The sequence below is a fragment of the Pteropus medius genome, unplaced genomic scaffold (genome assembly GCF_902729225.1).
Source record: "Pteropus medius unplaced genomic scaffold, Ma_sr-lr_union100, whole genome shotgun sequence".
In the NCBI taxonomy this organism is placed as follows: domain Eukaryota; kingdom Metazoa; phylum Chordata; class Mammalia; order Chiroptera; family Pteropodidae; genus Pteropus; species Pteropus medius.
Window position 1 is genome coordinate 26899782 of NW_024344378.1, and position 260532 is coordinate 27160313.

The 260532-nt window shown below is 38.6% G+C and overlaps 2 protein-coding genes, 1 long non-coding RNA gene and 1 pseudogene across 9 annotated transcripts; 2 read left to right on the forward strand and 2 right to left on the reverse strand.

Moving 5' to 3' along the window:
• Positions 1 to 10555: 10555 nt before the first annotated feature.
• PCGF5 (polycomb group ring finger 5) lies at positions 10556 to 116181 on the reverse strand. Of its 3 annotated transcripts, none has more exons than XM_039871747.1 (10): positions 116054 to 116181; positions 70691 to 70985; positions 53072 to 53168; positions 46777 to 46832; positions 46601 to 46660; positions 44052 to 44200; positions 31668 to 31766; positions 28945 to 29034; positions 22182 to 22241; positions 10556 to 16199 (listed from the first exon to the last, which is right to left on the reverse strand). In XM_039871747.1, exons 2-10 carry the CDS (start codon positions 70800 to 70802, stop codon positions 16152 to 16154), a joined length of 771 nt encoding a protein of 256 aa, XP_039727681.1. In that variant the 5' UTR covers positions 70803 to 70985; positions 116054 to 116181; the 3' UTR covers positions 10556 to 16151. The 3 variants fall into 3 exon arrangements, with proteins under 3 accessions (XP_039727681.1, XP_039727680.1, XP_039727682.1); XM_039871746.1 differs by lacking the exon at positions 116054 to 116181 and adding an exon at positions 73028 to 73213; XM_039871748.1 differs by lacking the exons at positions 22182 to 22241; positions 116054 to 116181 and adding an exon at positions 73028 to 73214.
• A 90-nt stretch (positions 116182 to 116271) lies between these two features.
• Positions 116272 to 126775, forward strand: LOC120609322 (ADP-ribose pyrophosphatase, mitochondrial-like). Its single transcript, XM_039871750.1, has 4 exons — positions 116272 to 117810; positions 121624 to 121771; positions 123763 to 123895; positions 124839 to 126775. Exon 4 carries the CDS (start codon positions 124900 to 124902, stop codon positions 126034 to 126036), a length of 1137 nt encoding a protein of 378 aa, XP_039727684.1. The 5' UTR covers positions 116272 to 117810; positions 121624 to 121771; positions 123763 to 123895; positions 124839 to 124899; the 3' UTR covers positions 126037 to 126775.
• Positions 126776 to 192928: 66153 nt separating this feature from the next.
• LOC120610165 (uncharacterized) lies at positions 192929 to 193045 on the forward strand (annotated as a pseudogene).
• Positions 193046 to 237445: 44400 nt separating this feature from the next.
• LOC120609323 (uncharacterized) lies at positions 237446 to 245372 on the reverse strand. Of its 5 annotated transcripts, XR_005654737.1 has the most exons (6): positions 245065 to 245372; positions 244512 to 244751; positions 241394 to 241479; positions 240487 to 240653; positions 237972 to 238122; positions 237446 to 237804 (listed from the first exon to the last, which is right to left on the reverse strand). It is a non-coding gene; the product is annotated as an uncharacterized LOC120609323 (long non-coding RNA). The 5 variants fall into 5 exon arrangements; XR_005654740.1 differs by having other exon boundaries at positions 237446 to 238122; positions 245265 to 245372; XR_005654736.1 differs by having other exon boundaries at positions 237446 to 238122.
• Positions 245373 to 260532: the final 15160 nt, after the last annotated feature.

Consider the following 260532-nt stretch of genomic DNA (forward strand, 5'->3'; position numbering starts at 1 on the left):
ACTTAAACTGCGGTCACACCTTGAGTTGATCCTTATGGGGGACCAATGTAGAGAAGCCACAAATGCTGGCCAGCCCTGATGGGGCAGGCATATGACTTCCTGAGAAAGACTCCAAGTACCATATAGGGCCATGTTAGCTACAGCATTTAGAGAAAACTACAGATTTTATCCTTTCTGAGTTCAGTTTTTATCCCTTCGTGTATGTTATGTACTTCCTGATTCTCGACATAAATTCAAACAATACAGAACAGAATGAAGCTGAAAGTGAAAGTTTCTCGCTTCCTCCACACCTCAAATCATATGCCTCATTTAATTTTTCTGTAAATATTCTTAAAATAAAATTCAATCACATCCTTTTCTATTTCTTAGACTTAAGAATTTATTTTTAAAAGAACATTTTTCATCCACATTGGATGAGATCCCATTAAGCTGTCATCCAAGAAAATACAAGAGAAGACAACAGATTTCTCTTTTATAAATAAAGATGACAGGTATAAAATAATCAGATTGCATGGGAAATTGTTTAGGCTATTAGCATTTTATTTCTATTAGCTTCTGGGAGTTAAATTAGCAGATTGCATTTTTCGTAGCTCTGAATTAGGATCAAGTACACCTACAATCCTCCATTAAGAAGTCATTGGGTATCTTTCTAGTTGCCTATTGCCAGACTATGCACTGACCTCTCCAGGAGCCTGTTGACGCAGGAAGGAAAAAAGCAAAGACACAGAAGTCATAGATTACGTAACTTGACTTGCAAGAATTGAGGATCCCCAAATCCAGAACCGTGAGGTCCGGGTGATATGAACAAACATGCTCCTTCCTTCCCTTCTGGCCCAAGAGGTGGAAACCCCTAAATTTTAAGGTCTTTTGACCTGACTGATTTCTCTCTATACCATGGGCCTCAAGTTTCAGGAATACATCCATGAAGAAAGGGGGAGTCAGCCCATGTGTCCTTGGGTCATGTGTTCCTTTTGCATTGCTGTGCATTGATTCTGCAGTAAATCAAAAGGAAAGTTAAAAAGAAATAGTAACCACAGAATACAGTAGAGTACATATTTTTGCAGTGCTATTCCTAAGCTGTGATCTATTATTATACTTTTGTAGTTTTGTTCAATTTTTCTAACTAGTTTAAGCTATTTAGTGGTTAAACAGTTGTGACCTTTCAATTGCTAAACATACAATGTGACAGCGCATTTTTCCTTGTTTGTTACTGTGTTCTTTTTTAGCTCCTATTTTTGAATGGATGAACTTTATTCCAGTATCAAGGTTTCTCTTAAAACTCCCCATTTTTTTTGTTACTTGAAGCTTTATCAGTTGAGAACTTGGAGCTTATCGGGCTTTTCTACACTCATGTGGGAGAACTTGTGAGTTTGCAACTCATTTGCCATGAGAACCAATGATGTGGAAGGGGCCAACCTTGATTCAGGGCCTACCACATGGATACAGGGAATTTCAGATTTCTTGGCACCCAGTTAGTTTCATGTAAGGACACACAGTGGAAGGAGATGTGGAAGACAGATTTTATTAAAACGACATTTTCTTTTTGAAAAATAGATTTCACATTCATAAAAAAATATGCATTGAGCACTCGCTGTGTATCAGGCACTGTTCTAAGCACAAGAGACACATCAGTGAGAAAAGACAAAGTTCCTGACCATGTGAAGTTTACTTCCTGGTGGGGAGAAATGGGTAATAAAAAAGTGAATATATTACCTATACTGTTGGAGTTTTAAAGTTAGGAACAATGCGCTTTTGCCACAAGTTCAGAAAATGCAGAAGAGTAGAAAGCAAGAAATGAGGCTACCTTTCCAAGCTTCCTCTACCACCTTTCTCACAGGTAACCACTATTACAATTTACTGTGTATTCTTCCAGATTTTTACTGGGCTTATACAAATATATACTCATTTATTGTGTGTGTGGAGGAGGATTATAAAATAGATATTGTGCGTCAAATTCCTTTTTTCTTCTTTATCAAGATATTATATGCAACCCTCCTCATCAGAACATACAGACTGACTGCCTTTTTTACAATGCTATAGTAGAATTTATTAATCTTTTCCTCTGTTGTTGGACATTTATAATGTTTCTATTTTCTTGCATTACAAAAAATGCTACACTGAATATTCTTTTGTATTATATCATTTGCAATGATAATAGTATTTCTATGAGATTCAGCCTGGATGTCTGGATTAAAAGGCATGCATATTAGATTGATATTCTGATGATGAAGTTTGTGAAAATTACATAGGGGAGAAAAAGGGAAGGGTTAGGGAAGAGTTCTAAAAACAAAATGTCAAGAAAAGCAGCTCTTAGTGAAGAGTGCAAACAGAACAAGATAGGAGAATAACTGACTGCAGAATGGGATTGTCCAACCTCTTTGTCAGCCTTTCATGAATCTCCGTCCCATAAATCCCACAGTTGGACCAAATTATCTGATCTGAGCACCATGAAATTAATATTAGATGGTTCTTATTTGTTACTATTTGCTATCGCTCAGACTATATGTTTCGTGGAAGCCCAATGAGCATTGTCAAATTCAAACTGTCAGACTTATATCAAATTATTTTGTACATTACACTGAATTTATTTCATTCAGTCATTCAGTAAGTATTCTTATAGTGCCTGCTTTGACATACGCACGTGCTGGGCCCTGGAGATTCAGCAGTGAATTCAGCAGACGTCATCAAACTCAACAGGCTAGTAGGGAGCTATTAATCCAATCCCACAAGCATAAAGTTGCCACTGTGACATGATGATATCTACCAGAACCTCTAACCCCATCATGGAGGTCTGAAAAGATTTCCATGAAGAAGGATCTCCTGAGTTGAGTTGGGAAGGGTTAATTCATTAGGTAATGATGCCTAAGCTGAAGAAAGAGTTGTTTGGAGTTACTTAGGTAAAGCAGAGAGAGAGTATGAACAAAGCCTCAATAATGAGGAGAAACTAGCAAAGATAAGGGGCACAAAAAAGCCAGGTGGGTCTGGATGGAACTTGTAAATCATGTCTGTGATATTGTGACTTACAATAAGAAATATATATTTGGTCTTGGTCCCTATTTCTGACAAGAGCTCCTAAAATCCTTGGAATTTCCTAAGTGATTAGAGTGATGAAGGCGTCTTGATATTCATAATAAACCCTTTCAACCACCCTGCTGAATTTTTTTTAATGAGGTGACTTTTGGAAAGCACCTAAGGGTGGGGGCTGGTTGCCAGGGAAATCAACCATGTGATTAAGGGGATGGAACTTTCAGTCTCACCCCCTGACCTCCTGGGAAGGGAAAGGGGCTGGAGGTTAAATTGGTCCCCAATGGCCAAAGAGTTAATCAATCGTGCCTATGTGATGAAGTGTCCATAAAAACCCAAAAGGACAGGGTTTGGAGAGCTTCTGGATTGGTGAATGCATGAAGATGAGGGGGCGGTGGCATATGCTTGAAGAGGACATGGAAACTCTGCAGTCCTTTCTCCATTCCTTGCCCTGTACATCTCTTCTATCTGTCTGTTCCTGAGTTTTATCCTTTCATAAACTGGTAATTTAGTAAGTAAAATGTTTCTCTAAGTTCTCTGAGTTTCACTAGTAAATTAATCAACCCCAGGAGGGAGTCATGGAACCTTCAGTCTATAGCGAGTCAGAAGCACAGGTGACAATCTGGTCTTTCGATTGACATCTGAAGGGATGGGGCAGTCTTGTAGGACTGAGCCCTCAACCTATGGGATCTGAGCCCTCAACTTATGGGTTCTCCAGGTAGATAGTGTCACAGTTGAATTCAATTGTGGGACGCCGAGCTGGTATTACAGAGAATTTGTTGATGTGGGGATCCCCCACCCCCATACACACTTTTGAATTGGGTACGGAATTGTTAAGATGAAGCTGGAGAGGTGGGCAGAGCACAGAACATGAAGGTCCTCATAGGCCATGTTAAGGATTTTGATTTATCCTAAGACCAAATGGGAAGCCTTTAAAAGGCTCTGAGTAAAGGGTGGAGGGAGGTGGATAGGGTGCTATAAGTAGATTTGCAATTTGAAAACATTGTTCTGGAAATAGAGAATGGGTATAAGGGGTAGTGGAGAAGTGGTGAGAGCCCATATGGGACCAGATAAAAAGCTTTTGCAGGCACCCAACTAAGAAACATGGTAGATTAGATTGGGGAGGTGGTAGACTATATGTAGGCCGTATACAAAGATACTGAGGTAAAGACAGTACTCAGTGGGTTGGATGGAGGGTTAGGAAGAGGACTGTGTCCCAGGTTTCGGGTATGGGAATTGCGTAGATGATGGAACCATTCACTGAAGCTGGGAGTACTGGGAAAAGACTGTCTTGGGAGAGAGGATCTTAATTTCTGTTTTGAGAATGTTTAGTTTAAGATGTCTTTGAAAGAGCTAAGAGGGGCTTCCAAGTGGGCTGTTAGATGTTTGGCTCAGGGGCTCAGAGGAGTGATGGGGTCTGAGAAATCAATGTGCAGGTCCTCTGACAGGTGTGGTCATTGAAGCTGAGGGCTTAGGTGAGATCACACAGGGAAGAGTACAAGGTGAGAAGAGAACCCAGGACTGAGTCGGGAAGACTGTCCACAGTTAAAGACCCAGCGGAAGAAGGAGGCATTTGCGTGACCCTGAGAGTAAATGCCTCCTTATATTTTGTGGTCTAGACATTTCCCTCGCTTCCACCTAATTCTTTCCCTGGTGGCCAGAGAGCAAGAATGAGAATCAGGAGAGAGTCGATCATGAAAGGCAAGAGAAGAGAACTTCTTCAACAAGGAAGCAACAGTCATCATTGTCGAAGTCTGCTAAGAGAACAAATAAATTGGGCGCTGAGGAAAGGTTTGGGTGTATCTGTGTGTCTAGGCACTGTGTCCTGTGGGAGATGGACAGGTGGATGTGTCGGCCTTATGCTGTTTTATAGACGCCCCTGTGCCCTTCTCTTTCTTCGCTATTCCAGACTGAGCAGCCTTGAGTGCCTACATCTCTCCTCCTGGAGCCTCACACGTTGGTCGTTTTATCTTTTCTGAGAGGTGCTCTTCGTTTAATGTGTCACAAACCCCAACCGCTGTTGAATATGCTCGATAGAGCTTAGTAGCTGAGAAGTCTGTGGAATGCGCAGGCCCCTGCTTTTTTGGAATAATGAGTGCCAGGAAGATCCCTTTGTATGCATGACACAGAACAGTGCCTGGCACATAAAAGGTACACAACTGTTGCTTAATAGAAACCATGGTTAAAAGATAAGCTCTGGAATCTGACAGACCTGGTTCAAATCCCAGCTCTGAAAGTCACTACCTATGTGACTTTAGACAAATCACCTAACCTGTCTGAGCCAGTTTCCTCATCTGCAAAATGAGGACCATAATGAAACCTCATAAGGTTATTTATAAGGGTTAAATGAGATAATACATGTAAGGGGTTCAGCACAGTGCCTATCAAATATTAAACATTTAATCATAGCACTTTCTTCAGCTGTTGTAATTATTTTTATTCGATTTTTTTTTTTTTTTTTTTTGTCGGATTCTTCTAGTTTTCCCATAAAGCACTTGGATTCCAGATTGGCAGTCAAATTTGTCCTCAGTCTGGGTGAGGCAGGCACTTAAATCTAACCTGACATCTTCCTTCTTTAGACACTTTTCTCTGTGCTCCTTAATAGCCTGTACACATTTCTATCACTACTCTGAGCATACAGCATTATAATTTACTTGTCCATGTGTCAGCTTCACTGGACAATGAAATCCTTGAAGGACCTGGTACCAACACAATATTTAGCACATAGTAGGAGCTAAAAAGGGGGGGGGGTGGGAATTAAAGGCATAAAGGAATTATAGCTCATGACTAATTCAGCTTGAACATTGAGTAACCATGCAGACACACCCCTAAATTTATAGGGCTTGAAGCAAGAATACAAATGGAGGCCACATACCATGTACCTAAATATTTTAGAGTTATGTATAAAGTCACACCCACAGCCATCCTCTGTTCTTACCCAGCGCCCTTGAGCCTGATCTTGGAGGACAGAGGAGTGGCATTCTTCCCCTGGGCAGCCCTGCTCCCTTTGACCTTGAGTGGTTTCATGGACCTGCTGGGGTGAGGTGGGGGAAGAGCGGGGGCGGGGGGAAGCTGGGCCTTGGCGCCGACACCCAGGTTATTTGGATCCACTGAAACCCATGTGAACCCAGAATGGAGACTGACTTGTTAAGATATTCAGGGAGCCAAGGCCTCCCAAAACTATCCCACCTGAGCAGAGGTGAGGGGACGCACAGCTATCTTTCTGCCCAGACACCAACTTGAGGTGATCTGGGGTATGTGACTTTAACTGAGGAGCACCCCCTTCTGTTGTTTCCCAGGGCAGAGACCACGAACCTCCACTTTTCCTCCTTCTAACATCCTGTATTCTGAGCACCCCAGTCAGAGGACATGTTCCTCCCTCCAAATCCTCAGTTGGTTATCGAGCTTTCGAAAGTTTCTTAAAAGACCAAAAAGAAAACGAATGTGTCATGGAGCTTGTGGTCTGCAGACCCTTCTAAGAGGCTGACCACCGCCCCTCCCTCCCCGAGCCCCCCTTCCCGGTGCAAGGACAGTGGTAGTCGTGCAGCCGTTTCTCCATTGAGAACAGTATCTGTGAGTTCACAGTATAGAAAAGTCATTGCTCATACTATTCAGTCAGGCTTTTATTTTTCTCGAGCGCTACCAAGGGCCAGGCCCTGTGCAAAAGTCCTGGACATAGGGCTAAATGACACAGACCGGTGGGTGTTCAGGGAGCTTCCAGCCTGGCTGCGAAGACAGATGCTATGCAAGTCACTGCAATCCAGACCAGTGTTAAAAGAAGGGAGGTCCAGGGTGTAGTAGCCAAAGCAGGGGCCAGAGAGGGGAAGTGCTTTGCCCAAGGTCAGACAGCTGGTGAGTGCTGAACTAGGAGTGACGTTGGACCTCCTTGGTCTGACTCCTGGATCCCTGCTCGTTTCCCCCATCACCACCACCTTCAACCCAAAGCTCTGGGGCTGCCTCAGATGGAAGCCCCCAGGGGCAGCTTCCAGACATTTTTCAGTGAACACATTTTTAAGAACCAGAAAGGGACAGTGTCCTTGGGCCATTTATATCTCACTTCAACAGCACCTCAGGTGGGCTTGAGATGTATTACTGACAGCGAGAGCAAGATAAAAGCCAGAGGCTGGGCCTCTCAGCCCCAGGCGCAGGGCCTGCAGAGGGAGAGGGTGTTGCTACGGGGCTGATGAGAAACAGACTCATCTTTGACAGTAGGTCGGTGTGCCTGACACTTGGTGGCCCTATGAGGGACCTGCAGTAGGAATATCAGCTAGGAACCACTTAGAAAGAATTCTGTGTGAGATGGCAGCATGTGGGAAGAGAAAAACCCCAGAGTAAGAGGCTGTGGGCTGTACACCTGGAACAGAAGGTGAGGGTCACCAGGAACAGCCCGCTGACATAGAGGAACATCCCTGCAAGATGAGTGACGGTTGAAGAATCCGAGAGAGGAGCCACCAAAGAATCCAGAGGGACTGCAGAGAGAAGGACCTGCGAGTATTGGTCAGGTCCAGATTGCCTAGAGCTGCTTACACCTGCTCAAACCAGGGACAAGAGAGGGAGGGAAACTGCCCCCCTCTATTTTTAGAAGAAGGTGACCCTTTACCAGCTCCTAATGAGGAGCAGGAAAGAAGTATAATCTTGCAGTGAATATGGAAACATTGATTAATACCCTGAGCTGGACATTCTAATTTCTGAATTGAGACTGTGTTTTGTGCTGAGAAAGTTCCAGCGTTGCTGACATTTTTATCCAGTGGAAGGGGACTGTGAGAAACACAAGTTAAATAGGCAGGTATTTTACTTACATCTCGTGGGTTCTGCTAGTTTAGTGTCCCATTTACATTGGGGTCTCATTTTCCATTTAGGAGAGACTGTAATTCACCCATCTTTCAGGTAATCAGGGGTGGAACCCAAACTGGAATTGGAGCTGCATCCCTCCAGCGCCTGTGACAGGACAGGGCTGTGGGGAAAGGGCAGCCAGGACCTCCGTGGAGACAGGAGAGCAGGCAGCTCCTGAAGGCCACGCGCTCCCCCGCTGGAGCTGGAGGCTGGGCCTCCAGGAAGGGCAGGGCTGCAGCTTCTGCGGGGGCCCTGGTTACGGGGCCCTGGGTGGGGCTGCTGGAGAAGGCTTTTCAGGATCCTTTCTCCCACCTGCTGCTCCTGCTCCAGGTTTCCTAAGGAAGGGGTGGGGGGTTGGACGAGGCCGCTTCTCTCCAGCTCCACGGCTCCTTCCCACTCTGTTGAGCTGAATTCCCCACCTCCACCTCGAGCTTCACCCATGACCTAAAAACTTAAGTTACACTTAAGTTTTTAGTTACACTTAAGAATTTAGGCACAGTGCGGCTGGGGTAAGGGAGGGTTTGTGCAAAGGAACCCACTTTTCTCCACGGTCACTTATGTTCATCTTGAGTACCAGCGACAGTGGTCTGGGACCTTCCGTTTTTCCTTAGCTGGACCACTGCTCTGGGCTTTTAACCTGTTCCCATTTTTATGATAGACCCCTACCCACCCCACCCGCCTTTATAATCTATTCTTCACAAAGCTCCCAGAGTGAAAAGTTAAAAATATAAACAAGATTATGCTACTATCTCGGTTAAAATTCTCCAGTCGTACTCAGAATACAAGCTTGTAAAGAGGGCCTAAAAGTGTCTTCGTGACCCCGCCCCTGCCTTCTCTCCTGTCACTCTGTCATTTGCCCTGGCCACCCTGGCTCTCTGCATGTGGCTGGGCTACAGGGAGCTCTAATTACTTTTTCTCAGGAATACTCTTGCCACTGCTCTTTGCCTGGCTAGCTCCAGCTTCTCTTTCATGCATCCGTTTAAATGTCATTTTCTCAGAAAAGTCTGTACCTCCCATTCTCTTACAATTTTCTTCAGAACACTTACCATTCTTTCGTTACTTATTTGTGTTTAGTGTCGAGTCTGTCCCCATTCTGAAAGCTCCATTAGAGTAAGGGTAGAATCTGGTCGGTTCACCACCACCTGTATCCCCAGAGCCTAGCACAGCGCCTGGTATACAGTGGTGCTCAAAACAATGTGTCGACCACAGGAATGACATACATGCTGTGTCATCTTAGGTGCACACAGGCTTCCAAGTGTTCATCCTCTATGCTGGAGGGGCCAGGAGGTCTGAGCACAACCTTCTAGATCTCTCAGACCTGGAGAGCCAGTGGCCCTGAGCACAGAATCACCCTTGTTAAGAGAAAGACCTGTGTTAAAGACCCAAATGCATCTCTGGTGATTCCAAGTTGTTTACATTCACTTTCACATCATTAAAACTGGACTAAGAATGCCTCTCTCAGAGTTCTGATTATTAAATGGGTGTGAGAGAGGGAAGACACTTGTAAAATGCTTGCTTTGTGCTAAACCCTATGCTGGATCCTTTCTGTATTAGCACATTCAGTGGGAATGAGTTTTATGAGCTCCCGTGTGATTAGCATAGCTCTAGGTAAGCAAGATTTAAATTATTTGACAGTATTTCAGCTCACAGCAAATCGGAGTACATTGATTGTCCATTTGGTTATGGTGGCAATTGTGGCACCACAAATCCCATGCAAGAGATATGGGTGTCATGCAGGATTCTATGTGGCTTCTAGCACGATACTGTCTGCAAATTCCCCAGCCATTTAAAAAGCAGAGGCTGGCTTCCCAGCTTCTCTAGCCTAGCCGGAGTACAAGACCTTTGTAAACTAGTGGAAAGACCAGAACTGAGCCTGTGTTGACAAAACACTCTTAAGGACTGGGTGAAATGGACCCCGCTTTCCTCAAGTGCAAGTGTGGCAGATTGATAAGCAGGTCACAGAGCTTGTCCCTTTCCTTGGGGCTTGACTATGTCCTCCATTCCCTGAGGCCTTACCCTCAGGTAGGTAAGGCTAGTGAGTTCTGGCCAGTGATGTGAAAAAATGTGTTACATTTTTGTGTTACATTTTTGAGCAGTTTTCATGCATAATCTTCCGTGCTCTTTCCCATTTTGCAACATGTTGAGGAGGCTGAAGCTAAAAGATGGAAGGAATGAAACATTACTAAGATGGTACTTTCCATCCCTGGGGCTTCTACCCACCTCCATGGCATCACTAAGACAAGACAAAGCTTCAGGCATCAAAGTAACAGTAAGGCAGAGATATGAATCACTGCAACTTTGCTGACTTGAAAGTCTTACTTTCGCCTAACTAGAATTCCTGAGGCAAGTATACACAAAGGTATTAAAACAAAGCTGTTATCTAATTGGATGAAGGAAGCAGCCTTTCAATTCACTTGGGCCTTTCTTTGATACTCAACTACATTCAAAAGATTCTTTGGTTTTGATTAACAATTGTTAAACAATTTAGAAATTGTTCTAAAGTATACATATGTACACTTCAAGTATTATTTGAGGAGTAGTCTGCCATCTTAAAGCTAAGCAGCTCAGGAAACTTTAGGAAATGTTTATGATTTCCAATATTCAACAAATTTCAATAAAATTTACTAGGGTAGTACTTAATGGATACTTTTAAACAGGTTGAAATCTATTACTACTATTAAGGATGACAGACAATAAATTATGCAATCAAATTTTTTAATAACAAAGATACTAATTTTAACATGGTCAAATATACTTGGCTAAGTCCAGATTTTAAAAAAACAAAAGTATCTAGCCCAACAGTACGACCATACAGCTTTGTACAGAACATTCCATAGATCAACAGAAAATACATTTGAGCACAAAAATAAAAAATATTTAAAGAGAATCTCTAAGCAGCATTTTATTTCTGCAAAACAGACATATATCTTGTACTGATTAAATATCTACAAGTGCTTTTCCTTTACAAAAATACATATATTCTTAATAGACTAAGTCATTAACAATGACCTGGTAATCTTTCACTTCAATTTGAATGATTTATAAGCTAAATCTTACAACCACAAAAAGGTTTTTATTTGTATTAAGATGTTACCACTTTTGACAAAAAAAAAAAAAAGCTTATATCTTATATTTTAAAGGAAAATTAGCAACATAACTGTACAATATATTCTATGACACTTGTATTTAACGTGAGGGCTACTCTATTAAAAACTGGTGCTTGCTGTTGTGTTGCCAGATGCAGGAACGCAGCGGAACACTGGTGCTCCCCTCACAGGCTCTTGTCGTGGACCACAGCTTCATAAGGACACTTAGGCCCCATCCCCATTCTAAAAAATACAGCAGAAGAAAACTGACCCCAAACAATATTAGGCTGATCCCATTACATTTCTAATGTGTACAACTCCTGCTCCAGTGGACTGATGTGAAGTCTATGGATAAATAATCTATTTAGTATATGTTGCCCAGAAATATTTAATCTTCATTTGTACTAGATTAGTTTCCCATTCCACGAAACTCTGAAAGACGAAAGAAAACTAGACCCAGTATTTAACATATCAGCTTCGATTGACTCTAGATTTAAGGATGATGAAAATTAAAAAGCATTTCTGAACAATGTCTCAGTATGGAATATTAGAAAAGGGGGTATAACAGGTATACAGACACATTGTAATAAGCATTTAAAAGAATTAAATTATCTAATTTCATCTGAAAAGGAAGTGCTCAAGCATTTTAACTGTTTGAAAATATAGTAAGAACAGCAAGTAAACACACTATTTGTGGAAATTACACTAGGAATAGAACCACTTTTAAGTTATTGGGAAAATGCCATTGTAGGGAAAATTATGAAAACTATATTTAAGTACATTTTAATGAACTTTCAAGCTGATGTTTTTCTACCAAAATACTTACTGGAATATATATGTCAAGTGGTTATTTTGTGCTTTCAAAGGGTTTTGGAGTCTCTAGTATATTTAACATTTTTCATTCTTCATAAGCCAGACCTGGCAGACGTGTTTTGTTCCTTACTGTAGGGATATATATACACACACATATATATACACACATATATATATCTTGATAATAGCATTTCATGTTTTTGTTTCTAATCCAGAAAATTAAAGTTATGGCAAAGTCATTTGTTTTTGCAATTCCCCCACAACCAACATCTTAATGTGTAATGCTTAGCTTGCTGGAAAATTCAGATATACCAGATAAACCAGAGTATGTACTGGAATGGATCCATTTTAGGCCTGTCCAAGGAGGTTTACTGAGCGGCGTGTCAGAAAGACTTCATAACGTGAGCTTTACCTCTGAGGTGGCACACAGTGTGAACTCCCAAAGAGAACGGTGTAAGGAGAGTGCTTAACTTGATGGATATGCTCTTGATCTGAGACGTTTGCCAAAGGTGGCTGTATGGTTAAATTCTAATAACAATAAAGCAATCACTGAGAAACAAGACAAGGAGCTATTACTTCAAAAAAAAAAAAATAGGCCTTTATGAAAATTTTACTTTTGAATACAGAAAAAGCATTTACATATGTGAGTCTAACAGAATGTACTATTTGCTTTACAAGCATGTCAGAACTTTTTACCAAAGTTTGTCTTTGAGATAATTTCTCATGTTACTAAGGACCCGGGAACCAAATAAGTATAATTTTTGTCTATATTGCCTCCATGGAATAAAAAGCTTCTCAAATTACAATTTAAAATCTCAATTTCAACCTTCTTTTCAAAGTATGGATTTCTTCCACTTTTTATCCAGAGGGAGGCTATTTGTTATATTTATATCTTTCTCACCTTTGAGGATTTCCTAAGATCTGTCAAATGGTGCTGGAAAAACAAGGGACATATTTGAAAGAAAGTGTGCTCTGATTATTGCAAGAAATAGCTGTACTTGATAGATCTCACCATGAAAATTCAGTTTAAAACCTTTCTTTGGTGACATTTTAGCAATTACTTAAGGTTATTGCCTAACATAAAATTAAACTGCAGTCTAAAAATTGCCAACCTCCGAACTGTTAAAACTGTCTCTCCAACATGGTTATTAATTAGCAGTAAAATCTTTGGTGATATGTATTTTCTTAGGAAAATCTTTTAAAAAGAGATTACTCTAACTTATGAGCGCCTATTTAGATATGAAATCATAAGAGACAGGTACAGATAACTCAAAATTTATGCAGCAAATCTAAAACAGAAATGCACATTGCAATGAGGCACTTTCTCTTAAATATTTCAATAAAGCTAAACAGTTTATAATATTATATAACATATCTTTTTTCTCTTAAAGAATCATTTAAATTTAGATTACATTAGAGTATATAATATAGTTGAGCAAACTCATTACATTTATAAAATGTGGCATTAGTAGTATGGGACATTTTTTCAATGAATAAAGAAATAATATACTTAAAGTTGGTAAAGGACATTATCCAAGGTGCCTTGCACCCCAGATTGAATGCACTATTACCTCATCAATGAGCCTTTTTTGTACTTCTTAAAAGTATTTTGTTAATCTAAAGAAAAGGCCATATTTTGAATTTAACTGATGTGACTACAGTTAAAGTGTCTATAAACCACAGGCCTTTATACCCAAGGTTCCTTGACCCTTTTACAAATATGTCTAAGGTTGAGAAAACATTACAAAATCTTTTGTGGAAGTAAAGTTGTTTCAGTTTGTTACTTAAGGAACAACCGATTAAAGAAAAAACTTAGTTTTATTCTCCAATTTTGCAAATTCAGGTGATTATTCCTAAAAGTCATTTATATAAAGAGTTTATTTTACTAGCACCCTAAGTTTATAAAACTAGCCATAAAAGTTGTCTGTAAATTTTTTCTATACCTGGTTTCTTGCAAATTCCACAACCTGACTTAGGGAATAATTGGGGATTTAGTGTATTTCTAGATATGAAAGTAGTCCCATACTTAGAAAATCATAGTTGAAGATATCAAAAGAGGTCAGTTGAAGAAGTCTGTGGTTCCAATAGTAATACCGTATTACTCAGGACCATCATAAAATGTGTACCTTCCCCCAAATGACAACTGATGTTCTTCTTTATGTAAGGTTTTCACATATTTTGGCACATATTCCGTTACATTTCAGTAAAAATGATAATATACTAAAACTATTCTAAATTCTAATTGCTTCCTATATATTTCCTTGGAAAATAGTGAAATTACATACGATGAAGCAACAGGCCAAATTTAAAGAGATCACGTACATACAACTCATTTAAGGTTGTTAATTTTGGCTGGAAAATCAAAAACATCCAGGTCTCATTTGTGGTTTTTAAAATGCACTCTCAATGCGCTTTGCATTAAGTCTATTAAAATTAACTTCCATATGTAAAACACTAATCACTGACCTAGATGTAAACAATTTATAATAAATTTTAAAATTTCTTAGGGATTTCATAGCATAACAAAATAATTTCTGTAACTAAAGAGCAAATTCAGTTTTCGGTTGAATGTAATGGTCTGTTCCAAAAATTTTTAGAGTTAACAAAAATCTGTCTTTTAAATTCTGCTTGTGAGCCCTTCCTGGCACAAACACAATCTAACCATGAAATTAAAGTATTGTCATAACCTTTTTCACAAAAGTCAAAACAAATACAGCAAAAAATTTTAATATAAACTTTTTGATTTGAAACAAAGATATGTAAAAGAATTATATTTCAGCCTTTTATATTGTGAAATGCATCAAGATTCAGCTGTATTTTGTATATGTTTCTTAGAGTTGTACAATGTTTTATTTGTAAGAAGCATTTTGAGATTCAGAAGGCATTAATTTGTGATACATTTTACTGGAAAATGTAGCACATCTACCATGTATTCAGTATAAAAACTATGTGTAACACACAGATTGTGCTCGTCAGATTTCTAAAACAAATATTTTTACTAACTTTCAAGACTTTTTCTTAAGTTTCAGAGGTTAACTTGTTTCAAAGCAATTAGTAAAACAATTTCCAAAATTTTTTGAAAACTATAAACTTTAAAATGTTTAAAATGAAGTTCTTCATATAATTTAACAAGACTTTCTCTGACTTATAAACTAATCTCAAAATGAACGGAAGACTTAACAAAACTGCAAAATCAAGGACATTATCATAGCTCTGACCTTAATGAACTTATGTACGGAACAGTAATCCTATTTCCCTTGATTGCTACGGGATCTAAAATGAAATGTCCTCAATCCACTAATTTTGGTTAGCATATTTATCTACTACATTTATTCTATTTTATGCAAATGGTTTGGAAATGTGATAGGTAACTAACAGTTTTAATCTACAGTTGCTTTGAGACTTTTGAAATCCATAAAACAGTTAATGTTATCTGCTCTAAAGATTCTAATATTTAAAATCATCATAACCTTCTGCATGCCATAATGTCACACACCTAAGGCCAACTTAAAAAGAGAAACAAAAGTACTCATTAAACGTGAGCAACAATGATGCATCCATAAAATGGGTTACACAATGACGTTTCATGAAGCAGCACCCGCTTGTCATAAGGCATTATGAAAGATTAACCTTACTTACACATTAACTTTGTTAGAAGTAAATGTGATCAGCTGCCAACATTTCGAATGGCTGTGACTCTAACTTCAGTTCTCTAGCAGAAGTCACATACATTTTTTCAATCTGGAGGGCTAACGTGTCCTCCTTGTGCAATTGGTAGACTACACTGAAAGATGACTTAAAATGCCTACAATGTGCTCTAAATGTTGAGTAATTGGAATTCTTCCCCTAAAGGACTTGAACTATTTTTTTGCACACGAAAAGCTTACTGAGAACAGGACAGTGGCTCAAAAACCACTTTTCTAAATATATTTCTCATACAAAATAATTTTGAGATATAATAATTATTAGTTTCTTGTGCAATACTCTACTTAAACAAGAATTAATAAAACAGTATGTGAAAACTGTAACACCACAAAGATTGAGCCATATTACTAGTGTAATCAAACATTAGAACAATCTTGGAACAGGCAAGCAAAATATGCAGAAGGCTGAATCATGGCTGCACACCTAACTGATTTCAACCAGCACTTATATTGTACACTGTGAGACAGCACAAATAACTTATGCAGATGGTTCAGTAGCAGAATGGCACTTGGTTTGCTCTTAATAGAAACAACATAAATGCAACTGACAATTTAGAGACAGACAATGGCCTTATTTGCATGCTGAAAATCTGGTTGTGTCCCTCTAGTCCACACACTGTTCGCTGTGCAATCTGTTGATGAGTAAACAAATAGTGCAGGATTCATCTCAGTGGGATCTAGGCCCCTTGGTCTAACCGAAATCAATTCTTGGTCGATACTGCAATACCATGGGATATGACTATAAAATAAAAACAGATGATGAATAAGACTGTGTTTATATAAAAACAATATAGATTATATACAAAAGATTTTAGGAATGCAGGATTATAATTTCCAATATCTGCTGATACTAGTGATTATAACAGTAAGATGACATTAAAACTTGCTATATATTTTAATGAATTTAGTGAGGTAACATATAAATTTCAGTTGTACAACATTATAATTCAATATCGTACACTCTCCTGTGTGCTTACTACTCAAAGTCTAATTTCCCCTTTACTCAATTCACCTTCCTCCAAATCCCCTTTCCCCTTTGGTAACCACTATTCCGTTGACTGTATGATGATAGAGCTGCTGTCTATGAGAGCCCACTGAGTCACAAATGAACAAAGACACCTCCTGCTATGAATCTATGAAATTGGGGTATTTCTCATAAATTGTATTTTTTTAAGTCAATTTAATACTTGCTTTTTAGCATTTAAAAAAAATGTTGAAAAACAAGTAGCTAAATTGTTACACAAAACATTTTGGTTTACTCCCTCCTTTCAATAGTCAGTTGATACTACTATGTATTTGGATTTGATTTTGACATAACTGAATAGTTCAGACTGTCCTTCATGTTGCTCTCTGCAGAAAAGGCACCAAAGGTCAACATGCGGTACTAGAGAGGAAAAAGTTTTTCACCATGTCAAATAGAACCCAAAGTCAAGATGTCGAGAGCCAATGGTTTTCCTTTTCTTAAACCTGCAGATTCCCCCTTTTAAAATGAATTTTTGAGGAGCTACTTTCATGAAACCAAGAAAGGCTGAAATAACCACCATTTCCGCTTCATCTCAGTGTGAGTGAATGCAAATATCCAGTACAGAAAACTGTTTTTCTTTCATATATGTGAAGGGGATAGATTGAGATTCCATAACCCTGAGAATGACTGTTTCCGTACTGATCGTAGCTGCTACATACTGAGAAAAGCCAGTGTTGGAGACTCTTACCATTCAGCTCAGGATGAGAGTGGAGGGTGGGAAGGAGTATTCCTACCTCTCATTCTTCCTGGCTGAAGAAGTTAGGTGATGCTACCTCCCAGTTTTCTAAGGGTTGGAGGAAAAGTCGCAGTCTTTCAGGGTTTCTTTGTTTGAAATTGATTTTGGTCTAAATTTTGTTTGCTTGTTTTTATTTTAAGCTTTATTCTGTTCCCTCTGAATCAGAGTATCTGGGAGTGGGGCACAGAAATCTGCATTTTATAATACTCCCACCCAGATTTGGAGACTGCTTCTTAGACATCCAACCCTCACCTTACTGCTTCCCATTCTACCCAACCCACATCTTGCCCATCATCATAATCCTCCTAGCTTTGCTTTCCATTCTCGAGTCTGTTGAATCTGCACACTTTCTGCAAATATTTGTCACTTGTTCTAGAATCCATTCATATAGAGGAAAATCCATCAATTTTACTAGGATGATGGTAGAGAGGGAAAAAAATGACTTGGTTGAAAGTGGTCTGGATTTTCTCAATTTTTGGCTAAAATGGTTTTGTTTTCCCCTCCAAGTAACTGTGTTCTATGACAACATATAAAGTTTAATAATTTAGTTAATGTGTTATAATAACAGAAATTAAGATAAAATTTAAGTTCTATTCATGTTTCAGTTTGTTTTCTATAAGGAAATATGGCATATCACTCCTCTTAGTGTTAAGTGACTGAATGAATGAAACTACGTTTCACAGAGTTGTTAGTCCTAAGCCTCATCATGTACTAAAATAAAGAATATTTTCAAAGTGTATATTTCAAATTTGATGTTAGAAAGTGATAAAATTAACTTTGATGTACTATTTTTCTTAAAATGTATTCTTTATCATAGAAGTAACTTGGCTTTACTGTAGATGTGGAACATACAGAAAAGCATCAAGAAAAAAAAGAATGTCATTTAAATGCCACCATCCTAAGATGTTCACCATAATCATTTTATTGTATATCCTTCTAGGTTTTTGTCCAGGTACTTAATTTTTTTAAAAACTGGAATCATGCACATATTGTTTGATGAATAATTTTGCTCATTTAAAAATTCTATAAATTTATTTCTATACTACTTAATATGGTCCTATGTAATCATTATTAAAGGCTGTGTATAATGCCTTTATAGAAATGAACCATAAGTTATCAATAAATCTTTTTGCTATTGTTTTATTCCTTTTTTTTTTTTTGCTATTATAAATTAATTTTGACCCAATGATTTACTGTCTAGTCCCTGCTCCCCACTTTACCCTCCACCCCCTGGTTGGTTCCTAGAAGTAGAACTAACTGCTGACTCAAACAGCATACAAATTTTAAAAGGCTTTCTGATAAATACTTTCAGGCAAGAAAGTGGACTTAAAGTTGTTCTAGTTTTACACTTTCGAAAGAAATATGAGTGTTCATTATTCAACAGCCTCATCAGTAATGAGTGCTATCCTTTCCTCCCTCTTAATTTGGCAATTTAATAAGCATAAAATAGTATTTTATTTTTTTCATATCTTCTAAACTATTTTTGTATGTTTATTAGCCAGTTTTGTTTCCTTCTTTTGTGACTTGCCTAATCATGTCTTTTGTTCATTTTTCTATAGAAAGTCAAACTTTGTCTTATAGATTTGTATGAATTCTATATGTATTAAGGACATCAAACCTTTCTGTCATATATTGCTATTATTTCTTTAGTTACAGTATATTTGCCACGTACTTTTCAGTATTAATAGTAAACTGTCTTTTTTTTCCTTTTACATGTACAATGAGAAAGGCCATCCCCACTCAGATTTGTTATTTAACTATATTTTCTTCTTTGTCTTTGATGGTATAATTTTTAATATTTATTAATTTAAGCCATGAGAAATTCACATGATGTGAGATATGGACTGAATCCTGCCGCCCCACCAATAGTTCCAGTACAATTTATTGAAAACACACCCCACTAGATCACACTCCACCCCCAATATCTGAGTTCACCGATTTCCCCTGACAACTGCCAGTGACTAGCTTTGCTCCAGCCCCACTAGCCTCCCTGCAACCTTCAACCAACCAGACAGGACCACTCCTCCGGATCTCTGCACTGTGTTCCCTCAGCTGGAGTGCCTTACCCCAGATATACACGTGGCTATTTCTCTTCTTTTTGATCAAAAGTCACCACCTCAAAGAGGTCTTCCCTTGGCATTCTTATCTAAAATATTATTTTTTACTTCTAATGCTGTAGTTTATTTACTTTTTTTGTCTGCTACCATCATTAGAGTGTAGCACTGTAAGAGAAAAGGTTTTTCGTTTTCACTTCTGTGTCCTCAGGGCCTAAGAAAGTGCCCAGTTAAGTACTTGATAGATATTTGTTAAATGAATCTTTTTTCCTCCACTAATTTGAAATATTCTCTTTATAGATTCATACATACTACAGTCTGTTCCTGAGATGTTCCTTTTATTCATATGTCTAAGTTAGTATTCTATTTTAATTAAGTTTTAAAACACATTTTAGTATGAGGCAGCACACATGCCCTCTCATTACCCATTTCAAAAATGTGGCTGACCAGGAGTGCCAGGTTCTATTTGGTGATAAACTTTAGAATAACTTTGTCAAGTTAAACAAGGAACTGATAAACGTGTGTTTAGAATCTCATTAAATTTTATAAATTCATTATGGGGAAAATTGACATCTCTAATATTTCATATACTTAAATTTCCTGTGCATGAAGTGATATTTTGGCTATATATGAGAACGTCTTTGATCTTAGGAAATACATGCCGAAGTATTTAGTGGCTTACTGTCATGATACTTGCAATTTATTTCCAAACGGTTCCACAAAGAAACGATAGATATATTTTTAAAGAGAATAAGATTAGGAGAGAGGAAAAAGAGAGGGAGAGAACATGGGGGCAGAAATGTAGCAAAATATTAATTGGTAAATCTACATAAAAGTATAGGATATTCCTTTGTACTTCAACTTTTTGTATTGAAAATTTTCAAAATGAGAAGATGATAGGAAAAAGTGTTACTTAACATTAAGTTTTATCAAATACCTTTTCAGCATCTATGATTTCTATTTGACTTTGTATGTGTTTTTATATATAATATGTCTCCAATATATAATTTCTCTCTCCAATATAAAGCCATTCTTGCATTTCTGATAGAAGCACTATTTTGTCTAGCTTTATTCTTTTAGTATATTTAGTATATTACTTATCATCTTTATATATTAAAAATGAAATTTGATACGTTTTCTAATTGGGGGTTTTCTGTCAGTTCTTGCTACCATGATTAGTTACTTTTATAAAATGAATTTGAAAGAATTCATTTTTCTTTTCAATGATTTAAAACAATTTAGAATGGGAAGGATCTATTCCTTGAAAATTTGAGAGACTGTGACCATAAAACTATTTAGGTATCCTTTGGGGAAATAATTCTTGAATAATTTTTTTTATGTCTTTCATTACTCAGTGATTTAAGTTTCTTTCTTTTGGGGTAAATTTTGGTCCACTGGTATTTTCCTAGAAAACTGCCCATGTTAGGGAATTTTCACAAAATTTAAAAATTTAGTAGTATAACAATTTAATAGTATAAAGCTATACACATAATAAAAAAATGATAATTTTCCTTGAAATTTTCTAGCTGAATTTTGGCTAACAGTGCAACCTATTAATTACAACTCTGACAGGAGTATAATCCATAATGAAGTGTTTAAGAAAAAAAGGGAAATTTGTGTGGATTATTGAAAATTTGGTTTTACTCCAGTTGTTCTCCAATATTTTACATCAGTGTTAAGAACATCTTTATTTCTAAGGAAATAAATAGGCATCAATGCCAAGAGTGAAAGCAAAAAGCATATAGGTCTGAGTTATAGCTAAAGGCAGGGGCATCACTACAATTCATCATCCCCAAATCATCTGTGAAGCTAAAATATCTGTATACTTAAGATATATACAGATCTCATCAGCTCAGTTACATTATTTACTCAACCCTCATCTTAACTGCATAATGTTAGGAGAAGGATAATTTTTTCCCCCTGAATGACTTTCTCTTGGCCTTTATAGAAGTTAAATTGCCTACCCTATTGCTAAAAAACCAGTACTTAATCAGTGTATATTAAAAAGCATGCATTTTAATGATAGTGTGTGGATTTCAATATCATAGCACTGACAATAAAAATTGAGAAAAATTCTATATGAACTGCTAATTTAATGTTTTTGATTAGTGATTTGAAGTGGTTCTTTTAATAATGAACATATATTCATCTCAACTCCAAAACATCAGAAGATTACTAGTTAAGTTCATTAAATGATAATTACAACTCTCCTTTCTTAGCAAATAAGACTAATTTCTAGAATAAAAGAACAATGAGGATTTTTAAGAAATGCTATGATTAATCCTTAGATTAAGGTTGATCATAAGTCATCTCTGTACTCAACTGTAATTCCTATAAACTACCCATAGTCTCTTCTAGTTTCCCCAATTTTTAAATCGTATGACTATTAAACTTTCCTCAGATTCACACTGAAGTTTTCTCAATGAATTATCAAATTAGTTCATTATTATTTCTGTATTAAAAGAGATAACCGAAGTACTTAGGGCAGGGCCTAGGAAGCAAGCTCACAATTACATGTAGCTATTGCTGTTGGTTTCACCTCATCTGGTGTTTTATCTTTCACTTGTGGATGAATGATTGAGTTTAAAAAAAATAACACTTGCACAAAGAAGTGTTAAGTAAGGAGCAGAGATTTTTCAAGGGTTGAAAAACTGGTAATTATTAAAAATTTCTGACTCAAAAATAATGACTTTAACATAATTTCATTTTTAGTAAAGTTAGATATTTTAAGAAAACTAAAATAATGGAAAACTTTGGGGACATAATTTGAAAAGATGAAGTTCTATAGTTTAACAAAATATTAGTTTTGCAAAGTTACATGTCTTAGGAAATTGACTTTGGGATGAAAGCAATCCCCACCGTGGCAGCATCGGGAAGGTCATATGTACAGTCGTGAGTGCCTCTTACCTGATACAAAGGGCCATCCTGAGAGCAGACTTGCGAAGCTGAGCAGTTCAGACACCGAAACTGCGGAGGAGATGAACTCATCAGATAAGAGGCATCCACAACTGGATACATATTTCAAACTGATTATTTAAAATATTTTAACGTCAAACATGAGTCAACATGATTAATTTTAAGTAAACACTTTCTAAAATATGGTAGTTGTTTTTTAAAAAAATTAACAACTTAGTGACTGGTAAAATTTAGCTTGAAATAATTTTAGTATCTAAATAGGGGTTTTGTTTATCTGCAAATATTTTACCACAGTGGTGGCCTATTCTTTCCATCTTCTCATCAAATACTAATAATTCCTGGGAAAACCCTCGCCTCTTCAATCTAAGAGGGGCAGCCTCTTTTTCCATCACTTCCTGTGATGAATCTCTTCTACATCTCTTCTTTAGCTACCTCCTGAAAGTAACACTGTTTAAGGATCTCAGGGCTCTGAGAGGGGCATGAAACTTGCTTCAACCTAAAGGAATCCGTTAGCTGTTTTAGATTATATTCTTTCAATTGCTCAAGTTAGATTCTTAGTCTCCCTGTCTATTTTAATACCATCAGTGTGAGCAACTTGAGTCTACATCTTATTCATATTTTCAGTCTTAATAGCAGAACTGGCACACAGCAGCCACTCAAAAAATGTTTATGAGTATATCAATGAATGAACATATTTCAAAACTGAGTAGTTTCGTTTGCAAACTCACTTTTAACAGTTTAACCATTCATATTAAAAAATCATTCCTAAACTCTTGATTTCTCAATATATGCTAAACATAATTATGCATATGTGAATTCAACACTGCATGCCTCTGCAAAATGGAAAAAAAATACAGGAAAATATGTGATGTATAAATTAACTAAAATAAATCTAATATCCAGAACAGTTTTTTAAAAGATATGCTTTGAAAGAATACTTAAGTAAGCAACGATTAAAACAAATATGTTGGCAACTTTTAAAATAAAAGTTTAGAAATTTCCCATTTCCTCAAAGACTTTAGCAAGTCTTTTTCTAGAAGTTAGTACTTGAATTTCTGCACAGGGCTCATCAAACACTGTTAAGACATGCTCAGCACTGCCATCCTTGGCAACCTTCCCTTTCTCTCTGAAGAGTCCCCAAACTCTGCCTTTCAGACTTTGCCTAACTATTCAAGTCCCAAATAGCATTTAATAAGAGTAAAGAGTTAAGGTGGAAGGAGGCAATTTCATAAAGTAATTTTTCCCCTCATTCATCTCTTTGGTATCAGTCAAGATAGATATTTGCTTTTCCTAAAACTGCTTGATAATTAAAGCAAAGCAAGACAAACATGGTGACGCAACTTTAGATATGGGCTGGTAGGGGTTGCTGGAAGATAAAACCAACCAGGTTCATCTGGGAAAGAGGCTGTACTGAGAGTGGGTACTCAACATATCCAAAGAAAGATGAGCAGATGAGCTCATGATGAAAGCTGAAGGTGAACAGTAAGCTCTCGGATGAGAATAAGTGTAGGAGAGAATTATAATAATAAAAGCTAACATACATAAGCTATTAATAAAATAACTGTGTCAGGCACTCTGCTAAGTATTTTAATATTTAAAAAAAAAATCTTACTAAAAATTTTCAAGGTAAGTTTAGGTATCCAAATTTTAATGATCAAAAACCTGAGGCAAAATTAGGAAACAGGACACAATTGGGAGGAAATAGCTGCAATATATATAACAAAAGATTAGTATCCAGAATACATAAAGAGCAGCTAGGAGTCAGTAAGAAAGACAAACATCACATGGGAAAAAAGGCAAGCAATGGATATGAAAAGAAACTTCACAGAAGAAATACAAAACTGATAATATGCAGTGTTGGTTGAGGACGTCAGAAAATGTACATTCATACCTTACTGGCATGATTATAAATAAAATGCTAAAACCTTTTTATTAGAGGACAATTTGTTAGTACCTATCAAAATTTAAAACATGCATACTGTTATAAATACACATTTGGAACCTAGCCAATGAATATGCTTGCACATGTGCAAAAAATTACATGTACTGGAATTGTATTGCACTGCTTAATGTCAAAAAACTTGAAAAAAATCTAAATGCCCGCCAAAGGGGACATATTAATCAAATTATGGTACAGCCACACAAACTTTACTGATTCCCCATAAGACATATTAGCAAATGAGAAAAAATGTTGCAGAACAATACATGATTCCATTTGTTTCAAAAAATGTGATGAACACTGCATGGATAATATAAACAGAGTTCATGTATTAGATTGCTGGTTAGTCTAGACAACTAAGTTCCTTCCACACTGAGATCTAATTCTGTAATTCTGTACCCCAAATTTAGGGATGTGGAAGCCACGGGGCAAGCCAGTGGTCGTGGATCACATCTTCTAAAATCCTATTACTCAAAGTGTGGTCCAAAGGTCAGATGCACTGGCATCCCCTGGGAGCATGTTAAAAATGCAGAGCCAGAGGAGAAAAAGAACAATCAGGGGGATCGTTTCATAAACTATATAAATGTCTAACCAATGTACTGTATACTCGAAACTAATAATAAAATTTTTTTTAAAATGCAGGGAATCTTGGCCCCACCCCAGACTTACTGAGTTGGGATCTTTATTTTACCAAGATCCCCAGGTGATTTATTCATATTAAAGTTTGAGATGCATCGGTTTAAATAAAAAGTCCATTTTCTCCTACTAATAAGCAAAAGATGAACCAACATTAATAAGCCAATCTTGAGGATGACAGTCTTGAGTTTAACAATCTGGAGGCAGCAATACCATTATGAACTGAAACATTTCTGAGAGTCAGCTAAGTCTGACCACATATTTGATTCCTAAAGATAAAAATCTTTCAAAAATGTGTCACAATGAAGATAAGGATCCAGAAAGAGCAGAGACCATAGCAAATAAGCTGAGCCTGAAGTGGAATTGCCTCAGGCTAAAGGAAATGAGTGGTACAGATGCTGTTTGGTACAGGGAGCCCTATCCCTGCTCTTAAGAAATGGAGGCAAAATCGATTTCCCAGAGATTATTCCTAAGAGTCTACAAACAGAAGGTGAAGAGGTGGCTGATACAGTGGCTTTGCATGAGGCAAAAGACCCAGAGGGGCAGAGGCGGTATCCAACATGTGGAGGGAAGAAAAAACACAGACTTTACTCAGAGACCCAGAAGAACACAGAACATGAGGAGATGGCTCACAGCACTGAACAGAATAAAAAACTGCAAAGGTGCCAAAGCAACCTAGAAATTTAATACAATGCCAATCAGTCCTAGTCTCAAACTCACTTGAAAAAACAAATGGGTAAAACCAACCAACACAATTTTGGAAAGAATAAGAAACAGCTTTTCCCTAACAGATGTTAATACACATCATAGAAGGCCCAACTATTTGTCTTATAAGTTAGTTTGGACTTCATTCGAATTTATCCCAAAGAAAATGGACAATTGAGGGGTTTTAGATAGTGGTGATATGTTTTCAAATTTTTATAAAAGCTATATAATGTGTAGTGCTGGAGTAGGGAAAAAACTCGCTCAGAAGAACAAAATACAATGTCCATGAACGTGTGTGTGTGTGTGTGTATACATAGAGATACATATGCATAGCTAATGGTGACATCTCAAAACAATGAAGTAAAGTATAGATTATTCAGTAAATTGTATTTCTGGCAAAAAAAAAAAAGATTTAGAGTCTTAGCCTTGTTGTAGGTGTGTGTACGTAAATAAACAAATCCTAGGTGTATTAAAATGTTTAATATAAAAATGTACTAGAAGCAAGCAAAAGAATCGCAAGGTAGATATTAGTTTAGGAAATAAGCTGATCCCAGCCCTAAGTACAACCAGTTAGCAATGCCAGGAGGTGATGTGAGCTTTTCAGACATCCTGGCATCTTGCTGGCAATGGAAGGAAGAGATGGGAAGGTATGTGACTGCAACAAATGCTAGTACGGGCCTAATCAAGAAATGATTGTTTTATTGCTAATTTGTCCATTCACTCCAATTGTCAAAATTCATTAATTACTATTTTAACTCATAATTGGAACAAGTGCAGAAATTTAAAATTTGCTTAAAACAATTGGGAAATTGAGGTTCAAATAAAATGATCTTTAGGATATATTTTGCATAACTATTACCTTATAAAAGACAAGAGTTTTCATTCAATTTAGTCTTCAAATATTTATTATCTGCACTAGGCACTGATCTTGGTGCTGAAACTCAGCAGAGAACAGATATAATCCCTGCCCTCAGATTACATTTCAATTGGGGTACAAACAATAAACAAAAGGCACAGTATGTCAGATAGCAGTATGAAATGCTATGGAAAACAGTTGGAGTGGGAGAGGGTGATATAGAAGCAAAACTGTTTGAGCAATGGGGGTAAAGGGAGCAAGTCAGGTGGATATTTGGGGAGGCCAGAGTAAGCCTGCTGTGTTAGAGAAAACACAGCCAGTGAGGCCAGAGTGGAGTGGGCCAGAGGGAGAGGAAGGGGTAAGGTCAGAGAAGTGTCTGGGGAAAATCGTGTGGGGTCTGTATCTATAGGTCCCTGGAAGGACTTTAACTTTTATCTAAATGATATTAGGTGTTACTAGAGAGCTTAAAGTGGAGAAGTGACATGTTCTAACTTGTTTTAAGATCACTCTGGATGCTGTGCTGGGCAAAGATGGGGACAGGCAGGAGCAGAAGCATCAAGCGCAGGTAGGAGACTCTGAGACATTCTGGAGAACAGTGACAGTGGCCTGGATCAGAGCGGTAGAAGTAGAGGTGGTAAGACATAACAGGATTCTAATTATGGTATTTTGTGTGGTATATAGTGTATGTATAGTATAGATGTCACAGAATGCTCAGGACAGATAAAAGAAAAACATATCAGGACTGACTTCATAGATTTTGTTCTGAGGAATCAGAAAAATGGAACTACTAATCTTGGAACTATTGAGATTGTGAAGACTGGGTGAGAAACAGGTTGGAGGAGGGGAACAAACAAAACCCATGTTTGTTATGCTGAAAAAATGAAATAGGCTAATAGATTACTGTTGCACTAACTATAAAATGTGGTAATTTTTCTATTGTTTAGTTTTTACCTGAATGAAAAATCATATGACACAACCAATTTTCGAACCGACTTTTATGCCTCAAACTAAGGAATTTAAACTATTAAGGAACGTATAATCAGAAACATAATTGTAGTAAAGACTGACCTAACTGAAGGTCAATTAATAACAATGTCTATGAATTCACTCTTAATGTTTTGACATTAAAATAACTGGCCATGTGGGTAACCTTTGGGGAGGAAACTGATCTTGTGAAGGACAAGTGAGAGCTAGCAGAGGTCTTGCAGATGACTACATCTCTTCAACCTTCAGGCAAACCTATTCATAATGATTTCAAGTACATACTAAAATGCCCAAAGAACTATCAAGGAACACAAATTATATCAATACGATGTTAATATTATGTGTAATATCACAATACTAGACCCCAACAGTGCTGGGTAACAGAGAATTGACAATCTCTGTACCTGGTATCTGAAACATTTTGGTTGGAGGGATTAAATGAGGGTGATATATGCACAACCATTTAAAAAAATAGAAAATGTCACAAAAAGGTAAGTAGTAGTAATTTACCAAATACAAAGACAATTACGTTATTTTTTAAAAGCCCTAGGGAGGTTTAATGAGTTCTTCAAGGGAACGTAACTAGTTAGTGACTGGTACTAGAACATAATTTTTTCTTCCTGTTCACAAGAGTTCAGATTCATGAGTAAGGCTTTATCCAAGTGGAATTCAAGTAGAAAAAAACGAAGAAACTAGGTGCTTTGTTTATTGTTATATCAAGATACTTCCTCTGAAAAATAGCCAATATCCTACCCACTGAATGGCACACCCAAAAAAAGATTTTGAGATTTCATCCATAGATGTTTACATGCAATATAAGTCCCCTAATACCACAAAATCTTAATGTTTAAAATGACCCTGGAGGCCACTTAGTCCAACCTTCCAGTCAATCTTAATATAATTCATGTAATCAGATTATGAAGAGAATTTCTGATAGTGTTACTACTATATTCCTTACTGCTATATATCAGCCTTATAATCCTTAGCCTCTGAAATTTCCTTGATATCAATGTTACATATAACTCATATAAGATATATTTGAACCTTCTAATTAAGTCTAATCGAAGATACAGTTCGAAATATAAAATTCTCCTTTTAATCATTTTTTCTATATTGCCTAGGGCCTAAGGCAAAAATAATTTGGCATCAGAAACCACAGTAAACTCATTCAACCCTTCAGTCCAGTTTTATTTTAAAGTAAAATAGGTACCTGAAAAAAAAATTATTTAAATTCTACTCTATCTGTCCCTTCTACTGTAACCAAAAAATGTCTTAACCATTAAATGTACTAGTCAGGACAGAACTTAGTCTCCCCACCCCCATTTCATATAATTAAAAAGTTCTTTTATTGGCATTTAAAAAAACTGTGAGTGCCATCTTCTCTGTCTTGAGGTTAGTAGAGCTCTGAACATATTTAGATGGAGTTTTAACTCACCTTAAATATAACAAAACCACATTTAACACAGACCTTGGTCTTGCACTTGTGATCAATTATCATGGAGTAGCTGGGAGAAACAATAAGAAGACCAGTTTCTTCTCTTTCCCAAGCTAGTTCTTTTAGTTCTAAGTAATACTGTTAAATTTGAATAACATATAACTAAATATACACATAGGTAAATATAAAAGCAATTTACGTTTTCGCCTCTTAGTCGCCATCTTGTCATGTAGATGAATTCCATAGTATGATCCTTCCCCATAATTTCACCATTGCACAGCACATCCAACTTTAAAAAGAATAGTTACAGACCTATTAATGTAAGTAATTTTGAATTCATAAGTGTTTTGCATGTTTTTTTAAATTTCAAGAAAGATTCAAATAGTTATAACAAAATAGAATTGTTCATTAAAAACAGTATTTTTATTAAAATCACTGGTCTATCTTATGTTTAGTAATTCAGATATAAGTACCATGAAGCACTGTTTATCTTGTCCCACATACCTTTATCTAAAGTTCATACACATGATTTTGAAATGCAATGTATATCTTCTTAGTCCATATCTCTGTGCAACCTTTGAGATTTTAGACACTCTTATCGAATGAGAAGAAACTGGAAACTTCACAGTGCCTCATAGCACTTTTTGCCTTATGGATTCGTCTCTCAGAATCCTTTCACCTTTCCAAGATTTGAAGGAGTTATTTTTCTCTCATTAACTTGTATTTGAAGAGGGTAAATGAATGAATGTGAATATGTGATTTATGGAGCCTTAGAGGCATATGAGAATATCTGTTAATTGCCTATAGCTAAGGTGACAGCACAATTAGGACCATGCCACCAGCCTATGTCTCCCAGGGCTCTCTGGCCTCTCTGCTTGGTTGGTAACTTGCATTATTATAGGACCATCTTGTTACCTTGCACGGAACTTCAAAAAAGGGTTGTACTTATCAATGCTCACTTTTGCTCTAGTGTTGCAGGAACCAAACCACCCCCAAATCCTTAAGAAGGCCACAGGAACTGTGGCTATGATTTACTAATTCAACAAAGCATAATTAAATGTTTATCACGTATCCCTATGAATATTTTGGTTCTCTAGCCATTAAAAGCAAATTGATAGGATTTAATTTAAAGGGTGGAAAGAGGGAAGAACAGGTTTTAAAGAATTCTGTGTTTGGCTAGACAGAGACTGGAGTTTTGAACTTTAAGTCTAAAATGAGTATAATTCTAATTGTATTAGACAAATTATTAGCTAAATTATATTGATTTTTCTGATGATTTATGGTGACGTATATGGATCTCAAAATGTTTTTCAGACACTTTATTTTTAAAGGAACAAACTAGATAATTTCATTTTCTTCATCCTGCCCCAAAAATATAAGCAAAGATAAAGGGACTTACTCAGGATGCAATTCCTAATCAAGCACACTGCTTCTATTACTGTTATTTAAAAACTAAACTATCCTGACACAATTAGCGATACTGTTAACAGACTCTTTGGCTGTCAGGCATTTCATTAAATCATCCCTCTACTTGTTGGGGATGAGTAAATATACTAAAAATTATAGAAAAAGTTCTTTGCATTGGAACAGATGAGGAGCTGTCAGTGGATTGAATCTCTTCCCCTTCTATCTTTTCCTATAGAGAAATATAACATATGCCAACATTAACACTATATGAGAGTAAAAGTTCTCTAAACTCTAGCAACTTCGTGAAAACCAGAAAATAATGAGTCACGCTTAAAAGTAAGGAAATAAAATTGCATGTGGTATCCTGTAAGGGAATAAAGCACAAAATCAAATCTTAAAAACAATTTTATTTTCTATTTTCACTGTTGTATCTATAAATTCTTACTACCCTTTACTTTTACCAAGTACCTAGGGCTTTAACTTGCACAATTTTTTTCCTAATATAAAAGCTGATATTTAGGAAGTTTATATTTGTAATACCAAACCATAATAAGAATTTTTAATCCATAATTAGTCATTTGAGAGAATTTTTTAAAGTAAGTTCAGGATCAAAGGCTTCCTCAAAATACAGACTTAATACCTATCAATGTCTATGTTCAAATCCTATTTCATTTCTGCTATGATGACTGTTCATATTGGCATTACTGTACATAGCCTGAAAAATTAATGGTGCCATTTTTTTAGGAAACTAGTCTTGGTTTTTAGTTTTCTTTTTTTAGGTTTTTTTTTTTTTTTGAACGCTATTATCAGAACCCAAAGGCGAGGAAGAGTTACTTAATACAAGCTGTAATAGTGCTATTTGGGCAGGTGAGAAATAGCCATGTTTTCTCATCATGTCATAGTCATACTCCTAGGATCATAAATGTTCTCTAAACACTGAACACATTATAAGCTGTGCTGTGATGAACATCAGGGTAAGTTATCTCTCCTGTAAAGAAATTGGTAAATGCAATACTAAAACAAAAATTAGGTTTTACCTAGTGCTAAAAAATATCACTTTTGCATATCATGGACTTAAAGGAACATTACTTGTAAAAATCCCTTTTGAAAAAAAAAATGTTTTACATTCTAAAAAAGTCTTTAAAGAATTAGCAAAAATGAACTGCGAAGGTCTCAAAAACACACAAAAAGATATACCCTAAAGCGTGTTGGCATAAAAAAGAATCCATTTAACTGAAATATTTATTTTGAAGATACTTAATGTTATTTAAATATATCCTCTAATTATAAAACACTAATTGCATTAATAGCATGTTTTAGTCATGATACTGAATTCAAAATACAGATTACATAAATAGAATATTTCATTCTAAAAATTAAATTGTTAACATGAAAATAACCTAAGTTCCACAAATTTTAATTCAAATGTGTTCTCAGTTAATTTTTACTTATTTTGTTAGAATTTTACTTCAGATCAGAATTATCAAAATGATCAAGGTTAGTTTATTAACTTACCTCATAAGAACTTGGAAGTTTTAATTTTAAACTTAGAAATTTTTTAATAGTTCCCACAGTTACACGTGTAGAACATCGAATGAATTTCTTCATTAAACCCTAAAGGAAATAAAGATTCCTAATTAAAATGTTCTAATTTGTTTTTAAACCATAGGTATCACTTCCACAGTCATTTTCAGTATTTCCAAAATGTATTCTGAAAATCTTTCAATTTACAGCTCTTTAGTACTTGTGAGTAAAAATGTTCTTAATTCTTAAATACATGATATTCTTCAAGAATTTACTATCATGTGTACTAGGGAACTCCTGGCAAATAGACAATCTGCATACTTCTAGACATTTTGGTAAAGAACATACCATGAGTAAAGGTCACAAAAAGCATATAAAATATCTTATTATATAGTGTTACTTCTGAAAGCATTTAGGGACATTTTTAAAAAGTCTCAGAACTTACAAATATTTTAAAAAGGAGCAATGATTTCAAATGGGGGTCTAAGGAGACCTAGTCCAGTTAGGCCAAAAGAGACCCAGCAACTAACTCATGTAGAATGGACCCTTGGTTGGGGAGAAACATGCCCCATGTCTGATGGGGGTGTGGCAGTACTTTACCAGAAAAACAATGTTCTATGTGTCTAGATTTTTCTCATTTCATCAGCAGTACTAATTCACTCTTTAAGTCTGAACACCACTAACTTTATAAGAACCAATCCAGAATGGATACCCAAACTGAAAATGAGTCAAAATGAGTTTGTAGACATGATAAACATGAACCAATTTGTGAGACAAACTTACATCCCCCAACTTAAAAGTATTGATCTTTAGTAGTTATCAATACTAAAAACCAAAAAAAGCAGCAATTAGATCTTTTAAAGATATAAAGTATTACCTCTACTTATATGTATAGGAAATTAGGTTAACAATCTGGAAATGTTCTTTAATTAGGTCAAAAGTAGAATTATCTAATCAGTATGCATTTCTTACCAAATATACTTCCAGCAAAATATATTTCCTAACAAAGGGCAATAGAAATGGATCTACATATGATACTTGGTCACAATTAGGATGGTAAAGCATCTATTAAAAGAAAAAGGAAGTTAAAAGTTACCTCTAAAGCAAAACATACTCTACCCATTTCAAACTGGAAGACTGAATTCTAAACAGCGTGAAAACAAAGGGATAAATATACACGTAGATCTTCTCTCTGTTATTTGTTCACATCTTAACCACACAAAGGTTTCCTGTCTATTTTCTTGCTCCAACAGCTAGCACATTTGATAGGTCCCAGTTAAGTTAGAGAATAATGTGAGGGTACTGGAAGACCCTCTAAATGTATTCTCATCTGCAGAGAAATCTCAGGTTGTTGAAAGAACCTGCAGAAATGACCATGAAAACAATCTTTCAGAAATTAGTAATTATAGAGATGTCAGAAGATTTAAGAGAAGATGTTAGAAGCTAGGCAAAAGCTTGTTTCTTGAATTTATAATTCAATAAAGTTTGACATCAATCTCTAACAAAATTCCAGCCTGGAATTTAATATTTAATTTGTTAAGTACTTAGAAAATAAAAATATAACATTTATGCATTCTCTCTCTATAGAAACATTTTATAATTATACCAAATTATCCTTGTTGTTTCCTAGCTAGGTACACCTGGGAGGTGCTCTACAGATCTCTGAAAAGTAACTGACACATTTTAAGAGAGGCAACGACAATTAGGAGTGTTCAGTAGAGGATGGTGGGGAGAGCCTAAAAGAAATGACCCTAAGAGCTGTGCTTCTTCCCTACCATTTCATTTCATAGCACATGGAAAAAGGGAAATGTGTACTACACACAGCGGGTTAATGAGACACTGCTGCCTGGGGTGGTGGATCTGTGGCCCAGGCCCTGCCGAGCTGCCAGGGGGATCAACATTTCAGGAACATCTGTGTATCTGAAAAAATATTATATGGAAAAAGATTTGTGTGTCAAGAATGTTATCTTTCCCTTTCATGACACAACTCCTTTGCCTTCTAAGCTGTTCCTTCCAACTCAGGCCAGAAGAGGCACAGTTCGAATAAGTCTCTTTTCTGCTTTAATTTGATTATCCTAGATTACTCTTCATCTCTTTGTTCTGGAAGAGTTAAAATACTAGATCTGAAATTAGATAGTGGTCCATATGGCAAGTTAGATGGAGTTCCAGTTCTAGGATACAATTCAACAAATTCTAGTTCTTATGATCATGAATATTTGTTTTGTTTATTTTTTAAGCCCAACACCCCTACAATGTCTTTTTCTCTCATCTTCAGAATGGTATGGTTAGTATCTCCAGTTAAAGCAACTGTCAAGCTTGACTATGACTTTTTAAAAACAAATATAATTCAGTTATAGAAGTCACTATTTTAGGTGTACAATTCAGTAGCTTTTTAGTAGCTTCATGAGGTTGTGAAACCACTTTCTAATTCCAGGACAGCTTCATCTCCCCACATAGACACTCCATACCCAACAGTAGTCACTACTCATTCTTCTCTCTCCCCACCCCCTGACAACCATTGATCTACTTTCTCTTTGGATTTGCCTGTTCTGGGCATTTCATATAAATGGAATCATAATATGTGGCTTCTTTCACCAAGCACATTTTCAAGGTTCTATCATGCTGTACATGTAGTGTGTATCAGTATTTCATTCTAGTTTATAGCTGAATAATAATCTAATGGGTAGATGTATTATAGTTTGTTTATGCACTCATCAGTTGATGGACATTTAAGTTGTTTTCACTTTTTGGCTATTATGGACAATGCTGTCACATTCATATACATGATTTTATGTGAATATATGTTTTCAATTCTCTTGGGTATATATTTAGGAGTGGAATTGCTGGGTCATGTGGTAACTAACTTCTTCAGAAACTGCCAAACTGTTTTTCACACTGACTGCGCCACCTTACCTTTTCACCAGTAATGTATGAGGGTTTGTTTCTCCACATTCTACCCAACATTTACTATTTTCCTTAAAAAAAAAAAAATTATAGCAATCCTAGTGGTATGAAGTGTTATTACGATTTTGATTTGCATAGCACTAATGACTAATGAGGTTTAGCATCTTCTCATGTGCTTACTGGCCATGTGTACATCTCCTTTGGAGAAATGCCTATTCAAATCCTTTGCCCCTTCAAAACATGGGTTATCTTTTTGTTGTTGATTTTATATTCTGCATACTAAAGTCTTATCAGCTGTGTGATTTGCAAATATTTTCTCCCATTCTGTAGGTTGTTTTTTCACTTTGATAATGTTCTTTGATGTAAAAAAGCTTTTAATTTTGATGAAGTCTAATTTATATATATTTTAATGCTTGTGCTAATGGTGTCATTTCTAAGAATCTACTTGCCAAATCCAAGACAATGAAAATTTATTCCTATGTTTTCTTCTAAGAGTTTTATAGTTTTAGCTGTTACATTTGATCCATTTTGAGTTAATTTTATACAGCATGAGGTAGGAATCCAACTTCATTTTTTACACGTGTTCCAGCATCATTTATTGAATGGTGCTATGCTTTCTCCTTGGATTATCTTGGCTCCCATGTTGAAAATAAATTCACAGATGTATGGGTTTCTTTCTGACTCAATTCTATTTCACTGATCTATATGTCTACCTTTATGCCAGTATCACAGTGCCTTGATTACTATAGCTTTGAAACAAGTTTTAAACGGGGACTTTGAGCCCTCCGACTTCATTGTTCTTTCTCAAGATTGTTTTGACTATTTTAAGGTCCCCTGGATTTCTATAAGACTTTAGAGATCAGCCTGTCAATTTCTGCAAATAAAAAAAAATGTGTGTGTGTGTGTGTGTGTGTATATCAGGGTTAGGGTTTTCATTGAATCTGAAGAACAATTTAGACAGGATTGCCATCTAAATATTAACTTTTCCAATCCACGACATTGGATATCTCATGTATTTGGGCCTTCTTAATTTCTTTCAATATTTTGTAGTTTTCAGTGTATAAATATTATACTTTTTTTGTTTAAATATATTCTTAAGTATTTTATTATTTTTTGGTGCTATTATAAATGAAATTACTTTATTTCATTTTTAGGTGGTCATTCCAAGTTTATTCCTAATTCTCGTATCCTGCAACCTTGCTAAGTTTATTAGCTAAAATAGTTCTTCTGTGGATTCCTAAGGATTTTCTGTATACAAAATCGTGTCATCTGCAAATAAAGGTAATTTTACTTTTTTCCCAGTCTGGATGCTTTTAATTTCTTTTTCTTGTCTAACTGCTCCAGCTAGTACTTCCAGTACAATGTTGAATAGAAGTGGTGAGAGCAGACATCCTTTTCTTGTTCCTGATCTTAGAAAAGCTTTGTCTTTTACTGTTATGACAGCTGTGGGTTTTTTTGTAGCTGCCTTTATCAGGTTGAGGAAGTTCTATTCCTTATTTTTTAACAACAACAACAAAAAAAGTTGGATTTGTCAAATGCTTTCTATTTATCTACTGAGATGACCATATGGTCTTTCACCTCCCTCCTCCTTTTTTTTATTAATATGGTCTATCACCATTGACTAATTTTTATATGTTGGTTATGGTATATAATCCTTTGCTGCTGAATTCAGCTTGTTGGTAATTTTTAAGGATTTTTGCATCTATAGTTTTCCTGTTATAAAAAACACTATTGCAATTTTTATTGCAGTAAAAAAACATAAAATTTGCCACCTTTACCATTTTTGAGTGTACAGTTCATTAGTGTCATGTCCATTCACATGTTGTGAAACAGATATTCAGAATATTTTCATCATGACAAACTGAAACTCTATGTTGATTAAATAACAACTTTTTTCCCCTTCCTCCAGTTCCTGGTAACCACCATTCAACTTTCTGTTTCTATGAATTTGACTATATACCTCAAGTGGAATCACACAGTAATTGTCTTTTTTGTGACTGGCTTATTTCAATAAGCATAATGTCCAAGTTCATCCACATTGTAGGACATGACAAGATTTCCTTCCTTTTTAAGGCTGAGTAATAATAATACATTAGATATACCACATTTTGTTTATCCGTTTATCTGTTGATGGACATTTGGACTGCTTCCACTTCTTGGCTATTGTACATAGTGCAGCTATGAACATGAGTGTCCAAATACTCTTCAAGACTCTGCTTTCAATTCTTTTGGATATATAACCAGAAATGAGATTGCGGGGTCATAAAGTAGTTCTGTTTTTAACTTTTCAAGGAATCTCCATACCGTTTTCCATACAGGTTGCACTTTTTACAATTTTACCAATAGTGCACAGGGTTTCAATGTCTCTACATTCTCATCAATACTTGCTATTTTCTGTTTTGTTTTTGATAGCAGCCATCCTAATGAATGTGAAGTCATATGTTATTGTGGTTTTAATTTGCATTTCTCTGATTAGTGATGTTGAGCATCTTTCATGTTTGTTGGCCATTTGTATATTATCTTTGGAGAAACACCTATTTAACTCCTTTGTTCCGTTTTTAATTGGATTATTTGATTTGTTTTTGTTGTTGAATTACATATATTAATCCCTCATCAGATAAAATTTGCAAATATTTTCTCCCGTTCTCTAGGATGCCTTTTCATTCTGTTGATTGTGTCCTTCGATTCATGAAAGTTCTTTTATTGTGATGTCTTTGGTATCAGGGTAATATTGGCATCACAGAATGAACTGGGAAGTGTTCCCTCTTAACATTTGTGAGAGTTTAAAAAAAGATTGGTGTTCTTCTTTAAACAGTTGGGCTTTCCTTTGTGGGAACTTTTTAAATTATTAATTTTATTTCTTTGCTTGTAAGAGGTCTATTCAGATTTTCTATTCTAGTCAGTTTTGGTAGTTTGTCTTTCTAGGAATTTGCCATTTTATCTAGGTTATCTACTTCTTCGGCATACAATTGTTTATGGCATTCCCTTATAGTCTTTTCTATTTTTGTAAGGTTACTAGAAATAGCTCCTCTTTCATTTCTGGTTTTAGTAAGTTGAGTCTTCCTTTTTTTTTGTCTAGCTTGCTAGCAAAAGAATTGCCAATTTTGTTGATTTTCACAAAGAACAGGTTTTTGGTTTCATTAACTTTCTTGCTTTTCTATTCTCTATTTCATTTTCTCCAATCTAATCTTAAATTCCTTTCTTCTACTTGCTTTTAGTACTTTTTCTACTTTAAGGTAGATTAGGTTATTAATTTGAGATTTTTTATTTTAAGGTAGGTGTTTATAAATTTCTCTCTCAACACTGCTTTCACTGCATCCCATAATTTTGGTACTATGTGCTTTCATTTTCATTCATCTCAAAGTATTTTCTAATTTCCCTTGTGATTTTTTCTTTGACATACTGCTTATTAAGAAGTATGTTGCTTAATTTCCAGGTTTGTAAATTTCACTAAGTTTCCTACTATTACTGATTTCTAACTTTATTCCATTGTGGTTGGAGAATATACTTTGTATGATTTCAATCCCTTTAAATGTATTGAAACTTGTTCTGTGGCCTAAGATATGGTCTATCTTGGAAAATGCTCCATATGCACTTGAGAGAGATGTGTATTCTGTTGTTGGGTAGAACATTCTATAGATTTCTGGTAGGTCTAGTTAGTTTTAGTGCTGTTCAAATTTTCTATTTCCTTAGAGACCTTTTTGTGTAGTTTTTTTTTTGAAAGGTAGTATATTGTTGAATTGTCTATTTCTTCCTTCAAGTCTGTCAGATTTTGCTTCCATATTTTGGGGCTCTGTTAGGTGCATTTATGTTTATAACATATTTTCTTGATGGATTAACACTTTTGTCATTTAAAGAATTTCCTTTGTTTCTGCTAATTTTTGTCTGAAAGTTTCTTTGTCTGATATTACTATAGCTACTCCTGCTCTTTTGATTACTGTGTGCATGGTATTTCTTTTTTCAATCTCCTACTTTTAATCTATGTGTATCTTTAAATCCAAGGTATGTCTCTTGTTGGATTATTTATTTTTATCCATTCTGACAATCTCCACCTCAAACTGGAGAGTTTAATCCATTTCCATTTAATGTAATTACTAATAGGGTAAGATCTATATCTACCCTTTTGCTATTTGTATTCTACATGTCTTAGATCTTGTTCCTCTATTTCTTGATTACTGCTTTATTTTGTCAGAGATATTTTCTAAAATATCATTATATTGCCCTATTTTTAAAAATTTTGCTATAGTTTCAAGTATATAGTACATTGGTTAGACATTTATATAGTTTATGAAGCAATCCTCCTGACTGCTCATTCTCTCCTCTGGCTCTCCACCTAGCCACTACATTACTTCTGACTGCATTCCCTATGACGTGCTCCTCATCCCCATGACCATCTATCAACTATTAATTTGTACTTCTAACCTTTCACCCCTTTCTCCCAGTCCCCCAAACCCCCTTCTTTCTGGCCATCGCTAGATTGTCCTCTATATTTGTGAGTCTACTTTTAATTAGTTTGTTCTTTTCCTTAGATTCTGCTATATAGCCCTATTATTTCTTTTCCTATATATTTTCAAGTTACTCTTTTGTGATTTCCCTGAGGAATGCAATTAACATCTAAATTTATAAAAATGTAGTTCAGATTAACACTATCTTAATTTTAACAGTATACAAAAACTTGCTCCTATATAGCTCTGTTCTGCCACCTACCTCCCTCCTCAGAAAAAAGTTACAAATACATTTATTTTTGTCTTTTATATTTACCGTTACCAGTGCATTTTACTTGTTAATGTGGATTTGAGTTACAGCCTACTGTCCTTTCATTTAGGCCTGAAGAATGCCCTTCATTATTTTTTGCAGAGAAGGTCTCGTAGTGATAGTTTTTGTTTATCTGGCATTATATTTTCTTTTCCCCTTTTAAATATATAGATTTTTGATGGACATAGAATACTTGGTTGACAGTTTTTTTTTCTTTCAGTACTCTGTGTAAGTCATCCTACTCCCATCTGGCTTCTAACTTCTGATGAGAAATCAGCTGCTAATATTGGTGATCCCTTGTAAGTGATGAGTCATATCTTTTTTGTTTTCAAGATTTTGTCTTTCAATAGTTTGGTTTGATGTTTTGCTATGAATTTGATTTTATCATATCTGGTTTGTTAAGCTTTTAGATGGTTAATGTTTTTGTCGAATTTGGGGAGTTTTAGCCCATTCTTCAATTATATTTTCTGCCCCTTTCTCCTCCTTTTGAGATTTCCATTATGTGTAGGTTGGTAAGCCTGATGATGTTCTATAGGTCTCTGAAGATCTGTCTGTTTTTCATTCCTTTTCTGTTACTCAAACTGAATAATCTCAGTAAGTTTTGGGTTCTTTTTCTATGACTCAAATCTGCTGCTGAGCCTCTCTAGTGCATTTTTTATTTCAGTTCTTATATTTTTCAACTCCAGAATATTTAAAAAATAATTTGTCTCTTTATTAATATGTTCTATTTGGTGAGATTGTTCTTGTACTTTCATTTAGATGTTCAGACATGATTTTAGTTCTTTGCATATATTTAAAATGCATGATTTAAAATCTATATCTAGTAAGTCCAACGTCTGGATTTCTTCAGAGACAGTCCTACTGACTACTTCTTGTATATGGGCTATACTTTCTTGTTTCTATTTGTATCACATTTTTTTTGTTGTTGAAAACTGAACATTTAAAATAATGTGATAACTTTTGAAAATCAGATTCCCGCTGGCCTTTCATGGTCTATTGTGGTAGCTATTTCTTGTTTCTCTTTGTTTAACGACTTACCTAAACTAATTGTGTCAACTCTGTATTCTTTATAGTATGTGGCCACTGAAGTTTTTACCTACTGACTGGCTAATGACTGAACAGAGATTTCCTCATACACTTAGAACCAATAAGTCTCCCATTCTTTGCTGAGAGACTCAGTATGTGTTTTGGGGAACACCTCTAACATTAAATCAGGTTGTTGACAACTCTTAGTTTTCATGTCCTGCTTGTGCAAAGCCTCAAGGTCAGTCAGAGGTGAGAGCTTATTCATGTCTTTCCTGAGCATATACACAGCCCTGTGTATGAGCATGCCCTCTACATTCCCAGAAATATATCAGAGCTTTTCAAAGCCTCTATAGGCTTTGATATCTATAGACATCTCATTCTGCAGCTTTTCCATTTAAGCTCTTTAGTTGTGTCTATTGTTTGCCCCAAATGTTATTACCTCAGGCAGTCATGAAGTTAAAAACACTTGTCTGTAATTGGTTTTGACAAATGCTCCTCCCCACACTCCCCACCTGCCTAAAGAGAAAGTTTTTCACTAGGACAGTTCCAAGTCGGGTCTAATATAAACTGCCTTGTAAATTGGGTATTTCAGTTACTACCACAGGTCAAATAATGAAAATTTGGCAATTAGGCTTTGAAAGAACTCCACCTCTGTTCTGTCCTTTTGGTACAGAGAGGATACACCGGGAATGTGGGCTGTTTTTCAAGGTTACTGCAGAGTGGGGAATGGGACTAAGGCAAGTTAAAATGCGAAAAAGTCAGGGTTTTTTGTTGTTGTTGTTGTTTTTGGATAAATGCTCCATAGGTTTCTGTAAGCCGTTGGTTAATTATTAGAATTCAAAAAAAGCTGATTTTGGAAGTTGTTGCCAGTTCTTTTTTTTTTTTTCATTTTTTTTTATGGAGAAGCAAATTTTTAGAAGTCTTTACTCTATTTTTGAATTACAAAAGTAGTATGTATACTGCATGAACTATCCATGTGACTACTCCACGACTATATTTGAGAATCACATTCTACTGCAAAGGAATGAGATGGCTGAGGAGGCTATAAAGAAACACAGACATTTTTTTCTTTCTTTAAGGGGTTTATAATCATGTTTCAAGAACAAGATAATACCAAAAAAGATAAAAGAGCATCAGTGCCTGGTATCTTCAAAAACACAATAAATTCTCATCTAATAAATAACAAATTAAGCTCTAATCAAATGAGAAATGCAAGTCCTACAGAATTTCAGAGAAGGTATTCACTAGGGTGGAAAAAGGCATCACAAAAGTAGAGGTCTCTGGGTCTTGACAGAACCACAGGACAGTGGTGAGAAGAGGGAAGGACATGCCCAAAAGCAAAAGATTGTTCAAAGTTTGAGAGGGTTTTAAATACTCTTAATACAAGCCTTTCTACATTCTGGATGCAAGTACTTTGTCAGATACTAGTGCCCCCTATATATATATGTTGTTACTCATATAAAGCAATAATCATTTGTCTTGAGAGGAGGGTTCAATGATGGGTATAATGGGAGATAAATTTAAGATAGGGGCTAGTTAGTGATTGCTAATATAAGGAGTTAAGACATTATCCTATAGGCCAGAAGGTCGCAAACTATGGCTACACCTCGCAATTATATCTGGATGGCCATCTATTTGTGTAAGTAAATTTTACTGGAACACAAAACATGCCAGCTCACACTCACTATGATCTATGGCCACTTTAGGGCTACACTGAATAAGCTGAGTAGTTGCAGCAGAAGCTATATGGCCCACAGAGCCTATAATATTTACTGTCTGACTCTGATATTGGCTTTGACTCTGGCCCTCACCCTCTGCCTTGCAGGCATTCAGGCTGTGGCTTCAGCCTTGGATTAAAAAAAAAAAGTACAGAGAACTTTAAGTAACTGCTTTTAAAATCTAGATGTGAACAGCACTAGAAAGTTTACAGGACTTATGACAGATTGAAGAGAAAGAGTAAAAGGTCAAAGATGACTCCAAGATTTTGAACTTGTATGACGGGTTGTAACATAGTAGTGATACCTGAAATTGCATGTTTGCAGTAAAGTACAGGTTGTAAACATGTGAAGTTTCAAGTGTTAGAGATATAAAAGCCACAAAAAAATGAAGTGACCTCTAGGATAAAGAAAGAATAATTGACTGAAGGACTAAGTATTTGAATATACTCACATGTATCAAGTAGAAAACAGGAAGAAGTGGAGACAGAGTAGGAAGAGCCAGAGAGAAAAAGTGCGAATCAGGGTGGGATAGCAGAAGTCATACACGCTATGGAAGTTGTTTTAAGAATGAACAAAAGTCTATGAAAGAAAGAGTAAATGGATGAAAGTTCAACTGTAATGATGAAATGTCAAAGATGTCAAAAATAAGAGAATATCAAGGAGTAGTTAATTTTCAGATGAATTTCTAAAATTCAATACTTTATAACTTTTGAACTAGAAATTCTGCAGAGAAGTAGACTTCACATTTATAAAGATATTCAGCTTTTCTATTAATTTTCGCTACAAGATAATAACTCATGTATTAGAAAGCTAAAGGATGATCACAACCTCTAAGAAGCTCCCAAAAGGGGATTACAGAAATGATTGGTAATAAGAGAAAAATATAAGGTTATTAAAAACCCCGATGAAAAGACAAAAAAAAGGGTGCTCTACCAGAGCATAAAAAAGAGAAGCCTGGGAAGACATATAGGTACAGTGGCCACTTCTCTAAAGATTGCTGCACTTTATTACATGCTGTGTCCAACCAACTCCTATTAACTAAATCAATTACCTTATTACAACTGTTTAAGACCTCACCAAAGTTCGCTGAGTTAAAAAGTTGTTTTTAATTTCCTAATAGGAAAATGTCGTTAAATGTATTGTAAAAATTCAATCCATTGGTTTACAGATTACAAAGAAGAAGTAAAAGAGACACTGAATATAGGCATTTGAATAAAATATGGAATACAAAGAGAGAAAGAGTATTCTCAATGGCTGACATTGGCTAGGACAACGTGACAAAAACCTAAAGAGGTAAAGTAGTGAACATTTATAATGAAAACAAAAGTTGCTTGCAATAAAAAAAGACATATTTAACACCATTTAAAGACCAAAGAAAATAAGGGTGTTTTAAACTCTCTAGCATAGAGATCTTTTACAAAAAGGTTTAGTTAGAGAAAAACAGGATTAGAAAAGGAAATTCTATAGAAAAATCTAGGAGCCTTCAAGGATTTCATGACATCTAATTTTATTTATAACCAATTATATTATTCATAAAATATATCAGCCATGGCATGAATAGTTTGAGTTGCAAATAAAACTACAGAAGTAGAGGACAAATTAGAAGAGGAGGAATAAAAGGGTTGGAGACATGAAATGATCTGAATTGGATATCACACTTGGAAATACAAAGGCTATGAACTCCCAACAAAGGTATAAAAGGAGGTGGAGAGGAAAAATAGAGGTGTGATTCTTTGCAGTAGCCACTAGGTGGTGGCATTGACCCAGGACGGTTCAGTTGTGGGGGCTGGAAATCCAGTGCCTGGAGTAAGCAATTGCTTGGCCATTTCTAGGTAGGGGACTGTCAGAGAATGGCACTCTACTTGATTATGTTAATAAATTTTGAAAGCAAATGTTTTGAAACATTAGGAAAATTCATCAACAAATTATCAAAAGTTTACTATAAAATATACAGCTGTACTTGTCCACTCACCTTTACTACATTGTCCCCTGATTGTCCATTATTTCGTAAACAATCTAGACATATAGCAATTTGTGGGTCACTTCTGTGATAGTCTTTATCATCTTGATTTTCATCACCTTCTTCATCTACTTTAGGTTTGTCAACTTTTGAAGAATCATCTGTACAATTTAAACAAAACTAGATATAACTCAAAGTTTATATTAAAGTTAAGTAACAGTAATTAATCATTGAAACAAAAATCAACTTTAAAAAATTTCTCAACAGTTTTTGATAAAGAATAACTGAAAATTTTAGTGCCTTTAAAATGTTCCGCCCAACAATGAAAATATTTTTTAAAAACCATCTGTGACTTATTAACATAGCCTAAGATGTTTTGGCTCACTGGGACATCCAATGAAAGATTTAGGACCAGCTACACAAAAATAACTGCAATTAATGATTAGATTACTTAGAAGGTAGACAGGATATAAAAATACTTCCAAATTCTCTATATATTCAAACTAAAAACTAAGTACTCTTTACAAATTATAAAATATTCTCTTTAGGTTCATAAAACTTCAAATATTATTCATAAAATCAGCTAGTGAAAGATAATGAGTAGAATGAATTAACTTTTTTTAACATATACGTATCTATATAACATGTTAAAACTTCATTTAAGAAATCTGAATAATATATATCTAAATGTATTTAATCTATGAAATACTTGCAGCCTACACATAATGCAACTATATTTGTTGATTTATTCATTTATTGAGTGCCTTTAACTGTTAGACATGCTCGTGCTAGGTTTGCGGGAACAATATTAAAACTAGAGTGTTATCATTCTTACCCTAATAGTAGTCAGGGTATAGGAGGAGATACAGGCAAGTAAAGAAAACAGATGGAGAAGTGGGATAAGGCCTTTGATGGAAGGAGTAAAATAGACTATGTGGGCATATAGGTAATAAACCCAAACTATGGGGTGAAGCAGATTCAGGAAAAATTTCCAGATAAAATATCTCTAAGCTAAAACTTAAAAGAATTAGCCAGCCAAGCATTGCAGTATAGAAAAGCCCAGGAAAAAAAAAGACAGGTTAGCACCTCTACAATGACTGTTGTATCATAAAAACCAGATGGATTCTCTTTCTTCTGTATTCTTATACATATTTATATGGAACCCACATAAACAGGAGCTGCCTTTTATGAACCGAACTCCCAGCTCCAAGAAAATATCCAAATTCTCCACTCAAACTAAAGACCAAATATTATAAAATACTTTAAAAAGTGAGAAGTAATGGGAAAAGGGAGATAAAGTAGGCTACAGTCCTTCACAAGTCTTTAAGAGTCATGGACTAAACCTACCATATAGCTTCTGATGACAATCTCCTGGGCTCCTGTCCTCTTGAAAAGGTAGTCAAAAATTGGAACATTTAGTCAACTTTATATTATCTGTTTTTATTATAGCATTACTGTCTAAATTATAATTTACACTTAGATAAAACAAGCCTTTAGCTAAGTCATTTTTTGTCAGGCTTGGATTCTTTGCCCATTTTGTTTTAGGTCAAAAATAATCCCTTACTATCTTATCCCAGTTATTCAAAACTATTCTCAAACCTCCCCACTATAGGAAGCCAGCCTTGTACAGTTAAGTTGAACTAATAAGACTATGATCCCCATTTTACAGATGAAAAGAGAAAGAGCATTTTCTAACCCATCTGAATGAGGTAAGACTGACAAATCTATGATCTTTTGGGAAAACCAGGGGCAGGAGAGTAAGCTCACAAGTGAGCCTATAAAAACACACAAATATCTTTGAAATATTTCAGTGGTATATAGGTATTTAGGCCATCTTGAAATCTCGGATTAACAAGAGAAAAGAATACTATCTTCCTTATAATTTCAGGTGAATTATATACTTACGAAAAGCCTTTTTTTTTCTGTTCAGTAAGGTTTATCACTTTGCTGAGATTATTAAAAATTTACTGACTGCTGGGTCTCTTGGGACCCAGAAGAGAAATTTGGACACTTAGCACTGGTGATGGGAAAAATTCCCATAATCACCTAGAAATATTTTTCAAATTCCAGGGTATATAAAATTTGTATCACCTGAGCTCCACCTATGAAAATTTCATTCCAAGATCCCCTTGCCATGCTCTCAGCCACATCTCACTTCCCTCTCCTATTCAAACAAACATACAAAACAAAACCCCCGCTGTTTAGTTTTGGCTATTTCTTATTTCAGTTTCCTTTAGCTCTCTAGCAAATACTGCTATAATTAGTAGTTGGTTTTCTGTTTTATCTCCTTTTTCTCTTCCCAAAGTTCAATTTCTTCTATTTCCAATCACCTTCAATGGAGTGACTCCAGATTTATATACATTTATATAACATCTTAAGATTTTATAGAAATCTTAAGATTTTATATAAAGGTTCCTAAGAGAAAGGTTCATAATATAAATAAAAGAGTACATTAATTTTGTACAGGAGAAATTTGAACATGAATAGAGATATGAGTTCACCAAAGCTAGCAAAAGCTGAGCAATCTGAGATGCCATCATATAGATGTAAGAAAAAGTCACCTTGTCCATTTTCTTGAGGCTTATTTTTCTTCCAAAATTCAGATTCACGCTCAAGTTCTTCTAATTTAAAAGAAAAAAAAGAAGTATGAAAATAATAGAAACAATCATGAAATACTTAATAGCAATGTTGATTTCATAAAACATAGAAACATGCAAGAAGCCAAGGAGCAACTTACGTTCTCGTAGTCCAGGGACCAGTTTAAATATGATTTCCTCTAATGTATTATCCAACCTTCCAAAGGGGAAAAGAGAATATGCTAACAATGAAGACATCAAAATCCAATATAAAAGCAGTTTGAGATCTTTATCTGATATGTATTACAAAACACAGAACATGCATAGTTTCAGCACATCTATACCAAACTCCTCGGCACACAGAGCACACCGATTTCTAGCCTTTCCTACAGTGGTAGATTGATTACAAAAATGGTCCTGTCCCCAGCTCTCCCTCTATCTACACCCTCTGAACATGACTTTGAATTCCCCCCTTGATTAAGGAATGGAGTCTATCTTCTCACCCAAGAATACGGGCTAGCCCTGAAAAGTGCTTAGGCCAACAGAATGTGTAACAAGTGACACTGTGCTTAGTTCTGAGCATAAGCCTTAAGAGGTATCACAAGCTTTTGTGCACTCTTTCTTAGAACCCTGCCAACTATGAGAACAAGTCTGGAGGATGAGACACAATGCACAAGAGAGCCAAGCTGCCCTGCTGAGGCCACCTCAGACGAGTTCACTCACAGCTCAGCCCCAAAACGACAACCCAGCTGAGATCAGCGGAGCATCCTATCCAACCAGCAGCTAACTGCAGTCGCATGAGTGACCCCAGCAAGACCAGAAGAACCACCTAGATCTGTGAACCATACATCTTGTGAGGAATAAGAAATGCTTTTATTGTTTTAAGCATGAATTTAGGGGTGGTAGGTTATGCACCAATAGCTGATACACCCACTCTCAAAATCTCTACTACAACTCTGGCTCTCTCCTATAAAGGAAATAATCTCCGTTCCTTTCTTCTGAGAAATTTAAACCATTTAGTCCTTGTATCTTCCTAGACAAAAAATGTAAATATTTATCTTGACATTCTTCTTGTTTTCTTCTCCTGCTGTATATGAGTGTAACTCTCTTCATAGCTTTCATTTCTTCAATCGCATTACATTTCTATCTCCTTCATTCTGCTCAGCAGCATTACTCTTCTCTTGACTACAAACATGTACAGTTTCCTCATGTTAAAAAATGCAACTTTTATTTAACCTATCTTTTCAAGCTCAATCTTTTCTTCCAATTGGAAAATCTTTGAAAGCATAATCAACATTATTTCTGTCACAAACAGAGTTCAGTTTACTCTACTGAACTCTCTAAGTCATCCATAACTTTCTGGATCATAACTGAATAGGTTTAAACAATTTTTTATAATTTTAAAATGTCACGTTTCTCCAATATCACTCTGCAGCAGGTGACAGTGTTGTCTAACACAACCTCTTTTAAAATTTCCTATCCTGCTTTTCTTTTTTCTATCTACTATCTTTGTCCTAAATATTTTTCTTTTTCCAATTACCTCTAAATCTGAATATTCTCCATTGCTCTGCACTTTTTGACCTTTTCTGCAGGCTACCTTCTTTGAGGATCTCATCCACTTTTGTGATGTCACACAGGCAGATAACTTATATACATTACATACACACACATTACACCCCTCTGCTGAGTTCAAGTTTCATATTTTCAACAGATGCTAAATATCTCAAGCAACTCCTTGACTTCATCTTTGTCAACACTATCTCATTCATCCTCCAACAAAATACTGAATACCTGTCTTTTTAAAAATTAAATTTAGAAATACCATATCATTCTCAAACAGGTTTAAAATGCAAGAATATCTTAACACCCACTTCTCTCCCCCAGCTCTCTCTCCACACATTTACTCACCAAACTCCACTAACAGCTCCTTCTCAATATTTCCTCCACCTACTCTTTCCACACTTTGCATCCTTCCATTTCCTCAGTTACCACCTTAGAGAACAGCACAGAGCTATTTTCCTTTAACTTGACATGCTCATAATGAATCTTCTTTAAGCACTAATTTCATCATTATTTGTTCAAGAACTCACTTCTCACAACCTAGCTTCAAGTGTTTTATATAACTGGATTCCAACCTACAGACCATAACTGGTGCTATTCTCTTATTCTCTCTCTTCACTAGCCAACCAGCTTAGTCAATTATCCCTAAGAATGCTTTGTCTTTCCCAGTCTGTTTCTCTCCCTCGTGCTCTGTAACAATCTTTCTACTTTCCAACCAAACCAATGTTACCTTATTCTTCAAGACTTAAATACTAACTTATTCAGTTTCCCTAGATTTAACAGTAGTAGCACTTAAAAGTATTTCTTGTTTTTTTTTAATCAAGGTAATAATATACATATATAATTTAAAAACCAAACTTCTCTATAAAACTTACATTAAAATACATTCTCATGCCCTGCCTTCCCTATTCCTGATTCCTACTACCCCAGAGTCAACCACTTTCAAATTCAACCCGTTTCTTCTCTTACTTTTGTGTGTGTGAAAAACAAAGCCACGTTTTGCAGTCTAGATTTTTCTGACTTCCTTTTATGGAATATAAAGTTTTATTTCTGTTATCATCTTGCCATCTCTTTCTTTCCAACATACACTTTTTCCCTACTCTCATCTTCTTGATATAGTATTATCATTTTTTTTGTTTAATAACCATTGTTTACATGGTTATGATTATATAAATATTCACAGTGTGCTATGACTATAGACATCTCCTCATTCAGCTTTTTTCTTTCTCTGGAATTAGTAATTGCTTTCTTCATTTTCTATGTACTTATTCTCTAATTCTCTAAAAGAATTTCTTCTATTTACAAACAGATCAGAAATGAACCAGTTTTATTTGTCCCTCTGAGACATTCCTCACTAGTTTATTAGGACTGATTTACTCCATGGTCAGTCATTAAAGCCACATCCTTGCATGTACCTTTGATTCTCTTTGTCCCTCTCTCACTTGCTTGATATGATCTGGTACCACCACAGCTCTAGTTTAATCCAACTGTTAGCTCTGCACTTTCACTCATGGCTGGAAAAGAACACAACCACACCCCTTCAAATTCATAACTACAACCCAAATGTGCCTTTAAGGTTGCCAGGAATTATACCACACTTCCACAGTCCATTTATTTTCTTACTTTCCTGATCAAAACACTTTCTCTCCTCAAACCCCTACATTCCCTTTCTTCATCCTTACTCTTGTCTGATAAACATTTTAACCTCAGTGAAAAACTTCCAGATTCTGACCATACCTATAACATGCACCCCAGTATACTCTGCCTTCCCACCTGTTGACACAAGTGATCCGTCAATGCTCTTATATAAAGCCTATCTCTCCTCGCGCACTATTAGATTCCATCCCCTCTTACTTACTCAGAGACGTGGCTTCAGCAATCCCTCCCCGCCCCACATACCACTCTCCATTATTAATGCTGTTCTCTCTGTTGGATCATTTCCTTCAAACATGCCAGATTTCTCCCACATCAAAACAAAACAGAAGTCTTCTTGACTGTACTTCCCTAACAGCTACCACCCCATTTCTCTGTTCCCATTTGTGGCAAAACTTAAAAGAGTTGTCTATACTCAGTATTACTAATTCTTCTCCGTTTCTTTGTCTTGAAACAATCCAGTTAGGTTTTTGCCTCACAACTCTCCTGAAAGTGCTCTTGTCAAGATCGATAAAAGGTCGCTAAATCCAACCTTCAATGCTCAGTCTTCACCTAACTTGACTCTTAAACAACATTTAACACAGATGATCACTGCCTCTTCTTTGATACACTCTCTTCCAAGCCACACACTCCTGGACTTTCCTGCTACTTCACTAACTACGTCTTTTCAGTTTCCTTTGCTGGTTACTCCTCCTCTCCTGATCTCTCACTGTTAGAATGCTCCAGGGCCCAATCTTTGGTCCTCTTCTCTCTCTTTACTCACTCAAGTGACCTCATCCCATCTCACAGCTTTAAATATGTTCTATGTGCTGAAGACTACCAAATATTTATTCCCAGCTCAGCTCTCTCCCCTTGAATCACAGGCTTGTATATCCACCTGCCAACTTTCTTCTCTGAAATGATTAACAGACTCAACACGTCCAAAACCAAACTCCCAAGCTACCTCTCCCCCAAACTGCTCTATTCTTAGTCTTCCCTATCTTAGTTAATGACAACTCCATTCTTCGAGGTGCTTAGGTCAGAAAGCTTAGAGTCATGCTCTACTCTTTTCTCACATTTTATATCCAATCCATCAGCAAATCTTGCTGGATCTTCCTTCAAACTGTATTCAGGTTATGCCTATCTCTTGCTCCTTTTACTGCTACCATCTCTTTCCTAGACCACTGTGATTACCTTCTAACTGTTCTCCCTGTTTCTGCCCCTGCCTTGCTATGTGCAGTGTATTCTCGACATGGTCACCAAAATGATCCTTTTAAAACAAAGCCAGGTCAATAAGAGAAAGCCTTTGGTAAAGATCCTCCCCTGCCACCTCCTACTATACTTAGGTCAGCCATCATTACCATCAGTCTTATCTCTAGTTTCCATTTTTGCTACCATCACTTCTCATCCTTTCATCAGGTATTTATGAGAACCTGTTATGTTCCAGGAGTTATCCTAGGTGCCTGGAACACTGAAGTTCTTGTTTTTATTATCTCTGTGACTTTGACTTTTAAAAAATCCCTTTGCAGTAATTTTAGTGGTATAGGAGGAAAATAATTTATAAAGGATATCATTAGATAAACTAACAAAACTGGAATATGGAGGGTAAAGTATACCAATGTAATCGTATTATGGTTATGTAAGATGATCTCTAGTCTTAGGAAATATATACTAAAGTATTTAAGGATAAGGGTGATGATGTATGTAACATACCCTCAAATGGTTCAGAAAAAAATAGAGCCAACATGCAAGCATAAGATAAAGCAATGAGATAAAATGTTAACAATAGGCTAATCTGGGTAAAAAGAATAGAAGTGTCCCTTATATTTTTATTTTTGATTTTTTTGGAGTTTTTATTTCCAAATAAAAAATTTTAAAATATATACTTTAGCCATGGGATTAGATATGATGAAATAGTGACTGGATTCCAACAGTTAAAACAAAAGTTAAGACAATTTGTTACAATATAGCATTTAATAGGTAATAATTACCATTTGTTACAGTTTTTGATAAATACATCAGGAAAAGATTTGATAGGAAAAGTTTGCTTTGTTCTTCTCTGAATTATTTAAACCTGGGTTTCTTGACCTCAGCACTACTGACATTTTGGGCTGAATCTTGGGGACAGCGGGGCTGTCCTGTGACTTGTAGGATGTTCAACAGCATCCAGCAGCCCTAGCCTCTATCCACTAGATGCCAGCAGAACCCACCCAGTCTTGATAATAAAAAGTGCCTCTAGATCTTGCAAAACATACTCTGTGGGGCAAAATCACCAGTGGCTGAGAAGTACTGACATAAATCCAACCAGCATCAGCCTTGTTCAGGACTATGGATAACAGCAGACTAATGGTTCTCCATGTCAGCACATATCAGAAGTATCTGGAGGTCTTGCTAATTAAGATGGGCTCCACTCTCAGAGTTTCCTATTCAGCAGATCTGAGAACTGTCATTTCTAACTAATTGTCTGGAGATCACACTTTGAAAACCACTGGGCTGCACATTTACCTGTAGATAAATTACTCCAACTACAGGCAACTACATTTCCACCAAATGAGACCTGCGAATCCAGATTTATAAAATGATGGCAAACATCACACAGAAATGTTATATAAGGTTATCTAGAGAATATCTAGTTCTGTTTTTAGATGTGTACTTTCCTAAGACCCCATAGTTGGTCTGTGATAGAGCTCTAGTAGGAACAATGGGAAGAAAACAGGTTTAGTGAGGACACCTGACTTAAAGCTGGGACGTAACATTTGAGTTTGCTGAGACATTAGGCAAAGTCATGGTAAGTTTCAATTTCCTAATCTGGAAAAAAGGGTTTGGATTAGAATCTTACGGATTACTTCCACCCTTAAAAATATGATTAGACTTAAGTAAATAGTAGTAATTTTTAAAAATTGTGTAAGTTTTACATAAATATTTATGTACTCTTTTTTAAATATATAATAAAAAAAATTAATAGTACCAGGATTAGTCCCCCTCGCTATCAGGTCTGCTCTTCTCCCACTATCATGTGGCTCAACGAAGTAGTGTACTGTGTAAAATATTAAAATGCTGAAAATAACTACAATTAAAGGAATTGTGAGAGCCTGAGGTATTTAACATGTATAGCCTTATTTTTTCAATCCCTCTTAATACCCTAAATTCATAAAACCTAAATTAACTGAGTCAAGGTACCAACAAATATTATGATGCATAATAAAAAGTAAGCATTTATGTAATTTTTTCAAGTTAAATAAGCAACAAAATACATTTACTTACCTCAACATTTCTAATGGATTTGTCTCATGAACTTGATTGCCACACCTTGGACAATCATTGCTATCTTCAAAGTGCTGGACAATACAAGTCTTACAGACTAAGAAGAAAGAAGATGTTAGGTTAAAATGCATCATTTGAACTTAAACTGAATATAATTAGAAGTAGTCCCTAAAAATTATCTATTACAGGTAGAGTACCATTCTTTAATCAAACTTTATAAAACCTTAAAATTGTAACACTAAAAAAAAAAATCCCAATTGAAACAAATATAAAAATTTTTACCATTTTGCTTATTGTTTTTCTTAAATATATTCACAAACCAAATAACTTATTCATATTACTATTAAAAAAAGCTAGTTCATTTACATGAAACAACAGATTTTTCTCATTTCAAAAAGTAGGACCTAAAAAGGTAAAAATTAATAAGTCTGCATTTACTTCTTTTGCTAGAAATTTACTTGAATGCAAAATAAATAGTTCTTTTAAAAATCTGAGTTTTCAACATGTTTGGATTACTTTTTATTGGCAGGGTGCTCCTGGGACAAACCAGGAGTTACAACGGAACTTCCAGCCCTTGAGGAGTATGAAGAGTCTGTGCTTCTAGGTCCCATGATTTCATGGGACATAAAGTGTGGTAGTGGCATAGAACTGGTAGAAAGGCAAGAGAGGTAAACTGGACAAATGACAGAAACTGACAAAGGAAATTAAGATTTTAAATAAAGATTCTAAACAAATAGAAATATGGTTTGTGAATTTTTTGGCCAGAAGCTTATATACCTACGTTTCCTCCAAATACTAATCTATGAATCTCTCTTGCCTTTTCCCTAAGCTTGTTACCTACTATGTCAACTGTCTTGCCCCCAAACCTTAGACATATTTACAGCGCCTGAACTATAAAAACTTTTCAATCCAATTCCCTATCCCAATAATCCCCCCTCCATTTTATTACTCTATATAATCTAAAAATAAAGATCAGCTCCCCCAACTTCCTTTTACAATTCCATTTACAAACTACTTTTTCCCTCCTCCTCATGCCTCACACTAACTGAAAGAAGTAAAAGTTTAAACTATTGCGCAAGAGTAAACAAACACTAAGGGATTCCTTTCACTGAGATTAGGTCTGAAAATTCAAGCGTATAACATACACTGATCACAGCAACAATGGTCAGGGAAGAATAAGAATTCTACTAGGTAGCTAATATTAAAATCATTAATACATATAAATGATATCTTAGTATTTTCTTTCATTGATTCAATAGATGTTTACTGAGGGCCAGACTCTGTACTAGGAGTTGGGATGCAGAAGTAAACAGAACGAAGTCCATACCCTTATGGAGCTTATATTCTATTCAGAAAGGCAAACAAAGGATTTTAGTAATAAGATTTTTTTAAAAAAGATAGAGTGTGCTTGGGGCTAGTAGCTATTCTAGATAGCGACAAAGGTTAAGACTTTAAGAAGGTAACATCTGAGCATATTTTTTATTGTTTAAGTACACTTGAATCCAATATTCTCTACCTCTTTTACCATTACATACAGCTATTAAGGTATCACTCCACTACAATTCTCTCAAAATCTGGATGAAAGACAATTATGAGATAACCTTAAAAATAAAAATTAAAAAATCGGATATGAATATATCCTCTGTCCTCCAAATCTTTTGGCCCCAAAAGGTTCTAAAAGTCTTTTAAAAAGTCAAAATAATGTTTAGGAAGGGAGGATTGCCCTGTTAAGCCCCGTGAGTTGGAGGACAGAGAAGCTGAATTCCTTTAGAAGACTGCTGGTACTTTGCTCTTTTCTCGAGGACACTAGATAAGTCTCTGAAATTTCAGAAAGAAGGCAAAAAAAGGACAGATTAGAAGCAAGAATGAAGAGGTATTACAAAATCTGATCCTGTCCTGGAGCTCTGATTTCATATTTCTAACTGCTCTTTATATTTAGGAGCGCTGATCCTTCTGATTCAAAAGGTTTATCATACTCAAGGGGTTCAGGAATTCCTGGTTGTCTATCAGCTTTTTCCAAATAGAGAGGCATGTAATATGCCCAGAGCACGTCCTCATCTGGGTGAGCCAAAAGGCTGAGGGGAAGAGCCTGTCCTCCCAGGGGCCAAGATACCAATCTAGGTTGCCAAAGAAATTTAAAGCTGGTCCATCCAGAGATACACAGTTTCAAGAGTAAGGCTGTGTTAATTGCTTGAGGCCAAGGCAGCACCAGTGCCCAAGGGTGCTGGCAGAGACTAATAATCTATATTCTAGATCTGGACTGTTCAATATGGTAGCTACTAGCCACATGTAGCTACTGAGCACTTGAAATGTTGCTAGTTCAAGTTGAGATGTACTATAAGTGTAAAATACAGCAGATTTCAAAGGCTTAGCATGAAAAAATCATCTCAATTTTTTATTTAATTACATGTTGAAATGAGAATATTTTAGACATATTGGATTAAATATTAAAATTATTTTCATTTTTTTAAAATGTGGCGACTAGAACATTTTAAATTACACAGGTGGCTCACATTTTATTTCTACTGAACAGTGCTGTTCTAGAGGGAGAAAGCCCCATCGGGAGGTGAATTTATATTTCACAACACTTGAGACACTATGTTATTCTACTTTTGCAGAGAAAAGGTTCCTACAGGCCAGGTAACCTGTCTACTCTGATGAATGGCGCACAGAGACTTGAATCTAGGTTTTCATTACAGAAAACCTAAATTCTGATACGTTATGTAGAAATACCATCCCCCTAAAACATCTTTAGCATCTCTATTAAATCTGACCACCACATAAACAATACAGACAAGCCATCCCATAGGGCACAGGAATTTATCTCATTACATTAAGCATTACCTTAAAGGAATTAAAAACATTTTTTTTTCCAGAGGCTAAGGCCAAAAACTTGTTCTTAAATTTTTTTTCAGATAGTTTTAGAAAGAAAATTTTATGATGCTGAAATATAATATTTTTACTCTAACTTTCATTTTTGTTCAGATGACTGATGCAGGTTGTCACCACTGCCATCATAATCATTAACACTAACAGGGTTTATGTACCAGGCACCATCTTTAATGCTTCAACATATAGTTAATTCAACACGATTTAATAATTTAATCCTCATTACAATCCTATTAGGTACAGATGGAGGAAATAAGTAGAGAACTTCAGCAATTTGCCAACAATCATGGGATAAGTGGTGAAAGCCAGGATTTGAATCAAGAGCCCATTTTCTTAACCAATGCATGCTTATAGGATACACTGTCTTCTAATTTTATTTCTATAGGTCTACAATATATAGACAAAAACGCCTTACCCCTTAATTTGGGAGCCTTAAATATGTCTAATTGTAGAACTAGATCTCTTTTTGAACTGAGTATCTTGCACAAAATAGCCCTTTTAAGGAGTTTTATTCCTTAAAACAACAACAACAACAAAAAAACCTCTAGTAAGTATATCTCCCACATGCTTTTAAAAGCTGCTAAATAAAATACAACTTTATACAAATTAGACAGAACCTGAGAAAAATCTATGCCAAAAGTTCAGTAAAACTAAAAAAAGTAAAATGAGGATTTAACTTAGATGCTTAAAAAACCCATCACTACAAAACCCGATTCTTAGTTTATAATTTGGTTTATACTAGCTATAAAACACAGTTTTAAAATATCTTAAAGATTTAATGCCCAGCTCTCTAATGGCTCAATTGCTGTATTGGTTAACTCAAGTGGTCCAAGATAAAAAGGTTCCAGTTTAGGTTAAGACTATATAGAGACCTATTAGGATCTTCATTCTCACTCTACAGACAGATGTTGTAGCCACAGAAACACCTGGGTCGGAAAGGGAATTAGGCTCACCAAAGATATCCCCAGTCAAAAAAAACACTTAAATAGCAACAAGTGCTAACATTTACTGAGTACTAACCAAATATTAAGCTCTGGGCTCAGGGCTCTGTATGGATTGTAGTATGGACACTACCATCCCCCTTTGGTAAATGAGGAATACAGTATTGGAGAGCCTGGGCAGGCTGCTCAGGACTGCCCACAGATGTCCAGCTGTGTGGTAGAGATGGCATCCATCACCAGGCTGTGCAGCTCCAGGCCTAAAATCCAAACCACTGTGCAAGGTATCATAAAGTCAATAACATTTGGTTCCTGGCATCAAGATTTCATACTTTTAACTGATTTTAAAATTTAGCCCACTGCAAATATCATGAAACTTTCTGCCTAAAGCTTACTAAGTGAAATCCTTCCTTTAATCATTTCTTAGATTCGAACAAGGTTGCTGCACAAATTAATAGAGTTGTTGTGTCATCTAAAGCAGTGGTTCTCAAGCTGAGATAGGCTCCACAATTGCCAGAGATTTTTTTTTAAAGAACAGATTCATGGACCCCATCCTAAACCAGTTAAATCAGAATCTCTGAGATGTGAGCACCAAGATTTCAACTTTGTAAAACTCTCCAATGAGGTGCCAAAAGATAATGGGAAATCCTGGCCAAAGGAGGCCAGAAACTGGCCACAAAATCCTTACTGGCTACTACTTCTCTTAAGTAGCCCCATCCCAGAATGTGGCCCTCTACCAAATCATAATCACAAGTCACTTTATTATCCACCATTAGAAAACCACTGTCACAGGATAAAACATAATCAAAAGAATATGGGATCAATGTACCCTCTCTCTATAATGCAGATTTACATGAGAAGCCAAGGTAATACTGTACAGTTGTTCTGGATAAAAGACAATCTTGAAGCAGACTTGCCTGGATCTGAACCCCAGTTCTGCCATTAGGCACATTACTTACTTTGTGCTTCTATGTACAAAGGAGATAACAAGGGTACCCATCTCACAGGGTTCCTGTGAGAACTAAACGAGATAATATATGTACAATGTGTAAATGAGTGGTAATTTGTAAATATTCAATAAATGTGAGTTATAACTATAAATTAGATCACTAGATGAGCACAAAATTATTAACTAACAAAGAGAATGTTAGTAATCAAATACTGAATGGCATCAGACTATGATCAGTGTATGCAACTACCTTAAATAACAGATGATCTTGCTAATGGAACTTGAAATGCCTATCATGTATTGGTGTTAATCCTTTGCAGCTATGTCCACTCCAGAGATAGTCTTACAACTCAAGTATGCTATTTTCAAACACACTGCTTTACCTGAATGAGAACTGCCTATCTTTGCATGTATGATACTTCTTTTTCTAAGATGGAGGATCCAAGATTGACTAACACTTCTTCATTATACACTCCTTCCTTAGCTTTTTCTGTTTAATTCCAGCACAGTCCCACTGGTCTAGGAAACACCTTATTCTCTTCTTGATCACTTTCCAGATACCTACTCTGAAGCACTATTACATGTTGATTTCACAGTTTAACTAATAAAGGGCTATCCTACTTCCTTATTTTCAAGTTCTCAAGGGGGAAACAGTTCTTCACCACAGGTACAAGGACCACGTGCTGTTGCTGTCTTCGATGTATGGTCCACCCACATCTATGTAGCAGAGAGAGCTAGCTTCTCAACTCTGATGATACAAAGTAATCTACATGAATTTCTTGGGCACTAATTTGGCTATCACTAATAGTCTTTCCGTTCGTGTCCTTGTTGGTGTCATTCATTAGCAATCTTCTGTTTATTAAAAGTGATCAAATGCTGACTTCATTTGTTAAAGTTATCCTAATGTGTTGGTTTGATCTGTCAACATAGAAGCATATTTTTTTCTTCCTTCCTTAAGCACATCACTATCTTTATATGCCCTACTTGATTAACACTCATTTGATACAGTTTGCCTTTGAAAACTTTATTATCTGCTAAAAGTTTATAAGTAAACTGTGGTCATCTGCAAAGAGAAGCAGCATTAGTTTCCTGATTTTGATACATATTATTACATGTGAAACTGACAATATTTTTTTCAAGGTTTCCAGAATGTGCTTCCATGAGACAGTATCTCTTGATTTTACTTATACAGGGAAGTAATGGACACTTTTTCTCCTACGTTATAAATGGCACATTTCTTTCAAAGGCCTACATGAGCTGTAATTTCATGAAAAACACTAAGGAGAGCATTACTTTCTGCTAAGAATGCTTTATCCTAATTGCTTTGCCATGACAGAAGAGGAGGCAGCAAGGCAGAACCTGTTGAAAAGGGTCAGGACAGAGTCTTGAGATTTAAGCATGGCAGGGGCATCTTAATTCAAGCAAGTCAGAAGACCAAAAGGTCCAGGAAGGCTGGACTTCTACAGACCAGCTTATGGAGTCAAGTGTGACTCCAAGGTCAGGGTAGAGTTTGGTAGCTCAGGGAGTGCAGCAATGCACTCATTCCCCTCCTGAACAATATAAATTCCATGATCAGTCAGAATAATCACTTCCTCACACGTGATCTTGATAGCTCTGCTCTTCTCTACTTCAACTTTTCTACTTCTCTCTTCTTTGATTATACTACTAACACTGGCTAAATCCAACATACATTGCTTCTACAAGATTGTACCTGAACATTGTGGGAGAAAAATATGCACCATGCTGACTGGTCTCTCACTTTAAATTCATGACCAGGTGGTCCCTCATTTGCCAGGTGGTCATACTCAGTGCCCCAAGTCCATTATGCTTTTCATCAATACTTCATGCCTTCTCCTCTCTCCTAAAATCCCCAACATATCCTCCCCCAACCTCACTCTCCACTGATGACCTCACTTCCTATTTCACTGAAAACAAAAGGAAAAAAAACTGTAACAAAGAGAATTCACTAGTTTTAGCCAATCTCTGTTCTGTGCACTAGATCCTCTCCCAACGACCTAAGAACACTGCTCCATTATTCTCCCCTTTCACCTATGTTAGTCTTTTGCTGTCCACTGAAGACTCGTATTAACAGTCAAACATATTCATATAAAAAGATCTTTATAAACAGAAATAAAACATCTGTTGACCCTACTTCCCTTGTTAGCTATCATTCCATTTCAGAGCTACTTATACTCACTCTCTCCAATTCCTTTCTTCCCATTCTTTTTTTCACCCTTTTTTACTGTCATCAAGATGAAATAATCACAATATGATTATCGAAACCAGGAAATTAAAAAATTTCCATCTTCTCGCACCTGTCCAGACTTCCATTCCCTACCACTCCATTGAAACTGTTGACATGATCAGCCACATCCTCATGTTGCTAAGTCTAGTGGTCTATTCTCAGTTGCATCTGATTCAACACAGTTGACTCAGTTAATCCCTTTCTTCCTACCTCAATGACTCCTCCTTCTCAGCACCCCAGAACTCAGTCCTTGGGCCCCTTCTCTACCTACCCTCACTCCGTTGGTGCTCTCATGGTTTAAATATAATCAATATGCTGATAATCTCCAAACTCATAGGACCAACTCCCAACTGGACATCTCCATTTGGATGTCTCGTAGTTTACATTCAATTTCCAAAACCAGACTCCTGATCTACCCTCAGCCTTTCTTGTATGATTTGATGCCGTCTTTATCCCTCAGTTTCTCAGGCCAAAAACCTTAAAGATATCCTGTAAGACTGACTTGACTCCTTTTTCTTTTATGAACCCCGCACAGTTCATTAGCAAATTTGGCTCTACCTTCAAAATATAACCAGAACATGACCGCTTTAGGCATTACCACCACCTCAGCACAAACCACCACTACTCTTGCCTGGATAATTGCGACAGCCTCTTTACAGGTCTATTTTCAACAGTAGTCTGAATGATGCTTTCAAACATAAATCAGATGTCATTCCTCTACTCAAAATCCTGCCTGAAATGGGCCATTTCTCTCACAGTAAAAGTCAAAATCCTTAAAATGGCCCTATGAGAACTACGCACCATGCCTGTGGTCAATGTCCACCCCCATCACCTCTCTCAACTCTCCTTCACTCCCTGCTGTCCAGCCACACTGGTCTCCTGACCATTTCTCAACATGTCAGGCACACGCCTGCCTGAGAGCCTTTGCTCTTGCTATTCCCTCTACCTGAAATACTCTCCCCTCAGATATGTGATTGGTTAACTACTTTACCTCCTTAAATCTGTTCAAATGTCACCTTCTTTAATGAGGCCTACCCTGAACAGTGGCTTATTTTAAATTGTAACACTCTTCCACTGACTTCCCGATTCCCCTTACTGGACTTGACTCTCCCTTTTTCTGTAGCGTATTTTGCCAAAATATACTATGATTTTCTTATTGCCTACTATGTTGCCTGATGTACCCCAGGTGCCCGGAATAGTTTCTGTAAGAGGAAAGTGCTCAGTAAATAGCTGAAATAAATGAGGACACAAGGGGTAGGAATAGCAAAGGGAGCCAAATTCTAGGGCCTACAAGTGTACTCACGTAGTCAAGTCAGAAAAGAGCCTACACTTTCAAATAAAGCAAGGGAAGAAACTCTGAGTTTACCAGTAATTTTTTTGACAACTAAAAAGAGTTAATTCAATATAATTAATATAAGAGTTAATTCAATATAATATAAGAGTTATTAATTCAATATAAGAGTTAATTCAATATAATATAAACTAAAATCTACTTTACTTTTCTAAATTACAACGATCATTTTCTGTTAACTGAGTAAAAAAAAAGTCAGTGGTTGAGACTTCTGAGGGACTATAATTTTTTCACTGGCTTTAAAATTTTTGATACAATACAGTAGTCTCAGTAAAAGCCAGTATTTTATGAAGCATCGGTAGTTATGAAAAGTCCTCAAAGTGGAAGTCTTCAAATTGAAATGGAAATTATCTTTTGTCTTTTCTACAGGTTAGACTGTATTTGTTCTTAATGTTTATATGTAACCTTTTTGTTAAACTCTTAAAATGTGCCTGTACACTGACCATGATTTCTAACTCTAAATATTTATGTATTTTAGGTACACTTTCTCAATCCATCATTAGTATCAGTTCCAACTCATTCTGTTCTAGATATAATTTATTCTCAGAAGCCAATATGAAAATCAATTTCATTTTTTATTAGTTATTTCCTAGTTTTCTGTTAGTGTCCACTATGAGGCTTTCAACTGTTTAAACATTCTTTACTATCTAATGCAGTTTCAAAAGCTAAAAGAACCATACATCTCATATAATTCTTCTTTAACATTATTACTAATAATAGATAACACCTAGGTTAAGACTTATAATTATTCTTTCTCATTTAAAAAGAATCATCACAATGAACACTGTAATCACTTTCACAAATGAGTGACTAGTTTATGTCAAAATACTGTTTGAAACATGTAACATCAGTATACCGACCTCATTTCTATTACAATCCTAAAATGTTATATTTGTACCCTAAGACTTTAAATATAACTTCTATTTAGGTCTTTGATTTTTTTTCCCTTTTTCCTTAAAAAAAGATGAAGTTATTTAAACAAACAAAAAAAGAGTCAACTCATTTCTTCCCCGCCTCCAGCAACCACCAATCTGTTATCTGTATCTATGAGCTTGGGCTAAAAACTTTTTTTAGATGCCACCTATGAGACAGATCACACAGTATTTGTCTTTCCCTAACTTATTTCACTTAGTATAATGCCCATCCATGTTGTCATAAATGATAAGATTTAATTCTTATGAGTGAATATTCCATTTATATATATATATATATAAAATATTTTACATAATATTTTATCTATTCATCCATAGATGGACACTTAGGTTGTTTCCCTATCTTGGCTATTGTAAATAATGCTACAATGAACATGGGAGTTCATATATCATTTCAAGCTAGTGTTTTTGTTTCCTTCAGATAAATAACCAGAAGCAGAATTGCTGGATCATACTATAGTTCAATTTTTAATATTCTGAGGAACCTCCATACTGTTTTCCATAGTAGTGGCACCAATTTACATTCCTACCAACAGTGCATAAGAGTTCCCTTTTCTCCACATCTTTGCCAACACTTGTTACTTGTTTTTGATGATAGCTATTCTAACAGGTGTGAGGTGATGCTGCATTATGGTTTTGATTTGCATTTCCCTAATGACTGGTGATGCTGAGCACTTTTCAATGTACTTGTTTGGCCATCTGTGTCATCTTTGGAAAAATGTCTATTTAGATCCACTTCCCATTTTTTTAATTAGGTTTTTTTTTTTTTTTGCTGTTAGAGTTGTATGAGTTCTTTATATATTTTGAATATTAGCTCCTTATCAGTTATACCTATAATTTATGATTATTTTCTCACATTCAGTAGGTTGCTTTTTCTTTTTGATAGTTTCTCATACTGTGCAAAAGAAACTTTTTAGTCAAATATAATCCTACTTATTTTTGCTTTTGTTGCTTTTGCTTTTGTGTTAAATACAAAAAATCATTGTCAAGACCTATGTCAAGGAGCTTCTCACCAGTGTTTTTTTCCTAGGAGTTTTATAGTTTCGGGTCTTATGTTCAAGTTTTTAATCTATTTTGAGTTAATTTTTGTGTATGGTGAAGACAATGGTCCAGTTTTCCCAACACCATTACTGAAGAAACCGTCTTTTATCCATTTTATATTCTTACCTCCTTTGTCATAAATTGACTGTATACGTGTGTTTCTTTCTGGGTTCTCAGTTCTGTTCCATTGTCTGTATGTCTGTTTTTATGAGAATACCATATTGTTTTAATTACTATAGCACTGTAATAGTTTGAAATCAGAGAGCATGATACCTCCAGCTTTGTTCTTTTTTCTCAAGATTGCTCTGGTAATTTGGGGTCTTTTATGGTTCCAAAAAAAAATTAGAATCGTTTGTTCTATTTCTGTAACAATGCCACTGGGATTTGATAGAGACTGTACTGAATCTGCAGACTGCTTTGGGTAGTATGGACATTTTAACTATTAATTCTTCCAATCAATGAGCATGAAATATCTTTCCATTTATTTGTGTCCTCTTCAATTCTTTCATTAATGTCTTCTAGTTTTCAATATACAGTTCTTTCACTTCAGTTAAATTTATTCCTAGATATTGTATTCTTTTTGATAAATTGTAAATGGAATTGTTTTCTTCATTTCTATTTCTGATTGGTGTTAGTATACAGAAATGCAACAGATTATTGTGTATTGTATTGACTGTGCAACTTTACTGAATTCATTTATTCTAACGGTTTTCTGATGAAATCGAAAACTTTTAATAGGCCTTTAATTTTTATTCTTAGAACAAGTCTTGACTCTAAAAGTCAAATTTTATAAAGATTATTAGAAAGTTCAGTGTGTATCTTTTCTTCATTATATTGGCTATTTATTCAGAATCAATGATAAATTCAAATACTGATTTGGTACATAATGACAGGTATACAGTCACGAAAAAATAATCAGAAGAGGCTTATTATACATACATTTTAACTTCACATGTTGTTAAAGAAATTTTAGAAAATACAGCCATGCAGAAGATAAAATAAAATTAGAGAAATGACAATTTATTATGAAGATATGCCTGAGTCAGTTATCCAGGATTCAGAACCCAGCTCTAACAGTTATTAGCTGTGTTACTTAACATTTTGTCTTGTCTCTGTGAAAAACACTGGAGTGAGAATCTGAAATATTCTGTCCTCAAACCTCCTCTGAGTTTGCTCCTTCCTATTATTTTGGTCTCTGCTCAAATGGTAACTCCCAAGAAGGAATTTCCTGTTTTATTTTTCCTCCTAGTATTTGTTACACATAGCATCTGAAATTATATTGTTTATTTGCATATTTTCTCTCTCTCCTATTAGAACAATTTCTAGGAGGGTACAGACTATGCCTGTCTTCTTTACTGCTGTGTTCCTACCAATGAGAATAAAGACTAGCAGAATGTAGGTGCTAGTAAACATATGTTGAATGATTAAATAATACCATCTAACTAGAAGGTCTTTGGGAAGATTAAATAAGCTCATGATCCCAGATATGACAAACATATGACAAATAACAGCTATTATTTAATCTTTTATTAGCATTTAATTATTTTGTGGTTAAAAGTACAAACTGCTTATCTCAAGAAATATTTGTATTATAAATGTCTGACCCAGAGCAATGCTTCTCAAACTTTAGTGCACCACAGAATCACCTGAAGTGCTTGTTATTACACAGATTTCTGGCCTTCTCCCCAGAGATTCTTACTCAGTAGGTCTACAGTAATGCTCACAAATTTGTACTTCTAACAAGTTCCTAGGTGATGTTACTGGTGGATACTGCTAGTCTGGAGGCTGCACTTTGAACAACAAGTATCTGCAGAGAAAGATTTTTACACTGAGTATCAATGTATCAAAAGTTCTCTATACCTTGAATACTTGTGTATTTACGACACTTGTTCAAAAACAATACATAGTTGGTAGTACTTAAATTTTACCATCTGATGATTAAGTTATTCCTTCTTTCTTACATATTATCACATAAAGTCACCAAATCCTTTAAATGTCACAACCATATTTAATTATCAATTAACCCTTCCTAGCATAAGTTAAGAACTAAGTATAACAATGTGTTTTTCCAAAGAATTCATTCTTAGTTAATGAATTAATGCCATAATCTGAAAGGGGAAAAAAGAAAACTTTCCTGTCTTGTACCACAGAATTCTATGTCTATTACCTTCCCTTTTTTCTGAGGAAAGAATCATTAGATTCTTAAAGGGAACATGAACGACAAAAGAGTTAAGAAACAATGCACTGTATTTTTCACATTTTAATTGCTGGAACAAAGCTCTTTTGTTCTTAGTTTGTGAAAAGTCTTTCATTTTAAGTCAACGACCTATACAATCACCAGCAAATACTCTCTAAGCAACCTTAAAAAGTTTCTCTAAACACTGGTTCAAGAGTTGGAACATCCCTTAATCTAGAGCTACCAATCTCTAATCCTCAAACTAGTATCTCTCCCTCTCTCCACACTTAAGACCCACAAGACTCTCACCTATATTTTGGAAAATAGATTTTCAAAATTCATAATTCCTAACCAACACTGCCTACATGCCTTTCAGGCTACCTATAATACATTTGAATCTTTGAAAGGAAATAAAATAATTGACTGACTTGCTTATTAATTCATTTAAGTACTCAAGTACCAGGTACTAAGGATACACTTAACCCAAATCTATCTGTGCTAGCAGGTGGTGGCATATCTTGGAGGATAGGAGTTTTGATGGGTAACTGCTAGCTAGGCATACAGGAGAAGTGCATTCTAAGCAGAGCAAGCTGCTGAACCAAGTAATTTGTATGTTTGTGTGTGTTGGGTAGTGAGATATAAATCAGTCACACCTAAGTAGCTCTAATTTATCCTGAAGGTGGTAGGATATCTTTAGGAAATTTTGGATCAGCTGAAGAGTGAGTGGTGAAGGAAGTAAGCTGTTTAAATCACCACCACTATGACACAGGTTAGGAGTGGGCTGAAGTGACTCTGGTAAGAAGTAATGAGGGCCTGAGCAAGAACAGTCACTGGGAGATGGGAGTGAAGGGGCAGATTTGAGAGAGATTAAGAAGAAAGACCAGACAAGAAACGGACCAGTTAGTGAGGGTAAAAAGTCAAGTACAGAGCACAGTTCTTGTTTGTGCAACTCAATACTGTATTTCCATTCATTCATTTTTAGATATGTTGAGTTCTAGGCAGCTTTAGGACATCTAAGTGGACATCCAGTAGGATTCTAAAACTAAGAAAGAACTATGCCAGTAGGATCTTAAAGTTAAGAAGGATCGTGCCAGAAATAAAAAACTGGGGAGGTATCAGTATAGAGAGTTGACATCTCAGAGTAGATGAGTTTATACAGAAAAGAAAGAGATGTAAATCCATGTGTAGAAATTTTTTTGGCTTATGAGAAATTTTGCTTGACAGAGTTTTAAGTTCCAAATTTACCTTTTTTTTAGACTTACCCCAGTGGCTAGCAAAGTACCTGACATCTAATTATTTATTTTAAATAATTCAATAATTATTCATGTGAATGTTTATTTCCTTAGGTTTGTTGCATTATTAAAATTATCTCATAGACTTGTAATCATAGTTAATGTAGATTTAGTTCCTCCAGCATTAAGTGGTCACTGAAAGCTAAAAACTCATTTGTTTTAAATTTTTATCTCATTATAAAATTTTAAAATGTTATCAAATGTCCTTGGCCTGCTGAAGGGAAGTGGTGCTAGGAGGTGATGTATAAACCTTCTTAAAGATTGGGCTTTTACTAGCCTTTCCCCACACCACAACTCTTGAGACGTAGTCTGCCTAGTCTGCCCTGCTACCTCATCTCTGCTTCCCGCTTCCTTCAAACTGGCTTGCCCCTTTCTCCTTTTTCCATCTAGCTGGAGTGTTAAAAACGTCAAGGGCTGCTGCAGTCAGCCATCTTGCTGGTCCTTTTGGCCCTTCTTTTTACATCTTCAGGGAAGTCAGACAGAGTTACCTCAATTTCTCAATGTGAGAATGAGAGAGCAACAACCTATCTGATTTGAGAAAAAAGTTGAATTGTGTTTGCATAGTATTTTGAAAGAGTAAAGTAACCTCATTTATCTGTATCAAAGTGGAGAGAGTCACTCCTGACCCCCACTTCCCATCCCAATGCACATTTACTGCAGCCAGGCCCAAGAGCTAATGTCCCTCCCTGAGAAGGCCTTTGGCCCATGGCTTTAAGAATTTCAGATAACACTTTAGTTTCCTCTCTAGCATTCCATTCTGCTGTAATATCCTGACACATACTTATTGTATCATTCGGTTTCATTATTTTCATCACACTTATTAGCATTCGATTTTATTTTATACATTTCTTAACTTGATTACTGTTTCTTCTCTTGACCAGAAAGTCCAGAATGGCAGATTCCATGGCTGGTTTTACTCACCAATAATAAACCTCCATTTATATATTTCAAACTCGAAAAATAACACCAAAATATATTTCTAATTAGTTTTCATAAGAACCATTCTTTACTTATATTTACTGTATAATCATAAAATTCTAGTCAGTATACCAAGTTATCTTAAGATATTATTTTCATATGACTAAGTCAAGACTGAAAATATTATGGGGTACCACAATGTCACTTAACACTTCTCGCTTTCCTCCTGTCCCATTTGGCCATCTTTTCTATTCCATACTGATCCCAAATCACAATATCACTATATCTGTCCCACATTATACATAAAGAAACCAGGTAGCATCAAAGACTCAACCAATGACTAAGGAACACTGCTTTGAGGTGCTATTGATTTTATTAATACAAATAAGAGGATAATTTGCACATAGTATAGTTTTTACCTTATTAAAGCCCTAATATAACTATAAACAACAAAAAAATACACTGAAATTCGAGGACTGGAAAATGCATAAAGATTAGCTCTAATGAATCCTCAGATCGCCTCAGACACTGCATTGAGTACCTAACTCTATCATTTACTCTGTTCTATTCTCTGTTGATAAAAGGCCACATTTGTGACTTAACACTGTCTTTTAGTCACACTTCTGCCATGTTCAAGGGCTTTTTTAGGCCAGAATGACCTGTATAGACTGTCACCTTTAGACCTTATACTGCTATTGCAAATATAAACATAATCCTTGCTTATAAACTGATTGTTTATACTTCTAGAATCTTTTGTTCTTCCTCTAAAAAAGTTGATATTTAAATTAGGATTTCATTATGCCCCACATTCAAATATAAAAACAATGCACAAATGTTAAGCAGCAAAACAAAACAGACCGTAGGCCATGTCCACCTACCATGCTTGGTATAGTGGCAAACATAGTCCCCACTCTAGAGTAACCACACTCTGTCCACTCTTCCTCCACAATACATCCACAATCCACTCACTCTTCCCCACCTCCATCTCACACCTCATTACCCTGGATGAAGGCCCTATTCAGCTGACCTGTAGCAATAGCCTTCTAATTTGCTCTTCCTCGAAACTGCCAAGGGCATTCCTACCTCAAGGCCTCATACTTGATTTTCCCTCTGCCTAGAATGCTCTTCTCATATTCAGAGCTCAATCCCTTAGGTTTCTGTTCAAACGTCATCATATCAGAGCCCAATGCTGACACTATATATAACCCATCTCTACTATCTACAAGTCTTCTTTGTTCCTCTTTAAGCATTCATCATTAACATGGTACATATTATTAGTTTCCCCTAAAACTTCTTGAGAGCAGAGATTTTTCTACTATCTTGTTCACTGCTGTATCCTTTGTGCCTAGAATGGTGCATGGCATACAACAGGTGTATATAGACCAGCATCACCTGAAGAGGTTTCCCAAAGTACACATGCCCAGGTACAGACCCCTCCAGGTACAGTTCTGGCCATATGTATGTTTAAACAGCTTCCTAGGTAATTCCATTTTTTTTTTATTGTGGAAAATATGTATAACATAAAATTCGTCATTTTGACCATTTCCGGGTGATTCTATTTTGCCCCGCTATTTAAAACAAGTGGTATAATATTATATCAGTCCAGCAGAAGGAGTATAGCTGAAAGGGAGGCTTTTTTTTTTTTTTTTAAGACACCACTTTATCTTAGAAATAGCATGGGCTTTGGAGTTGAATATAGGCCCATCACTCATTAGCTGTGGGACTGGGCAAGTTACTTAACTCTTAGTTTCCATACGCCAAAAATGAAGATAATCTCTATATCTTCTTTCCCTCTCCACATTCACCCCAACTGCTCCAAGGTTACTGTAAAGCTAAAATAAAATCAAGTACATATATAAAGTACCTACTTTTGTACACATAATAACCTAGAACTTACTGGAATTACTTTCATTGAAATAAAAAAATAAATTTGTATTGGCAGAAAAACAAAAAGTGAAATTCTGGCACAAGTGGCTCTAAAAATTTCTCTTCCTTTACTGACTGAACAGGTGAGGAAAAAAAACTTGTCAGGAGTTCCACAGATATGGTCATATTCAAACAGTGATTCTCAGACTTGAGTGCTTCCGAATCACCTGGAGAGCTTGTTAAAAACAGATTACTAGGCCCACTCCCAGAGTTTCTGATTTGGTGGATCCAGGGTTGGGCCTGATAATTTGCATTTCTAGCAAGTTCCCAGGTGATGCTGAGGCTGCTGGTTATTAGTCAAAGTATACAAAGTTTTGGCTGTATGAGACGAGTAAGTCCTAGAGGTCTACTGTAGAGCACAGTACCGAGGGTTAACCATACTGCACTGTACAGTTAAAATTCTCTAAGAGGATATATTTATTGTTGTGTTCTTATCACAAAAATAGTAAGAGGGTGGGAAAAAACTTTTGGAGGTGATGAATAGGTTTATGGCATAGATGTGGTGATGGTTTCAAGGGTGTATACTTATCTCTAAAGTTATCAAGTTGTATACAATAAATATGTACAGCTTTTTGTATGTCAACCATACCTCAATAAAGTGGTTAAAAAACCAACAATGAATTAAAGTATGCATATTCTAATAAAACTTCTGAGCAGATTAATTCCTTCAGTATAATTTTTTAAATAAAAAACCTAAGTTTACTTTTTAAAAATACCATAATATGATATTTAGAACATTTTAAAGTCAGAGAAAAGTCAACTATTACAATTTAAAAAGTACAGGAATAATTTCATGCCACTGGCATTCCAATGACAAATAAATTAAATCCTGAAAATATATTTAAACTTAGTTCTTAGAATACTCATTGTTTCAAAAGTTAAAATCTAGATAAAACAAAAAATTTTAAAAGAGCAAATGTAACTCAACTTCTGATGGACACATGATGAAAAAGATTACTTACAGGTGTGGAGGCATTCCGTCACTGTAGTTGGCTTGATCAGATACCCTTTACAGATATAGCAGGTGATGTAAGGATTGAAATCTTTCACCAAGTGTTTCCTTTGGGTAGCCATTCGTAGTTAACTAGGACTGGCTTTAGCAGTTCAAGCAAAGAAAAATTTTAAGTGGATGAAAGTCTGATTCCCGGAGCTGGTATGGAGTTCCCAACTGGAGATCCTGAGGCATGAGAACTAACATCCAGATCTATCATGAGATCACTGGTCATCACTCCTTTTGGTGATTCCGCTTTCCCATATCTGTTTCCACAATAATCAATGAAAAGATGAGAGAAAAAGGTGTCAATTTCCTCATAATGTATTAATATCATTATATTAGCGGCAAGTGTTATGTGTTCCAAATTGGATGAACAGAAGAATAGAACATTTCCCTCACTGCAACATTAACAGTAAACCTGCTACAATTTAACTCAGAATAATGACAAACTCATCCCATCCTGGAGCCTCGACTATCACCTGTATGCAAATGACATCCAAGGCTATTAACTCCAGTTTTGATATCTTTACCTCTTCAGTAATTGATCTTAACCATCTGCTTGACTGCTCAATTAGGAGTTCCTGCCAATACAAGTTATAGGGTTCAAAACTGAAGTCATTATCAAAATGCTCTCTAATTTCCATTTTGTATCCCACACTCAGTCGTCAAATCATGCTGCTGTCCTTTTCCAATCCATACACAGCCACACTACTAGTATATATTACCTCTCTACCTTTAGTCCATCTTATATTGCTACCAGGTTAGCAAAAGATGTCAAAGAAAGAATGACAATGTCAGTGTTTCATCTTTACAAAGAGAAAAACTGAATTTCTTAGCTTGTCATATAAGACCCTCCACAGACCGACCTTACCATACCCTTCAACATTCAGGCAAACTGAAAGGTTCACTCACTCTCTTCCAATGCACTCCCACACGCTCTATGCCCTATATCCAACAAGCCCTTCCACTCCTCTGTCTAGATCCTATCCATCCTTCAAAACTGTTCTCCAGGGCTATCCTCATTGTAATCTCCCCATGGTTTTTAACCCTTACTTCTCTCCTGTTACATTGTCCTTTAACATACTTTGGTTTTTAGTTACATATTTTTTTATCTCCTCTATTAGGCCACAACAATATCTGATAGAAACCCATCACATTTAGTAAGTGCATGAGCTTAACATATTTATCCTACTTTTTTTTTTTTTTTTACTGTAAAATGAAAATAAGAGTGCCGTTCTCCTAGAGTGGTGAGGATTAAATAAGACAATACACATAGAGCTAACACACAGTAAAAACTGAATGTCATTAACTTTTTTTCCAGAAACGTTTAGCAGAGCTGGCTTATACTTAAGATTACTTAAAAGTTTTAAATGTTTTCTTGTAACAAACGCGTCCTCTTAGAAAACGCGACATGAAATAGGTGATTTCCTAAGTTAATTCTAAAAACAGGAACTTTTCTATTTTAGCTGTTCACTCATAGGTAAGTATAAATAAAGCAACAGGAAAGGCAAAAGGCATCATTCCATCCACACATTGCCACTGAGAATGTTCTCCTAAGAGGTTCTGCATGTTATTCTATCCACTTGGGAAATCGTGTGGAGGGTGTAGCAGAAAAAGAACATAATTAACAAATAGGGGTCTAGGGATCTGGGTTCTGTCCTTAGCCCTCTATGACCTTCAGCAAGACATTTAGTATCTCCGCTTGGGTCTCAACTTCTTCCTCTATACACTGGGATTAACGGCCCTGACTTTCCCACAGGTTTGCCTGGAAGCTCCAAGAGAAAGTCCTCCGAAAGAGGAAACGCAAGGTCCTGATCTGGGGTGGTATTAAGGTCGTGAGCATAGAGCCTTGTCACCAAGACAGAAAGGACACAAGCACAGGCAGTGACTGGGCAGGGGCGGCAGGGAACTTTTCGGAGTCCTCCGGCGGCGGGACCCGGCGGGAGCGCCCTGGGCGGTCCAAGCGCAAGCCCGCCCCGCCCGCCCGCCCGCAGGTGCGCGGGCCCGGGCCCGGCGGACGCGCCGTTCAGGCCGGGCGGGGGCTGCACTGGGGAGGGCGCGCCGCCTCCGGCCGGGCCCGCAGTCCGCCGCCCTCTCCCCGCCGGCGGGGCCGCGCCACCGAAGCCCCCAAACCCCAGCCGACTACCCCGCCCACGCCCCCGGGACTCCCCCGGTTCCCGACGGGGGCGACCGCGGCAGGTGCCTGGAGGTGTCGCTCCAGCTCCTGGCGCAAACTTGGGCAGGGAGCACGGGGGCGACCAGGGTCCCGGCCCCTCGGCCACTCGCAAGCTCGCCGGGTACCTACCCCGCGGTGGCCGCTGACGCTCCTCGCCCGCCGGAGCGCCCGCCTCACAGGGAAGGAAAGTGAAAGAGAAACAGCGCCCGCCGAGGCCTGGCCGGTCCCGGCGCCCCGTCCGCCCTCCCCCTGCAGGCGGGAGCGCGCCGGCTCCGCGGGGCCACTCGGCTAGGGCCCGATAGGGCGCGGCGGGCCTCAGGGCCCACGGCCGGTGCCGCCTCCAAGGGCAACTCCACCCCCTTTCAACCGCCGGAGCCGCTGGCCGGCCACGCCCCCGGCCACGCCCGCAGGCCCCGGCCACGCCCCCGGCGCCACGCCCGCAGGCCACGCCCGCCAGCCCGCGCTCCTCGCAGGTGCCGCGGCCGCCCCTCCCGCCCTGTCCCCTGGCTCCAGCGCGACACGTAGCTTTGGTCAATTTTTTTCTCGGTTTTTCTCTCCACCACCAGCCCCTCACGGTTGTTTTCATTATAACAATGCCTAGTATATTTCCCCAGGCGCGTTTAAAAACAACGGTCAGTGCTGAGAATGAGTCAACCTGAGAAATTGTTTACTGAGCTGCTCTTCCCCACGCCTGTCCCACCTGGCCGCGGCGGGAATGGCGGGGTGTGGGGAGGGGGAATGAGACAGCCTTTGATTTGTACCTTATTTAAAAAACACTAACGAACTTGTTACTGTGGGGTGGGTCCAGAGAGGGCAATTGACAACTGTAAGCAAGCAGCTCGGTAAGGGTGGGGGTTTTTAGTGGAAAGGTAAATAGTTATGACTCTTTGCAAGGGTCAAAACAAAAAACCAGTGGACATTGAGATCTACAAAAAACCATTCACTGCAAAAAGTGTATTCAAAAGCATGCATTAAAGAATTCCTCAAAGTCGTTCAATCCTATTCTGCATTCCACAAACTTATTATTTCTACTACTACCACTATTTTGCTAAACATAAATTAGACCTGGTTCTTTGCTTCTCAGAAAACTGCAATCCAGTAATCCTAGAGAAACAGGTAAATCAGTGTGGTCTCCACTGATTAAGCAAAAGTTTAACATCCCAAAGAGAATCAGTAAAGAGCAGCTTTCAATCTTGTGTAGTATTTATTAGAAAGAGGAAAAGGTGTTACAATTACATCATCTTTGTTTCTGTAGCAGTGAGAGCAGTGATGGCTAGGGAGTTGACAGCAGTGGAAGGGAAGGGGAAATTAATACAAAGCACTTTATCTCCAATTGACAGGAATCATCTTCCTTAGTACCAGAGTGATAGATTATGAAGATGGCTCGAGTGGCAAACCAATGAACGCAACGACCACTAGTCCAGCAGCCATACATGTGTTCAAAGATCCATTTCAAATTTAAAATACGCCAAGAAGTAGACCAGGCCAGCTTTTTAAAATATCTTATTTATATATAATTGAACTTATGTAGAGCAGACATAACATTTAAAAATTACTATTTTTAGTATCATAGCAGGCACAATACATTTTCTGAAACAGCTTTCAATGACTGCATTTTAAGGCAAAGGTAAACATGACAACTTCCAAGCTGGGTCAACTTCAATAAGTCATAACAATCACAATGAGCATGGAAAACAAATCAGGTCAAATGACTTTATAAGTGAAGTGTTTAACACTTCAGATCTTCATCTCAGAGATAAAACAGATCAATACATGAAGTCTCCTATTTCTAGTGTATTTAAAATATATTGCAATATATATATATTTCCATATATACTACAATACATACAATATGATTTGGTATTCTATTTTGCATGTGAACCTATTTTAAATATATTTTTAAAGAATAACACTTAATGAAGTCCAGGGAGCTTAAATGTGACTGGTGATCAGCACTGTAAGTGGGGTTAATTAGCATTCCTTGAGGAAATAGCTTGAGGATGGATATTATAAGGACTTATATTAGCAATGGAGGGAGGAGGAGGTCACGAATATGCTATAGAGCAGTACCTGAAGAGAGATGTGGAGGTGGGCTGCCATAAGCGAAAGTGCAAATGGTGAACTTGGAGGTAGGGGACAGAATTACATACAACCTTTGTAAGGAAATCTGTGCTTTGTATCTCTAGAGGCAGCACGGTTTGTAAAAAATGTTCGGTAGTTTCTCCTTTCCCCTCTTCAGCAACCGCCCTACCTCTCCTATTCCAAGAAAAAAAAATGAACGAACACAAAAAAACAAAAATAAAAACTCAAACATCTGTCTGGTTAAGAAAATAATAACAACAACAACAACAACATAAAAACAGCAAGAGAGAATGTTACAAAGAGGCAAGTTTCCAGACCTATGCGTAGGTTCTAAGCATTTAAACAGAAGACTTTCAGCTGCTATGTTGCCTCTCCTCCTCCCCTTGGACTGCTTTCCACTGACTCACCCATTGACTCGGAAGCCTCAGTATGTGGGTGGGGGATTCTGATAACAAATCTCAAGTACCAGTGGGGCCCTCAGATAAACAAAAGCATGGAAGCAACTGGATATACAGGACCAGGAAAAAGACATAAAAAAATCATAGCTGGGAGTCCCCTTATCACTAATCTACTTCAGCTTTCTCAAGATCCTGAGAAGTGGCAAATTCATAATTACAGAGCTGATTTTGGTAAAGCCAAGACCAAAACAAAAGTGCCGGTTCCCTACTATTTACACCTCTCAAGAGAACTTCGCAAGTCCAAGAATTCAAGGGAAGCCTGGTACAAAATAAATTAAAGAAAATATAGGAACAATGCGAGAGAAGAATGGACAAAGAGAAGGAAGGAAATAATTGCCTAGGTGGTATTTAGGAGTGAAGTGGCCACTGGTGATTTCCTATCAAAGAAAAGTGATAACTTTTCACTTGATCATTTTTGATCTGGATTCGTCCAGGGAACGACAAATGGCTCTTGATAACCCTCAGAACCATCTGAAGCTATCTGCATACTTAACAAATGTTTTCATTCATTTATATTTTTTGTATAGATTTTTATTTCAGTTAAGGCGGGGCAATGGATGGGTAATCCTATACCAAAAAGTTCATATTCTTTCCTTGTCTAATAAATATATCAATGAACTCTTGTTTAATGGCATAACATTTTAAAAATAGGGTTATATCTTTCCATTTACCTGAAATATTAAATGACTTTTTCATTATGGTAAATTATTTTATATATGTAAGTACACTATTTAATCTTTTAACATGGAATATCTCTAACATAAAACTACCCTTTGTAATCTAAAAATCTTCCTACAGAGATTTTAGAATACATAAAAGTCTCCTAATGGGTCCAAATGTATATATTTTATGGCCATGGATATTACAACTCAAAATGTGTGATTGCCTAAAACCAGTGATAGAGGAATGGGAGGGGAACAGAGAACTGAAGGACTTCCAATCACCCTTGACCGAGTCTTTTTCTCTTAATGCACCCTTCCTCTGCAATCAATAATTCTCAAGGACTCTCTCTGTTAAATGTCTCTTGAATCCTTCCACTTAACTGACCCTGGTTCAGATTACTATCATCTCTACCCTCCATTACTTCAATGAACTCTTACACAGTCTCCCTACAGCTCTTCTCCGCCAAACCTTTCTCCACAGCACAGCCAGAGGACTCTAACTACAAATTTGATCATGCTGCTCCCTAGCTTTAAAAAATCCTTGTTCTTAGGATAAAGCCAAATACTTAATAAGCCCATCACAGACCCGTCACTTCTGCAGCCTCTCCCTCAAACTCCATGCTGCAGCCACAATGAACCTTTTTACCCTCTAGTTAGAGATGGGCCTTCTTTCAAAGAAGTACCCTGCCCCACTTCCCTCACCTCTCCCCATCCTTGCTAAAGCTGGCCAATTCTTACTTTATCCGTTAGGTATCGGATGATCTCAAAGGCCACCTTTGAAACAATTATGGAGCAATACACCAAATTTATTAATAAAATGTTAAATGGAAATGACATAAACTCCAGTGGAAATCTGGAGTACCATGAGTGGTCAAGAAATGAGTCCTACATGCTCAAGACTCTGCCAGTTACAAAGACATCAAGGTAAAATAGCAAAAGCCATGGCTATGAAAAATGAGAAAGACAGAAAAAAAAAATAAAAGAGAAATTAAGTCTATATACTAAAAGTGAGTACAGATAAACAGCCTTAAGTGTAGGCTAGATTATTCTACTGTGCAACTAGCTAAATAAATATTTTAAAGTGCTTTAAATACATTATGCTAAAGACACAGACTGACGATTTTTTTTTCTTCTTTAAGAGGCAGAAAATCTAGCTGCATTTTCTTTACTGTGATTTCAACAGTTGGCTGGAGCAAGTTCCATTTTTACTGAAAGAACAGAGACTTACTAAAATAGGTACAGACTATAAGGAAAAACTGGATTTACTCCAATCATCAGGGCTATGACATTTTAAAATATCATTATGGAACCACAACTGTTCTTTTGGGAGGCCAGATTAAATCTTTGAAGATCATAAATGAACAAATAACTTAAATGCAGAAACTAAGAATATTTTATTAAATCTGAATGCAAATGATTCTAAGTTAGGAGTGATTGTAGAAAAGTTAGAAAAAAGTCCCAGCAAAAAAAAAAAAAAAGGTATGAAATTCAATTGGGGCAAATGCATTACAGAAACTTAGTAACATAAATATTCAAATACCAGAGGAGACTAGGCACATGAATTTTAAAAAGTCCTGATTTTACATGTAACTGTGGTGTAGAAAAAAAGACACTAGACTCAGAGTCAAGAAAAAAATGATTTTTAGTCAAGGCAAGTCACTTAACTTCCTTAACCTTCATTTTCTTCCTATGAAAATTTAGCTTAATATTACCATCTTAATCACTGGTCTACAGGGAAGATTTTCTTTATACATTTGTATTGTTATAATGACCATATAGAAGATTAAATGAGATAATAAGAAGTGTTTTTTAAATTATAAAGAAATGTAAAAATATTACAAGTAGTAATTCTGTGGACCACCACCAGCTGAATAGTACCTAGTAATCCCATAATACCTAGCAGAGGTCCGGATACTTTAATATATCCAAAGAATCTTTGTAGAATGAATGAGACATTCCAAGCATGGCAATAGATCTAGGATACAGCATAAAATAAGGCATGCAATGATCAGAAAGTACTCTTTCCTCTGCACTCAATATTCATCACTTCCAATTCTTAAAATCAAGATGGAGAAACCTAAACATTTCACTAAGCAATTGGAAGTTGTACAAAGAAAACTAATCTCCCTCTCCCAATTATTAATAATCTGGGTTATTCAACAATGCAGAGTGGCATGTTAAATCTTTATTCAGTCCCCTCAAATGAAAGAGTAGCAGAAATGTTTTCCATTAAAATGCCAATTCTCCAGACAGGATTGTAATTGAGCCTTAAGAGCCATCTCTTCAACTACTGGTTCCCAGCTCACCAGGATTTGTAGACTTCTGAAGTCCATATGATAGGAGAAAGGCCAGGGAAGTACAGGAGGATTTGGTTATGAGTTAACACTTTAGCGGGGTATTAACTCTAATATTTTGCTGGCAGGGAGGCTGGGGAGCCCACAGGAGGAAAGAGTATCTGAAAGAGGATGGCAAACCACCAAAGACGACCTTCTCTCTTGTACTTCACATGTCCATCTTGGATCAAAAACAAAAAACACTAAAAAAAAAAAGCAAATTAGTGTCTTCATACTGTCTTCAACTCTTCAAAGACTTACTAAGATACTGGTTGATTTTTGTATAAGTTTGCAGAAAAGCTAAGAGAAAACTGGCCTAACTTAAAGCAACGGACTTTAGCTATTATATAAAACAGACATTCTTAATTCTTGTCCTTCAAAGCGAGAAACCCTACAATAGTCTCAGAAGTTGTGATAACTTGTCCTTGATATTACAAGAAGAAACAATATTTGTCTTCAATGGTTTCTTCAATTCTATTGTTGAAAGAGGTTATCCTAGCTGACTGGAAAAGCTGCTGATGGTTATCAAATCTTCCTTTCATAATATCTTAATGAGAAGCTGAAATAAGCAGCAGTGTCAAAACATCTTAGGTTAGATGATAATGAAAATACAAGAATTTACAGAAAAGTAGTTAAGAGAACATAAGCTCCATGAGGGCAAGATTTTCATCATTACTGCTTTATCCCTTGTATCAGTCCTAAAATATAATAGGCTCTCATTGAAATTTGTTGAATGAATAAAAAAGCAAATAAATAAAATCTGACTTTGTAGTCAAGACTACTCACGTTCAAATTCTGGCACAATCTCTTACTGGCTATGTGTCATAGGGCAAAGAACTATTCTGTATCTCAGTTTTCTCATCACCTAAATGGATATAACAAAAGCATATATCTCATAGGAATTTTTAATAAGGTTATATGAAATAATACAGGTAATGCACTTAGTACATAGTAAGCAAACAAATGCTTGCTGAATTTATTTTAAGAGTTTCATATCTGTATACCCTTTCCTGCTATTTGGACAAAATGACAATGACAAATTGGGACATAACTTAGAGCCTGATGACAAACAAATGCTTAGAACAAATGCCTTAGTACAATTTATTTGCTTTTAGGATGTCCATGGAGGCAACAGTTAGTCACCCAACTTTCCTGCCAGGTACCCTTTCTCCTCCAAGAATTTTAAAATAAGGTTTCTCCCTAGTGGTAAATGAGTAAAATATGAAAATCATGGCTTAAATTACCCACTCAAGATGAAATCAAGAAATAGTGTGTACACAAACGTCTAAAGAGTTTTATGAACACTCAAAGCTCCGAGTGTCTTAGGGAGGCAGGACTGAAATATGATATATTTAGGAAACCAAAACTTAATCAATTATATTCTACCATCTGGAATAACTTTGTGTGAATAGAATAAGGATGATCAAGAAGCACACGAAAGGAAAGTACAAAGTGCAAGATGTGGGCAGTGTGTAGGCAACACTGTCTTGGACAGGGAGACACTGAACTTGGCAAACTCTGAAGTAGTCACCAGAGAGGTATGCTTGATCCTACCCAAGAATGGTCATGAGACCCTGAATTATCATCCTTCATCTTTGGCTCTGACTCCAATGACCACGAAGTCACTTTCTGAGTATTTGTGTTCTCTTGGACCAAAATACTGGGAGCAAATACCTGAACTGCAAAGTTAATATTTTGTGACTATTTCATTATAAATTTTAAGATCTTCCTTTTTAATATTAATTGACTAATATCATGGCATTGCATTGTATTCTTCAGAGAAAGATGTGCCATTTTAGAGCTGAGGACATTAAAAACAGTTGATCAACTTACTCTGGACCAAGTCGACTGGTGAGTCAAGGACAAGGCTAGACTATTCCTGTTTCTGTAAAGCATATTTCCTTCAACTAAAAAAATTATAGATAAGCCAGTCATAAAAGGACAACTACTACATGATCATTTATATGAGGTACCCAGAGTAGCTGAATTCATAGAGGCAGAAAGTAGAACGGTGGTGGTTCCAGGGACTGTGGGGGGCAGGGAACAGAGAGTAATTTTATAATGAATACAAAATTTCATTTTGGGAAGATGAATAAATCCTGGTGATAGAGAGTGGTGATGGTTGCACAACAATAAAAATATACTTAATGCCACTGAACTATACACATAAAACGGTTAAATGATAAGTTTTCTGTATTGTGTATCTTATAAAAAAAAATTATGGGGGAAAAAACTTCCTTTTTAAAAAAAGTAAAAGAAAATACCCGACAAACAGTAAGACTTGTGGCAAGTCACTCCATGAATCTTGATCTGCCCATCTATAAAATCTCTTTACAGTTGGAAAACATAACCCCGAAGAGGCCTTGAAGTTCTTTAATCATATGGCTGTACCATTTTGAAGCATTACCTAAAGCAGGGGTCAGCAAATTTTATCTGTAATAGGTTATATTGTAAAATTTTAGGCTTTGTGGACCATATGGTTTCTATTCCAACTATTCAACTCTGCCCATATAGGGCGAAAGCTTCCAAAAACAATATGTAAACAATGGATGTAGCTGTGTTCCAATAAAACTTTATTTAAGAAACAGGCAGTGAACCAGATTTGGCCCCTGGGCTATAGTTTGCCAATTTCTGACCTAGAGGGTATCTCTGTGAACATATACTGATCACAGCAATTAAGTATGATGTGTTAAATATGGCATAGATTTGTTCTAAATGCCTGTTATGGGTTGAATTGTGTTCCCCCAAAAGACATGTTATTGAAGGCCTAACCCCCGGTACCTGTAAATGTGACTTTATTTGGAAATAAGGTCTTTGACAGTATAATCAAGTTACAATGAGGTCATACTAGAGTAGCTGGGCTCTTAATCCAACAGGACTAGTGTCCTTATAGGAACAGGAGAGAGACAGACAGGGAGAATGCCAGATGAAGACACAGATACACAGAGAGAAGATGGCCATATGATGACACAGGCAGAGGCTGAAGCAGCAGCACCAGAACTGCACGTTGTAGGGGAGGGGAATAAATGCAATTTATACTGCACTTAATTCTAGATATTCTTTTGGATCAGTTCAAAGGGATCTGATGTAGATTGATACACTATCTGGCATAGAAGTAATCTGTGCTACATACAGCTGAACAGTTACAGAAATTACTTGATATATATACGTAAACATATACCTATACGTACACATATACATAGTACATTTTAAAGTGTACAATAAGAATTAGAGAGGTATTTCTTCGAACAGTACAGTCACACTCACTTTTAACTGACTATCTCTTCTGTTTTATAAGACACAAATAAATATCTTCAAGAATAATTGACAACTGTCGATTTCAGTAAATGCATGGCATTATATTTGGAGTGCTATACCGGAACTATTAGCATATATAAAGCTTGACCCTTGAAACCATTTAAATTGCACATAAGAACACTCCATACCACACATGGAAACATCTATAATATTCAGAATCAAAATATAGACAAGTAGCACTTAGGAAGTAAAACTTACTGTGATAAACAAAAATGTAAGTGTTTTTAATGATATCCTTTGTAGATGCTCTTTCTTCAGGTAGTATAACAGTCATGCTGCAAAAATTTTTCATACAATTGTTAGGAGTGAAGTGCAACTTATTCATATCTTTACAAAGACAAGCTTAGTAAAAATTCAAACTTCCTACTAGATGAATTAAACTTACTTTCAGCTAAAAATCACAGTTAAAAGAAAGAAAAGCTTCAAGGAAAGTATGAAAAGAATTCCTACTTTTATAGAGAGAGCTGCCTTCCATTTTATCCGCCCCAAGTATAAACACAACAAACAGAATTAGCATGCATGAGTTATCTAAGTTAGGCACTACAATTCTTGTGCAGATATTCACAGTTGTTTTCCATTTTGATTTATTCAGATTCAATTCTCTATCTCACCCCTGTCAGCACAGCTGCCTCTGGGTACAAAATACAAAATATTAACTAAGAAACAAAAAGGCAAGCAAACAAACTTCCAGTTACTTTGGGACCAATAATTCACTTCCTCTAATTGACCAGCATAAGAGTTCTCTGTGGCTACTTAGGGACACTCCCAATTACTTTGACCAAATAATTTCTGAATGACTATCAAGCATGATCATTCCTAAAATCTGTGAAATAGAGGTGCAGTGAAAACAGAATGGCTTAACCTAACAGGTCACCTTGTATGCTTTACTGTTTCTTCCTACAGAAGCTGGAAATTGTGGTGACACCTCTCAATTCCTGTCTTCAGCCCCATCCAAGCAAAAGGCAACTCCACAAAGCCTCCTCAAGCTTCACCCCATGAAGCTTTCAAAAAATAAAAACCTATCCTGCATATCAGAGTCAGCTTTCTAAAGCAAAGCTGCCATTACTTATCTCTCTTGCCTAATAACAAAAGATGTAAAGAGCTCTACCAAGTACTCAGCACTGTGCTAAGCACTTTATGTGATTATTATTACTTTTATTCCTTACAGCAACCCTGTGAGGTAAACAAAATCATTGTCTTCATTTTAGAATTGAGGAAACCGTAGCACAGAGAGTTTGCATGACAACCAGGGTCACGGCTCAGGATGACTGGGGAAAGGCAGGGGACCCAGCAAAGCAGTTCCAGGACGTTCCTTGTGCTACAGGACAACCTTCCAGAACACTTTGCTGTGCAGCAGCATTACGCCTCTGGGCCTGGCACTAAACAAGCTTTGCCACCTTATCTCCATTCTTTCCAACACAGTACCTCCACTCCACAACTGGACCAGGCTCCTCACGGTCCTGCAGACACAAGGTGAATGTCAACCTATAGCCTTTGTTTACACTGCTCCCCAGGAAGGGAATGCTCTTCCTTCTTATCCTCCTCTTCACCATCCATTAAGGCCAATTGCAATTCTACAACTTTCCAAACTGTTCTTTCTTTCGGCCTTTTCACCTCATTTGAGTCTCTTTTCTCCTGGAGATTCATGCACCTGATGTCTAACTAGTTCAGTATTAGTATTGATGTTTTATGTTCATGCAGTCTATTAAGTCAAATGGTAACAACCTGAAGGCAGAGACAGAGACAGCCCAGCACAGGTCTGTGAACTTAGCAGATGTTCAATAAATCCTGACTGAATTTATAATACCCTCTATTGCAATACAATAAAAAAAATTAATGCCGCATACTATTCTGAAATCACATCCTAAGACATCATATCAAGACTTTTTGGGTAAAATTAAAGGTGCACATAACTTCCAGAGCATTCTTCAACCTAACGACCAATTCCTCCTGTTAATATTGTTAGCTAGGCAGGCACTTCTGTGTTTGGATATAGCAAGTCAGTCTACACATATGTGCGTGCATAAACAGCCAGGGATTGACATTCGAGCAATGTTCAAATACAGCACTGGAAATATAAGGAGGGATCCAAGTTTATTGAAATCAAAATGATGTTTTGAAAAAGCTGGTAAGACGGGAAATGAAAATAAAATGTACTCAGTTGCTATTCCTTTTTGCTTTGGATCATTTATTTAACACTTCCTAATACCTACATGTTAAACATTGTTTTGGGCACTGTGAAGGATGCTGATGTAGTCCTCTTAAGTTTGTGTTTGTGTGTGTGCGTGTGTGTAGCAGCTCACCCGTCAGAGAATTTTTCAATGTCAGAATGAGATATTCTTCTACAGCAGAATGACAGAATAGGTGAAATTTGCTCTCCTGCTTACTACTATCACCAGAATTCATCAACAGGTTATAAAGCTATACAGAGATCTAAATCGAAATCTGAAATATTTCTGATTTTCAGGGACTTTTTTTTTTTTTAAGGAGAGAATGGGAGAGAACAAACAGCAGAAAGCAGGTGTGCGCTAAATGGTACCAGGTGTCTCACACTCAAGGCACTGAAACAGCCTGTGTTCCACAGGAGCTTGACCTCCAGCCATGGCCAAGCTCCTGAGTACCCTAATAGTGGCCTGCAAAGGCCACAAGTTCTGCTGGCCTAATGCTTCTATAGCAACTATGGAACCTCTGGGAGGCAATCATCTCTTACCAGGCTAAGCCAATTATACAGTTTGATATTAGAAATCTTCAGGTGGCATTCTAAAAAAGAAAACCTAAAAGGTATCTACTTGTTTATGTATCTAACTAGGAGATTTCCAGGTTAGCTTTTAGGGGTAACATTTTCATAGTGTGGCTCTATTAAATACCCTCTGTAGCACATACATTACTCAGAGAGAAAGAATAAAATCCCTACGCTCTCCATATAGTTCCATGAACATGTGAACATGTGCTGTGACCAAGAAAGGGATCACGAGAGCCACAGCACTTTCTCTTAGAGAAGGGGGCTCTAGCAGGAGGTGGATTCTTTGCAATAAGGGGAAGAGTGCCTAGCATCCCTCTGCAGGGAAGCTGGGAGCAGCCTTCCGAAAGAAGGGAAGCTAACAAAGAGTACTGGGACACATGAAGGTGTGAATCTGCCCAGCTTTACTCAAGTCTAATACTATCATTAGCTATCTATCTAAATGCCAGAAAAGGCAATGAAAGATAAGAATGGTAGAGATCAAAACAAACAAACAACAATAACAAAACTTTCATTTTAACAAGTTTAACAATCTTCCAGATTCTGCTACGTGAATTGGTATGTGCACATTGGCTCCACACCCACTCGTTCTCCAGTGCTTATTAGCAGCAGCTAAACTAGGATGACCATACAATTTTATATCAACGGCGTCTTAGTTCAGGCTGCTACAACAAAATTCCATAAACTGTGAGGCTTATAAACAACAGAAATTTATTTCTCAGAGTTCTGGAGGCTGGAAGTTGGAGACCAGGGTGCCAGCTCAGCTGGGTTCTAATGAGAGCCCTTGTCCAGGTTGCAGTCAGCAGACTGCTGTATCCACACATGGCCAAGAACAGAGAAGAGGAAGCAAGGTCTCTCCTGATTCTAAGGGCACTAATCCCTTTTGTGAGGACTCCACCCTCATGACTTCATCTAATCCTAATTACCTCCCAAAGGCTCACCTCCTAATACCATCATATTAGGCAGAAGGATTTCAGCATGTGAATTTGGGGGGACAGACATTCAGCTCACAACATTAGGTGTCCTCTGATGTCTGATGCATCCTCTAAGACTTCCACAAAGGGATGCCCTCGCTTGTAAAATTCTCTTCTAAAAGGAAGAACCCATCCATTCTTAATAAAATAAAGAGGAAACGTAAAAGTCAGATGACGGATGGGTAAATGAAACTATGTCAGGAAAAAAAGGATTACTGATAAAAATGTAAATAGATTAAACAAGATTACTGAGCAATGCAAAATACCACATACATTTGGAATTTTTATGAATGTAGTGGTCACAAACTGCAGATGGCCAGAGTGGTAATAACAATCTGTCTAGAAATGGCTTTAAAAGGGAAAAAGAAAATTATCTGACCAAAAGCCACTGAAATCTGCCAATGACAGAAGGCCCATAATTCCTGCAGAGAAAAAAGAAAAAAAAGAAAAAAAAAAAAGCTGAATATTTATTTTTATTTTTTGATAAGGAGAGCTCAAATTGCCTAACTTCCCTGGCACCAATAAAGTTCGATCTGACTAATGGAGAACACTGGTAGATATATAAATCCTTCAGTGAGGTTGTCACTATTTCCCCTGATTCCAGGTATCAGGAGCTAAAGCCAGATCCCTGAAAGGTCAGGATTTCTAGGGAAATGCAAAAATAAGAGTGAGTGACGAGAATACAGCATTCTTCATTATCATGATTCCTGAGAATCAAGTAGCCGGGATGTGGCTGGCTCTTCTTTGCCACCCTGCCTACCAGAGTTCATGGGCACTTCAAACCATCAGGCTCTTCTGTGTTAACAAGGCATATTTTTTGTCCTAATACGGGAAGAGCCAGACATGTTTTAAATCTTCCAGATCAGCCTACAGACTCCTATATCTCTGCTACTTCAACCGCAATCCACAGACCATCAGTATCAGCATCACCAGGGAGCTTGTTAGGAATGCAGAATCTGGGTCCCCAGGTGATTCCTACACAATTAAAATTTCAGAAGCACTGTGAAAGTACTAAATATATTTCTTACTCCTGGGATTAGCTATTTCTCTCCCCAGATACTAGGGATCAGTGCAGTTAAGCCAATCTGACAATCTGAACATCAAAATGAATGATGGTAATGGATTATAACACACTGACTTTAAAGAAAAGAATCCATGAGTCCATATTTATAATAAGGAAATAAACAAATGGGTAAAATGAAAGCTCTTCTTTACAATAGAATGTCAACATATGTAAGGAATGAAGGAGTTAGAAAATCACCATTTTGTAACCACCATTATTATAACAGATTCAGGGAAGAACCTCCACAGATCCTAAAACCATTAGGTAAAAGTTTGTTGGGGAGTAGAATACTTATATAGTTTTACAGTATCACTCAACAGATTATTTCTGAATTACAAAGGGAAAAAGGTACCTTTACGGTAAAGAAATCTGTTGGACACTACCTAAACCAAGTGATCAGCTGACATCATGTACCTGCTAAGGTGAGAAACTTAGGATAGGATCTCACCTATGTAATAGTTCTGCTCAAAATGCATAACCTGACTCTAACCATGAGGAAATATAAAATAAGCCCACATTGAGGTACATTTTACAAAATAAATGGTCTGTACTTTTCGAAAATGTTAATGTCATAAAAAAAGAAAAACTGTGAAAGATTAAAGAGGCTTGATAACTAAATGTGATGTGTGATCCTGGACTGTTTCCTGGATTGAGACTTCCTTCCTGTTGTTATACGTATATTATTGTTATAAACAACATCATTGAGACAGATCTGACATTAGGTAATTCTATTGTATCAATGTTACATTTCCTGAATACAGTAATTGTATCTCCTTTTTAGGTGATACAAACTGAAGTATTTAGAGGTGAAGGGTCATATCTGCAACTTATTTTCAAATAGTTCTGTTACAATTGTAACTATGTATATCTAGAGAGAGAGAAAATGTGGCAAATGTTAAAAAATTGTAATCTAAGTTAAAGGTATGTGGATGTTCATTGAACTATTCCAGCAACTTTTCCATAGATTTTGAATTTATCAAAATAAGAAGTTAGAAATAGAAACAGTGAATAATCAAAAAATGATGCAATCACAAATGTCCCCCAATCCCACGACCTTCTAGTAGAATACAGAATACTCTCACTAACTGTACCCTCTCCTCGCCCAAAGTGGTCTTGAATTTGAATACAAGCAAATAACAGGCTGAAAAATTCCTCTTTAAAAGATTTTTTAATGGAAAAAGCACTTTATAGGCTAAAAGACCTTTTGCTAAAAATGCACCTTCTGATTCCTTCCATAAAAACCATGACATGTAATCGTCACAGAAAATAGAGCAGTGAAGCAGCCAGAGACCCTGTTCTCATGGAACTTATATTCTAATAGGAAACAGACAACAAACAAATAAACAACATCAGGTCTTCATTAAATGCTATAAAGAAAAACAAAGCTGAGAGGGACTGCAGAGGAGTGCTATTTAAAACAGGATGGTCAGAGAAAGACTGTAGTCAGCTGACATTGAGCAGAGACATCTGGATGTGGTGAAGGACTAAACCGTGCAGGTCACTGAGGAAAGAGTATACTATGTAGAGGGCACAGCATGTGCAAAGGCACAGAAGCAGGATGCTGCTCAGGCTAGAGCAGAGAGAATAAGGAGAGGGTAAGAGATGAGGTCAGAGGTCATGTAGTCCCTCACAGTCCATTATCAAGACTTTCTTGTTTGCTCTGATAAGCTGATTGCTGTCTCCCAGCTTTTTTATCCGTCCAAAGTGCAGCTTGCTCTGGACAGCCAACTATGCAGTCCCATAACGAAGGGACCACTGAGGGGAAACAGCCAAGTGTGCTCTGCTCAGTGCGCAAGGCTCCGTGCAGGCTTCCCCTTTCTAATTCTATCTTAAGTCCTTCTGTATAGTAGGAAACACACTCTGCCTTCCACTCTCTTTTAACCCTCAAAGTCTCGAAAATGTTCTTGTTGGTTTGGGAGGTTAAAAATTATAGGTAAGCCCCATCATAGTTGATAAGCTTAAGAGTTATGTGACAACATCCAGTGCTGGTTTTCACAGAAATCATCGTCTATTTCTGGAGGTTAAGCTTTGACGGGGATTGAAGCACTATAAAGCATTAGTGCCACGAACATAAAAATGTCTTTGAAAACACTCAGAAAGTGCTTCAGAAAACAACTAGACCCACCTCTCCATTCTCCTTTAATCAAACTCACATTTCTTCAAGTTCTGCTATTGAGCTCCTTGAAGACCGGGTCATCTTGTTCAGTCTTTTATTCCTAGTGACAAGCACAGAGCCTGGCATACAGTAGTTCTTCAATAACCACTTGTGGGACTATTTTTTAGATAAAGATTAAAAAGCTAATTTCTTGGTAAGCTGATGAGAGTTGCCTAATGTTAATATACTGTGCTTTCATCCTTATTAACTGCAAATATACCATAAATGATTCAGATGCAGTCTGATGCAAGGCATGCTGCTTGGCACATAGTAGGAACTTACTAGGTATTAGATGGATGGAAGGAAGGTTAGATGGATGACCGACTGAGCATCAGACAGGAGTTTTATGTGTTGGCCTGTGAAACTCATCATTTATAATATTTATAACATTGTTTCTAGAGGAAAAACATATACCTCGATCTTGGTTCATAATAATTAGTTTATAAATAGACTTTGAGATACAACTTTGTCACTTGTAATATAAATATCTGGGACTACAGGTAGGCTTTTCTCATAGACTACACGTGAGGGGTTTAGAGTGACATAACTGGCTTGGGGAGGGGTGGCAGATCTTTGCTCCATATGAGCTGAGTCAAGTGTATAGAGAATAAAATTTTCTAGTAATCTGGAAACTCAGAAAAAAGGAAATTAATTCAATAACATGCTTTCCAACTATTTGGGAGCAAATGTGCTCAAGAATGAATGGAATGGAGAATCAAAGAAATGAGATTTTTGCCAAATTTAGTGACTCTAGTGACAGATAGATAATCAATGCTTTAAAAATCATTATATTTATAGATCTAATCTCATTGTACTGAAAAGACTAGGATTCTCAACCTATATGACATATAATTTGATTTACATATAAATTTTTAAAAAGTTGTTTATATAGATAAAAATTATAAATTTACTAAATATATATATATATAAAACGTATGTTTCTTAAATTGGAGAGCTCACAGTATCAATTCTGAAAGTACTCATTTTCAGAAAAAGCAACTGAAACAGTAAAGGGGGAAGAAATTTGAGAAAAAAGGCAGAGCAAGAATGAATTGGGAGTGGGGGAACTTTGGCTATGTAAAGTTACTTGGTTTTATCCTCTGAGCTATTCCTCTCAGCAATTTCTGGGTTTCCATGTTTATCACCTTCTGAGACTTTTGAGAATCAAAGGCTTGTATGGATAGAAATGGCTCTACCATTTCATATCAATTTATTTCCCATTTTGGTAGTCTCCAAACATGCTAATCAGAACAAACAAACAAACAAAAATGCTGTAGAGCAGCGGTCCCCAACCTTTTTGGCACCAGGGACAGGTGCTCCTATAAGAATCTAATGCCTGATGATCTGAGGTGGAGCTGAGGCAGTGATGCTAGTGGCTGAGGAGTGGCTGCAAATACAGATGAAGCTGATCCACCTCTTGCTCTGCGGCCCCATTCCCAACAGGCCAGAGACCCATACCAGTCTGCGTGGCGCGAGGGAGGGGGGCAGTGTTGGGGACCCCTGTTGTAGAGAATAGAGGAATTTGATACGGATGACTAATGAGAGAACTTAAAAGATATGCTATGTATGTCTCTATGATTCCTACAGTCTGGCAAAGCCCTTGATTAAAAATCCAACCACATTCAGCATTCGCAGCATTTGAAATCATCTGTCCATTGTCAAGTTCTAAATCTGTTCCCTGGTTTGTAATGGAGTGCAAGTTGACATGCAGTGATTCAGTCACTCCTGAAATATTTTGTTGAGGGCCTACCATGTACCAGGTACTGTGTCAGGTGCCTGGAACATAATGGTGAATTGAACAGACATGACTCTGTCGCCATGCAGTTTACATTCTAGAAGAATTAAATATAAATTAACTATCAAGTAAATATTAGTTAAGTATTTCTAAAACAGTTGAGAGAAAACTTCTAATAAAAGGGGGAAGGACTAATATATAAAATTTTTCATGACATCCTTAGGATCACACAGCTTTACCAATTCAAGTGACTTTAAGCATCATGAGTTCAATCTATTATCCAACCCCGGGATTCTGTCTAAGATGTCTAAGAAGGGAACAAATCATTCCCTTGCCCACTGCAAGTCTTCTCAGAAGATTTTATGAGTAAAGAATGGACAGAAATGTATACAAATTAAACACTGTATTCATAATTCTAAAAGAATTATTTATAAAAGAATAACTTCAAAAACATGTTCTCTAAATTTTATCACTCTTATTTGTAGGTCTGGTTGCATGAAATAGAACATTTTTACAATTTCTGATATCATGCTCTACAAACTCAATCAACTACAATAAACAATTAGCTGTACAGTCACATTACAAAAACTGTATAAAAGTGTTACATTAGCTTACACTGACATAACACACATTTCAGAAATGTGGGTCTTGCTGAAATCTTTAGGTTCACAATTAAGCCCAACTTAAAATAATCAGGTTTAAAACTTTTAACTACGTGTATCTGCTTCTGTTCTTCACAGAATGCCTATATTAAAAGAACAAAAGATCTATAAAATATACTTCAATTTTGAAATTACAATAGAAAGCAAAATTGTTAGAGGAAGTAGAAAACAGTAAGAAAGGAAATTTCCATTAGTAGGTAGTTTTTTTGGGGGGATACTGTATTCAAAAAGTTAAAAATGTGACTCTTATATAAATATAAACTGACCATGTGTCAAAAATTTATTAAAATCATTAAGAAGGAAACCTGCAGGATGATCAGGATGGTCAGTGGAGTACAGGGAAGACTGAGTATATAGAGTCAATGAAAGACAGAATACTGAAATAAGATTGCTAATCTAGATATAAGACTGGTTAACATATCCTATAGGTCAACAAAAACTCTAAACTTTGGGGATCATCTTCTCTATTAGACAAAAATCACTTGCAAGTTATCAATCTACAATTAACTTCTAACTGCATAGAATCTGGGTCCTAATCAATAGTAAACAGTAAGTTACATAAAGGTACATTTCCCTAGAGAATTATGTGATCCTTGGCTGGGTATGTCTGACAATGCTCCAGTATAACACTGAAAGGACATGCAATCATCTTTGTGCCTTATTAGCAAAGATTGGGTAATTTTCCTTAACACTAATATGCAATAAAACCTCAGCCATACAAAACCCTCCTGCATGGGTTAGTCTTGATAGTGTCATGCTCCAGATACCTGAATTAGCCCTTAAAATGCTTCGTAACATGGGGTACACTGGTGGTTGAACATTCCCCCAAGGCTGCAAAATCATTGTTTGCTTGCTTGCCTGATTTTTATCACATCTAGCCTCTATTCTTCATTACCAGAAAATTTGCTGCCCACCCTGTGTTGCTTCTAGTCATCCCCATTGACACATCTTGTTACTCTTTTTCTTTCTTTGAAAATATTCCCTTGTATGAATACTCATCATGTGGACCTTTAACCCAAAAGTATCTAACTCCTTCAACACAAACACAAGTTCGGAGTCACACTTTGATAATACACATCATATTACATAGCATAAATGGTTAATCCCTCTGCCCATCCACCCCTTGTTCCAATATTGAGGCACATTAAAAATGTTTATTATTTAATATCAATCTGTTAACCACCTCTATTAACTGAAAACCAAATAAGTAACAGGAAAGAACTTTCTAAAGACTTCTAAGGAGTCAATATAGTAAAAACTTCTGGCTTTCGATTACATTACAGTTATAGTACCTCTCATTTAGAGCCTTATTAATTAATAATAACAATGGCTATGATACAATGTGAAAAATAATGTGCTAAGGGTGTTACAAATTTTATCCTATTTAATTCTCACAACAATCCTGTGAATGAGTTTGTATTTTTGGCTCCACTTCACAGAGAAGTAAATTAACTTGCCCAAAATCATAATGGTGGTAGGATTCAAATCCAGGTTATTTAGCATCAGGGCCCATAAGCTCAACCACTGTGCTACATCAAAGGAGAAAAGAATTATAAAAACAGATAGAATAATAATAACAACAGTAATAATAATGACACTTGTTATGGCACTTTTTATATGCAGGCACTATTCTAAGCAATGAACATATAAAAACTTAATTATTTCTCACAATAACCCTATGGGTTAAGAATGATTATTATTCTCAATTTACAGAAGAAGAAATTGAGGCAAAGACTGGTACTTGTTCAAGGTCACAATGCTAAGAAGATGCAAGGCTGAGATACAACCTGGACAGTCTGGCTCTCAAGTCCTGGACCTTCCTTCAAGCCACACTGCTTCTTGTAACAATTTTCAAAGCACAGCATAAATAAACAGTCTTAACTCTTCAGAATCTCTGAGGTTGGAAATCACATTAAAGCACAGAACCATAACTAAAATGTCCACTACTATAATCAAAAATCATCAAGAACAGATTAAAAGGTTTTCATTCAGTCTTGTTAAGAAGGCAAAAAAGTAATACACTTAAGCAAAATTTCATCCAAGATAAGTTTCTAAAAAAATGTTTTGCTGGAAAACTAACTCAATACAGAACAAATGAGGTGTTACAGTAGCTTTTTAAAATCCTTCTATAGAAATTGTTTTTGTTCTTGAAGCTCTGGGGTTTCTCAGAATCCCTCAGGGGCCGTGGGTGGTTGAAGGAGGAGGGAGAAGATAGGACCCCACTTCCCCACTCCACTTTCAAACGAGTAGCTCTGTTTATATTTTTTTACATATTGGGTTTCCCCATAAACTTTCACTTTGATGGGACCAAGGCTCCCATGAGAACCTGGTCTGAGTGGGCAGCCCTTCTCCACTTTATGAAGCCTCCCCCAATGCTTCCCCAGCACCCCGCAGTTGTACTTCACAGCATTTCTCCTCTTGCTTCTTGAATCTCGGGCCCTAATCATTTTCCCACTTGACCTTACCTTTCCATTCTCCCCGGTCAACAATAAACATGACCACAGCTAATGTTTATCAAGCTCCTTCTACACAGCAGAGGCTCTAGGTCAAATGTTCTTACATCAATTACTTCACAGAATGCGCTCAACCCCTTATGAATTAGTTCCTATGACTGGCCCTATTTTAATGAAGAGGAAACTGAGGCTTAATTTGCCCACTGTGCAGTGACCTTTAAGTAAAGGAAGCAGGACAAAAAACAAGATGGCTCACTCCTAAGGCTCCCAATTCTTAACCTGTATGCTGTTCTGCCTCTCAGTTCACGTCATTCCATGTTCATATTTCCACTGAGACTCTATTTTAGACTCAATCTCTCAAAAAACAGAAACAAAACAAAACCATCTTTCCTTCTGGGGCAGCTCTTTACAGCAGCACCTCAGCACTGACATATGCAACACACAGTTTTCAACACAGTATCATCCACATAATATGAATGTTTGTGAAATCCTGTGTTCTTTCAGACATATGTGTGTGCTTCAACTGTTTCTCAAAAAGAGGGCCTATGTCCCCTTCTCTTTCTACAGCCTCACTCTCCTCACTAGATTACTTAGGAAGATGTTCCCTAATCAGTGTTAAGAGCTCTGGCCAGTAGTCAGGACACCTGAGTTCTAGTCCAGTTTTGGGCAATGCCTTGTAGAAGACACTGTCGTTGTCTCCCACCCCACTCCTGTGTCCTCAAGGCTCACTTCTACATGTGAACACTTGTGGCTTTTCCTCTGGCTCTGGGAGAAGCCTGGGCCCACTCACAGTCAGGTGGGGATGCAGGGCAGTTAATGCCTCCAGGAAACAGCCCTCAGTCAAGGATGGATGGGAAAGTCGTCCAGTGTCCTTGTCCTTTGGGTGGGAGAATTCTAAAATGTGTGGACTATTTCCCTGAGTTTCCCCGAGGCACTGAGCTCCAAGTGTCCTCAGCAGTAATTCTCTTGAAAATGCACCTTTATTGACTTCCTTCTCTTCCCTATCCTACTTGCCCACTTCCTGCTGACATTTCTGGGGAGAACCTCTCAAATAAACCACTTACTCTCAAACTCTTGTTTCGGATCTGTTTCTGGGGAAACCATACGGAGATTTCCTCCTCTTTTTTACTCCATTTGTCCATCCATTAAACCAGAGGACAGAGGATCTCTATGGCCTATTCAGGCTCTAACATCCTATGCCTTCAATCAAATAAAGCATATTTCAATATTAAACTAAAGCTGACAATGGAGGTTACCTCTTAACTGTATCTGCCCAGATCTACCCAGATCCCCCTTCAGAGGCACTCTTACAGCACTTGTTGGGAGTGCTGTTGGTGTCTGCAAGGATAGCCTCAGCTGCAGAGTTTCTCTGCGCCCAAGAACATACACCCTTTTCCAAGGTGACCAACATGCAATGACTGAGGGATGCTGGGCCATCTTGGCCCAAGTCAAGACAACTCTAAAAGAGCCGTCCTAGCTCCAGAGCTCCCCATGGGCCAACCAAAGGTTGTTACTGGGCCTACACTCCACTTAACTTTTCCTTCAGCCTCTTGCTTCCTTCCCACCCTTTGAAGATGACTCCCTGGTAAACATCCTGAGCACTAAACTCCACCTCAGAGTCTGCTTCCCAAGGAACTCAACCTGTAACAATTACATTTAAAATTTTGTTTATTATGTCATGCAGACTGTAGACCGGGACTTTGCCTGTGGAAGCAGGGCTGTTCCTTTCAATGAAATAAGACCAGAAAGTGGTAAGATGAGGAAAAAAGGTGAAGTTTTTAATAAAATGGGAATGAGGCAGATGTAAACTAGCTATGTATGAGATGCAGTTTCGGTTTCTGAACAAAAACAAGAAATACATAAAAGGTCAGCATAGGGAGTGAAACCGAAAGCTGAGAGCTCAGATGAGGCAGTCCCAGAGGGTGATGAGAGACCTCTCACAGAGAAGGAAAACAAGAATGCCTTCCGAGGAGGAGCAGCAGATTAAACCCACCAAACATACCAGACGAAAATCATGGGGTAGAAATAATCCATCTGAAAGAGGGCTCTTCGTTTCAAGAGACTACATCCAATACATAAGAGGGATTGTAAGAGGGATTATGCCATCGTATCACAAAGGCAAAGGCGATCATGGGAATTTCTGCTAATTAAGCCCAGGGTTGGGTCATGCTGCTGAAGAGGCCAGGGAGATTTTCATGGTGCTCTCATTAGGCAAGGCCTGTACTGAGAACTCTCCCAACAATACTGAAAGATAGCTCTCCAACCCACACCTACCCGCTGGAGGGAAAGCCAGAGATGCTGCTCTGCCAGTGGCTGTGCCCCACTGGTGGCGTCTTGTCATCTCCTCTCCTGGGCTGTGACTTCCTGGAGAGTAAGGAGTGCTAGGGTAAGGAGGGTAAGTAAAATTCAAAATAAGGTGGTTAGGAAAGGCGTCACTGAGAAGGTGACATCTGGGCAAAGATCAAAAAGAGATAAGGTGTTCATCTTGTGGTTATCTGAAAGAAGGGTGGCTATGCAGAGAGAAATGAAAGAGCCATGGGCAGGAATGATGCTGATGGCCAAAGAACAGCAAAGAGGAACAGCAGGGAGGCCAGTGTGACTGAGAACTGAGAGTGTTGAGGTCAGGGAGATGAGGGCCAGGTCACATAGGGCTTTCTAGACCACTGTGAGGACTGTGGCATCCACTTGAAAAAGATGGGAAGCCACGAGAACATAACTGAGTAGAGTGATATGATCTGATGCTTCTATTCCTCTTCTCTAGATTGACTTTTTCCCATAGAATTTCTCATCACCTGACGAATTATACATGTTCTATATTTATTGACTGTCTCAACCCATTGGAATATAAGCTCCATGAGGGCAAACATTTTGTGTTTGTTCTGTTCTGAATGAATGAATGAATGAATGAATGAATGGATGGATGGATGGATGGATGGATGGATCATCTTGAGGGGAACCTGAAGAATTTTTTTCTAAATGGCAATAGGAATCCAGACAAAGAGAAAAATGTTTTTACTTCCTCGGAAGTTCTGTGCTTACATGGTGAAGCCTAAACAAAGAATAGTTATGATCCCTTTTAGGCACCCAGGTGAGGCTCTAAAACCAAATATGTTTCTAATTTTTAAAAACTGATTCCTTGATGCAGGGGAAAATGCTCTAAAACCAAATATGTTTCTAATTTTTAAAAACAGATTCCTTGATGCAGGGGAAAATCACAGAGGCATCGGCAGTTTGGGAGGTTTTACATTTTCAGAATTCATTCATTCAACACAAACTGAACAACAAGTGTCTACAAGACGCTCAATAGGATTTCATAGCTACTGCCTTTCTAGGTGCTACAGGCTGGCCATTCTCAAAGCAGGAGGGAGGAAGTGTGTGGGGGGGATAGCTGTTACAAACTATTCTAGTTCCCTCTTTATTGGGATGAATAATCCCCTTTGAAAAATCACTGAGCTAAGTGATTCTCAGGGCTGTCTCCTGGGTGCATCTTACTTAACCCGTTGGCAACATCTGTCACAAGCAGTCACCCCCTCTTCCTTGATATGCTTTCCTCTCTTGCCTTCCAGGACACAACCCTCTCTGTTTGCCACTTACCTTGTTGCCCGATCATTCTCAGTGTGCTTTGCTATTTTCTTCTTTCTCCCTGACCTCTTGAAGTTAAGTGCCAAATGATTCAAGGCTTTGTCCTCTTCTCAACTCATTCTGTTGGTGATCTCATTCAGTCCTATGGCTTTAATACCATCTTTGTGCTTTCAACATCCAGCTCTCTATCCTTACCTCCAGACTCATATCCAATTGCTTACTCTGTGTATTAGTTTTCTATGACTGCTGTAAAAACTTACCACAAATTTAGTGGCTTAAGACAACATAAAGTTATTGTCTTATAGTCCTATAGGTCAGATATAGGTCTCACTGGGCTAAAATCAGATGTTGCAGGGCTGTGTTCCTTTCAAGAGATTGTAAGGGGAGGATTTCATTGCCATGTCCAGCTTCTAGAGGACACCTACATTCCTTGGCCCATAGACCCCTTCCTCTATCTTCAAAGCCAGCAACATTGCATCTCTCCGACCATTCTTCTAGAGTCACATCTCCCTCTGACCACCATGGGAAAGGTTCTCCACTTTTTAGGACTCATGTGATTAGGTTGGGTGCACCCAAACAATCCAAGACACTCTCTCCATCTTGAGATATTTAACTTAACCACATTTGCAAAGTCCCTTTTGCTACCTAAGGTGACATATTCTGGAGATCAGGATGTGGACATCTATTATTCTGCCTACTGTACTCTGCATTTTCAAATGGATTATTAATAGACATCTCATCCTTGGAATGTCCAAACTAAACTCCAATTTTACCCTCCACTCAGGTCTCCTCCACTCACAGCTTTCCACATCTGAGTTGATGGTAACTTTGTCTTCTCGCTTACCTAGAGAATAGAATCATCTTTGACTTCTCTCCCTTATACACTACTTCTAAGTCACAAGTATATAGACTTTATCTTCAAGATACATCTAGAATGTGACCACTTATCACCTCCATTACCACTAAGCCATCCCTGTCATGCATCAGGATTTCTGCTATCACTTCCTAATGGTATCCCAGCTTCTCCCCTACAGTCCTATTTTCAGAGCAGCCAGAAGGATTCTTTTAAAAATTAAGTCAAATTATATTGCTTTTCTGATCAAAATGCTATGACGAATGCCTAGCTCGCTTGGAATAAAAGCCAAAGCCCTGTATGTCTCTACCCTCCACCGGTTTCCTTTCTGACCTCATCTCCTAACACTCATCCCCTTGCTCTCTCCACTCCAGCCACAGTGGCCATGTGCTATCCCTCTAACACTCACTTTAGAACTTAGCTCTCTTTGTTCTCTCTGCCTGGAAAACTCTTTCCCTGACACCCTCAGCTAACTTCTCCTCCCCTGGATTAACTTTCTCTTGCTGCCATTAGCAATTACTACAGATTCGGTGGCTTGAAGCCACACCCATTTAATCTCTCACAGTTCTGCAGGTCAGAAGACTAGATACAGTGTGGCTCAGTTCGGCCACAGCTCCAAGTCTCAGCAGGGCTGCATTCCTTTTTGGAGGCTCTGGGGATAAATCTGCATCCAGGCTTATTCAGGTTGTTGGTTGAATTCATTTTTTTGCAGCTACAGGACTGAAGTCCTGTTTCCTTGCTGGCTATCGGTCAGAGGCTGGCCTTTGCTCCACAAGGCTGCCTTCCTTCTTTCTCATGCTTTCCACATTGCCTCCTCCAGCCTTTGTGGGTTGAGTCTCTCCCAAATTTTGAACTACTACAACTTCAGCCACATCACTCTGACTCAAACCACTAGTCTACTTTTAAGGGATCATTGATTAGATTGGGCCACATGATTAATCCAGGATTATCTCCATATACTAAGGTCTGTAACTTCAGGTAGAGCTGAAAAGTCCTTTTTGCTATGGAACTTAACTAATTGACATTGTTGTTTGTCTTCCCCTGCTAGAAAATAACTCCATTACATCAAGGATCTTTGTTTTGCCCTCTGATAATCCATAGACTATTAGTAAGGCACTTAGTGTGTATTTCTTGAATGAATAAACTTACCCATCCTAGAACATTCTCTAACCCTAGTTCCACAGACTGTTTTTGTTTTAACAGTTTAAAAGTGATTCTTAATTAATGATGAGGAATATAGCTATATCAAAGAACTGATCTCTTAATAATGCCCCATAGCTAAGGTCAAGAGAAACTGACTAGCTCAGTTCTCATTAATAAAGACAAACAGCGATTCTTGTTGAAAAAAGTTTATTATTTCTACAAAAAATAAGAAAGCTTTATTTTTATGCAGGTATACAAGCAAAACAAATTGAGTTTTTGAGTCAATCTGGTTTCAAAATGTAAACACACAAAATAAATGGAATAAAATCATCGTAAAAGCTTTGTTTAAATCTCTACAAATTCTTGTGGAGTGGAAAATGAACCATACTGCTCTGAGAGAGTACCAGGAGAAAAGACTGAGGTTTGTTGAAATTTAAGACTTAAGATTGCCATCAATCAGTTTAGAGTTGAAGAGAGGAAAACAAGGCTATAAAGGAAAAATAGTAATAAAAGAAATTTGGAACCAAAAGCATTTCAGAATCAAATCCAAACTGTATAGAGGAGGAAGCTGAGGCTCAGAGAGGGTAAGTGACTTGTTTAACCTCACACAGCTAGTCAAGCGATATGACATATATTATACAGATATATATTATTACAGAATAAAGAGAGTAAAAACTAAATTTCTGTTTTTTCTACAGCATTTAAAATGTTAATTTAACAAGCTGATTCTATGCTTCCAAGGGCTGAATGCACTATGGATTCCCACAGACAAGGAGACTCTGCCTACCAGCACTGTACCTGGCCCAACTAGGTCAAGACATCTCAATTCAGGTGGAATGCTCCAGGCAGGGGACAGTCCCTGAGGAGCATGGAATGGCCATAGACCGTGCAACCTCAGAGTGATTTGAGGAGGACCCCTTAGGACATCACTGCACTGACTACAGGTGTATGATGCAACACATCAAGAAATCAAAGGGTTTAGGGATAAAACATAATGATATCTAACTAGATTACCTATATGCCAATAGAAGAAAAAGCTGTTACCTAAGGATCTTGACAAAATCTGTAAGTATTTATAGATATGGACTTGCTGCCAGCAGAAAAGTAAAAATGAAGGAAAGCATATTTTAAGGGAAGAATAAATAAGACATTCTGAATGGGGTTCTCATACAAATGCAAAAGACATCAGGAACTGATGCGAAATAGTTTCCAAATTTACCAAATCATCACCTTCTGCTTTCTGAATACCTACAACAGGAATGCAAAAGAGCACAATAACTCAGGTCTATATTTAAAACAAGAGACAGGAGCTTGCTTGTTTAGTATTTAAGACCATCTTTCATTTACTTTTGAACACTTGGCATTACAAAAAAAAAATGAAGAAATTGGTTTATTATGGCAGTACGCACAGTGATTTACTCAATGAGTGAGCATCAATGTTATGCAGAAGGAGAAAATAAGTCTATTTTTGGAGTCACCAATCAACTTTCCTCACCATGGTTACCGGCTGTGTTTCATAACTTTCCAGAATCACAGATGATTCAAAATGACCTTGGTAATAATTTAGACCAAATCTCGTATTTCATACATAGAGAAACTAAAACTTAAAGAGGTGGGAAAGATTGCCTGACAACACAGTCCTTTAATGACGCATCATGACAGAACTCAAGTCCCCTTACTCCTAAGGAAAAGGCATTACTTCAGAAAAAAGATATCTCTTAATTTCTGAGTTTTATTCACTTGTCAACTATATGAAATTGTTTTGGCAGTTAAAATCTCCATATGTTTCTACATGATTGGGAAAAACCTTTTGAAAATTACATTTTTATATTCATAACTTCATTAAACTTGGAAATATAGATGTGTTCAATACTGGCTCATAGGTTTTTTTAAAGGTTTTTACCTGTTTCCTACTAGACAAGGAGGCCTGTGTGAAAGAGAACAGATAAGCCATGTGCATCATGCAGGACTCTATGAAGTCTGACATTTAATATTCTTGCTCATTGATCTCTTTAACTTTCTTCCATTTTCATGTAGGTACGTACATATGTATGTATGTATGTATGTATACACACATATATACACATGTATATATATGTGTATATTTGGAAAGATGTTATTAACTTGGATATCTTGTAGAGATAGATCAAATTAAAAATTAAGGCAACAATTTTTCATGTCATATACTAAGTGGTATTCACTTAAAATGACCCTTATCTAGTAAGAACCGATTCTCAACACTTTACAGAGAAATCTTGTATTGATTTGTCCTGTATTTACTATATGTGTCTACTACGTGCCAGGCACTGTATTATGAGCTGGGATACCAAAAGATCACATCCTTGCCCTTGCTGAGTTCACAGTATAGAGACAGGTATGAACGAATACTTGTCATGGTGTTGTAAGTGCAATAATAGTGGCTGGTTAATGGAAATGGGGACAGAAAGGAAGGAGATGAGCAAATACCATGAGGGTAATGAGAGAATGTCTAGAAAGAGGAGAAAATTATCAACAGGGTTTTTTAAGGAAAGAGAAGGATCTTTCCAGGCAAATAAGGTAAGGGATGCGTTTCAGATGGAGGATCCAGCACATGCAAAAGTAGAGACACGACATGGAATGGCTTAGTCAGGCAACTGGCAGAATGCAAGGCTCCACCTCCTCCCCACCTGAAACCCTACAGCTAATCAATACTGGTGGTCTCACTTTACACCCACTGCTACCTGCCTCAAGAGACAGTCACTGCTGCCCAGCAATCATACTTCATGTCCCTCGTGCTATCTACTCTCCCCTTCTCCTAAACCACTATTTCAGGGCTTTATCTTTCTTTTGAGCCTCCAATATTTCCTCCCCAGTCCTCAACTTCAGCAAAGAAATGAATAAACAGGGAAGTGATAGGTGACAGAGTGGAGAAAAGGCAAGGCCAGGTCGGAAGGTTCTATATGACACTCTGGAGAGTTTGGACTTATCCTCAAGCAGAGATTTACCTCCACCAGAGAAGACTCTGGCAGAAGGACTATAAGGGGCAAGACTGGAGAAGGGCAAAGTCCAGAGAGGAAGTTCATGTAAATAAGAATTAACTGAAGCTAACAGCCATGAGGTAGACAAGATCATGTTAAGAAAATAAAATCAAAGGCCTATTTTATGACTGAATGGTGAGGAGGTAGAGGAGAGTATTCCAAATACTTATAGATAAACATATACATAGGGATAATAAGAAGTAAATTTACAGAATTCTCTGGAAAACCATAAAGCATCAAAGTTTATAATATAATGTTCCTATGATCTCTTACTAAAAGGATGTAGAAAACAGAAAGATCCCTTTCTTGAATAAAGAGATAGCAGATACCAACTGTATTTTCTCATCACTTCAAATATCCTTCCTATGTCAGATGACATCTGGGTTTTAATGAAAGGGCCTTTTCTTCCTCCTTATGTATGTGCCCTCTGATAGACACCTCCACCTCACCTCTAGGAACTTACCAATCTACGAGGATCCCTTCTCCATGGACCTTATCCATAAAGCAGGTGTATCCATATCATAAAGGCTCTATAAGATGCTTCCCAGATTGCTACAAAATCCATGTATGAAGAGCTTTACCTATGAGTCACGGCAAAAGTGTACAGAGCTCGTAACAGTGGTTCTCAATCCTATGTGCACATTAGTTTCATTTGGGGAGTTAATCACACACACACACACCCCTATCACATCTGGGCCCCACCTCAGCCCACAGATGACAGTATAGAGCAACCATGGTTGAGAATCAATAGCCAGAACCTTGTTTCTCTAACTGTGGTCTATGGACCAGCAGCAACCTCTGGAAGCTTGTTAGAAATGCAGACTCTCAGGTCCCACCTGAGATCAAATGAATTTGAATTTGCAATGTGATGCCATCCCCAGTGATTTGTGTGAGAAGCACTGGCCTGGAACAGTCTGGCACTAAGTGGGCAAGTTCTAAATAAGACTCATCGATGAGAAGACTCAATCCCTCACTTTAAAGATCACTTTGGCCCAGCTGTATAAGTATATTAGGTGTAAGGTAATTCCTCAGAAACCAGCCAGAACAGTTCCCTGTATACTGGACAGAATGCTAGAGGTGAGTTCTATCACTGTATGGAGCAAGGTATTGGCTTGATGTGAAATAGTTACAAGGAGATCACTGATATACCCCATTCACAAAAGTGGCTGACCCTAGGGAGGCAGGGAATGGGACTCGGGAAAGGTATAAAGGAAACTTTATGTCTGTAAATATTGAGATTTTTAAAAATCTAAAGTTAGATAAAAATTTTTTAAGGCAGTTTTTCCCTGAGGTCTAAAATGTCTCCCTCATTCACACAACAAACATTTCTTCTTTTAGGTATACAAAATCTCTTTAGTCAAAGGCCAATGTACCGAGACCTCTAACCTTGAGATTATAGAATTCTTGTATTCCTTCATCTTTTGCTTACTAATCACCTTTCTAAGAATTCCCTCGCAGAAAATGAAAGAGCTATGAAAACTGCTGGTGATCTCAGGCACAGAATGGAAATGCTGCTGTTGGTGAACCTCTGGTAGACCACAGCTAGGAGTGTCAGGGGCAAAACCCAGGGGAAATAAAAGAACTTGAGGACAATCTGAAGGTGCAACTGATTTAGCCCCAAGAGGCAACACTGAAGGTAAAGAAATAACAAAATGTTAAGTTCAAATTTACTTCAACTTGAGCTTTAAAATTACTCCATTAGAAATTCAAGACAAGGTCATCAATTACAGTAGTTTCTGCCAAAAAAAAAAAAAAAAGGAAACATATATGGCTCTCTGTACAGCCATTCTCATTATTCACAAACATCCAAATGACCTCTCCCACACTTCTCCCTTTCTCTCTTCCTACTCTTCTGACCTAGAATAGACCATATTCATTCAGAATAGAGATACAGAGATCTGACTTGAAGTAGAAACAGTGAGAGAAAATAGGAAGCATTTAAGAAGCAAAAGTGTTTAAACTACTTAGCTAGGAGTCAGCCCTACCTTATACATCAGAAACAGCTAAGGTTCTTTTAAAAATGATCGGTTTCCTGGGGCCCACTAAAGCCAAATGAGTGAGAATTCTGGGATGAAGAGAGCCATCTGAACTTTTTAAAAGCTCCCTGAAATGATTCTGAGGCAGAGTAGGGCTGGAATCACAGTTATGAAGTTTAACTTCAAAACATTTCTTAACTTCTAATATGTGTATATATTTAAAGCTCTAGATCCATGCAAATCATCCCCTAATCCGCTTATTAGTACTACTTTACTTTTTTTTCCTAATTTTATTTTTATTAACCTGTTGCCACTCACTCTCAAACCCCCTTGCCAAAGGCAAGAAACTTTAAAAACATTTAGCTAGCTCTTTTTATATATTCCTAAATAATACATATATTTCTTGATATATTATTTTTCAGCTTTAACTTAGTAATTCATATAATTACTGATGTCCTCTTATGCCCTAGCTTATCTTCTTCCAGTTTTCTAATACGTCACCACTTTGTCCCAGCTTCTCTTGCAATCATGTATGGTAAGAGCTGATATTCAATGTGTTTTAGTACCACTGTATCAATTGTTATTAAAATATATCCATACTGGCTGGTAAGTGGATGCTACCCAAGCTGACTTCAAACCCTCCTAGAGACCTCCTACCCCCATTTCTCATAATCCTGCAAACGAAGGGCTAAGTGACATAGCAGGGAGCTTCCAGAGCTCTCCCACTCTACAGCAAGGCTGTGTTCTCAGTGGTCTGTGTCTGGGCTACCACCTGTTAAACATTTGGAATATTGTCCTTATTGTCCCTATGTGTGACCATGTGATTAAACTTTTGCTACTGGAATATGAGTGAAAGTGGTGCGTGCCACTTACAGGCTTGGGCCTTAAAACTTTGCCCCTCATTGTTCTATCCTCTTCTTATGAACTGGAACCTGGATGTGCTGCCACCAGGTTTTGATCAAGCAGATCAGGACAATGTCTTAGAGGATGGCAGAGCAGAGCGATGGAAGAAATCTAGGTTCCTGAACAGCTGCAAGGAGCAGAGACATCAACTCACTTGAAATACTCATCCTTGAACGGCCATGAAATAAAAATAAATTTCTTTGTCCTTTAAGTAAAACAATCCTGTGGAGTCTCTATTATAGCAGCTTAGTCTTATACCCTAGTACACCAGTGACTTATATTATTCTGACCTAAGCAAATATTAATATCTGCTAAGCCAATTTCACTGTATGTCTTTCCTTGTGCTATTTATTTTTCTGGACTTTATAATTGCCCCTTTTAAAATTTACTAGTTTTTTTTTTTTTTTAATCAATAAGTCATCCCAAATGCTTCACAGGAACTAGAAAGCCCCTCAGAAGAATCTTCTACACTTGGTCAAATGTATCAGATCGTCTACCTGTTTTTTGTTTTCACTTGGAAACTCCCACAGTGATCTTCCCCGTTTTGATCTGCACTGGCTTCTCCCTAAGCCTACTGCACGGCCGTCATCTTAAAATTTTTCTTCACTGTCATCTTAGACTTTTCTTTTGCTTTTCTCCTGTGTTTGACTCCCTGTTTCCAGAATCCCACATATTCTTCTTTCTTGGTTGATACCCACTTGACAGTCTTATTGGAAATTCTGGATAGAAAATAATTTCCCTCAGAATTCTGAAGGAATTAATCCATAGTCTGGCTTCCAGGGCTGCTGTTAAGAAATTTGGTGCCATTCCAATTCCCAGTCTTTGCGTATATGATCTCAGGTTCCTCCCTGGCCCACCACAGGATCTAGACTATTCCTATTTTCCTTAGTATCTTGAAATTTTACAGTGGTATGTCTTATACATTGGTTGTGTGAATCTTTTTTCATTCATTCTCCTATTTTGTGAAAACTTTTAATCTATAAATGTATGTACTCTATCCTGCAAAAATTCTTGTATTACTTCTTGAGTAATCGCCTCTCTCTTTTCTCTGCAGTTTCTTTCTAGAACTCTGATTAGTATGATTCAATGCCTGCTGAACTGATCCTCTAATTGTTTCTTCTCTCCTTTTCCTATCTTTTTGCTTCCATTTCTACTTTATCTTCTGGTCCTTCCAGTGATTTTTTTTGCCATCTTACTTTTAATTTCCAATATCTTTATCTTATTATTACATTTTTATTGTCCCATCTTATTACATTAATTATATGTGAGCTGGTTTTGATTATTTTCATTTTTCTTCTCCTTGCATTTCTCTTTCTTCCATGATGTTTTCTCATTTGTTCTGATTTCCTTTTTTTTTTTTTTTTTTAATGCTTTAAATGTCTCATATTCATGGACTATCTAGTTGTATTTAAGAGTAAGGCATTAAAAAGCTGATTGCAAGTTCCATGTTCGTGGAGCAGAGGAAGTTAGGGTTGTTGACTAGTGGATTCACTGTAGAAAGAATGGATAGTATGTCAGTGTTGGCATTGAGGAACTTCAAATGTCAGTATCTGTAGGACTTTTTTCTAGGGCTGTTTATTTTATCCAGAGAAGAGTCCTTCAATATTCTGCCTGAGTTGGTAATTACCTGGCTATCCTGGGATTCCGGTGGGTGAAAAGAGCATAGGGTCCCACTGTTTGGTAGGCATAATTTCATTCAATTCCTGTTTTCAGTTGAGCATTTCACCCTTCTCCTGTTTTTTGCCTGGTATCTCTAAATCCAGAACAGTTCATTTACTTCGATCTCGCTATAGAAAAAATGTCCAGTCTCTAGCAAGAACTTCATCTTGCTATATGGGATGAGGGAAGTGAACTGAGGGTCTGGCTTCTTTTATTGACTTCGGTCAATTCCTTATCGTCAGCACCTTCCCCTCCCCACCCCACCCCCAATCCCCCACCTTCAAAGACTCTAATTCCGGAGCCTTTCTGGGATTCTGGGGGATAAATTGGCTGTTTCTTCCTGGGATCTACTCCCAACTTCCTTTAAGGGCACTAAAATATCAAATTCTCCACTGTACTAAGTCAGTTGCTACAGGTCTGTTTGCATTTCATCCTCCAAAAACTGGCTGGTATCTCCTGGAGGCTCTTGCCCCTTCTAAGGTTTACCATCTCAACAATGTGTTTCGGGTGGGGCTGGCAGTAAGCGCATGTTCAGTCCATCAAGTACTAATCTAAAACCCCAATAACTAAATCTTACAACACAGAAATTATCCCAAAAGATGAGCCTTTATCAATTTTTTAAACATTCATAATTTTTCTGTTTTTATAGACATGCCTGATTACCTTAGATACTTTTCCAATTATTTTAATGTTTACGATCATTTTCTTTCTTAATCATTAAAAAAAAAAACTTATTAAAGAGAATTCTTTTCTGGACACTACAAAAGACTTTTGATTTGTTGATGCATTAATTTAGTCCCAAAAGATGAAAGAATTTAGAACACTGCATTATAATTAAACAACGAAAATACAAACTTCCATGCAACAAAGCTGTGTTCTTTGACTTTTTGCCACTTCAAATCTAGCCTATGGTGGCCTGAGCTGAAAGGTATTTGCCTTGATAATGATCAAGTCCTTTCCAAGAAGACCTTTGACTACTGCACAAAGTCAGCATCAGTACTGGAATCATAGCTGTGTTTCTTCTGAAGACAAGCAAAGGAGGGATAATAAGAACTTTAAAAAAAAAAAAAATTAAGCATGAGGACTTTTCTCACATCCAAAGGATCATTTTTTCACTCCTATCTAAAGGACACAAATCTGAAGACTCCTAACTCGAAGATTTTGATCTTTAAGGCTAAAAACCTAAGACTTGTCCTACAGTTACAGAAATAAGAAATAACTAGTCAAAATAAGGAAAAACCAACATTACACCTTTAATCTAATTTCACTCAGCAGGCACACATATTCTGGACCATCAGTACTTTTTATTGCCTCCTGCTACTACTCTTCACTTCCCTGAAAAGAAAACCAAGCATCTAACAAAGAAAAATGATTCCTCTGGGGGAAAAAAATTAAATTGTTCTATTTCTTTAGCTGGGTGGTAGTTACAGGGATGTTCGCTTTTTAATAATTCATTGAACTGTACATTTACATTTCAAAAGTTATATGTGTTGTATTTTACAATAAAAAAACTTTTAACAGTTAAAAGAGAAATAAATAAAAAAGCAGAATTTCATTTGTCATGAAACAGTGCTTTAACCCCACTTAGCCAGAATTATTATACACATGGACATGGATAAAGGGAGAAAAGTCATCATCGTTTACTTTATGTACTTAAACCAGAGACCCATCAAATTTCATTAGTCATCTTAGTTCCTTTATTTGGAACCCTTTATTAAAAGAAAAGAACTTAAACTTTATAGTTTACCTTCATCCCTTATGGTAATACTGTACCTTTGCATAATACCATTTATTTGCAAAGAGCTTTCACAACAAATACCTGGAAAATAAAGCAGATACTGTTTTCTCCCATGCTGCAGATGAGGAAACTGAGGCACTTAATAGTTAAGTGTCGCTGATAGTGACAGAATCAGGACTAATTCCAAGTGTCATGTGTCCAATTAAGGGCTCCTTAAACATTTTATGATGAGAAAGAACTTTTCGCTTTTCCAAAGTTCTGAATTCAAAAACATGATATCAAAGCTGATGGTCTCTGCTATGACATCTGTGAGTTTCCTAAGACTCCTAGGAAGGAAGGAAAGACCCATTGGGTATGGCTGTGAAACTGATTAATGATGGATGCATGCTCAAACCATTCTGAGTCATTACACATACTACTAGTTAACATAAAAAATACACCTGCTGCCTCAGAAGTTTAACTCAAATGCAAACAAAGTTGTAAGTGGTCAATAACCTTACGTTCAAGGGGAACAAATGCCACTTTCTGACTAAGTTTCCAAAGGAGGGATATTCTGGATCCACTCATGTCTTCTTGCCCTAAACCATATTCTTCCCCACAGAGGTGAAGTAATTTAGTTGGTTGGTATGTGACAGCCATGCATCTGTTTCTCAGTTCTCAAGTGGGAGGAGTTTGTCTATCAAAGATATCAAAGATATCAGACGGTTAGTCTCTTTTTCTTTCTCTCTACCTGAACGATGAAAGGCAGAAACCTGGGTATTTCTGCTCTGTAGCCTCAAACTTTCCACACAGTAGGTTGATCTAAAGAGTATAGAGGTTGCACAAGATTATTTTGGGCTTCATACCAAGCTATGTCTTCTGATCTAGACTTTATCAATAATGAAATTAGTATTTTGTCTATCTACTGATTCTTATATTTTTTGATCAGTGGGGAAGAACTGGTGCTTTCCACGGTTCTTCCTTAAAGATGCCATTACTTGACTTTTAATTAGAAGTCAGAGCACATGGACTCAATTCCACAGGTCTCCTCAGTGGATTTCTGTGCCCACAAACACTGGTGTTCTAAAAGCAGTGGCAAGCTCTATGGTGAGAACCTGTCTAAGATTTTGTTCAATGGATACTTGAATTACTTTTTCTGCCTTAGAGGGCAATACCGAACTGAGATTTAGAGATTCTGGTTCTTTCCAGAGTCAGTTCTGCCACATGTCTGAGATCTGGGCAAGTCACAATCATTCTAGAAAGTCTTAAGACTTCCTCATCTTTTAAATGAAGAAATAACTTCCCTCTCTTTAAGGTGCTTTCCAACTTTATAAACTAAAAGCTCAGAATAGCTTTAATAAATATATTCCAGAATTTTTAAAACAGACACTGGCATTGATATATAAACCTTAGCCTCACGGTTCCTGGAGATCAATGACCTTCTACTTCATGCCTGTGTCACTTCACCATCCTCAAGTTCAGCCGCACTTTGAATTCACATCATCACTCATAACTGACCCCTTCACAATAAGATGCTCTGAAAGTTCCTCGTACCCTCTGCCACCAGACCCAGAACCGCCCCTCCGTACTGCCATTTCTCCCTTTCCCTCATGCTTGCTGAACCAGCTGCTACGCATTCTGAGCTCACATCTCCCGCTCATTCTCTCAGCCCCTCGACACTCCAGTTCCACTCGCCTTCCTTCCTGAGGACCCATATGGAGTTGGCAGTTTGCAGGATACTCACACCATCTCCACTTCCAACTTTCTGAGCACTGCTGGAGACAGTCATAAATGTGGAGAAGATCTGTTCTATCACAAGGCGAAGGCCTTTTGGCAACTTGTCAGGCACTCATCCTCCGTGACTCCCTGTCACACTCAGACCCACAACTACTCTGAACCCTCTCCGCTCTCTTCTACCTTCCGACTTTACCCCCCATTCCCAACTTACTTAGCAGCCACAAAAGGGCACCGACCCATTTCAAACGCAGCCACCCTCCCTCCCAGCTTCCAACTTTCCTCTCTAATCTCGGTTTCTCTTTGCCTTCATTTAACCTCTTTTCCCCTCCATGTTACATCTGTTTTTCTATGAATAACTACACCTGTGTCGTGACCGGGGCACCAAATAATTTATTATTCAAAAAGAGACTTTCTTTTAGAAAAAAATGGGCATCATTTGTCCAACTCTTTATTCAAATATTATCCCATAACTAAACTGGGGTTATAGCTGTGGGCTGAGACAGCCCCAGGCAATCTGGATGTATGGTCACCCTACCTTGCCTCTATCCCTCCTATCTGTGGAGGGCCTGGTACATTAATCACCCTCCCACTCCCTCTCTTGATCTTTAGTTCCTTCCTTTCCTCTGACAGCCACAGCATTCTCAGGCCTTTTTATGGTTTTGTTTTTAATAAAGTTTCGCTGAAACGCTCATCACCTCAAGTCATTGTCCTCTTAGATGTTCACAGTCCAATCATAGCTTACACTGACTCTCTCCGTTTCCTGCCCACTCGGACACTCCCAGGTACCTGGCTGACTCCTGTCTCCACTGCCCACTGACCCTGATCCTCAAAGGCAACTGACAATGGTCTCATTGATAAATCTAAGGAAATTTTCCCAGTTTTCAGTCTCAACCCTTCTACCCTATCAGCCTCCTCCAAATTCTTTCTCACTTTTTAAAAATCTGGTCTTTTCCTTGATGTCCTCCTGCTTCTTTCTTCTCAGGATTCTATCAGCCTCTATCTGTCTCTCCGTTGAAGTGCACAAATACTGGTTTTCCAAGCCTTGCCCTGGTCTTTTACTTCTCTCCCACACTCTGAACCCTTCTCACAGCTTCACTAATCCCCCTTTATAAGGATGACCCCACATCTTCCTTTATTTGGAATGGCTCTCATCCATCTGGATCGTCCATAGGCACAAAAACATCAACATACCCAAATCTAAACTTATAACAACTTCCATTAATTACAAATATTTGCTGACTGCACAGTACTTGCAGGTGCCTTTACTAATGGCCCTTCCTATTTCAGTTCCTGCCATTACCATCCAAAGTCACTCAGCTTCAGTCTTTGACTTCTCCCTCAACTCCCTCATCCAATTAGTCAATGAGTCCAGTTGCATTTACTTCTACAGTGTCACACCCAACCTACCGGCCCCCATCCTAATTTAGGTTCTCATTGCTTCTCTTCTGGAGACTATTTTAAGAGCTTCCTATCTGGGACTACCCATTGCTCCCTGACACAGATTAATTTTCTTAAAGCAGAGCTTTAATCACACCATTCTCCCACTTAAAATATATTTCATAGTTATCTACTGCCTACTAAACAGGCTCTTAAGCCCAGCACTCAAACTCTTCACAATATGGTCCTAACCTTGCTGTGCAGCCTCTGTCCCACTATCCTGCCTCCAGGTTCCTCCCCACCCCACCCCCCAGCTTAACCACATTCCCCTCCATTCCTGGATATGCTTATATAGCCTTTCCTTCAAGTTTTAGTACAGGCTGGATCCCACATCTCTGCCAGCTGATGTCCTACCAATTCCTTAAGGTTTTGCTCAAGATTCCTTAATTAAGTCTTCTCTGATTTTCCGTTCTCTGAAATCAAAAAGCATTTTCTTTATGCTTGTATTCCATGGAATACAGCCTTTGGTTTCCTGTCATACGCTCCCTACACAACTCTTAAGCCTTTCAAGAAAGGGTGCCTTGTATATGGTAAGCTGAGAGGTTGAAAGATTCAAATTAACTTTGTATACTTTGTATGGCATATAAAATAATGAAAATGTACTTAATATCATCAAAGTTAATTATGCTAAATTCTTAGGAAGGCCTAGAAACGAACCATTTTTGCAGCTTCTCTTGTTAGATCAATAAGAATCACTTTATTTAAACTAAAATTGCCAGACAATTGTGCATTCTTTGGTGGTTCCTTAAACTACGGAGATGGACACAATCTTAGAGATCATTTAATTCCCCTCCTCTCATCCCAACCACCAATTCTCCAATTGAGAAAACTGAAGCTTTGAGATGAAACTGTTCCCATGGTCACATAAATCAGAAGTTATAATTACAGGCGTTACCATTTATTAAGGCCTATTGTACACCAGGCACTTTATATTTATCTTAGTCTCACAACAACCCATCATAGTTAAGTGGTGTTACCCCCTCCCGCCCCCCACCCCCGCTCCTTATAGATGAGAGAACACTCAAAAGTTAGGTAACTTGCTAAAAGACTCGGCCCTGTTTGTCGACCCCAATTCTATATGGCTGTAAAGTCTGGGCTTTTCTAATTGTAAACTGTGGCAGAGGCAAGACCTATCAGGTATCCCTCCTGTTTCTCCAGTGAATAATTATGTTAAGCAAGCATGTAAACTTATAAGTTGTAAGCCATTTTATTTGAAATCCTGAAGGCATGAAAACTAAATAGTAGTTTCATTACTACAGAAGTTCTAAGGTTAATTACTGCCAATATTCTGACTGTCAGAAAACTTCTTCAACCTGCAAGAAGTATGTTTTCCTGCATTTTCGATTCTTAAGTATATTTTCAACTTAAAATATATTTGCCCAACCACATTCAACAAGTATTTGTTGAGCCCCTAGATGCCTAAGACACATGGGAGCATACAAGTTTGAATAAGATAAAGTTCTACTCTCTGAGAGTTCACAAACAAGAGGCAGACAATCAACTAATGGTAGGAGATGCTCCTCCCCCGCCTATAGGAGCTCTTGCTAATTCAGAGACTTCCAACAAGTCAGGACCCTTGTTTCTCATCCTGACCCTGCATCTTGGCCAAGTCATCTCACTGTGCCTTAGTTTCCTCAGTAAAGGACTGGTAAAAAGGAATGAACTGTGCCAAGAAATCTCAAGGTCTTTTTTAGCTTTTCATTTCTATTATCTCTGAACTCACTCTTGAGATTGTATTTCTGAAAGTTTTCACAGCTACTGTTACGGAAAGAGAAGTGCTGGATGCCCTTTCTTCTTTAGCAGTGATTTCAAAGGTACTGAATTTTAAGTATACCACTACGAGATTAAAGATTACTGGTATGTTTCCAAAGTTTATTATTTACAATACAAAGTCTTTCCTCTTAAAAGGTAGTAAGAAGCACAACATTCAAATTGTTCTTCCATTGTGTCATTGGCTTATTATTATAGCTTTAATTTTTTACAATGCATTTAAGGTGTTTAGAATATAATGTTAAGTAATTTCTATACTCTGCTGTGGAGTTATCAACATTAACAGAGTTCAGGCCTCTGCACAGATATAAATCTTGTATTCATTTAATTCAATTAATACTTCATATTAAATGCTACCTACTACGGACCTTCACAAACTGCAACTCAATTTAAGGTTGGTGCACAGGCAATGGGGAGAGAAGACTATAGAAATATCGGTATTTTAAATAGTGGAAACATATAGTACTATGTATGGAAACTTGACTTTGCTGATTCCATTTCAATATCCTGCACTTTTTTTTTTTTCAATGAGCACAGATAATATTTTTACTCTTCCACTGACTGATACGGTAACACACTTTCTCTTGACAAGCCTCCACATGCCTTATCTTTCTTCATGCTCATCATCTCAGGATATGATGTCCCAAACCATCTTGTGCTGTAAGTTAATGGCACAGAGGAAGAAATCAATCAAAAAAAAACTGGAAGAAAAAATTAGGATGGTACCATCTTAGTGCCTTGCCCACAAAAGGCACTGAATTTCAACTGTCAAAGATATTCCTATCATGAAAACAGGAAAATGGAATTTATTCATTCAATAGTCAACAAATACTGAGTACCCAATATATGCCAGGTATAGTTCTAGGTGCTGAAGTTATAGCAGTGAACAAAACAGGCAAAAATCCCTGCCATAGTGGAGCTTACAGTCTGGTGCAAAAAGACAAGACTTAAAGAACACCTAAATAAAATCATTTCAGATAGCGATGAAATGCTATGAAGAAAATGAAATAGGACTAGGGAGGGGGTGGTTCTTGAGAGAGGGGTAAAGAGCTAGTTAAGGTGACCAAGAGGGCCTTGCTGAGCAGTCCTAAGTGATGAGAAAACTATTCTTAATCCTACACGTGTGGTGGGGTGGGAATGAATTCACTTAGTCTTTCAGGGTGGTCACAGCGGTCAAAAGTTCTGTACTAATGGCAAACTAGGTTCCTATTAGTATTGAGCTTAAAAAAAAAAGAAAGAAAGAAAAAACCTAAATCTTCAAATAGGACTTCTCTACTTTGGAACCACTTAGTTTGCTTTTAAGAACCACTAACTTTTTAAGTTTTTGCTAATTACTTTGGCAGCACTTAAGAAGAGCCAATTACTAGAAGAATTCTTTCAGAGCCCAATACCTTGACACTATCCAAATTCTGAATGAGACAGGACCCAGCCCTGCAGCGAATCAGCGCTCCTCCACCGACTCATTAATGCAGCCAGGTGGAATCTTGTAACCATTCCAAGAACATGAAACAAGCCTCAGGAAATCTAGGGAGACTGACACGTCTGAAGTTCCCCTAAATCGTAGAAGGGGAGAAAAAAATAAACCGCCACCCTTTTGCATTAACTCTTCCCCGCCTCTCCAGGCGTCATCGCTGCAGAAGGGCCGCTGTCCCTGGGTCAGAGGCACGCGGCGAGTACGCGCGCGTGTGTACCCCGCATGAATCATCGGTGCCGGGTCCGCGGGGCGATGATTCATTCACTGCTCTTGAGCTCACGGCCACACGTTCCGGGCGTACTATGACGGCCGCACACGCAGCTTCCTTAATATTAAACAAATGTTTCAAAGTACAAACGCCTGGAGCCAGAAACGTGTAGACCCAGGCCAGGCGGCGGGAAAGAGAGGCACGTTTCGGACGCTGCCGGAGTGTTCCCGGGTCCGGGAGGGGAGCAGCCGGCACGTCCGTCGGCCCCTCGGCACCCCATCCCCACCTCACCCCCGGCACGGGCGCGGGCGGCGCCCGCAGGGGGCGCGGAGGGCGCACAGGTGGGTCTCCGCCCGGCCCTGCCCCCGACCCCTCCCGCCACTCGGGGCAGGCCGACGCTCCCTCCCCAAGGCGCCTCCCGCTCGCCCCTTTCCTTTCCGTGACATCTTATATAATAACCCGAGCGAATCAAAACGGAAACGACGCGCGCGGCCGGGGCCCGTCCGCCGGCCGGGGCCAGATGCTCGCGCCCCCAGCCCACGGCCCGCGAACTAGGCGCCGGGACGCGCGGCTCCCGGGCGGGGGCAGGGCCCGAGCGCCGACTCGATTCGTCCCTCCTCGGAGAAGGCTCTGCTGGGGCCGGTCCCCGTCAGGAAGCCGCGAGCGTCACCAACTGCGTCAGCTTCTTCGAACACATTTCATGGTCTCCCTCCGGCCAGGGAGCCGGCTGCTCCTGTGGCGGGGCCGGGGCGCGGCTGGAAGGAGCCCCTCTGGGGAGGAGAAAGTTCCTCGGGGCCCTCCCTCGCCCGCACCGCGCCCGGCCTCGCCGCGCCGCCCGCCCGCCCGGCAGCGCAGCCCGCCAGCCCGCACCAATGTCAGCATGGGCAACTTGTGACCCCCGGGCGCCGCGCCGTCCCCTCCCGCCCACCAGGCTCGCTCGGAGCCCGGGGCCTCCCCCGGCCCAGCGGAAAACAGCGACGCCAGAAACTTCCCCGGGCCGCGCCGGGCGGGGAAGCCGCCTGGATCCGCGCGCATCGCCCTTACCTTGCTCTCGAGAGGCCACGATCCAGGCGGGCGGCGCGGGGCGCGTGGTGCGCGAGCGCGCGCGCGTGGGGCGGTAGGTGAAGGAGCCCGCGCCGGCGGGGGCGGGGCGGGGCGGCGAGGGTGCGAGCGGCGCGGGGCTGGGGGCTGGGCCGGCCCGGCGGGCGGGCGGGCGCGAGGAGAGCGGAGCCCGCGGCGGCGGCGGCGGCGGCGGGCGCGAGGCGAGCGCGCCGAGGGGGCGGAGGAGTTGCCGTGGGTTTGTTTACGCATTGCTGCCCGGCTCCGGGCACAGCCCGCACTCCCTGATTGGACACAAACTGGGGCACAGCCTCTCGCCGTCGCCCGCCCGGCCTCCTCGAACAGCCGCCGCGCAGCTCCCGGAGCGCCCTGCGCGGCATGGCCCGCGGCGGCTCCCGGGCCTGGAGGGGACGATCCGCGGCGGCTGCCAGAGGTGGCCGTGGAGCCACACGCTAGCCCAGGGCTCGCAATCGCCCACCTGTAGTGGCCTGACCTTGGCAAGGAGACATTCGAAACTTCTGAGGCTGGAGACTTCGTATCATCCAGACGTAGAAGGGGCACATTTTACCCCCACCCCCACTCCCAAGCAGAGCAAGTTTGCCCTTGAGTGGATAGAAGAGCACCTCAAATGTTAATATGCCCCTTCGGCGGTGGTCAAACCAAGGCTTCCTGTATAAGCTGTCCGAGGGAGCTCACAGTTCCTTCCCCTGCCTCCAGCTTCTGTGCTTGTAATCTGTCTCCAGCGCAGCAAAGTTGCCATCCCAGAAGTGACCTTGCCACATGATGCTCAAGATCCTCTGATGACTCCTCATGTCTTCAAGCCCCAATTCCTTATTCTCAGAGCTCTCCGTGGCTGGGCCTCCACCTTTCAGTCTCCTCTCTACTGCCCAACCATCATCCCTGTTACCCTCCTCTAAAGGCAACACCACCGATGCCCCTCTGTCCTTTCCCAATTGATTTTGATCCTGCTCTGTTCTCTGCCAAGAAACCGGAGAACTCCATAGCTTCCTCCACCTGTCATACCCTCGTAGACTCAATTTGTCTACAATTTCCTACCATCTCTGTGCAGCTTCTTGGATCCCCTATGCAGAATCTTCCCTTGTGGCTGGCCTGTCTGGCTGCAGGATCAGTGGTGTGCCTACTCTGTGTCTGCGGATTCATTAAGAACAGGAGCCTAGTTTCAACAGGGCTCTGGAGGTGAGAGAGATGAACACTGTAAGAATAAAATAGTCGCTGAGTGTCTGTAGCTCTGCTGGAAAAACTCAAGACTCTCTATCAAGAGGGTCTCCTGATAGACAGTTCACAAACCTCATCTTGCAAAAAGCAAACACCTCTAAAAACTGAGAATGCCCTCCATTTCTCCAGTGTCTGTGTCTTCTCCCCACCACACCTAGCTATGTGCCCTCTGCACTCATAATGGGCACTTAATAACCCTGGGAGGAATAAAACTCAGATGTTCCTTAAGGCTCAAGATGATCAAACTCAATATAGTAAATCATGAAGGAATAGACATGTGTGGCCATGAACTCAGTCATTTTACAAATAATTCCTAAGCTAAAAGTCCTTCAACTCTGACAGCTGGTGTCACTCTCCAATCAAACACTGGAGAAGTAAACCCTGACCCTTCTTGACTCTTGGTATGGCTAGATTTCTTTCCAGATGCGCTGCTTCCAGTCCCATGGGGAAAGTTGTCTTTGAACTCTGAAGGTGAATCAAAATGAAAGTAAAATCTTCTTTCTTAGGTAATTCAATAGTGATAAGTTATTGCAATGACTTAGTTACAAAGGTGTTGAAAGAACTGGAAGTGCAACCAGGGGAAGGTGAGGCAATTAACTGAGTTTAGCAACAGCGGAATGCATCTCCTCCCCTAGGGGTGGGGACAGGGGGAAGAGGCTGCCAAAACCATGAAGGGCTTGCCCAGAGGGATCTGGTGCCATGAAAGAAGTACAACTACTACTGAAGATGCTTCCCAAAGCAGAAAGTGGGAGAAATCCCCTGGATTCTTCCTTCCTTCAACCTTCCAGGGCCACCCAGTGGTAGAAAGCAGATGAAGTCAGTGGACAAGATGACAGAGGGCAGGGGTCAGAACTCCTACAATACTGATCGGAGCAGGAAAACGTGGATTCGAGAGCATAGTGGCAAGTAACTGGCACTCTGGGCTTGGGTGCTACCCATGGTTACCTCTGGGACTCCTCCTCCGGGTCAGATTCTGCAGGGGCAACACAAGCTTTTTCTTTCTGAGCCCCAGAACTCCTTTCTTCTCTCTTTCCCTTCTCTGCCTTTTGCTTCCATTTCTCTTTTTATCTTCCTCTCTCCCATGATTCCCTTAACTTTCCTTTTCCTCTCTTACATTTCTATCTCTGGCTCTCATTTTTCTCTTTGTGTTTCCATATACCTTCTCCTGACTTCTCTTTTCCCCACCGAGTCTCTTCTCACCTCTGCTTGTCCTACTCATTCCTGGGCAGAATGGTAGACTTCTTCAGCATGGCAGAGATGAGAGGTTCCTATGGTAGGTAATGAGATCAGGAACTATCATATCGTTGCCCATCTAGACACCACTAAATATTTTGCATGTTATCTCATTTAATCTTCAACTCACACCTACTAGCTGGGCATCACTGAATATAACTTCAGTGGCTTTACTATTGCCCGTCACAGAGAAGGCTTTGCTAGTTAGTGTAGGTCACCCACAACACTACTGACAATTCTCTTACCTTTCCCCATCTATGAGTGTCCCACCTTTTCTTCTTCCTATCCTACATCTTTTCCCTTCATTAGCATGTGTATTTGTCCCAAATCCAAATCCCCTACAGTCTATTATATCTCCACTCAAAATCTCCAAAGATTGAGAATGCTTACTTGGAGGAGATGACATTTCAGCTGGCTTTTGAAAGATGAGTATAATTTCAATAAATGGAGATTGAGGAAGGGCATTCTTAATAATATCCAACTTGACTGGAACACGAGATGGCTAGGAAATAAGACCAGATTTTAGACATTTGTCTTTAGATCTCAGTTCTCTAAAAGACTACTCAGAAACACAGATTAACTCTAACTCTATTAAGTAGAGATGTAATTCATACAATTAGAATCATAACATTTTAAAGCCAGAAAGAAATCTAGACATTGTCTGGCCCAACTCTTCCATTTTTAACTGAGGGAACAGAGACCTAAAAGACTTAGGTAACTGGAGTATCATGGTAGTTAAACATGAGACTAGAGTTTGACTATCTGTTTAAATACCTGCTTTGAAAAATGTTAGGCTTTATGACCTTGGACTTATTTGTGTTTAAGTTTTATCATTTGTAAAATGGGAAAATGACAGAACCCACCTCACTGGGTTGTTGTGAGACTTAAATGTCTTTACAGGTAAAACTTGTACTACGGTGTCTGGCATATAGTCAGTCTTCAATAAATATAGGTGAACATTACCAAGATTTCCCATGGCTACACAGCTAGTAAATACCAGAGCCGAGAATGGTCTTCCAAAGTCTTTTAAGCCATAACTGAGTAATCTTCATTACTAAAAGTTACGTCTTAGGGTACTTGTTGAATGCCATCTGTGAAAATATGGTGCTCGTCTGGTCCGCTGTCTAAAGAGGCTCTCAGTTATTCCTTTAGCTCCCATCCTCTATATTTCCTACTCCCTGCTCTGCCACCAGCCTCAGGAATCTTGCTGTACATCAGTACAGCATACTGGAAGTCCTAGGAGAGGAGGGGGACATAAAAAATTAGCAATGGACATGTATTTCATAGTCAACCATATAGTTTACAAGTTCAGATTTAAATTTCAATGAACCAAAAATTGTTGAATTAAGGGCATTTGAATTGTCTTTCTTTAGCCTACAGAAGGTCAAACCTACCGGCTTAAATTTGGGTAGTTCCTTAGGAGAACTTTCTTAAAACCAAGAAAAAGCCTTCCTTTAATCGAATGTCCAATCCTTCAACAAAATTGTGATAGAAAAGAATCTTCGTCCTTCCACTTTTCCTTTCTGAGTCCCTGGTCTCACTTTTCAAAACTCCCCAGCACCATGAACTTCATGCAGCCTACTCTCTGGACTATAAGCCTCTTGAGGCAATGAATCACAATTTACTTACCTTTTTATCTCTAGAACCTAGCTCAGTATCTGGAGCAGAACAGGCACCCACATATTTTTGAACCGACTGGCTTGAGCAATGTTACACATACCAAAAGGATTCCTTTCTCTTCCCCTTTCAAATCTTTGTCTCCTCAGTTGACTGTCCTTAGCTAGTTGTCAGCCTATTAAACTAATTCACCAGAAAGCATGACAACAGCTGAATGCGAAATAAATGTGCATTTTACAATATAAACTACATTCAATGGAATTTATTTTAATGGTGTAAATCCAGGCAATATTTTAAGAGGGTCAAGAAGACATTTTAGGAGCAGCTGGTCTGTCCTAACACCTTCACATCACACCATACAAACTGAAGCTTATCTCTTCTATAAATAAAGGCTATTTGACTTTCATTGTTACACATTTTACTTTAGATTTCTTAGATTAATTTGTAGATGATCTTTATTCTACATATGGCTGTGTTAATTGTACTGCCTAAGTCATTTCTTAAAAAGTACAGTTTTCTTTAATTGTAAAATAGTCAGTTATTGTCCCAGTTTTCTCTTTTACTTCAAGCCATACTAATGTCACAATACGCTTTAATCAATGAAATCTTCCTTCTATTTCCTCTATTTCATTTACATGCTTCCTCTAGGAAACTGAAAGGAATCCCAAAAGTTAATTCTAGATCCACCTCTCATTTTATAGAAGAGGAAAATGAGGTTAGGCATCACAGGGATGTCAGTGGTAGAATCTCAAGTTCCCAAAAGACTCATCCCGTGATCTGTCCACCTAAAGGTGGACTCCCTATTGCCAACTGTCCTTCTGACATCTTTATTTCTGCCCGTCACCACCATCCTTGCACCCTTTAGGGTTAAAATGGGTGATCTTTGACTCTTCCTTCTTTTCGGGCCTCCCCTTCCCCATAGGGTGTCTCTCTGACTTGTATTTCTAGTCTGAACTGGCCCATGGTTCAGAGCATTTTCTCTTTATAGCTGTGCTACTACGGTAGGTTGCTAATGGTTTCATTGTTTCTCTCCAACCTCTTCTTCTTATAGCAGAACCATCTTAATATAACTCAAATTTTTTATAGTTATAATGAAAAGGTGTCATCTACTATATAAAATAAAATTCAGCATGTGCTGAGATTATCAATAAAATGCAAGTTTATTACAGTCAAGCCTTTCCAATTCTGAAACATATACCAGTAACTAGCTGTATGACCTTGGGCAAGTTATTTAACTTCTATGAACTGCAAAGTCCTCAGTCTGTTAATTGGTGTTATTCATAGTATATACGTCTAACTATAACATTGTTTTAGAGTTAGATAGAATAATAAATGCAAAGTGATTGATAATAATGGTTGTAATAGCTGTCATTTGTTGAAGTCTTACTATGGATCAGGCATTATTTTAAGCTCTTTAAATGAATTATGTCATATCAACCCTATAACATAGATTCCATTATTATTTCTAGATGAGAAAAACTGAGTTCCAAAGGAATTTAAAAACTTTCTTAAGGTCAACAAGCCAAAAAGTGGCTGAACCAAGATTCAAAACTGGGCAGTCAAACGTGGGCAAACCTGTATACCACAGACTGGTACATAGAAAGCACTTAGTAATTGGTAATTATTTTATTGTTTTTGTTTATTATCAGTGTTATCACCTTAAAAAGAACCTTTTCTCTGCTTTCATTCCAGATTTCTTTCAAAGGTTGAGGCTTACTATCATTTTAGGAAGAGATAGATAATTCACGATAATCTAATTTGCTGGATACCACTTGTTTCTGCTTCCCAAAGAGATGCTGAAAGGATGGTTAAGGGTTCTTGCACTGCTGGGGCCCTGTATTCACTCTGGTCCTCACCCATTCCATTCTGCCTTCCAATATTTTTGATAAAATGGAATTACATAGCAATCTATGACCCAGAAATAGTTTATAGTAACAGGCCAAAATTTTGTTCTCTGACTGTGCTTGTAGTTCCTTTAGGGCTTTCTTGGATGTGGGACCAGAATATTCTGTGTCTAGCTCTGTTTTTTTTTCTGCCTCAGACATTTCTGCCTCAGAAGACAATTTAGGAAAGAGAATTTCCCCAGTGGTTTCCCAGAAAATAATTCTTTTGGTCTCTACTATAGTATTTCTTTAGGGCACCTTTTGCCCCATGGTCATCAAATGGTCTGATTTAACCACTGTATTCGTTTTGATGATGCTAAAAACAAACAAAACACCACATTACTAGTTTTGATGTCTCCTAGGTGTTCCATGAATTAGTCTTTGGCCCACTATATTTTTGCATTGTACCTGACCTGCTAGGCCTTCCCCACTCCTTTGCTTTTCTCAAATGTCTTTTGCCTCCTGAGCATCTAGTTGTTTATATTTGAACATCTGGTCTTTTTGATTCATCATGGCCCAAAACTTGACCTTGGCCTTCCAATAATGAGATTTTCATAGATCCTAGAATCATAAAATGTTAAAGCCAGAAGGACAGTTTTAGATAACAGAGGTCAGTTGGAACTTACAGTAAGGAACTGAGACTCAGAGAAGCCAATGTCGGATGCAGAGCTACACAGCCTATGATGGAAGGGAACAAAAACCAGAACCAAAACACCTGCTTCATTTGTTTCTTGTGAGTTAGATTATGATCCCTGGATATAAAATATAAGGAATTTATATCCCTGGATATAAAATATAAGGAATTTACAAGTGTCTTCTCTCAAAATGTTTAATGTTTTCACATCAATGATTTTCCTAATACATTTCCAGGAGGCTCAGAGGAACAGGAATTCTATGATCGCAAAAATTCCAACATAAGACACAAATTACAGAACTGGGACTATGTCCCTTAATGATCATCTTTCTTTTCTAGTGGTATTTTTTACATTGTATACAGAAAATTCTCAACAATGACAGTAATAATGATAATGATTACGATGATGATGATGATGGTTAATGATGACCAGTCTCATATTACTCTGCTCTCAGTCTTTTTCTACTATTTTGTTCTGTATAGTCCCAGCTATTTCTGGGGTTCAAACCTTCTGGAAGCCTGACTCATTTAGTTTAGAGTTCTTCATGAGGGCAATGGGTGAGTATTTGGTAGCTGCCTTTCTCAGTGATGACAGTAATAACTTCAAGTGGTTAGAAATCTACCCCCAAGCACAGGCACACATTCTGAAACTTTTATAAACTTGAGGAAGTGTGTTTTTAAAATAATACCAGCTGCTGCATAAAAGAAGCATTGTTTGGTCAGGTAGTTTGAAAAATACCAGATGAAACAGAGTTAAACAGTTTAGGGTTGATTTATTTTGTTTTTACTAGAATTCACAGGATCTTTAAAACACTAATGTGAATCCTGAATTTCTAAGGAAGGGTGGTGAAATATGTAGAATTTTCCAAAACATATTTGACCATCAAACCATTTATTCCCTAAACATCTTTCTCATGGGACTGGTGTAACATGGAATAAACTCTGGGAAATGTTAAAAACCCTTTGGGTTTCAATTAGAACAAGTCCTTCTGTTCTAAAACCGTTTCAAATGTTAAGATACCTTTCCCTAGGGTTCATTTTCTCAGATAAATGACTTAGCCTGTGCATCTTCTCATTATTTATCATTTCAGGACCTAGATGCTGTTATTTCTCAGCCTGAATTTCTCCAGACAGAGAATTCATAGGTGGTTTGACCTCATATGTGAGCTGCTCAATTCCCATAATTATATCGACTGTCTTGTTTGAATCTACACAGTTCTCAAGGTACAGGGTCAAAAGTCAATGATAAGTATAATAATGACAACTAGCATGTTTTGAGTGTGTACAGTGGGCCAGATATTGTGCTAACAGCTTTACATGTAACATTCCCACTTAATTGTCACCATAACCCTATAAAGTTGATATTACTACTTCCACTTCACACATGAGGACACTGAAACGAGCTTAAGTAACTGCCCAAGAAGGTACCATTTAAGGCTGAGAAGCTGGGATTTGAAACTGATTGTGTTCAATTCTTAAGAATTATGGGGCACTGCCCTTCCAGCATTAGTTCTGTTTTTCAATGTAAGTGCTGCCTCCCCAACCAGAATCCTTTAAGAGCAAAAGCCACATGAGCCAGACCTGAGTACAATCTCCTGTGCTTGACACAGCGCCTAGCATGCTGTAGCCAATACTCCTTTGGGGGGAGGAAAAAAAAAAAAAAGAGTAAACAACTTGCTCAGCCGATAGGCTAGTAAATGAAGGGCGCAAGATTTGAAACCATCTCCCACACAGCACATATCACACCTCTTGTATTTCTCACCAGGACCATGCTTAGTGCTCCAAGTGAGTGCTCCTTCTCCTTCCAGCCACACTCACAAGGCTTCTGAGCATCTCAAACAAGGGGTTTTGTCTCCCACCCCGCCAATCAACACTTTCATTCTGCCGTCTCCTAAGCAGACAGTGGTTCTAGACCTAGTGAACTAATTCTATCTGTAATGGCTAAAATCCTGGTCAGTAAGCAAGAAAACATTTTTTTTGTTGTTGTGTGCTAATTTTGTTCGTGGTATTTGGATGGTGTTCTCAACTTAAGCACTTCCAGATGTGGAAACTGTTCACTGTGAAATAAAATCCGCTGCGACCTCCGGAGCGGGTGCCGGGTGGTGGTCGGGGTGTGCCCCCACAGGCGGTACAGCACCATTAGCCCCACTCTGTCTTGCGCCCCCAGGTGACAGTTGGAAGCGCCAGCTTGAGAGCAACTGAAATCCTCGCGGGCTGCTGGACAGTGGATGGCGGGACACCACCTGGCAAAGGCTTTAGCAATCGTGTCTCTCACCGTGACCCTGTCCTCTGCGGCAGTCAGGCCCCGGAGCTGCCCCCAAATCTTGGCCAGTTGGAGCTGGTTTTCCTCACATGGGATTCCTCCAAACTTCATCATGTCGGGTTTGAATGGCAGTGCTGAGAACCTCCACGAGAAGGCCAGGACATCTCCGTACCCAGGCTCTAAAGTGGAGAGAAGCCCGGTCCCCCACGAGAAAGTGAGTTGGCTGGTTGAATGGCCAGAGTACAAGCCTGTTGAATACACTGCAGCCTCAGTCTTGGCCCAGCCCACGTGGGCAGACCCCCCGGTGAACGAACGGAGCTTCTGTCCTAAATTTAACGAAAAAGATGGGCTTGTTGAGAGAAGGAGCCAGAATGGTTTGTATGAGGTTGAAAATGGTAGACCTAGAAATCCTGCAGGTCGAACAGGGCTGGTTGGCAGAGGACTTTTGGGGCGTTGGGGTCCCAATCATGCTGCAGATCCCATCTTAACCAGGTGGAAAAGGGATAGTAAAGGAAATAAAGTTATCCACCCTGTTTCTGGGAGAAACATCTTGCAATTTGTAGCCATCAAACGGAAGGACTGTGGAGAATGGGCCATCCCAGGGGGCATGGTGGATCCGGGAGAGAAGATTAGTACCACATTGAAGAGAGAATTTAGTGAGGAAGCCATGAACTCCTTACGGAAATCCAGAGCAGAAATACAGGAGTTGGAGAAACAGCTGCACATGCTGTTCAGCCAGGAACATTTTGTGGTCTATAAAGGCTACGTGTATGATCCTCGGAACACAGATAATGCATGGATAGAGACAGAGGCTGTGAACTACCATGACGAAACAGGGGAGGTAATGGATCATCTTCCTCTGGAAGCTGGCGATGATGCCAAGAAAGTGAAATGGTTGGACATTAATGATAAACTCAAGCTTTATGCCAGCCACTCCCAATTTATTCAACTTGTGGCTGAGAAACGAGGTGCCCACTGGAGTGAGGATATGTACCCTACTTCCCTGGATAGTGGTTTGGAGTCTCGTGTAAACCAAAGGCCTTCAAATGAATGTGGGTGGATGAGCAAAGAGCTCAGAACTCCCACTGAACAGGACAGGTAGAGTCACTTCTTTTGATGATTATTTCTAAAACTCTTCACAGTTTAAAGGCTTCGTGTCAGGGAATAATATTAGACAAATATGGGGGATGGAATTACAACCTTTTTGGCTTTCCAACTGAAAGAAGAGGAATATAGTCACTTGTCGTATATGTTGTATACATAGTTTTAACCAAATTGTGCAACTAATGCTCTTTGAAGAACTGTGGGTAAGAGAAAGACAACTTCTTACCAACCATGGCCTCTGCTTTTCAGCCAGCTTGCAATGGTCATTTCTTTCTCTGTTGTGTTAAATTGTGGTCTAATCTAATGTATAATCTGACTTTTTGGATAACATTTGTTTTTCAATTTTAGCTTTACATGGTCTTGTATTTGTTGCTTTCAAGTATGGAAGCACTCTGCTTATTCTTGTTTTTTGAACCTTCAGTTTTATGGGAAAAGTTCCATCTTTATTTTACTCTATAAGAATCAAGTACTCATGAACCAGGAAAAAAAAAATGCAGTGATAAAATGAGTCAAATATCCAGCCCTCTGGTTTTCAGAACTGTTTCTGTCTGAACAGAATGGACTAAGCTCAAGACATTTATTTCCTCTCAGAAGATGAGAGGCTTATCTCAGAAGACCTTAAAAATGTGAAATCCCGTCATGAGGAAGTCTTTATGAGGAGATGTATGCAGTCAGCCTAATAAACAACAATTCACACCTACCTTTTGTTAATAAAAACAACAACAATAACAAAGAGGGAGACGAGAGGGTGTGGGGGGAGAGGGGAAGGAGGGAAAAGAAGCAGGGAGGGAAAGGGGGAAGAAGGAGAGGGAGAGGGAAAGAGAGAAGGTGTTTATAGTCAGTTTGCAGTCACAGAGATGACACCCTGACAATCAAGAATGAGAGAATAGCAACAAATAGGCCAGAAATATCTTTCTTATCACCTAAAACAAGCCAGTTAACTTTTTTTGTATGTAATACGATATATAGAAAATTAACAGACCACTGTAATGAGCCTTTTATGGCTAGGGGCAGAAAACACTATTGCAGGCATTGACAACCTTTTAAGAAAACACTTCAGTAATAAGAGCTATAGCTAATACTTATATTCCATTTACTATGTGCACACACTCTTTTAAATGCTTTTGTATAGTGACTTATTTATTTCCAGGGGTCGCCCTATGAGGAGGGTATTCTTATGTCACAGGTTCAGCTTTCTGGAGAACACACTCTGAGAGGGAGATTAGCATTGCAAGATGTTTCTTAGGGGCTGGTCTTGGGATCAACTTCTGGGGACGTGTGGGGAACAAAGCAGGATTACTGAGACTTTGAGGTTGAAGCCCAATGCAGTCCTCAGCCAAACCCCATATGAAAATCCTTCCAGCCACCCTGAATTGGAGTGAGGGATTTAAGGCATTAACGCACCTCATTGATCAGTCATTGCACATAAGCTGGTCCTGGAAGGAGGTGTGACGTTTGGAGAGACCATTTTCCCAGCCAAGACAATCTCCAGAGGGCTAACTGATGAAGGCCACCTTCTGCTAAAACTCCCAGGAGCTGAGAAAGGAAATCTGAGAAAGGGAGGGGCAGGCATTACAGGGTCTACCACATATTGTTACCTCTACTTTACAGATGCTATAACTGAGGCACAGAGAAGTTACAGAACTTGAACCAAGTTTTATGACCAATAAGAGATGGAGATGAGATTAGCGCAAAGGCTGTAGGGCTCCACAGTTCATCCCACAGTCCATCACAGGATACTTTACCATAGTTTCTCCAATAGTTAACCCTCCTGTGGTCTCCAGGTTCCCTGTGCACTGTTCCTTCAAAGAAAAAGGAAGGAAGGAAGGGAGGAAGGGAAGGAGGGAGGGAGGGAGGAAGGAGGAAGGAAGGAAGAAGGAAGGAAGAAGGAAGGAAGGAAGGAAGGAAGGAAGGAAGGAAGGAAGGAAGGAAGAAGAAAGAAAGAAAAAAGAAATTACCATTATATCCCTTTCTACATGCACATTTGGTCAGAGTTCCCTTTTCTGAACCTGAGGGACACATGCATGTTTTCATTTGTTTTTCTCTTGAAACCTGTTATATTTATATAGGTGATGACAAAGGTAAAAAGGTTCACCTCAGGAAGCCCATCATTGTTCATATGCAGGAGTAAATTTAATACATTGCTTTTCTTTGTGAATTCTATTAAGTGCTTGTTTTTAGGATAGAGCCATTTGTCCTACCTATTAGTCTCATCTTAGTAACTTTTCCAGGTGAGATATGCTTGGTGTCTTTATTTGAATAATTGAGACACCTGGTTGGCCTAACATATTGTGAAAGTTCCTAAATCTACATCATAATTTTTTTTTCAAATGTAAGCTCCTAAAATACCCACACACACACACACACACAACACGCCACCGCACACACACATGCACACACACCACAATAATCATTGCAAAAACCTGAAATAAAGAAGGTTTAATGTCTCAAATTTAATATATCCAAAACAGAATTCTTGATTTTTTTCTAATGAAAACTATTTCTCTATCACTCTTCCCTGGTAATTGGCACCAAAATCCACCCAAGTTGTACAAAAAAAACAAGGAATTATCCTAGATTCCTTACTTTGCCTCACCTCCCACATCCAACCCATCTATCAACACTGCCTCCAACTAAATATATCTTGAATCATTCACTGTTTTCTACCTCCAATGACCACTTTAATCAAGCCACCATCCCTCCTTCTCTAGAGTTTGCTATTGCCGCCTAACAAGGCCTCCCTCCTCCTATTCTTGTTCCCCTGCAGGTCATTTTCCACAAAAAAATGAAATGACATTTTAAAGAATATCAGTCACATCATGTCCCACCCTCTTAAAACTATCCAATGGATTCCTTTTTTATATAAAATAAAACGCAAAAGCCTCACTCAGGCTCATGTGCTCTGAACGATGCCTATACTCTAATCTGACCTGTTCACATTCCACCCTGAGCTAGTCTAGCTTTTCTCCTCCTGCAATACTTCCTATCTGCTTCTGTCCCAGGGCCTTTGCTTTACCTTTTCTGCATAGAATGTCCCAGCTCCTTAAGACAATCAGGTCTCATTTAAATAACAGTTCTTTGAAGACAGTTTTGCCGACCACCAAATCTAAAATAGCCACCCGATTCATTTCTACTCCCTTACTGTTTTATTTCCTACATAATTTTTAGCATGAGCTAGAATTATCCTGTATATTTTTGTCTATTTACGAGACAGTCTACGGATTTTTCTGTCTTGTTAACTGCTATACCCCCAGTATCTAAAGAGTGTCTGAGCATGTCAACAAACTATTTGCTGCTGTTAACAGTCTTCTATATACTCTTCTCTTAAAAAAATAAAAAAATTATAAATGCGATCATATCATCCTTGACCTAACTCTTATTTAAAAAACTTTTATCTTGAAATAATTTTAGACTTACAAAAAAGTTGCAAAATAGTACACAGAATTCTGTATAATCCTTTACTCAGCTTCCACAAATGCTGAGAACTTATTTACATACAATTATTACAATTATTGAAACCTGAAAATTAACATTGATTTAATACTGTTTATATTAACTAACTGCAGGTCTTATCGAAAATTTACTAGTCATCCTACTAATGTCTTTTTTCTGTTCTAGAATCCAGGGATTCCACATTTCATTTAATTGCTGTGTCTCCTTCATTTCTTCTAATCTGAGAAAATCTCTTGATTTTTTTTGTTTGTTTGTTTGTTTTCATGACCTTGACACTTTTCAAGGTACTGGCCAGTTTTTTACTAGAATGTCTGTATTTTATTCATTTTTACATCCCCAGTGTCTAGCACAGTGCCTGATCCACAGTCAGTACTCCATAAATGTTGGCCAAAAAGAATTGATGAAATATCAGGTTTGCCTACTCAACCTTGCAGTTTACCTACGAGTAGTTCTCGGGCTTCTGGCATAAGTCTAAATGTATTTGTTTGTATGGGTGCAACTTTCTGCCACTTTCTATGCCTGGCAATGGCTGGGCAGTTTTTCACTTCAACGAATCATTTCAGTTACTCTCAGCATGCTGTTAAACATTCTTCTTTTTATCAAGCTCTTTATCAAATGGCATGACAAATTATTAAAATTAAGTGGAATTATGGGGAATTATAAAGTAATGGGGTGATGAGGTCCACTTCATGACTTGCTTAAAGGTTAGTATACACTGTCCCTGTGTACTTCCCTCTCCCTTCTGTCTAGTGATACCAGTAACGAGTACATTTACTCTGTGCTAGGCACTGTGCATGCATTATCGTTAATGCTTTCCTGTCAGGACCTAATAAAACATTTTAAGTTGGCCTTTTATTGAGCCAAGAAAAATCTTTCTGTGTTACTTCAAACTAGCAGCTTTGTGAGAGCAGAGGCTTTCCTTCTTTTTCAACATCTACTATAGCTGCTATGTGTTTAATAAGATCCTGAATAAACTATGAAAGCTAAAAAACATGTTTCTCTTTATCATTAAATAATTTAGAGTGAAGTAAGGAGTCAAATACAAATAAAAGCCATTTTATTCAGCTCTGATGAGTTTGACAATGCTAAAGTTTACATATGGCAGTATACTTTCTAGGTGAGAAAATTTTTGTCTTTTGGGAGTTCTTGAAAGGTTTTGATACTCTACACTTTAAAAAGGGAAGATGGTCAAGACTTTCCTCATGCTTTTATGTTAAGCGAATGGTAAAATCAAATTGCAGTGTACTAAGTTTTGCTTAGTACACTTAGCAATATTACTTCAAATATACGGCTTAAAACAGCACACATTTTTTGTGCCACAGTTTCTGTGGATCAGGAATTTGAGCACAGCTTAGCTGCTTTTTGGCATCAACAGGCCACAATCAAGGTGTCAATGAGGACTTCTGTCTTATCGGAGGCTTGACTATGGAAGGATCTGCTTCCACGCTCATGTCGTTGTTGGCAGCATTCAATTAATTTCAGGTTGTTGCACTGAGGGTCTCAGTTTCTTGGCTATTAACCAGAAGCTGCTCTCAGTTGCTTGCCACTTGGCTCTCTTCATTGACCAGCTTACAACATGACAGCTTGCTTCTCCAAAACCAACAAGAGAGTGTTTCCTAGCAAAATGGATTACAATGTAACGTCGTCATATACATGTATTCATGTATATCCTGTCACACTTGCTAATTCCAAGCAAGTCAGGGGGCCCACCAATACTCGAGGGGAGGGAGTCACATAGAGCATGAACACCAGAAAGCTGAGATCATGGGGATCACCCTGGAGTCTATCTGCCATAACTGGAAAATTACAAAATACATGTGAGCAGTAGAGTAGGGTGAAATTCTAGGAGCCACCCCACCCCCCAAACATGCTCACATATAAACCTTGCAACGAGGGAAGCATCCTGCCTCTCTCTTATTCTCCTTTTCAGAAAATGCTACTATTCGTAGCTCAGTCCTCAAACCTAGGAGATATCTTTGACTCTTCACTCTCTCTAGCCAGCCTATCCTCCAATCCAATCCACCAAGAAGATACCCTTGTCTCTATTTCCACTGTTTCTCCACCATTCTCAGTTACCACTGTCTTTCCCCCAAACATGGTTTGACTGCACCTCTCAACTGGGCTTCGGGATTCCACTCATGCCCTCCTTTACAATCCATTCTTCATACAGCAGCCAGAGTATCTTTTCTTAAAACAGAAATCAAATCATATTATTCTCCTGCTTAAAATCTTCCATTAGCTTCCTATTGAACGTGAGTTCCAAACTCCCTTCATCTAACCTATAGGACCCTACATAAACTGACCTCTGTTTCTCTAACCTCATCGGCTTTATTACATTTCCCTTTATACACAACTGTATTGTTTAATTTGTTAAATGACACATATTTTAGTTTTCATAGTGTAAAAATAATTTAAAGTAAATAAAATTAGCATTATTAAATAATCTAACAAAGAATACCATATTACTTAAAAAGGGTAATGTAAGTTTTAATAAAGCTAAGCCCTTGAGGTTAAATTTTTTTGAATGAAAGAAACTTTATTTAGCAATTATAATTTTACGGGTTATCTATTGTATCATATATCAGATATTTTGATTCAAGTTAGATGAACTTTTGAGATAATATAAAATTCCAACTTAAATGACTAATATACATTTAAGCTAAGTAACAGAACAGGTTTATCTACAAAGTGGTGGGTTTTATTATTTTGGGGGGGGACAGGCAAAATATATTATACATGTGGCTTATTAGTTGAGCTTAATCAAAATTTAAAGTTTTCAAATCATGTCTATGATAAAATCTAAAAGTAGGATTACAGATTTATACAAGTTAGTTTTCTTATATTTATAATTAATTAAAATCAGGAAAACTCACTTTCTAATTATCTGGATCCAATTTATTCATTTCTCATTTATCATAGACTGCCCAAGCAACCTAGGTATGATCTCCCATATGAAATACAGTGGGAGGACACAGACTTTAGAGAAAAATTGACTGGAATTCGATCTGAATTCTTCAGCTCAGTAGCTGAATGACTTGTTCAGTATATTCAAACTGAGCCTCAGTTCCCTCATAAGTAAACAGGGATAACCAACCTCTCAGAGTTATTTTAAGAATGAAGTGAGGCAACTTACTTATTGGCACATTTTAAGTACTCTTTTTCAATCACTGCTTGGCTAATCGATCCAAAGTACCATAAGTTTATCTACTTTGTATTTCTATTCCCATTATGTTAGACCTGGGATCAACTTGGGCAGAATTAAAAAATGAAAAAACTATCGTAAAGGCAGAATCATCAAGACTTTTCTGACACAGAAGAAGCCACACGAGTCTAAGATTTCAGTTGGAAGTGATAAGTTATATAAGAATGCTGAAGAAATTTGTGTTTATTTTGGATTGGTAAATCATGGAAAATGACAGGACACTTTTTGGTAACTGATATTATTTACTTATTGAATAATCTACACCTCCCTTTAGCTCCCTTGCATTTTGAACATAATGAATATTAATTTGAAATAGGAAATCTGTATAGTTGTTCAGGGTACTTTAGAAAATTAATTGTCAAGTCTTAAATGTAATGCAAATTCATTATTTACATTTCTCACCAGAAATGTTTTATCAGACGAGTAGTTTTTCCACTATTATTTCATTTCCAGAGCAACAGTGCCTTTTGATTTTTTTTTTTCAGATTACTTTTGGGAGAAAAAACACTGCAGTTACTTGCAATTTAATAAAGAAAATTCTTTTATGGCTTCTCACTTTGGGGTTCTGTTAGATCGTGTTGGCATGGTATAGAGAGAATCTTATGTTTATAAATTCTACAAACTCTTGGTGATTTTAACATTGCCATAGCATCTAAATTATCACTGTATAATTTTTTTTATGATGGAGTGGCACCATTTCATTAACTTAGCCTGATTTGGTTAATACCCTACCAAAACAAACTCAATGAAAACTTTCACTTTCTTTTCTAACCTGAAAGCAATGCCTTTTCCTTGTTTAACCATGGTATGAGATAATAGAAAATAGATATTGGTTTCTGCCCCTAATTCCTGGCGCAAAGCTACTAAAACCCTTGTTATTTCATAACTGGTAAGAGCACTACGAGCATATTTTGTTCTGATGAGGTGACTCCAGGTGGGCTCCTGGATGGCTTTTGGAGGGGGGCGGGTCACCAGAAATAACAAGCTATGATTAGAAGCTTAGAATTTTCAGGTTCCCCATCTCTGCCTCTTCCAAAGAGGGGAGAGGGGCTAGAAATGGAGTTAATAATTGATCATGGCTATATGAGGAAGCCTCCGTAAAATCTCAACAATATGGAGTTTGGAGAAGCTTCCAGGTGGGTGAACACATCCATGTACTGGGAGGGTGATGCACCTTGAATTCCTATTGATTTCTGTATATTGGTTTTATATTCTGTCAACATGTTTAAATCTCCTAAACTTCTAATATGTTTTAGATGCTCTTGGATTTTTCTATATTATACAATCGTATTGTCTGTGAATGATGATTTCTTAATTTTTTTCTTTCTAATTGTTTTATATATTATTTTCTTATCTAATTGCACTGACTAGGACTTCCAGAATGTTATTGTATAGAAACGGTCATAGTGGATGTTCTAATCTTGTTCCTAACTGTAAAGGAAAAATTCTACATTTTAACATTTAATATAACTATGACATTAAATGTGTATTTTTGAAGATAATCATTATAAGGTTAAAGTTTTCTTCTGTTCACATTTGCTAAGAGTTTTATTAGAAATTGCTCTTGAATTTTATTGAATATTTTTTCATCTATTAAGACAATTAGAAAGATTTTCCCTGTATTCTGTTAATAGAATAATTTATGTGATAAATTCCACGTGTTCTTGGGAAAAACCAAGTTGTCCATGATATTGTGTGTGTGTGCGTGTAGGTGCATATAGGTGTGTGAAAATACAAAAATCACAAATTCGAAATAACTATCTCGAATAGTTAGGAGTGAGATTAGTGGGAGGGTATGATGGGGACCTTTTTTACTACATATATATATATCAAATAATATATATTATCAAATATATATATTATCAAAGTCACACATGTTCTTTTTCAAAAACTAGAATTGTACACAAATATATACAATTCTAGTTTTTGAAAAGAACATGTGTGACTTTGAAAATTGAAAAGTCTTGATAGGAAAGCAGTAGCAAGATTGAGGATTGGAGTGGGGGCCTAATCTGAAATGCTGGGATAGTCAGGTGGTCCATCAAGACTCCTATTTGCATGGAGGACTCTATCCCTGGGATAAATGGTGAAGGGACTTTGAAGCTGATAGTCATATTCTGGGATACTTGGGTTATATAGCTCAACAGAAAGAAGGTAAAGAGTTGTCCAACCTCTGGGATCATTACGCCTACAGAAAGGCAAAGCATTTACCGTGAGGAGAAAAAAATATATGAGCGCTCAACACACAGATGGTGGTGACTCTTAAGTTGTCTCTCCCACTTCCATCCCACTCTGCAGAGATTTCGCCAAGTCCCTCTCCTGAGGGGGCTAAGTTAAAAAGACAGGCCATCTTAAGAGCTTAAAAATAACTGTAATTGACCACTCTCTGACCTCAAAATCTGGGTAAAAATATTATCCCAGCTTCTAGAACTTATTCGGTGATGTCAGTAAGGGTAGTAAAGCCCAGCGCCAAAGGCACAAGAAAACGTGGACACAGCGTTGGGGTGCAGTGGGATTCTAGGCGTGCGTTAGAAGCAGTACAGAACGACAACAGTCAAAGAACCCACCTGAAGAGCATACACTGGGAAGTATAGAATGTCAAGTATGACCTCCTGAGGTGGATGGTCACAAACGCCCTTGCACTTACTACCCAAGCCTCATAGATGCCAAGACAGGTATAGCTCAGGGAAACAAGGGCTACAGAAAGAGGGTAATGGGGAACCTTAAGGCAAAAATGGTCACCTTCAATAATGCAGCTATGGTCGCAGGAGTTCTTGCCACCCTCCCTTGTACTTCCAAAGCAGTTTGTTAGTGCCAATCGGAGTTGCTCATGTCAGCTTGTATCTTCCCCGTTAGACCTGACTCCTGAGAATTGTCTAGTTATTTCTTTTTTTTATGTTGTCTTTCATATTTGTATCCTCATAGCACTTATTCCAGAGTGTTCAACACACGTTCATTGGATTGAATAATTAAGCTGAGCTGACATTTTATAATAAGGAGGGAAGCTACAAAATTGGACCAAATTATAATAGCCAGAAACTTACCCCAAAGAAGGATTTATACAAATCGTAGCCATTTTTGAATCAGGACCAGATATAGAAATAAGGAGTTTGAGGTAATACAGATTATTTTTTAAAAAATTAGTCTTTAGGTTTCCAAGAAAAGAAATATACTTTGTCCTGAGTGGTGATCAGGAATAGCTACAGACACTAGCTGTTTGTGAACTGTTACATAACAATGACGACATGGTTGAATTTAGAATCTAGAGGAGGAAAAGTAAGAAAAAATCATTAAGGTGCTTAATTTTAAAAAGGAAATAAGACTAAATTACTAAATTGAAATAAATATCTATAGTTCATTTAAAAATGATACAAATACTTTAAAAATATCTTATTGAGAAATGAATGTCACCAATTTTACAAATTAGATGTTGGAAGAAAAGTCATATGTTGTTCACTAGAGCAGTAAACAAAATCACTGGAGGTAAAAGGGTTTCATGGGGCATGGGAAACATTCTACAAATGACAGAAACAGGAAAGCATACAACTTCTGTCAGATCAAATTTGTCTCAGAAGTTAGGCAGAAATTCAAAGATCACAGAACAGGGGTGCCATTTTAATATGAACCATCTCTGAATGAGGATTCTATGGAATGAGTCACTTGAACTGCAAGATCAAGGAATACTGAATCAAACATAAACTACTTGGGGAAATTGTTCTGTAATGCTCCAGGAAACCTTGAGAGGTTACATATATCTATAGAGAAGGGAACATATATGGTCAATATTGACTATTAGCCTTTCACTAGATTGCACACCACAGACCATCCTAATGTTGAGATTTTGTGAAACTGAGGGTGTTTAGTCAAGAGAAGATAGTTGTCTTTGAGACAGAAAACATATAAAGTTAAATAGGTGCCTTTGGAGGGGTACCTATTAGCATTTTCCTCTAGGCGTGCGTTAGAAGAAGCAGTGTCGTTCTGCACTGCTTCTTCTAACGCATGCCTAGAGGAAAATGCTATTCAACATCTTTATGAATGACCTGGAAAGACAAAACCTCCATATTTTCAAATAACACTAAGCTCCTCTGAGAAATAAAATACAGAATGTTCTTCAATCATGCAATGTGAGTCACCATAAACACCATCATAAACACCACCCAGGAGCCTCAGTGTAGGAAAGGGTGAGATAAGATACATGGATAAAAAATAATCCAGTTTATACTTAAAAGATGTTGGGTTCATACTGTAAAGGCGCTGCTCCCTGCGAGTAAGTTATGATCAACAAAGAAGACCTACAAGTTAAGTTATTCTAGACCAGTGGTTCTCAAACATTTTGGTCCTAGGACCAAAAAATTAAAATTTATTGAGGACTCCAAAGAGCCTTTTATTAGTTCATTTTAAAATTACAAGAAACCCATTACAGGTCAATATAAATAAAATATTTTTTATTAAGTATATTTTCCAAGTTAAAAATTTAGCGAGAAGAATAGAATCTTAAAAATATCTTTGCAAATCTCTTTAATGAATGACTTCGGGAAAAAAATTATTATATTTGCCTCTGCATTTAAACTATTGCAATGCAATTTTGATTAAAGTAGATGAAGAAAATCTGGCCCCACACAGATATGTAGTTAAAAAAAGGAATATATTTTCATAGGCTTCTGAGACAATTGTAGATATTCTTCTTTGATACTATACTAAAACTCACCAAGTGGTGTTTTTCAGAGGTTTCAGTGTGGAAACTAAAACCACATTAATTATCTTTTTATGCTTTGTTATATTAAGATCGATTGGTTAACTTTGCAGTTTGAATTTTTTTTAACTTAAACCCATGCATAATTTGTGTAACAGTGAATTATTCATTTGGATATTATCGACTGACTGAGTTCTATAGATCTTCCAAATGTTGATGTTTCATTCTACAATATTAAAAAAATGCATGTGTTAATATCACTGTATATTTCATCAGAGAAATCCTTAGACATTGAGAAGCTATCCAATTTGCAGTGAAGGATACGCATTCTCCAAAATTCTAAATTTTTCTTGGAAATGCAGATTTCATCATTGGCAACAAATACTGTCAGTTTTATTTCTTTGAAGCCACAGGCTCACAAAGTATTTCAGTAAAAAATTAAATATCTGCTTCTGTAAAAACATTACTCTTCTGTAGCTGAAATATCTTTCCACATAAAAAAGACTTTTTTGAGATTGCTAACTATAATTACTGAGGATTATAGGAACTACCTATAAAAGAAAACTAAAATAATTAGAATCTTATTTTGAAAAGAGGAGAGGTCTGTCTTAAGTTTAATAAATCATAATGTCATTTGATTAGTATTTACCAAGCACCTGTAGAATTCTATGTGTCATATAAAGAGGTATATATCCAGGTTCCTGCTCTTAGAAGAACTAGAGTGTTCTAAGCAAGGCGGGATACCTAACTGCAATAAGAGAAATGAGAATTCAAGAATTAAATGGAGATACAAGACAATAATATCATAATCGCCACAAGGCAGCATGTGATCCAAAGCTAAATAAATGGTACGAATGGTCAAGACTTTGCAGTCTTGGGTGTTTCTTACCAGTCTTAGACCTAAACTGTATCTCACTGTCCTACCACCAACATACCACCCACCAAACCCCACTCTCTCAGTCCTGCCACCAGTGATATCTCAGTCTAACAGGATAGAAGGAGTTTTTTCCTGATTGCTGTGGCAGGGTAATTATGAAGCTCTTGACTAGTGTTTATTCCCACTGTTTTCCTTGGTGTTCCTAGCCTCTAGGGTGTTTGCAAGGCTGCATTTACAAACTCAGAAGCTGCTTGAGGTGACACTCTTCCTTGCATTTGTGAAAGCCTGAACTTTTGAATTGAGAGAATTATGTCAAGTGGCATGGGTGATGCTATGGATTGAATGTTCGTGTCTCCCCCAAATTTATATGTAGAAACCTAACCTTCAATATTTGGATAATATTTGGAGATGGAGCTTGGAAGCAGTGGAATCCTCGTGAAGGGGATTAGGACCCTTATAAAAGATATTCCAGACAGCTCCCTTAGTAGAGTTCTGTTCTGCCATGTAAGGACACAGCAAAAAAAATTGTTCATCTATGACCCAGAAAGTGGGCTGTCACCTGACACTATATCTGCTGGTGCCTTGATCTCTCAGCCTCCAGAACTATAAAAAGTAAATGTTTATTTTTTAAGCCACCCAGGCTGTAGTATCTGTTATAGCAGGCCAAATGGACTAAGACAAGTGGGGAAAGGAAGATGCCAAAGCAGGTGAAAGGAAGTGATTCCTGAAGATAAGGATAGGACTGAAGTGGGTGAGGAAGAGCCAGAGGGGTGGTGAGACCTCAGGGGGGCTGTATGTGGGAGCACCTCGGGAGGCTTCCTTGTGCTTTTAATCGACTAACGCTTACGTAAGCTACCACTGTGTGCCAGACACCGTGTAGAGAGAGTCCTAGCAATGAGGGCGTAGTTACTGAACTGAGGACCTTCTTGAACTGTTTCTAAATTCTGTTATTTAACTTTCTCACTACACATCTTTCTTTATTATAACCGCCTAGAAAGCTCCCTTTTAATACTCTATGTACTTTACAGTGTCTATCCCATGTTCTCCACCCAGATGGCAAACCCCATATTGCTTTCTGTCATTATATATTATTTTGTAAAAGAATATGGCCAGGAAAATAATTTTCCTTCTATTCTTCTGAGTTCTTAGCTGAGACCCCTGTAATAAAAGACAGATTAACAAGAGAAAAACAAACAGAAGTGTGTACCTTGGGTATACATGGGAGATACTCAGAGAAAAATGACTAACTCCTTGAAGTGGCTTAGAATTCAGACTTAAATATCATTTTAATAAGGAATGCGAAGGAGGAATGTAGGTATCTTAGGGGAGAATAAATTATTTTTAGGAAAGATAAATGGACCCTTAAGAGAAATAGATGGGAGGTGCAATAGGATATGACCAAGTTTGTCTGGGTGCGGTGTCTGCTTCTAGCTCCCTTCCTGTGATGAGTCACGTGTCCCTGGTCAATGAAACTCCTGGGGAGAGAATTTATGATAATTGAGTTCCTTTTGGAGGATTTATCTTTAGGCAAATAAAGGGAGTTCAGAGGAAGCCTCTCCCCACAGTTGGTTATTTTTCAAGTGGCAACAGCTCAAACTAATCAATATAACCAATATAATCAAAGCGGCATATTTAAGGTTAGTGTGTCCTGAACTTCGAGTCATATTTTAGGGATGCGAACTCTGCTACCCTTCAATAGTGTTTTTTGAATCTTTTAAAAAATTGTTTATTATTATAAAAGAAATACATGTTTATTATAGAAAATCTACAAAAATACAGAAAGACATAAAGAAGGAAATAAACCATAATGGTAATCTCATAACCGAGCGATAATAACCATTTGCATTTGGTATACATCTTTGTGGTATTTTTTTCTGTATTGTGTGGGTGTATTTGTGTGGGTATGTGCAAAAGTGTGTATGTGTATTTATGTTACATATTTACAGGTTGATTAAGAAATAATTGAACAAATTTCAACATTCATTATACTGTGCAACTTCTCTTTGTAGGGACATGTCAAAAATACTGTTTGTGCCACTCTTCTTCATAGCCTTAAGAAAATAAAGAAACAAATCCAGTCACTTTGTCGATGGTGATACGGTAGGATAAATAAGACTGTAGAACTGATGAGTGCAGTGTGGCATGAGGGGCACAAATTAAACATTTGTATAGGTAGAGAATTACCTTTAAGAGTTACTCCACAAATAGGTTTTGAATATATTTAAATATAATTTAGTTACTGAATATTTCATTTTTGTAAGTATCCATTTCTTTTTGAATAATTTTGTATTTTAAAAATTAAGATCTATCATATGTACAATTTATGCCCTGCTCTTTTCACTTGCCATTATATTGTGACTGTTTTCCTGTGTCACTAAATATTGTATGAAAAGCATTATCTCCCTGTCCTTGGAAGGAACAGCCTTGATTACCACATGACCCGGCTCACCTCTCAACCCTTTTAGTCATAGCAGACTGGACCAGAGGTAGGCATCTGACACAAGCGGGGAAAGCCATAGGTCCAACTATAGCAATAAATTAGTCTCTCTCAAGAATTTAGTCTGAGGGACACAAACTATGATGAACATCTTGTTCATAAATTTTTTGTGTATATGTATGATTATTTCTTTAGGGCACATTCTTAGAAGGTCAATTACCTAGTCAAAAGACAATTTGCATTGTTAAATATCTTGATAGATATTGCCAAGTTACCCTCCAGGAAAGCTGTACGCACATCTTCATGCATTGTGAAATGCCTTTCTGACGTCCCCTTTCAATTTGCATTAGGATAGAAATGTTAATTTATTTTAGAGGTCACTGTTAACATGGTTCCTATTAAAAGGTCTAATGAAAGTCCACATAAGGGGCTTAGTAAGATTGTGTTTTTCCTATATTGATCTATGCACATTAGAAAAAAAAAATTTAATGGAGTCCAAGTTGCTTGCAAGTTAAGCTTCATGGGATCTGGGTTGGGCAGGGAATCTGTGGCACTAGGAAGAAAGAAATGGAGTATAAAGATGCCCTAGTAAGGAGGCAGACAGGTTTTGATGGATATGTTGGGAGAGTAAGGAGTCAGTGGCCATCAGCTTTCCATGAGTTTACTCTTTGCCTCTCTACCAGGGTTGAAAGTGCCAAAGGGCAGACTGTTCCCCTTGCAATGTGTAGCACAGTGGGGACATTTAGTAAAGATTTTTTTTTTCACTTTGTAGCTGAGGTGAAGAAATGGTGAGATATTCAAGAGGGAAGAGTATTCTTCTGGTGACACAGTCTGAGGCCTGAGCAGCATCGCTCATGTCTACTGTGGAATGGAGACAAAGGTTTTCTGAACGCTGGAACAGGGCTCTGCAAACTATAGCCTACAGTCAGTGAGCGAAGAATGGTTTTTATATTTTTAAATAGTTGAAACAATAAAAGAAATCTGTTGTATCATATGAGAAAGTTTTATGACATTCAAATTTCGGTCTCCATAAATAAAGTAAGTGGGCACAGTTGAGTAGTTGTGACAGAGACCGTATGGCCCACAAAACCTAAAATATTTGCTATCTGACCATCTACAGAAAAAGTTTGCCTACCCTGTGAGAGAAGAGTCACTTCCATTTCTTGAGCACTTACTGTTTGCCAGTACTATAGGTATAATTTTATATGCATTTCCTCATCTAATTTTCACAACTCTTGCTATTACTAAAAGATAAATGGAAGCATATTATTAGGAAAATATAATACAATGATTAATAATGAAGTATTCGAATGACTTATTTTGTCCCTGATAAGCTGTAATTAGTTAACTTATCCTTAGGTCAAATTCTCATTGCCTATTTTATATACACACATCGCACTGAAACACAGAAACACATAAATATATACAAGATTTTATATATACATATATAAGATTTTATATATATTATGATATATATAAGATATATAATATTATGTGTATATATATATATAAGATATATATAATATTATGTATGTGTGTGTATATATATATATATGCTTACCTATATCTTCAAGTGTTCTATTTCAAGGGCTTTATCTTGAGACAAAGTTTTTCCCACCATTTCCACCTCTCACACTGCAGAGTGGTACTGTTTTCTCTCTCCTTCTCCTTTCAGGGTATCTGTTCCTTTTGATTTCTATTGTGGCTCTAATTTCTTCCAGCTGTTGCTGCAACCCCCTCCTCCCTCCTCCCTCCACCAGTTCCCTGATCCATCTCATTTCTAATCTCTCTGCAAAACTCAAAAGGCTTTCTGATTCAGGAAAAAGAAAGTTTTCAGTATCAGGAGTTTTGACTTGCTCATGCTGCAGTAAGTGGAACAATATAATAACATCATTAAGTTTCTGACAGTTAGTTGCCTTTTATGAATCATCTAACTTTGTGAACTCTATTTTTTGTTAATCAGAAATTCTTAAAGATGGAAGAGAGTTTATTAATCATTTAAGTCAACCTTGTGAACTCGTGACTAATACATCCTTGGCAGTTGGGTACCCATGTTCATTTGGATACCCTCAGTGACTAGAGACTAACCATCTCTCAAAGTAATCTATTCCCTTGTGAGAATCTTGATTGTTAGAAAGGTCTTCCTGATGCTGAACTGAGTTTGCTACTCTGTTACATCTATCCAGCAATGTCAGAAGTCAAGTAAAAGAAGTAACTCCTTCCTTCATGGGCTAGTCATTTATACATTTACAGATAGTTGTCATGTCTCCCAAGCCCTCCTTTCCACCCTTCAGCATTAATGTTGGTTTCCAGTCCCCACTGCAGTCTAGATGGCCGTCCTTGGGACGTGTTCATTGTGTTATCATGATCTTTTAAATCACCTATAGCAATAATGAACGGAAGACACCTGATATGGTCTGCCCAGCACTAAATATGGTAAATTTGCACTATCAGCATGGCCTTGCAGGTTGGTATGAAAAGTAAGGCAAAATCTAAAGAGATATCTGGAATCAATTGTACATCTTATTACTCATGGCAAGAGTTGTGTGATTCAAAAGCAACAACAATACATGAAAAAATACAAGAGTGTTTAGAGTAAGAAGGAAAAACAACACTTATTTCTCTTAAGAACCAAAGAAATGCAAAATCTAGCCAACTGGCCAATTTGGGTAGGAATGACAGACATCTGTGAGAAGAATAAAATCTAGGTAATGTATAAAACTTGAGTCCAAGGAAATGGGTTATTTGACCTCTCTTCTTCCCTTTTTTGTACCTCATAAACACTTTGAAGTTATGAAGTTATTTCCATACACACTAACTAGGTTCAAAGTATTCCATCAAGCTTTGTAAAGAAGAAAATGCAGACAGCGCCCCCCCTCGCCCCCGCCCAAATCTCTGATCGCTTCGTAATCTCATGCAGAGAAGGCCATTCCCCATTTTATAGCAGAATATAATTCCAAAAATTGTGCAGTATAATAAAATGGTTAACCTAAGGGTTAAACACATTCCAACCTTGAAAGAATTTAGAATTATATAACATGTTTTAAGAAAATCAAACCCAGGATATTAATATGTTTATATCAAGAAATTGATATGCATTTAGTATTTTTGTATATTTAAAGTAGTATTTAGAAATTTCTTTTGAGGGGAAACCTTATTACTCCAATTTAAAATGTGTAATTGAGGATGTGATAAACTTAAGATTTTAAGTCAAAATTTTACTAAGTGTATATACAGCATTAGAACATTTAAGAGAGTTTGAGTCATCATGTTTATAAATACAACTTTTTGTTTTTATAATAATTACTTGAGTACTTGATATATTTTATATTCAGATAAGTCAGACATTAAAGAGATTTTAAAAAATATAACAGGCTACATTAAATTTGTAAACGTAGTTTAAATGTTTTAAGGTCTTTAAGTTTATAATTAGGGCCAAGTATTATTAAAAGCCCTTTAAAAATTATTGTTAATTTTACTAAAGTTGAATGATAGGTTTTGTAAGTTTAATTTAAAAGCTAAAGAACTAGATTTAAAAATATATATCTTAAAGCTTTGTATGTTAAAATTTAAAACCAAACTCAATCTCCGAATAGTCTTTTCAAAAGTCACTTCCGGGGCAACAACAATAAAAACAAAAACTTCACATTGAACAATGATCTCCCTGATCCTGTCACAGCCTCCTAGGCTGGGTTAGGAATTTCAGGCCAGGCTGAAAAGTTCTTATTTGTATTGAACTTACAAGCAATAAATTGGTCCCTAATTTCTCTCTTCTTGAATTTTTCACACGAACTACTGTCACTTTAAGGTTACTTGTGCAGTTGACACTTTGGGCATGAACACAAGACTTGGCATTTATTGCTATCAATTACTATCTTCTTGACTTAGGACCATTATCATTTTTTCAATAAGATTCAATGTCGGCAGACTGAGCACTTTTCCTTTCTCTCACCAACCTATTCTCCTATACTAACTCTTCTTCCCCTGATACTCTGGCCACAGGTAAAATGCTCAGCCCCCTCCACATTTACCCAAATCAAATCCTCCTTGAGAGCACAGTAAGTCCGTTAGACTTTAGCTCTTACTGCTCTCCCCTTTTCTGACTTCCTATAGCAAGTAATCATTTTGCCCTTTAATTGCATGATAGCATGCATTGACTTAACTTTCTCTTCCAAGTTCTTAGTTCCTGAAGGGCAAGGGCTTTGACTTATTTGTGCTTCAACTGTTAGCGCAGGGCTAGTGGCTGATCAACAGGCATTTGTTGCATGAAAGAATTTCCTTAGAAGCATCATTGCACACAGTTTACATTGCCACTTGTGTGCAGGTACCTCCTTAACCATGTAAATATGACTGACTTCTCAAACTCTTGCTCAGTCATCTCTCTAGTTATAGTAGTAGTGGTAGTTAATATTTATTTAACACCTAATGTATGTACCAGGCACTGTTCTAAGAGCTTTACTTGCACTAACTCATTTACTCTTCACAACATTTCTATGACAGAGATACTGTTACTATTTCCATTTAGTTAAGGAATGGATGAGTAACATGCCCAAGGTCACACAGGTAGTAAGTGACAAAACACACTGGGATGTGATTGTCAATCAACGGGCTTCAGCATCTGCAGGTCACAAGATGCCCAGAGAGAAGCTTAAATGTGTCGACCTTAAACGAATAGCCAGATTGTTCACCAGCAAGATGGGTTTATTCAGGAACTACAAAGAATTGCAAATTGGGACATGCAATGTAATGGAGAACCATATGCAAGTCCTGAGAAACAAAAGAGAGGAAACTCGTTTATAGAGGAGGAGCGGGGATTGCTATTACAAACAAACAGTTCTTCCTGTTGGGCTCTGTGACTGACGTAGGGCGTGAGAGCTCCTCCTCTTGCCTCCGGTCTGAATTTTAAATTCGGTTACTGTTTACTTATTTTTACAAGTACATATTATATGGGACCTTACTATTAGAAAAGACTTCTAGTATCTTCTTGTCCCTGTGATCTTCAGTCTGGAGAATTTATATTTCAAGGGCAATGAGAAGATTTTTCAAGGGATAGTTGAATATGGATATTTAAAGAGAATCTATTTTCAGATCCTTAACATCTATATTATTATTAAACTTGACCTTTTTTATTTAATTTAATCTGTCTGAGAAGTGGCTCATTTTCCCACTTTACAAAAAGAAGATGCAGTCCTTGTTTACCTAAAACCATATTTTGGTGCCTTGCTCCAAGGTGTAAAACCTCCTGGGCACCCAGCCAAAAGGAAGACTTAACTACGAGGGCAGCATGAAGCCCAGGACAGTCAATTTTGGGGGGAGCATTTCTGTGTAAGCATTTCTGGTTAATGGCCTAAAGATAGAAATTTAAGATGATTATCCATAATCTCAAACTAGTTAATGATAGAGATGGGAGAGAAGCTAGGTATCACATCATGGAAGTAAACTTCAAACGAGGGATTTATAGGGAAACAAGGGAAAGGATAAGCTTTTGTAGAAAGAACTGGAGAGGAAATTTCAGCCAGAAGAGTGGTATAGGGGAAGTCTGGAGGCAGAAATGAGTAAGCCCTATGTTAGAGACCTATAGATTTGTTCGTGTAGGTCAATTCTTGGGAAGAATGGGAAAATAGATTAGTTCAGGGACAGTGAAAGGATTTAGAATCTGCCTTTGAATAGACATAAAGCTGCAGTAAATTCCTTAACAGAAGAATCCCAAATGCTTTAGCAGAAGAACTGGGTGGTGTAGAAATCTTAAAGGAAGACATTCAGGGGACTGTTGCAATAATTTAGGGGTGATGTAAAAGTGTCTTGACTTTATCGAGGCTACAGAACTGGAAAGGAAAGAGAGGTCTGCATGAAGATGAAAAAAATCAACAGGAGTAAGAACTGAAGAAGAACATAAACGGCACCTGAGTTCTGAACCGGGTGAGTTAAGAGTATGGTGACACTGTGCTGACTTTGAGGAGGAACTGGTGGAGAGGCAAGAATATTCATTTATGATTTTATTTATTCATTCGCTTTTAAATCCATTTGACAAATATTTATTGGGCAAACACTATGTGCTGATCACTGTACTGGGGTGAATAAAGCAGATTTTGTTTCCCATCTTCATAGAGCTTGGTCAGGGAATAAAGAAAGATAATAAGTGACACAAATAGACAAGTTGCAGCTAAGCACTATCAAGGAAAAAATAGTGAGAAGTAACAGAGAATAACAAGGGAGAGAGGTTTCTACATAGAACAAGTGGTGAGGTGACATCTTTCATTTAGGTGATACATAAGATGAGACTGAAGGATGAGCCTAATTTCTTATTTTCTGTCCTAAGAAGAGAAAAGAGGGAAATAACATTTTTGAGCACTGAAGAAGACCAGGAGGTTATAATGTATTATGAATTTCCATTTTACAGAAAAGGAAAACTGAGGTTCAGGAGACTAAACAACCTGACTAAAGCCACACAGGATTTAACGCCATGAGCTCAAAGCATGTGCTCGTGTCAAGACCTATGAGTACTCCTACAGAGAATGAATCATCAAAGAAAATAATCTTCTGCAGAGAACTTGAAATTAATACTGGAAGGACTATGGCAAACATTATAAAGAAAGAGGGCATGTAGCTATTTTCAGATGAGTTCAGAGATCTGTATTGAACAAGTGTGAGGTTCAGGAGACTAAACAACCTGACTAAAGCCACACAGGATTTAACGCCATGAGCCTCTGAGAAAGCATGGGGAACACATTAGAGATGAGTAAAATAAAATAGAGGTGGAGGAGTATCTCATGGAAATAATAGATCTATAGAATTGACATTGATATCTTAGCAAAATTTGGGGCAAGCACAGCAGCAGACAGATTAAGAACCCAAGTTCTAGCATCAGACAGACTTTAAAGGAACAGATCTCAGTTCATCTACTTTCTAGCTGTGAGCAGATAACTTAAACTTCTGAGCCTCAGTTTCTTCATCTGCAAGAAACTGATGGTGTGATGAAATAATGTACGTAAGGCATTCAGTATAGTGCATGATAGATGAAAAGCATTCAATAAACTATAAATATTATAGTTACAATTTCTCAAATATATGAATAATCAGATGACTGGTGAACACTTGGAAAAGGAAATGATGGTAGTCAATCAGTTATTCATTCTACAAATATTTGTTGAGTGTCTACTAGGAATGTTTCCTGGAAAGAAAAGAGAAGATACAAAAACGAATTGTGATTTATATTCTAACTGAAAAAGAAAGATTTGGCTTATTCATTAACTATCTCAAGCTTCCATTACTGGTTACACTGTATACAGTTCTTTCTGCTTGAACTGGCAGGGAGGTTGTAATTCTGCATTTTTGTGTGTGGCATTGCAATCTATCTGTTGCCATGGAGAGATAAAGCGAAAAGAGGCAAACCCTGGCTTCAATACAAACAGTGTCAAAGAACAAATATAAAAAAAATAATGAAAACAAATGGAAAAAGCAAAATGGCTTTCTGCTTGAATGTGTATATGACAGCATGAAATCTCTTTTGTCGTGAAGTAAAATAGGAAGTAGAATCAATACCCCATATTTTAAATACTGGTTTAAATTCACGTTTTTAAATGCACTAAACTAGCCATGAAGATATCATAAGCAAAATGGAGAATATATTAATTATAAATTATTTCTGTACTTTATTTTCCTGGATGGTTAGAGCTAATTTTATAGCCAACTTTTTACTCTGGGAAATCAGAGCCTGGGTTGTTTGAATTGCAAAAATGGTATAAGGATGTGTGCTTCCTTTTCATTTAGATTTGCAGAAAACAATTTAAGAAATTTTAGTTATGTCATTTAATTTCACATGCCCTTGCTCCTGTAGAAAGGCAGAGTCCAAGGGATAGCATCAGAGCCAAAGAGGTCATCAGTGTTTATTAAGCATCTACCATGTTTTATACAGTTTCAATACATTATTTCTTTTAACTCACATAAGCCCAAGAGGCTCATATTAGATGAAGCAGCTAAGGTTCAGAGAAGCTGAATCTTGATTTGCTCAAGATCTCACTGCTAGTGAGATGCAGGTTAAGAATGTGTAACTCAAATCTTCTGACTCTAAGCTCAGGCTCTGTCCACGTCATGATGCTACTTCTTATCAGACAATGTAGTTTAGAGGCCAGAACACAGGCTGGGAAGCAGGAGATCTGGTTTGTATTCCTAACATTAGAAACTATGGGATAGTGGAGAAAATTATCTTACTTTTCTGGGGTGATTTTCTCAGTTGTAAAAAGAAAAGAGAAGAGCAAGAATGCCAGGGGTCACCCTCCAATCCCACCCACAATCCTGGAATGTATGGTCTGAGGTGGATTTACTGTTTTGCTAATAAAGCTTGAGCTTCAGAGGCCCTCATTTGTATGCATGGCTCCCGAGAGTGCTGGTTGTTGCAGACAGCTATAAGATGTTCCAGGTAGAGAGGAAAAGCCAGGTTGCCATCAGGAAGCACTTGTATGTAAGCATTTCTGGTAAACCGCCTGCAGAGATCTCAGAAGAAAGGCCCTGAATTACTATAATTCCAAGAATTTGAAGTCCAAATAAATATTTGCTTATCTACCTAATTTATGTTCACATTTTTTTACCTTTTTTTTTTTTAAAGAAAACCTCATATATTGTATGAGTCTGGATGGGTCTCTGAGAATGGTCCTGTGGGGCAGTTGGAAAGAGACAGAAAAAAGGAGGGAAGCTAAGATAGGGGGATTCAGAAGCCCCCAAGCTGCCAGGTGCTATGAGGCTGCTGGCCTGCTTTATACAACATAGTCCTGTCTCACCCGTCCTCAGACACGTGACTGCTTTGGACAGCTGCTATTCCAGCTTAGAGGTACCCTGAGATGTCAGCTATGCTCAAAGAGCATGAGCTCGGATCCTCCGAGAGCAGAAGACTTCGATTAAAAACACCTTGTAAAAAAGGCTACAAATCCCCATTCACCAGCTCTACTTGTGGAAAGTGACAGTGGCAAAGAAAGGGACTCTGGAAAGGAAAGGATGCCTTTGAGAACCAGAGTTTCAGTCACCTTGCAAACCTCTAAAGAACCAGTTGATGACAAAGATATCTGTCAGTCTGCTCTGCCACCTGCCCAATCTGTGTTTGCCAAGGCATCTTATTTGTTGTCTTTGCCATTCCTACCTCCTGTGGTTCTCATTTCACAGTGGGAAAAAAATCACAAGAAAGTGTGGGCAACAAATTATCAGACTGCATCTACATAAGAATCAAAGCGATAATCTGCATAATTCAAGACAGAAAACTTACTTTTGCATCTAGCTTGTTAATAACTTATTTTAGACATTTTTCTTTTTGAAATGGCCTAATAATTGATCCCAATTTCTACGTCACATTAAAAAGCAAGAAATCACCTCAGAGTTCCTTTCCCAAGCGGTTTAGTTATAAGAGGTAGACTGGCTGAAGTAGAATGAATCTTTTCAAGGTGTGTTGCCTGGTTTCTCAGAAACCTACCAAGATCTTAAGCAGACTAGAGCTTGCAGAATTTAAATGCAGGACCTGTGTCTGTCCCCTTTCTCCTATCTACCATCCTGACCACCTCCCTGACCTCTTCCCTAACATCCAGTTCCAATGGTCTTGAACCTCTGGAGGCTCAGCTTCTCCTCCAGTAGAGGCCTAGAGGCTCAGCAAGGGCTGAAATGAGGTTCCATGAGTCCCCAAGTCATGTTCTGCTTATCTCTCTAGAGACAAGTGTTGTCCAGTAGAACTCTCTGCTGAGCTGGAAGCGTTCCACGGTTGTGCTGTCCAATTTACTAGTCTAGTTAGTCACTGGTGATATCTGGCAACCAAGCACTTGAGATATGGCTAATGTGGCTGAGGAGCTGAATTTTTAATGTTATGTGATTTTAATTAATTTGAATTGAAATAAGTCAATGTGGCTAATAGCTACCACATTGGACAGCTCAACTCTAGATCCTCGGATTGCCTATGTCCCGTGCCTGTGGATCAGTTTATGTTCTTGGTTTTCAAAATCAAAGTCATCAGAGGTGTATTAACACACTGGGAATGAGAAAGAAGTGGTGGTATTAGACTTCGCATAAACATCCGAATGAGTTACTTTACCCTTGTTCTGTAATTGAGAAGGAAACCCACATCTAAGTGTCCACCAGGTGCCAAGGATCAAAAATATGTGTGTATGACAAAAATATCTTGCCATCTTCTGCCTTCCTAGGCCCCTGACAATGGCTGTTAGGCTGATAGGAGTGAAGGTTGGGGATGCTGGATTGAAGAAATAAGAGGAGTAGAGAAGAGGTACACCATATTACCTATGAAAGACCTGGAGTGTGGGATGGTTCAATGTGAAGAAGACGTCCGAGAGGCAGGTCAAGGGCATTAGCCTGGGAGGCAGGAGTGTTGGGGAGAGATAGAGATGAGAGACTGGGGCATCTGCCATCCATTATGGGACCTTGGGGGCTTAACTTGGGTCAAAGGTTTTCAAGACGTTTTGTTCTGTTACAGGCTGCAATAACAGTTACCACAGCAAACACTTTCTAGACTATATCCCAGGCACTGTTCTTTACATCCTGTAATGCATTTAATCCTGAGCCTCTCGGCCTCAGCTGTAGGAGAAGCTGAGCCTCCAGAGGTTCAAGACCATTGGAATTGGATGTTTATCACAGAGATGTGGGTGGTGGGTCAGGATGGTAGGAAGGAGAAAGGGGACTTGCACAGGCCCTGCGTTTAAATTCTGCCAACAGCTCCAAAAGGAATCTATGATTATCCCTATTTTATAAATTCTGAAATAATAAATGACTTAACCAAAGTCATGTTACAAGGATTCAAAGAAAAGTCTCTCGACGTCATGTTCTTTCGATTATACTGCTGTATTTCGCCTCCATACCTATACCTACAGATCGATCTTAACTTTTGAAAAAAGTCATGTTTTTCAAAGTAAAATTTTTTTAACCTAAATTTTGAATGAGCAAGAAGATATTGAGGAGGTTTGACAGGAAGGAGACAGGCCAATAGTTCTATCGCTCTGTCTTCTGGAGCTGGCAGTCTCTTCCAGGGCTACTCCATGTTAATTATGAGGGATGAGTCCCAAAGGGAGCAAAGCAAAATGAAGATGGTTTGCAGAAAATGAGATTTGTGAGCAGAGGCCAAAGGAATTGGAGTCATAGATTTTAAGCAGATTTCTCGACTCTTCTTACCTAAAAATGACTTGGAAAGCTTTTTAAAATACAGTTGCCCAGGATCCAAACCAAGGATCCCAATCAGTAGGTCTGGGAAGTGACCACTGAGACCTGACTTGGGGACAAGGATGAGAAAAGGGACAGGTGTGTATGTGAGTGCAGTGAGTTATATTTCCACAGTAGCCCCTTAGCAAAGGAGGTGTAGCTTGACGGGCACTGAAGGCTGAAGACCTTGTTTCAAACTCTGGTTCTGGTCCTTATAGTTATGTGACTTTAACAATGTCCATTGGTTTTCCAAAACTTTAATTTTATCATCCGGAAAATGGGGGCGTTTTTGTTACTTTACAACTACCTACTGTATGAAATTGTTTTTGAAGATCGTTTAAAATGATTGCCAAATTAATCTGGCATTTAGCACATGCTCAATGGCTTTCAATAAATATGATTTAAGGATAGGCTAAGGAGATTTGGAATGAAACTGTCAGAAGTAGGAATATGCCACCAGGAGAAATAATAAATTTCACTCTGGAGATTTTAAATAATTTGCAATTTTCCCAGCTTTGAGTACTGCCTTATACTTTAGAGTTTCTTTATAATTAAAGAAATTGGCCATGGCATGATTTTCCTACTAAGAAAAAAATCAATTTTAAGACATACCTTTCATTTTTAAAGGAATTTTCATCAACAGCACACTTTTATCAATGAGTAATTATATTTCTTAATTGCAGAAATGTCCATCAAACATAATTCCTTTCAAATGCTACCAAGCATTGAGCATTTCCTGAAAAGTCTGTTATCTGTTAAATGGCTGCCATGGAAATTCTTTTAAAGGCTGAGTAGAAACCAGACCTGCATAAAGTGCTTTAGAAGTATCAACATAGAGCTAATTAATTCTCTTCAAAGACATTAAAATCATTTAGAGTTATAACTGTAACATCGAAGGAAACAAATGACTGTCATTCTAACAAATAACTACTCCCCTTGCAAGCAAAGGGTAAAGTTATAGGGTGCTGATCTTCCAACTTTTATAGCAGAAATATCAAAATATGTACAAATGGTTACATACATTTTTGGGTTTCACTACCTGAAGAAAAAAGATTCTTAATATTATTTCCTCAAGAAAAAGGATTCCTAATATAAAGTGTTTGTCCTGCTCTTTCAAAATGTGGTTAGCCAATGCCTAACGAGGACCACTCAGAAATTCCCCAGTTTAATCCTGAATTTTTATAAGAAACAGAAGGGACCTTTTTTCAAAAGAGAAGTTTAATTTAATAGACCCTGAGTGTGCTTGCCCAGAATTCCCAGGAACACGTCTTAAGGCCATTATAGGTGCCAGTCAACTCCAGGTGGTAGAGCCCCAGGTAATGACAACATCTGCCTACTTTTCTCTATGCCAAGAGGGCAAAGCTGATTCTGTCTCTTGATAAGTCTGCTCAGCTACCTCAGTTTCCCTGGTATGCTTAAGAAAAGTTCCTCAGTAGAGACTGAGATTGGCCTTCTATATGGGCCTCCATCAGAGACATTTATACCAAATGGGCCCCATGGTAATGGTGGATGCTTTATTTTAGAGTCTGCATTCCGTGATTAGTATTGCTACATACTTCTGCCAGCACCAAGTCGAGTTCTATTTCATTGACGGACTTTAGGAGGGTTAATTAACCTCTCTAAGCCCAGGTTTCCTTAACAATGATAGTGATAAAATCAATTTAATGTAAGGATTAAATAAGATGATGCATTTATGGCACCCAACGCTTAATAGGCTGAACTTAGGTCAGAAGCACAAATTTAAAAAAATAATAATTCTTCTTGCTTCTGGCCCACTGATAGTCAATAGTTTGGTAAACAATGTATTACAAAAAGTTAGACTGTAACATAGGAAAATCTGTATTTCTAGAAAATGATTGAACTGTACCAATACCACAATAATCAATTTCTTAGAAAAGCAGGTTATAAAATTGTATGTATTTCTCATGCTTATAAAAACACATACATATATGCATACATAACCATATCAACGGGAAAAGTCTTGGAGAATATGCAATCAGAGATTTTCAATGACTCTTTGTATGTGTGATTAGATTTCATATTTTTGCATAGATTTTCTAATTTTTCTTCAATAAATATGCATTACTTATGAAATTAAAATTTATTTCTAAAACCATTTTTTAGTATTTAATGACATTGTTCATTTAAAATGTACCTTTATCCCAGTTCCTTCTTTCACATTAGAACAGTGACACCCCTGGTGCCCTAGAAGCCATCCTCCCTACATGGTAGCATGGAAGCGGCAGGTGCCCAGGCCTGTGTCTCAAGGTCCTGGATCAGAGACAAGGAAGAGAGGACTTAGTGACAAACCAAGGAAGAGTGCCTCTTTACTGTCCTGCTAATGGGGGGAACTGTATTGCTGGTCAAGAAGCAAAGCAAAGGAATTGTTCTGAATAGCATCAGGCAGGAAAAGGAGAGGCTAAGTCAAGGAATGGTCTTCCAGGCAGGAAATCTATGTGGAAGCAATATTTATAAAGTGTGCAGGGACAGCCAGCCAGGTCTGTTACTCCTAGGTTTCTCCCTGTATCTCTGCCTACTTACTCTGTCCCAACAGAACGGCCCCGTCCCATACATCTCCATGCCACTTCACACCTCCAGTTCTCCACATGTGCACACACACACACAGACATGCACACACATGTGCGCTTGCACACATATCCATGTTGTTCAAACCCACCAAGGCATGAGGCCCTCCTCCTGGCCAAGTTGGATATGTGAGAAATCTTCCTGGGGAAATCAAGCGGCAGCATAGAGATGGAAGGAACAGCGTTGTTGCCAATACTGAATTAGCCAATCCTGAATGTGATGGCGATTCTAAACAATATTAGTGATAAAATACTCCCTGCCAGGGAGAGCTGCTCCACCTCTATAGTCTGTCCCGCCCCACCAACCCCGAAGTATACTCTGGCCTGGAGAATTAGCAAAGGAAACTGCCACCTCTGGGTTCTCACCCCAAATGGACTGCTGCTGCTTGGAGTGGAGAAAGGAAACTGTACCTCTCCTGCCAGGAGGCCATCCCAGCAGAGTTCCTTGGCTCGATCATCACTTCCCCCAGTGATTTTGAATAAGAAGGAAGGTAATTCATTCCCCCAGTGATTTTGAGTAAGAAGGAAGCAGACTCTACTTCCATTTCTCGATACCGTTCACAGTGATGCATGATCTAGACTGAGTGTGCAGGTGTGTCAACCATTTAGGAAAGGGTATCTGAAACACAATAATTTCTTTTTTGATCGGAACATTTCTACCACAATTTTCCCTGTATTTCTGTCTGTGGCTTCCATCTGTGGCTGCTTCCCAGAAGTCTGGAATTCCCCAGGTTCTCAGAAACATTCTCCCTCATGGTACCTGCACCATGGTTACACCCTGTGGTGATGCTCAGCTACTGGGAGGGAAGCAAAGCCTAGAGCCTCAGTGGGGAGAATAAAAGGGGAAGCTACAGGCAGAACAAATAAACTAGACCAAGAGGGTGAGGGGCTGAGGCCCTGAAAACACTTAAATTAGGGGTCACAAACACAGATATGTGAATTGAAGGAAGCTGGCTGATGTCAGAGGAAAAGTCTTTCCTACCTGTATACAAGTTTTCAGTGCAGCTTTCATTTTCCCACTTTTGGTGGGAATATAGTTACAGATAAATATTTCTTATACCTGTGTTAGAAAAACAAAACACTTGGTTCTGTGTTGAGGAGAAAATTGGGAAGGTAGGGACAGTGTAGACAGAAGCAGTCTTGTCCTTTGTGAAGGAGGTGGCCACTGCACTCTGGTCACTGCGGGAATAAGGGTGAATTGAAGCCAGGGCTCCTGATTTGACAAGAGAACCTGGAAGTTTGAACTGTTACATGAACTTTTTAAATATTTGAATGTTAGTTTAATTACAGACGAGAACAACAACAGCACTAAAGGACCAAAGGAAATACAGCAGATGTGGCCCTAAGGTCACCGTTTTTGATGTCTGCATCAAATAAAGCTTCCTCTTTTTACCCCAAGGGACTTAAGATAACAATTTCCCATGGAGGCTGGGCCTTCGTAGAGTGAGTGCTGATGTTTCTCGTTTCTCCTTTCTCTCTTGCTGGTGCTGGCCATATCTCACAGCTGCACTTGTGAGATAACCACCCCATGCAGTCCCCAGGTGGTCGGTCCCTGGAGACTATTCCAAGGTTGTAGATGGTTTGCCTTTTTCTGCATCACTTCTACTCCTCCCTGGGCTGAAAACCCTTCTTGTCCTCAAGACCATGGTCAGAGAGCTCCAGAATGTCTATTTAGAAGGGATTTAGTGTTGCCCATTTGGTTCGATGGAAGGTGGGTCTTGAAACTGCCTTTGCATAGCACATATTAAGATTGGGAAAAGGCTGTAAATTGTCCTTATCAAATTTTGAGGAGACAGCTGCCTGAGATCATCATAATGTCTCCATAACCCCAGTGAAAACATTCTTGGAATAGGATTAGATACAACCGGTCACACAAAGACATCAATACACGAGAAGTTTTTATTATAGTATCTTGCTCAGGAATAGTTGCATTCTGGCAATTTTTTAAGCCAAAGGGATTAATTCTTATTAGTGAAATGGTGATTAGGCATCCTCTGTTTAAATCCGTTTAGGATTAAGTGCAAAGATCTAAGATCACTTACTTACCAAGCCCAGTTTGATCTGGCTTCTTCTTGCCTCACTGACCTTGTCTCCCACAAGCAGTCCTTTTCCCCATCCTGACTGTTTTTTTTTTCCTTGAGTATGTTACACTCTCTCTGGCATGTGTTATTTGGCTGACTTCTATCCATCCTTCCTTCCACTCGAGATGTCACTTCCTCAGAAAGCCCTCCATGCTCTTCTCCCCTTTCACTCTTCCAAGAATATGCTAAGCGCCCTTCCTATGTACACTTCCTACTCATACAATTTAACTGTATTAGATCATGCTGTTGCAGGTGGATTCTCCAGGATGCAGATGCAGAATTGTAGTTAGGAGTGGAAAAGATTGGGGGGTGACATCTGCGAAAAGAGAAAGGGAGTGTATTAGTTCCTTAGAGAGGTCACAACCCATAGCCACAAACTTGGCAGCTTATAACAACAGTGCTAGAGGCTAGAAGCCCAAAATCAAGGTGTTACAGGGCTGCATTTCTTCTGAAGGCTCTAGGGTAGAATCCACTCCTTTCCTCTTCCAGCTTCTAGGGGCTCCAGACATCCTTGGCTGTGGCTGCATGACTCCAATCTCTGCCTCCGCGTTCACACCGCCTTCTCTGTGTCTCTCTCCTCCATCTATGTCTCTTATCTGGACACACTTAGGGCCAATCCAGATTATCCAAAATGGTCTCACCTTAATATCCTTAACTTATTCACATCATGAAAGACTTTTTTTCCAAATAAGGTACTGTTCACAGATTCTAGGAATTGGGCAGTGGACCTATATATCTGGGGGCCACCATTCATCCCATTAGAGAAAAGATACAACCCTATTGCCATTGGTGAGCCAAGTTCTGTGATAGACTCTTCTATTGTCAGCCCTTGCCCTGGAGAAGAACCAATACTAAACCACTTACTGAAGGTGTTCTTGCTCCTCTCTCCAGCACATTCTCAATGGCATTGGTAAATAGTGTGTCCTCTGCTTGGTTTTCTGGCCTCACTAATACATCCATTCCTACAAGCCCACTTCCCTGAGCCTTTTAATTTCTTCCCTCATGTCTGCCATGGCAATCAGGTATTTCAGCCTTTCCACATGGGCCATCATTTTCTCCAGGCTCTAGGAGCAACCCTAATAGCAAGTTTGTATTGTTTCTTGGATGTTTCCCATATCTTAAGAGAGTGACCAAAGTAAAAAACAGAATGAAACAAAAACTCTCCCTTCCAGACTTACGTTCTAGTCCTCTTGATCAAGTACCCCGATGTTATCTTGCAGCTCCTTCGAGGTTATGGCCACTTTCTTCCTTTATCAGGGCCAGCAAATAGTTGGCTGGGTTATACTGTGACTTAACCCTGATTATAGGCCCGATGTCCAGGAGAGGAAGAGGGAGCCACCTGCAAGCTCAGAAGGTTCAGAGAAGCCTAGAGAATATTCACCCTAATGTTCCAACCCCATGTCTTATGATCCTGGGTTTTTTCCAACTGGGGCCTGCCTTTGGCATCACAGCCCTGCTTTGGTTGAGCATTTGATTGTCTATGAAGTTCAGTAACTCTGTTAAATCCTGTACTTCATCCTCAGCTTTTTGCCCACACACAGTAAGAGGGCTTCTTTGTAGAGACTCTTCTTTCATACTTAGTTTCAATTATTAACCGTTCTCGACTTTTTACTATCTTTCTGTAGGGCATCAGTGCAACTTAGTGATAATCATCCAATTCCATTATCTTTATACTTATAAATCTCAATGTACATTTCAAATGCTTGAATCAGTGTATTCCCCTCTGCCTTCATGCCACTCCAGCTCACCATTAGTGAGACTTTCAACTATTGGACTGCCATCTCATGCTAAGGATTAATTGCACACCACCTACCACCAGGGGTGGGGATTCTCATTACCAGCTGGGCAGTGAGTGATCCACTCCCCAAACCTCTGCTTCACACTTGCTTTCTCAGATCATTTTTGGTAGCAACACTTGCAAGTTGAGTTCTCTGGGAAACAGTTGCTGAGGTGGAGTTAGAAGTTTATTTAAATGTTTATTGGGAAGTAGTACCTGTGAGCAGGAAAGGGGACAAATCAGGATTGTATAGAGACAACCATCCGACCAGGATAAAGATGTGACAAAGTCTCTACCAACCCAGCAAGAGTTCTGGACCCCGGATTGCCTATTAAACATTCTGAATTCAGGTAAAAATTGAAGGCCTTTGTGCCACTGCCTTGCTCAGTCATTGGCTGGGGAGTGAGGTTCTCAGATCAAATATGGGATGCTTAGTTAAATTTGCATCGCAGACAAGCAAATTTTTAAAGTATAAGTATGTCCCATGCAATATTTGGAACATACTTATACTAAAAAAAATGCTCATTATTTATCTGAAATGCAAATTTAAATGCGTGTCTTATGTTTTTATTTGCTAAATCTGGCAACTCCAGTTTGGGGTTACCCCAAGAAGTGCATGCTTTCAGCTAACACTGCTTTGCACCTCCATTGTCTGGGAGCCACTCTGAAAGCAGAAGTGGACCTGCTTTCAAGGTGCTAAGTGCTGGAGGCTGTCAGTTAACGGCACTCTGCCTAAATGGGCGGCAAGGCCTTTCTTGAAGGGAGAACCGAGCAGATTTCTGCACTTGCCACAGTTATTTTCAGTTTAACTTTGTCTCCCTTGCTAGAAGGTTCATCAGACTCCTTTTAACTTCACTGAGCCCAGTGAAGGTGAGAAAACTTGTTTATGTTGTGTCCTTAGTGCCTAACACAGTGCTTGGCTCATGGTAGATGCTCGATTATTACTTGTTGAATTGTACTTAAGTTTTAGGGATTTGAGAGTATTTGAGGAGGACAGAAAGAAGTGTTTTTGTTCTGTCTTCAGAATTACCCGTATTCTGAGATCTGCTGATCCTCATGGCTTTCGATGCTGTGCGTGCATTAAGCAGAGGTAACAGGTAAAAGATCAGCTTTAAGCTGTAGAGCCCATTCATAGCCACCAAATTCTATATCAGAGTTAATTATTTGTGGAGTCAATTAAATCCTTCCTAGGTAAGTAAAGAAGGTTCTAATTGAGAAATTTCAAGAGAGATCTTGTAGATGAAGGTTGGTATTTGGTGCTAATGTGTCCTATCTGTTATCTTCTTATGTATCTCCCACAGAGGGCCCAAACTCAGCAGACCCTGAACAGAATTTAGTATCTTTCATTCCAGTACTGACTCTTCCACCAAACTGCTTTTATTGTATAAGCCAGAAATCCCAGCCCCACCCAACTCCAAATGCAGTTTCCGACCATTGAGTAAGTTCTGCAGATTCCACCCGTTTGCTCTCTGAAAGCCATCTTTGCATCTCCATCTGCACAGCTACTCTTGTTCATCTCTTACCAGAATAAAAGTATTCCAGTTGGCCTCTCTGCCTTTGGTATTATGCTCTGCCCAATCCATCTTCCACACTGTTGTCAGGCATTTAGCTTTAGGACTTCAAAATAAATCACATCCAGTCAAATCAATTGAATCAGGTTATTTTTTTCATTGACTCTCTGAATGGCTCCCCTCCTTTCAGGATCGTTTCCAACTCCATCTATTACTCTGCTCGCCAGAAAGGTTTCTTACTTTGCTTGTACGTGTGCAATCTGATGATGTCTCACTCTTACTTTACATACTTTATTGACTCCCCATTGCCCATAGAATAAAGTCCAGCCCGCTCTGCGTGGATTATATGGCTCTATGTGGGATAGACCTGCTTTCATTCATACCACAAATCCCCCAGCCCCTATCCCTGCTGTGGCGTACAGTCTCATAAACACATCATGCTCTACCACATCTACCAGCCTTTGCTCCAACTGGTCCCCCCTCCTGAAGTTTCTCTTACTCTGTTCTTTCTGTTGTCTAGATCAGCACTTCTCAAAGTTTCAAGTGATATCAATCACTTGGGGATCGTATTAAAACTAAGATGCTGATTCATTTGGTCTAAAGTGGGGCCCCAGACTTTGTATTTCTAATAGGTGATGCTGATGCTGCTGGTTCAGGGACCACACTCAGAGTAGCAAAGGCCTAGACCACACTTATCTTTCAAATGTCAGTGAAGGGTTATCATCTCCCTGAAACCTTTCCTGAACCTTGTAGGAATAATTGACACTTTTTTCTTTCCTGATCTATAGCTCCCCATGACCGTTATCAAAACACTGGTGACATTTCATTGCGTTTTTACGTGGTGTGCAACTTATAGGCTCCGTTAGGGCAGGAACCATGTCTTACTCATCCTTGGGTTGCCAGCCCTCAGCACAGGGCCTATAGTCAGCAGTCAGTAAAAGTTCGTTGAGTGAATAAATGTAGAGCCATCCTCAGAAAAGTGAAAAGTGTATTTACATTTAGGATTCTCTTCTCAACTTTCCGATGATAGACTTGAGTATACTAAAATAGAACTCTTTTGTCTGCAAATACCCAACCCAAAGTTGCTTTCTCAAACTGGCTAGGGTAGATGAGGTGGGGATATTGAAAACTCACAGGGCCCAGAGATGCCAGAGATTTCACACACGGGGGCTTGGCCTTTCCTTAGGAGGTGCCACTGGCTGACTTGGCCTGAATTGCCTTCTGTGCACCTTTTCTTTCTGCTGGTCTCTGCTTCTTTGTGTGCCGGCCTTTTAATCTGCCATAGCAGACAGGCCTGTTCTAAGTTGGCAGGCTCTAGGCCCTCATCAGACTCCTTTTAACTTCACTGTAAAGAAAAGTCTTGTGCTTATGCATGTGACCATGACAGAGCGTGAGTCTGGGGAGATGGAATTGAGTGATGAGAAGGAGTGTGTATGCGTGCACATGTGCATACCTGTGTGTGTGGAAGTGCCTATGCATGTGTGTGTGGTGCAGGGGGTTTGCAGCAAGGTCTGTTAACAGAAAAAAGGAGATGAAAACCTTGTTACTGTAACAGGAATAGCTATTCTAGTCAACTAAGTTACCTGCAGTTCAGAAAAACTGTCATCAACATAGAATGGGAAGGGAAGGAGACTGGCAGGCAGAAAGAACGCATGCAGGGAGGTCACAGTCATCTCCTCCCTTCTACCTCCCACTAGTGGCAAGTGCTGGTGCTGTCTGTTTGGAGTATCTTCGGAGTGTGCAAATTTCCATGCCTGGCAGTATCCTTTCAGTGAGGGCACTTCATCACACATGTGCAGCATTCACCAGCAGCGCTGTAGAAGCCTTATAGTAGGCAGCAAAGTATGACTTGAATACTTACTAGCTTTGTTTTTCTCATCTATACAAACGACTAATAATAATACCCACCTCACAGAGATATTGTGAGGCTTAAATTATATATGCAAACATTTATTATATATGTAAAAATTGTATATGCTAACATGTATTGAGCTAAAAGCCAACACGTGAAGCAGGGACCACTGTTCCGGTTTAGAGGTCCTGAGAGGTGAAATAATTTGCCTTAGGTTACACAGCTTGCAGATTATAGAGTGGGATTTTAAACAGTCTAATGATGTCTGGCCTATGCTCTTTTCACTAAAGCCATAAAGATACATCTCTTCGTACTGGGGTTAAATGTCTCCCTACTTGTCACAGGCTGTTACTGCATAGGAGCACAGTTTGACCACGACCCTCCAGGACTCACTGCGAGGGAGGAAAGAGCTACAGTGACAGTCATTTGCCAAGGACCACACACAGCAATGCTATTATTACAATTAAATCTTTGCCTCTAAAGAAAACTACAAATGAGGTAAAACTCCTGAAAGTACACTTTTTAAATACTAGAGATGGTTTACCTAAAAGAAATTTTCTTTTCTCCATGAAAAGAAAATAATCTAGCAACATTTCACATTTAAATAACGAATTATTTCCTTTGCAGTTGTTCCGTTGCCAATTCCCTCCCATGTCACTATCTTATAAGACCAATCGCTTGACTGGCGCAGGAAATACAAATTAACTAATACTGGCCAAAGCAAAACATACCTTCAAGGATGAACTGGTTGCTGAAAAGAAACAACATGATGCATACTTAAATGAATGAGGGAAATTTGGAGATTATCCACCTGTTTATATTAGCCTCTGCAGGGCTTTCCTCAGGTGCACGTAATCTACAAAGAAGTAATAGGCCATTTTTATTTATCTCAGTCACTATCTATGTCTGTCGGGGATCTTTGAAGTAGAACAGCAGTATAGCTAGTCCGCTTTGACTAATAACTCTAACATACTCTTATTCTTATAACTAAACTTTGAGGCAAACACAAATTCAACAAAACTCGTCCAGAAGCACAAGATAAAGGCGGAAAAAAAAAAAACCAACCCAGAAATATTCCTTCTTTCTTGAATACTATTCTATGATTACTTTTGCTTATTTTATATTTTTCCATATTTTAAAACCATTTGTTTTTATTATTATCATCTCAGTAGCTATAAAGAAAAAAAATAGTGAAAACGATCATATACACACAACACACATACATCTTTTCTAAATTTCTTTAGCCGCTCTGAAATTGTTTCTGGAACGATTTAAGTTGAGTAGTTTGTCAGTGTGACTGTCGACTGGAAAGGCTCTCAAATGCTCAAAGAAGTAACAAGAGCAGCTGCCGCATCCTGGGCACACACACTGCCCGGCAGAGGCCAAGGAAGATCTTTATAATGTTTCGACTCATTTGGTCCTAACAGCAGCCCTACCAGGTAGGGCTTTTTCTTATGTCCATTTTATAGGTGAGGAAATCAAGACTTAGGTTATTTCACCTCAGGTCATGCAACTAGTAAATGGGGAGCTCAGATTTCAATCCATGCAACAATTAAACAATAGTTAACACTTATTAAGCCTTTATAATCTTCCAGGAACTCTTCCAAATGCTTCACTTGTGTTAATTTATTTAAGTATTAACTCGTTAAGGATGTTGCTTTATTAAAATTGCCTTTGCTGGGTCTGTTTTATGCTCAGAGATGTGGAAGAGGCCATGAGTGATGCAGGGGGTCAGACCAAGGGATCTCCAAGGTCATTTCCAAGTGGAAAATCAATATGTCTGGGAGGAGCAGGGGCTTAAAGGTCTAGGAAGGCCAGTCAATACTAGGTTAGTACAGAAACTTCCTTGGCTGCTGTAGGATGTCATTGACCCTTGTCAAGGTTAAAGGCCAGTACATACCAATGTGGGTTATATTTACACAGTGGGCTAAAATTAGCTGGCATGCTCCCCTGGCAACCAGCAGGATATAAGCCTCCCAATTTATCTAGCAATGCTAATTTTGGCAAAACTGAAATGGTCCTTCTGCTGTTCTCAGTGGATAGGCATTCAACAACAATAACATCCTTTTCCTTCCTCTTCCTTTTCTCTACATTTTAGGAAATTTTAAATATAAATTCAAGCTAACTTTGGTTCAAACCGAATACATACAAACATGGAAATCTAATAAGGGTCCTATAAGCAGTAGAGTTTAGCGATTCTTCTGGGGTAGAAGTAGAACAAAAATAAAATAAAACATGTTACTATGCACTGTTTTCCATTAACACTAGAAGAGCAAGGAGCTTAGAAGGGCACCAATTGGAGCGATGGCATTGTAAGTGTAACTAGAACATTCGGGGGTGGGATGAATGAAGGTCTTGAACTCCATGGTGAAAGCCACACAGGGTGGAAGAAGACCTAGATCCACCCTGGGCTATGATCGTGAATGTTGCCCCCTCTTTGAAGTACCTGCAGTCTGTCTTGAAGAAGAGTGAAACTGTATGGGCTCAGCATGGAAGGGTGCTGTGATCAATTTGTGATGTCCCCCAAGGAGTAATATTAGGACATGTGGTGGGTATTTGTGATACATCCAACAGTGATTGGGAGAGAGAGTAATGAGAAAAACCCAGGCCAGGATGTTAAATAGACCTAGGTTCAAACTCTATGGTGTCCCTCGGTAGCCTGCAAAGGTACCAGAGAGTTGACTTGAATTTATTGCTCAATCCTAGACTTAAAGGGTACCGTGGTCCGAATATTTGTGTTCCCCTGAAGTTCGTAGCTTAAAATCCTGTTATGGTACTAGAGGTGGGCCTTTGGAAAGTGTTTAGGTCATGAGGGTGGAGTGCGCAGTCATCACCACCATCCCTCTCCATAGCTCTTTTCACTTCATAAAACCGAATATAGTTTTTCTTTTACTACATGATTATGACCCATTTACAATTATTGATATGACTGATATGTTGGAAATTAGGTCTTTCATATTGTTTTACATTATGTGGTAGGAAGAATAATGGTCTCATACTTTCTATTTCTAGACCTTAAGTAGAATCTTACATTGTATGATTATGTTTGCTTTACTTTGCTGTTTGTCTTTGTGTTTGTGCCATGCTGTTTTGATTACTTTAACTTATGAATACATCCTGATGTCTGGTAATGTAAGTTCTCCAACTTGCTTTATCTTTTTCCTTTTTATTAAGTATCTAGTGAATTCCTACTCAGTTCAAGTGACAAATATACTTGCATGTGTATACATGTACATTCATAAATGGTGTCTTGAGCCCCTACTCACAAGATTGTTGTAATGGTTCTGTGAGTTCATGTAGGTTAGGACATTTTTTAGGAACTTGGTCTATATTGATTTCCATACTTCGCTTTCTTACCTCTGATTAAAATAACCGACAGCCAAAGACAAAAGAGGACTTCTTCTTTACTCAACGGCTGGATTTCTGAGAGCTGGAGGGACAGAAGAAGAGCAATACGGACAGGAGAGTTGTCTTAACTATGAAAGGGAATCAGCCCTCCAGAAATTTTCCACATCAGGTACAATCTGAAGAGAGGTCAGTTTCAAAGCTCATTCAGAATAGTGGTCATTCCTATTAGTTCACGTGCTTTGGTGCAATGAAATTATTTGTAGTCAGAACACATGAGCTTAAATCACAGCTCTTCCACTTACAATGTGACCTTGGATAAATTATCCCAGCTTGTTTAGTCAGTTGTGTTATCTATATGTTTGGATATTCTTATTTCCTTTGTGTATATCATAGGATCATTTTAATATAAATACACATGACAGAGACAAAGAAGAGGAACATGGCTTCAGAGAGAATGTGTGTGATGTAGGTAAGATTCAGAGCTATAGTCAAAATTGTTAGTGGTTAAGGGGCAGAAGAGGAGCTCACGGAGAGAAACCAAGACTCAAGACTGGCCACAAAATTGGGTCAGCATGGCAGGGATTAGGAGGAGTTATAGCCCCATGGTCATGTGGTGGAAAGCAGGGTGCACAGGGATAAGCATACATCAATACCCCCCAAAATGATATGGTGGTGGAGGAAGAGACAGTGATGCAATAGGAAGAGCCAAGGGCTAGGTAAGATGAGGAGGAGGGTAGATATTTTTTCACTTGCACCAGGAGTCAGGAATCAGCAGTTAGGGGCAGATGGAACAGGATGGTAGAATTGCTCGTGGGCAGATCAGAGAGTTCCCACCCAATGTTTTCTCATTTTATCAATGTAGTATGAGATAAGTCATCAGCTGAATGTAGGAGTAGAAGAGTATTAGGAAGGGAAGAAAGTCATGGTGACTAACTTTTGTATATAGATATATATTCCAAGGCTGGGGAAAGGGCAAGACTTTATCATTTAAAATGGAAAAGTGCAGCTGTCTCTCTGGTTTCTCTCGCTTTCTTCCTACAACGCTTCTTTACCCTCCCATTCTGTTCAGCACCTATCCCCCTCTCTTAGTTAATGTCACTTTTCTTCAAAGCAATCTAGCCTCTCTGCCACTTCTTATTAACTGAAAGTTCCTGCCTCAAATTTTAACAGGATTTATTTTTAGTAACAGACAATACATTTTGGGAATTAACAGAATTTTTTATGATTTCATTTTATCTTCTTTGTTGGTTTATTGTAATTATGTTTTGTTATTTTAGTGATTGCTTTAGGGTTTATAGAATCATCTGTAACTTATCAGAACCTACATTCAAATGATATTATGCCACATAGATATAAGAACCTTATATTATATACTTTCATTTCTCCATTCTCAGACTTTATGATATAGTTGTCATACATTTTACATACATGCATAAACATCACACTTTATAAATCTCACACCAGATTGTTATACTTTTTGTTTAAAGAATTTTCTGTTGAAAGAGATTTAAATGATAAAAAAAAATCTTACATATTTACCCATGTAGTTACTTCTGAAGCTCTCCTTTGTGTACATCCATAGCTCCATCTGGTATAATTTTCCATAATTTTTCTTGTAGTGTGGGTGTGGTGGTAATGAATTCTTTCAGCTTTTCTATTTCTAAAAAAAGCTTTCATTTCAACTTTGTTTTTGGAAGATATTTTCTGTGGGTATAGAATTCTAGTTCAAACATTTGGGTTTTTTTTTTTTTCAGTAATGTAAAGATGTTGCTCACTGTCTTCTCACTCACATTGTTTCTGATGAGAAATCTGCTGTTATTCTTTTCTTTGTCCCCCTGATTTTCTCTGCATCACTGAACATTTGATTACTTAAAATATATGTATATATTTCTCATGCTTAGGATTATTTGACCCTGGATGTATGGGTTTACAGTTTTCATCAAATTTGGAAAATTTTGGTCATTATTTCTTCAAATACTTTTCTGTCCCTCCCCTCCTTGGGGACTTCAATTACACTTATATTAAGCTATTTGAAGTGTTCCACATCTACTGTGTAATGGTTAGCACTCTGGACTCTGAAGTTCCCCATGTCTCAATGATGTTCTGTTCATTTTTTTAAATTCTCTTTTTGCTTTGTTTTATTTTAAATATTTTCTATTGTTCTGTCTTCAAATTCACTAAACTTCTCTTCTTCAATGTCTGATCTGCTATTAATCCCATCCAAAGCATTTTTCATCTCACATATTGCAGTTTTCATCTCTAAATGTTGAATCTGAGTCTTATAAAAAAATCTTCTATGTCTCTACTTAACCTTTGGAACATATGGAATATAGTTATAATGGCTGTTTTAACGTCCTTGTCTGTTAATTCTAATACCTATGTGAGTCCTAGATTGATTTTAATTTATTGTTTTTTTCTCATTATGTATTGTATTTTCCTGCTGCTTTTCATGCTTGGTAGTTTTTTATTGGATAACAGACACTGTGAATTTTACTTTGTTAAGGTATTGGATATTTTTGTATTCTCATAAATACTCTTGAACTTTTTTTCCTCCTAGAATCCAGGTAAGTTATTTAGAAATACTTCGATTCTTTTGGGTCTTGATTTTAAGATTTGTTAGGCAGGACTGGAGTAATGCTCAGATAAGAACTAATTTTTCCCCACTACAGAAGTAAGACCCTTCTATGTACTTTATCCAAAGTTCCATGCATTATGAAGTTTTCCAGTCTGTCTCGTGGGAACAGGTACTATTTCCTAGCTGTATGTGATTGTTTTGCACTATTGCCTCTAATCCTTTGGGGTGTTTCTTTCCTCAGCTTCATATAGTTGCTTCACATACGTACACACTGATCATTACTCAGCTGAATACTCAGTGAGGACTCTCTTGAGATTTTCAGAATGTTCTCTGCACACTGCTTTCTCCTCCCTAGTATTTTGTCCTGCAAACTCAAACTGCCTTAATCTTCAGACCCTCAGTCCCAGCCCTCAACTCAGGGAGCCTATCACACTGTACTTGTATTTTCATCACCCCTGAACTGCAATCTGTGAAGTATCTCAAGTCGGTAAGCTGAAACAATCGTAGTGCTCATCTCGTTTGTTTCCCAGCTCTCAGGAATCCTTTCCTGCCTGACGTTCAGTGTCTTGAAAACTTATTTCGCACATTTTGTCTAGTTTTTGTGTTATGTGGGAGAGTAAATCTTGTCCCTGTTACTCTGTCTTGGCTAGAATCACAAGTGTCAATCTAATGTTAAAATATTTCCAAGACGCAGCTATCATGGAGTCTACGTGGCTATGAATTATCTCAGGTAGTGGTCTGAAGGAGCTCTTGGAATCATTATTTGGGAGAGGCAATAAATTATGATTCTAAAGCCCTTCTCAGAGGACTCAGTCTCGCTATGTAAGCCATCACTCCGTTGTGCTCATTCTGAGTTGGGCTTGGATAAAAGTGGTGCCCCAGCAGAGCTGCTGCTTTATTTAGAAATGGCAAATTATTGTAGATTTGCAGAGATACACCACCACCCACTTTGAGTATTTAAAGGGAATGATAAGATCCAAAGACGATCAGCTGACTTCGATCAGCAAAAATCCAAGTCATTTCTGATGTATTGAACTATAATTGTTGGAAATTCTTAGGCTTCTGATCCAAAAAGGGATTTGCATTCAATGTAAATAAGAATTTGTCTGTGATTCTGCAGTTTTGTTTCCCGACCTGGCGCCTTCTGCAAAAATAGAAATATCAGTGCCCGGCGGTGGTAGAGCATGCCAACTGATATTGTGACCCGAAGGACCAAGAAGGCACTGGCTCCACAGCCAGCTGGCAGGCTGCCATTGCCAGTAGGAAAATCATTCCTGTGTGATAAGACAGCGACAAATGCTTTCCCTGTGGCTATGATTAAAGCAGGCTCTGCATTATAACAACAGTGCTTCGAGCTTTGCATAGCAGTCATTTTTGCTAAATATTCATATGCTTATTTTTACTCTCCCAGGCCTTGTCTAAAACCAGGGAGTTTAGAATTTCAGGCACAAACTATTTCCCTTTTGGGGAAGAAAAATTAGCAAACAAAGGAAAAGAGGAATTGAGAGCTGGATGAGGAAAAGGAAAGGTAGAGGATTCTATAATCAGTCTCTAGAAGAACCTGTATTTCTTCTGTATGCTTGGTAGAAGGCAGTTGCTAATTGTCTAGGCCATGCATCAGCGTAAGCTCCAATCTCAAGGGACTGTATTTTTTCCAACCAGTGTTAATAAATGAATGATCTATTAAAATGGCACATTGTGCTCTAGGGCAGAGACTAAAGGTTGTCTTTGTAACCATAGCATCTAAGCAGTGTTCCTGGCACATAGAAAGAACTCGAATGCATGTTTTCGGATTAGTCAATGATGATAAAAAGAAAGGAGGAAGAGAGAAAGGAAAAAAGAGGAAGAAAGGGAAGAGGAAGAAGGAAGGAAGGAAGGAAGGAAGGGTTTGAAAATAGATAGCTGAGCTAGCCACCCCACTTCCCAGGATCAGTGAACCTGGCTGCTAAGAAGCAGTGTTATTTGTCTTCTTCAGGTGTTTGTCACATCTGTTTTGGGGCTATAAAACCTCAGGCCTTTATGGTGAGCCTCTCCACAATTTGTTAGCCCTTTGTAACTTACAAAGCATCTCAAAGGTTTCCAGGTGCCACTGACTATGAGGAACACTTGCTTTTTGCCTTGGGAAGGATCATTACCCTCTCAGTTGACCTGATCCCTGTTACCTCTAGGCTTTATTGGGGATGGTGCGTATGAGTATGAGAGAGAGAGAGGGAGATGCTGGAAGACAGCTTCCCCATGAGTCCCCTGGAAGCCCACCTGTCAGCATCTTTTGGCTTCCACACTCCTTCCATACTCACATGGAGCTCTGTTCCTGCTTATGTCAAAATAAGAGTTCATGGGCTTAAGGCTTCAAGGGTTGAAATGGATAGTGTAAGTTTATGGTAACTTGACATTATGAAATGGGGACACAAGCCCTTAATCTCTCTTCAAATTGCCCCCAATAAAATCAATGGAGAAAAAAAATATCTCTCTAGGTTCTTCCTACGTGTGATAAACTAGGGACTAGGCTGAGAATCAAGAGCTTTGGTCCCCTTCTTATCTCTGCCTCCAACTAGCTGTGTAAATGCAGGTAAGTCTCTCTTCCCCAGGCCCCAGTGCTCTTACCCAGGTAATGGGAAAGTGGTGCTACAGGGTCTCTGGAATTCTTCCTTGCTGTGGCTTTTCTGTAATTCTAGGCCCTGACCACTCCAAGCTGCCTGGTGATGTTGATACCCTGGAACTTGCTGCTCCAAGAAGAACTTGAGATGGAGGGCACTCTGAGTAACCACTGTCCTCAAGTTGCCCCTGTTTGTTTTTGTCAAGGTTAGCACTTTGAAGAGAAAGGATAATCTGATGGCTGTCAAGGCATGAGAACTAAGAAATGGACTACTCAGCCTTAGAGCCACAATCCTTTGAGACCATGAGGGTGCCTCCTGTCCTGCCTCCACCAGTCCTCCTCTCTGTGGACACCAATGCCTCCACTCTGCAGAGCAGCCTTTGCTAGTCCCCGAGCCAAGGTAGCGATTACCCTGGTGTAGATAGAAATCCAGCGTGACTCTTGGATGATGGTTAAAAATGATGATGTATCTGATTGAATCCACATCCACAAACTCAGGAGTGCCAGAGACATGCCATTTCCATATTTTCTTAAAAATAATAAATCTATCTTAGATTTTTCATTTGGCCAAACTAATAGGAAATCCAACTTAACTATTACTAAGTCTTCATCCTGATTGTCATTGGACAAAATATTCCTGGGTCTTCCAATGGCAGAGCATTAGCATAACCTCTTTGCTAATTGATTGAATGATTATTGCTAAGACCTTCTTTGTCCCAGTTCAAATGGTCCCTCACATCTGGCATCTCTGTTGCCAACCACGGTCATCTATGATGAGATTTAGAGCCAGTGTACCAAGGTCCAGCCTCCCTAGGGCACTATGCAATCATTCGCCCTAATACTTGCCACCTCCTGGAATGCTGCCAGAGAGCAGAGAGAGGGTCCCCACTGTTCATGGGTCCTGAAGACCTCAACTCTCTTCTCTATCTGGAAGAAAAATCTCTTTTCTCTTGTCCTCAAGTCATTCCTTACTCTTTCTTCCCCTTCTTGGAACATTTATTCAATGATTTAGGTACTGAAAACTAAGAGAGACTTTAAGCCATTTCTGCTTTAGGCTTTTAGCAAAAAAGTTTAGATACTAGGAAATAGTATATGCTCAGCTATTATGATAAGAGACCCAAGTGAACAGCAGCCTGGAAGTAAAGGGTCAGGGTGACTGAGTTTATCTCTTCCATGTGGTCTTGTAGGGATGGAGGTGCCTTCTAGCTTATCTTTCCACTAGTCCCCATGACGTTGTCTTCCTCTGCATGGCCAAAGTTGGATCACTTCTATATCTGTGACCCAGCCCGCAAAAAGGAGAAAGAGAGGAAGCCAAGACCTGCAACTTGTGTTTAAAAAAAAAAAAAGATCTAGAAATTCTAGATCTTTTGTCACTCTTACTCCAACCATTGACTAAACTAATTCACAAGACCACACCTGGCCTCAAAGTAATACAGTACTGAGGGAATTCTAGTACAAAAAAGAAGGAGAGGATATCTATTCGGGACAACTAGAGCTACCTGCTTAAAATAGAAAGGAAAATATAAGGAAAAGAAACCATAACTGAACATTTTAACAAATTATCTTGTTATTAACATCAACAGCATTATCATTCCCTTCTCATTATTGAGAACCAGTTATATGCCTGTCACTCTGTCAGGTTTTCACGTATTATTTCTAGTCCTTTACAATAATTCTGCAAGGAAATTATAGCCCTTGTGTCATCCAGGGTTCTGTGGTGGCTTTTTACTGTGTACATTTAGAGAAGCAAAATTACTTCTCTGTATGATCTGGGATGAGGGTCGGCCACAAGACTAATGAAGTAGCTGCCATTTCTACATTAGGCACAGTGGCAGCTCCCACACATTGTCACTATCCTGCTGGCTCCCCTTGTTGGCATAGGACAGCACCCCAGCTCCCAGCTCCTCCATCTCCTGCTAAGTTTTCTCCTTTAGCTTCTCTGAGGCTTGGTCCAGGTGCATGTGCAGCTCCATGATGAAGGACACGGGCTTTTCTCACAAGTCACTCATGTATGTCATCAAGGTTGCAGTAATTTGCCCTTCATATTTCTGTTTGTCCTCATGGTTTCCTTTGGCTTCTCTGATTCCACTTTTCCTTGGTCTTTCTCCCGCTTCTCTGTAAGTCCATATATGCTTCTTTTCAAGCTTTTTTCTCTCTGTCTTTTCTAAGTAGAAGTTTCTCAGTTCTCTCTCCAGGTGAATTTATCCATTCATGTTTTCAAATGCCATCTATGTGCTCATGACCCCTCAGTTTATGTATCCAGCCCAGAGAACTCTTTAGGGCTCTAATCTCTTAGGTCCAGTTTCTTCCTTGACATTTGCACATAGATGATTTATAAGCATCTCAAACTTGACACTTCCCAAACTAGACTATTTTCTTTTCTCTGAAACCTATTTCTCTGCCACAGTTTTCCACCCGAGTAGACAGCATTCTTCCTGTGGTTCAAGGCAAACACATGGTTCCATCCATTACTCTCCCTATCTTTGCCCCCTACAACGCATAATTCAGCAAGTACTCTCTCTTATGTCTAGTCATAGCCATGCAGCTGGTTCCAAGGCTCCGGAGCTTCTTTAGGCTTCCTGCTCCCTGGTTCCACTATAAGAACAGTATGGCAAGATCTGAGGCACAGAGAAGTTCAACAGGTCTAAAGATTCTTAATACATTATTATCATTTTTGATGATAAAACTACATTATTTATATCATTTTTATTAGCTAAACATACCCACATACATATATACTTTGTATTACCATAAATAATGTACATTTCTTTTGTGAGGAGAAGGAGGTGCTTTACTTTATTCACAGGACTTAATCCCTGGAAATCAAGAATAAGAAAACATTACAGATTTACAGCACCAAAGCAAGCGAACAAAAGTATAGTATAAATCATTAAACAATGTAGTAAATCAAATATTTATTGAATGCCTATTTCATACTAGGCACTCTGCTAAGTGCTGTGAAGAAGCTCATTGATGAATAAGACATGGCTCCTGTATTTTCACAAAATAGTTAAGAAAACAAAGCACAATAAGTGAACAGTTAAGTAATAAGAAGGAATTAAGTATTGAGACTTTGTTTATACAAAGCAATACAGAGAAATTATATATTAGGATTGCTTCTAAACAATGCTTTGCAAGTAATTATAAGCATAAGGACTGAGCAATGTAAAAAGATTCTTCTACTGTTTTCGGTTCAGTTGAGTACATATCTCATTAAACATCAGCAACACTGCTGTTCATTTCCATGGTAACTGGGAAGTCTAGAGGAATAATCATATTAATACTTATCAAGGTAATTAGAATAATATGTGCTGAGGCTAACTATGTTTCAGTTACAAGAAACACTCTTCGCTAGTATTTTCTCATTTAAACCTCACAACAACCCTAGGAGATAGCAACTATTCCTGAGGCTCAGAGAGGGTAAATGGTCTCACACAGCATAAGTGCTAAGAGATGGGACTTGAACCCAGGTTCGTTTGGCTATGACTCATTCTTCAAAGTCAAGCTGAAGACTTGCCTCATCCCTTAGCATCTCCTTCTGAGAAGAAAGAATGAAGGAAGACGAGTTGAGTTAGACAGGGGAGCAGGTTGGCTGGGAATGGAGGAAGCAGCATAAATTCTCTGAGGTACATTCCACCAACTTAAGGGGTGAATGAAGAATTAACAAGGGTGTGTTTTTATACAGGTTGCTAGAAAGTCAAGTTTTCATCTAACAATACTTCTGCATATGGGGCTGGTGTGTGTTATATAAAGTAGAAAAAGAAAGAAATGTTGAGATTTGTTCTTCCTGACTCTTGACAGAAGAGTATAAGAGTGGTCTAAATTTTAAAGATGAATCCACACATTTAAGAAATAATCCAGAAAACTGAACACTAGTTTTTAAAAAACTGAGCAAAACTCTTCCATGAGAATCCATTATCTTTCTAGCAGGATGTCTTAGGAGCCCTCGGGAGCTGTGGCTTACTCCATTCCAGCTGACTCGTATAAGCTTGTGAGAGCTGAGCATTAAATGTGCAAAAACTTCTCAAGCAGCTTCACATCATGTTGGTCGTTGAGAGTATTTTTACGCTATGGAAATTTGTAAATGCTCTAAGTCCCCCAGAGAGCTGGTTGTTAAGTATTTAAAAACACACCACTGCCTAGAAGCAACTATTTAATTAGCACCTCTTCACCTACCCTAGGGATCCTGGTAGACCTAATGTGGTGAAAACTGGAAGTAGAGTAGGTGTGGCGAAGGAAGGTGGGGAATGTAGAAACAGAGGTAGGGCAAGCGGTAAACATGCTACAGATTGTGATTTCCGCATCTGGCTGCGTGTGAGAATTACCTGGGGAGCTTTTAAAACATAAAGACTTCTAGATCCAATGAAGTATCTAGCACATTTGACAATTGGAGTAGATAAACATCTTTCTCTTCTATATTAAAATTATTTCAATAGTAATTATGCAATATCAATAATAACTATAAAATATATAAAAGTCATGTTTATGTAATATATATGTATGTTATACATTATGTACATATAATAAAATAATAAATATATATAATCTTATTTTGACTCATTTTCATTTTATAGTTAATTAAAAAGAAAGAGCGACCTTAAATTTTAAAACATATTTTTTTTAAATATAATAGTTCATGTATGGGATAAAATTTACCCATGCCAAAATAAAATGTTGTATTTCATAATTTATATTCTATTTCACCATTTTAAATTTGAAATAAATAAAAACTCTAGGTGATTACATAGAATGGCAAATTTGAAGTAACTCAAACTGTTTCTTTGTCTTGACTAAGACTATTACTACATGTTAGTCTTATTTATTTAGAATGCAGGAAATGGTAAGACTACTGGTATTGAAAACACAAATTGAACCCCACGCAAGCTTCAGACCCCAAATGTTAAAAAACTTTCTCTGGAAATGAAAATGTGTCAGTGAAACCGTGTATTGGGGGCTGACTGTATTACTGGTGGTTCTCCAAATTAACTTCCCGGTAGAATATGGTGTTTATTAAAAGATAAGTATGAAAAATGTGTAACTTGAAGCTTAAGTATAAATGACTTAAACTCAACAAGTACTGAGGCCAAAGAAAGATTTTGGAGTATTTATCATTAACATTGTTTGACATCGTCAGCACATGGTGATAATAAAAAGCAGGCTGACTTTTAGTTGGTTCTATTATAGTTTTAAATTCTCTAAAGACGAGGCACCTACTTACTGCCTGCACCTGAGTGTACGCTCTCCACCACCCTGCCCTCGGCACATCACTGCCTAGATCCTACCTCAAACCAAAATACTCAGAATCTTTTGCCAGGTTGGGCCCCAGAAGTCTATATTTGTAAAAAGCTCTCCCATGAGACTCTAATGATCAGCCAGATTTTGGAAACTCTGATATGGGAACAACAAAGACAGAAATACCTCTGACTTCAAATCGAGGGAGGAGACTGGGATATCTGAGGAGCTGCACAAGTCTCCAAATTCTGGACATCCCATCCTCGGTCCACTGGCTGGCAGAGGGACTTCATGGAAAACAGTCATTGTAAAAGAACCTCCAAGGGCAACTGTGGGGAGTTCTTCTGCTATGTCATGGAAGACTTGAGCACACAGATAATTACATGTTAAAATAAGAAAACATACACTTCTATTTAATGGTATGTTGAGAAGCCTTTTTTTTTTTCTGCTGTCTTTCTGTATAAATATTTTAAAAAACTGTTCTCCCTCCTTATTGATCCATCTGCTCCTTCGCTAACCATCTCAAAAAAGCCTATCCTCAAAAAATTCAGAATTAAAAAAAAAAACAAAAAACTTGTTAGACGTTACTCTTCTGCTCACATTCCTTCAGGGGGCTTTTCACCTCAGAGTAAAAGCCAAAATACAAAGCCTTATATGATGTGTCCCCCTCCATCTCACTGCCACTGCCTCTTCTAACTGCATCTCCTCACTAACTCCATTCTGGCCACATTGGCCCCTTGCTGTTCCTCAAACTTACAAGCATTTCCATCTCAGGGCCTTTGCACTGGAACACTCTTCCCACAGGAATCCACATGGCTCCCTCCCTCACATCCTTCAGTTCTGCGTTCAAACCTCTTACCTGATATAAAAGAACTTTAATTTTTCTTCATTGCACCAAACATCATGTGACATACCATATATTTTACTTGTTTATTTATTTTCTATCTCCTCTACTGTATTTTTGAGGACAAAATTTTTAACGTTTATGTTCAGTGCTGTATCTCCAGGGCTTAGACTCGGCCTTAAGCATGATTGCCTGAATAAATATCTGTTGAATGAAGGAATAAATCAAAATGCACATGATCAAAAATTAATTAATAATAGACTTATAAAAATCTCATTTGCCCCAACCCTTCTTATTTAGTCACACTTCCAAAGGTAACCACTTGGAACTTTTTAAGCTGTTTTCTGTTAGTTTACCTCCTAGAACTCTAAATAACTGCCTCTATTTACAGTATCTATTGGCCCCCTGCTATGCCAGAGCTGGATTTGATTCACTTGCATTCTACTCCCTTCATCTATGTATTTATCTACCACAATATAGTTACTATTACTATTTTTAGTTCTTTCTTCACCTATGTATCTATTACAATGTAGTTACTATAATTATTTATAGTTCTTTTGTTGATTGTTTTTGTAATTTAGTTATATTCTACCATTTTCCTATTTAGTTATTTGATATAGTATCTTCTGTCTCCTTGGTTTCTAATATATTAGCCCCTTACTCTTTCCTTCCACTCTCCTCCTTGCCCTCTACCCAATGTTTATTGTCTCTCCTGAGGCATTAGTTTTCATCACCACATCATGACTTGAATTTCATGTCTCATAATTGAAATCTTCAAAAAAATCTTTAGGAGAGTATGGCTGGTTTTAATGAACATTTCACCTCCCTCTCCCTAGTCTTTGTTTTAAATTTGGACAAAAACAGTGCCCAGCAAGGCTGAGATTTTGCTAGGAGTGTGGGAGGACAAGTAACTCCTCAGGAAGCCAGCCATCGCAGCCTTCAGGATGGATGCACCAGGCTTGGAGTCTGGCCTCAGCTGCACATGCTCTGTCACTTGATTCGCCATAGCAGCCCAGAGATGGGGGATATACCCATTGGGAGAAGATTCAGATTAACCAGGTTCCCATGACTGATGCATCAATGTGAGGCAGAGCTGTTAAGCCAAAAGGGACGCACGTATTGACAAGACTGTTTTCTGTCTCCATCACTGACTAATCCCCTTTTGACCAACATATATTTAAAATTTTCTCTTAATTCTCATTACACTCAAGGCACTTTTCGTGCAAGCCATTCTCTCTAAGGTAAGTTAGCCAATCTCTCTATTAAAATAATCCTCTGAGAACCACCTTATCTTCCTCATTCTCAAATTTATAGCCAGTCACATTACTATTGCCACATCAGGAAATAATATCGTGTCTGTTATCTATTGATTAAAAGCATCCTGGGAATTCAGTATCTCATAAATATAACAAACTGAGCATCGTACTTCTGTAGTAAGCACATTTCTGAAATAGATGGAGGCATTTCTGCAATAGCCAGAAGACTGTTTGGATGTCAGACTAGGTTCAACCTAGGCCTGAATATGTTTATAGCTGCTGTGACCTAATGATTTACCACCATATGGTCTACCAGCTTTTAAGCAGAACTGAACAAGGAATAGTAAAGTTAATCTACTACACACAGGGTTTAGGGTTTCTTTTGAGTTCTTTACCATTGTATAGAACTATATAATAGTGTAGCTTATGATATAGTAAGGTGGAAGGAAAGGAAGAATTAGATAAACCAATGTAAAGTAAAAAAATTAAATGCATTCATTCATTTATTGAACATTTATTTAATAGTTATTGAGCATCTACTATTTGCCGTGATCCATACCAAATCCTGCAGACACAGCAAAGGATGAACAAGGCAGATTATAATATCTGACCTCATGGAGCTAACAATTCAGAAGAGAAGATAAAATTAAATAATAATTATACAAATAATTAAGTAATTATAACCATGAAAAGTGCTATGAAAGAGAAGAGCAGGGTGCAGTGAAAACATAAAACAGAAAGGACTGATCTAAGCTGGGATAGGTGGAGGTAGGCTGAAGACTTTCCCAATGAAGCATAAGTGTAGGCCTGAAAAGTGTTTCATGTAGAGGCAACAGCATGTGCAAAGACTCACAAGTAGGCAAGAGCACAGCATATTGAGAGAACTGCAAGGCCAGTATTGATAAAGGGTATCCATCAAGAGACTTAGATGAATAAGATGAGTACTGGGAAGCAAATCATAGCATTCCAGGCTCGTAACAATTATTCTGCTTACTGGATAGAGGAGTTATTGCTTAGTTCATGTCTGTAGGATTTTGTTACCTTTTTTAAAAAGTAAAAAGTCAATATTCTAGTCCAGCAATCTCCAACTATTTTGACACCAGGGACCGGTGCTCCTATGAGAATCTAATGCCTGATGCTCTGAGTGGAGCTGAGGCGGTGATGCTAGCGCTGGGGAGCGGCTGCAAATACAGATGAAGCTTCACTCACTCGCCTGCCACCCACATCCTGCTGTGTGGCCTGGTTCCTAAAAGGCCACTGAGAACTATTGGTCCATGGCCCAGGGGTTGGAGACCCCTGTTCTAGTCCATGGGATAGTAAAACTTTTAGGTAAGCTGATAATACTGATAGCTAGAACTTTATGTTGTCCATCTTGTACAATTTTAATAACTGAAATATATAGTTCTCCTGCAAACCAGAGTGCCTATAGTTTTCTTGGTGGATGAATGTCAATTGGAGAATTAGTTCACCCTTGTGAAGAAGTGCTTTCTTTCCCTCTTTTATCTCTGTCCTTCAGAGTTCTTCCCAGTTATCAGGGCCATCCTTATAGTTCAAGTCTGCCTTAGAAGGGTGTGAGTCATTTATGAAAGTCTTGCTGAAAGATGAAAAGATCAAAGGAAACAAAGCTAGGATTCCCAAACCACTAGTGGTTTCATTGGATTTTCTTTCTGTTTTTGTTTGTTTGTTCAGTTAAAAAATATCACCCCAAATTCACTTTGTTTTCCAACCCACCCATATCCTCCTTGCTCCAATTCTTTCTGTGTCAAATCTCTCTATACTGACCCATGCACTATTTCCAGTTTCAAATTTTCATGGCTCTTATCCTTCCATAAGAATAGGTAGGGGTTTGTTTTATGCAATTGTGTCTAGTTTTATCTATATTTACGTTCTTCGGGTATGTATAATTATGTGCAAATATAAAACTGTTTACGTAGGTAGGTGTTCATACATGTATCAGCAAGTTAATATGTGTGTAAGTGTCCTATGGTTATAACACTATAAGACTGCATTGTCGAATACAGGTAGCCACTACTCACATTTGCCTATTTAAATGAAATAAAATTAACTAAAATTAAAAATTCAATACCTCCAATGAATTAGCCACATTGTAGGTACTCAAGAGCTACCTACTTGAGGCTAGTGGCTACCATACTGAACAGAGTAGATATGACTATTTTCATTATTACCCATATTCCACTGGATAGTACTGCTGCAAGAGTTTTTTGTTGCTTCGTTTGTTTTTGGTTTTGTTTTTGCCCTTGAGATGCACTTTAGATTCCTTAATACGGCTTACAAGATGCAGACCTGGCCCCTCCTGACCTCTTTCTCCATATTTCAGCATACCTCCCCTCAAACACCATTCTCCGGTCATGCTGAACTTCTTTTAGTTCCTTGAATATTCTTCACCCTCCTTACCAGTTTTCCAAAATACTGTTTCTTCTCACTAGAATACCCTTCCCTTCCTTTTTGTCACCTATCTCCTGTTCTTAGCTTAAATGTCACTACCTCGAGAAGTCCTTCCTGATTGGGAGGCTCTGCAATGACACCCTATTCTTGCCCTATATTGAAAGTACTGCTTTTTTTTTTTTTTTAAAAAAAACCCATTGCTTATTTAATTGCATCTAATTCCCGTCTAGAGTGTAGACTCCACAAGGCCAGGGGTGTGTGACTGTGTCCATACTATTTAACTTCTGCAGCACCGGACAAGTAGCTAGCACTTAGTGAATGTGTGGGAGTATATTAAACTGCATCTATAATTACATTATATGTTGGGGCAACTCAGTGTTCATGTGACACTGACAGCAAGATGCAACTAGTGTGCGTGAGAAGCAGAAGTAAGCAGTGAGAGTCAGGAAGGAGCAGCTAAGAAGATGGAGAATCCGAACGGCAGAGAAAGAAGAGGATTCCCCAGGAAGCAGAGCAGAGATTCTCCTGATACGTTTCCTTAACATCCAGTGAGGAAGAATATTACTTACCCATAAAAAAAATAATAAAATCTTGCCATTTGCAACAACATGGATGAACCTAGAGGCCATTATGCTGAGTGAAATAAGCCAGACAGAGAAAGACAAATACCATATGATTCACTTATATGTGGAATCTAAAAAACAAAACAAATGAACAAAGCAGAAACAAACTCATAGATACAGAGAACAAATTGATGGTTGCCAGATGGGAGGTGGGTTGGGTGGATGGGTAAAAAATAGGAAAGGACTAAGAAGTATAAACTTCCAGTTATAAAAGACTCATGGGGATGTAAAGCACAGCATAGGGGATATAGTTAATAATATCGTCATAACTATGTATGGTGTCAGATGGGAACTAGACTTATCGGAGAGATCACGTCATAAGTTATATAAATGCCTAATCACTATGATCTACACCTGAAATGAATATAATATTATATGTCGACTGTAATTGAAAACTTTTTAAAAATTTTAAAGTATAACTTTTTCTAAGTTAAAAGAAAAAAGGGCATCCAGTGGGAGGCAGCAGGAGCTAGGAGTCAGGTCTCAGTCACGGACCTGCACGCACGGCAGATCCGCGTAACCTGCGTAAAGGCCTGACACGTGAAGCGCTGCCCAGAGCCAGGCTACAGTTTGGTAACATGGCCCACACAGAAATTTTAATTTTTACACTTCACTCTCACAGAAACATTTAAGCAGATCCAAACACATGGTCTTTAGAAATTCGTTAAAATCTCTTATCCTCGTCTATCTATAGCGCCCATAAATTCCTTGGAGTTTCTCTCTTTCTTCTGCCCTGTCTCTGCTGCCCTGGACTCTTGGTCCCCTCTCTTCTCTGTCCATGTTATAGTTCTATATAAGCTCCAGATAAGTCATGCCTCACCGGTCCCACAAAGCACCCTGAGGATTGAGGGATGTGTTCCATATTAATTGCTTTTCTCATGAGAGTCAGATTCCCACCCCACTCCCCTTTTTTTTTCATAGAAAATGAGGGGGGAACAAAGAGCTAGAGAGCAAAGGAGGAGAGGGGATGCTGTGAACTCTCAAACATTAATAATTTTTATCCCATAACATGTAAATTTAAGTGTATAAAAAACTCTATGGAGTTCATCTATGGGATGGCTTTAGTTTCAATGTCCCTTAAAAAATTGAGCTAAAGGGTTCTCTTAAGGTATTAAGGGGATAATTTAAAAAAATAGTACATAAAAACATTTTTCTTGTACTCTCTGTGCCCTGACAGTATAGAGTAAATAATGAAGGCTTTTAAAATTGGTTCCCTTCCAGGTTGTAGTCCAGTCCATGTAAAATGGATGAGATAGCACTTTAGATCAAAAAATTAAAGGGAAAGGCAGTCCCTCATATCATGCTTGGCACACAGTAGGGCTCAATGAGAGAATTCAATGAAATGAAGAATCCAGAGCAGTGGTTTGCAGCCCTGGAGGTACATTGGAAGCATGTGGGGCACTTGAAAAAATGTCGTTCTCTGGTTTCTGCCCCCAGAAATTCTGATGTATTTGGTCTCAGGTATGGCCTGAGCACTGGCATTTTAAAAAAGCTCACCAGGTGTTTCTATTGCACAGCCAAGGTTCAGAAACACACCCTGCTCTAAAGGGAAATGATGAGTCCTTCTCTCATATTTTCCTTCAGATCTTTACAAAGACACCATATCATCATGGCTCAGCCATGGGGTTGGAAGGTCTGAGGCTAATCAGTTTGAGATAAAAATTTTATTATGGAATTTTTCTGTTAGATGTTTACAAAAGTAGGGTGTGTGTGTGTGTGTGTGTGTGTGTGTGTGTGTGTGTGTGTGTGAGAGAGAGAGAGACAGAGAGAGAGAGAGAGAGAGAGAAATTTTTTCTGAGTCTTTTGAAGTTTTATGTCTTTAGCAGGGTTTCCAAGTTTAGAAATTTTGGAGCATTCCCTCAAGTAACAAGTATAGTTTTATATCTAAATCCAAAGTAAAATTGGCAGTAATTATTAGCACAAATCAGCAAGCAAAATGTTGCAACCAATAGAGAAAAGATGTTCTGATAGTCCTCAGTGGTACTATTATTTTCATATATTCACTAGGTTCAAGATTAGTTTATTAATTCTGTATCAGGTTAAGGGAATGGAGGCAGCTGGTAATCATTTCTTCATTTATATTTTCATGCAACAGCCATCTGCTGAATGTCTTCTATGTGCCAAGACCTGATTAGGGTTGGGAATACAATGGTGAATAAAATTACAGAGCCCCTTTCTTCAATGCAGTGGGAAACAGAGACAAGTGAACAAGCACTTGCACTAAGTGTGGGTGTGCAGTGATGGGGAACACAGGATGCTGTGAGAGCACATAGTTGGAACATTCAGCCCAGACATGATTGACAGACTGAGGACTTGTGATACCTCCTGGAAACAATTACTTTGGGGAGAGTGGCAGCCATGGAATATACTATTTGGATTTTCCTTTAAGAAAGAATTTCCTGTTCAGCTACTGAGAGTGCAGTTATCTGATAGCATCCAGCTGTTAGTGCTGTCAGGATTTGCCCTAGCTTCCAAGCTGAGGCCATGCTTTTCCAGGCAGGGGGAACAGCATTATTTATGTGCATAGAATGGAGTGAAGAGTAGTAGGAAAAGGAGAAGAAAGAGGTAAGGAGGGGATTGTGGTCCAAATCATAGAGGGCCTTGGAGGCGATCGTGGGAATACTGGCTCCTACTCAAAGTAATATGGGGTGGGAGGAAGATGTTGACTGGGCAGCCATATAAATTGATTTATGTCTGATAATATCCTATATCCTGACTTCGCGCCAGCCCACTTCCTTCCCTTGAGGCAACGACACCCAGCCCTCCAGGACTTGGCATCTAGCAAAGCAGTATACCTTCTGGATGACTCTTAGTCTGACAGCTGTGGATAGCCTCTCTGCAGTGAGATTTCCAAAGAAGTTAAAGATTTCGTCTCTGACTTCAAGAGTGTTATACTGTCATGAGTGAAACTAAATACATTCTTGGGTCCCAAATTGTGAAGGTCATCAAGCATCAAGGCCAGGAAATACGGTAAAGGAAAAGTCCAGTCTTTCTAGTGTGACAGGTAAAATCACTGGTTTTTATCCCAGGAAGGGAAACCAACACTTTTACTTGACTTTAAGCTACAATTGCCTTCCTTGACTTTCTCTGTCTGGTGATCAATGAGCTTCGCACGTAAGTGGCCTCGGAAAAATCCTGGTTGATGTACAATCTCGTTAGGATCATGGGTGTCTATTTCCCATTTTCTACCTTCTTCAGATTTCTAGGTTGAGCTGATCCTAGAGGTAAAGTTTCAGGCAAAAAAGGGAACTACTCAGAAAAAAAAAAAAACACAACAAACTAATTCCTCCCTGAAAAAATGATTTTTCCATTTAGAGATAAAGAAGATTTCATGTTTTTCCCCATTACATGTTTTTCCTAGGATTGCATTCCTTTGGCTGAGCCTAAAGCCTTCTTGAGAAGACCCATGACCTGGTAGCTTCCTATTCAGCTTCAGGCCCCACGCCAGGCCTGGATGTCCTTATAAACTCATTTTTAATAGATTTCTTGGCAACAAAAACAACTCTTTCAATACCACCTGGTCCCAAGGAATGCCAAGGTCCCAAAGAAAAATGCTATGACGAGAACAGTGACAGTAATGCACCATTACTAGAAAAATGGTCAAAACTGACAATTCACAAATATTAATGGTGAATAAACATATAAAAGTATTTAGCATCACTAATAATCAAAGAAGAGAAAGGAAAAGGGTTGTAAGCTAGATAAAATCAACAAAATTGCAAACAAACAAAATGGTTCATAATAGGCGATTAGTTACATTTGGAGGCAGTGGCATACCTTGAGAAATTCTATTCATAAAATTTTTTTTCTATTGACAATAAAATGGTCACAGGACACAAAACTATATATGCAAATATGTTCTTAACTTTAAAAATAAAAGTATTTACAAAGAGAAAAAAATTTTAAATAAGTATTTGTTTTGGGGTGGTATAATCCTAAATAATTTTACTTATGATTTCATCCAAATATTTTTTGTAGTTTGCAATTTTCCAAAATAAATATATAGTCATAAAAATCAAATTGAAAAATAAATAAGAGGGATATTAAAATTATACTACCGTATATTTTTTCTTGTAGCGTAACTTCTACAAAAAATGAAGTTTAAAAAAATTCTTTTAGCAAGTCATCTAATATTGACATCGGCTTTTTCTTGCAAGAGTATGATGTGATGGCAATAACGCGTTTTTCATGAACTTGTGATTTAAATGGTTAGACCGTCTCAGTCAATTTCAGGACAAGTTCTCTAGCTTAATCAATATTGTTTCTTTTGGCTAGAAGAGTCTAGGTGTAGCCGTCATTCCTTAATTAGTGCAAGTTGGCACATTTAAAAGACACAAATCACCTACCTCTTTTCTCAGCCCTTGATCATTTTCAGTGCAAATAGAAGGGGGGGCGGGAACTGAACAATCGTTGCATTTAGACGAGAGAAGAGAAGGGAGGGAAGAAGAGGGTGGGGAGACTGCAAGACCCAGGAGAGAGAGGAGGGCAGTGATGGGCGCTGCTGCCGACTAAGCAATTCCTCTAAGCCAGGCTCCTTCCTAATGGAACGATTCCATTGATTCCTTTGGAACCCCTTAAGGGACATGTTATTTTCTCTACTTCACAGGAGAGGACACTGACACTTAACGAAATAACTTGCCCAAGATTACACATGCTAGGAGACAATGGAGTTGGAATTGAAACTACCTTTATAACTCATCCAGAAAATATGTGCGTATGTGTGTGTTTGTGTGTGGACACTTGATGAACATATCTTTGTCAATGACGCAGTTTTTCCCATCTAGTCTCCCGAAGCTTGGAGAGGTGAAGTGACTTGTCTGTGGCTCCGGAGAGAGCACTAGAACACAAACGACCTGATTATCATTCTATGTAACTATATTGTAATCTAAACTTAAACTGGCCAGGCAAAGGCTTTGAAAAAGATTATGGGTTTTAGGTGCTAGTAGCCATTACAGGTGAACAGAGAGTCATGAAAAGCAAGAGAAAGTATGGAAGATGATGCCACGAGGAGCTGGTTCAGGGGAGAACTTTGGCGTGTGCTGACCAGCATCAACACTTGCCTCCTGAGTCCCAGAAGACCCAAGATGCCCACCCTCCCCGGATCTAGGAGTGATTCTTAAAGGGCAGATTAGATGGTATAACTGTCTCAGGATGAGGAGAGCTGAGCGAAAAACTTCAGCTTTTGGAGATAAGTAGGAGCAAGTGGAAATGAGAAGAAAAATTCACACTCAAGGAACCAGAAAGAAAAAGATCCGGGCTAGGAAAGGCTGGTCTTTAAAACTTCTTTAGTCTTAACCCAGGCTTCTGTGAGATAAGTCCTGATACTACCCACGTTGTTGTAGTCACTTCTCCAAATCAACGTGACTGTGATGCTACTAGAGGTCAACTTGTAGGAAGGGAGACAGAAAATAAAAAAACCAGGGCTGCAGCTCCAGGATCATGGTCTCACAGGGGTCATTAGAGTCTTTTTTCTTTCTATCTTTTTGATTGTTTGTCACAAGACTTGGAGCTCTCTTTCATGTGAAAGTACTCTATGGCAGTTGATGAGAGAAGCATCACAGAGAACACTGTCCAGGGAAGCTATTCGATGAGGATAAGAATCAGTATATTTTAATCTAAGGTGATCTAGTGAGTGATCGTCTTTTTCAATTTTACAGGACTCTGAGTCCTTAGAGGGCAAGACCCATGTTTATTCTTCAGGTGGGACATTTATCATCTACCCTAAATTTTTTCAAAAAATTATTTTTGAATTTTAAAAAATAATGTTTATTGTAAAACATTAAAACAACATAAAGGTACATAGATATAAAAGTGAATGTTCTCATTTATAGCCCCTTTCACTCACTCCCACCTTAGGAGGTAACCACTGGTGATACTAGAGTGTATGTTGCAAGATTTCTTGCCACATTTTCACAGTCCCCCTTCCCCTGCCACACACTATAGTACATATGTGCACACACACACAGTTTTGTTACGGTATGGCTTTCTTTTTTTTACAAAAAAGAGAGAGCATATTCTATAGTCCATCCGCAATTTACAACTTAATATGCCATGCACGAGTTTTTATGTGCATCGGTCACAATCCTGTTAGCTGATCACTCATAAATGGGAGGGACACTGCTTTCCCCTCCCTTATCTTCTAAGTTTGCCATGAGTATTAATCATGCATTAGAAGGTACTTAAGAATTTTTTTAAAAAATTATACCCAAGGTTTTGAGATGGCCACTGATATATTATTTTATAGGGAGACATTATACAGATTAGACAGTGAGTTCTGAAGAGAGTAAGGACAAGGAAGTGATTTCTCGTTTTCCCGCTCTGAATGGGACACTTTGTGATCTGCATTTTATAAAAACATGAAAGTGAGGTCAGGCTTGGCAGGGAAATTGCTGGCTACAAGCTTTTAGGACAATTAAGAAACAGCAGGATCATTCTGGCATGAGCTTCAACCAGTTGGCAGAAAAATGCCTCTTCTGCTCCCACGGTGACTGGCAATTCCAAGTAAATGGCCAAAATTGCCTTTCATGTCTGCTGGTAACTTCTTTGTTGAAGTTTCTGAGTCTTGTTGAATTCTCTTTGATAATGGGTTATCTCCTCTTTTAGGGCAAATCTGACATCTATAAGGATTATTCCAATTCTAACAGGACAAAAATTCACTCGTTGGCAGAGTTAGGAATCCTTGCAGCCTTCCTCAAACCTAGGAAAAAACACTTTCCCTAAAAGTTTTCTTCTTTAAGGCTTTGTTACCATATGCAAAGATTATGTTTTATATTTTTAGTGACATACTAATAGGCATTTTGAAATATTAAAAATAGCTCACAGACCTCTGCTATTGTCTTTGTTGAAGTCCAAGAACTTGGAACCCTAGGTAGGACATTATTAAGTTAAAATGTCCCTACTCACTTAAATTATAAGCTGTCAACAAATATCATTTTTCTTCCAAATTCAATTTACAGTTCTCTCTGAAGCTGCATTGCTCCTCCCATCCCCAATACCCTGCCAGGAGAGCACCAATAATTACCTGTGGCTTGCTACTGAAAGCCTGAAGCTGAGAGCCGTGCTGGTGATGGTTGGGTGTGGCCTTGGTGCTTCGATGGCTGTCCAAAGCCAAATTCTACCGCATGTTTGCTTAGAGCTTCCATAAAGTGGAGTGGATGGTGGCATCTACCTTATAAGGTTGTTGAGAACATTAATGAATCCATTTAATAAAGCATCTCGAACACTGTCTATATCATAAAGTGTTAGTTATTATCGGATCTTTTATATTTAAGGACACTCCCTTTAACTTTCCTTATTGGAATGAGGTCAGTAGCTATTTATTCTACTAAGAAAGGAAAAACTCATCTCATTCCCTTTGTCATAACAGAAATAAGTCCAGCCATACTCCCTCTCCCCTGCATTAGGTCAGGTAAGGGCCAGGCTGCCTGGTTTGACTACTAACGACTTGGACCATGAGGAAGTTTCTTAACCTTTCTGAGTCTCAGTTTCCTCGTTTGCGTAAAATGAATAACAGTTCTCTCTGGTTATAGGGCTGCTGGGAAGACCAAGACAGGGTAAATGATGTGCTTAGAGCTAGTGAGCACTCAATCTATTTAGCTACTAAGTTGACGCTAGTGCAACAAATTCAAGGCCATCCACTGAGCATGTACTACGTGTCCACTCTATCTCATTTAAACATAACCCTATAAGAAACAGCCATTATTGTCACTTAACTAGCAAGGAGACTAAGGCTTTGGAAGATTTAATGATGAGTAGCAGTTCTCAGCATCAGAAGGTGATAGAGCTGAAATGTGAACCCAGGTCATGTGCCATGAATATCTGGACAACCTAAGGATTCTCAGGGTCAATTGATAAACAGGGTAGAGGGATTGTTAGTCCTTGCCTTCTGTTTGCTATCAGAAACCGTTTAAGTTATTTTTTTTATGACCAACCCCTACGTAAATTTACAACCTACTTTTAACAGTTCAACAATATAACAGTTTTTCCATACTTATACTCCTGGGTTATTTCCCCTCAGAGTTTCATAGGCTTTCTAGAATGGCTAAATGATTCTCTGAAACTTTTCAACCAGGAGAGTTTTTCCTTTTCCATTGATTCTAAAACAGTGAGTTGACTCCTCTCCTTCCTGGAAGCCTTTTTAAGTCATTACAAACAGCATTTATCTTTACAGTTCTCAAGTGACCTTTAGTGCAAACATTTCTTTCTTCTTCCTGGGATGGGTTCTGACATCCTTCTCGTGAAACACAAAGGCCCCCACTCAACTGATTTATCCCGCTGAGGCTTTGGAAAGGGTCTCTTCTTCTCTGACCATGTTTTAATTCGAACTGTGAGGGAAAATATTTAGCAATACTTCTCATTTCCTAGTTTTCTTTGAGGTGGTTTTTTAAAAAGGCAGTTATTCTAACATCTGCTTGGAAAACTTTATTATCCCAGTCAAAAGTATGGCTTTATATCTTTTAGCCAATTATTTCTTATCTTTGGCTATTTCTGCTCTTTTTTTATTCAAATAAGCCAGTATCTGTTCCCAGGCTTTGGTGCCAAGGTGCCACCCAGCTCGGAGATACTAATCTTTGATCTTTTTTCTTTCGCCTCTTCTTGGTACCATACATTAGTTATCATCCCAACGTCTCTCACAGTCTCATGATTCTCTGTGCAAACTTATGTAGAAGTTAAAAAAAAAAAACTTTAAAAGGAGAGCTATGAAGCTTATTCATATTAAATGCTGAATTAAGGTAACTAAAAGCTATGTGCTTTTCTCTGAATTTGCTCTCTTCTGCCTAGATGTTGTGTGCCTTAATGGGGAGAGAACTGCCAATTTAGCACAAAGCAGAGGGCTTTTCAGTATCAGCTCCTCCCATGTCATGGTCCCTGGTAAGTTACCCAGGTAGCTTTTCATGTCATGGGCATAATGGTGGAGGCCACCTCCATAGGTCAAAATTAATGTCAGGAGAAAGGCAAAGAGTGGTACCTTCCTTACCAAGGGTGATCTCTGATATTTGCAGCTACTTTTCTTTAGCTCTTACTGCACACAAGTCCCCATTTAAACAGAGCTAACAATGGTTTTGCAGTTTCACACTGACATAGAATTTTGGTCCAATTTTGAAGAAAATCTTTTGTTTATGCATGATGATTTTTTGAATTCTAAGTCATTGTTATAGGAATTTTCAAAGTGAAAGTGATATATTTCATGTAAGATGGAATAAACAGTTTTGAAAAGTGCTGAAAAGAATTTTTCAATCACTCGATTATTTAATCAACAGGCATTTATTTAATGCCTACTCTGTGTCAGATACCACATTAGACCCCAGTAATACAATTGCAGGAAAAACAGACACAGGCCCTCTCTTCCTGGAGCTTAGAGCCCAGCTGATAGCTTCTGCTAACATAGAGCAGTTTGAATGTGAGTTGCGGCTTTTCTAAGTCAGATGTAAAGCTTGCCTCTTGCCTTAAAACCATGTAAAAAGGGCATTTCCCAGGGAAATCCCGTGGGAAAAATACTGTGAATTCTCAGGAAGACTTTGTAAACCTGAGCATTTTCCTAAGAAGTTGGACCTTTTTACCCAGAGCCATGAACCTGAATAAATTAATCATTTCTATGGTGTGGAAAGCAGTGACTAGTTTAAAATAAGAATTGACAAACAATAGCCGATGGGCCAAATCCAGTCCACTACTTGTCTTTGTATGGCCTGTGAACTAAGAATAGCTTTTACATTTTTAAACGCTTGAAAAAAATATCAAAAGAATAAAAATATATTGTGACACATGATAACTATATGAAATTCAGTTTTCAATGTCCATAAAATTTTATTGGAATCATGCAAAATAAGCCAGACAGAAACAAGTTGAAAATCACATGATATCACAGAGACTCATGGACTATAGGCTAGTGGTTATCAGAGGACTATAGACTAGTGGTTACTAGTGGGGTAGATTGGAGGGGAGAGGTAGATGAGGTAAAGGGGATCAAATATAGGGTTTAGGGGGAGGGTGAAGTGGGTAAAGGAGATCAAATATATGGTAGCTGAAGGAAAATGACTTTGGGTGGTAAACACAGGATAGAATATACAGATGTCAAATGATAATGTACACCTGAAAATTATATAATTGTATTAACCAGTGTTACCCCAATAAACTTAATTTAAAAAAAGAAAGAAAGAAAACAGTTCTATTGGCACACAGCCGTGCCCATTCGTTTATGTATTGTCTGTGGCTAATTTTGGGCTACAATGGCAGAGTTGGAGAGCGCAACAGAGTGTTCAGTTTGCAAAGCCTCAAGTATTTATTATCTGGCCCCTTAAATAGAATATTTCCAGACTCTGGTGTAGAAGATTTTCTGCTGTAGTCATTTGCTGAGAGACACACTAACCCCAAACAGCCCTTTTCCTCTGTCTGGTATGAAAAACAGGGGAAACCATAGGAAGAGACAGAGAATGGCACATTTATAAGCAGGTTTGAATTTTCTTAAGCCACAAACTTGGGCGTACAAGAAATAAAACATTTTCCATAATGAAATTTAATGTGTTTAATGTCAACATGCAATCTTAATCATGTCTACAAAGCCTCTGTATTTTCTGTCTTTTTATCTTAGAGTTCAGTTCATTCTGATTTTCAATCCTGTCTTCCTTCTCCCTGGTGTGGGGAACCTCCATGGCATTCTGGAAAGTCTCCCTCTCCTGGGATGTTTCCCACCTCTGGTTACTGACTTTCCAGAAGTGTTCAGGCCCCCACTTGGTCTTGCTGTTTTCTGATTCAATGTCCTTTACCAATCTGTCAGATACCCCCAGGGCTGATCAATGCTGCCCTACTCCTGAATCCTCCAGTGTATGGAAACTTGCACTGCCCTCCATGTTTCCTCTGGGGCTGCTGGAGACCATTAGACCACATCAGCCTTCTCCGGCCTTGGCACCCCAGGATGCTGGGATGGGAACCAGGTGTTATGTGACAGTGTCCTTGCACTTAATAATGCTATCCTTCCTCTTCACACAGCCAGCTTCTTGGATAGAAACACTCCCAAGCCTGCTATTGCTCCTTCGGCAGTGGTGTCTGGAGTTGGAAGAACAGGATGTCTTCTCTTCAGGGCCACGATCTGAGGCAGGCAGAGTGGAGGAGGAGTAGGCTTCTGCCTGATAGTCTTTTCAGAATGAGCTTATTTGTTTTTTCCCAGTTCTGTGCATGTTCCAGCCAGCTCAAGTCAGACCTATTGGCTCTGTTTGATTCAGCAACTTTAGGTTCTGGTTAGGCCAGATGGAAAATCAGTCCTGGAAAAACGAAAATGTGAAAAACCAAGGCAGAGAAGGTCATCCACCCCCTCATAAATCTAAACACACTAAGTCCATTGAAGGACTTGCCAGGAAAATGCTATTTTCAGTTTTCTCTGTGGGTTCAATTTATCTTTACTGCTAAATAGTCAAGTTGAATTAGATCCAGAACCAGATACAATTCGACTCTTTTTCCTTGAAGGAAGTTACCTCCTTCTCTCTGTCAGGAACCTGGCTACCCCGTCCCCAGGACTGGCTCTTCCCATGAGGAATTGCAGCAGATCTTCCTTTTAGATACCCAAACTGAGTGCCACTTGTTTCCCTTCCTCAGATGAAGGAGTAATTGCCTCTATTCTGTTACATCTCACCCAAATTGAGAAACAGTTACTCAGGACTGCACATTACTTGACTGGGTTTTGCTTTTTGAAGATGGCAACTTCACTGTATCTAAAGATCTACTTTGTCCTGAAGCACAGCCTCATCTATTATCCTGACCATTCAAGTTTATAACAGAATGGAGTAGGAGGAAGGACATACCTGTAGGATTGTCAAATTGACCCCAATGTCAATGAGATGTTGGCACAGGAATGCCTGTACTTCTACAATGTTAGCACAGTTCTATGTAAAGATAAAATATACAGTCTTTTAAAGCATACTGCAGGCTTTTACTGGCAAGAATCACAGTTCTTGCCCTATAAAGATAGGTGCAGAATAGAGGAGAGATGTCTAGGTACATTTTCCATCCGAATGGCAAAGTAGAAATTGATTTCTAATCTTCCATATAGAAACCACTTGTCTCCCCACATTGGTTGCATAAAAAAAGGATAGGTGTCCTAAGGCAAATCCCTTCAGGACAGAGTGAGAGAAACCTCTCCTTCAAACCCCCTGTAGTAGTCTTACTATATAATCACAAAATCTTTGATATGCCTACCTTTAAGCAGTGGTGCTTTGTTCCCCTCCCGGTGAGTGTGAGCTGAACTCAGCAACTCATTTCTAATGAAGAGAAAATGGCAGACGTGACCTTGTCTTACAAAGACTTCAACATAAAAGGTACTATGGCTTCCTCCTTGCTCTCTCTCAGATCACTCACTGTTCAAGAAGCCAGCCGTCGCCACCCTGAACAAGCCTGATCCCGTCTGATCTCGGAAGCTAAGTAGGGTCGGGCCTGGTTAGTACTTGGATGGGAGACTAGCTAGAAAGACCAGGTGCTGTAGGCATAAAAAAATAAAATAAAAAAATAAGAGATTGTAAGCTGACAAGGTCCTTGCAATCTGTGAGGTCAACCAAGGGTTGCCTAAATAAATAAATAAATAAATAAATAAATAAATAAATAAATAAAGCCAGCTGTCATGTTAAGAGAACATGTAAGCAATCCAATGGAGAGGCCCACATAGTGAGGAACTAAGGTCACCTGCCAACAACCAATGAGAAGCTGTGGCTTCTTGCCAAGAGCCATGTGAGTGAGCCACGCTGGAAGCAGATTCTTCAGCCTCAGTTAAGTCTTCAGAGGACAAAGCCCTGGTCAACATCTTCAGTGCAACTCTGTGAGAGACCCTAAGCTAGAGCTAAGATGTAGATGTTCACAAATTATGGATCCATAGAAACTGAGATAATAAATATTTGTTATTTTAAGCCATGAAGTTTTAGAGGAATTCATTATGCAGCAATAGATAGTTAATAAAGTTTTCCTTGGATAATATTTCATTTATGGTAAAGATTTTATTACAGATGTTATTTATGATATATACATTTATGTTTAATAATCATAAAGAACAGTCAACTTTCAAAAGGAATAGGGTTAATAAAATAAATTACCATATGAGTTTGTAGCTGAGCTGCCCAAACTTGGCCAGATAAGGCAAAGGAACTTGACCATGTTCCTAAATAATTTAGATACACTCAAATGCTCTTCCATCTGGATCACTTGAGTGGACAAAAAGAGGAAGTAGGGTCCAAGTTGGTCAATTCCACTTTATTGCAATAGGAGACTTAAGAGGAGAGGTGATGGATTTACAATAAACCTGCAAATTCTTCGACACCCTTCCCATTGAGAACAAGGATTCTCTGCCCGCTCTTGCGGAATCGGGGCTAAATACAGAGACTTGGTTATAAACAGTAGAAAGCTCAGTCAATGGCCCCGACTAAAGTCTCAGCCAACAGCCAGTATCAACTATCAGACACAAGAGCAATGTTACTTCCCAACGATTTCTGCCCCCAACCATCAAGTCACGTCCAACTGTCAAGTCTCACCGCCCCCCCAGCTTGAATCTTTTAGTTTGAGGCCCCAAATATCAATGAGCAGAGATGAGGTACACCCTCTGTGCCCTGTCCAAATTCTTGTCCTACAGAGTCCATGAGCATAATAAAATGGCTGTTTTATTCCACTAAGGTTTGGTGTGGTTTGTTACGTAGCAGTAGTAACCAGAACAGACAGTCAGAAACAGTTTTTCTTCATCTTTCATATTAGTTGAAAAATAATCCAATTCAGAGACAAGAACTAATTAGCTAACGGACTTTAAGCAATGGACTTTAAAGGACTTAACTTCAGGGCAAAATGTCGGATCGGTAGAAGGGTGGCAACATAAGGGACCAAGTGGAGAGACACGAAATGATTTTCATTCTGTTGTAGTTTTCTATTGCCATTTGCAGCTTTCTGAAAACATTAAAAAACTCATTAAGCAGTAGGTATAGAGATAGAAAGAGTAAGCATAAATTTCACCTTTGAGTCTTTTCCCCAACTTTAGAAAAAAATTAACAATTGTGAAAAATTTCAAAAATAATCAAAACCAAAAACAAAAAATAAAGAGACATTTATATTTACCACTACTGCCCAATTCCAAGGTTAACGTTTTTGGAAATATTTGCTACAAGTCGATTTTTATAAAAAATATTAGCTGTTAGATACTTTTAGATCTCCCCATTCCCACTCGATTCCAATCTATTCCATCTCCAGAGGTAACCACTGTCCTGAAGCTGGTGTTTCTCTCTTGCTTTTGCCTTTTAATTATTTTAAGAATAAATAGTTCTGAAAGTTACAATTGCATTTTTTGAGAGCCAGTTTTAATGATGTTGTCATTAATAAATAAATTGATTTGGTTAAGACACTACAGACAAATGTTTGCTTTCTCACTTAATAATGGATTAAAAATCTTAGGATACATGCTCTCCATCTAGTGGTAAAAACAGGATAACTATAGGTGCACATATGTCTGATGTAAGGAATGAACACCTATAAAGTGATGTCTATGCACAGGACACTCTTCTAGTCTCTGTGAGAAATACAAAGATGAACAAAACACAGACTCTGGCCCTCGGGGTGCTCACAATCCATATTTACCATGTGCTCAACAACCACGTGAGGCATATGAAGGCTCAGAGAAGCCAAGAAACTTGCTCAAGGTCATACAACATACGACTAGTGAGTGGAAGAACAGTCGATCTGACTTCAAAGCCCATTCTCTAAACTGCAAATCTTGATAGGACTTTAAAGTTTTGTTTTTATATTAAAACACATACAGATTTCTTATAAAGCAGGATACAAATTTTGATGAACTGTAAGCCTTAAAGAGAAGAGTTTTCAAATAAATTTGGCCTATTTCTTGGGTGTCCCCACAACCTCAAATCTAGGAATTTCTGCCTTTAGGGGCCCATGGGAGAAAAACTTTGAGAAGCTCTGCCTGGGAATGGCATTCTAGCAAAGAGCAGGAGATGGTTCGGGGAGGGACTGGGGCGCTTGAGGATTACTAACAGTTGCAACATTAAAAACCGCTAACACCTAGATCAGCTGGACACTGACCAATTAGAACAGGGCACTGATTGATCAGACCAGACACTGAATGTAGCAACCAGCTTAGCCATGACTATGCTTACTATCTTCTTCTTTAAAAAATAAGGGAAAGGGATTGAAAGAAGAGCAAAGTTTTAATAAACTACCATCGAAGTTTCTTTAACATGTTCCAAACCCATTACTCCTCTTCTATTTCCCTGCCTCCATTAGTCTTCCAAATTAGAAACCTTGATATTATCCTTCACTTAATTTCTCCCTTGGGTAAGAATCTAGTCTTGATTTCTGCCGCTTATCTCGTTGGTCCCCTTGTCCTACTCTGAGAGATAAAGAGAAAACAAGGTGTGTGGGGGGCAAAAAGCCCAGAAGATACAAAAGAAAGGAACTTTCTAGATGGAAGAACAGGTTGGAATGAGTATGAGAATGGTTTGTGCAAAGAAGGTGGTAATCACATAGTGGATGAGGAAGAGAGCACAAGAAGGTAAAGCAGAGAGATAATCAGAGGTCAGGCTACGCAGGGCATAGAAGACCTGGTGTGTGGCTTGTGTTTTATTCTTAGTACAGTTGGGAGCTGTTGGAGGATTTGGGGTAGTAGGGAAGGGGCGCATAACAAGATATGATTTGTGTTTTCAAACAATTACTCTGACTGTGACAATGAATTCCAGGATGGTAAGACTAGAAACAAGGAGCTTTACAATTGTAGAAGAATGAGATGGTGGTAACTTGGACAGGAATAGCAGAGGATGTGGAGGCAAGAGAATAGGCTTGACATATGGTCTGAAGGTAGAGTCTGTGGGCAGTAATCTGATATTATCTAGTCCGACTCCTAGACATTGCAGATGAAGAAACTGGAGTTCAGAGAAATAATGTCAAGTCGCCATAAATGTCAGAGCCACTCTGACATGGGCTCAGGATTTCCAGTCTAGAACACTTTGTACCACACTACAGTTAGCCTTCTGTATCCACAGATTCAACCAACCACAGACCAAAAATATTTGGAAATAAATTCTGTTGTTGCTGATGTGTATGATGTAGTTAGACCTATGAAGAACACGTACAGGCTTTTTTTCCTCATCATTATTCCCTAAACAATACAATATAATGACTATTTGCATTCTATTAAGTATTACTATTAATCTAGAGCTAATTTAAAGCATATGGGAGGATGTTCATAGGTTATATGCAAATAGCACCCCATTTTATGGAAAGGATTTGAGCATCCCTGAATTTGGGTATTCATGGAAGGTCCTGGAAACAGTCCCCCGTGGATACCAAGGGATGATTGTAGTTTATATACCTTTTTATGTGTGTGTGTCTTTATCTCTCTCACCAGATTATAAGTATCCTGAAAGCAGAGAAATTCCCTTAAACTTGAATGATTAATTCGGCTTCTATTCTGCAAAAGCTATAAGCAAGCCACATGGTAGATAAAATGTTACATGTAAGACACAGTCCTACACTGCCAGGATCGCTCAATCCAAGGAACATAGAAGAAACTCCTTGACACATCTTAAATTAAAATGAAGTTGAAAAACATACAAAGTTACCAATCTACATAAAGTGAAATCCCACTGAGATTCAGACTCCCAGAGAACTTGAGTTAAGAGAAGGGGAAATACTAGAGGAACCCACATTGGCTCTTTACGGAAGATAACAGCCCTTGCATGAGCAGTTCCAACTGGCCCTAAATTGAAAAATTGTTTGCATGATTTCTTCCCCCACTCTAAACTCAGGGAAGAGCCTTACATGAGCTTAGTGGAGGGTTCGCGCACCCTTCTTAAAACTTGGCAATGAAGACTTTGTTGGAATGGGTGGATGATTGCCAAATAAACCTGGAGAAACTCTTCCTTTCACTTCTGCCTTTAGAATGGTGAAATGGCATTGGCTGAGCCTCCATCTTAGGAGGTGTATTTACCCAGAGAGACATGTAGGGCCAAGTGGAACCCAGGGACAAGCAAATCAAGGGGTTCATTTCTCATGATTAGTTCTGGCTTTGGCTTCAGACTAAAATAAAGAAAAAGAGGGAGAGACTTTGAGTTTATATGTCGTTTGATCTAATTAACTAAGATAAGGAAGCAAAGTGGGATTAGGACCATAACCAGGAATAAATCATAACCAGGGAAGTCATAACTAATAAAAAATATTCATTTAATTTAATCATATATTGTATTATCTCATTCAGGTGTCTAGGCTTGACAGGTAATAATGACTGGAAGGATGTGCAGATTCAGCCCAGGTAAGGGAACCCTTCCCATCTGGCGTAGTTGGCAGAATCGAAAGCAGTCATCTGAAAAACCTCTAATAAAAAGATGCCTCTTGGTTTCAGAGAGAATGCCAAACACCTGTGTCTATCATTAATCATGAAGTTACTGAAAAGTAGCTTTGAGTAGTCCAGGTACTAATAACAAGTGAATTTAAGGTCACTCCCTGTACCTTACCTCTAGATATGTGTAGTGTTGAGTAAAGCCCTCCTTAGGACAGATCTGTTTTCTGTGCTCTTAGCTTCTCATTCTGTATCCTTCTTCCTTTCTCTCTGGCATCTGGTGCCTTTTTTTCTGCAATTAGGGTTTCTGGAGCTTCCTGACCAGGTTTGTCCACCAAGTAATGTCTAGTGTTCCTAAATTATTCCTTTATTCTCCATTGATTCCATAAATCTTCCTGGTTTCTCAGAACATGGATCTCATGCATCTGTTTAGAGGAAAGCAATGAGATTGAACTTATTCATGCTATCAGGTGAATGATTTAATGTGATAACTTGTTCGTTCTTCAAATGGATAGATCTTAAGAGTAGAATGTTGGGGGGCAAAGGGCCACATTCTAGCACTTCTAACATTATCACATTATCATATACTCTCCTTTTTTCATTGCCCGAATTGCGATGTTCAATTGTGTATTTTATAATTGACTGATTAATTTCTTTCTTTCAATTAGATGATAAGTTTTGTGAGGATAAGGTCCATGTCTATTCACATTTCTCGGCCTAAAGCACCATGATTGACCTAAAGGACGAGACTAATAAATACTTGTGTGAATGAAGTGAGTTTTCAAGGACAGGTGAGACATATCTGCTCCAAAGGGAAAAAGTCACACAAAAAAAGAAACTAAAAAATGGTGATGCAGTCTCAAGAAATAGGGAAGATTCATGTAGAGAGCTGATGTTTTATTTAAAAATACAACACTGTACAAATTTCTTTAAAGTAAAAAGAGAGAGGGAACTCACTGAGGATGACAGATTTCAAGAAAGCAAGTCCTAATTAGTTAATACCCTTTGCTTAGAGGACATCCCTCCTCAGATTAGAAAATGAATGAATACTATTGTTTCCTCCCTCTGTCCCCTCTGCCCTGATGAGATGAAAGATTTAGAAAAACAGCAGCCAGACGGAGCCCTATGTTTTCAGCTCTCCCGCTTACATCTGTGCCCCCCCTCCCCCCGCCCCGCACCTTACTCATTCCCACCTCCATCCTACCCAGACCCTCTCTTTCTAACCACTTCATGATCTTTCTTCTCTGGCTTTCCCTGTGATGAGACAGAGGAATAGAATTGTTAGGTGAAAAATCTGCCAGTTTTGCACAAGGCTCAGCCTGCACTACAGAAGTGTCCTTGCTCTGCCTATGTTCTTATGAAAATGAGATAAAATAAGTAAAAGAGCTGGGTGCCTAGTGGGCACTCAAAACATGCAAATTTTTTTCCTCCTTCCTTCTCGGTTCATAAAACGCTTATGAACCACAGCTGTCCAGCAAGAATCTCTATTTATCTTCTGGCCTAAAAGAGAAGCTAAAATGTTTGTAATTAATTAAGCTGGAAGGCAGTGAGCCGTAGCTAGAAAAGTATGTATGAGACAAGGAGCTAAGAAATTCTATGTGGCAAAAGCCTGTAATTCCCTAGATAGAGGATTTCTTAAAGAGGGTGATTTATCTTTAAAGCATCATTCAGGTGCCTTTTTTATATTCCTACTGTTGCTATGGAAATCACCCCTGTAAGAATGCATGCAAATGTAGAATGTATTGCCAGATGCATGAATGGAGGGTGCAAGCAAGTGGCAGGCATGTTGACACTTGTCCATCTTCAGCTATGGACTAGAAAAAGAACTAGAATGTGGTTGAAGAAGATGGATGAAGCGCTGTGGAGTAGAAAGCAACACGGATATCTCAGTGCCTGATAAACACCATGACTTTCAAGAATCTCCAAGTCTCCACTCTACTACTTATGGCCATCATGTCTGTTGGCTCGGCATTCTCATTATTAGCATCTCCTTTCATTGTCAGTACCATCCTGGTTTAGTTGATAAACCAAATAGTCACATGATCACTATAGAATATAATTTTACCCATATAATAGAAGAAGCATCGCTGAAGTGATTCTGTTAGATCTATGATTGATTATATTTTATGCACAGGCTTAAGTCGTTTATAAAGCTATTTTCTGGGTAGGAACCATCTCTTCCTTTCTCTGCATGTCTATCGCTTCTATCACAGCTTCAATTAAGCAGCTGTGCCTCCACCTCCCTCCCCTTCAAAAAGAAACAAGTTGTCTGTTACCACTTCACAAGAAAAGAATAAAGTTGTGTTCAATTGTGGATACTTGGAGTCAGCTAGGCACACTCACCAATGAAGCAACTAGACCTTACATGTTAGCCTTCCAGATTACATGTTTCAAAGTTGTGCTGCAAGGAAAAAATTAATTACTGACTATTGTGAATGCTTTGCAGGTGCATCATTCATGGTTTTTAGATGTGAACGACTTGAGTATAAAAGGGCACTGGGAACATTACAGAATCCTTGGGGGAAGGCTGGTGAACCAGAGTTAGGAAGGAAATTCGGATGCTTTGCAACCAAAATAATGTCTGCCACAAGGGGAGATGGTGCATCTTAAATCTGAGAATGTCAAGGCCTCTCTATATGATCTTCAGAAATAAGATCCCTTAAAGTCTTTTGAAATCAAAGTTAAGTGTTCCAAAATGAAGCCTTAAACCATGGTTTCCTAGTTTTCAAAAAAGAGGAGATAATTTTCAATTGTCCAAGAGTTTGGCTCTAATGCTAACAGAGGAAAAGGAAGAAGGAATGCTGATTAAAATTCTTGGGAACAGAGAAAGTTTAGAATCCTGGATAGAAGAGGCAGCTCAGTTGCCAAATTTTCACCATAATCTGTCATAAACCACAAGAAACCATGTGTATTTTGGGGAGGGGGGTGAGGAGGGGAGGATGATAGGATGGGAAGGTATCGAGACAGAAAACACAGAATTTCACCCACTGAGAGAAGGTAAAGATGTGACTGGCAACTGTGGACAGAAAGGCCATGGTGAGCTTTAGGCCTCAACAAATCTTAAACACTTGGGTGCCACATATAGCAAGCTGTGATTCACAACTTGAGGAAAGAGGACAAATGGATGATTTGAGGCAAAAAATACACAGGAAGGGTCAACTAATTGTGGGACAGGCCAGCTGTCAGGATGAGAAAATTTGCCAATGTGTCATTTTGGCTGCAAGTGATACAAACTCAGCACTAATTAGCTCAGGCAAAAGAGAACTTATTGGAAGGAGAAGGGGTTGCCACGTATAACTGCCAACAGGAGGGGGATGGGGCAGTTGGGCCCCAAGGATCAAATTTCCCCAGAACTCTCTACTTCTGTCTTTTATCTCTGCCTCTTTCTAAAGAGAGAAGGCAATACTGCCTTGAACTGCAGACCAGAATCTTTGGCTGGATGGAGAACAAAATTTCCCACAGGGCTAAGATCCTGTTCTGTGGGTTCCACTTCCAGAGGAGAGGTGACCCCCTTAGTTCTAATTCTATAGAAATACCAAGGTCAGGGATTCTAATTTAAGTATCTGACCACTTTAAAGGATAGTTACTAGTTGTGGGCAAACTGCTAACATTTTTACCTACCCTAGGGTGATTGATTGTGGATAGCAAGGTGGTCCTGATTGAAACATCTTGGGTTCATTACCCCTGGATCTGTCAGCTGTGCAAGAAACAGGGCCATATAACACAGACATGACTGCTGGGGTCCCATCCCTGTGAGTCAGAGCCATTCTTGGAGAAAGGAGGATCACTGCAATCTCCAGTTGGTGTGTGTTACATCAAAGAATCTGGTTGGGAATTTGGGACAGACTGTTTTTCTGAGAGGAAAAAGGTAGGGAGCCTCAATATTTAATATTCTGTCATGCTGTCCCTGATAATAAGGTTGCTGACTTAGGAGAAAAATATCACTGTGGGTATCTCACGGCCAGGACACTGCCTTCATCACCTTTGCGTACCTCACAAAATCCTTGTGGGTGCTCCATGATGGTGGGGTTGAAGGGAGCTTCTCACAACCTTAATCCAAGAAAGTACTGGCAAGGAGCATACCTTTAGTCTGAGACAGGCAACGGCCCATTGTGCATTCCTTAGAAAGGAGAAGAGCTGTGGCCTAGGGGGATCTGAGACAGGGGTAACATGTACCAGCCCCTTCGGAGCAAGAGAAGCATGGTTGTAATGATGCTTAGGTGAGTCAGGTTCTCATTCCACGCCCAACTTATTATCCCAAGTTTCCACGCCTCTGTCTCTGATATTGCAGTTGTCTGCTTGGTTTACAAGGGCTGGCTTGAATTGGCCAAATATAAAGTGAGTTTATCTTTCCTGTCTACTGTTCACTCCTAATGTACCTAAGGCCACATTTGAAAAGTCAAAAAGCAGTGACCAGATTATCCATATTTAGGGTTCGAGCAACTGCCCTGAGAGGGTATTGACAAAATGAACTTCATCACACAGTTGTTTTGATATCGCACAAACAGAGCCACAATTTGTAGTTTGGAAAAAAGTCAGGGTGCATCTACCTGATCGATGCCATCTTATGTCAGCTACATCTCCCAGCCTGGCCTGGCTTTGCCGGAACCAAACCTTCACGATAACACTGACCACATTCCGCTTGTAGCTCTTAGTGCTGGTAGAATTTTCACAATGACTTTCTAAACAAAACCGGGTAATACCGAAGCTCCTAAAAACTGTGGTTGAGTTTATCCTTCACTGCTTATGGGAGTTGAGACCGGCATCCGCCTCCTAAGTTACATGTGCTTTTTATATGAGGTGATGTTTTCGGGACCCAATTACATATTCCCTACAACTTTTTCTATATAATGAGTCCATGTCTAACAGCATTCTCCCATGGAAAAATAAAGTTACATAGTAGATTCAACTGTCATTTGTTACTTAAACATGCCTCATGTTCATCCTTTTCTTTTTCTACTTTTACTCAAGTTTCTGACTTTTGGACACATTCTTATTTTGAAAATTAAAACTGTATCCTTTTAGGGATATATGTCAACATGTCAACTGCCTTGCCGCATTCTTTGCGAATGCTAACGTCATCGGAATTTTAAAAGCTGAAGCAAGGAATTGCATTTGAAATGAGTGCCACTTGAGCAATAACTGCAGAGAGCCAGAACCTTCTGGTGAAGAAACTGAAAGCAGAACTCTCATGGACAGCTTTTAAGCCACCTTTACTGTTCTGATCTTCTTCACCCTTCCCTAGCCTCCACGGCCAATTGGAACAAAGGTGGCATCATATTCCCTGGCACAAAAGCTGCCTGCCACCATACCTTTAGTACCAACAAATACCAAGGTTTTGCAATTCCTTTCATCACCCTGAAAAAGCATCATCTTAGAATCACTTTCCAGTCGCCAATTTCCCCTGTGTGGGTAAGAGAAAATCAGATTACATACAGGAGTCTAAACATCACGGTTCCCCGTTGGCTTCGCGGCGTGCCCATTCAGTCCCATTCCGGCTTAGTGGTTTCCAGTTTAGAAACCAAATATGTTGACCACTTCATAGTCTGTATTTTTATATTTATTTCTAACTAGAGATAACCAATAAATTCAGTGTGTAGGTTCGTGAATGTAAGCGCAGTCCATATATTTGTCTTTGTTTGGGATTTCTCTTCCACGTTCATAGTAATGGTTAAAGTTAGGAAGCTATTCGTATTGGACATTTTTACATCGGAAGAAGCACAGAAACGTCTCTCGGAGCCCACATTTCAGAACAGTTAGAGGCAGCATGTAGAAAAGTATCCAAGAAGCGATTTCATTTCCATGGCAGCCAGGATCCAGACGCCAAAGCTTTATAGATTAAAATCAATGCCTGAATTGCATTCAGAAAGCCTGAATTGCCTGTCAGACTTCAGGACCAGCAGCGCAATGTGATAAATGAGGTGAAGAGCCTCATCCAGGCAAGGCAGCGCTGCCGCATTAGCTAGCACTTCTGCGTCTTTTTCAAAGCAAATACCAAATGGAATGAATTACTGGGAAACAGCAAATGAATGTCAAGAATTTGAGATGCAGGGGTTATAATTTACTAATTACTGGGAAAAGATGAACACAAAGTCAATGTGTGAGAGAATGTGGTAGGGGGAAGGGTGGAGCAGCGGAGACAAAGAGAGCGAGCAGCACACGTGGAAGGCTCCTATTTTCTGTCCCGGTGAAAAGAGATGGATTTGAGAGGCATAGATATTCAGTTTGACTCCCAGTTTGGTCATTTCCAGTCTGTGTCATAAACTACAAAGAGCATTAAATAAAATAAATATATAAACATCTAGTCTAGCAACTGGCACACAGTAGGCAGTCAATAATGTTATGCCTCCCTCTTACTCCTTTCTCATTTAGTGCAGTAATCAAAGCACTAAGACATAAGTGACATTGCCCCGTGATTCGGTGCTAGGGAATGAGCCTCACTGCCTCCATAGGAGGTCATCAAAATTTAAAGACAGTAAAGCAAGGATGGAAAGATAGAGTATTGAGAAATTCGCAGAGAAGGCTTCACAAGACCAGGTTCACCAAAAAATTGCATGAATAATATAACTTTTGATGCTGTCATCTGCCTGTTGGTGCAAATCTGTCCAATGGCAAAATAATGAGCCATACTTTCATTTTCCAGTGTCCTGGCCTCTCTTCTGTGACACTAATGCGTTCTCTGAGTCCAGAGGGAGCTGGGCACTGCATTCCATCGCCCAGGTGCTCCTAACAGTTTCCAGCAGCTGAGATAGGGACTCCTTGGGATCTCCTCTCTGCCACAAGGGATAGGAAGAATGTTGTTTGGAGGGGAACCACAGGGTAACTGAGCAAGTCCTGGGATGGAAGCCAAGGGATGGAGATGCTTGTCCTGGTTCACCCATCAGCCAGTTGTAGAAAATGACAGGCTCAGAACAGAGCATCATTTCCCAAACTATTTTTACTAGTTTAGGAGACTATCATCAAAAGAGCTTATTTTCCCTCAATATCTACTCCTCCCTGTTTGGTAATATTACCCTTGATTTTAGCTGTGAGTATGGCTGCTCAAAATAGAGACCGCATTTCCTAGTCATTCTTGCATCTTTGCCATGTGATAAAGTTCTGGCCAATGAAATGAAAGCATAGGTAGTGCGCAACTTCTTGGTAGTGTCACTGGAAAGGAGAACGTGTATGTCCTTCTCCTGCCCTTTCTTCTTCCTGCTGGTTCTTATGTGTTTGTGATGGCTGAAACTGGAGCAGCCATCTTGACCTTGATGTGAAAGTCACATGCCGAGGAGGGTAGAACAACATAATTGTAGAAACCTAGTTCTCGGACATTGCCGACCCTAGACTATCTACATTTCATTTAGGTGTAAAGAAAAAAGGTCACTGTTATTTTGGATTTTCTGTTTCTAAGAATTGAACCTAATCTTAACTAATATAGGCGATATAGATATTCTACTAAAAAGAGTTCCATATAGAAATAGTTCTGGGAATTCTGTACATTATAGACACTTTTTAAAGTTTTGCAATCCACTCTAGCACATTACAGCCTCTAAGAGGTCCCCTATAAGGAATGACCACATCTCTTATGAACCTTTTTCATGAGGTTAGCGTTCCATGACCCTTACAACTCAGAGTGTCATCCATGGACCAGTAGCATCAGCATCACCCAGGAGCTGGTTAGAAATGCAGAATCTCAGGCCACCCTGGACCTATTGAGAATCTGCATTTTAAATAAGATTCCCAGGTAATTTATTTGCACATTAAAGTTTGAGAAGAACTGCTACTGGTTACAATGTGGAAAACAGTGTCCTATGGACCTAGATTCTGGAACAAAAGAAGCAACATACTGTTTGGGGGGGTATCTGGACCCCCAAGAGCAAAGGAACAAGCATGGGTGATTCCCACAGCCAAACTGGTCCCAAGCTTTGCAGGCCTGAGACTGCCACCATCAACTCCACGAATCCTTCTTAGAGTGGCCCCCTGGTGCTGTACACCTTTGTGATCTACTACTACTTTCCTTGGCAAGTTACACCTGGATTTACAGGAGAGGCAAGAAACTGCTTCCAGGAGACCCAGTGCTACCTGCCAGGGTCTGCGGAAATAGCTGGGGGACAAAGAATCTGTCAGTCATTTTTAATGAGCTACAAGATCACACATGAACACTTAGTCTAGCCAATCAAAACGTCAGTTGAATTAGGTTATATTGCTTGAGAAAAGTAACCAACTGGATACATCTCATTTACTTTCTGCTTTACAATTTATCTGGTAGTATATTAAAGTCTATACGGGCCATGGTAAAGATCTTGTTCTCTAGAGCCAGACTCCCTGGGTTTGGTTCCAGCCTCACCAGGTGCTAGCTGCATGACTTTAGTCAAGTTACTTAACCTTAACCTCTCCAAGCCTCAGTTCCTCATAAGCCTGTTTCCTCATCTGTAACATGAGGATAAAAATGGCATCTATCTCCCAGGTTTATTGGTTTATTGTGAGGATTACATAAGGAATAAATGTTAAGCACTTAGACTTGGTCCTGGAAAGCACTATAAAAGTAATAAAAATTTTATATATATATATATATATATATATATATATATATATATATATATCATTATAATATAATGATAATTTATTATGTGTGTGTGTATATATATATACACATATATATTTTATATATATATAAAATATGTGTGTATATATATATATACACACACACATAATAAATTATTATATTATAATTCGGGGGATTAAAATCTAAATCATGTGGATAAAAATCTAAAAATGTGGAAAAAAGTTATAAATATTATATAAGTTCACATAGTTTGTTCAGCCCCATTTCTCTTATGTGTGTGATTGTCAGCATGATTAAAGCAGAAGAGACCATTCGAGCAAGCACACATTTAATAAATGTCTGAGTATCAAATGGGAGGCCCAGGCTAAGTCCTGTGGGGAATGCAGTGATGTAACAGATGAGGTTCCTGCTCTGTGATTCAGTAGAAGAGAAAGACATTTGCCCAAATATCTTCATTAAAAGATAAATGTTGAGTTCTGATTTTATCTGAATTATTACCGTGTTCTCACTGACTTATCTGGTCTTGATGGCCACTAAGCTAATAGACTGGGTAAATTGTAAGCAGGGCTGGCTTCCTGAGCCTGTGACCTCTGCAGTTGCTCAGGGCTTCATCCTTAAAAGGGCCCTGCACTCAGTTGAATGCTCTCCTGTCATCGTTCTGGGAAAACAGAAAAGCAAAAAAAAAAAAAGAAGGAAAAGGAGAAGGAGAAGGTCCTGTGCCAAAAATTACATAAACACTTATAGATTATTTCTGTTGATACTCAAAACAAGCCTGTGAACGGCAGTATAAATCATTGTCATTTTACGAATCAGTGAGCGGAGCTTCAAAGACATTAAGAAAATTGCTAAGTTCTCATACCTGATAAGTGAAAGACCGGAATTTGAACTCAGGTCTGGCCAATGCCAGAGTCTTTGCTTTTTCTATCACACTAGACTGACTGCAAAGAACAACAAACACTTCACAGAGAAGATGACATTTCAACAGGGCCTTGAAAGGTGAGTCAAGTTTTCAAGCAGAGTTGGGAATTGGAGGAGAGGACGTTGTGGTGAACTAAAGAGCCATCCTGGCCTAATGCAGAGGTGGAGAGCCTGACAGGAAAGGAGACCAAGGTCAGTAGACCAGGTTCTAAAAGAATTTTGAGGCACAAAGATGGGAAAGTTTACAGGGGTGACATGGTGGAGGATTTTGAGTAAGAGATTGAGGAGCTTGGACTTCATTTCACAGACCGGTATTAACAACTCAAATGTCTTAAGGGGCCTCAAAGAAGAGGAAGGAGTGTCTGTATGGGACAGGGCTCCAGAGGGTAGAGCGTGAGACAAGAGGTAATGCTGAGGGTGCCCTGTAGTGAGCCAGCACACGGATTCAAGGCGTTCAGAATCAAGCAGAACAGCTTGCAGAGCTAAACAAGTCTGTAGTGAGCCTGGCCTTCCCATGACCAGTTTGGGAATTCTGTTCCACAGTAGTATCCCACTGAAAAAGGGCTACAAAGCTGGAAGCCAGGAGACCAGACTAGGAGGCTGTGATGAAGGACAGAACTAAGACATTGGCAGTGGAGCGGAATCTGATGTATCAATAAGAAATTTCAGACTTCTCCTCTAGATTACTTAACAGCGGGATTTTAATTTTAAAAGCCATCTCATTTCCTGAATTATCACTTGCAGGGGGGGAAAAAAAGACACATTAACTAAGCATTATCTATAGGTTTGCTTTTGAAGCTTCTGAAATTCAAATGGATGGAAACACTTTCTGTAATTCTTGTGATTTAACTGCATGCAGCCTCGCAGCCTGCAAGGGTTGGGGGCGGGGGAGAGGAGAGAGGATGGTTAAATAAAAACAGTTCTATTTTTGGCATGCTTTAATGACAATTTCGTCTTCGAAATGTTTTTTGTGCAATGCCTTTTCTGTTCGGTGTCATTGAAAGTGTTTTTAATTTCAAAAGGAGGCTGCGGCACAGGATGTTAATCAATGAAATTCTGGCATGCTCTTCTGTGAACGTGGCTCATTATTTATATTTACCACTGACAGAGATGAGTTCTTAAGCCCAGGCAATATTATCATTCATGCCTGGTTAATAAAAGAAAAAAACAAATGCTGTAGGAAATTTATCCTGATATTGGAGGGAGGAAAAGGACCTATTTTAGGTCTCCAGGATATTTCATTGTCCCCAAGGTCCTCCCCGTGAGTCAAAAGACAGAAATTTGAGGCAGAGAAGATAGAATAGCATAGTCCTCTGGACTAAAAAATAAATTTTGGCTGAAATGCTGGATAATCTTATTTATGTATTCCTTGCTTGAGGGTTTCTGCAGTACTTTCTGTTATGTATGCATGGGATGCAGCAGGCAATGCCAGCGTCTTTGTTTCTCTGAATTCCAGTCCTTGGACACTGCCAGGATTTAGGGTGGGGTCAGCCCGGGGCCATTTTAGCCCCAATGAAGGTCTGTTTTATTAAAGGCATGCTTGTCCCTTGCCTGTTTACTGCTGCCTAATACAGCACTTTCTTTATCTCTTTTTGGAGCTGCCTCAAAGAAAGCAGGGAGACTCGCTGTTGCTGGGATTCTAGTTTCTATCTCCAGTCTTGTCTTATGAGGTTTGGAGGCTCAGAATGGGGAAGAGCCAGAGCACAGCATTTGGGATTAAATTCCATGCAGTCCTATTTAAAATGACAACAACAATGATGATGATGATGATGCTTTGGATCTGCCCTGTGGAGCCATTTCTCTCACACTGTTTGATAAGGAATTCTGCTTTGTCATTCGCACCCTCCCCTCGTCCCTCCCCCTCCCAACCCCCACGCACCATTCTTGATGACAAGACCTATGGGAGAGCTGATCTGACATGAGAAGTGAAGACTGTGAACTGGAGGGTTGCTTTTATTCTGGGAAAACTAGCTGATAACTTGGGAATGCGAGTTCTGATTTTATCGGAATTATTACCATGTTCTCACTGACTTATCTGGTCTTGATAGTCACTAAGTTAATAGGCTGAGTCAACTGTAAGCAGGGCTGACTTCCTGAGCATGTGACCTCTGCAGTAGCACAGGGCTTCATGCTTAAAAGTGCCCTGCCCTCAGTTGACTGTTCTGCCATCATCCTCTTGAAATTTCTTAATACTTTTTAAACAAAGGACCCACATTTTCATGTGGCACTGGGCTCCACAAAATAGGTAGCCGCTCCTGATTATAAGAACGGATCTTCGAGTACACCCGAGTAAGACAACCAGTTGTGGAGAGAGTTCCTTTTAGGCTCCCCAGTGGTATTCCAATTTTCAGGAGATTAAAGGAAGCATATGACACAGTGACAAGTGTGAACACTTGCAAAATCCTGAGATCTGTTCACAGTGGAGTAGTGGGCTCATTGCTTCAGTGGAGAGGCAAAATATGTAGCCTTGAAACTGCCCCAGTAGAGCTAGAATGTTCAAAGAAGAGGGTGATTGGCAGTGGCAGATGCAGCTGTGAGGTCAAGGAGGGAAAGTATAAAAAGGCTTTTGAATATGCCCTTGAAGATGTAATTGGAGACCTAAAGAAGCTGTAGAAGAGATGTGTAAAAGCCGGCTGGAATCGAGAGGAGAATTCCAAATGTGGAATTATAGATAGCGAGAAAGAGAACACATTTGGGAGAATTTATAGAGTGGATAAGAGTTGGTGAGGGCTGAAGATCTGCAGATGGGCGGCCTACACGCATCTGAAAGTCACTGAGAAGGCAGCGAGGGCAGAGGGAAAGTGTGATGAGATGGGAGAAAGGGAATACAGCCTGGAAAACTGCACAGGGGAGGGAAACAAGGGAATGTGTATCGCAGAGGATCCAGCATCCTCACCACCTCCACCGCCCCAGTTGGTAAGATCCTGAGCAGTGAGGGAGTGAAGTGGAAGGAAGGTGCAAAGCAATGCTTCTGGAGTCTGGTTTCGGTGCATCTGCATCAGAATCACTTTCTGGTGCTTGTTACTAATGTATCTTCTGGGTTCCCCCTACCACCACCCCTGCATGCACACACATCCCTCCACTATCGAATTTCTCAGGGTCCTGGGGGCGGGAGGGCAGGAATCAACATTTTATACTAGAGTTCCCAGGTAGTCTTGATGGTACCAAACATTTGAGAACTAGGAGGAGGGAGGAATACAGCTGTGTGGGGCAGCTAAGGTAGCTTTTGCAGGCTGGACTATAAGGTACAATGGTGCAGAGGCTGGGTTAGAAAGGGAGGATTGTGGGCAAGAGTAGCCCAGAAACCCAAAAGCGGATGCCAACCTGAAATGACTGTGATGCACATCTGCCACAAAGGGAGGTTCCTGCCAGCAAAGTCCCCAGAGAGGCCTCCTGCTAGCCAAGTCCTCACCACTCTTTGCCTCACTGGGAATAATTGTCTCCTGTACTCCCCAGGGAGGATAAAGAATCTCCAGTGAAGATTACGTTCCTGAAAGTTGTACTCCAGTCTATCTTATTTTTGCTTAGAGGTGGTCAGTCTAAGAAGGGTCTAAAAAACTCCAGCCCAGTGAGAGGGGTTCTTAGTATAGAAGGGATGGCCAAGTGAGCTGGGTTTGTAGAGCATGCCGAGCATTTGGCTCGGCTCTCCAGCCGAGCCCTGTCATCTGGTCACTTCTTCCTTCTCCAGCCCTGTCCTTTGTTCAAACTCTCTTCCTCAAATATCCAGGAAACTCTGGGTCTCAGCTTAGGCAAAATTCCTTATTGTTCTGAATCTTGCCTTTCAGTCCTAGATAAACTTAATCTCTCCTTAGACCACAGATTCTGCCAGCCAAATAAACTGACAGGATTTATGTTCACCTCTTACATTCAGCCACTTATTCAATTTCCCTAGCTGCCAGCTTCCTCTTCTCTTTAAAATTTCCTTGCAAATCCCTGTTGATTAATTCATGATTGATGTTTCACTAATCTACTGATGATTCCTTTCAGACAGACTAGTTTTGCTTCTTAGTTGTCTGATCTCCAAAGAACTTCTCAACATATCAACAATCTCACAGTTCCTGAATGTTTTTGACAGCTGTCTCTCTCAAACTTTAACATGCAGATGGATCACCTGGGAATATACATTTTTATCTAGGGGTCTGGAGTGGTACCTGAGATTCTGCTTTTTTAACAAGCTCCCAGGTGATGCTGATGCTGTTGGTCCAAGGACCACACCCTGTGTAGCGAAGTTTTATAGGATGAGTAGCTTATAATTCTCTTCTGTCCTGCTCTATCTGCTCCAGTTTCTTTACAGTCTCATTTTTCTACTCTAAACATAGGACTGGAAAAAAATAATCTATCTGCACTTAATTTATATTTAATCTTTTTGCTTCTAGTTGAATTGATCTCTCCAAACTGGCTTCACGTGGTGAAGATCTGAGGTGGGGCACTGGCATCCCATGCATAGATTTCTACTGTTTCCTTTGCATTATTTTCTCAGGACTCTATTGAAAATGTCTTGTGCACAAGGCATACTACATTGTATAGAGAGAACAGTGAGCTGTAGAAAGCTGATAACATGCAGGCTTCCTCCAACACCGGACAGCATGGCAGAAGAAGTTCCCAAAGGTCAGCCTCAGAGAGGCCAGGCTCCCCAGGCCCTGGGCCATTTGCTGAATTGATCTCACACGCTCTGCTCTGGTCGCCACAGCTCTTTCACCCAACACCCAATTCCCCTCCACCCTCGCATTAGCAACTGATAAGTAAAAAGGAGCCAATTTCTAGAACCTCTGATTTTGAAAAAAATTATGCTTTTCCACTTGTACGTAGGATTTGAAAACATTTATTGCTTTTATTATTTACATTTTAAATGCAGATTTTTTATTTTTACACTAGATGAGTGGATTGAGTGAATCAGCTCTCTAAAAATAAAGTTTTGGAATTGTAACAAATGTTTCATGATGGTAATATTTGAGGATGGGGAAAATGGTCATTATTAAACATAAATCCTAGGTCTTTCCTATCGGTAAAACCTTCTACTTATTCCTCAGATTCCCCCTTCAAACCACTGCTCAATTTCCCTACATTTCATAGTCAAACTCTCAGAACGATCTATACTTATTCAGAGGTGTCTTCATCCCCACTTTCTCAAGTGTCTGAAATGGGCTCTGTTTTCACAGTTTTACTGAACTTGCACTTCCAGGGTCATAGGCCATCTCTTAGTCACTAGGAATAATGGTTCCTCAGTTTCAGTTTGCTTTCCCTCTCTGAGCACATGATGCTATTAACCTTACCTTCGTTTCCTTTGGCTTCCTGACTATTGAGGTATGCTGATTCACCGACCTATCTAAGCCCATCTGAATCGTATTTGCTCTCTGCTCTTCTTCCGCTCACCCTAAGTGCACATGCCAACACAGGGACCTATGTCCAGCACTGTTTTTTGTCTGCCCCTCTCTCCCTTGAAGAGGTCATCTCTTCACATGACTAACTATTTGCACTAGGTAACCACTCTAGTGCTGATCTCTTTTTGCAGCTCTAGAGCTCCACATTTAATTGCTTGTTCCACTCTTCCACTGTTACCTCCAAATTCTTCCTTCTACCCAATTTCTCTCTTTCTGTTTGTATCAAATATGACTTTGCAATTGTGAACTCGAGAGGTCAAGAAATATTACGTCTATTATTTTTTAAACAATCAGCATTCTAACTCTAGAATCCCATTCCCCCAAGCTGGCAGGAAATTTAGTCTCATTTGTTACAGGGTCTAATCTCTGCCCTTCAAAGGTGATGCAAGATCCCTCTTAGGTTCTTAAGCAGTGCTCAAGCATTAAGGAAGCTTCAAGTGACCACCAATGCTCTTTATCCCAACACACACAGTCCCTTAACATCTAGCCACTCAGTTAACTTCCATTTCACACTTAAGGAATTTTTTTTTTAATTTATTAAAAAGATATTTTTAGCTCTTCCTCTTAATCTTCCCTTTTCTTCCCAACCTGAATAATTCTATTCTAAAGGCATTTCATGGGGCAGAGCAAAGTTGGATTTTGTGTGGAGAGGAGGGGGTGGAGAAGGCAGCCTGCCCGAGAGCGAGAAGTCAGAGGCCAAAGAGAGTAGACAAGGGCATCCACAAAGGAGGGAGCCCAGTAGGCTGGCTGGCATGAAACGTCAAGATTTTAAGCGGCTTAAGGAAGGAAAACCTAAGGTGTCTGAGCCCAAAACACTGTTGGGAAGGAGACAACTAGAGTGACCCTGTGGTGTTGGATGGGAATTAGAAACATTGGTGTGAGCTCATGATTTAATGTACGGGTACCTATGAAGAATTCCTACTTCTCTCCACCAAAAGGGTTTGGGAGTAATGCAGGAAAGAGCCATGAGAACCACACAAATCGACTAAATATTAAACCAGGTTGTATTCAGAACCTGCTATGTGCTTGTAGACCTGGGAACCTGGCTCACCAGCCACAAGAGCCAGACCACAGAGAATCTACGGAACCAAAGAAGAGTCCTGCTGAGATTACTAACAACCATCTACCCATACATACCCACATCATGAAAGGAAAACAGAAAAACAAGGACTTTAAGCTATATCTTATACAAGTTAAAAATAAACCCAACCATTCATTCTATTCTTTCCTCTCTGTAATCAGCAATTTTCATAGAAACTAAGAAACCCAATTCCTCAAAAACTCAGGTTCTCATTCTCTAACTTTGAGAGATCACATCTCTGTCTGTAGAGCGTTATTCCTTCTATAGTAAACTTTTTTCATTGTCTCTAACTCTGGCTCACTCTTGAATTCTCTCCTGCACGGAGCCAAGGATCCTCTCTCAGTGGGTGTAGGGGCTTGAATCCCCACTAGGGGATATGCCCCATCCTGTGTCAGGAGCAACGACATCCCAATAGCATTGGGCAACTATAATGCTTAGATCTTGGTTTCTAAATACCATTCTCTACTAAAACAAACCATAGCTACCAGCAAACTAGCAATAGAAGGGAACATCTTCAACATTATAAAAAGAATCTACAGGAAAAAAAACCCAAAAAACCCTGCAGATAACATTATACTTAATGAAGAAAGACTAAATACCTTTCCTAAAAGATCAGGAACAAGGCAAGAATCTCTACTCTCACTACTTCTATTCCACATTTGTATTAAATACAAATATATATTTTTTTCTGTACATTATGATGTTTTGACATCTTAAAAAACTGGTTCTGGCTGGGAGAGATTGCCCCTCCTGGGGCTAACCAATTCTTAGAGATAACAAAGGGCTCGGTTAGAAGCTTGTCTTTGATATGCAAACTAACCAATTCAGAGCCAAACCTCTCCTATCTGGCCTGTGTACCCAGGAGACAAAATTCCTTTGCTTTAATCATCCCAGGGTGAGGTACCAGGCAGCTAGAGACCACCCCTATAGCCCAAATTGCTGATATTATACAAACTAACCAATCTTAAACTGTTCGCTCTGCCCTGCCTCCTCTTTCCTGCAGAAACCCCCATAAAAGCTCTAGCCTCTGCTTTCTCCTCCTTTCTGCTTCCTGCCTTCTGACCATCTGAGGCTTCCCCACGTGGCGCTGCATGGTGTGCTGTGCCTTCTGTTTCTAGAGGCTGTAAGTATAATAAACTTTTGTTTTTCCGAGCCTCTCCTGTGTTTCCTCTTGTGGCTGGCTACATCTGACTGCCCATCGCATAAAAGAACCAGAACACATTGTACCGTAAGTTCTAGCCAGTGCCATCAAGGAGGAAAAAGAAATAAATGGCATCTAGATTAAAAAATGAAGAAATAAATATTCACAGATGACACGATTGTCTGTATACAATAGCCTTTCCATAAAAAGGCTTTTAGAAGTAATGCGAGTTTTGCAAGGTTGCCTGAACAATTGGAAATTGAAATTCCCAAAGCAAAACCATTTACAATAGCATCAAAAAGATAGAATACTTAGGGATAAATACTACAAGAGATGTGCAATGTATGTACACTGAAAACTACGAAAAACTGCTGGAAAAAAATTTAAGAGGACCAAAATAATAAGATCATAAATCAGATCATGAATCCGATATTGTTTAGATGTTGATTCCTCCCAAATTTGTTTATAGCTCCAATGTAATCCAATCGAAATCACAGCTGACTTTTATTTTTATAAAAATTAACAAGATGATTCTAAAATTCATAGGGAAATGCCAAAAACCTAGGATTGTTAAATCACCTTGAAGAAAAAGAATAAAGTTGGAGGACTTACATTACTTGACCTCAAGACTTATTTTAAGGTTATAGGAATCTAGATAGTGTGCATTGACATAAAGATAGACAAATAAATCAATGGAACAAAACAAAATACAGAAATAGACCTCTACATCTATGGTGTTCCACAAAGATGCAACAAACAATGTTAAAACAATTGGATATTTGCATGCAAAAAAAATGTTTTTAAATTAAAAACACAAAAATGTCAAAAAGGACATTTCAATCCATAGCTTATATTATATATAAAAATTAACTAAAAATGAATTATAGACCTAAATATGAAAACCTAAAACAATACAACTTAAAGTAAAAAAAAAGGGGAAAATCTTTGTGACCTCGGTTTAGACTAAGATTTCTTAGTTACAACACCAAAAGCACAATCCACAAAAAACACGATGATAAATTGGACTTTATCAAAATTTAGAACTGTTCTTTGAATAATATTGATAAGGCAATGAAAAGAGAACCCACAGACTAAGAAAAATACTTTCAAATTATATATCTGATGAATGACTTCTATTCAGAATTTACAAAAAATTTTTAGATCTCAATCCAAAAGTCCACCATTGGGTGAATGGATAAACAAATCATGATATATCCATGCAATGAAATACTACTCAGCAATGAACTATGGATATAACAACATAGATGGATATCAATATAATTATGCTGAATGAAAAAAGCCAGCCAAAAAAGAGTGCATACTGTATGCTTCTAATTATGTACACCTCTATAAAATAGAAATGAATTAATAGGGACTGAAAGCAGATCATCAGTTGCCTCAGAGTGGGAGTGGAGGGTAGAGAGAGGTGAAAAGTGATTATAGAGGAGCATGAGGACAATTTGGAGGATGATAGATAAGTTTATTCTCTTTATTACAGTGATGGTTTCAAGGATGTATACATATGTCAAAACATCGAATTGTTCACTTTAATACAGTTAATTATATCTCAATAAAGCTGTTAAAATAATTTAAAAATATTCTTGTGTGAAATATTTCGAAAATTCGGGCAAACATGAAGGGTAATATAACAAACATCTGTGTACCCACCGCTAAATTTTGACAGATTTTAACATAGTTCCTTTAAAATTTTTGAAAGAAATAAATCATTACAGATGCAGTAGAAGATTCTATGACCTCTTCCTAATCCAATTTCCCTCCCATCCCATCCCATCCCCCTAAGTGAAGCCACCATACAGAGGTTAGTAATTGTGAAGCCCATGCTGGCTTCACCTTTTTACTTTGTATGTATGCCTATAAATAATATGTAATATACTTTGGCATGATCTGTATATTGGAAATCCTTATATGAATAGTAATTTCCTCTCGAAACTAGTTCTTTATATTCAACATTGTGTTTTTTGAAATCTATCCATTTTACTCTAGTTTCATTCATTTAGCAATCTACTTTGTGAATATACACCATGTATTTAAACATTTTCCTCTTGGGTTTTAAGCTGTTTCCAAATTTTCCACTCTTACAAACAATGTTGCCCTTTGACATTCTTGTACCTGACACCTTGGGCCTATGAGTGGGAGCTTTCCTAGGGTATATACCTAGGGGATTTCTGGGGATCTTTAGTTTTACTAGATGAAGCCAAACTGCTCTCTCAAATGGGTTATATTCACACAGCGATTAGCATTCATGTTATTCCTTAACCTAACCCACACTTGGTTCCGTCACACTTTTAAATGTGAGGCATGGGTATCTTCCACTCTTCTGGATGGACTCCGCTTCTGATTTCTCAAGGTACATCTTGGAATCATCCTCTCTGAAGCTAGCCATCTTCCCGGAGTGTGGCCATTGTCAAACTGGGTGCACACTTCTCATGGAACCCTTTTCCTAGTCTCTTGGAATCCACCTCTGCTGCCCTCTCTTTTCCTAACCTTGAAGGAACTCCTTTTCTGCTATTATTGCTCATCATTCTAGGATACCCAACATCATGAGTATGTGAGTTTTGGCTTTATAAAAGACCAGGAGAACTGATAGCTCTTCAGGCAAAAATCCGTCAAACAAAGAAGTGTGAAAAGCCTACTTACTTTGTGGGATTAGTGGGGGTTGGGGGTGGTGGCAAGGACAGTTAGGAAAAATCCAGAGAGCAGAACTCAAATTGATATCTCCGAAACTATCCTATGCATGTGAATGGTACCATTCTTGTTATGGACCAGTCTCAAACCCTACGTGATACACCGATACCTGTTTATTATAGTTTTCACTCCCAGCCATCATGTTCTGTCAATTCTTTATTAAAAATCCCTTTCACAGTCTATATCTGTCTTACAGTTAGCTCCTGGCTCCCATCTCCTTCTTTCCTAATTCACTCCACCCACCCTCAATCCTTTCTGCAAATGAGCACCACGGTAATTTTCTTAGAAGACTTTAAACATTTCAGTGTTCTGCTCATAGGCCATTCAAGACTCCCTCTTGCCTGTAAGACAAGGTTCATATTACTTAACCTGGCAGTCAAGGCCCCTTTCGATCTAGTTCTACTTAGACATACTCCATTTCCTTCCTATATAATGAATCCTCTGCTCCCACCAAGCTCGTCTCCTTCCTCTTCCAAATAGCTGCTTGTCCTCCTTGATTGACACTTCTCTTCTTTGTGGCTTTGCCCCAGACCTCTCTATTCTGCCAGGCCACTACTACCTTTTTTCCCTTTTAGAATTCAAGCTGTTTATTATACCCATGCCAAACATTTGGGCAGTCAAACCCAGCTTGCTTTATGAAAGTTTTATTTTGTTATTTAACTTTCCACATACGCGTATATATTATTCTCTCCATTAAGGGTATTGCTTTCCTACATATGTTGCATAGACTTTAGTCTCTCCAGCTGCTCAAACCAAACAGCTAATTGTGTTCAAATAATTTTGGAAAAGCCTGCATATCATGCCCCTCTCGAAGAAGATTCACATTGCACATTAGCAATATTAAAAGACCTTAAAAGTCCTGTACCAATGAAACTGCTTAATTTCTACTTAATTTCTTTATTTTATGATTCTTAATTATCAAGAAAAGCTTTTTTGTCTTGTAACAATATAAATATTTCTCAGAATATAGTGCTCCTCAGAGGAGACTTAGGGAAGCACAGAATTAGATTATAAACTCCTTACCTATCATTGTAATTCTACCATGGCACCTAGCCCAGAGCCCTAGCACTTAGTAGGTCCTTGGGAATTATTTGAGAATTTGGTGAATCGTGTGTTACTCACTTAACTGATATAAACTCTTCTAAGAGTTTCTTTCTGTGCAGTCTTGAGAATGCTATAAAACAAATAAGCCTGCTTCCATTTCTTATTAAATTTGTTGGCAGTAGACTCTGAAACTAATGGGATTTCTAAATCCTCTGTGTTTCTGTGCCTGCCTAAGAAAGATAGTCTGCGCTCCTCCATAGGGGGGACATAACAAGTTCAAAAAATTTTCCACCTCTGGTACACCAGACCCAAGCTTTGCTCATTGTTATTTAAATGTCTGCCTTATCATTTTATTTCACTTAGAGAAATGAGTCAGAGAGAAGCTCAGGAGCCGTCTGTACTCTCGCAAAGGAACTGACCCAGAACTTCTACACAGATGAGTCCTATTTTGAGGTCTAATTTTTTTTACATGTGTGGGTTTGGATGTACTTTCACCAGCATGTTGGACAGAAAAGCTAATGATTTGAATCTGAATCTAAGATAGCAAAAGAAAAGTAACTACAATTATTTTAATAGCCAAAGTCGTGGTAGAGTTACTAGCAATTTGAAGCCAAAGTTTGATTTTGGGATTCAAAAGTAATAGGAGATTTTAGAGAGGATTGACAATCAGTAAGTGATTTTTTTTTAGTTAGGACTTTTTTTCTTAAATTGCTTTTAATAGGTAATATAAATGTAAATAACATATACTATATATTATAGTATACATATTATTCCATTATACAATATATATTACATATATGCTATGTAGTTTATATGTGTGTATATATTACAAAAATTCAGATACAGCAAAAAGCTAACTCGTTTCCATCTCTGTTTCCCACTCAGCCAGCCATCTCCAGAGGCATCCCTTTTAAAAATATGCTTTTCAAAACTTCTAGAGCTATTCTATGAATATATAAGTGTAGATTTATGCAATCTCAAATGTTACTGTATGTTCTTAACCTTGCCTCTTCCATTTAACGCATATTAGAGACGCATCCATTTCAGTACATAAGAGAGCTGCCTCCTTCTAACCGGTCAGTGTTCTTGCTCTTTGGGAGCACCATCATTTATTTTACTTCCGTATTGATGGAATGCAGTTTATTTCAAATCTTTTGCTATGATAAACGATGCTGTAGTGAATATTCTTATATACATGTCCTTTCACAAATGTGTGAATAAAACCTTGTAATTGATTCTTAGATTTTGAAATTTTGGGACCAAGAGGCAAATACAAATTTTTAATTTTAATGGACCCTGCTAATTTGCTCTCCTTAGCAGTCATGTCAATTTAGAATTCTACCACCAATGTATGATAGTGTCATTTTCTAATACCTTTGTTTACACAGCGTATTATCCAAATTTTTTTTAACTTTTTTCAATATTATAGGTGAAAAACATGGTCACAATCTGGATTTCTCACAGAAGTGAAATAAAGCAAAGCATTTTTTTAGGTGAAAAACCTAAATAATATTTCCTTTTCTATGAATTGTTCATATTCTTTGTTCATGTTCCTTTGGAGTATTGTCTCATTATTGATTCATGAGAACCCTTTATATACTGTCTGTTGTATATATCAAAATAATTGACTTTGATGCCAGAGCTAGTTCCTGAAAGAGATATTAGATCATATCTTTTCCAATGTGTCATTCTCTTCAACCCTGACTTTTTCTAGATATGTTACAGACTATTTCAGAGATTGGTTTCCTTCCTTCTTCTTCAAGCTTTATACAATTTTCTCTACCAAAACAAGACCACACTTACATATCAGTACATTCTGTATATTTCTAAACTTAGCCAGTGATTTAATAGATTTTTTTTTGGAAGCAGTGTACTCTCATGACTTGTTTACATTCTAGCAGAAGTAGGCTGCCTATTTGCCATGGCTAGTGAGATTTATTTATGATGGAAAGAACAGCCTTCCCATTCCTTTTAAATCAGAGGTTACAAATTGACCAGCCAAGGGCCAAATGAAGCCACAACGTGTTTTACTTGGCCAGCATGATATTTAAAAAAAGTTTGAATTAGTTACCCACATTAAAGACAGTGAGTAATTTTACAGGAATATCTAGATTTCTGATTCCTCTTGAAAAATCACAAGATCTGGAAACACTGCGTTTCCACGTGACAACAATTGACTGGAGCTTGTGGGTATCTGCTTCTTTCATAGACCATCGCGCTTTTGTATTCTTGAACCAAGCCTGCTTCACTATTTATGTCACCTGCCCAGCTCCTGGAGGTGTTTGCCTTTGTAACCTCTGATTGTTTGTTCCCAGAGTTTTTCCTGCCCTCAATCAGAAGGGAAAAAAAATCCCTCTCAAGTGTCTTCTCTCCCTCAGTTTCAGGTCTTTTTTACTTCCCCACCCCAGTCTTCCTCCCTTTTCTTCTTTGAAAAGCTATTTCCCCAAATCCCATGGAAAATTTACTTGCACTTCGCATCAAGCCCTCATGTTTCCCCTTTCAGCATTTCTCTTAGCAATGCAGTCTGTTTCCTAGGATGCCTTCCAAAAGAATTTGGGAAGATAAAAGACTGCTCTACTAGGGCATGCGTTTTTTAAAACATAGTTAAACAGACTTTAACAAAGTTTTGAGAAAGATGAATAACAGCATATTTCTGAGGCTTCCTTTGGGTACTAATGGATGCTTTAAGACAAAATATTTTCTAGGATGGTGTATATTGACCCAGGATTGGTTGGCTCCTCCACCCTTACAGCTTTTCGTGGTTCTAGTTCTTGTCAGCTTCCACCTGAACTACTGCCTCAACTTCATAACTAGTCTCCCTGCTGCCAGTCTCTATTCTTCAATTCAATTCTCCAGACATAATTTCCTAAAGTGTGAATCTTGTTTCATCAATCCTCACCTCTCTTAAGATCCTCCAATCACTCTTGTTGCGTCATTGTCAACAAGGCTCCTGAGGTCCTATATAATTGGGCCTTAGGACTTCATTTCACCTAATTCATTTACCTCATAGCCTAGTTACATCAGACTCTTTGCTAGTTCCTAAGCACTCTTTGCTGGTCCCCAATGCTGATGCAAATGATGCTCCTTTTCATTGAAAAAGCCTATTCCTGCTCTTTTATATTGAATGTTCCTATTCATACTTCAAGATCCAAGGCAATATCACTTTCTCTGTGAGGTCTTCCATTTTCTTCTACTTGGTCTCGCCCTCTTTTTTATTTCTATAATACTTGTTACAATTATCTAAGGTTCTTTTCCCCTCGTTAGACTGTGAGCTCTTCTAAGATAAGAAACGCATCTTATTTATCTTTATGTTTCCAAGACCCAATACAGTGTTTGATGTATAGTGGATGTTCATTGAATGTTTGGTGAATGAAAGAAGGAATCGTTAACACTTTAACTTGTGTTAATTAGCCAGTAAGTCATTTGGTAGCTTCTAGAAAATGTGTCATCCTCCCTTTGTAGCCAGCAGTACCTTCCTAATGGTCAAATTCATTAAGTCACTATTTTTAATGGTTTTCAGTGACCTCAAAGATAAAATTTCACATAATTCCTCCATATGGTCTATGCTGTGCTTCATGAGCTGAGTCCTTGCTTACTATTCTAGCTTTAGCTATTGTCAACCTCCAACTCTTCTCCAACCTCATAGAAAGAACCCTGAAAGAACCCTGCTCTTTAGGTCTGAGGTTCAGCATTTGCTCTCACTCTGCCTAGAAGGTCTCCTCCAATCCCCGCTTCTTCTTCATGCCTGGCCATGCAGGACGGAGTGGAGAAGGCTTCCCTGACTTCACCTGCCTTGAACTGGGTTAGGTGCCCTCCCTGCTGCCCTGTGTGCTCCCACAGCACTTATATTGTGATCTCTGTCTCTTCAGCTGTCCCAGCCCTACCCCCACTCTGAGATCTTATCTAACAAGAACAGTCTTTTTCCAATGGTGGGAATATAGTCTCTAGCACACACTAGATACTTAATAAATGTCTAAGAAATAAAAAAAAAAGTATGCTAAAGGGAAAGTAATCTGATGTATATAATTCACAGGACTATGAGGATGTTTAACCCGCTTATTTGCATTTAAAGAGATGCTTTTTAAATTAATATTTGTCAGAGGGTGAGGGGGGGAGGTAGATGAGCAAAAAATTTAAATCATTTCTTCGATTAAAAAATAAATAAATAAAAATAAAAGAGAACAAAAAATAAAATGCAAAAAATAAATAATAAAATGACTGACGCGAAAAAAATAACATAAATTAATATTTGTAATAGTTGGCATAGTCAGAAAAATAGAAACCATGCTAGGTATTTCCAACAGCGGAGATTTAACAAAGGGAATTATTGGAAGGCTGGAAGAGCAAAATGGAAAGTCGAGGCAATTTAGTTGCTGATAATTGTGGGAAGAAGCTGAGGTAAACCAGTTACTTCCCTATGGATACTTATGCTAACAGATAAAAATTCAGTAGCAAGTAATGTGGATGCAATTTGCCTCTGTTGTATTTTCAGACATCAAAGTGATATTAATAACAATGAGTTTTGATACAGTGCATATGGGGAGCCCCAGACCATAGAGCTGAAGACATAATTTAATCTGGGGTAGTGGTGCCCAAAGTGTGCCCTGCAGATCAGCACTATCAGAATTACCTAAAAACGTTTAGATTATTCCCATCCCAAATCTACTCATTCAGAATTAAGTGGAGGAGGACAGAGATGAGAAGAAGGAATCTATATTTTAAAAAACTCTCCTGGTGACTTTTATGCATACTTAAGTTTGGGAAGCCCTGCTAAGAAGGTCTGCATGGCCCAGATAAGGAAATAACATTTATTCTGAGACTGGAAAAATGAGTATGAGTAGGTAAGATGCAAGAGGGATGGGGGAAAAAAAATTATCCCAGGCCAAAATGACAGTATGTACCAAGATCTAGAAGTCCAAGAAAACCAAATTTATAGCAGAAACCTATAAGTAGTATGTGGGAAGCACAAAGGTTAGTGATGAAGAATTGAAGAAGAAACAAAGAAATTAGAAGGGGGTTGAATTGGCCCCTATAAGTTAGGATAAAAATAAGGTGAGGTTGAAATAATAAGATTAACTTTAAGTGACAAATCTTACAGTAATGCTACGGTAGCCTGGTTGTAAAGGCAACTTTATCATTTATAGAGGCTGAAATCAGTGAAGCTTCTCTAAAGAAAATGAGGACCCAAATTAAGCCCTAGTGAACATTTGCTGTTGTCTGAGAGGAAATGCCAACCAAACTCACTCCTATTCCTCCCCCACCCCGCGCCCCTCCAGAAGGAGAAATGCTGAACCTAAATAATTTAGTCCAGTCTACAGTTCTCTCTGGCTTTTCAAGGGAGCATCTGTTAATAAGTGGCCTTGCTCCTTTTCTCATGCTATCTGGTGCCTAGGTGGAAAGTCTGTTCTGCACAATGATGGGGTTCAGTTGACTTGCCAGTGAGAAAACAGGTCTCTCTCAATGAGGATTCCAGTCACATCATCCCTGAGATAGTATATGTGCCTGATTTAACAGATACATGATTATTAGAGCAGGTGTGCCTGCCGTTCATACTGGGAAATGAAATGGAATTGTGACCAGAAGAATCCACACCTATCCATGATAATTAGATTTTTTTTCTTAAAGATTGAATGGTAATGAACATCTCTGACTGTCCAGTGGTGATACTTCAGACTAAAAAAAAAATAGACTTGGGATCTTGTGTGGGAGGAAGAATGAATCCAGGAATGAAACCTCTCCCTAGATAAAGATGAGGTTTTTCTAAGGGTGGTGGGTAAAAATTTAGACAAGACCTAAGGAAGAAAATGCTTGGATAGGGAGCTAAAACCTGAGGACAAGTTAGCTAAGTCAGCAGTGGGAGGGAACCAGAGAGACCACCTTACCCTAGAGAAAGACCTGTCTTCAGGTACCTCCCTGTGAAGCTCAAGAAACTTAAAGTTGTGAGACCTGTACTAAATGGAGGGGTCAATGTCAGAAGGGAATTATAATAAAGGGGGGGATCCTTAGCTGTAATTCTCTTCTGAAATGTACTTACTCTTGGGTACCTTTGTATGTTTACGTCTGCAAAGCCTGGTGTGGAGACTGAAAAGGCATTGCCCACCTATTTCCTCACTGGATCCAGAGGAGAGAGTGCATATTTTTACATCTCTTTACCCAATGGATTCTGACAGAAAGTTCTGAATAAACAGTACAATGGAAAAGAGATGCCTGGCAGAGCTAGTAGAAGTAGCACTCCAGAGTGGGCAAACTCAAGGAAGGTATAAAACCAAACCTTTTTTACCAAATTTTAAGCTGCTTCTGAAAGACAATAGGGGAGGCTGGACGTTCTGGTAACAATTGATTGCCTTGTCTCTAAGAAGAAGACTCATGATACCAAGACTAACGCAGATCACACAATCCCAGAGACTGGGGGCTTGTGTTAGCACCTCGCATTTCCTCCTCGGTGCTTACTGGCTAGCCAGGTGGTCAGCACCTCTAGCTGAGCTCTCTATGTGCCCAGGGCAGGAAAGCATCTTATACTCTGTAAAGATATAGAAGGAGAAGGCATTAGCTACTGTGGGAAAACTGTCGCAGGCCTGGTGGTTTGTGGCTGTTTTGTTTTTAATTGTGACTTTCCCTGGGGCAGTCCCCTTGGTAGATTCCAGAATCTGCTCATTTTTTTATTGCTCCCCGCCCCACCGCCCCCAAACAAGGGCAGATTCTCTACCCACAAATGGGGTTGTCAGGACACTCCATTAACTTTAAATTTCAGATAAACAACGAATAATTCTTTAGTATAAGTGTGTCCCAAATATTGCAAAAATTTTTAATTTAACAAAGCATCCTGTACTTTTGTTTGCTAACCCCTACCTGCAAGGGACTCTCTAAGGCAATAGATATCTGATTCCTGTGAGAATTGGTTTTGGTTCTTTTTCCTACTTTGAGATTGCCCAGTGATCACTAATTGTATTACATACAAACACTTTCTGTATGGTGTTTAAGAAAATGGGAGAGAAATAAGTGACTATTTCTCAATTCTATTGGCACATTTTTTTGTTCTCACCTCATATGGCAGAAGTTCAGTAAGGAAATTTAGAAAAGAAAGGTAGGATTATTAGTTCTCCATGAAACCCCCCTAGTCTTAGCTCTACAGTATGGAGATGTAAACTAGAAGTAAACAAGGAAGGTACAGATGGTACTGAGGTGATGAGATCTGAAACTGTCAAAAGAGGATTGTTTTACAACCACCTATCACACCACAAATCCCTTTGTTGGTTAGTTGTGAGTGGGCTTTTTATAACACTAGTACTGTACTTTCATTTTGAGAAAGCAAACTTGCCCTTAGCCAAAGTGAGAATTAGATACATTACTTCCCTCACATCAGATTATTAATGACTGAAACTCTCTGCCTGGAGATTTTTGAAACTTTGATGAGTAAAAAACTGGAGAAACAGTCACTTAAGTGCTGCAAGCAATATTCTACCTTATAGGAAGTGGAGATTTCAATAATCCTTTCAGAGTAGAATCTCCCCTTATTAGAACCACTGGCCAGATATCTTTATTTACACAAATGTAAAGCAAGTATCTACCTACTGCTTCTTGTTGAAAAGTGTAAAGTTACCATTAACCTGAATGTTATTTAGACTGGAAGCTCATTGTTCTGCTTGGAACTACAAATTGTTGTGTTCGCTCAAATCAGAGCTGCTTCTCTGCATACTCTCTTTTGTTCTGAGGATTGCTTGCAGAAGCTGAGAATCTGGGTAGAGAAAACAGAAGAGAAAACTAAATCTCATGCTAGAGGAATTGGATGGAGTTTGGCACAGCTCAGCCCATACTGGGCCATTGCTGTCCCAAGCACACTGCTATTTAAGACCGAATTATACAGAATGTACTGATAATGGACTGATAGTTAACGATAATTGTCAAGTTGAGGCATGTAGGGCAAGGCCACCCCCTAGTGGTGGGGGTTGGGGTTGCTCCTTAAGGAAGGAGAAATTCCCACTGTCATTCCAGGGACAGTTACTTCAGGATTAGGGTTAAACCCCAAATAAGGGTGGCTTAAACACATAAGGGGTTTTCTCTTTCTAAAAGGAAGTCTAGAAGAAAGCAATCAGAGCTGTTAGGGTCGCTCCTTGGTTCCCAAGGATTCAGGCTTCCTTCTATTTTTCCATTTAATTGGCCTTAATGAACGGCTTTTATTCTCAGAGTCACAGGAAGGCCACTGGAGTTCATATCTACATTGCAGCCTGGAAGGAGGAAAAATAGTGTGAGTGTACATGTTTTAGGGTGAGGCCTCCCAGCTGATTCTGCTTTAAACAGCCTTTCTGAAGTCCCCCTAACACTTCCAAAGCTGGCTGAGGGGGTCGAGAAATAGTCTTTTACCTGGGCACTTTGCCACCTTAAATAAATGGAGACTTTATTCCTAAGGAGGTGGGAGAATGAAGGAGGGGGCAGTAGTAGTCTTTGCTCTCTGGGAAGCAGGCCTGAACCCAAAGGGACAGAGAAATCCTTTCTCTCCAAAAGCCATTTGGTGGTTAGGCCTGAATTTTCTGGTGGTGGGTGTGAGCTGGACTTGCCATGTGGAGCCAAGGCCAGGTACCAAGAACACTGAAAATGGTCTGTGAGGTGTGCTTCAGGAATCTGCTTCTGCCAACAGTTGAGGTTACTCTTGAGGCTGACATTTCTTTGCATTATCCTTAAACTTGCCTTGAAGTTTTGTTACTCTTCTGTGGGATGGGAGGTATTCATGCCTGAAACTGAGTGGTGGTAGTAGGAGGGCTGTCTCCTTTTCCAAAACTAGAAGGGTGGCATCTGTTGCCTGGCAGACATTGGCTGCTCAGAGCTGCCAGAGGCCATCATAGCCCTCTGAGATGTTTGGTTGAGGCAGTGGCTTGTGGCTTAGCCACTTGAGCAGGGGCCCTCCACAGAAAAACATGAGCAGGTTAGATATATTCCTAGATACACTTTAGAATGACCGCCCTGATTCACCCTGGACTGAAGGTTTTCCTGGGCCACAGGACTGTCAGAGCTAAAACCAGGAAAGTTCTGGGCAAAGTGGAAAGACTTGATCACCTTAATAACATGTAAGAAAGTGAGTGTCTTGTAGAAAATTTCAGAATTTGCCTGGGTACACTTGGGAGCCCAGGGCTAAGTGCCTGCAATGAGGAGCTGGGAGCTCAGAGTCACTGGGAGTCTTTCTTTCTTTCTTTTTCTTTCTTTTCTTTCTTTCTTTCTTTCTTTCTTTCTTTCTTTCTTTCTTTCTTTCTTTCTTTCTTTCTTTCTTTCTTTCTTTCTTTCTTTCTTTCTTTCTTTCTTTCTTTCTTTCTTTCTTTTTTTCTGTCTGTCTGTCTTTCTTTCTCTCTCTCTCTCTCTCTCTTTCTTTCTTTCTTTTCTTTTTTTTTAACAGACATTATTTCTTAGAGCAGTTTTAGGTTCATAGTAAATTGAAAGGAAGATACAGAGATTTCCCACATACCTTCTCCCCCAATGATGAACTTACACAGATGATGAACTTACACTGACACATAATCACTCAAAGTCCATAGTTTACTGTTAACTTGGTGCTGTATATTCCATGGTTCAGACAAATGTATAATCATATAGTATCATATAAAATAGTGTCACTGCCCTAAAAATCCTTTGTGCTGCCTCCCCCCAACCCTTTAATTGTCTTCACAGTTTTGGCTTTTCCAGAATGTCATATAATTGGAATCACACAGTAGGTAGCCTTTAATGATGCCTGAGGTTTATAATTCCACAAACTCTACCCCTTTGTATAATTTACCCTTTTGTACATTGTTTCTGCATTAGAGCATAGAAAACAATAATTAAACAGGTCAAAGCCAATATGGTATAAATGAATAAATAAATGATAGAATAAATGGAGAAGTACAAATCCCATACAGAACTTCCAGAATATCATACACAGACTTCCAAGAATCCAACCTGTGCTTTTCCTCCAACCTCATGACTACACCTCCTGTCACACCTTGCTAGGTCACCTTTCCTTCTCTGTCATGTCCTGGATGCATCATGCTATTTGCAACGTCTTTTCTTGGAATTCCTTTCCCTCCCTTATGTTCCTAGTGAACCCCAATGCTTCCATCAAATCACAAGCTTAAGCATCATCTGTGTGGTGCCTTCCCTGGCCCTCCACAGGCAAAGTGGAGGACTCCCTCCCTCCAGCCACCTGTGCACTCTCGCACGTCCCGACCACACTGAGTCCCACTGGCAACTGGGCATAGGTCTGCTTCTCCCACTGGTTAATGAGCTCCCTGAGACTAGGAAGCCCTTACCATGCAGCAAAACTCCAGGCACATGATACACAAAATAGATGCTTTATTAATGTTGGTTTAAAGAGTCAATCAATATGCGTGCATATATTTACTATGTTTATATTTACTGTATTTTTCTTTTTAGGATATTGGAATATTGAATGCAATTCTCAGTTATATCTACTCTGTTCAGATTTTTTTGTTAAAATATCTAAGTGGTTTAACTTGAGACTTTATAAATACACACACACGAAAAGATTCATTGGAAACACTGCCGCTGAGAATAACTAAAATTTATAAGCATAAAAAAAAGAATTCATTTGTAATATTATTATTGAGAATAACTAAATCTACAGCATGGGATGAACTATGCCATGCTTCCCTAATAGTTAACTTAAGAAGACGTGTACAACAAACCTTGAATATTTTATAGTGTATTTAGATATAAACTTGTGGTTGCTTCTCTTTCTGGAATTAGAAAAGTTTTGGCTGAAGCGTTAGATAAGACAGATTACTAGAGTTTGTTAAGAAAACAAACACACCAGCAAAAACAAATTCCAGATCCCAGAGCTTTAACACAATGGTTTATTCTCCACCTATGTCCATCTCCTCCATGTAGTCCTGTGACATTTTATGCATATTGTCTACAATGTCACTGAAAGATCCTTGAGCCACTTCACTCAACCTACATCCCATTAGTCAGAACCCCATTGCTGCCTTGGAAATGTAGGGGAGCGCATGCATGGCTCATTAGGGAACAGTCTCAGGTGTGCAGGGGAGGAGATTCTGAGATGGAAATGAGCATGTAGAGTATCTTGGAGGGAATACTTCTGGAGTCAACATCTATGGAAGGGAGGTTAAGGAAATAGGACTGGGCAGAGTGACAGGTTAAGCCTCAGTACAGACACCTCAGAAGACTTAGCTGACTTTGTGGGGCGTTCTAAAGACAAGATAACTCTAGGGCTGTTCCGAATTGGGACAAAAGGGCTGGACCTTTGTATCCCTGCATTGTTCAGTCACTGGACCAGGTTGTCCTGGGAAGGGGCGTGACCCTGAGTGAGGCAGCTCAGCCAGGAAACTCCAGAGAGGACTGACACCTGAGGACAGTGTGAGGGTAGCTGGGGAATAAGTCCCGCTCCTATCTCTGATGGCAGTCTGGGGAGCTCATCATAGCACCCACAAAGTGAGCACAACAGTCTCTTCCAAGCATATACCTCCACACAGATCACATTTGAATCCTCTTTCATCATCCTGGCTTTAAACCAATCACTGGCTTGACCTGTGAGCCACAGCAGTTGTCTACACTAGCAATTCATCTAAGCTTAGGGATTAAGCACATTCTTCATCTCTAACTGTTCTAGCTGTCCCTGCTGGCTACTGCACAGATTCAGGCAGTCCAGAATCCCCAACTCCTCAAAAAGTTTTGCAAAATTCCTCCTGCCACCTTAACCAAAGGACAGCTTCTCTTCATCTGTGCCAGATCTTTGCCAAGCTCACTACAAATCAGGGATATGTCTCTGTTTGAGCCGTCTCTGGCTGTGGTGGGACAGGACGACTCCAAGGTAAATAGCCTCTTATAGGTTGAACTTCCAGTTCAGCATTATTGAACATCTACTCCTCCAGTAGTGGAAACCATACTTGATTTTTCTGTTTAACCACTTCATGCCCACTATATGGTACCCTGGGAACAGCATGGCCCTACTGAGGAACAGCTGTACAAATTCAGTATATGTTTATTGGATCTCTTGTGGGAGATGTTGAGCTAAATCCTCATGTTCCAGAGGATGCTACTGGGACCCCACTTTCTTTCTATGGAGACAATAATAATGCCTGGCATTTATTACAAAGCACTTTACACATGATAATTTACTTAATTTTTACAGCTATCTTGTGCAGAAGTGCCATTATTTTTTCCTGATTTACACATACCAAAACCAAGGCACAGACAGTTGAAGACACTTGCCCAAGGTCACATGAAGTAAAAATGGTAGAACTAGTACTGAACCCCAGATAGTCTGACTACAGAGTTCAGGCTCTTAACCACTATGTCATACTGTTTGTCAATGTCCAAGGTTTCTTAAAACTCAGAGTTCCAGGGAGTGAGCCCATGTCAGCAAGGAATATTTGCTTGGAACCTGTCATAAGGGTCATTTAATGTACTAAAGTCCAAGGCCTGAATGAAAAGCCCAATAAGGAGCAAAGCCCTACCCAGGAACTCCCTTTATAAACCAGAAAAATTAATTAAATGCGAGTGAATTCAGGGAGGGAGATTCTCCATAAAAATTGAAGCTGGTAAAAAATATAAATGTGTGGACTTTGGTATTTTTAGCATGGGACAACTTATGAGGACTTGATGTGAATATGTATTGTGATTTCATGAAGCAATAAGGTAGTAAAATATATTTAGATATGGAGAAATAGCCACCACTATTTGTGGGTGTGGTGGGGTGGGGCAATAAGAGAGGAATTGTTCCTCACCAACTTAGAGCCTCCTTGTGTCTCTCCCTGCTGAGATGCACAGACATGTAGCTACACTCACCACCCTTACCACTTCTGTTTGCACAGGAAGCCTAACTGCTTCAGAGAGTCTCCAAGTTATAAGATGGCTTCTTTTTTATTAAACAGCCTGCTGAGAATCAGGGACAACTTATAAGCTTGATCTAAATGTTAGACGAATGGCTCCTTCATCTTCAGGTGTGACAATTTGATGGACTTTCTCCACACCACATTACCTGGGAAATGGGGCTGGAAGGAAGTTCGGTGCCACATTTCTTTGACGGGAATTCTAACCTGTCATGTCGGCTCCAGCATTAGGAAACAAATAGCCACAATGAGGCCCTCAACCAAGCTTAGCAAGTCTTGCACAGTGATGAAATGTGCTTGCTTGCAACAAGCAGAGTCTGGAGGTGATTTGGGCCTGACAGCTTGTCTTCCAAGTTGCATTTTCCATGTGTCAGAAAAATGAACACCATGTCCACTGCACATGGTTTTAGCAATTAGACCTTTATTAATACCACAGAGCAGCTGGAACTAGAAATAGTCTCAAGTGCTCACATTCTTTCAACATACAAATTTCCAGAGTGGTGGCAGCTGCTGAAGCCAGGTTTATTTATCTTGGGCCAAAATTCTCATACTCTTGACCCCATGTTTTGGGCCTGGACTTTGTGGCTCTGACAAAATATTTCTGCAAAGCTGCACTCTGGGAAATCAGACCCTTCTCATCAAAGTGTCTTCTCCCCAGGTTCCTTGTCCCCTCCATTATCACTGGTTTGGGTTTTAGAAAGGAACTTCCTTTCCTGTATTTGGGGTTTTTGTTTCTCCCCCAGGGTGAGTGTTGTGGTTCATAACTCTCCTACTCCTGTCCACCCTCCCCCTCAAGGGTTTCTCCCTGTATACCGGCGCTGGCCTGGACTTCACACAAAGACTAAAATTGGTCTAATGCAATTGCCTACCCAGTGAGAACCCTTGTGTGCCTTCTGCATCAATTTCTCCTAGGCATGCCCTCCCTCACTTGTGGAGTGATTGATTTCCACTATAGGACAGCCCTGGGTAATTGTAAATTCTTCCTTGTATTCAAGTTAGATCTACTCCCTCATCTGGCCTATCAGTTCCTATCCAATTTATGTTCACTGCACTGAATGAAACATTTATTTCTAGACAGACATACCTGTTGAGCATCCTGGTTAACCCAGACCATTCATTTTCCCATATTGCTCCAGAAAAAGAGGGGAGAGGTTTATAAAATTAACTAGTTCTTCTCCTTATCAAAGGCTGAAGGGCAATTTATCCTTTAGGAATGAGATCCAGTGTCATCTCCTCCAGAATGTCTTCATTTAATTCATTTGTTTTTTCCACTTTTATGAATTCCTGTCATATTAAGTACTGTTATGAATTAAATTGTGTCCTCACACAAAGAAAGATATGTTGGAGTCTTAACCCCTAGTACCTGAGATCATGGCCTTCTTTGGCGATAGTCTCTACGGAGGTAATCGAGTTGAAATGAAGGTTTAGAGGGAGCCCTAATCCAATATGACTGATGTTCTTATTAAAAGGAGACATTTAGGGAAGATGATGTGAAAAGACACAAGGCAAGAGGCCTGGAACAGTTCTCGTCCTCATAGACCTCTGAAAGAACCAACCTTGCCTTAACTTTGATTTTAGCCTTTTAGCCACCAGAACTATGGGATGATATATTTCTGTTGTCTAAGCAACCCAGTTTGCAGTACTTTGTTATGTCAGTTCTAGGAAGCTAATATAAGTATACCATGAGGCATTTTGTTTTCTACATTTTTTCCTTTAAAAGTTTTTTAATCAGAAAAGTATAAAGAATAAGCCAGAAAAAAAAATAGATCTGCAGTCTCCCTTCTCAGAAAACTCAGCTTCTGATATTAAATACATATATGTACATATTCATGCAAAATCTGCTTCACGGAGGTAGAGTATAAATCTTAAGCCAAGAGCAGTGGGAATGTGGTATGGGTAGTGGTGGCAGAACCCCCTGGATCTGATTTAGGTCCCAGAGGAAGAAGAACTGGAAACAAAGGAGAAATTATCGTACAACTAGACCAGAAACTCTCCAATGAAAAGATAAAAATTTTTGAAATTATTGACTTAAGATTGTAGTCTCAAAATATATGAACCACAAATGACCAAAATCACACAAAAAAGTAGAAATCCACTATCATAGTGAGATATTTTAACAAAATGCTCAATAATAGCTCAAGCAAAGAAAATAAGTAGGAAACATCCAAAAGAGTTCAACAAACATTTAATAACTTGAACATAGCATTTCCTGTATGTAACAAATAGAGAATATACAATGAATTTATTTTTGAATGACCACATACTTGGTCGCAAAGCAAGTATATAAAAGCAACAAATGAATCAATATCATACAAACCACATTCCCTTTCAAAATGCTATTAAACTGGAAGCAAATCACAAAAAAAGTAACTAACAAAAAGGAAATTATAAGAACACTTCTGAATTATTAATGGATCAAAATAGAAATCATAATAGAAATTAAAAAATATCTGAAGCTGAATAATGAGGGGGAAACTGCACATCAAAACTGTGAGATGTAGTTGAAGCAGTACTTCAGAGAGAAAATAATAGATACACATATGTACATATGTATACATCTGAAAAGAAGAAAGTTTGAATATTAATGAGCACATCTACTGCAAGCAGTTAGAAAAAAAATTACAGTGTGAGCTCAAGAAGAGATAAAGAAAAAATATATAGATATGAGCAAATATTAATAAAATAGAAAACAAAGAAATGAGATGGCCACCAAAGGTAAAAGATCAGAATAAAACAAAAGATGGTAAAATGAACCATAGTGGGAAACAGAAAGAAGATATAACAACTATAGATATAATATAAATTTACAAAGTCATGAGAGTACTATGTATGACTTTACTGTAATAACATTGAAATTTTAAATAAAATGGAAACACTTCTAGAAAATACAACTCAAAAATAAAGACGTATGGCCTTTTAAATATTAAATACATAATTTAAAATCTATTCACAAAAAAAGTTGAAACCTCAAAGAGTTTTAGAGGTAAGTTATCCCCAGCTTTCAAGGAAAATTGAATTCTTATTTTATGTGGTAAGTTCCAGAAAAGAGAAAAAGAAGAAAACTTTAAAACTCATTATATGATATTAACAACCTTAACAACGAAAACTGGAAAAGACATTACAGAAAGAAAATACAGGTGAATTTCATTTATAGACAAATACATAAAATTTTGAAATCAAACATTAGCAAACTGAATCTAGTAGTGTCAAAAATAACATTATAACCAAGTTCTGTTACTCAAGAAATGCAAGCTTAACAACAGAAAACCTATTAATGTAATTTGCTACACACGGTAAAGAAGAAAAATCATGTGATCACCTCGAAAAATACAGAAAATGCATTTGATAAAGTTCAATAACCATTCATAAACAAAATCTCTTTGCATACCAGAAATAAAAAGAATAACCCAATATTAATCTACAGTGAAAGTTATACCTGATGCATCTCTAAAATAATTCTACTTAAGTTCAGGAACAAGGCAAGGATGACTCTAATAAAATTCCTTAATCAACATTGTTTTGTAAGTCCTATCCAATAAGGTAATGACAAGAAGTAATAAAGATTCAAAATAAAAAAATAAAAATATTTATTTGTAGATTGCTATGATTATTTTCAAAAATCTAATAGAATAGACAAGCATGAGAAGAAATAAGGAAATAAACAAATTGTCTAATTTAAAACTGATTTTTATTTTATTTTTTTCCCCCCTCTTTAATTCCCCAGCCCACTTCCACTCCTGACCTATGGATGTTGCCGTTTCCCCTTAAGAACTGGATCTCTGAAGGCTGGGCGTCTCCTCTCACACGCTTGTAGCATTCACCTGAGGCCAGGCACACTGCGGGTATGGTCTGTGGCTCCACCTGGGGTGCGAACCCAAGACCTTCTGTGTGTAAAGCAGATGTGCTAACCACTACACCATGGAGCCATTCCTAAAACTGGTTTTTTAAAAATGGTTCCTGAAACCCTCACACACTGCTGGTGGGATCGTAAATTGGTACAGCCACTATGGAAAACGAAACACTAAGAATTGATCTACCATATGATCCAGTAATCACTCTACTGGGTATTTACCCCAAAGACTTGAAAACCCATATCTGAAAAGATATTTGCACATCGATGTTCATAGCAGCATTATTCATGGTGGCCAGGACATGGAAGCAACTGAAGTGTCTTACGTTGGATGATTGGCCAAAGAAGCTGTAGTACATATATACAATGGAATATTACTCAGCCATAAGAAGAGATGAAATACTGCCATTTGCAACAAGATGGATGGACCTCGAGATAATTGTGCTAAGCGAAATAAGCCAGACAGAAAAAGTTGAAAATCATATGATATCACTTATATGTGGGATATAAACCTAAAAGCAGCAAATGAACAGGACAAATAAACAGAGACTCTTGGACATGAACTATAGTCTAGTGGTTACCAGAGGGTAGGGGTAGAGAGAGAGCGGGGAAGTAGACAGGGTAAAGGGGGTCAAATATGTGGTGACAGAAAGAAATCTAACTATGGGAGGTGAACAAACTGTAAATATATATATGCCTTACTGTAAAAGTGTACAGCTGAAACTTATTAGATTTCATTAACCAATGTTATCATAAAAATAAATTAATTAATTAACTTAAAAACAAAAAAGATAACTATCCATGGAGGAAAAAAAAATGGTTCCTGAGCACTTACAACAAAATTGTTAGAAAATATAATTTTAAAATATATTCTATTTACAGTTGTAACAAGCAATATAAAAGCATCATAATACGGCTAATAAAAATGTGTAAAATCTTTACAGGAAAAGTATAAATATATATTAAATAATATAAATGCACCATTTTCCAAGAAGGCCTAAGTAGAGAGATATATCACATTTCTGGTTGAGAGGACTCAACAGTGTACAAATGGCAAACTTTTTCCCAATTAATCTATTTAGATGCACACTATCAATACCAACAGTGTTTTGTTTTGTTTTGTTTTTAATAGAAATTAGGTAGCAAGTAGCTAATCTTAAAATATTGGAAGGGTAAGGACAAATGAAAGTCAAAACAAATTTCAGTCTATAGTCAACAATACTGTATTGTGTACTTAAAGTTTGCTAAGAGTAAATCTTTACTGTTTTCAACACACACACACACAAATGGTGACTATGTGAGGTAATAATGTGCTATCATTATTCTGGTAATCATTTCACAATATATACATATATCAAATCATTGTGATGTACAACTTAAACTTAAAAATGTTATTTGTCAGTTATATCTCAATAAAGCTGGAAAGCATACAAAATTGAGGACAAAGAATGAGGGGAATCACTGCACCAACTACTAAATGTAGTTCTTAGCTCTAATAATGTTAAAATAATGTACCATGGAAGAATAGACCGACATGGACCAATGGACCAACGGAATGGTACAGAGAGTCGAGGGGACTGACCCACTCATATATGGGAATTTGTATTTAACAGAAATGACACCTCTAACACTGGGAAATGCTGGGCTATCCTTATAAGGTACTGAAACATTTAACTTTCTATTTGGAAGAAGATAAAATTAGATCTCTATTTCACCATATAAGCAAAAGTAAATTCCAGATGGACAAAAATTTAAATGTGAAGAGCAAAAATTTAGAATTTTTGGAAAACAATATGGGAGAATATCTTGGATGTAGAGTTATGAACAGATTTTTTTTATTAAAATGAACAGATTTATTAAATAAAGAACAAATACTCACAAACCTTAAAAAAGATTTACGATTTGACTACATTAAATTTAAAAAGTTTTTCATAATAGAGGATAACATAAACAAAATTAAAAGGCTAGATAAAATTTGGGAGAAGATATTTGCAATTCAAATAACAACTTCAAAATAAATACAGAACAGTTACAAATGTATAAGAAAAGAGTAAACTAGTTTTTTTTTTAAAAGACACAAAGGATTAAAACTCTCTCTCTTTCTCTATGTGTTTTTAGCTGGTTTTACCTTTTTGTTGTTATGAATGATCTAAAGTAAATACGAGAAAACGTTAATCTGGATAGCTGACATATGGCTGTCTGTTTTATTTTCTGTACCTTTCTATGTGTTTGAAATATTCCTTAATTTTAAGAATTAAAATATAGAAACATTTTTTAAAAGGTGAGAACCAGAATTCAAGTATTTTCTGTCTGAATCTTCTTCAATACAATTCAATACGATAAGCCTCTGTGCACATTCCATGGGCGAGGTATGGGAAATTAGTTGTCAGAGAGATGTGGTCCCAAATTCAAAGACTACATATCCTAGAGGGGAGAAAGGTAAGAATTATTCCTTATCCTTTTCGGTTGTCATTTGGTACCGGCCACCAAGGAAAACAAACTGCAGTTTTTCATTTGAGCTAAATATAAATGCGACAAGAAAAAACCCATGTGAAGGGCTTCCCCCAGGGCCACGTGCTTGGCTGTCATACCTACTGATGGCAGTCACAAGTTCCTTCTGACTGCCAAAATGTCGTTAGATGGTGGTGCCTGGCATGACCGGGGCCACTGAGACTCCAGGCTGTTTTAGAGACTGCAGGTAGCAGGGTTCTTTTGCAGAGGCCATGTTCTCCCAGGACGACCCTGGATAATTGGTTTATTTGGATAGAAAAGTGAAAAAAAGGAGCTCACTATGAAGAAAGTGGTTGCCAAGGGCTGGAGTGGGAGAGGATGAATCAATGGAACACAGAGGATTTTTAGGGCACTGAAACTACTCCGTGTGATACTACCATGGTGGTTAAATGTCATTATGCATTTATTCAAACCCACAGAATGTGCACGCCAAGAGTGAACCCTAATGTAAGCTATGGTCAATTATGATGTGTCATGTAGGTTCGTCAATTATAACAAATGTACCACTCTGGTGGGGGGGTGTGGAATATAGAGCTGTGTGTGCAGGGGATATATAGGAATTTTTTCACCTCCTCTCTTCTGTGAAACTATTGCTTTAGCTAAAAAAGAAGTCTTTTTTTTTTTTTTAAAAGGAGGTCAGAGCCTAGTGGGGAAGACAAATATGAAGATCAAGACATACAGTTCATAAAAGAGGTAGAAACAATATGCTGAAAGAATTGGGGGGGGCAGGAGAAGAAATGAGGTTGCATAGGGTTTCTTTAGGACCAATAGAATTTCAGATCGGCCTTATTTTTGGTCAATGAGTATGTGCCATTTAAACCCTTAGCTGAAGGGTAATATGGTATCATCCCAAATTGCTATTGACAGAGGATACTTTATGGAGCTGATACAGAAATCCACCAATTAGACTTAAACCACTACTCCCTTCTCCTCCCCTCCCCATCCACCCCCAGGTTTACAGCATACCAGAGAATGTGATTCATCATAGACAATACAGTCATCGGGGTGACTGCAGACACAGAATTTAGTGAGTTAGAGGGGTAGAAAGGAAGAAAAAGAGAGAGAAAGGAGAGACAAAGAATGAGTTCTAGCAATAGCAAGTCAGATGTAAGAATTACCAATGTTTCATAATAAAGGCCTGAATCAAGAAGTAGTTTTCCCAGATGAGACCAGGCTACTTGGGATAAAAAAAAAAAAAAAAAAATCTGGAGGCCTCCTCACTTTTAGGTAAACATAAATTACAGATTGAAAGCAGAATGTGTGCCCCCCAGAGTTTGCTATATGATTCTGTAGTAGGCTAAATAACAGCCTGCAAATATATCCACACCTAATCTCCAGAATCTGTGAACGTTGCCTTATGTGGCAAAAGAGATTGCCAGTGTGTGATTAAATGAAGGCTCTTGAGATAGGGAGATCATCTTGGATTATCCAGTTGGGTCCTCAGTGCAATCACCAGTGTCCTTATAAAAGAGAGGCAGAGGGACATGTGACATGGAAGACGGGCACTGTGACCACTGAAGTAAGATGCGATGAAGCTGGCTTAGACAGTAGAGGAAGGGGCTGCTAGCCAAGAAATGCAAAGAATTCAGTTCTAAAAGCTGGAAAAAGAAAGAAACTGGATTCTTCTCTAGAGCCTCCAAAAGGAGCCCAGCTCTGCCAACATCTTGATTTTGACCCAGTAAAACTGATTTTGGGCTTCTGACCCACCAAATTTGTTGTAATTTGTCACAGCGGTCATAGGAAATGAATAATTATTTCTTTAGCTATCTTGATTAAAAAAAAAAAAGACTTCTAAGCATTTTGACATAGAGAAGTTGATATCCATTGGATGACAAGAGTCAAGATTCTGGCCCTAAAGAAGGTGGGAGCAAGGGGAGTGATCTTCTGGGGTAGATTTTCATGTATGTGGTTAACCAGGAGTGCTCTGGGGAACACCACTGTACAGGGGTGAGGAAAGCAGGCCTGGGCAGAGGGTAAAATTGTACTTTGATGCAGTAGCATAGAGGTCCCAGCCAACCCTCCAAGTAACTCCAGAGATGAGGTGGCCCTGCAAAGATGTCTTGCATTGAGCAAGGAGGCCAATCCTTTGTACCCCCACACTGACCAGTCATCAGATGCAGGCTATTCTGAGGGAAGGAGTTGTAATCTTGAGTGAGGCAACAACCTTTACCAAAGGGCAGTCCCTGGGGAGGGACTCAGTTATAGGCCATCAGCAGGCAACACTCTGGGCAGCTGGGAGGGCATGCGCCTGGGTCCTGAGGCAAGGGTCCAAGCAGCACACACAGTATTTGCTGCTCCATGGGAGCAGCCCCCAACACGATTTTATCTGATTAAGTTCCTGATACAGATATATAAGGGAAAGTTTCTTATTGACCCTACTCTCAGGCCATTCCTTCAGAGGTACAGTCCAAGTCCTTAGTCTGTATGATTCTTTTAGAAGCCTGCTGAAAGCAGCTCAGGGCCACCTTGGGCAAAGAGACTGACATAACTATAAGTGGTTTGGTCTTAGACCGAGGTTTGAAAATAAACCTCCCAATGGAATATTTGGAAAGCCTTCTGAGAAAGCCCCTGAATAAATACCATAGCCCCTTGTACCATTGTCAGGATTGTTTTGGCTTGGCTTTCTGGGACTTGCACTGTGTCTTGGCTGATTAATAAAGCCACATGGAAAACATAGGGAGCCCAGAGGCAGATCTTGTCTCCGCCATCATGCCACACCAGGGCACCAGCCAACTCTGGCTTCACGCTCCAACGCCGAGGCTCTAGGGAAAAGCAGAGCTGAAGTTAGTTTCCTGTTATCCCGCACTCTGGAGAGACCCACTTTCAGAAGAACAACTTTAAACAAGCCACAGGCCTTTGAGTCCTGCCTTTTGTTGTTCTAAATTCTGCTTAAAGGTCTAAGTACTGCACTGAGCATAATTTAGTGGTGCTTTCACGACTTGGAACCATTCAGGGGCTCAGAGGCATGACTGAACTGACTGTGGTGTCTGAAGGTCTAGGGCTTTGTCTTACTTCTGACACCTATTAACAGTGTGACTTTGGGCAAGGCACTGCTCTCTGACTCTGTTGTCTTCCCCTGTATAAAATTATCTCTAAGATTCTGTCTTGTGTTCATGCTCAAGGAATCTGTAGTTCTCTTATGGGCATGGAGGTTGCAAAGAATGACATGCATTTGTACAGATGCTGGCACATCTTAAAATCTGCTTTGTTGGGAACAAATTCCTGCCATCAGATTTCTTTCAAATGGATGAATATATGAATATATCATGCTTATTTGCATTGGCTGCTTTTCCTCTAAATCAGCAGCTTGATATTCCCTTGTATCACTAAAATAGACCCCTTTCATCAGCCTGTGAATTTTCCAAGGGCTTGCACATGAGTGACCATTATACATTTTTTAAATCCACAGGATTATTTTAGAAGTTTAGTAGAATGGTAGACTAGAAAGCCTGCTAACTTATTTGTCAGAATGTTTGCATTGCAGTCCATGCCAACTACTCACCTTGTGACATTGGCAAGCCATTTAATCCCATTGAGCTGCTGATAGGCATGTCGGTCAAGGTCAACCCTGCCTACCTGATGCAGAAACTGCAAATATCAAATGAAATGGAACTCGTAAGAGAACTCTGGAACATATAAAGCTTTTCCAAATGAAAGCAATTATTATTATTTTAACACCTTCAAAGCCACACATGGGAATCTATTCTGTCAGTTGCATTTGCTCGGGAAAAGCCTTTCCTTTTAAAAGCAAAGATTTCTAGTCAGTGTTGTCAGAATATAAACAGAGTAAGTACAAAGATTTATTTTGCCAGCTTCTGAGGTTCCCAAGAGAATGATTCCCAGCAGTAAAAGTTGCTCAAACAGTTTGTGAGGTCACCTGCTCTTAGCAAACACAATTGATAGAGAAGGAACTAGCCCAGAATCTACCTGAGGACTGATGCTCACACCAGGAGCTACAAAGGCAAAGGGCAATTGCTCCTGCAACCTGAGGCCTCTGAGCTCAGCTTCCACATTAGAATAGACAGTTCTGTTAACTCTTTCAGAGAACACATTAGTCACGAGGCTCTTCTGGGTACAAGAACCACTGCAAATGTGAACCTGTCACAATATAAAATAAAATCACAATCCTTAAGAATTTTTTATTTCTACTGTTCAAACCTTATTCATCCAGATTGTAGCAAACCCACAGAACACCTCACTTATTCTATTCCCCTAATTTTATAGAAAAACCCTGCGAATGAAAGATACCCCCACAAAATGGTATCACTGCCATTAATGCAGCATGCTTCTCCTTCTAGAATAAAAAATCTTCAATTCCACTGCTCAGAAAGATTATTGAGAAAACATCATAGCAAGCCAATTGACAGCTGACTTCCTATTCTCGCTGCTAGCTTAAAAGAATCTAGATAAAGCAACAGTGAAAGAAATTCAAACTGTGCCAAGATTAGAATGGCTTACAAAAGCTCTGCTTTTATTTGCTTATTTACTGGGTCTCCATTTTGCTCTTTCCACTTTTGGGAAATACTGATGCCCAGTGTTGGTGTCTGGGTAGGAACAGGTATGGCAGGTCTGGAGGGGCCAGGCTGAGGGCCAGGCTAAATCAGAATAGATTGGCAGGTGGTCTCCTTGCACACAGAGAAAGGAAACTATAGGAGGATGGGCCTGTTGTTATAGAAACCCGAGCCTTCCTGGACACACACAGGTAGGGGCGATAGGTCTTTGATAATCGAATCGTAAGACTTGAAACAGTGCTGTAGGATTCAGCGCAGGCTGACAGGCAGATTCACACACAGTGCAGCTGAGCATGACAGCCCTCTTCTGCTCAGGGTTGAATCCCTGTCTTTTCTTCCTCCAGCAGATGTTGGCTGGGAAGTGCACCTTGCTTTCTCCTTAGCAAGGCAGAGCTTTGCAGGTGCTTGTGATTACATAGCCAGTGACGGTTAGGTCTTCTGGGAGGTTCTTAATGGTCCTGATGTCAGTTACTTGTGGGATCCCATTTCTCTTCAGCCAATTAACTAGAGTTTCATTTAATGTAAGGTAAAACATGGATCCACTTGAGTTGCTTTCCTCTGTCCTACTCTGAATTTTACACACACACACAGACTCTCTCTCTGTCTCTCTCTCTCTGTCTCTCTCTCTCAGAGCAACACGAATACCTATAATAACCCAGATACACACTCTAACATAGACATAGCTTCACAAACCCACCCTCATCGGCCCTCCCATAAAGACACTCACATTTCTGAGGTTGAGAAGGCTTATACTTCAAAAAATAGAGCTTAGCTGTGTTTTTAAAGATTACAGCTGTCAAAGGGATGTTCATTTTGGAGTAGGGTGGTTTCCAAGCTCGTAGGAATTTGTGTTTGTAATGAAGCTCTGCTTTTTCTAAAATAGCTGGGCTGCCTTAGTTATGATTGTTTGTTTTTTTAACTTCCCTGAGATTTGTCATGCTGCATGATTTCAAAATAACCCTGCCAGAAACCCCAAGGTCGACGCTTGCTCACTCGCTAGTTTTTCCAGAATAAAAGTAAAATGTGTAGCACAACAGACAGGAATAAGCTTGCCTAGGGTAGCCATCCTTAAGGTGAACCCCTTCTTGCTCTGTACCCCTGGACCAAGAATCTTGACCTCAGTTGTCAGAAAGACTCTTGCCACCCGCACACCTCAAGTTAGAAATAACAATAGAGTTCTTTAACCCATGACTTTATAAAGACAGAAAAAGGCCAACTGAGAATGATTGATTCCAACTATGAAATGAGAATTATGTACAGTTGGTTACACAGCTAACCCTAACACATTTCTTTCCCACAAGCCATGAATAATACCGTAGTTCTGGAATCAATTTTCACATCCTTTTTACTGAAGACTTGTCTATAGCTGAATGTCTCTATCCAATCCTGTTCAGATCTTTTTTCCTTTCATTGTCCCAGTTTTCCTATGTTTGCTGCGTCCCTTACCATTTAAGTTTTGAACCTGGTTATGTTGTTGGAGCAGAGTGACTGCTGTGTGTCCACCTAAATCCTTCTCTTTCTCCTGAGCACAGAGTAAAACTCATTTCCCAACCTCGGGAGCAGTGGGAACCATTCACTGAGCCTTGGCCAGTGGAATGTGGACAGAGGTGATAAACACCACTTCTATGACCACATGGAGCATAGCACAGCACCCCTTAGCTCTCTTGCTTTGCCCCCATACAATCTCCACCTGATCGTGATACACATGAAAAATAAACCTTTACTGCATTACTCCAGTGAGATTTGAGGATAGTTTGCTAGAACACTCAAAACAGACTCATTCCTAGATCTAGCTTTGAAGAATCCTTGGTTTCTCTGTCTACTAGTTTAGACTTTGAATAAATTTCTTATTGATTGCATATATAGCCAGAGTCGCTCTCATTGGTACAATGCTTATTGTCTGGTGTCCCCACAATGGCTTCTCTGTATCCAATGTTGGGGTTCTTTCTTGTTCTATTCTTTGCCACCCTGAGTCGCATTGCATGGGAGGAATTTTAAATAGCTTATAGCATTTTTTTGTATACAATATGAAAAAGTGTTCCCCATTTTTCAAAATTCATTCCCCTCTGGTTCTTCCTGGGTAGCAGTATAAAACGGTCTCAAACTTACCTGTTTTCATCTTGGTGTGTGAGCCACATGAAGTTGTAAGCAAGCGTGTAAGACATCAGCTTTCCTGGATCTCCCTTGTTTGAAGATATGTTTTACGCCTGATAGATCATCTCTGTTCATCTTCAACATCTATGGAGCATCAAGTCAAGTTCTGAATAGTGAGGCAGTCATTGGCTGTCCACAAACTGAGACCTCTCCTGGACACAGTAGATTCAGGGACAGTTCATTTATTTTCGAGAACTAAAGAAAAGAACAATGTAGATTAGTGGGAAGAGTAGAAGATTAGATTATTGATCTGGATCGTAATCTAGACTCTTCCTCTATAACTTGCTGAAGTGACATCAAATGAACTGAAACTTCACTTTGCCTCTATTCCTCTGCTTCTTCATCTATTGTATGATGGTAATATTACTTTCTGTGGTTAACCTGATAAGGTTCTTTAGTCGTTACAGTACAGAAAAGATATTCTATGTAGAAACATGGGAAAATTACATTTGGAAAAATGTATTATTTAAAGAAAACTCAATTACGGAATTATTTAAAGAAAACTCACTTATAGTCCGGTAGTTATGTCTTAGGGACTGACTAGACCTCTGCCACAAAGGTTGCTCTTTGAAAATGAACGTCATTTTCTTGGGGTTCATTTAACAGTTTTCCCACTTTAACACACACAAAAAAAGTGTGACACAATGCTTTATGAGTGGGATATGTATTGTCAATATTCTGGCTAACTTGCCAAATTAGAGGTCTTACTTATTTCCAATGTCTACTCAGCAGTATTGGGTTAGGTTTGCCTGTGTTGAAAACTATTGAAACCATAGTTAGAGAACTCCACATCTGAGACTTTGTCCTGTGAGTATATAGATGTGGGAAATGACACATATTAGAAACTATTCACTGTTTGGAATAGCAAAAAATTAGAAACGCCTAGATTTGCACCACAATGGGGATTGGTTAAATCAACTATGGACCAATCATGTACTACCAAAATAAGTAACTATGAATACCAGAACTCTGATATACTGATACGGAATATTCTGCAAGAAATTTCATTAAACTAAAAAAGCGAATTGCAGAAGAGTGTATAAAATTTTATCATTTTTGTCAAAAAAATTTTAATGTATTTGCTTGTATAGGTACACAATATCTCTGGAAGAATACCAAAATGCTGGTATTATTGTTTGCCTCTGGAGAAGAAAATAAATTGGCTAGAAAGTAGACTGTAGCGGGGCCATTTGTGTTTTTAAAATTTAAAACTACGTGACTATATTAACTCTTCAAAACAAAGTAAAATAAAATAAAAAACAAGATCAAATCTAGTTTGTTTATTTTTTTTTAGTTGTAAAATATATATAATATGACATTTACCATTTTAACTTTTTTTAAGTGTGTAGTTCAGCGACATCAAATACATTCACATTGTTGTGGAACCACTACCACCATCTGTCTCGAAAAATTTAGAAACACCTAGATTTGCACCACAAGGGGCATTGGTGAAATCAGCTGTGGACCATCCATGCACTAGTGTGTCTGCTATCTGGTCATTTGTCATGTTTGTATGGCAATGTCCAAGCCAGTGCTACCAGTAATAAAGCTGATCCCTGTGTCAAAATCTCTGTCAGTTCCAAATTTGGAAGTGGGGTACAGGGATGATTTCTCATGACCTGCTTAACCCCCAACAATTTTCATTAAATCGTTAAACTATGACTTTGGTTATCACCTGCTCCTGTAGAATTTCTCCCATTTATTTCAGAGAATCCCCTATGCAGTGTCCAATATCTCATATCTAACAACAATATTTCCTTGTTAAACCACCATGTCCCTACCATTACTGCCCACAGTCCTGAGGGATTGCTGCTCCTTGGCCCGTGTGGTTTGTATGCTTTCATTACTCTGGCCTCAAGAAGGGATTCTGCTCTGCTCTTCTTCACTAGGACCCAAACATATCCCAGACCTGTTCTTTTTTCCCTGTAAACTTGCTTAGGTTGAACTTGACTCAAGGTTCAGGGAAGCACAGGAAAAGAATTTAAAGAGAATATAAGATATGGTTGCTCTGAATCTGTTGGCCAACATATGGTCTAAGGCTTTCTAGTTGCTTAAATGTTGACCTACCTACAGAGAAGTCGCTCATGCCCATCACTGGAAATCCTCAAAGCATGGCCAGGTCCATCACCTGAGGCCCCCAGAAATATCCTCTTCTCTAGTCTGGGATTTACATTCTCAATCCTTATGTTTTGTCCTAGGATCTACTTCTTTCCAGGGCGAGTGACAGTGTGATGTTCACTGCTTTCCAAAGAAACACCACCCTCCATCTATAAGGGTATTACTTGGTGACCATATCATGACACAATAGTCTTATAATGGTACTTTCTAGGCTAATCAAACTTCACTAATACTATGGGCAGGACACCAGAAATTCAGTTCAAGTTAAATCTTGCCAAACCCAAACCAGTCTCCTTGGTAGGGCAAAGTCATTTGCAGCTCACCATTCCCACCCTTTTGCCTCCTAGTCTCCTGTGAGCATCTTCTAAACAAGAATTCACTCATCCAAGTAGAACATGTACATCTGCCAGCAGGTATAAGAAAACATTTTCCTAAGGGAAACCTATCTACAGAGATGTAACTCTTTCTGTACCATGAATAAAATGTTCACCTATCTTAGAGAAAAGCTTAGCCTCCTGAAATTAATAATATCTCCATTTTAGAAAGCCACATTTGTTTTACATTTATGGAGTGTCAAGACTCATTCAGATGGTTTCTAAAAAAATAGAAATCTGTACCTTTTGAATTTCAATTTTTACTTTTTGAGTGACAGAAAACTACTTGTAGTTTTAAATTTTCAGTTTTACCAGGTTGGATTCATTAAGATTTCAAAAAATAAAATAAAATAAAATAAAATGCTCTCAGCCTGGGTACCACATTACATGCTAATTTCAGTTGGAAACCAAACTCATTAACATAACCCTCAAGACACAACATATTTGGATCTATCTATGCAACATATACAAATGTGTGTTCCATTGTCTCAAATATATGTATCTCTGCCCAAGTCAGGGAAAGTCTTCCCAGAGGAAGGTACACTTGCTTCTTTGCTCATGTTATTCTTCCATCTAGAACCCTTCCCATTGCTCAAGTTCCTTCCTATTTGATGAAATTGTTACATGTTTATTTCTCCCTTTGGATTTCTACAAGGCTCCTCTCATTCATCCACCCAACAGCTGTGCATCAAGAGTCTACCTTGTACAAAATGCCATGTTGTCACTATGGGGTTTCCAGAAATGGGTAAGATATGGGTCTTCCTTCAAAGAGTTTACAGTTTTGTAGAAAGGTGTATAAACAGCATGATTGTGTTTTATCTTTCCATTTAAGAACTACTTACATTTCTTTTCTCACCTCAAATCTTCAATAGTCTTCCTCTTGTCCCAATCCCCAATAGTCAGAATAGTCATCTCTGATTCCAAACTTGTCTCATACACACATATAGAGAAAATAGATATGATCAGGTGAGGACTACCTCATGTCCCAAATACAAAAGCCATCTGCCTACGTGCATCTGTAACCACAATCTCTGTTGCCCTTCTGTCCTTGCTCTTACTGAAGGCAAATTTGGACTCTGGATCTCTCTGCAATTATCTCCATTCTTTCCTGCATCATCTATTTTTCCTCTCTACTGCCTCATTCTCATCCACACACAGATATGCTTTAATATCACCCATTAAAATACACACATGTGTACACTCCTTTGACCATACATACAACTCCAGCTATCGCTCCTTATTTCTGCTCCCCATCACAGCCATATTCTTCAAGAGGAATGTCTATATACACTGTCATTGCTTCCTCACCTTCCATACTCTCCTAAACTCTCACCAGAGTTGTGCACCCACCACTCTAAAGAAATGGCTTTTGTTGGTGTCGCCAATAACCAAAGCCCTTGGCTAGCTCTGTCTTCATCTTTCCTGACCTTGCAGCAGGGTTTGCCCTGACTGACTTCCCCTCTTGCACACAATCCTTTCATCCAGCTTCTGTACTGCATACTTCTCTGGCTTCTCCACTATTTCATTGGTTGCTGCTGCTTAGCCTCCTTTGTTGACACTTTTTTTATACTAAATTTCTAAATGTTGAGGACCTCAGAGCTCTGTCAGGAACTCATCTCTCCTCCCCTCCTTCTCTATAAACTCTTTCCCTAGGTAATTTCATAGACTCTTCATCTTTAAACTCCAACTACGCACCAGTTACACTCAAACTTAAGTCTCCAGACAAGAATTCTTGAGCTCTGCACTCATTGATCAAACTGCTTAGATCCATTTGGATGTCTTAACTTAGCTTTAAAAAAGCATGGATACCCCCACGCACACCACATCCCCCCAAACAATAATATGCTGCTCCCTGCCAAGACTTCCCTATCTTAAGTGAAGTCACTTGCAAGTGACAGGTCCAGGTTTTGTGGGCCTAAAGTTTAAAAAATTTGAGAAGCCCTCTTTAACATAAAGAATACAAAATTAAGACACAAATTTGGCAGGGAAATAAATATTCATTTAGGTTGAGAAATCACAATGAATTACAAATTTTAAAATACTGACAAATTCTACAATCATCACAAAATCAAGAAAGATAATACAATATTTTACTAGTTAGCTGCCTAACACATCTTTATAATGTTTTTTTCCTACATTTTGGTTGTGTGCTCTTTGCATTTCCACTCTATAAAACACTTTTGTACCACTTTCTATAGTGAGAATAGGAGGATAATTCAGATCATTTCTCTTGATAGGTTAATCGAAATTTTTAAAAATTAGTTTTGAAACATTTATTTTAGTTTCACAATTAATTATTGGTAATATTTAAAGTAAATTCACTTAAAACTTGATAGTTATATACTTTGGACTAACCAAAACTGTGGCAATAGAGCTAGCTGTTCTTTGAAAATGGAACTCATTTTGAGGGATTGAGTTGGCAGTTTCCACAGCCCGGTACATGCATGGTGGTATGAGTTATGACCCAAGAGTAGGGTCCGTGTCATAGCTTATTCAGGTAGATTCTCAGACTGGAGTTCTTGGTCAGTTAGTGCTGTAGTCCAAGTCTCTGTCCAGTACTTCTTTGTTCAAATTTTCTGATGTTGAAATATGTCATGAATATGGTTAAACAATCCCGCTTCTATAATTTATCCTACAGGTAGATTCACTCTATATCCAATCCGTCAGGAATTCTTGTAGGCTTTTCCTCAAAATTATTCCCCAAATTTGACACCTCTTACCAGTTCCGTTGTGCCTTTCTATTTCAAGCTACCATCATTCCCCTCATGGACTACTGCAATAGTCTGTGGTGCTTTGCTACTTGTTAGCTTTATTCTGACTTCCCTGTGATCCATGGCCCCATCTCCCAGTATCCAGAATGATCTTTCTAAAGCACAACTCAGTTGCTGTCACTCTCTTGCTTAAGACTTCAAACGATTTAGATCTCACTGAAAATAATACGTAGCTCCTTCGGGGTCCCCACCATCTGTCCCTGCCCATGTCTCTGGCCTCACCGCCTCCAGTCCTCTCCTGGCTCATTGAGTTCTAGCTACACTGACTTTCTTTCTGCCACTGAAACATGCTAAGCTTATTCTTAGTGGGCCTTTGCCTTTGCTGTTTTTCCTGCTTAGAATGTATTTTCCTGGTTCTGCGAGCTGCCTGTACTCATCCTGGCGCCTCAGGTTCAATGGCACCTCTCACAGGACCTCTCCCATTGCTTTATCTCACATAGTACCCTCTCTCCAGGATTTTTTACCTTTTACACTTCCTTATAGCATTTTTTAGTACCAAGAAATATACAGTTTATATATTTTTATAAAATTTTCTCTCTTTACTAGAACATTGGCCCTCAAACTGAGAAGAACATATCTCCAGAGGTGTATAAACTTTTCTAAGGGTATGAGAGTATAACCAGATAGTTTTAAGGGAGTTGTTTTCCAGAGCCTTAATTTCCATATGAATATTTGACCTGCAGAGGAGACATTATGCCAGTTCTCCTTTCCCTATTCCCCTATCATGACTGTGCTTCTCTGCTTTACGTGCCACTCATCCATCCTGAATCTTACAACACGTATAAAAAAGTCTGGGCCTTGGAAACTAGCAGCACTTGAAAATAATGGTTTTGTGAAAGTAAATGGCTTTAATGACAGAATTTAAAAAATCATTTCCCAAGTATTATGATTTCTAATACTTTGCTTTCAGCAAAATTGAAAGAAGGCAAAATAATCTTTTCATAGATCACTAAAAATTATTTTAACATGGATCTCTATGTAATTTTCTAAATATAACTTAAAAGAAAAAATATATAAAATTATATACATTTTATATTATGTAATTATGTAATACATTAATTATGAGAATTTTAAGAACTTAGAATCTAAGAATGCATATATAAATATAAGAATATAACAGAATATAATTGAGTTGCATTGAGAAAACAAAATTCTTTCCATTTCCTTCTAATAGTTACTTGAAACAAGTTTATTAATGTTTATGCTCATAAAAATAAAAATGAGAAACAAAATTGATGTTGAATCCTGTCTCATTCTAGCAATAAGTAATATTCACTCATGAATATACTGAACTAACTAAAAGAAAACAGTCCTATCTATCTTATTAAGAAAAGACTATTTGATAAAATTTTCTTTTGTTTAATAAGTATTTATCATAATGTTATGTACTTAGTATAAATACAGTTATGTTGTTTTAATCAACCATGTATTAATACCTATTGTAATGTTAACTGACTCCAGATGAAAATTTCAATCTACAAAAGTACACTTGCTCAAGGTAAATATCAATAAAAGCCTTTCAAATATAAAAGCATGTTACATTAGAATGAAATTCTATGGAAGAAAGGAAATGGAAATACAAGTCAAAGGAGAAAGAAATGAAATAAAATTTGTGACTATTAGAGATGAACTTGTTTATACATTTTTAAAATGGATAATGGCTACATAAATAAAAATAATTGGTTGGACACAAAAAATGCTGGAAACCTAGCTTCCGAGATTATATGTGGAGGATGAAGTGTTATTAGAAATTTTATAGACAATTCCATCTCAATAGGAACAGAAAATCTTTATTAGATATACTACTAGTGTGCGATTATCAGACATTCAACTCACATGTGTTTAGAACTTCCTTCTGTAAGCAATCAGGGGTTGCCTGTCTTTTAACTCCACGGCATCTACTTCAGTGCTAGCCACACAGTTAGTGCTGAAATTCATTAGATTGAAAAACAAAAAACCTGTGTCTCAGATTGCAGGCAGAAAATCTCCTTTAAAGCAGAGAGGGATTCCTTCTAGGAAAACTAAATGGAAAGCCCTACTTTCATGGCCCACTCTCCTCATAAAGAAGAGAAAGATTAACATTCTCTTCTTTGCATATGGCATGGTTTTACGGAATCAAAATAAAAAAGGCTTTAATACACAATGATTCTCCATAGATATAAGACTTACATCAGCTTCCCAAAGAAATTTTAACTAGTTTATAGCCCCAAACCATTCAGTCACCTAGCAGTACAGTGTGCACCTTATTTATCCTGGAAGGGTCCCTTTTGACAAAGCCATCCTGACAGAGAGCTGCATAACATGACTTGCATCGTTCATCCCACTTTAAAGCTGTTCTCACTGAATCGTGCTGTGGTGTTATGCCATCAGTCCACTATGCAGAATGCTATAAGAAATAGCCCCCATGAAATTTATTAATTCATTGGTATATTTATTGAAGGAATATTACTAAAAGTGTCATTCACTGTTTTACACAGCATCTTCTTTATAAGGAGCCCAAGGTAGAAATTCTTTTCAATTTTTATAATTGGGAATGGTAATATTTCTCCTGAGCATCTTGCTGAGTTTTAATCTTCTGGGTCCTCTAATTACTATGACTGAGCAAGTTTTCCTGCTCAGTGCTGACTGTTATGAATTTAGAGTTGAGTTGTGGTCCAGTGTTAGCAAGTATCCTGAATTCAGGGCTAACAGTTTTGTGGTGGACGTGTGTGCTCACTTTACTACTAGTCTCATTTTCTTCTCTATGCTCATTTTTTTCTCTCCCCAGTTTTTTCATATGCCATATTAATCAGGACACTAAGTTGAGAACGGCTGGACACTCAATTTAATTAAGAAAAAAGCGAATGTTATTTCTACTAAAAAAAAAAAATCCAAGATTTGGTCCAGCTTCATCCATGACTGGATCTATGAATACAAAAAATTCTCATTACCACTTAGTCTCTTTCCATCCATCCTTCAGCTTTACTCTCTTCTCTGTTGCCTGCTTTCTCAGGCTCTTGCCTCCCCACCTGGGGGCTCTGAGCAGCTCCATGCTTATGTCATCCTATACATAGAAGCGCCAGAGGAAGAAGACCTTCTCCTTTCCCATAATTCCTGGAGCTGAGTCTCCATGGGTGACTTGGCCAAGCCACTGAGATGAAGCAGATGGAATTCTAAGATTGGCCAGATGTGGGTTACACATCCTCTAAAACTTGTGATGAGATGGTACCAGTTCCATCTCAGAGAGAGTTTCTCCCTCAAAATGGGGAAGAATAAGGGTAAAATGGAGATGGGCAGACAAAACCAAAAATCAACTGTATCAATTTATGTCAAATTTTATTTTTTAAACTGAAGCATGCACACATTCACGAGACCCCTTATATCCTTCTTGGAACAAAGTCGGGTAATAATAAATGGGAAATCAAATTGCAATTTTTCAGTGCCTTACTGAGCATGAAATCAGAACAAGAGGAATTTGGTGTATGACTCAAATATTTTATGGCTCCAGGCTCTAAAAGCTTGACGTATCCGTCTGCACTGTCAGGGATAGACACAGCTATGGGTCAGCACTGGAGACTCATTGCAGGTGTTTTCTTCCTGGTCTCTCCTTTTCTAGAGCTATTGTTGCCCAACCATCTCGAACCTTCTTGGTTATGGTAATACTATTCACTCCATGCAGCTTTAGACAAGTCAATGGAGCCAGAATTCCCCAGCCTTCCTGCTTCAGGCCAAGAAGCCAATCTGTCATTTACCTGTCTGTATATATCTCATCTCATCCATCATGGGCTGACTTTATAGTATCCCTCTCAGAGCTTGAGGAGATGCTGAACCTATTAAATATTTACAAGGCGGGGGGTGGGGTGGGGTGTCAAAGATTTCTTCTTTTCACAGAATGCTGTGTGGGAGGGGTGTGGTCAGGAGGATAGGTAGCATACTCTTAGTTGTGGGAAGAGGCAGCCTTTGTTGTCAGATGTCAGATGGTTCACAGCCTCAGATGGGGGAGTGGTAGAGATAAATTAGAAAATTACACTGGGTTGTATACTGTACTCTTTTGATATAAGAAAGTGTAACTAAAGCAGTTTCTTTAGAAATCATGCAGAAGGCAGTGTATTTCTCCGGGACGAACACTTCCTTGGACTCCTATGGAAGGATACTACTTGAGTTGACATTAGCATTTGTAATTCATTGTTATGATTATGTTGGCTGAAACTCTAATGTCACCTGCCTCCTATTCTCTGCATACACACCCCTTCCCCCAGAAGGAAGAGAAGTCAGGGATAATGGGTATCCATCATTGTCAAGTAATGCCAGGAAGCTTCATAATTACCCAGAATATGGAGAGGACACACACTCTCTCAGTTCAATAAGGCCAGAATTCTTATTTCACAAGAAACAGGACTCAAGTTTTGTTCAGAGAAGGAATAGGAACTTCTCACACAGGCTACACTGATGTGGGTATTATCAGGAGAAAGGTAATTCTTTGCCTGGCAAACAGCATTTCATTTTAAATTTTAGATCATTGAGGCAGAAACTAGGGGCAGCCTGAAATGGAAGCCTGCCTTCCTTCCCCACACCTTTACTTGTGCTCATTCTGCTGTATCCCCACCCTTTATCCGTGGGACCAGAACTCATGCTTCTCCAACCTCCACCTTCCACACTGGAAGATGAGACAGAACTGGCTGGACAAAGAGTTGGGAAAGAGGGGAGTATTTACAGGAGAGGCCCTGGATGCCCGCGAGAGGTGAGGACTTGCTTTTACATGATGCAGGGAAATTAGGACAGGGAGCAAAGCCAGAAGGACAACATCTGAATAATCCTCCTCTTCATCTCCACCCTGGCTCCCTGCTTGTTCAGTTCCAGATCTTTGAGGCAATTGACAGAACCTTTTTTTAAAAAAGTGCATGGCTTTTTCATTATCCAATATGTATTTGTTATAGAAAAGTAGGACATCCAATGATAATCAGCAGCTTCCTCTCTCTTTATGGGCCACCAGAAGGCCAAGATTGTCTATCTAGACATCAACTCTACTTCCTACAGTTTCTACTTTAAAATAGTTCCCCTAGATTCACGCAATGTGAGGGAGAAGAGGAAAGATCTGCCAGATAAAATAGCAGCTCATCTACCTATCTGGTCCCACAGTGAATAGAAATTTCCTGAAGTAAAAGCTTATTTATTTGTTCTTCTCCTTCTCCCACTCATCCCCATCAAAGTACCTAGACTCAATGTCTTGTCCAGACTAAAGCCTTAATAAATGATTAATATTTTTGCCAAAATAAAGAAAATGATAAACATTTATTGAATATGGGCTCCCAGTTTGCACTGTGGTAACAGTGTTAGAGGAGACAGGACTAGGACTGTAGGTGAGAAACACTGCCCTTAAGGAGTTAAAAAAATGTACAACGAAAACGACAAATCACATAGACATGAAAAGAAAGCTAACAATTCAAGTCTTTACAATGAGAAAAATTTAGGTTAAATGCATTCCCAAGGGCACATAGCTGGCAAGTGATGGAATCTGCATTCTAGCCCTAGGACATCAAAGCGTTTAGCCAGTGAAGGCAGAGGAAAGGTATTCTGTGCCACTCATCAAACTCCAGGCTCCAGGAAAAAGATTTCTAAAAAATTAGTGTCAAACCCTGGACTAGGATCTGGGCCTCTAACTTTTGGCTCAAATTATTGTGAGGTCTGGAAATTATTTTCAAAATAAAGTTTGCTTTTTCTTACTGAAAGCTAACTCTTTCTCAAATCTTAACGTGATTAACAGGTTCTGACACTGTTATTACTACTAGACAACCCTTTTGAATATCTTTAAGTCAACAGGTCAATTGTCTCCAGAATCATGAACTAGGGACAGGAGAGGCTTCACACCTTGTTTAGATCTTTCAGAAAGTTGACAGTTTTTAATAAACTCTCCCTTTCTTGTGATCCAGTGCTTTACCATTTTTTTTCTTACTGGAGATCCCAAGGAACCCAAAAGTTTGTCTTCTTGCGCACCCTGTGGCAGCGAAGGCCATTAAAACCAGAAGCGCAAGTAACTAAAACCCAAGACTCCATTTTTTTAGGAAAATGTCTCACAGAGACTTCTGCACTTTGTAGCAGACTTTCTGAGAAGTTTGTCAACCCTGCCCACGCCTCCTCCTCAAGAAAAGGGAAATAAATGAGCAGAGAGAAACTGAGATATGAGACCCTATGCCTGGACAACTGGCAAGGGCTGGCTGCCCTGATTCCTGGTGGCTCTCCAGCCCCTACAGCCAGTCCCCATGAGGCCTGTTGCTCTGCCTGCACTTGGGTTCCGGGACATCCTCTTGTGTCTTTTCAAAAAATCTACATTTTACTCTTATGATCATTTTAATGGTCCTGGACAAAGACACTCTTGTTTGCTACTTATCCATTTGTCACTGGACTCCTTTAATACATTCTGTGAGCTTTAGTTGACATCTTTGTCATGCCTCTCTAGTTTTACAGGTTTACTCACCTGTTTGAAGTAGTTTTTTGAGTTTGCTTTTCATTTGATCAAGACAAAATAACCCACAAAGGAATACAACAGTAAGCCAAAGAATAATTCAGGGATATTTGAGATAGGAAAGGATTATCTTGGTTTATAAATCTGAATGCTATCTCTAGTCACAAATTGTGAAGGGGATTTCCAAATCGCTAAAAAAAATTACTTCTTTTATTTATACAACATCAGCACAATTCCATCATCTTAACTCTTAAAAATCTGAGCTGGGAAAACCATGCAGACTAATTCAACTCTATTTTTACAGACCAGGAAACTGAGTCTCAGAGAGGTTAAATGTCCCATTAGGCTACTTAGCCCAGAAAAAGTTAGTTAAGGCCAGAATCACTACCCTTGGCCTTGACACCAGTGGGAAACTGATATTTCCACATTTCTTCTGTTGATAGGAATTTTCCTAATTGCCTGGGGCAGGAGCCTCTATCGCTGATGCTAGTCCTTAGGGACAGACTGGGGTCTATTCATTGCAACAACTCATCCTGTATATAATGGGATGTTGTGAAGTATTGCTGGAGGTTATTTTCCTGCTCCTGACTTTGCTTTATAAGGCAGTGATAAAGCACTACTGAGATGTTAATAAGTTCTCTCAGCTGCTCAGAATTCAAAGACAGACCCATTTTGGCTATAGAACTGCCTTTTCACCTGCTATCACTCACCACCACCACCACTATGTGCAAGAGAGGCTACCCTGTGGTCCCCATGAGGAGGAGAGATATGAGGGGGACTGGCACCTGAAAGGAGGTTGCCTTTGGGGAAATCCATCATTTTCAAAAAGAGGCTGCCCGTCTCTCAAGGAGAAGGCTACAAATAGTCTCTTCCCAAAGGAATGGAAGTGAGGCCCATGAGAACTGTCTTGTAAACTCTGGTGGGCAGACTGCCATTTTGACCCCTAGCTGAATGTTTGCTTGGCCTCTTGACCTCCTGACTCACACCAGCGGTACCTGAGCCCTGGAAAGAGTAGAGACAGAGGGATAAAGACATCATCCTCAAATTCTCATCTCCATAAAGGCACCTAAAATAGAGCCATCTTGTGTCCAAAGGCTCCCTGGACAGGGAAGGGAAAGCAGGGACTGCTGCACACAGCAAGACACCACTGCTTTCAAGGGCACAGAGGTGCTTGCCCTAAGGAAATTGGCTATGAGACACTCCCCCACACACAGCTGACTGAGGACATGAATTTCTACAAGGGGCTACTAATGCCTGAGGGAGCTGCTTGGGGTTGAATAACTGCCCATTGGGGCTCCTGTCCACCACGTGTCCACACATGGAGGAGCCCAGATACAAGACAGGAACTTACCAGAGCAGCCACTTACAGAGAGGTTGCTTTGTGGGGTCTTTCATCTCTCAGCTCCATATCCCAATACTAGAGAAGTAAGTGCAGAGAAGTGAAAAGGCAGACAATTCTGCCACAGCGCTCCCTGCTCCATTCCAGGCAACCAGAGCCCCCAGAGCAGCCTGTGCTGAGGGGCAGGTTTGGAAGGAAGAGAGCTGTGAACTGAACACAGGATGGACATTTTTTAAGAAGTAGGTCTAAGTTTCAAGAACCTGAGAGGCTGTTTGAATAACTCGAGGTACAGAATCAAACCATGACTTTTTTACCTGGCTGGAAAGGAGGGTTGGAAATGTCAACGAAATTTTGCTGCCACCAATTCTAATACTGACAGAAGTCCAAATATGGTCTGCGGAGAAAGTAGAAACTTTATTCAGGTAAACAATTTGCAAACCAGGGAAACACAGCCTCCAGGAGGAGGCCGCTTTTTAAACAGAACAGCCCTGCCCTAGTCCCCGATTGGTCCATATTTATGCAAACGAAGAATCCAAATTTGTACAGTCTGATTTTTTCAAAAAGCACTGTCTTGATTGGTCGGAATCATGCATTCTGATTGGTTATTATAGAGCTGCTCTGACTGGTCAGCAAAGATGCAAATAAGGATATAGCTGCACACCTCCCATTGAACTGGGGCAAGTCTCAGCTCAGAGTCCCTAACAACGGACTGCAACTTCTGGTGACAGTCCATACACAGCAAAGTCTTAACAGATCTGAGAAGCTCACTGCTTGCTCTGCCACTCCCTTTCTATACCTAGAATCACATTACTATTCTGAAAAATCTTGCACTTATATCTATATGCTTATTTTTAAGGACATGTTTACAAATAATGGGTTCTCCTGGTTCTTGGACTAAACTTACAGCCAGGCCACATTCTCATCCACGGGGAAGAAATTGTAATACTGTGATTTATAATAAGAAATAGTTGGCCTTCATCCCTATTCCTGGCACAGAGCTCCTAAGATCTTTAAAATTTCCTAAGTGATAAGAGTGATAAAGATGTCTTGATATTTATAACAAACCCCTTTCAGCCATACCTGAGTTTATGTTAGTAAGATGATTTTTTGGAAAGCACCTAAAGATGGGGGCTGGTTACTAGGGAAACCAACCTTGTGATTAGAGGGTTGGAACTTTCAGCCCCACCCACCTGACAACCGGAGAGGGGAGAGGAACTGGAGGTCCAATCAATCACCAATGGCCAATGATTTAATCAGTCATGCCTATGTAATGAAACCTCCATAAAGAACCAAAAGGACAGGTTTAAAGAGATTCAGGGTTAGTGACTATGTGGAGATGCGGGAAGGTGGTGCGTTCAGAGAGGACATGGAAGCTCCATACTCCATTCCCACATACCTTACTATATGCATCTCTTCCATCTGGCATTCCTGAGTAATATCTTTTAATAATAAACTGGTAATCTAGCAAGTAAAATGTTTTTCTGAGTTTTGTGAGCCTCTTTAGCAAAGTAAACAAATTCAAGGAGGTGGTTTTGAAATCTCCCATCTGCAGCCTGTTGGTCAGAAGCACAGGTAACAACCTGGCAGGAAGGTGGGAGGCAGTTTTGTAGAATAGAGCCCTTAACCTGTGGGATCCAGCACTATCTTCATGTAGACAGTGTCAGAATTGAGTTAATTGTTTGGCAATGTTGAAAAACACACATACTGATGAGAGTTCATGCCCAAGTGTCCCTGATTATTACCTCACCTCCAGCCCTCTATTCCCCCATATGTGTATCATGCATGGAGGCCCATTATCCCAAACAGACATTATCTCAGCTGTGCCCACCACAAACCTGCAAAACAGAACAGATTTGAAGAACAGAACTGAAGCTCAAGACGTTACATAAGTCAACACAGCTAGTAAGTGGCCAAGCCAAATTTTGAGCACTGGTCTGTCTGACTCCTAGCCAATACTCATACTGTCTTTTTCAGGTGGCATAGAGCTTTTCCCTCATCTACATCTGATAACCAGGGCAGGGTGTAGGGAGTGAATTAGAGAATATTCCATCCTAGAAATGCGTAAGCTGCAGTTCCCAAAGTCCTGTGAGCCTTCTCGATGTGGCCAGTGAGGGTCCTCAAAAGCCAGCCCCTTAAACCAAATAGTCAGGGGGAGACTAGCTCTGGACTGCCTTGGGGTCCTTCTCAGAGCATCCTGAGCTTTAAATAGCAAAGGCTTATCAGCCCAGACTCCTCACTTCATAACCAGAGCCTCCAATTTTTAAAGTCCCTTATGTTCCTAGCACTATACTAAGCACATAGACCTTATTTAATCTTTACAATACCTTTGAGATGGATGCTATTGTTAAGTTTATTTTGTAGTTAGGGAAACTGAAATGTTATTTAAGCTAGTAAGGTTTGGGGTGGTTTATTATACACCAAGAGCTAACTGATACAGTATGTCTCCAAACCTGAAAACTTGTGTTTTTTTTTTTTTCTCCTCACTCTATTGAACTTATAACGTTAAACTGAAGACTGTTGAAGAAGAACTTCATGTGTCAGGAAAAAAGTTGGGTTAGGTGACTTCCAAACCACTCTCTCTGAAGATTCTTAACCCTCCAGAGCTTCAGTTTCTTCAACCATAAAATCTAAATAGGGCTTCTTCTGGGTCCTGCTATTAATCTGGCAAAATCATTTTCCTCAATGATGAAATAATGAGGATCAAAAATGCTTTGCATTCAGTTGGACTGGAGAGCTGTAAACATCCACTGTCTTGTTCTGGGAGCGTGTCCAGGAATCTCTCCTGTTCTCTGCCACAACATAGTCGGAAGGGCCTTGGTCAACTTGACATTCAACAGAATATCTTCCAGGCCCTTCTATTGATTGATAAGCAGAAAGTGGTAAGGAGTTTGGAATCTGTTGTAAAATACATATGTGCCAGAGAGAGGGAGCT

Excerpts from the sequence above, each read along its gene's own strand:
- PCGF5 (XM_039871747.1), bottom strand. The coding sequence starts at position 70,802 with ATGGCTACCCAAAGGAAACACTTGGTGAAAGATTTCAATCCTTACATC. Across the intron at positions 44,201-46,600 it reads GCCTCAAGAAAATGGACAAG|ATGATTCTTCAAAAGTTGAC; the intron begins GTGACTTTTTCT and ends TAAATTGTACAG. Across the intron at positions 31,767-44,051 it reads CAGGGGACAATGTAGTAAAG|GGTTTAATGAAGAAATTCAT; the intron begins GTGAGTGGACAA and ends TATTTCCTTTAG.
- LOC120609322 (XM_039871750.1), top strand. The coding sequence starts at position 124,900 with ATGGCGGGACACCACCTGGCAAAGGCTTTAGCAATCGTGTCTCTCACC.